The sequence below is a fragment of the Juglans microcarpa x Juglans regia genome, chromosome 7D (assembly GCF_004785595.1).
Source record: "Juglans microcarpa x Juglans regia isolate MS1-56 chromosome 7D, Jm3101_v1.0, whole genome shotgun sequence".
Taxonomy (NCBI): domain Eukaryota; kingdom Viridiplantae; phylum Streptophyta; class Magnoliopsida; order Fagales; family Juglandaceae; genus Juglans; species Juglans microcarpa x Juglans regia.
In genome coordinates, this window is record NC_054606.1 from 3911498 (window position 1) to 4179767 (window position 268270).

The 268270-nt window shown below is 35.2% G+C and overlaps 26 protein-coding genes and 3 pseudogenes across 52 annotated transcripts; 15 read left to right on the forward strand and 14 right to left on the reverse strand.

Annotated features, from left to right (window-relative positions):
• Positions 1-5437: 5437 nt before the first annotated feature.
• Positions 5438-12496, reverse strand: LOC121238698 (beta-glucosidase BoGH3B-like). Of its 2 annotated transcripts, none has more exons than XM_041135681.1 (10): positions 12182-12496; positions 8753-8999; positions 8441-8645; positions 8156-8246; positions 7889-8034; positions 7409-7652; positions 7192-7296; positions 6729-6911; positions 6432-6639; positions 5438-6123 (listed from the first exon to the last, which is right to left on the reverse strand). In XM_041135681.1, exons 1-10 carry the CDS (start codon positions 12230-12232, stop codon positions 5633-5635), a joined length of 1971 nt encoding a protein of 656 aa, XP_040991615.1. In that variant the 5' UTR covers positions 12233-12496; the 3' UTR covers positions 5438-5632. The 2 variants fall into 2 exon arrangements, with proteins under 2 accessions (XP_040991615.1, XP_040991616.1); XM_041135682.1 differs by lacking the exon at positions 12182-12496 and adding an exon at positions 9287-9307.
• Positions 12497-12805: 309 nt separating this feature from the next.
• Positions 12806-14313, forward strand: LOC121239447 (inactive protein RESTRICTED TEV MOVEMENT 2). The gene is made up of 2 exons (XM_041136694.1): positions 12806-13124; positions 13250-14313. Exons 1-2 carry the CDS (start codon positions 12986-12988, stop codon positions 14311-14313), a joined length of 1203 nt encoding a protein of 400 aa, XP_040992628.1. The 5' UTR covers positions 12806-12985.
• Positions 14314-15883: 1570 nt separating this feature from the next.
• Positions 15884-19617, reverse strand: LOC121238706 (annotated as a pseudogene).
• Positions 19618-22721: 3104 nt separating this feature from the next.
• LOC121238704 (DExH-box ATP-dependent RNA helicase DExH3) lies at positions 22722-41179 on the forward strand. The gene is made up of 19 exons (XM_041135688.1): positions 22722-23121; positions 24191-24345; positions 24414-24501; positions 24590-24826; positions 25593-25688; positions 26902-27090; positions 27215-27374; positions 27473-27603; positions 28463-28633; positions 29675-29947; positions 31742-31936; positions 32399-32602; positions 36790-36859; positions 36957-37105; positions 38257-38565; positions 38655-38714; positions 40075-40227; positions 40320-40430; positions 40562-41179. Exons 1-19 carry the CDS (start codon positions 22861-22863, stop codon positions 41027-41029), a joined length of 3480 nt encoding a protein of 1159 aa, XP_040991622.1. The 5' UTR covers positions 22722-22860; the 3' UTR covers positions 41030-41179.
• A 970-nt stretch (positions 41180-42149) lies between these two features.
• On the forward strand, positions 42150-51076 carry LOC121238709 (chlorophyll(ide) b reductase NOL, chloroplastic). 2 transcript variants are annotated; one of them, XR_005935152.1, is made up of 13 exons: positions 42150-42493; positions 42815-42883; positions 43843-43904; positions 44034-44120; positions 44910-44977; positions 45059-45107; positions 45182-45267; positions 46337-46394; positions 47376-47426; positions 50085-50135; positions 50292-50416; positions 50685-50795; positions 50907-50928. XR_005935152.1 is itself a non-coding variant. In XM_041135694.1 (13 exons), the coding sequence occupies exons 1-13, from the start codon at positions 42226-42228 to the stop codon at positions 50952-50954; spliced, it is 1050 nt and encodes a 349-aa protein (XP_040991628.1). In that variant the 5' UTR covers positions 42151-42225; the 3' UTR covers positions 50955-51076. The 2 variants fall into 2 exon arrangements, 1 of the variants encoding a protein (XP_040991628.1); XM_041135694.1 differs by having other exon boundaries at positions 42151-42493; positions 50292-50333; positions 50907-51076.
• Positions 51077-54931: 3855 nt separating this feature from the next.
• Positions 54932-60777, forward strand: LOC121238705 (probable inactive leucine-rich repeat receptor-like protein kinase At3g03770). Its single transcript, XM_041135689.1, is given in 8 exon segments — positions 54932-55907; positions 55909-56470; positions 57444-57574; positions 58953-59193; positions 59411-59613; positions 59715-59761; positions 59913-60024; positions 60122-60777. Coding segments are annotated over 8 exon segments (2304 nt in total). The 5' UTR covers positions 54932-55133; the 3' UTR covers positions 60356-60777.
• A 924-nt stretch (positions 60778-61701) lies between these two features.
• On the reverse strand, positions 61702-64564 carry LOC121238707 (cyclic dof factor 2-like). Of its 4 annotated transcripts, none has more exons than XM_041135693.1 (2): positions 64391-64564; positions 61702-63213 (listed from the first exon to the last, which is right to left on the reverse strand). In XM_041135693.1, exons 1-2 carry the CDS (start codon positions 64391-64393, stop codon positions 61981-61983), a joined length of 1236 nt encoding a protein of 411 aa, XP_040991627.1. In that variant the 5' UTR covers positions 64394-64564; the 3' UTR covers positions 61702-61980. The 4 variants fall into 4 exon arrangements, with proteins under 4 accessions (XP_040991627.1, XP_040991624.1, XP_040991625.1 ...); XM_041135690.1 differs by having other exon boundaries at positions 61702-63279; XM_041135691.1 differs by having other exon boundaries at positions 61702-63317.
• Positions 64565-65567: 1003 nt separating this feature from the next.
• Positions 65568-72540, reverse strand: LOC121238703 (phospholipid-transporting ATPase 1). 2 transcript variants are annotated; one of them, XM_041135687.1, is made up of 8 exons: positions 71242-71383; positions 70004-71111; positions 69596-69902; positions 68342-69050; positions 68086-68209; positions 67743-67962; positions 66883-67341; positions 65568-66086 (listed from the first exon to the last, which is right to left on the reverse strand). In XM_041135687.1, the coding sequence occupies exons 2-8, from the start codon at positions 70980-70982 to the stop codon at positions 65867-65869; spliced, it is 3018 nt and encodes a 1005-aa protein (XP_040991621.1). In that variant the 5' UTR covers positions 70983-71111; positions 71242-71383; the 3' UTR covers positions 65568-65866. The 2 variants fall into 2 exon arrangements, with proteins under 2 accessions (XP_040991621.1, XP_040991619.1); XM_041135685.1 differs by having other exon boundaries at positions 70004-72540.
• A 5352-nt stretch (positions 72541-77892) lies between these two features.
• Positions 77893-81177, forward strand: LOC121239448 (annotated as a pseudogene).
• An 8132-nt stretch (positions 81178-89309) lies between these two features.
• On the forward strand, positions 89310-93883 carry LOC121238710 (NADH--cytochrome b5 reductase 1-like). Its single transcript, XM_041135695.1, has 9 exons — positions 89310-89504; positions 90916-91057; positions 91438-91528; positions 91635-91712; positions 92240-92320; positions 92482-92571; positions 93215-93280; positions 93465-93551; positions 93674-93883. Exons 1-9 carry the CDS (start codon positions 89357-89359, stop codon positions 93764-93766), a joined length of 876 nt encoding a protein of 291 aa, XP_040991629.1. The 5' UTR covers positions 89310-89356; the 3' UTR covers positions 93767-93883.
• Positions 93884-95006: 1123 nt separating this feature from the next.
• On the reverse strand, positions 95007-100276 carry LOC121238711. The gene is made up of 8 exons (XM_041135696.1): positions 100066-100276; positions 99119-99925; positions 98900-99006; positions 98722-98798; positions 97752-97812; positions 97272-97362; positions 97129-97191; positions 95007-95909 (listed from the first exon to the last, which is right to left on the reverse strand). Exons 1-8 carry the CDS (start codon positions 100147-100149, stop codon positions 95211-95213), a joined length of 1989 nt encoding a protein of 662 aa, XP_040991630.1. The 5' UTR covers positions 100150-100276; the 3' UTR covers positions 95007-95210.
• Positions 100277-101758: 1482 nt separating this feature from the next.
• On the reverse strand, positions 101759-106509 carry LOC121238712 (vacuolar protein sorting-associated protein 36). The gene is made up of 9 exons (XM_041135698.1): positions 105798-106509; positions 105216-105419; positions 104298-104391; positions 104116-104173; positions 103765-103834; positions 103036-103171; positions 102877-102961; positions 101961-102014; positions 101759-101828 (listed from the first exon to the last, which is right to left on the reverse strand). The coding sequence occupies exons 1-9, from the start codon at positions 106428-106430 to the stop codon at positions 101825-101827; spliced, it is 1338 nt and encodes a 445-aa protein (XP_040991632.1). The 5' UTR covers positions 106431-106509; the 3' UTR covers positions 101759-101824.
• Positions 106510-108691: 2182 nt separating this feature from the next.
• Positions 108692-111373, forward strand: LOC121239449 (required for excision 1-B domain-containing protein). Its single transcript, XM_041136695.1, has 4 exons — positions 108692-108852; positions 108960-109053; positions 109133-109237; positions 111101-111373. The coding sequence occupies exons 1-4, from the start codon at positions 108701-108703 to the stop codon at positions 111371-111373; spliced, it is 624 nt and encodes a 207-aa protein (XP_040992629.1). The 5' UTR covers positions 108692-108700.
• A 4655-nt stretch (positions 111374-116028) lies between these two features.
• Positions 116029-122353, forward strand: LOC121238713. Of its 3 annotated transcripts, XM_041135701.1 has the most exons (9): positions 116035-116651; positions 116877-117041; positions 117147-117245; positions 117414-117524; positions 120258-120389; positions 120891-121028; positions 121329-121556; positions 121684-121750; positions 121837-121975. In XM_041135701.1, the coding sequence occupies exons 1-8, from the start codon at positions 116196-116198 to the stop codon at positions 121714-121716; spliced, it is 1362 nt and encodes a 453-aa protein (XP_040991635.1). In that variant the 5' UTR covers positions 116035-116195; the 3' UTR covers positions 121717-121750; positions 121837-121975. The 3 variants fall into 3 exon arrangements, with proteins under 3 accessions (XP_040991633.1, XP_040991635.1, XP_040991634.1); XM_041135699.1 differs by lacking the exon at positions 121684-121750 and having other exon boundaries at positions 116029-116651; positions 121837-122353; XM_041135700.1 differs by having other exon boundaries at positions 121684-121979.
• A 1710-nt stretch (positions 122354-124063) lies between these two features.
• Positions 124064-128470, forward strand: LOC121238714 (ethylene-responsive transcription factor WRI1-like). The gene is given in 8 exon segments (XM_041135702.1): positions 124064-124512; positions 124629-124711; positions 124943-124951; positions 125126-125188; positions 125191-125213; positions 125332-125456; positions 125784-125860; positions 127674-128470. Coding segments are annotated over 8 exon segments (1185 nt in total). The 5' UTR covers positions 124064-124324; the 3' UTR covers positions 128291-128470.
• A 1668-nt stretch (positions 128471-130138) lies between these two features.
• LOC121238715 (protein FAR1-RELATED SEQUENCE 3-like) lies at positions 130139-143264 on the forward strand. Of its 3 annotated transcripts, none has more exons than XM_041135703.1 (6): positions 130139-130379; positions 131156-133483; positions 133580-133669; positions 133963-134112; positions 135071-135186; positions 142838-143264. In XM_041135703.1, the coding sequence occupies exons 2-5, from the start codon at positions 131255-131257 to the stop codon at positions 135179-135181; spliced, it is 2580 nt and encodes an 859-aa protein (XP_040991637.1). In that variant the 5' UTR covers positions 130139-130379; positions 131156-131254; the 3' UTR covers positions 135182-135186; positions 142838-143264. The 3 variants fall into 3 exon arrangements, with proteins under 3 accessions (XP_040991637.1, XP_040991638.1, XP_040991639.1); XM_041135704.1 differs by having other exon boundaries at positions 142893-143264; XM_041135705.1 differs by lacking the exon at positions 135071-135186.
• An 878-nt stretch (positions 143265-144142) lies between these two features.
• Positions 144143-151338, reverse strand: LOC121238716 (serrate RNA effector molecule-like). Its single transcript, XM_041135707.1, has 12 exons — positions 150802-151338; positions 149681-149805; positions 149338-149395; positions 147427-147501; positions 147243-147317; positions 147065-147112; positions 146719-146787; positions 145800-146603; positions 145665-145710; positions 145255-145538; positions 144975-145154; positions 144143-144494 (listed from the first exon to the last, which is right to left on the reverse strand). Exons 1-12 carry the CDS (start codon positions 151161-151163, stop codon positions 144434-144436), a joined length of 2187 nt encoding a protein of 728 aa, XP_040991641.1. The 5' UTR covers positions 151164-151338; the 3' UTR covers positions 144143-144433.
• Positions 151339-158592: 7254 nt separating this feature from the next.
• Positions 158593-164592, forward strand: LOC121238719. 6 transcript variants are annotated; one of them, XM_041135713.1, is made up of 5 exons: positions 158593-158941; positions 162087-162226; positions 163076-163183; positions 163956-164020; positions 164132-164592. In XM_041135713.1, the coding sequence occupies exons 2-5, from the start codon at positions 162137-162139 to the stop codon at positions 164277-164279; spliced, it is 411 nt and encodes a 136-aa protein (XP_040991647.1). In that variant the 5' UTR covers positions 158593-158941; positions 162087-162136; the 3' UTR covers positions 164280-164592. The 6 variants fall into 6 exon arrangements, with proteins under 6 accessions (XP_040991647.1, XP_040991645.1, XP_040991651.1 ...); XM_041135711.1 differs by having other exon boundaries at positions 158595-158958; XM_041135717.1 differs by having other exon boundaries at positions 158595-158958; positions 163956-164015.
• Positions 164593-165882: 1290 nt separating this feature from the next.
• Positions 165883-171581, forward strand: LOC121238717. 2 transcript variants are annotated; one of them, XM_041135709.1, is made up of 5 exons: positions 165883-166193; positions 167563-167636; positions 167752-169495; positions 169578-169782; positions 171166-171581. In XM_041135709.1, exons 2-5 carry the CDS (start codon positions 167577-167579, stop codon positions 171425-171427), a joined length of 2271 nt encoding a protein of 756 aa, XP_040991643.1. In that variant the 5' UTR covers positions 165883-166193; positions 167563-167576; the 3' UTR covers positions 171428-171581. The 2 variants fall into 2 exon arrangements, with proteins under 2 accessions (XP_040991643.1, XP_040991642.1); XM_041135708.1 differs by having other exon boundaries at positions 165884-166193; positions 171163-171581.
• An 883-nt stretch (positions 171582-172464) lies between these two features.
• Positions 172465-176375, reverse strand: LOC121238718 (calcium and calcium/calmodulin-dependent serine/threonine-protein kinase-like). The gene is made up of 7 exons (XM_041135710.1): positions 175443-176375; positions 175030-175084; positions 174824-174934; positions 173971-174203; positions 173295-173502; positions 172862-172921; positions 172465-172759 (listed from the first exon to the last, which is right to left on the reverse strand). The coding sequence occupies exons 1-7, from the start codon at positions 176177-176179 to the stop codon at positions 172583-172585; spliced, it is 1581 nt and encodes a 526-aa protein (XP_040991644.1). The 5' UTR covers positions 176180-176375; the 3' UTR covers positions 172465-172582.
• Positions 176376-180872: 4497 nt separating this feature from the next.
• LOC121238720 (ETHYLENE INSENSITIVE 3-like 1 protein) lies at positions 180873-184455 on the reverse strand. Of its 2 annotated transcripts, none has more exons than XM_041135718.1 (2): positions 184261-184455; positions 180873-183185 (listed from the first exon to the last, which is right to left on the reverse strand). In XM_041135718.1, exon 2 carries the CDS (start codon positions 183046-183048, stop codon positions 181210-181212), a length of 1839 nt encoding a protein of 612 aa, XP_040991652.1. In that variant the 5' UTR covers positions 183049-183185; positions 184261-184455; the 3' UTR covers positions 180873-181209. The 2 variants fall into 2 exon arrangements, with proteins under 2 accessions (XP_040991652.1, XP_040991653.1); XM_041135719.1 differs by having other exon boundaries at positions 180873-183189.
• Positions 184456-192982: 8527 nt separating this feature from the next.
• Positions 192983-196142, reverse strand: LOC121239453 (annotated as a pseudogene).
• A 221-nt stretch (positions 196143-196363) lies between these two features.
• On the forward strand, positions 196364-197793 carry LOC121238721 (agamous-like MADS-box protein AGL61). Its single transcript, XM_041135720.1, has 2 exons — positions 196364-196428; positions 196659-197793. Exon 2 carries the CDS (start codon positions 196742-196744, stop codon positions 197666-197668), a length of 927 nt encoding a protein of 308 aa, XP_040991654.1. The 5' UTR covers positions 196364-196428; positions 196659-196741; the 3' UTR covers positions 197669-197793.
• A 19811-nt stretch (positions 197794-217604) lies between these two features.
• LOC121238722 (putative pectinesterase/pectinesterase inhibitor 24) lies at positions 217605-219792 on the forward strand. Its single transcript, XM_041135721.1, has 2 exons — positions 217605-218655; positions 218986-219792. Exons 1-2 carry the CDS (start codon positions 217605-217607, stop codon positions 219660-219662), a joined length of 1728 nt encoding a protein of 575 aa, XP_040991655.1. The 3' UTR covers positions 219663-219792.
• Positions 219793-220293: 501 nt separating this feature from the next.
• Positions 220294-224890, reverse strand: LOC121238723 (probable pectinesterase/pectinesterase inhibitor 47). The gene is made up of 3 exons (XM_041135722.1): positions 224138-224890; positions 221226-221586; positions 220294-221119 (listed from the first exon to the last, which is right to left on the reverse strand). Exons 1-3 carry the CDS (start codon positions 224867-224869, stop codon positions 220422-220424), a joined length of 1791 nt encoding a protein of 596 aa, XP_040991656.1. The 5' UTR covers positions 224870-224890; the 3' UTR covers positions 220294-220421.
• Positions 224891-227599: 2709 nt separating this feature from the next.
• LOC121238724 (type I inositol polyphosphate 5-phosphatase 10-like) lies at positions 227600-234358 on the reverse strand. Of its 9 annotated transcripts, XR_005935154.1 has the most exons (13): positions 234051-234244; positions 233791-233924; positions 233402-233475; positions 233211-233286; positions 232584-232671; positions 232342-232443; positions 231423-231957; positions 231081-231274; positions 230870-230978; positions 229909-230057; positions 229526-229835; positions 228078-228252; positions 227600-227994 (listed from the first exon to the last, which is right to left on the reverse strand). XR_005935154.1 is itself a non-coding variant. In XM_041135725.1 (12 exons), the coding sequence occupies exons 4-12, from the start codon at positions 233432-233434 to the stop codon at positions 229622-229624; spliced, it is 1500 nt and encodes a 499-aa protein (XP_040991659.1). In that variant the 5' UTR covers positions 233435-233475; positions 233791-233924; positions 234051-234135; positions 234268-234358; the 3' UTR covers positions 229372-229621. The 9 variants fall into 9 exon arrangements, 7 of the variants coding, with proteins under 7 accessions (XP_040991659.1, XP_040991663.1, XP_040991661.1 ...); XR_005935155.1 differs by lacking the exons at positions 227600-227994; positions 228078-228252 and adding an exon at positions 229204-229361; XM_041135725.1 differs by lacking the exons at positions 227600-227994; positions 228078-228252 and adding an exon at positions 234268-234358 and having other exon boundaries at positions 229372-229835; positions 234051-234135.
• A 2335-nt stretch (positions 234359-236693) lies between these two features.
• Positions 236694-242060, reverse strand: LOC121238726 (SUN domain-containing protein 1-like). Its single transcript, XM_041135731.1, has 2 exons — positions 240868-242060; positions 236694-237300 (listed from the first exon to the last, which is right to left on the reverse strand). The coding sequence occupies exons 1-2, from the start codon at positions 241939-241941 to the stop codon at positions 236995-236997; spliced, it is 1380 nt and encodes a 459-aa protein (XP_040991665.1). The 5' UTR covers positions 241942-242060; the 3' UTR covers positions 236694-236994.
• A 3685-nt stretch (positions 242061-245745) lies between these two features.
• Positions 245746-253121, forward strand: LOC121238728 (ABSCISIC ACID-INSENSITIVE 5-like protein 2). The gene is made up of 4 exons (XM_041135735.1): positions 245746-246006; positions 247001-247942; positions 248055-248126; positions 252768-253121. The coding sequence occupies exons 2-4, from the start codon at positions 247133-247135 to the stop codon at positions 252846-252848; spliced, it is 963 nt and encodes a 320-aa protein (XP_040991669.1). The 5' UTR covers positions 245746-246006; positions 247001-247132; the 3' UTR covers positions 252849-253121.
• An 838-nt stretch (positions 253122-253959) lies between these two features.
• Positions 253960-262417, reverse strand: LOC121238727 (protein ZINC INDUCED FACILITATOR-LIKE 1-like). Of its 2 annotated transcripts, XM_041135733.1 has the most exons (18): positions 262182-262417; positions 261788-262052; positions 261517-261557; positions 261226-261286; positions 261028-261130; positions 260811-260913; positions 260597-260650; positions 260449-260511; positions 259813-259862; positions 259627-259702; positions 258974-259186; positions 257531-257618; positions 256814-256899; positions 256613-256720; positions 255708-255752; positions 255523-255611; positions 254500-254543; positions 253960-254257 (listed from the first exon to the last, which is right to left on the reverse strand). In XM_041135733.1, the coding sequence occupies exons 2-18, from the start codon at positions 261930-261932 to the stop codon at positions 254172-254174; spliced, it is 1455 nt and encodes a 484-aa protein (XP_040991667.1). In that variant the 5' UTR covers positions 261933-262052; positions 262182-262417; the 3' UTR covers positions 253960-254171. The 2 variants fall into 2 exon arrangements, with proteins under 2 accessions (XP_040991667.1, XP_040991668.1); XM_041135734.1 differs by lacking the exon at positions 262182-262417 and having other exon boundaries at positions 261517-261690; positions 261788-261926.
• Between the last annotated feature and the right edge of the window lie 5853 nt (positions 262418-268270).

A 268270-nucleotide genomic window follows, 5' to 3' on the forward strand; every position in this document is an offset into this window, starting at 1 on the left:
TCGGATCGGACCGGACTGGACCGGCCCAAACCGATGGAATCGGTCTAGTTTTGGGTTGGTTCGATTCAGAATCGGTTTCTGTAATTCCAAAACCAGCTGGTACCAATCCGATTCCGGTTCTATACTTTTTAAGACATGACCAGATCGGACCAGACCAATTTACTATATTATATTTTTTAAATTAAATTTTTAATATTATATAAAATTTATATATATATAATATATATAATAATATAAATTATAATTATATATAAGATAATGTTATTATAATTTATAACATAAAACTTTAATCTTAAAAATGAAAATTTATTTGATCATATGCTTTAAACATAAAATATATATTAATAACATTTTATGTCGTAATAAATTCTCAACATATTTATTTTAATAAATACATAATATATTAGTAATTCTAATATACATTAGTATATTAATTACATTTCGCTTTAATTAATTAGTATACATTAGTATACTAATTTATATTAGTTTATTAATTGCATTTTACACCCTAACACTAACACTATTAAAACCAAAAAAGGGGATCAGAATCGGTAAGATCGGAGGTATTGGTTTAGGAGGGTAATTTGTGTGTAATCGATTTTCGAAAATACAAAACCGGTGCATACCGGTTCGGTCCTAAATTTTGTCCAAAACCAAACCAGACCAGTTACACCCCTATGTGGCGGTTAATAGTTTCGGTTGAATGTTGGAAGCGGCCCCTAACGACTCGTTGACCATGTGCATGGTGTGAGATCCAAAGTTTTAAATTTCGTACCGTACCGGCCGGTACGGCCGAAATTTTTCGTTTCGGCCGTCCGGCCGGTACAGGTACTATATCTGTTCCGTACCGGCCAAAATACCGGCCGTACCGGCCGGTACCGGTCATACCGGCCTCAATTTCGGCCTGTACCGGCCTATATTTCGGCCGGTACCGACCGATATTTCGGCCTGTGTGTTTTTTTTTTTTTTTTTTTTCGTTTTTTCATTTTTTCAAACTACAAACTTATTTTTTAACCCTCAATTCAGACTATACTATTTATAATTTATATATATATGTATTTGTATATAATTTATTTATATATAGACTATTATTTTAGAATATAATTTTTATATATATAATTTATTTATAGATCGACTATCCCGAAACGTTATCCCGAAACGCTATCCCGAAACGGTACCGGTACCGAAATATTTCGTTCCAGTGCCTTGACCGGTACGCTATCCGGTACGGTATTCAAAACATTGGTGAGATCTCTAAATTTTCATGGGTTTTAATTCCATTTTTAAATGTGTTATTTTATTTATGTTATTTTATTTTATCTTGTTATGTTTTCGGTTTGGGTTTTTTTAATTTGTAATGTTTTTATTTTATTGGGGTGTGTGTGTGTGTGTTTTAAATAAACCCAGCCCGTGTTTTGAATCCAACCCGTATGAACTTTGGTCCAACCCGTGTGCAGTAAGAACCCAGCCCGTGTGTTTTAAGTGACCCAACCTCTTATTTGTCAAAACGATGCCGTTTTGGATAGGAACCTAGGGCTTCATCATTTTCTCTTTGGCGCCGCACTGCTCTTCTTTTTCCTTCTTCTATTTTTTCTTCTGGTTTCTTCTACTTTCTTCTTCTTCATTCGGTTTTCTTCTTCCTTCCACTTACTCCTGTGAGTCACCACCTCCTTCCTCCCGCCTCCTTCGTCCATATTTTTCTTCGTGTCATTTGGCATGAACACCGAAATCTTGTTGTCAAGCTGTCGCTCCACACAGCCACCAACACCTTCCACATCAAACTTCCATGGTTGCCCGTGTCTGTCAGTTATGCTTCCTTCATCTGCTGTCAAGCTAACACTTCACCACGCAACCCACACTGCCACGCATCTCCTTCATGGCTTACACTGCCGTTTTGCTCTTCTTCTACTCGTGCGACACACAGCCCCCTCCTACCGCCATACTTGGCCTATAAATAGGCCACGGGTTCCTCAATTTAAGTCTTCCTAGTCACTCATCTTCCCTCTCCTGTATAAGCTTTTCGCATCTCTTGGTGTTTAGAGTTTTGTTTTGTAAATTTTATTGGTGATTCGAGAGTTTGAAAATTTTGCCGTGCTCTGTTTTGTCCAAAAGTTGTGAATTTCACTCGGGTTCTTGGTGAATTTTTGCCTTGCCATGAGTTGAGTCTTCCATCCATTTTTCATCTAGCCCGAATTGTCCTCGAGAGAAACTCACCAAAAAGGCCACTGTTTTGCCCTTGAATCACTGTTGCCGCCACTTCTGACGACACCTCCACTCGCGTGATCTTCCAGAATTTTTTCTCATCTTCGTGTACGTAATTTTTCAATACAACCCATGAGTTTTAAAATAGAGTTATTATAATTGGTGTTTTATTATAAACTGTTGATTTGTTGGAATTAAGCCTTGGGCCGTTGAAGTGTTGGGAATTATTGCAGTTGATGTTCGTGTTGGGTCTTGGGCCGGATTGGAGGACGGGATTACGCGTGTAGTTGGTTGTAAACTGTGTATTTGAAATTATTGTGAATTTGTAAATGAGTTATTTACGATGTCATCCAATAATTGTTGTCGTCATACATATTTATCATATTTAATAAGTCTTGTTATGAAGTCACATTGTCTGTTTGGAATTGAGACTAATTGTGAGTGTGTGTGTATCACAACCCTAAGTCGAGATGGGGCATTATCTCAGTGGAGCTCCTCTAGTCACTCGAGAGCGTAACAGACTGACGTGACGTCCCCTGAGTTGTTGCAGGGCGACGACGGGAATGGACGAGACTGTAACGCTCTCGTACTGATTCCGTGACCTTTTGGCTGACGAGGTTAGAGGATGTTTGGCTATGTACGCGCTAAGGACGGAACTAGGCATCGCTCATTACAAAGTCTCATGCACGGACGTTACCTGTGGTGTGACTATGAGAGCCAGAGTGTACGGATGGTCCATAGAAGAGACCGTGGTGCATGCATAATAAAATAATGGATATGATTGGGCCAAATGAGATTTTTGGCGTGAGTCATTAAAAATATATTTTTGGGAAAAAGAAAAGTGGTTTTGTTTTCTTCATATTTATCCGTATGTGAACACGTGATTGTATTAATGTGTTTTAAATCTCTTGGATGTTGTTTTTGTTAATTACTTGCTGAGATGTCATAATCTCATTGTGGTATATTACCCTACGGTTCGTCTTATAATACCGTAGATTCTGACGCAAAGCCCGAGTATGAGCCCGAGGAGCCAGCTCCGCCAGAGGCATGACTTGCTGATATGTTGATCAGTGTTATGGATTTGTTTCCCTTATATTATTTCTTTTTCTTTAAATTATATGTCGGATAACTATATAAATCCTATAAAGATATTTTACTGTTTTTGAGCAATTCTGGTACTTAATAAAAAAAGACCTTTTTAATTTTTCGCTGCGAATATTATATTGTACACTTATTGCATGTTGTACACACTCTGAGCAGTGGTCGTTGGGGTGTGTGATCCTTGTGGTCATCATTCCGGTGTCACGAACTCCACAAAAATAACATGTGAGGTCGAGGGCGCCACACATGGCCAACAAGAAAGCAAAACATACCTAATGATTCCTCTACCGAGACCCTCTCTGTAGGGTCCATAATCATAGATTGCCTTAACACTTTGCATACATAACGGAATGCAGGCACCTCCATTCGAAACATTTCGTCGCAATTTTGTTGGTGTCCATTCAAAATTTCCTGAATATATTGATCCTCTTGGAGACCTATATTGTGTTGGGGCATTCGAAGCCGACCTCCAAAATTTTGGCATGTCATACACATCATGAAAACTATGTTCGTCTCCTGCCATGCCGATTCATCTCCACTCGAACTATATATCTCCATTCCCTCATTTGTCTTGTTGCTGTGAGACATACTTGAGCATGTCTCTTCATTTTCGCCGTCCAATTCTATCGAATGGGCATCCTCAGAACTACCCATCATTGTCCATCCTGAATAACCTTCTTGCGTGTGCATTAAAAAATACCACGTGTTAGCAAAATTATGAACACTGAATGTATGCATTTATATAAGATGTGATCATAGCTTATATTACCCACTGCATAAATGTTCATAATGTCAAAGAATAATGTCACAGATTAATTAGCCAATGCATAAATGGTAAAAAAAAAAAAAAACAATAAAGTCATATAAATGCTTATCACTCAAACTAATAAGCATAAAATACCAATCCGGCAATCCCCTGTAATACCCTCATCAATGCCTACTCAGGTCAAACTCCAAGCCCACTAACTCCTACGAATATCAGAAGTGACACGAACGGATCTCTACACTGCCGGATCAAGTAATCGGTCGAAGACCTTGTTAAATTGCTTAGGAGGTAGGGGAGGTACTATTACTTCTAGAAACCTCATAAAATGCATCTAGAGATCAAACGCTCCATCAGACTCTATGTTATTCAACCCTTTGTTGCGCTTCCCAGACATGCTCCCATGCCTCCCGTCCTCAGCAGTCTTCCGCCTTGCTACAGCACTAAGCTTAATTTCCTCAAGGTAGTCGCTAAATTGCTCTTGAAGGGGCATGGGCTAGGAAGGCCCTCTCGTCTGTCGTTAGCAAGATCCACTAGTGTAGGAGGCGGAGAAGGGTCTCCCTGATTGCATGGATACATCCATACCAGCCGCTCACGATGGGCCCCACTCATCATTAGTCGCCAATCAGCCACGGTTTCGCATCTCTTTCCCAAGCATCCGCTCATCATCACTACTTGGGGCCGGGTCAATTGATGTCCAATGCAATGTCCCAGTCGCTACTAAACAGCCAAAAATTTAGCAGAGCTGTTCATACTTTGGGCATCCCCCGATCTTGAAATGCTTGAATGATGATCTCACCTAATATCAAAATTGTAATTAAATACAATGAGCACAAGTTTAAAAAAAAAATTGTAATTCAAATTTTTAGATGGTTTAAATAATCTATCATAAATGTTTTCAAAAATAGCAATTTCATACCTTTAATGCATTCACCCAGTGTTCCTCGTTGGAAACTGGAGCCTTCCTCTTTGGGTCCCATTCCAAACCAGTTTGTTTCATAAGATCCGTAAATTCCCATTGCCTTTTCTTAAGACAAACAATTTTACTTTTAACTTAATCGGAATTGAAATTCTTTGGCCCAATCACATACAGCCATTCAGCGAACCAAATATGGTCTCCATGTGTGATCTTCTCTCCCCTCAATGTATCCATCAACGTTTCTTTGTACAACATCTCAATCAGTATATCCTCCATCCCATCATTCCAAAAGTCCCAATCACGAATCAACTTGATTGACTCATCCATATGGTGCTAATGTAAGCTCAAATGACAAGGACAATTTTGAAACCAAACAACTATATGTTTGTAAATGTGGACCGAATTCCACATGCATTTAAATTGAATGAACCAATACGCGTAGAACTTGTATATAAGCTGGTCACATGCTATGATAAATATAGCATATAAGGAAATTAACAAAACAACTGTATTTTCTCACTTATTGACATTAATATATAAGGTAGGAAATAAAAAATTTAAAAGTTGACGTAAAAAACATAAGGTCGGTCGTACTTAAAAAACATTAAAACATATTGTTCTTGGAACTTTTTCTAGGGAATGGATCTTCAGCTGCTTTGCCTCGAAGGCTTAGTTGTTAGCCCAAAACCAAATGGGAAAAGAGGGTCATAGTGTTGATCCCCAACATTCATGGGTAGCTGATCTACTCGTTTAAACCACGTTCGAGCCAGCTTGCCAGAAAATCCATAGTCACCAAAAAGAGCATCAGCCACACCTTGACCTTCACTACCTGGGAGCCATGCAGCCACCAGAGCGTCCATTGATGCAAGATATGGTTCAATGACAAGTGGCCGTCCGGATACAACAACGACAACACACTTGACAGCCCCGCATACATTGTTGATTGTGCTCGGCCCGGGTTCAGGGAGAGTGAGGTTCAGATTATCACCGTTGGTCTCAGCGTAGGGTTGCTCGCCTACTACCACGATGGCGTAGGAGAAGTCATTGGACTTGAAAAAGGCAGGGTCAGGGTTCTCATTGAAGACCACCTGGGTGCTTTGGTCCACAGTGGCTTTGATGGCATTAAGGATGGTGGTTCCTGTCATAAATGAATCATTCTATCAATGCGACAGGCTACTGGAATGGAAAGAAATGCAATACCAAAGTATGGATTAAGATCCTCTAGAGCTCTTAAATAACTTCGAGATGGAATTACTAAAACTACAATAGCGACTTGAAGTAAATGATCCAAATTTTTGTCACACTTAGTCACTAGGCACACATCTAAAACCACGAGACAAGTTTCATATGATAAACTTGGTTTGCAGACAATCTGGAGAGAAAAATGAGGGAAAATAGATATCGTTAAAGAGAAAAGTTAAATGTATGCTGGTAGGGAATATGTACCGGCAGTGAGGTCATTCCCGCCAAGTCCTTGCCATTCGATTGTCCATCCACCGCATTGATAACCCAAGTTGTCTGCATGGCTTCCAGCAACAAGAATCTTTGGCACTTTCTTAGGGAGAGGCAGCAGAGGCCCGGCAGCTGCAGATTTTCCATTTTGCAATAGCACAAGTGATTTCCTCACAGCTTCCCTCGCGAGTTCCCTATGCTCCTAATGAAAGGAGGAAATCCGATCAAGCGGTGCTTTGACATTACAAAAACAAATAACCAAAGATCAGTTTGGGAAATGATCTAGCTAACCTTGCTTCCAACTTCGTTGGCCAGACTGTTATCAGCCAGAGGGCTCTCAAAGAGCCCCATGGAGAACTTAACCCTCAAAATCCTCTTCACAGCATCATCTATGCGGCTCATGGGAATGACATTCTTCTTAACCAGATTGGTTAATTCATTGATAAATTCTGGGTAGTTGTAAGGACCCATGACCTGCATCATTTTGAAAGTCATGCATCTCTCTTCACATGGCTTCTTAAAGATGCAAATTTATCATTGATGTAAAGCCCTCACTCATGAAATCTTTTTTTTTTTTTTTTTTTTCAGTTACACATGGTGTATCTATGTCAATGACTATATCCATGAATTAGAAGCTCTTTACAACACTATAGAAAGATTTGTAAGGGTATAGGAGTATGTGCCAGCAGAAAGCTTAGCAAAAAATCTTGGGACCGTGAATGAAATAAATCTTTTGCTAATATTTGTTACTGACCATGTCAACACCAGCTAGAATTGAAGCTTGAATAGAGTATGTGTAGTTTGCATGTGGTGGATATGTAATCTTGTCAATTCCTTGCCAATCTGAGATGACGAAACCCTGAAAGGATCAACAGATAATGAAACATTACTTCTCTGGGATTTCCATTAATCTCATTAAAAAAAAAAATCAATGAATTTTTTAAAACTCTGAATATTGAATTAGAAAGTACCCTGAAGTGGAGTCTGTTCTTGAGAAACCCTGTCAGCATCTTATGGTTCGCATGCATCTTCATTCCATTCAAACTCGAATAAGATGCCATAACAGTAGCGACACCCTTAATAATTGAATCATAGTAAGCAGGCATGTGGATGCTGTACAATTCGTGCTGACTAACTATGGTGTTGTTTTCGTTAATTCCTTTAACTGTGCCTCCATCACCAACATAGTGCTTTGCACAAGCTGCCACCTTATCCCTGAATGCAATCTTAAATATAAGTATGGACTTTACCCACATTCAACACGAGTAATGACTCTAAATTCAGGATTTACTGGAACTGATTCTAATTTAAGTGGCAAACGAGCAGTCATATGCTTGATTAAAAGTGGCTTATAATTTGTTTATCCAAAGTTTGAATGGATAAACACGTTTAGCACAAATTTTTTGAAACAAATTAAGATCAAAATAATGAAAAAAGATGTAAATTCTTACTTCCCACCAACGTACGGAACTCCCTTTCTAGAATTTGCAGGGATATCTCCTTGCAAACCTGGGATGATCTCGGTCATCATCTTTACAATCTTGGGGTCCTCACTATAGCTCTCATAACACCGACCCCACCTTGGATCCCTGCAAACCTGCATTATTCAACAGAAAATAGGATCACCATCACAGAAAACAGTGGAGAAATAAGAACTTTAGGTGCTTTGGATTTTCTTCAATAGTTGCATTGCATCCAGGTGAAAAACTTGTAATTACCGCGATACATGGAGCAAAAGCATATGGAATCCCAGTGGCTCGAACTTCAAGTGCAGTTGCAGCACCGATCCTCTTTAGAAGATCAGGATCCCTGCAGGTATGATAACAGAAAACGTGATTCAACTTGAGGTGCAACAGAATGACGAACTGATTGTCATTGAACAAACAAAATTTGCTAGCTCGATTGGTTCAGGATTTTCAAGTTTCTCGCATTCCACAGAAAAACAGAAGGACGGCTATGCATGTAGAATTTTTCACGGTTTGTATGCAAGCATATGCACTTGCCTGGTCACTCCAAGACCCACATTATGGGGGAAAATGGTTGCTTTATACACATTGTTGTGTCCATGAACTGCATCAATTCCATAAATCATAGGGATTCCAAGACGGGTAGCAAGAGCCCCTTTCTGAATTTCATTCACCATATCTACCCATTGCTCTGGAGAAGCCTTTGGAGCAGGCACACTCCCTCCACCACTTAATACACTACCTATACATTTTTCATTTTATTGTGAGTTGAAAGAACATTTAGAGTAATTATGGCAAATTCACAAACAACAGCAGAAGTTGAACACATCATAATCTATATACGCATACCAATGAAGTAATCCTTCATGACCTGGGCAGTGGCATTAGCCCTTTCAATTTGAAGCATCTGACCAATTTTTTCTTCCAGAGTCATTCTTGCCAAGAGATTTTTTATCCTAGCTCCAACCGGTCGCCTTGGGTCCTTGTATCCCACATATCCTTGAGCTTCTGCCATTGATGAGCAGAAACATATTGCCAAAAACAAAAATCCCAAGAAGGGGATTGGAATTCTCGCCATCTTGGTCCCGCTAAAATCCTGAAAAAATTTGAAAAAAAACTAAGGTGATGTGAAAGCTAAACAACGAGAACCATTAACATTGTATCAAAATATGCAGTGGGAAAAGTTGTCGAGGTAGGTTCAACGAATTGCTTATATATTGGAAGAAAGTCATGAATGAAAGATCATGGAATCATTTGTTCAGTTTCTACTTTCTATAGAAACTAAAAGATGATTATGCCATGAAAACCCAACAAGCATGTGGAAAATACAATTACCTCCAAATAACCAGAACGTCCAAAAGATCAAAAACACAAAAAGATCACCAGCAAAGAAGGAAGAAACGTCAGAACGTACAGCAAGATTCGTGGTTTAACTGCACAGCTAGGGGTTTGAAGGTGGTGGGATATAAATAGGGAAGGAAAGAAGAAGTGTTGCTTGAAATAGGGTGTTGAAAAACATAAGACAGAAGAGACAGACACACGTATCATGGTAGGGCGGATATCTTTTTTGAGTTGTTCTCCTAGAATATAGCGGGAAGTTGATGCCTTTGACTGTTAAACGTGTAACCTAACCGTCTTCATACCTATCTAAACGATTGCCCTCGAGCCCACACTATCCGGTTTGGTGATTGCCAATGCCTAGGCCTTGATCTCGAGAGACGTGCAGTTTGATCTTCAATGAACATAATATTCTTTCTCTTTAGAAAAAAAAAAAAAAACATATTATCTGTCTCCTTTACTAGGCAGAGGTAGATCCATTTATCAGATTTTTATATCTATAAGATATTAATCAGTACTTCACTAATTATAATATTTTTACAATTTTTTCTTTTTTAGTAATGAATAAAATAGGAAAAATAAAAAATTACTATTTTCTAGAAAACTTCTTGTAAAATAATTTTATCCATTAAATTATTCCAAATCATTTGCATTTCCAGATAGATGTTATATATTAATATTAGAGCAAGAAAGATATATGTCATACTATTATTAGGTGAGACATATAATAAATTAAATATATCTCCTTCCGCTTCATATCTCTCTTATCTTTCTTTTATCTTATCTTTTCTCTTTTTGATCTTATCTCTCTCCGCTTCATATCTTTCTTACAATTCTATAAAAGTAAATATATCCCCCAAAAATATAATAAATAAATAGATTTGGTAATTCATCTAGATGCATGCATGCATGATCTGTTGACTCCTTCCAGCTTTTTCCTTCTTAGCTATCTTTTAGGTTTTATTTATAATTAATTCCCTTTAAAATCACTGAGAATTAATCAAATAAGGGTTTGCGAAATAAGGGTTTGGATCGTGGCCAAGATATTAGAATTTAGCTAGGAGTCACTGACCCATGCATAAAGCTGTTTAATACTTAGCAAAAACCCTTTTTTTCCGTTCGAAAAAGTCCATAAAAATTAAAATACAAAGAACTCGTAATTAGATTCCAAATAAGCCAACTGAGATCTAATTCTTTGTTCAATTTGAAGAGTCCAATGTAAAGAAAGATAGGTATATATAGTATTATTATTCTCTGTTGGAGTTTTAATAGCTACTAATTAATATTGTCAAATTATTAATGACTAGTCCTTCTATAGAGAAGTGTAAAATGTAATTTTTATTTTGTGTTTTTTTAAGCATTTTTTAAATCTCTTTAAATATTTAAAAAAATAATGAAAAAATTCACAAACTCATTTAAAAACACTTCTTTAACAATTAAGAAAAAAAGTAAAAAAGAAAATCGGTAGCTTTTGTCAGGATGCACCCCAGGTGAATGCATCATTTCCCACTAATTAAAATAGAATTACAAAAAAAAAAAAAAAAAAAACCCTTTAATTTACTAACTAAGGGTAGTTTAATATCATGCATAAGATTGTAAATGTCTTTTCTATTGCAAGTTACATCAAATATGTATATATAGTCATGTTAATTAATTAATTTATTTATTTGTCTTTGTTTTTTTTATCACTTTTACACCACGTACGAAACATGATTACACTACAAAAAAAAAGGGGGCTTTTGTGACAATTTGTTTGGGGCGAAAATACTATTTGTATTAGAATAGACTTATTTTAATTGTAAATAGTCATTTCGTTAGAATTAACTGGTCATAAATAAATAAATTTTGTAATGTTAATTTCATTTAGTGTACGTACGCGAGATAAATATATCATACAACAAATGAAAATTTTTACTTATTCTTATTTATACTATGTGTCAATATGTGATTTATTATTATTAACTTTTTATTTAAACACACGTATTAATGTACAAATATTAGTGTTTAAATAGAAAGACTTGATCAAGTAGCCCCAACGAATCTGCAAACGAGCTCCAAACCCCAAAATATACAAGTCCCAAAAAAAAAGTCGCATGCTCAAGAAAATCAACCGGTGAAGAACTATCACATGATCAGTTGTTGGCATGTTCATCTAGGTTGAATTTTTTCCTTCTCATTACATGTTCCAGCCCGGAACAAATTCGGGCTGTTATCCGCATAGAAAAATTCAGGTATACTTGCTATTCCTTTTTTTTTTTTTTTAATGTTTTGATTTTTTTTTTTTTTTGTTCATTTCTAGCAACTAAATGAACAAAAATCCAAAAAGAAAAATACATATTATGTCTAATGAAACATCCATTTTATGGTTTTTTTTTACTTTTTTCATGAAAAAATATTTATAACATATAGGCCTTGATTTATATTAAAAAAAAAGATGCAACCCGGAACCTAGGTTCTAGATTTTTAAAAACCAGTTTCAATCCGAGTTTCGGCTCAGTTTTGAAATCCAGATTCCGGTTCGGGTATATCTAGATTCTTGGGCTGGAACCTAAATGAACAGTACTAATCAATTGCACTTAAAAGCAAATGGATGATAAATTTTTTGGGTGGTATACCATTGAAAAAAAACATTTCCATGTGAAAACAGAAATTTTTTAAGATTAAAAAATGAGAAGTACCGCTATACTCATAAAGAAATTCTACAAAAATAAATCCACATGTTAACGTAACTAACTTAATGTTATACGTTAGATCTACTTTATAATAAAAATAATTTTACAATCTAATATAACGCATGATCAAATGCAAGTACGCCGGTTTATAAATTTATTTTTATAAAATATTTTGTGACTAAAACATTTATTTCACTTTATAATTTATATATGCCTGCTGCCAACTCATATCGACTCCCATATGGGGATTTAATGGAGAAAGCAGTACCTGAAGATGAAGCAGCTGCATGTTCCATCCATTCGAGCCCCCAACGATCATGATGAACAACGTGCATGCCTCTCTTCATCGTGTTGAGATCGATCACTCAGATCATATTTTTCACTTTTTTGATCAGCAAGCAATCCGAGCCCAGTGCAATTATTGTCATCAACCCAAAATAATATAACCTCGATCGATCTCCTTCTTCTGATCATCTATTGCATGCGCGCCCAAGTACTACTACTGGTACTGCAAAACTTGCCTTTTGTTATTGAAAACCCATAGAACTTGAACTACTTTAGATAATCACCTTTCTTTAATGTTATCTTTAATAAATAATTATCTACTGATGCACCCTGGGCGGCCTGCACGCATTGAATAAGCGTAGAAACCAAACAAAGAACCTTCTTTTTTCTTTTGTTTTGCTGGCTAATTAAACAAGGTATCTTGTCTTCATTTGTAGAGGTTATGCCATGACTTGGGAGACATTTTGAAAGCCCATTAAACAAAACCCCATGAAACAGTAAAGGAATATATACATGTAGATCTAGTACTCTGGGAAGCCCATCATCATAACTTAGCACAAAACCAATGCAACCAAAAAGGAATAGTCTCATCCATAAGAAAAGAAAACTGCTCAAATTAATTACCAGCATGCATGATCCAATCTCAACGCACAGCTAGCATCATGTGACATGTATAAAATGGTACCCATAACCTGCAAATATTTTCCATTCAAAAGCATCAGTACATTTTGTGAGATCTTCACATAAAGATCGATTTGATCAAAACTTAAGTACGCAGCAGCTAGCAATGGCAAGGAGGCAACGATCTGGGGAAGTTACTACTGCCGTTCCACGACAATATTCCCGTCTCGTATACGAGGATTTTCAACCAATATCAGAACGGAAGGAAGAAGCAGCAGAAAATATTATAATTATCCATCTTCCTGGTGTGTTTAATACATGACCAACTATCTTAATTTCTACCCACCTCGTTCGTTCTGTTGTTGATCATCCACGTTTGTTTAGGGAATATATATCTTCGTTCCTCACGTAACCTCTGAACTTTTTTCAGGTTTCACGAAGGAGAGAATAAAAGTCGCATACGTGAACTGCTCTCGTACGGTAACGGCTCGAGGAGAGCGACCGGTGGTAAATGATAGATGGAGCCGTTTCAATCAAAGTTTTCCAGTTCCAGAGAATTGCAACACCGATAAGATTCGCGCCAAGTTTCAGCATGGGGCTCTCTCCATTACAATCCCCAAGAAGATCGTAGCAACAGTTGGCCCTGCTGAAAAGTCTGTTTCCCAATCAAAGAATACTCAAAAGGTTCAAGAGGAGATTATTCCTACTTCTATGCCCGCTTCAACTTCTGGGGTTGAGAAAAGGAGGAGGCCGGAGGAGATAGCTCAGCCTCGGAGTCTTAAGAGGGTTGCCACCGAGCGAAAGGTGGAGAAGGGTAGGGAAGACATCCCTCCAAAAGCAACGTCTTCAAGTGCCATAGACGAAAGAAAATGGGTTGTGAAGACTAATCAATCTCGGAGCCCTCCGGAAGCAACTACCGATCCTAACGCACAAAAGGGTCAAGAATACTTAGCTCCGCCAAAGGCTACAGCTCCAACCTCAGATACCAGAAACGTAACGGGCAAAGCGAGTATGGCGTCGAGCGCTGTGAAGGTTGATCGCCAAAAGTCCATTGGAAAGAAAGATGATGATAGAAATCGGAAGGCAAAAGAAACAGAAGAATCTGATCAGAAATATGCGGAAAAGAAAATGGTCATTAATGGAAAGGAAAGTGGCGAGAAAAGCACAGACAGCTTTGTGAAGCACGAAATTAGCAGTACAGCGCCAAAGATTTCAGAGAACAGAGATCAGGAAAAGAAAGTGAGATCTTCTGGCGGTAAGGTGGAAGAGGAGATGATCGGTAAGGAGGCCGATTTAAAAGCTGAGAAAGGGATTGTGAGAATAAAAACTGTGATGGATTCTGCTAAGCAGAGAGTGAATAGTCTAGCAAAGAGGATGAAAAATGAAGACAAGAGGCAGAGTCTGGTAAATATCGGTGCAGCAGTGCTCGTGATTTTGGCACTTGGAGTTGGAGCTTATCTCTCCTACAGCTATCGCTCCAGATCTGGAATATAAGCTTGACTTTGATTATACAAAACTACATCTGAATTAATCCAGTACTGTGTAATGTATGGCAGGCATGCAAGAACTTGGATTGCACGTACGTGAAAATGCACCGAAGCTAATTTATTTGAGTTTTCTGCGTCTGGTCTCATCACGTTTACAATCCTGCATGCTTGCATGTTTCATGATCAGAATCTATATTACAATATTAAACGATGAAAGAGACGTTTGAAATTTATTAAATATTATATATTGCCTTAATTTCTTAACCGGAAAGCTAGGATTTGTTCAATAATTAATATTGTTGATTATTTCGAAAAAATACCTAATTCGGATCAGATATGGTTGTTAATTTATAGCAAAAGATTCCAAGACGTGTACATAATCTTCCCTCTATTCATGCATGCATGTTGGCTACGTACGGACTCAATTGGAGATTTAAGGATGTCTTTAATTAAAATGCCTGGTCACCCGAAGCATCCTATATGACTTTATTTGCAAGAATCGATGTTATTATATAAAATTATAATAATTTATAATTTTTTTATTATAATTCTCTTTTTCAGCGATAGCACTTCTCAAACAAAAAATTCTGGCACATATGTTTAGTCATATCAGAACAGCCGAGGTAAAGGCTTTGGGTTAATTGGGGATATGCTCTCAAGATCTAAAGTTCAAATTCTATTAGGGGTAAACAATTTCTAAGAGTCATCGATTATTTTTTTGAATTATTCAAAATACACTTACGGAAAATTCATTATTGAGGGCCTGTGCACTCTCTGGATTAGTCGGGACGCTGTTCCTAGACACCTGGTGCCAATAAAAGAAAAAGAAAAAGAAAAAAAAAAAAACCAAGAAGAAGAGCAAAGCCCGGAAGAATTTTTGAGCAACTGCCTCCAAAGTCATATTAATTTGTTCAAACTCCGGCCATAGCTCACACTACTGCTTGCATACTGGTTCTGAAATGTGCAGGTTCATGTGGCTTACAGGGTTGTTTATATATATCAACTATTTATTTTTTTTCGAATTTTGTGGACAAAATTGATGGAAAAAAACAAGCCGCGAAGAATGAAAAACAGCTTTATGTCTACCTAGTTGGAATAAATCGTCAATGAAGTTCTTATGATTTCCAGAGAGGGGAAAAGGGACCCAAAAAACAAAAAGAAACAAAACCACCAAGAGGAGATGAGCAGACGTAAGAATCTAAGGTAGTCAGAGCAACAATTCCCCTCCCAATGCGTATACCTCAGGCTTGCACTTCCGGTGCAGGTAAAGAAGATGCAAAATCCACATTATTACTAAACAAATAGACTGAATCTCTGTCAGTACTCTTTGCCTTCCCATTGCTAATTGCAAAGTTTTAGCACTTTGATAATGTGAGACACTGCCAAAACTAAGAGGTATGTATCCAAATTCTTCTCTTTCACGATTTTGCCACATGTTAACATGATGGGGCATGAATGCCAAGAAAATACATACACGTGATAGGCTAAAATAAGTACCTAAGCCTCTTAAGTTTTCAAGCAGGAAAAAACAAGAACAAAGAAGTACAAATGGAAAATAAATTAGAATTATAATCCTACTAATCAGAAACATCATCCCCAAGAAAACCATTACCATTATCCTGATCAACCACAGATTTATTTTTAAACTTTTGACAATCTACCAGAAGATTTCAAGGGTTTCCTGACCTTCTCTGCCTGCAACCCCAACCCCTTCTCTGAAGGCTTCCGCTTTCTTTTCAAGCGGGCTCCACCAGCATTCCCTGCAGCAGAATAATCTATAACTGCATGAGTCAGTGCCTCATTGAAAGGAATCAAATACTGATAATTGGGAACATGATTCCAAGTTTATAAGCTTAGAAAGATATTCCATTCTAATTACAGGCAAACAAAATTAACTCACATCCCCCCCCCCCCCCCCCAAAAAAAAAAAAAAAAAAAACTGTGCACGGAAAACTCGGAGAAAATGGATCTTCAATCAAATTGTAGTGTAGTGATGGCATATCTCCATAATGCCCAAGAAAAAAGTTGAATTCTTGTCATTAATGCAATATAAGTTAATCCAGCAGAGGACTTGAAAATTGCATGCTTAATCACCCGATTAATCTGATGTGACATGCATGTTCACATTCCCAAACACAAAAAACAATGCAAATGGATATATCCACCTCAAATTTTATCACTTTTCGCAGTTTAATCAATGCATTAATTAGCATATTACCATCTTTCAGTCTTTGGTTTTCTTCTGGGATCTAACTACTTTTTTTCTTTTTCTGCTACATCTAATTGATTTTTTTTTTTTAAAAAAAAAATACCCTTCAGGGGGAGAAAGAAAAAGGAGAAAAGAACAGAACAAGAAAAAAATAATAATAATCTGGGTCCTAACTAATTATATAATCATCTTCTTGTTACTTGTGCAGGGGTGGGTCTCTCAAACTTATTTCTTATAAAGTAAATAAAGTAAATATGAACCTTCCCCGTTCAAAAGGTAAAACTGGGGCCACTGCTTTTTTTTTTTTTGGGTAAAAACTGAGACCACTACTGCTAGAGCTACCTTTTTATCTTTTGCTAATTATTGTTGGCTACAGTTTTTACTTTTTAGGTACAAGACGAAGGTAGGTTAGAATTTGAAACTTTCAAACTTTGGAAGTTTGAATCCAGATTTTGGTTTTAAAGAAAACAAGGAAGGAAGAATTCCCAAACTTCGACAGTAAGGCTAGCAGGAATAATTGTTCCAAGTAAACTTGAACTCAAGGCAGTAATGACTTGCAGAAAATTACATACAAGGCCAAACATTACCATCAGGTGGACTTGATGCATGGTTTGTTGTGCGTCCATTTGGTCCAGCCTCATCTGAAAGAGGGATCCAGACCGATTTCCATCCACTAACTTTGATGAACTCTCCACACATTTGTCTTGCTGATCAGGAACATCAGGAGAAGGAATATCTGGCAAGAAGCAAAGTTCTTCTTGGGACATATCTGAATCACTGAAAGCCGAATTCTTCTCTACCATCAGTATATCAACTTCATCATCTTCATAAACATCCGATTCTTTCACCTGTAAGGACACACATACTTGAGAAACATAGAAGTGCAGATATTAACTGCTCAGCCAGTTAAATGCCTTCTCACCTTTTCAGTTTCAGGAACGAGATCGAATTCATCTTCTCGTTCTACATACTCCTCATTTTCCTCTAGCTCTTTGAAATCAGGAGCAAATGCACTCCAGTTCTCTGTATAATCTTTAGACCAAATATAGACGAAGCCAGTTAGGGAAACAGAGACAACAATGGGATGAACAGGATGCCATGCTAAGTCAATCAAGGCTTCCTTCGGACCTTCAAGGATTTTCACAAGATGCCCGGCCCTATCCCATATGTAAATCTTGTGTTCTGCAGAACCACCAATTACCCTTTCACCATCACCACCAAAGCAAGGTGCTTTTCAATGCATCTTTGAGATAGAATCTTGAAGCTCCCGGAAAAGTGTCAGGCACTTTGATCCAACAGCCTTCAACTTCTCAACACCATCTAATTTCAAGTCATCAACGTCAACGGATTGAAGCCCCATCTTTGAAGGGAAGAAGGTTCTCATAGATCCTAATGGTCCGATCATTCGAATTTGTAAGGTGATACTGCCCATTCCTGATGATTACCATGTTCTTGATCACGGCACCCCCAGTGGAACCAAGGCACGCACTTGGACAGTTCTATAATCTATTATAAGAATTTCTCCCTTGGAGTTCCCCACATACACAAGATCCCCATATTTGTTGAAGCAAGCAGCAGTTGGATTGAAAGGGGGAGTCCCATCTGAGAACTTGTTGCGTGACTGAGGGGCAGGTACAATGATTGTCTCAGGGATCAAAACCGGAAGTATAGTTGTGCTTCCCGTGTTCAAGTCAACTATCATGGGAGCAGACGAAAGGGGGCATGCCAGGCAGAGAGATGGAGTAGAGGAGCCAGGATGTAGACGAGCTTGTAAAGGGGTTTGCTGCAGATTTGGCGTGTAATCCTCTCGCCACTGATGACATCCCAAAGAGTTAATGACTTGTCAGCAGCAGACACAAGGATACGGTGTCCATACTTTGACCAACAGACACCTGTTATGGCAGGAACAGAGTCTTTATCTCGAAGCTCCTTAGTAATACCCCTGGTTTCAAAATCCCAGATAACGTAGTTCCCATCAGAGCACCCAGTAAGGATCTTAGAATAACTCTCAAGAATATAGCTATGTGCCTATAATCTTCTTCTTCTCTCTTGGTGGTGCTGGGTAAAGAACTTATTAAGTGACAAAAGCCTTTTTTTTAAATAAAAAATAAAAGCCAAAAAAATATGAACATATATTTTAGTCGGAACACTTTGCTTGATCATTTTTTTACAAGTAATTTTAGATTTTATTGGAAAACAAAAACAAAAAGCGTAGCCCAAATACATACAAGAAGAATAATTTGCTTGAACCTTTTCAACTGTTCCACTAAAAAAAAAAAAAAAAAACCAAGATCCAACTACCAAGCATTGTGATCCCAAAACCCATGAAAGATTAGTTCCTTCCCTCTTTTCAGTTTCTGGTAAACACCTTAACTAATCTTTCTAGGGCCAGCACGATAAACACAAGTAACTGATCTACTCGCAAGAATGCAGATTTTCAGGGATGACCACCGATGCCATCCCTTTTTAATTATTACATTACGGTGGCTACAACCGCTACCAAAACATGAAGCTGGTTCAAACTCCCAGTGTTGGGTTTTGAAAAGAAAAACAAACACCGCATCTGCCCTCGCCCTTTGCTGAAAGATTCAAGCAAGCAAACAAGAACAACAATTCTCGCATTAAACTCCCAAAGGTGAAGTTTTTATTGTACATTAGTAGTTCTTCAACAATTTCGAAAACCCCCTCCCCCACAATTTGTTACCAAGCCAAGACACGCAACAAAGCATCATAAACTAGATACATTGCAGAATAAAAAACTTACATATGCACGCGCAATGTCCATCGTATGGTGTTGAGGAAAATACGTATTTCACAACACCCGGGGGGGGGGGGGGGGGGGGGGGGGGGGGGGGGGGGGGGGGGGGTGGGGGGGTGGTTTGGGTTACCAGCAAGAAGGGTACCGCGGCGATTGAAGGCAATGCACTTCATGACCCCATGTTCCAAATACTCCTCTATCACCTCCGGGAAGTCTCCTTGCAATGGATCTTCACAACACCAGATAAAAATTGTAACATCGAAACAAAACTACCCAACTAAATGTAACATAAATCATATAACAAGAGAAAGAAAGAGGAGCTTACCGATTATGGGCGCGTTCATGGTCCCAATTATGTTTCAGAGCCCGTGGTTGGAGAGAGACGGAGAGATGGACAATACGTGAGTGTAGGGCTGGACTCCGACTCCGACGGAGTCGGAGTGCTCGTTTCCGACCTCCGACTCGACAAGAGTCGGAGCCAAATTGGAGCTCCGACTCCGATAGGAGGTCGGAGCTCCGACCTCCTATAGGAGCTCCGACATAAGATCGGAGCTCGAAGTGCGCTCGACGTGGCGCTCGAGCGGAACTCTTTCAGAGAGGTTCGCTGGACTTCCGCTCGACATGTCGATCGAGCCAATGTTCAATACAACGTGTGCTCGACTTACGCTCGACACCTCGCTCGAGTGCAAGTATACAGTAAAAAAAATTTCGGAATCGGAATCGGAGCTTCTTGGAGCTCCGACTCCGATTCTGACTCCGAATAGATATTCGGAGCTACTCCGAATTCCGACTCCAAATTCCGATGACTACGACGAAATCGAAGTCGGAGTCGGAGCGGAAGTCGGACGGAGTCGGAATTTTTAGAATTTTGCACACCCCTACGCGAGTAAGTTTCACAGGAGAGACGAGACCGATGAGCTACGACACAATAACCGGGAATCTGAATTTGGCTCCGAACGTACACCTTGCCACATCGAGGACGAGGTAATTCTATCACTAAAATGGCCGCGTTTAGTTTGTGGAATCGGGTGCCACATCGACGTTATTGTTATTTTCTCTCTCTAGATCGGAGAATTTATCCATGTTTTTCTTTTGTAGCCTCAAAGGAGTATATAACTCAGCATACTATCATACATATATTATCATAAAAAATAAAAAAAAAAAGAGGAGAAGTCTATGATTTTTTCAACAAAAAAAAAAAAGAGAGAGAGAAGTCTATGATATCACGGGACACATATGATATAATATATAAATATAATGAGGAGAGAAGGAAATTTGGTTGAATAATACGTTAGACTCGCGTAAAAAAATTATTTTTGTAATAACGAATTCCACTTTCGTTGAGCTTGCATATCCTCGATGCATGTTTGTAGTTTTAGTGTATGTTTCGGATTATGCAGTAGAAAATATAACTTATAATTTTAAAGTTTGTAGCTTATAACTTAAATAATAAGTATTACTATTAAAAAGTTATTTATTGTTAGTAACTATATGTTTAAAACATTTTTAATCATGTTATATTTGTTTATAAATAAATTTAAAAAATATTTTATAATGCAGAAATGGTGATTAATTGAATTTGTAAAGATTATGATTATAATTCTAAAAGTTTAAAAGTCATAATTATTTTAAAATTATATAGATATTTTCGTCCATTAACAATCTTTTTACAATTCAAATTACATTACGCGTTATCCGAAAAAAAAAATTTGAGGACAAATTGATATTTTTTCTCAAACATATTTTTTAACTTATTTAAGATTATAAGTGTTTTGATATGTAACATTTAAACAACCTAATTTTTAGATTAAAGAGCTTTTAAGCATATTTAAACACTTTTTAAAACTCCAACCACAATTCCAAACAGGCCTTTAGAACTTATCACTTATAGCTTAAATAATAAGTTATGCTGTTAAAAAATTATTTACTATTTTGTAACTATATGTTTAAAATACTTTCAAGCATATTATATTTGTTTTGAAATAAATTAAGAATGTGATTTATAAAATATAAATAATGATTATTTGATTTTTTTAAAAATTATTACTTTAAAATTTGTAATCATCTAAAAATTATATGAAAATTTTCATCCATTGACAAATTTTTATAAATTTGAATTACCTTACACATTATCTAGAAAAGCACGTTTGAGGAAAAATCGAGTCTGTTTGGGATTGCATTATGAGTCTTAAAAAGTGTTTAAATAGCCTTACAAGTTTTTTAATAAAAAAATTAAGTTATTTGTAAAGTACTTTTTAATTTCAAAAAAGCTAAAATGTGCTTTTCTTTAAAAGTGTTTTTTCGAATAATCTAAAATGTAGTTCGAATTTTAAAAGGACCCTTAATAGATAAAAATATCTATAAAACTTTTAAATAATTATAATTTTACTTTTAAAGAAATAGTCATAATTTTTTAAAAAACAAATGATCATTGTTTCTACTTTATAAAACACTTATTTTATTTGTTTCCAAACAATTGTAACTTGTTTTAAAGTGTTTTAAACATATAGTTACTAAATAATAAATAAATTTTTAATAATAGAACTTATTACTTAGGGTCTGTTTGAGGTTGTAGTAAGAATCTTAAAAAGTGCTTATATAGTCTTAAAAGCTCTTTAATGGAAAAAATTAACTTGTTTGAATGTTACATATTAAAACACTTTTTAATCTCAAATAAGTTAAAAAAACACATTTGAAGAAAAACATTATTTTCTCAAATGTGCTTTTCCAAATAATATGAAACGTAATTTGAATTTTAAAAAGACTGTCGATGGACAAAAATATTCACAAAAATTCCAGATAATTACAACTTTTAAATTTTCAAAAATATGGTCACAATTTTTAAAAAGATCAAATACTCATCATTTCTATCTCATAAATCAATTTTTTAATTTGTTTTCAAATAAATGTAATATGTTTGAAAGTGTTTTAAACATATAATTACTAAATAATAAATAACTTTTTAATAGTATAAGCTATTACTCAAGTTATAAGCTATAAGTTTTATTTCCCACTGCAATTCAAACACGCACCTAAACTATAAGTTATAAATTATATTTTCTACCACAATATCAAACATGCACAAAATGAGCACATTTTCTCAAGCATAATTTTGAATTTATTTAAAATTAAAAGTACTTTAATGCAAATCACCCAAACAACTGCTTTGTTTGTTTTTACATATGAGTTAAGATGAGTTAAGATTAAAATTAAAAAATTAAATAAAATATTGTTAGAATATATTTTTTTAATATTATTTTTATTTTAAAATTTAAAAAAAATTGAATTGTTTATTTTATTCTGTATTAAAAATTAGATATAATTATAATAATTAGATGAGATAAAATGAAATGAAGTATGAAAATAAATATTTGTCAGTTAAATTTTTTTTTAAAGCCGATACAAGCGCTTACTGAAAAAAAAAAAAAAAGAAAAAAAAGAGAGAGAAGGGAATGCCCCACTTCGTATGCTGCAACAAAACCTCGACTCTCTCACTACACTCAACGCGGAGTCGAAGTAAGAGCTTCTCTTCCTTTTGCCTTCTGAACTAAAGAAACCGCCATGCCTCAAATTCCTCTTCCCTTAGAATGCGTAAGTCGAAGCCAGTAGTGGGTTTCCTTTTCGGATGTTCCCAGACAATCTCCAACAATCAGAGCTCCCTTTCAACCTCGTACGGCCGCCTCCACCGCCCTTTGCTTTGTCTCCTCCAACTCCTCCCTTCTTCTTCTTCTTCTTCTTCTTCTTCCATATCTAATGCAGGATTATCCGTTGCGAAGCGTGGTCTCTGCGTGTACGCAGCGGAGCAGTTCTCCGATGACGAGTACGAGTGCGATTTCGAGAACAATAAGGTAAGTTTTCTTTCAACCTCTACCCCCCCCCCCCCCCCCCCCCCCCAAAAAAAAAAAAAAAAAACCGGACTATTAATTTTCTTCCAATGGAATTGATTTCTCAAATGGATTTTATGCGAGTGCTTTGATATTTGTGTCGTTTTTTACTTCAACTGCTTAAGCGGATAACCAAGAGTGTTGATGGATTTTAGTGGAGTAATGTTTTCGTTTGGTTCCATTTATAGAGTGGGAGAAAAATGGAATATAGAATTCCTGGTTTTTAATCTTCTTCTAGGCTTAGGCGTGAGATAGACAAAGTTTCTACTTACATGACGCTGAAGAAAATGGCCAAGTTGATTCAGTTTTTGGTACTATTTGTTTTTTTTTTTGTTTCTCGAGGACACTAAGGCAACATGAATAAAAAAGGTAAAAGAATTTGATTTTCTGGATTCTTTTTTCTCTCTCTTGCACTGGAAAGATGAAAAAAATGAAAAAGTGATGCATGGAATGCTTTTCTTTCTTTAGAAAATTAATAATGCAGCTGAAGTGAGCGAATTGGTTTGTGTATAACGCTCTGGATTTTAATTTTTTGCTTCTCCCTCATCAGATGTTTTAATATCTCTTATATTATGATTGGTATGGTATCTTTACCCCAGCAGGTTTGTGGCAACCTTAGTTGTATGTTCCAATTGTTACGAAGGTAACTATAAATTGGAATATAAATGTTTTGAATTTGTCTTTGGAAAATAGACTTTCAAGTTGGTTAGGATTTCTTTTTATAAGTAAAGAATAAGACATTTACATGGTTTTAACTGAAATACTATTTGTTTTACAATGTTTCATTTGCAATGAGATAGATAGTAGATGTTTCTAAAAATTTAAAATTTGTATGAGGAGATGAGTTGTGGAGTTTAAAGTGAGAATCTTACTACCTGCCTTCTACGCATGTGCTGTATAAATTTTTGCTTCCATAGATCATAGTCAAATTGCCCAGTCACCTACTCAGGTGGGGTAATCTTCATTGTTGTATCGCTTTTAAATCCAAGATCTTGTGGGAACTTGCTGTTCTAAGACAATGTCGTGATTGTAGGCATCATCTTCAGTGGCCAACATTGATGAGTGGAAATGGAAACTCAGTCTGCTATTACGTAGTGAAAAGGAACAAGAGATTGTATCAAAAGATAAGAGAGATAGGAGAGACTATGAGCAGATCTCTAATCTTGCCAAAAGGATGGGGCTCTACAGGTAGGAAGCACTATAAACATTAAATTGTACCATATATAATTTGCCTTACACGTTTTCCTTACATGCAGTGAAATATATGGAAAAGTAGTAGTTGCAAGCAGGGTTCCCCTTCCTAACTACAGGCCGGATTTGGATGATAAGCGGCCACAGAGAGAGGTAATAAATCAACTGAAGAGCATTTGTCTATAGTACGACTAGTAGTGACATCAATCTAGACATTGACTTTGATGCTTAATCTGTGTAGGTCGTAGTCCCACTAAGCTTGCAAAGGAGGGTTGAGGGTTTACTGCAGGAACACCTTGATCGAGTCCAGTTAAGTGCGGGAAAGGTTGCCGATGGTTTGGATGATGCTAAATCCAATGATCAGGTTGAAAATGTGAATCTGGATGAGAATTCAGATTCTTTCCTAGATGGGTCGGTTATGGAAAAGGTTCTTCAGAGGAGGAGTTTGCGAATGCGCAATATGCAAAGAGCTTGGCAGGTATAACTTGCTAAACTGTGTTGTTTTCCATAAAAAAGGTTTTTTATATGGTGTCATCCCGCTACTTGGTATGAAAACTCATGGCCAGTTTCCTTTTTTTTTTTTTTTTTTTTTTTATTTATTTTTTTTATGAGGAATTCCAGCCCTGTGCAAGGTGGGGGTGGGGTGGATCTCCACCTAGTGAGGTTAAATTGACATTCCTGATAATGAAGTAGCCGATTTCAAAAAATTAACTGATATATTTTGTTCTTAGATTTTTGCGACTTTTTTTTTTTTTTTTGGATTGAAACAACTAGAAAAGTGGTATGAAAATGATGTTTTGTTCATTACCAGTAGGCTCAATTGGTTTCCAGATTTTTTCTCTTTCTCTGATTCCAGCTTATGAGTTAATTGAGATAGTTTTATTTTACCCTGAGTGTGCAAATTTCTACATAACTATGCGAGGCTTGATGATGCCAGTGTAACCATGTGGGAATGAGATGCTAGCACCAAAACTTCTGATGGTTTAGACTCTTAGACCAGTCTTTCTGACTTTCACAATGGAAGTGAAAATGATGCCAGGAATATAAGTAGTGCTTGTTTCATTCCATTGAATTCCAATGGAGCCTGTGCTGGTTTTATATAACTGTGATGATGTCTGTCCATGTGTAATAGCTCTGCATTTTTATTGTTTGTCTTGATCTTCTGTTATCACCTAGGAAGTAGTGGCAGTGATTTGTTTTTTACTTTGTTCTCTATTCTAAAGTTGTCGCCTTTATATCTACAGGAATCACCTGAAGGCAAGAAGATGCTGGGCTTCCGACGGTCTCTACCCTCATTCATGGAGAAAGAAAGGCTGCTCCAAGCAATAGCACAGAATCAGGTCTGACCTTGGAACGTACAGTCTCCCATTCAGCTTTTTATGTGTTTTCTTATTTTGTGAGAATTCCTGCTTGGTCCTTCCTCAATAATTTTGAGTGAGTGGTGGGTTTTTAAATAAAAATATGGTAAATAAGTTGGGACCTCACTTTTTTTTTTGATAAGTAAGAAGAAGAGAAACAAAGTTGGGACCTCACTTTTATTCTTAATTAGGTGTTCAGGAAAACTAATGGCTACATTTGTGGACTTCTCCAGTTTTGTTTTTTATATTGTAGGGTGAATAGCTAAAACGGCCGATTTTTCACATTTCTTCAAAAAGCCTCCTTAGCTTTTCAATTTTATCAATTTATTCCCTAAGATTTGAAAAGCTAAATTTTTTGTCAAAAAAAAATGTTGCGGAGACCGGCACTTTCTGAAATGGGTTCTTTACAAGAAAGAATTACTTCTAGAACCTGCCTTTGTGGATGAGAAAGAACAGAATTGAGGGCATGCTCAAAATTTAACAATTAGATTCTTCCGTCCATTTTCAATCAAATACACAAACGACAGCCTTGCTACATTTACCCGATGCCATGTGGCACCAGCCACCAAATGATAGCCACACATAAATTTGTTACCCGCCTGCTCTAAAAGACTAGAAAATTGCTACCTCAACTTAAAAGCTAGAAAATTTGAACCACCGTGTAGAGTGTCCTCCAGAGAGCCACCCTGCGATGGTTGGCCTGTGAACAATCCTGTGAGGACCACCCCTTAGTCACCCTCAACAAGGTGAGGTGGTGTCTTTTTTCTTGTTTTTTGACTGATAACCTAATGAACCTTTTGAAAAAGGGTGAAAACTTGGGGACTATTTTATTACTTATTCCCATATTTAAGTTGCATCTTCTGATATCGCCCAGTGCCTTTTTTTAAAAAATATATATATATATACACACACGCATTCAATTTTAAATATTGGGCCACAATATGGATGCTATTTCCTTGTGATATGCAATTTGGAATGCTTATGCAACCTTGCAGGAAATCATATATTTAAATTCCTGTCAAATCAACTGCTTCATGAACAGAAAATCCATTAATGAACTGTAAGACGGGTTACTTCTTATAAAAAAAAAAAAAAAAAAAAAATTGAAGGAAAATATATGAAATTTTTTATACATGAATTTATTTATTCATTTCTCCTGTCTATGAAAACTCTAAACAAGTTGTTAAAATGATAGGTAATAGTAATATCTGGGGAGACTGGATGTGGAAAGACCACTCAACTTCCACAATACATACTAGAATCAGAAATAGAATCTGGTCGTGGATCATTCTGCAGCATAATCTGTACTCAGCCTCGAAGAATATCTGCCATGTCCGTTGCGGAAAGGGTGTCTACAGAGAGAGGAGAGCCTCTTGGTGAAACTGTGAGTCCTCACACTGAAAACACATGCATATACACAGACATATTATTTGAAATATACTTTTAGAATTGGAATTTTTTTTTTTTTTTCATCTGGCTGCTATACCACAAGAGAGATTTTTTGGTAGGTTGGCTATAAAGTTCGATTAGAGGGAATGAAAGGAAAAAACACCCATCTGCTTTTTTGTACCAGTGGTATTTTACTTCGGCGGCTACTGAGTGATCACAACCTGAATGGTATAACCCATGTCTTCGTTGATGAAATTCATGAGCGAGGCATGAATGAAGGTGAATTTCCCATTACTTCCATTTAAAATATCTGACTTGCTGAAGAAACAACCAGCATGATTTTACTTTTTTTTTTTTTTTTTTTTTTTTAAATACAGATTTTCTATTGATTGTGTTGAAGGATCTTCTTACACGCCGTCCGGATTTGCGATTGGTCTTAATGAGCGCCACTCTGAATGCTGAACTGTTCTCTGGTTATTTTGGAGGAGCACCAACAATTCATATTCCTGTAAGCCAAACTTTTAGTTTGTTCATATTGTACATTGATTTGTGGTATTCAAATTTTTCTAGGCCATTCACCCTGAAGTCAGGTAATTATATTATTTATTTGTTTTGGGCCTTAAGGAAGGAGTGGTTTCAAGTGATTCGAAGCTTGCTATATGATTGTTATTGCACTAGGTGTCTTTTCACCACGAAAAAGCTTGTGAGAAATGTTTATGTGAAAAGTTGCATCAGAAAGCCTGATTGTGCATCTATCTGCTAATTTTTTTTTTTTTTTGTAAAAAATGACTACATTTTTTCTTTTGGATAAATGGCCATTCTTAATATGGATAAAGGTTACTGCTCATGCAGGCCATTATCTGTATCTGAGAATTATATCCGACCTTTTAATATGTTGATTGAAATTGTTTATTTTGTTATAGAACTCGATCTAGAAGGTTACAAGTGTGGGTAGGTACCCGAATATACTTCGCATGAGGCTGTTATCAGAAACTTGATCTCAGATCTATTCACAGCTGACTAAGCTCTGTCCACAAGCTATGGGGTTCGGACTTGAAACGCTGTAAAGATAAAATAAAAGGACAAAAGAAATATTCAAATCTGGTCTTTTTCATGTCTCAAACAGACTTAAAATTTGATAACAGAAACGATCAATAAACTTTTCTTTGCTGCTGATTTAATCACATTTCAGCTACCAGCATTTTGTATATAGACATTGATCTTGTTTCTTCTTGTTAATTGGTCTTATTTTTATTTTACTTATAAAAAAATTGAGATTAGGTTTGATCTTGTACTCTCTGAGTATATAAGAGATTTATTCATGTAAACTTTTCTCAATATGATCTGATGCGTTGTGTATCATTCAGGGCTTTACACATCCAGTGAGAGCACGGTTTTTAGAAGATGTACTGGAAATGACAGGGTATAAGTTGACCTCTTTCAACCAAATTGATGATTATGGCCAAGAAAAAATGTGGAAAACACAAAGGCAGCTTGCACCACGGAAAAGAAAAAACCAGATTACTACTCTAGTTGAGGTACATGCTATTCTGAAAAACTTGGATTTCACCTTATCCATTTAAAAAAGTTTGTGAATTGTACCTTGAAATTAAACTTTTTGCTAAAAGTTTTGGAATGGTCTTGTGGAAATTTTTTTATAGGATATTCATCATCATTTTTATGCTTAATTTTTTTTTACCATCTTTAAACATCTTTCTATTATACCTTGTCCAAAAAAAAAAAAAAAAAAAAATCTCTCTTTGGGTCAATTCCGAAGTCCAATTTTTTCACACCATCTTATTCTTGAAAACATGGGAAAGGTTTATTTTCTCTAAAGTTTGTGTAGAAAAAATTATTGTCCCTCTCAATCTTATATTTGGGGTACTTTCCACTGTAAAAATGACGTGCAATGACCTTCTTATTGTATGCATAACATATAACTTTGCTTTGTATGTGTATTTATGTATGTTTGTATGTAGTCATGTCTGTGTGAGTGTGCTTATATAGAGGAGGGAGCCATATAGGGGAACTATTGGCTATTATATTTGTTGATTTACTTATAAAAAAAAAAAAATTATATTTGTTGATTTGTTTGCACCAGTTAAAAAAAATATTTTTTGATTTGTTTGTGCTGTATAACTTGCACAACTACAGGCTATTTGTTTTTTTGAAACAGTCTCTTATCTGTCATGTCTTCTACCATATTGGTTGAGACAAAAGTATGCACCTGAATAAATCAAGTGGCAGTTCATAAAATGGATAGAGTTAATTGATCAGTAGCTTGTAATGATCTACTTTTGGTTGTTGAATATTATGGTTAGTACAAGTGGAGGAAACTGAAATGAGTGAAGGAAATAAATTGGATGTGCTCCTTTTAGTTGTTGTATATAATGTTAGCATAAGTGGAGGAAAATGAAATGAGAGAAGGGAATAAACTGGAGTCATTTGAGTTTCCTTCACTTGCTAAGGGAACCTGAATGACTGCAGTTGATCTGCTTCAATTGAAAAAAGCTTTGGAAGACCTAACTTTACTGTGGCTAATGCAGCCTGTAGAATCTGAATATTTTATTCTTGCACAGGATGCTCTTAATGAATCAAACTTTGAGAATTATAGCTCGAGGGTACGAGATTCTCTAGCATCTTGGATGCCTGACTGCATGGGATTTAACCTCATTGAGGCAGTTTTATGTCATATATGTCGGAAGGAACGGCCAGGTGCTGTCTTAGTATTCATGACTGGTTGGGAGGATATTAGCTGTTTAAGAGATCAACTCAAAGCTCATCCTCTATTAGGAGATCCTAACAGGATTCTGCTTATAACATGCCATGGATCAATGGCGACATCTGAACAGGTTGGTTCTCATATCTCTTGCTTCCAACAAGGATCTGTAATTTGACAAAATCCTGAAGTTGCATGAAATTTCATTCTGCTTGAAGTTTACCTTTGGAACCATGCTTCATTCAATTGATTTTATCACAAGAGGGTGATAATCATTTAGTGTATGATTTTTCAATACACAAACACATACCATTTCTGGCACTAAATACACGTACAAAGATGCAAGTTCATTTTTTTTACAAGTCATCGATAGAGTGAAGTTTAAGTCGGAACCTGATTCTGCGGGGTTTATAGTGAGGAAATTTCCTTTTTATTTTTATTATAGGTAATTAAGAAGTTTTATTTATAAAAGTGGGGTTTATAGTGAGGAAATTTCCTTTTTATTTTTATTATAGGTAATTAAGAAGTTTTATTTATAAAAGTGGGCAATGCCCAATTACACAATGAGTATACATGAGAAGTACCTAACTAGTGTTTACAACTGAAAGTAGAAAATCATGGACATTTAGTCCGTTAACAAAAATGGCCCCCGCCCATAAGAACGAAATTTTAAAAAATGAAAACTTTAAGCTCATCCATTGTTCTCTCGCAATCCTTGAAGCTTCTATCATTTTTCTCCCGCCAAATACACCAACACATATATAGAAACCATTTTTCAAATTGCTGCCACTTGTAAATTACCTCGGAGGCCTCACCAGTTTGCAAGGAAATCCACTGGTCTTAGAGGCATGACCCATGATAATCTAATTCCCGCAAAAAAATCATCCCACATGGTCTTAGCCACCTCGGAATGTAGAAGTAGATGGTCGACTAATTCTCCATTCTTTTTTTTACACATGCAACACTAGTCCAACACCATTACCCGACGTTTCCTTTTTATTATCCTGATATGTATACAAATGCATTTGATTATGATACTTAGTTATACCAATTGTGAAAGTGATACTTGGTGGTGGTTGTTTGTGGCTGAAATATTCCTCATAATATCAATTAGCAAAAGTGGCTTGCTTTGTCTATTTGGTAGTATGTTTCTGTATTGATGATATTTCAGAAGTGGTGCATCTTGCATACTTGTGAGGATTTATTCACCCATTTCACTTGTTTTTGAGTATTCACCTGCTGTTACTTCTACAGTTAGTCATAATTTATGTTGATTTTAAACAGTGAAAAAAAGCACTTCCAAGCTTCTGAATTGGCGACTAATGCTTGCTGCTTGCAAGGATTCGTTGCACTTTAATATCATTGCAAGCTCTGAAAACATATATTTTGTAGTGTACCTTTTTAATGGGAGTCTATTGATCATCTGTTACTTCATTACGAGATTTCCATGACCTTGTGGAATGAATTCTTTGCTTGGGTGGGGCTAGCTTTGGTGATGCCATGGGTGACTGATCTCTTAGCTTCTTGGAGAGGCCTTCAGGGCAATTCTCAGATTACTGCAATATGGAAGATGGTCCCAATATGTTTATGGTGGTGTATTTGGAGGGAGAGAAACAAAGAAGCTTCTAAGATTGAGAGCGGTCAATGGATGAACTTAGGAATTTCTTTTTCTATCCTTTACTTTATTGGTGGGTTGTAATTGAATTTAGTGGCATGAACTTTTAGAATTTCTTCTATCATTAAACTAGCACGGATAGGCGATGCTCTTGTATATGTCCCTTATACTTGGGCTCTTGCCTATTCTCATGATCAATAAAATTTTGTTTACTGATAAAAAAAAAAAAAAAGTGTACCTTTGGAACTTTATTTTACCTTCCTTCTGGCTGATTTCAACTCATGTTTCTCTGTTTCTCATCGTTTTCTTCAGAAACTTATATTTGAGAAACCGCCTGCAAATGTCCGCAAAATAGTTCTTGCTACTAATATGGCTGAGGCTAGCATTACAATCAATGATGTAGTTTTTGTGGTTGATTGTGGAAAAGCAAAAGAGACTTCTTATGATGCTTTGAATAATACACCTTGTCTGCTACCTTCTTGGATATCTCAAGCATCTGCACGCCAAGTAAGTCTTTTCATATCCTATCTTATTTAGCATTCGCTTCTGAAAGAATTTGAACTAATTGTGGGTGGTTTGCCCTTTTGTTCACCACGTTAAAATGCATGCTGTTAACCATGGTTAGAGCCTGCTTGTAAGTTTTTTTCCCCTTTTGGGATATGCGTGTTACCTGATGTTGCATGTTTGTGAACATGTCTCTTTATGAGTAGGAGGCAGTGTTTGCTTGCATAGGATTACGTCTGGTTGTGTTTGAGGACTTGTAGTCTTGTATGACCTGGTAGCATTTCATGCTTGCTAATGTTTTCACTACAAGTGATAGACTAGTTTGAAGAGACGGCGGCATGGTAGCATCTTTTATGAAGTTCATTGGCCCCTGTACTTCCTGCATCTGTTAAATCTTCATTTATACCTTTACTTGTCTGTTTATGTACATGTAATGTGAAAATGGCATTTGATGTTTGATTGCAGAGAAGAGGTAGGGCTGGACGTGTGCAGCCAGGCGAATGTTACCACCTTTACCCCAAATGTGTTTATGCAGCTTTCTCCGAATATCAACTTCCTGAACTTTTGAGAACTCCTTTAAACTCGCTCTGCTTGCAGATTAAAAGTTTGCAGGTTGGAAGTATAGGAAATTTCTTGTCAGCTGCTCTTCAGCCACCAGAGCCACTGGCTGTAAGTTATGCTGCTCATTTGAATGTCCCCTATTCTTTTACTAGTACCTTTTATGTCATCAATAAATTTTGAATGATGCTTTTTTATATACATTTCTACTCGAGAGCTCCTCTTAAGTCATTTAAATTTGGTATTGTCATTTGGGGAACCTTTTGAATTCCTGTTTCAATGTCAGGAATTCTCTCGATCCAAATCAATCTTGTCATAATTTATCTTCTTTGTAGGGCAACATGCATAGACTTTACTATTTATAAACCCCTCATACCAGGTTTTTGAGTTTGTGATAGATTGCGTACCTGTTCCTGTTTTGCTTGCCCTAGCCATCCAAAGATGTTGGTCTATCATGATACTTGAAGAGGCTTGACTGAACCTTTACATGTCCCCGTCTAATATGCTATGATAGCATTGGCATAAGGTTTGGAATTCATATGAGGGAATTGTGAAACTTAATATTGAGTGATACTGACGGAGAGGGAGAGTGGCATGGACACTACCGGTAGAATTGGTGTATAATGAACACACGAAGCTTTGTGCTCTTTAAAAGCCCATCGAGGTTGGGAAGCCGCCTTTGGTTGCCTCCTTCTACCTTTCTCATTTAGCAAAAAGAAAAAAGTAGGTAGTGATTTTCTACGTTAGCCAAAAATTATTGCACCTTTTAAATGTTAGTGTTTTACTTTTAGTGCAAACTAGGCTTGGTTTGGTTTGGTTTGTGAGATGAGATGATTTGTGAATAGTAATGAAATGGTTTGTGTTAATATGTTTTATGGGGGTTTGGGAAAGGAGAGAAAACAAGCTGAATAAAAATATTATAAAGTTAAAATATGATTATAATATAATTTTTGTTTTAGGATTTGAAAAAGTTGAATTGTTTTTTGTATTTTGTTTGGAAGTTTGGGAAAATTGTAATGATTAGGTGAAAAAGTTGAAAATTTGAAGTTGAAAAGTGTTTGTGTTTGTGGTGTTTGGATATTGAGATGATATTGGGTGAGATGAAATGAGTTGAGAGGACTTTGCTATCCAAACCAGGCCTAAACTGTAATGCCCCGACCCCGGAGGTCCAGGGAGTTAACTCCTGACACTTGATTATCAACTCCAACAACACTAATATATTTCCAAATCCATGAATATATACTTCAAAAACTCCAAAACAAATGTAAATACTTCAAATGAATAAACCAGCATACTCACATACCAGATTCTCAATACAACAACCTAAATAAAATATCAACTTCTCTTCATGTCTCAGTTAACAAACTAGAATAAAAATAGAATTGACATAAGTCTCCATAATCCATTTAAACATATTGAAAACAACCTACTAAATAAATAAAATCCACCAGCAGCACTAGTACCACGAGATACCCAATAACTATCCACAGCTAATCTTGTCCACAAACTTTAATACTGATCCTCAGCTGAGCCATCAATGTCATTTGAAAAATATTATGAAGATTAAGGGGTGAGTTATCAACAACTCAGCAAGCAGAGAGCATATACTAGCATGTAAACATGAGCATTTATAAAGTTCGGTATGCAGAACATAACATTTACGTTCAGAATGCAGAAACAACATATTTACTTTTGAAATGCATAAACAAAACTTGGTACAAAACATTAGAGCGAAATTTTCAAAAAAACGAACTTGTTCCCAAAAAGAAAATCCTTTGGCATATCCGAACTGAAATATTATATTCATATCATTCATAGCATCACATCGGGACAAATACTATGTTAAACCCCCTGGGTAGGGTTATAAACTACCATTATACACATGGTTGGGCTGTATGACATGTTTTACCCCCGTGGTAGGGTTATAAACCACCATTATACCCGTGGCCGGGCCTTAACAGAAACAGAACGGAACATCATCAGAACCAGATCACATTCAGATACAGAATCAGAACTTCATGCCAAGGTTTTCAGATGACACATCATATCAAAACAAAATACTGAATAGCTTCATATCATTTCACATGTTCGAAATAAACAGAATCAAAACATCTTCATTTATTCATAGCAAAAACTTTTAGATTTTCATATTCACTCTTTTTGCATAGTTTCAGAAACAGAATGCACAAAATTTGCTCATTTATACATCAGTCATGACAGAAAATACTTTCTTTTATATAGAATTTATGTATATGTAGAAAAACATCTGAGGTCGTTTTCAGATTTCTTTTCAAAAACAAACATGCTTCTTTTCAAAGTCAACCTCGTTTCATTTCTTTTATGCAAAACTAGTATATGAACTCCGCTTACCTGACTTCCGTGTATTATCTACGTCTTGAGTCGGAACTCTAGCAGTAATACCACCTAAACAAAACATATACCCAACATTTAATAAATCAAACCAGTAAGCTACTATTTATTGAGTAACAATCCAAAACAACCCTTTTTTAACTCAGAGTCTATCATAAAATTAAACCTGAACAGTCTCCTCCTCAAACCATTAGCATTTAAACCCCAACACAGCCACTAAAATCTCCACACAGCAGCTAAATACAACTCGTACAGCTTACCTCTTACCAACATGCATTTAATCAAAGACAACTAACTCCAAAAACACCACTCCATCCTTGGCCACTGCTATTCCCAACCAACTATGTAATTATATGTCCCCACATCCACCACATCAATTTCATATTATCCCCAATTCAATCCAACCGAGTGATTCCAAAGAAATATCACACTCACTACACCACTAAACATAAAAGTCTTCACATAAAAACTAAATATAGATCATAATATCAAGTGTGTATATAATAAAAACGATACTATCGCTATAGATTAACTTACCTAAATTCGTGAGTTTAGTATGATGAAAACGGAAGCGAGCAGAATCCTGCCTAACGATTATGTCAATGCCCTGTGACACAATGGCGGTGTTACTTTGTGATTTACACTTGCAGTTAAAGAACAAAACCATCAAATGCTTTGGAAAGGCATTACCTAATAAAGTCACAGAAGACTTCGCACAACCCCGATTCAAAGCAACCCACATAATTCTAAGCCCAAAACTCACTGAAATCTAATGAAAGAGATAGTGATCTGCACAATGAGGGATTGAGTGGTCTAAGTGTGTACGCAGTGAACTAAAACAGGGAGGGTGTGCGTGAAAGCTAGAGATAATGAGAAATTGTGCCTGCGTGAAAAATAAATAGAGGGTAAAAAAAAAAAAATGGTGACTTAAGTGGGACGGTGGGAAGAGAGATTGTTACCAAGGTTAGCACTTTCGATATGAGGCTCGACGGCACACTAGGATCTTGAGACCCACAAGCAGACTGCACAGGGAAACACCCAAGGAAAATTCACAAAATTTTCAGAGAGGTAAGGAAAAAAAAAAACAAAAGAATTGGGAGGGGAGAAAGAGAGGCTCATCATCGTGAACTAGTCGATAGTAACAAAAATTATTTGGGAGGTCACGAATTTTGCAGCCCTAATAATGGTGAAGAAAAATCATAGAGGAGAGTTTGAGAGTAGTTCGATCTTGTTGAGAGGGAAAAACTTGATGTGAGAAGGAAAATAAACTGAAGAATACGTGGGGAGATGGTAATCGTGATGGAGAGGTTTTCGGAAAGCAGAAAACTGGGAAAAGAAAACCGTCAGGGAAGGTAGAAATCAAAATGGGAAGAAGGAGACTCACCGATGCCGTTTATGTTGGGTCTACTGGGCTGGGATTCATTTGGACCTGGGCCTTGAGCCCGAGTGTTACATAAACCCTAGGGGTTGGCTCAAGTGGTAAAGGCCTTAGGCTTGGGAATATGCTCTGCCTAGGTCTAAGGTTCAAATTCCCTTGAATTACCCGAGGTGCACTTGCGGGAAACTCATTGCCGAGGGCCTGTGCACCCTCGGGATTAGTCGGGACGTTGTTCCGGACACCCGGTGCCAATAAAAAAGAACTTTTAGTGCAAACTACCGAAGACAAAAAAAATGAAAAATAGCAGTCTTGTTCAATTCTGGCCGTTAAGATGAATGAAAAAACCTGACACCACAATCTTGACAGTAAGATTTTAGTGAAGGGTTCATATTGCAACTTTTTGTTAGTTGAGGGTGCAGTGTGTTAATTTTGTAGTTTGGGGTGCAAAGTGTAAAATACCTGATAGTTAGAAGGTATAAATTCTATTTACCATTTATTTTGTGATTCAATCTTTGGTCAATGGGACAAATTGACAACAATGGGATGGCAGGTACAAAATGCCATTGATTTTCTGAAAATGATTGGGGCACTAGATGAGAAGGAAAATCTGACAAATCTTGGTTAGTCTCTTGGCTTTAATCTGAGAAGCTTTGTTACTTAACTGTGTACTGTTATTAATGTGGTCGATTTTCCTCACTCCTTTTAATCTATAATCAGGAAAGTTTCTGTCAACACTTCCAGTGGATCCCAAGCTTGGGAAAATGCTAATCATGGGTGCTATCTTTCATTGCTTTGATCCTGTTCTTACTATAGTATCAGGGCTTAGTGTCAGGGATCCTTTCCTTTTGCCCCAAGACAAAAAGGATGTAAGTACAAAATTCAGCATGCTACCTCTTTGTGCATCGAAGTGTGTTCTTGGAAGCATGGATAAATGTCAAGTACAAAATTATTGATATTTGTACCAAGCCTTCCATAAATGTTGGGAAAAGAAACACTCAACTTTGATCCAGCAATAATTATGAAGCTCACAATTTGCTTTCATATACTTGTATACTTGGGTTATGCCTCTTTACTCGATTCAATTAAATTTTTTCTTATAAAAAAAATATGAAGCTCATAATGCTTTAGTTAGTATGAAGTTACCTAGTGTGACAAAGGATATTTACTTGAACATAATCAGGCTTTACTTGTCCAATAAAAGAATTTCATATACTTTCGAGCAGTCAAATTGAAGTCTAGGCTCTATAGAAAGATCCTTAGAAACTAGAAAGCTGTTGAACAGATGTAAATGAAGGTGATAATAAAAAAGTGTCTTCTTATCATATTGTGAGCTTTTAAAGTGGAAGTTTCCAAGAGGTTGGCAACCCCCCGCACCTCCAACTACAAGTAATTTGACTCATTGGTCAGAGCTTCTTTTCCTGCTCAAGTAACTCTAATTCCCTGCTTGACTCTTGATCAATGCATTTATGATCAGAGCCTTCTGAAAGAAAGGAAAAAATTCTTAGTCCTTGAACCTCCTGAAAGAGAAGGTTTATGATTGGGGAGGATTGACATATATCATCCACACTTTGGGAAGCTATAAGTTTCATTGAGAATGGCATGTAATGCTTGTAGGAACTATCAGAACAGCTGAAAAATCATTATCTGATCAACAAGGAAAAACAAAAAAATAAAATATGTCCTGGTTGATCAGAGAATTATTTCATCTGTTTTGGTAGTTCCTACAAGCATTACATGCCACTCTTAATCTATGAAAGCATAACACTCTACCATCCTTCGGTGCTCTGTTCATTTTTGTTAGATGATGTTAGTGCTAATGAAATTGAACTATATTTAATAAGCTTTGTCAACATTCATGAATAGTTAAATTTAAGTAGCCATTGTGGTATCCTTATTTCAATAAAACTTACTTTTACCTATATAAAAAAAAAAAAAAAATGTAGCCATTGTGGCATCACATTTAAATTTCGGAGAAAACACATCATCTAATTTTTTTCTGTATACCTCTCTGATTCAGCTAGCAGGGACAGCAAAATCTAGATTTTCTGCAAAGGATTACAGTGATCATATGGCCCTTGTTCGTGCCTATGAAGGATGGAAAGATGCAGAAAGAGAAGGATCTGCATATGAGTATTGCTGGAGGAATTTCCTCTCTGCCCAAACACTTCAGGCTATACATTCGCTTCGGAAGCAGTTTAGCTTTATTTTAAGAGATGCTGGCTTGGTAGATGCAGATTTAAGTATTAATAATAGATTAAGTCACAACCAGTCATTGGTTCGTGCAATTATATGTTCTGGGCTCTTTCCTGGCATAGCCTCTGTAGTGGTAAGGTTTCTAGTTGGAAATGTACCACCAAATTTTAATAAAAATTCATTAGTTTAATAGTTGACACCGTTTTCTTACACTATGTGCAGCACAGAGAGACATCCATGTCTTTCAAGACAATGGATGATGGCCAGGTTTTACTCTATGCGGTAAGTGAAGTGGAACTTATTTAGCTGAAGTTCAATGTATCAGCTTGGGTGCCTTAAAATCTGGTCCGACTATTATTGGTGAAATTCTATCCATGTTAATGAAATACTGGTACAAATCGAATTTAGAGGGACCCTTTCTAGACACCAGTTTTGATGCCAACAAATGGTGACTTGCAGGATGGAGTTCCTTGCCATGGTTTTTACTATTCTAGAACATACTGGACAATAATATACATAGGTGTGGATGTATATCAGTTCTTGATTAGAGATTACCATGTATACTCTACTGAATATAGAACATGTGCATCTTCAGGAAATTTTCAATTTTTGAAAGTTTGTGATAAAATGACAATTCTTTTGCTTAATTTTGCCTCCATTACAAAAATATAAGCAATAAAGTTTCTCTTTGGGTTTATAATTATATATTTCTGCGACTGGAACCTAACCAAATGCTTGAAGGCTCCTGAATAATTTGTGAATGTGGAAAATTCTACAAATTTGGAATTTGCAAGTTGAAATTTGCATGTACACGTTACATAAAATGTAGATATTCACAGAATATAAGTATATTGTTAAACTTTAGTTACTACATTTTCACTACATGTCTAGATTTTTTTTCCTGACCAACATGACTCAATTAATGGTATGAGCTAGTATATCTTGAGAAATACATCCTCTCAAAATTGGAAAAGAAAAGATCTAAGCTCCTCCAGCTAATGTTCCCGGTCGTCAAAACATCGGTCATTTCCATCATAATATAAATATAGTGGACCAAACATCAATAAAACGTAAGGAGAGTAGGAAAGTACGTTGGATATGTGGAGTGCCTGTTAATAGAGTCAATGTTGTAAGATGTTGCTGCTTTATGCCAAACTATTGGCTTTTTTTTTTTTTTTTTCCTCTCTTTAATCTCACTACTGTCTTGGTTTGGCACTGCACTGTTTTGCTTCCATATATTTATTTTGCTACATATGTTAGGCTCGCCTGCATCCCATTCCTTAATTCTAGAATGCCATGCCAATTCATTACATCTTTTGTATACTTACATCCATTTGGAAACATATATGCCCAATGCATGCATACCTGTGTATATACGTGTGTGTGCGCGCCCGCACGTGCTTCCGCGCTCTTTGCAATCTTTCTCCCTAAAAGCTTTGCTGGATTTTCAATGCATTAGTCCAGAATTTATGGGTTTTCTATTGAATAATTGCTGGATTACGTGAGCTCCAATTTGATGAAAAATAAATTCTTGTTTTTATTTAAGCTCTCTGTTAATGCAGTACTTTTGGGTATAATGACTTTCTTATCAGTACTTTTGTTAACAAGCAATTGTTTGATATTTTTAATGGTTCTGCTTCAGAATTCTGTCAATGCCCGTTACCAGACAATTCCTTACCCATGGCTAGTGTTTGGCGAAAAAGTAAAAGTCAATACAGTTTTCGTACGTGATTCCACTGGGGTATCAGATTCAATACTGATCCTTTTTGGTGGTGCTCTTAGTCATGGTGTACAGGTGATTCACCTATTGATATATCTGTAGCACCTTCTGTTATGTCGAATGAGCTTGATTCTGGGATTTTATTATTCAGAGTTTTCCATTTTCAGGCTGGGCATTTGAAAATGTTGGAAGGTTATGTTGACTTTTTCATGGATCCTAGTTTGGCGGAGTGCTACACAAAGCTCAAGGAAGAACTTGATAAGCTTGTAAAGAAGAAGGTAGGAAATCCATTAACTTCAGCAACATGTTGTATTTGTTGCAATGTCCTACCTAATTCATATAATAATATGTACGGAAATTTTTGCTAATGGAGTGTATGTTTTGTGATAATGCCCTTGCGATGATGCAGCTTGAAGAGCCTGGCCTTGACATGCACAAGGAGGGGAAGTACCTCATGCTTGCGGTTCAAGAGCTTGTGTCAGGGGACCAATGTGAAGGGAGATTCGTATTTGGTCGTGAAAGCAAGAAGCCTAGGGAGTCTAATGACAGCAGATTCACAAAAGATGGAACGAATCCCAAGAGCTTGCTACAAACACTGCTGATGAGAGCAGGACACTCCCCTCCTAAATACAAAACGAAGCACCTTAAGACAAATGAGTTTAGGGCTCTGGTAGAGTTCAAGGGAATGCAATTTGTAGGGAAACCCAAGAAAAACAAGCAGCTTGCAGAGAGGGATGCTGCTATAGAGGCATTGGCCTGGTTGACACATACCTCTGACAACAGTCGGGATGAAGACGATCACTCCCCTCCTGATGTCACTGACAATATGTTGAAGCTTCTTGGAAAACGGCGGCGATCAAAGCGCCGCTCCGGTTGATGATCTGTTTCCAAATTCTATACTTTTGAGCTGTTGCCTTCAACCATTTATTCCAAATCCTTTGGGGGTATTAATTTTAGCATTTATTCTGATGCTCCAGTGGATCCATCGCTTGAAGCAAGTGTGCGCTTCCTTATTGCTTTCTAATAACAGTTCTTCTATATACAGTCGGCAGATACAACCGGCGTGCAGTCGTCCATGCCATATCGGATTTAAAATGAATTCTTCCTCTTTCATCAGCTTGGTCTCTCTCATCAGCTCCATCAGCTCGGTCTCTCTCTCTTTCCTCAGCTCTTCTCATCTCTCTCTCTCATCAGCTCGGTCTCTCTCTCATCAAGTGTCTCCACGTTAGCCACGTTTGCACGCCGTTTGTACCAGGCGCTTGTAACAAACGTTTTTCTTCTAATAATTTACATCCGGATGATGCTTAAGACAGAATGTTTTAATTACAATGAGATATAATGTCAGGTAGAGTGAAATGCAAAAGGTTGTAAAAATTTGGGATTTTTTTCCCTTTTATTTTCTTGATGGTAGAGAGAGAGAGAGAGAGAGAGGTTTGGAAAAGCAGTCATCTCTTCTAAATCTTGACAGTTATTAACTGTAGGTAGTCACAGATACTGAATAACCTCAATTTCTCTAAATTTATTACTTATTTACAATTTCATTACTCTTTCTTCAATTTCACAATTTTTTTAGATTTAATTCTTTATGCTATGAGTTAGTTTTTTCTCTATTAATTTTGTTGTCGTTTGTCATCTTTAATAAAAAAAACAAATAAAGTTATTATTTTATAAAGATGGTAAATAAATGTTTTATATTAAAGAACAAATTAGATTATTAGTTTACAAAAAAGCCACCCATGGTTGCCAAATTGTAGCAGAGCTAGGCCAAATTTTTTAAGTTTTATTAAAAAAATTACAATTATTCTTGCAGTTTTATTTTTTTAAAATATAAAAACAACAGTTATTATAGTTTTTTAAATTTAATATGTTTTAAAAAATTAAAGTCCCTTAAGATCCTTTTCTAACAACTACAGAACTACTACAGTATTTTCTGAAAAAAAAAAAAAAATAAAATCTAACTTAATAGACATGGGAGGAATCTAACAAGAAAATGCCTTCGACGGTCCTAAAATCAATGAAATCCATGTACGAAGCTTTTATCCATTTTAGCTCTTCGGGTTTCTTCTTTGAGCAATGGCGATCACTCCTTCCCTTCACTTCACTTCCCCATCCCTCTCTCCTCTTTTTTCCCCCAAAACCCACGGCTCCTTCCTCTCTCCTTTCTCTCAACCACAAAATTCCATTCGTAAACTTGACTGTTGCAGTTTTCTTAACGTTTGTTCCCGCCAGAATTCCCCATGTGCCGTGAATTTGAACTCTCGGATTGTAAAGGCCCAAGCCTCTCTTCAAGGGGAGCCCATGGTTCCCCCTTTCAACGTTCTGATCACTGGGTCGACCAAAGGTCAGTCTTTGTGCTTCTGAGTTTCTCTTTCGTTTGTTTGAACTTTTAATGGTTTTTGAGGTTCTGCTTTGCTAACTTAGTACTTCTCTTTTGAGTTTTTTTATATTGGTTCAATCCCATAGAATTAAACGTCTGGACTAAGTTTTGAAATTAGGGAACGGATTTGAAATTGTCCACTCTTTTCCAAAAAATTCAGTAACGAAAGTATTCTAGGAATTTGTGTTGCTCCAATATCATATTGTATTAGTAGAGATTAAATGTCCTCGCATTTTTCAGATATTTTACTAGCCCTTTTCCTTTTTTCATATTTATAAAATTCAGGAATAGGGTATGCACTGGCTAAAGAGTTTTTAAAAGCTGGCGACAATGTCATAATTTGCTCAAGATCAGGTATGGATTTACATAAATCTCCTTGATGAATGCTTTGTTGCTGTAACGATCAAAACTATTTGGCCGAAGGAATTTTTCTCATACCATCAATTTTGTCCTATAATTCTGCTTCTCATTAGAGCCAACTTTGAGGAGATCAAAACTATATATGGGGGTATTATGACAATTGGAGATATCATGATGAGACACAAAAAGAATGGATTTAATATTTAAGAGCAATTATGAGAATTTTTTTTAAAAAGCACCAAAGAAGATTCCTTTCAGTAGTAACTTGTGAACGCATAAGAAGCTCACACGTATTCTCCACTGAGTGAGGTTTACAAATATATTGATAGACAGACACACGACAATGACAACAAAGTTTCTTTTATCATAACTGACGACAACAACAAAGTCTTATTCTCCATGCATGCTACTTTGGGGATAATCCAATTCTAATAGCAAGTAATACATGCTGAGAAATTATTAACTGAGTCATTCAATTAGTGTTGATAATGACTCTGGACTTGGTAATAATTTGGGAATTGTCTGTATTATATTGGAGCTTTGACAATAATTTGGTGATTATTTAATGCAGAAAAAAACTAACATATATTCGAGGATTTTGATCTTTTTTTGAGGACTTTGTTTCTATGCTTTCGATATCAGTTCTGCAAATTCAGCTCTCTTCATCACATTTGTTCTATTATACTTTTCATGGTAAACCTTTTCTGGAAGTAGAAACAGTCAAACAGTCTCTCGTGCCACAAAAATGAGAGTATTTTACTAATTTCTCTTATTGTTCCTGTTATTAGATTGTCGTGCTAGTGGAGTGTTTTGCTTTTTCTGGTGAATTCAGTCCAATTGTACGATATTAAAGAGAGAGAGAGAGATGATATGACTTGAAAGAATATTTTGAGCTTGCAATTCAAGTACCAAAAGGCTGGTGTTTACAGCTGCTTAACTAATTCTTTGGACAGCTGAACGGATTGAATCTGCTCATCAGAGCCTGAGAGAAGAATTTGGGGAGCAGCATGTGTGGGTACCTCCTCAGGGACCTTTGTTTTGTTTTTTTTGAAAATTTGCCTTTGTTTTTGCTACCTAATATTCTCTCTGTGGCTGAAGCTTTTGTTGTACTTCTGCTGGTTGTGAATCACTTCCTCCTTCACAGGCTACCACATGTGATGTTAGACAAGGACAAGATGTGAAGAATTTAGTTGCATTTGCACAAAGAAACTTGAACTACATTGATATATGGGTATTAATGTTAGATCTTTTGTCTTTGCTATCTATTTTCTTGACGTTTAATTCTAACTATTGCTTTGCTTAATCTGGATAAAAGTATGATTTATGATTAAAATTTGTGTGCTTGCAGTTGGAAATGGTTTTTAGCTAGATATCCATAGATTTCACTTGGCAGTATGGAACTTAAGCAAGCTTAGTATTATATAATGACCAATGCTGCTATCTTTGGGTATAAAATGACTTTCTGAATGACATTAAATTAGCCTTGACTGTCTTTTCAACAGTTAGAGGAGTGTAAATCTTTCTAATAATCATGAAAAACCGAGTTAATAGCTTGTGGAGAAAACAATTCTTCAGCTAGAGGTCCACTATATATGCTCTATTAATGGTATGGAGGGGATTGGATTTATTCATTCCATAAGGGTACCTCACACCAGCCAATTAGTTGTGTGCTTGGTTACAAGTTTATTACTTATTTGGCCTCTCCACCCACAAGCTTAAGGTTTTGATTGGATGCTTTAACATGGTATAGAGTCATGTCTGTTTAGTTATGTATGCTTATGTATTTATTGGTCTCTTCACCTACTATTTTAATCATTTGGGTTGGATTCTTGACCGCTCATTCTTCTCATTAGGATTTGATGCTAAGATTCAAAATTCCATTGACAAACCCATGGTGTCAATGAGTTCAGCCCAAAATTTCCCTTTTTCTCCTGTTAATATTGCTTTGAATTTGTGATGTAATAATCGGCAGCAGATTCAGTTCTGTTGTTACAATCTTACTCTGTTGAGAGTGATGCAGATTAATAATGCAGGATCAAATGCATATAGCTATAAACCATTGGCAGAAGCTTCAGATGAAGATCTTATGTGAGCTTTCATACACTTTCCCGTCCCACTATATTTTTCCATCTTCTGAGTTGTTTATAATTTGGAGTTTTTTTCATGCAGCGATGTTGTAACTACAAACACCCTCGGGTTGATGATATGTTGTCGAGAGGTAGATTTTCCTTTTCTCCTCAAGTGGCCTGTTTTTAGGCCTTTGTCAGACCTGAATGTTAACTTGTTTTTCAGGCAATAAAGATGATGTTAAACCAACCGAGAGGGGGTCATATATTCAACATTGATGGGGCTGGTTCAGATGGAAGACCAACCCCTAGGTACCCTGTTTCTCTTTATGGATATTGATTATTTATTGCTTTGGTTTTCCAGGAATTTGACCATCATATATGGTACAGAGTTGTCTCATATGTCAGTACGAATATGAATTGTAGCACCACATTTATCCATCTATATAATAATTATTGATATATTTAATTTTATAGAAAAAAAATATATATATATCCCAAAAAAGAAGAAGTACTTGTATTTTATCCCAAATAGTATATTTCCATTGATCCAAATTTATATGAAGTTTTTTATCTAATATTTGACTCATGCTCATTAAGGCCTTCTTTGTTTCCATGAAAGGGAAACAGAAAAACTTCTATTTGCTTAGTTGCGCTTAGTTGATGGGGGGAAAATTGCAAGGAAAGATAAGGTGAAACAGAATAACACCAAAACTTTTCGTTCCCACTTTCCTCTAGCATTGTTGTGTTGGCTCTTTTATTGGTTCAGTTATTTGAATGAAACTTTTTGGAAATAGACAAGGTAAAAAGGCAAACAATTAAGATTTGGGATTCTTCAATTTCCCCTTAAAATTGAGAACTCTCTCTCTCTCTCTCTCTCTCTCACACACACACACACACACACACACACCCCATCATGTGACTTCAATTTGCTTCCAACATCACCAGCACCAAATACTAACCTAAGGAATTTTGTTTCAGTCAGTATTGTCAACTTCATGTTGCTTGCATCAATTCTTTCACTAACCATAGTGAGCGACTACCCTCCACCATGCAGCCACTGGCACGGGCCCCTCCCCACCTTGTTAATGACACCACCATAGCCACTTTAGCTGCCCTATTGGTAGTTTTAATTGAAATATCTCTATGTTCATCACTGGGTATATCTACAGTTACGAACATGGTTCACCTGTGCGTGTGCCTGTGTGGCTTGCGGTTGGGCTTTTTCAAGAATGATGCTTCAATTGTATCTTGCAAGATAATATCATTTTGTGAATCTTCAGATGACACGAATAGTTACCTTAGCCCGTCACATGTTCAAATCAAATAGCTGGGTAACATCATATTGTATCTTTTGTTTTTCTTTTATTTGTTTTGATAGATTTGCTGCATATGGAGCTACAAAACGAAGTGTGGTGCATTTAACAAAATCATTGCAGGTATACCGTCAACTTGTTTTGCAAAGCTTCAGGGCTATGGACTTAGATTAAAAGTCACTTGTGCTGTACATTAGTCACCTTGCTTATTGTATCTGTTGCCTAACTGCTTAATTAGTTTAGGTGCCAATCCCTGAAACTGTTTTAGCAGTAATCTGTTTTGCTTCCATTTACCAAGTCAGGATTCAGCTTGTGATACAACTCATTTACGAGTCTACTAAGAAACTAATCAGCTTGATCATGTGATGAAAGTTGTCACTATTTCACATGTTTTTCGGAAATGGTAATTGGAATGGTTCAAGAGATGCTTTTAAGTAATTTGTGGACTTGCCTAGAATTTTTTTTTTGTATCATGAAAATCTTTGATGTATAATTGGTAGTTAAACCTTTATTTTGCTATTTATTTATCTTGATATAGGATTTTAGAAAAAAAACACAAGTTGTAATACCTAATTAGTTAGGACTAGTGTGTTCTTATTTTCATTATTACTTTGGTAGAGAAGGAGGTGGTGCACCCCTCCCTGTGGGCCGAATAAGGAAACATGAGAAAGGTATACCCAGCGACCCCATAGAGCTAAATTTCGCCCCACTGCAACATACTTGTAGCAGGATTCAAACTTAAATTATTAGATATATGTCAACTGGAACTAGCATGGTGATGCACGTTTGGTCATCATCATCATCACAATGTCTGAGTATGTTAATATCTTAGGTTGAGTATGCCATTTCCATTATTCCTGGGCAAGAGTGCTGGATGTATTGGTTGAAAAGTGATATATGATTTCTCATAATGAGATTTATATCACTCTTTGACTGGATGTGAGGAGATGGTATAATTTTGAATTTACACTTCCCTTTGGTCTCTTCTTCAGTTATATTCTTCCTGTCTCTCTCTGTGTTTAATCTAAAATTGGACTGATAAATGTATGATACTGTTTGAAATATGTTTCTGTGTTTCTTATATGGATCTTGATTTTTTCACAGGCAGAACTGCGGATGCAAGACGTTAAAAATGTGGTGGTGCATAATTTGTCGGTATGGTTTATTGTGCTTATTTAATCTTATACTTAACTTCAATGCTGATCATTGTTAATGAAAGAAAAATTGCAAGAAAAGACATCCACCATATCAAATCATTGAACAGAAATAGACTACACACAAGTCACTACTGTGAGGCTAAGTTGTTTTCATGACACCTCGTGTCACTGGGCCAGCTCGAATTAGATTTGGACTTGGTGATGCTTAGGTGATGACGAACATATAGATGTTATTATTTACAATTTTACGTATTAATAAATTTACTTGGAAATGTGTAGATTAATATATAATTTTACTAGCTGTGAGTTTGTACCGTATCCTAATGCTATATGTACAAACAAAAACATTATATAAGAGTTTCTTTCTGAAAATGAAAACATTATTATGCATTTGGAGCATGTGGAAATCAAAATAAAAAGAATATTGGTTTCTCTTGCTTGGAATTAGGGGTGTAAATTTAAACCGGGAAATTGGTCCGGAACAGTTCTTGAATTATGGAAGCCGGCCGGAACCGGTCTGGTTCCGGTTCTACGATTGCTGAGACGGACCGGACCGAACCAGACCAGACCCGACCGGTTGGGGAAAAAAAATAAAAATTAATATTTTATATATAAGTTTTATACAAAATTAATATTATACAAAATATTTTTTATATATAATTTTTATATATAATATATAATTATATGTGGAATTTTTGTATATAATTATATATCATATATGAAATAATTTCATATTATAATTTATAAAATAAAAGTTTAATCTTAAAGATGAAAATTTAATTGATCTTATGCTTTAAATTTAAAATATATATACTAAATTATATTATATATAGTCTAATATATTATATAGCTATACTAATATATAAGTTTATAACTAATACTAATAGTCTAATATACAATATAGTTATATTTATACTAATATATAACTAATACTAATCACTATAACTAAATCACTATAGTCTATTAAACGTATTACAGATTTTAGTAGTGCAGATTTTGTATTACAGATTTTAGTATTGCAGATTTTGTAATAGGAATAGATTTTTAGAACAGATTTTTTGAAGCATTTTTTTTTTTTTTTTTTTTATAACAGATTTTTATTTTTTAATGACAAACTTACATTTTAAAAAACCGGAAAACCGGACCGGACCGGACCGGACTGGACTGGACTGGACCTGAAACCGGTAAAACTGGAGATACCGGTTTAGGAGGGTAACCGGTGCGTAATCGGTTTTGAAAAATGCAAAACCGGTACATACCGGTTCGGTCCTAAATTCTATCCAAAACCGGACCGGACCGGACCGGTTACACCCCTACTTGGAATGCTGGTGAACTAGGTAGCAAATAGCCATATTCATTATCATTTTTTATCCCATAAAGTGGTAGCTGATACACAGTAACTATTAGACACAGAAAACTGGGAACTATGACTAATAAGTCGACCTAATAGATTTTCTTCATGGTGAAAGATATCTATAATTAACTAGGAAAATTTTACCGTTCTTATTTGTAATAGATTATTGCAAGTTGAGTGAATGACATAACAACACAAAAGATGAAGTCTTCATGGTGAGAACAAAAAATTATGCAGTCTCATAATTTTGCGATGGTTTGCTGAACTATCTTTGTTGAAAGCTATTATTAGTGAATAATGGATTGCTCCTTTAGGATTGCATTGCTATTGAAATTGAAAACCCGATCACATTCAGACAAATAAAAGTAGAGTGCTGAGAAATAACTTGAAATGCAAGTCAAGTGATGGATTGATCCTCTTAGAATGCATTGCTATTGGCATCGAAGACACGATCACATTCAGACAAATAAAAGTAGAGTGCTGAGTGATAACACGAAATGCGAGTCAAGTGGTGGATGGTTTTAGGCAATAGTTATTTATATTACTTTCAAAACCTGCTAACTGCAACATATGCATGTTCGATTTTTTAATATTGTGTTCAAAATGACTGAAAAGGAAGCAAAGTTGGATTATTTTTACCGTGACAATGCATGATCCATCACTCTTGGCAAAAAAAGGGGGAGGATGCCAGGTAGGTTGCTTATGCCTGGGCCTCAAAGAGGCCAGGTAGGGAGAAAGTGGCCATTGCACTGATAGGAGTATAATCTAATCTCTCTTTCCTTGGGATCGATCATTTCTTTCCAATCCTATGCTAATAAAATCAGGTGGAGTACTTGAGAGTTCTTAATGATTTATGCTGTTGAGCATGCATAAATGTGAGGTGAAACTAGTAGTTTGCTTTTCATAGCTAGCCTTGGAATTAATGCAGTTGATAGCGATGCCTCAAGGAGATGATGCATTGGCAATATGTGACGCATTTCTCATGAGTGAGGGTATGGGAAAACAATAGAGGTTGGAAATAGAAGAAGCGTCCAAATATAATTGGTTTATCGCTGCATCTTCTGGCTGGTTTGCACTGGGTTGGTGGATTGTAGTGCGATTTCTTTGTTCTTTCTTTGTGTGTGCTCTAATTCATTTGTAATTTGTATCTACCTTTCTTTCTCCCATTTTACCCTTCCTTAATATGTTAATGATTTATGAAGTGTAGTACTGATCAATTTTCATTACACATTTAATAATGAAAACTGCCATTTGTCATCCTCTTCTTTTATCCATCCTTTCATCATCCCTTGGGTGTTGCAGCCTGGAATGGTCACAACCGATCTTCTAATGTCTGGTGCTACCACGAAGCAGGTTGAATAGAATTATATACACACGCACGCACACACACACACACACACACACACACACACAAATATACATGTGTGTGTGTGTACTGTGTCTGTATGCATGGGCACATCTCTTCAACAGGATTTTGGTCCTCGAAATAAACTTTCTCCTTTATTGCAGGCCAAGTTTTTCATCAATGTTTTGGCAGAACCTGCTGAAGTGGTATGATTCATCTATGCATCCCTGTCATGAGTATTAGATTATCCATATGTTGATGGTCTTTAACAAGCCATTGCTCATCAATGGTTAGTAAGTTTCTGTGATTGACAAATATATTTTCCAATTAGTCAAATTAATGGTATGGATAGACAAAGAAGTCAGTCAGGCTATTGCAGTTAACTGGTATCGTCCTTCTCTAAAAGGTGGAGATTGAAGAGGCATTTTGTAGGGATAAAAGAGTAAACAGTGTTTGGGTAGCAATTTCGTCAATTGATGTAGATCAATTGAATGCTTTGCTTTGCTTTGTTCATTTTCTTTTTGAATTTACCCTTCTCTGGTTTTGGGAGTTCACAGGTCGCAGACTACCTTGTTCCTAATATCAGATCTTCTGTTGCTAATGGATCAATGAAGCCCACTTACATTCGTTTCCTCACTGGGATAAAAGCCTACTCCCAGATATTCTCAGTTAAGAAGTGAAAAAATTGTCTTCCTTATTTTTTTCTCCTATTTTTTTCAAGAATTTATACCAAAACTTCATACCGTGTTTTTGTTCTTTCTATTTGCCTTGCTATACAGAGACTTGCTTTTGGTGCCAGAAGAAACAGATATCTGCTTGAAGATTGAAGTTTCATTCGGTCCATTTTTTTGTATATCTTGTCTAAACTACAGGTCTTCTTGCTGTAACATTGCCACTATCATTTTCCATTTTTGTATTCTTTACAATTAAGCCAAATCTTTCAGGTAAATCATGTTTGTCCGTTGAGAATCTTTGTGATGATCTTTTTTTATTAATTTATTGGCAATTGGTGTCTGGGAACAAAGTCCCAACTAATTCCAAGGATGCAAAGGCTCTCGGAAATGAGTTTCCTACAAGTGCGCCTCAGATAATTTAAGGAAAATTTCCTTTAATCCGATAACCTTGGACCTGAAGAGAGCAAACCATCAAGACTAAGGTTCGTAACCCTGTTATTTGTAACCCTGTTATTTGCAGATTGTTGGATGATCTACAATATGCTCCAATCTGGGAGAGAGAAATTGAATGAGATCATTGCCTTTTGATCATAGTGTGATTTGTTCTCTATAATTTTTGCTCAAGACTGAGGGTTCGTTAATGTATGTATGAAGCTTCATTTCATGACTTGTAACAAAAAAAATGTATAAAGTTTAATTTCCATTTCAATTGACGAGATGGATACCGCTTTAACAAGTCATTAAAGTCGGGCAGCCAGGGGATTGTGTCTATGGGTAGACCCGGTACATTATGAACGAGCATGCTCTTCTTCTCAGGCCCAGCTTCTTCATCTGTCTCGACCAAGGTCCTGAATTATGAAGTACAAGAATTTAAGAGAAATACATTTCTTTATTCTAACTTTTATCATGTGTAATTGGCTTATGTATCATAAAATATATTTTAAGTAATTTTTATTAAGATAAGTAGCTTAAAAAATTACTTAAAATATACCATATCAATAGGATGAATGTGTGAGAGAGTTGCTTAGTTTACAAAGAGAGATTTATATTATAAATTGAGTTTTGCTACTCATCATCCACACGCATCACACACCAATTTTTTTTAATTTTATTCTTCCTAAATTAATTGAATTTTTCTACTTATCATCTGTACATTACATATTTGGTTAAAGAAAAAATTAAAAAATTATGTATAGAGTATGATGTGAAGATGATGTGTAGAATTTTTTTTATAAATTTATCTGACTTTTTTTTTATGAAATAAATGAATATACAAACTCGTATAAATGCATATGTAATGATAATGTGATTGACATAAGATTGGTTTAGTTATTTAAAATAAAATTATTTCATCTCATTTAATTATTATAATATTTTTAAATTTTTATATAAAATATAATAAATAATTTAATATTTTTAAATTTTATAATAAAAATAATATTTTAATAATATTTTATTTAATTTTTAATAAAATATTTAAAAATATCCCATCTTATTGCACCGTTTGATTTGTAACCAAACCAGACAAATGATAATTCGGTGGTATGAGAGACACCCATTGGGCTGAAAAATTTCAACTCAGAGTCTCGAGCAGTCCCCACACTGTACTTGAAAATTCCGTGGCTCGCCCGCCCGTGACCATGTCCTTAAAAATTTAAAAAAGACACTGTGCTTGTTTGTTTCATTGGTATATGCGAAAGGAGTATTGCACACTTTCTGGGCTTTTTTTTTCTTTTTTTAATCTTTTCCACAGCAAAAATTCAATTCTGTGGCTTTCAGCTGGTTTCGACCCGTGAACCACTTGACGTAACCCAAATCTGTCCTTTCTCCTTTACAAAGAATATTGTGATATTCAATAACCAATTGTCAATTATGTTGTCCATGATATGTATATGTTTGATATTATTTGAGAAACATTGTTACAAAAATGTTGTTTTTCATCCTTAATTTTGTTACCGTTAATCATATTTAGTAACGTGACATATTTTATATAGTTTTTTTATTTTAGTGGCTTGAAGCCATTGAAAAGAAAAAAAGTAGCATTGCTTTTTGAGATTTTTTTCGGTGACCACAAGCTTCTTTCATTATTCCTCTTAAACTTATTTTTAATTTCTTTTTTGTTCTGTTTTTTAAGGACCTATGCAGATAATGTGACATACATCTTCATGAGGTTGGACCTTAATCTACATGAGTGGCCAACCCTATATGAGGGCGTGCTGCTGCTACTGCTGCTGCATTACTTGGCAGAAGGAACTCCACCGCACGCGCACACCAATATAAATGGAATGTAAAGAGAAATAATATTTATAATCGTGAAGTGTATAAGTAACGTTCAATTATTTTTAAAAAGTGTATCTAATATTACTTTAAAGATTTGACATTCAATGACAAACACCAGAAGTGTGATGGCTGGTTCATATATTTGCACTTCCCTAACGACACCAAGTAATTTCTAGATTCAAAGCTTATAATTCTATGTTTTTGCATGAAAGATTAGAAGAGTAGTGACCCCAACATGACCTTCAGATGCAACTTCAAACTGGACCAACTGATCATCTAGTCCTGATGTTGAGCCATTGTCAGCCATAGAGGCAAAAGATAACAGAGACATGCATTCCTCCAAAAATGTTAGAACACGGAGATCCTTTTCGCTTATTTTTGTTGTAAACTGCTGGTATCTGAACGTAGAAGACAGATGCATGTGACCCCTATTTATATGTGTTCTTTGTTTGTTATTGCACTTCTTTTTCCATAGAAGTTTACCCTGGTCTGTCTCTGTGGGACTCACTGTTGCAGAATCTGCATATATATATATATATAATATGTATAGCCTTTTGCTTTGGGTCACGGAGAAGCTCAATATATACTTTGAAACATCTACTGATTTTAAAGCTACTCTATAATATTTATTTATTCGATCTTAGTACTATTTTAATTATTAAATAAAGACCATGCATATATAAGATTAATGAAATTCTATTCAAGTGAAGTACTAGTATAAGTAGAAAACTTTTATATACTAATATATAAAACATGACCCCTCGTGTACTGTGGATGAATAAAGCATTATACTGTATTCAATTGTACCATTTGATAAAACTTATTTGTTGTTACGTGGTGTTTATCTTTGTTTACCGAAATGATTTATACAGTTTTAAAGTCTCCAAAACTTGCATATATATTTTTTTTTTTTAAATAGAAAAATTTGAGATCCATATATAATAAAAAAAAAAACTTATTTTTTAATATAAAATTTTATTTTTTTTAATAAAATACGTAAAATTTACGCACTTTAAAATTATATTAAGTGTCTTATCTCATTAATTGTCTCTTTTTAATTGTATCTTTAACTATAAGGCTTCGTTTGGTTACCAAACTCACCTCAACTCATCTCAACTCATTATTACAATTTTTTCAAATCTCAATACAAAATATAATAAATAATTCAACTTTTTCAAATTTCAAAATAATAATAATATTAAAAAATAATATTATAATAATATTTTATCATCACAACTCAACTCAACTCAACTCACTTTAACATCCATACACACCCTAAAGCTGGGTAAAGAAGGCTCAGAGCCGTTTTAATTATATGTAAATGCATGGCATGAGATGAGACCCCATTTGGATGAAACTCATCCTTATAATTTTTTTTAAATTTTTATATAAAATATAATAAATAATTTAATTTTTTTAAATCTCATTTCAATTTTTTTAAATTTTAAAATAATAATAATATTAAAAAATAATATTTTAATAATATATTTTTTAATTTTTATCTTTTATTTAAAACCATCTCATCTTTTAATTCAAATCAATCCAAAGTCGAGACTCACTGAGCGGCTCTCAACTTTTCTAGGAATAATGAAGCATTTAAATCTCAAATTAATACATGGTCAGGAGAAGATATGGCCTAATAAAGAAGTCGGTAACACAAGCAAAACAACAGGAGAGGAGGCAAACTGGGTTAGTAAAACAGAGATGTTACGTACTGGCCTAATTCTTACCAATTAGGAGTTGGCATCTCATTTTCTGAGTTTGGTGTAAACGAACATGCAACGTCCATTCATACCCAACACCTGGCTTGAATCTTTCTTTAGAGTTGGAAATTTGTCTTCTTGTAGAGTACCCTCATTTTTTATTTTTTTTTTTGATACTTTAGAGTACCCTCATTTTAAAACTGCTTTCCTCTCGAAAATATAGAAGGTTTGAGAGAGAGGAGAAGGAGTTCGCCTGTTTTCAATGGCGTGTCTGCAACTTTGGTTTTTCAAAAGTACTGTATAATACCCATTGGCTGTTTTCCAACTTCCAACTAAGTTGATAGTTCTAATGGCAAAACCAGTTCTGTATTCATTTCATCTTCTTCTGCTGATTGTTTTTCTTGCTACCCATCGTTCAGACCAGCTGCAACCCTCTCAAACTCAGAGTCTTCTGAAAATCCAGCAGCTTCTTGACTACCCACTGGCTTTAAGTAGCTTCAGCAACACAGCAGACTTCTGCAGCATTGAACCAACTCCATATCTGACTCTAGCATGCTATGAAGACAACATAACGCAGCTGCACATTATTGGCAACTATGGTGTTCCTCCACCGCCTCAAAATCTCTTATCGGATACTTTCTTCACCGCTCTTGCTAGTTTATCAAGCTTGAAAGTGCTCTCTTTGGTTTCTCTGGGTATATGGGGGCCATTGCCTAGAAGTATTGGTAGTTTATCTTCACTGGAAATACTAAATGTAAGCATAAATTACTTCAATGGTACTATTCCAGTACAGCTTTCATCTCTGAAGAGCCTCCAAACTGTCATACTTGACAATAACCAGTTCACAGGTCAAGTTCCTGGTTGGCTAGGTTCACTCCCTGTTTTGGCCGTGCTGAGTTTGAAGAACAATTCACTTAGTGGGATTATGCCGAATTCTGTGACAACTTTGCAGGCCTTAAGAGTTCTTGCTCTCTCAAGGAATAATCTGTCGGGGGAAGTGCCTGATCTTAGCAGCTTGACAAACCTTCAAGTTCTTGATTTGGAAGATAATTCTTTTGGGCCGCATTTCCCTACTTTGGCTCCCAAGTTGGTTTCTCTTGTGCTCAGAAAGAACAGGTTTCGCTTTTGGCATACCTGCCGAAATAGGCTCCTATTATCAGCTCCAAAAGCTGGATATTTCTTTGAATGAATTTGTTGGACCATTTTTGCCATCCTTGCTATCACTGCCCTCAATTAATTATCTCGATGTATCGGAAAACAAGTTCTCTGGGAAGCTCTTCCAAAACATGTCGTGCAATGATGAGCTTACTCTTGTCAATTTATCCTCAAATCTTTTGGTAGGAGATTTGCCCACTTGTTTGCAGTTGGACTCCAAAAGCAGGGTTGTGCTGTATGCTAAAAATTGCTTCTCAAATGATAACGATCAACAGCATCCTTCTGACCTTTGCCACAATGAAGCTCTGGCAGTAAACATTCCTCTACATGAGCAAAAGCATAGTAGACCTATTGCCAAAGCAGTTCTTACATCAAGTACAGTGGGAGGGACAGTGGGAGCTATTGCAGTTCTTGGGGTGGGTTTCTTGGTTATCAGGAGGGTATACAAGCCTTCCATAAAAACTCCTCCAACAAGGTCAATTACCGAGCGTGTGTCTCCAGTAAACACAGCAAAATTACTTTCAGATGCAAGTGAGATATTTTTCTCAGTTTTCTTCTTCGTTCTGGAGGAGGAGAGTTTTATTGCTTTGTGTTGTTACTTTATTATTTTATTTTCTCTTTGTAATGCTTACAGTTCAAGACTTCCCTCCCCAACCTCTTTTTTATGCTCCATCAACTCCTTGTGCTCTAAACCCACCCTCATCATGGTACAGATTCAAAATCTTGAGAGACCCCTTTGCCTCTACTCCCTCTAATATATATTGAGGTGTGATACCACATATGATAAGGATAAGGTTAGGTGGTGTATAAGATTCTACATTGCTTGGAAATGAGAAGTTATTGCTCTTTATAAGGTTCCAATGTGGCTTCAATTGTATCATTACTAGTCTTTTTGGAGTATAGGCTATGTGGTTTGACCTTCTATTAGGACGTTACAAATGGTATCAGAGCCTATCACAACCAGAAATGTGGGACTTGAGCCATGCCACCTACGATAGACTGGCCCAATAAGGACGTTGGGAATTTAATAGGGGTAAATTGTGATGCCACATATGATAAGGGTAGGTAATGTATGAGATCTCACATTGCTTGGGAAGGAGAAGTTATTGCTCTTTATAAGGTTTTAATAAGGCTCCAATTGTATCATTAACTAGTCCTTTTGAAGTATAGGCTATGTGATTTGGGCCTTTTATTAGGACGTTACATGAGGTAACCTCTCTAGATGGCTTTAGTTTGTTTATCAAAGAAGACCTTGCAAATGGAGTTTCAGCCAATTTAGTTACTCCATCAATCTATATGAATGCCATTCAAGCTCCTGTTTAAAAGAAAAACATTTAGAGATTGTTTTTTATAGACAGTATTATTGCTTGTATTTTCAGAATTGTATATCAGGTTCTGCTTTAACTTCAGCAGTATTGCCTGATAACTCTGTGAGATGAGTTCTCGAGTATCCTTTTTGTTTATGCATATGACAATATGCCTGTATGAAATCTTTTGTTTGCAGGGTATATATCAGAGACAATGAAGCTGGGAGCTAGCCTTCCTACTTATCGAACCTATGCTTTGGAGGAGCTCAAGGAGGCTACAAATAACTTTCATGCATCGTCTCTTATAGGTGAAGGCTCAAGTGGTCAGGTACAGTTTTCATATAGTTAAACCAGAAATGAAATCCCAATCATCTCAAGAAGTATCTCATTATATTGTGGTACTTTTGTCCTGGAATTTAATAGAGAATACGGCCTAGTTGGGGCTGACTTGTAGAAGGATTTACTAGCCAACCTGTATTCGTTAGGACTAATGCAACTTGATAAAAAAAACCTTTCCTACTCAAGCAACTCTCTGTACATGTCAATGAACAAACTCCAATAGTTTGTTAAAAATACTTTTATAGGTTTTGGATACCCATGACATAAGTGCAGCTATATTAAGTAATAATACCTCGGAAAAGTCAATTTCATGTTACGTAGCACATACTATACCTATCTTATAGAACTGAATTGTAATGGAGGACGTGATTGAAGAGGTATTTTATCAAACTGCCAGTATAGCGTGGATCTTCTCTTCCTCTTGTCTGAACTTGGTGTTGGATATGCTCCAAGTGTAGGATTGTCAAATGCATGATTGTCAAATGCATGTTTCATGTCCCAGACCATGTATATGTAAAATCTGTAAATGCCCGCAGATTGCTAGGCTTGTGTATTGCCATATATATAAACCTTACAGATTACAATATACAATAAATGAAAGAATAAACATCTAAGGAATATACAACTGTAATGGAAACTAACGTAAAAATAGAAACTAACGTAAATACAATTGAGAGAGAATACGGGAGGGAATAAAGGAAACAAATCCGGCCATTTAGTTAAGAGAATGATTGAGAGATTGAAGGCGTGAATATGGGATGTTATCCCTGTCAGTATATCCCTGTCTGTCTGCGGCAGATGGACATGGCTATTGCATTTTTATACTGCCTGTTTAATCTAGATTAAGATAGACTGCCCTCTATCTTTTTTTATTTTGAAAAAAAAAGACTGCCCTCTTTTCAAGCTGTTACCAATGTCTCTTGAATGAAACATAATCTTTGGTAAAATGTGATGTGTTCTGTCACCCAATAGACCTATTGGATGAATGGGGGAGACCGAAGTTGGTTACATCAAGCATTTTACAAGAGAACAGAATTTAGCCACCTCTAAGAGAGCCCTCCTTTGTCAATGCCGCAACAGTAATTCGGGGATCAGGTAGCTTTTACCCGTTTCATGTAAAAAGTTCTTTTCACATGTTTGTTGGAAGAAGTCTACCATGAAGATCAAGATTTCCACGAGTGTGAATAATCTTTGCTGTTGTTTCCACACCTTCTGAGCTACAGTAATGAAATACTGGTTTGTTAAGAGGAGTCATTAGAGTTTTTTTCTTTTTTTTTTTTTTTAATACCCTTCTTAGCAGCTTCTGATTCTGGAGATATATGCAAATTTTCTCTGATTAACAAGTACTGCTTCCATTACATTGTCAGGAATATAAAGGGATACTTTCTGATGGAAGTCTCATTGCCATACGAAGCTTGAAAATGAGAAAGAGGCAGAGTCCCCAGACATATATGCCCCAGATTGAGCTGATATCAAAACTTAGACACTGCCATTTGGTCAGTGCTCTTGGACACTGCTTTGAGTGCTACCAGGATGACTCAAGCGTCAGCAGATTATTTATTATATTCGAGTTTATCCCAAGTGGAACATTAAGAGACTACATCTCTGGTATAGTCAATTCTCATTCAATCCTTTTACCAGTTACCTATATCCGGCAAATACTTTATTTGGTTAGAGAAGGAAGCCATAGTCATCAATTCTTCTAGCACCGACCTAATCCAATCAGCGTTCAATCCTCCACAAATCGCAATCAAATTCTATATTCAAGAATCCAGTCTTAAAGTCTCCATCAGTTGGATATTACATCTAAAAGTTGGTTTGGCAGGATTCGCAGGACAAAAATTTACTTGGACACAAAGAATAGCAGCAGCAATCGGAGTTGTGAAGGGAATTCAATTTCTGCACGCGGGGATTTTTCCTGGATTATATTCAAATAACCTGAGGATAACAGACGTTGTTTTGGATCAGAATCTTCATGTTAAAATCAGAAGTAATAATCTGCCTCAGTTAGCCGGAAACAGAGGAATGGTATGGCAAAAGAAACTTGTTTTGACTTCATTCAACTAAATATTCTTTCCTTGATGCTAAATTCTAATTCTCTCAGTTATATTTTGGGTTGAGTCCTTCAGGTAGGTGGAGTTTCATCTGCTGGACCTAAAGGAAGTATTCGGGCAAGGTAAAAAGATCTTCTTGTCCTGATGTTGCACGAAAACTACGTCTGAGCTCTGATGGATATATCAGATGCTCAGTTGTCTAACAGTGTTGCTAATGTAGTGCTCTCTCTCTCTCTCTCTCTCTCTCTCTCTCTCTCTCTCTCTCTCTCACAGGATACAACATGAGGATAAGAATGATGTATACGACATAGGAGTAATCTTACTGGAGATCATTTTGGGAAGGTCAATCATGTTCCATAATGAAGTTGGTATCATAAAAGATCTCGTGAGTATTTCCTTTCACACCACACAAACCATATTACTTCGAAACTATAATATTATGACTACGTTAATATGGCTACTTGCTTCTGCTACTTCCACAGGTACAAGCAAGCATAACCACTGATGATTCATCTCGAAGAAGTATTGCCGATCCGACAGTTCAAAAGGAGTGCTCCGACGAATCATTGAAGACAATGATGGAGATATGTGTGAGGTGTCTGTCCGGCATACCATCTGAGAGGCCTTCTGTTGAAGATGTTCTTTGGAATTTGCAGTTTGTGGCCGCACAGGTTCAAGATTCATGGAGAGGAGACGCCCAGAACAATGAAGACTGAGCTGTGACATCCTCCAGAGAGATGTTTTGCTTTTCAACTTCATAATGCACGCACGAATTATTGTGCAGTGTTGCTATGACATATATGAGTCCAATGCAACGGCATTGGATGAAAACATCCATATGGCCACTCCAAAATGTCTCTTGTATACCTATACATGCACAAATATATCCTTCAACCCTCTTTGTTCCCCTTTCTTTTTTTTTTTTTTTTTTTTTTGGTCAAATGCAAAATGGGCTGGTGTTGTTTTGAAGGAGTGAATATTGGACTTAAGATTGGGTATTTGACCGGATTTTTTTTTTTTTTGAAATGTCAATGAGTAAATGTGATGGCCATAGTTGGACTACCAGAATATTGGGATGTCAAGTTCATATGTGATACGCCAAATCAATCATCCATAATAAAAGCTATAATTTTCTTCATTCTAGATTTTGTCATTCTTAGGGCTAGTTTGGATAATACTCCACTATTATTCATTATTTTATTATTATTTTTCACTACTATTCAATATTCTATATTACTTTTTTATCATTTTTTTACTATTATTCATAGAATATCTGAGATCACCTTATTATCCAAACACAACCTTAGTGGTTGTTCATCTAAGTAAGTGACATATAAAACCATTTAAAATGCTCATATGTGACTAGGGATGACAATATATAGTAGAATAGCGTTTCTCATAAAAGAAAAAAACAAGCTTTGGATTGATTTGTCATTCCTTTATTTAGCTTAACACCATCAAACTTGAAGATACTTCATCTTTTAGGGAAAACTCAGTAAGTCTTGACAATCAACAGTTTGTGGTCAGTGAAACAACTTTACCTTGTAATAAATGTGAAGAAACTAATGGGAAGTAGGCAGCGTTTATTTACAGGAAAATGAAAGGTTTCATGAGGACTTAAAAAAGTTCTCAAAGAGAGTGGAGCAACTGAGGAATCTCGAAGGTCAACCACTATATCATAGGCATCTATGCCAAGTGAATGATAGTTAATGGTCCAAGCTGCACGAGTACGAAGTGATCAACAAAGCCATCAAATTCACCATAAACATCGCTATGGGGATTTTCTGGGTTGCAATTATAAAAGACATCTCAATTGTGCAGGACACCTAAAAGGGCTCAAATTAATATCAAGGGGTTGACACCAATGACCAAAGCCATAAATTAGATATTCAGTTAACAGGTATCTTTAAAAGACACGCAAGAGTTCCAGTGCCAGGAGGAGAGATAAACAGGAAAATGTTTTTGAAGAAAAGAAGAGTGTCTTGATCGTAGCTGCTGTAATTTAGAAATCGTTCCATGGAATTTGGGGTAGCAGTCCTCCTGAAAATGATGTAATCTTGAATAATGAAAATTCTCTTCATGGAATTAAACATGAGATGCATGTGTAATCTATCACTTAGAGGTGTAATCTATTTTGGAACACTGGTTTAATAAGAAAATGCAAGAAGGGAGAGGGATGCCGCAAGTCACTGCCATCTTCTAAACCATTGATCTCAAGACCTTGCCTCAGCAGACGCAGAAACGATGGCATTCTGGTGCAGTTCATACAACATTGGCATCCAAAATACATGGCCAATCCACCAAAACATTGTGCATATATATTAAACTACGCAAGTGTATTTTAAGTGCTTTCCTGGAAGGATTGACAGCGAGAAAAAGCAGCTGGGTTTGCTTTTAAAACGTGATCAGCATCTGATGTACGAGAACTGGTATCTGATTTTGATTGGGAAGCTTTAAAAATGCTATCTCTGATGCTGGGTTTGTCTTTTTCAGGCTTAATACCCAAAGTAGACCATATGGAACTCTTAGCAGCCTCTTCTGGGTCATCGATTCTCAGTGTCTTAGGTACCCAAAGACTCCGTTCCTTTGTTTCTTCAGCCTGTGGATTTGCATCCCTTGAATGCTTTCCCAAAGTCGGTGAGCTGTTACCTGAACAGCTGCCGTTGCTAGTAGAAGATGAAGCTGATGGGCTGCCGGTAGATCCAACCAAGCTGGCATCCCAGCTTCGCATGCAACCCCAATATGGGGCAGGAAGAAATGAGAATGTTGGTGCACAGAAGCCAGGAACTGGCACCATAGGTGGAGAACCCATATGACCAGTATTAGAGATACTGCTACTAGATCCAAACACCATTGCATTCCAACCGGGGTTCCAATGGTAAGCACATTGTGAAACAGGGTAACACTGCAGTCCATGAGTTGGAATGAAACTGTTGCAGTGTCCTGGGAGACCAACCTGCATGAGTTCCTTTTCTGGAAATTCACAATCCTGTGGAGCAGCGGCTGCCAAGGACGAGCCAGATGGTAATGCCTCGTCACTACTATCCTCTGAAGCTGAAGGCCCAATTCCAACATTTTTCTTCTGGTCTTTGAGATTAAGAACATTTGTCATGGATTCACACAATGGAGCATCTTTGCTAAACTCTAGTCCAGCACATGAGGGATGCTGGTTGCTGACAGAGCTAAGGCTGTCCGTTTTGATGACCGGTAATACGTTAGAGGGCTCCACTACCTGTTGATGTGGTGAGGATGAATGCTTATTCTTGCGCCTTCCAGCCCCAACAGGAACACTTCTAATTGTTCCTCCAGCTGTCCAATATCTCTGGCAATTCTTGCAAAAGTATCTAGGTTGGTTTACATTGTAATTGTTGAAATAGCAAAATTTTGTCTCCGAGCTATTGCAGCGAGGACAAGGAAGGACCTTATTTGGCTTCTTTAAAGCCTTCGCTTGGCCACCTGCACCGCCTTTGCCAATTTGGTCTTGCTCAGAATTTCGCCCTACTTTGGCCTCGTTCTCTTGTGTAGGATTTTGGTTTTCAGTCTCTTTTTGAGTATCTAATTCAGAAGGACCATCCTGCTCACAAGATGTTGCCATGAAAGGGTCATCAACTTCAGTTATTGTTGCTTCTTCACATCCATACTGTAATTGAACATACAATTGGACAGACCAGTAAATCACTCAAATTGCCGAAGCTAATATTCTCATTAACACAGAATTTAAAAAAAAACACCAGCAACAGAAATGGAATCCTAAACCTCAATTAGGCATGCAGTAACCACAACAATTTATGTAACCAAATCTAGCATGCGTTACTCCATATCTTAGATGGATTTGGGTTTATAATTCTTTAAAAAAAGATCATAGAGATAGGTAATAATAAAGAGCAACATTAACACTAAAAACACAAAATCCCTGAATTTGGGGTACAAGTCTAACCCACCCAATATCACCAATCCATGTTTCGTTCTTTCTACCCAAAACCAAAGACACCCAATGAAATTGGCATCTTGCTTCCTCAATATCTATTCCTCTATTCTGGTTTATCAAAGAGTCAATTGTAAGTGCAATGATATCACACAAATCCATTTGAATTATAGATTATTACTCCATAAGGAGTTGCTTAACTCTGTCATTTACTGCTCTTGGAGGTATAAACGTATTCACACTAGCGATCATATAACTTGTTGCTGAGGGATTTAGTGTTTGGATGTTACCTGTATCAAAAGTTTATAATTTTGTAATTATCCCGATGCCCCGCGGTATCTTTTGTTTATTTGTGCATTTTGGCCCGCTTACCTTGGCCCAGGTGAAGTGTGGAACTGAGATTTTTCAATTTCTTATTTCTTCTACAAAAGAAAACTGCAACCCATAAGCGCATCACATCTTTCCCTTCCGTTCCCTTTGATTATTTAGTTGGAGTATCTACTTCTCCTTATTCGTGTTGACTATTAAAGCAAACAGAAGCTCCTATGTAGTATTTCAATGCAGACTTTGCAACATTCAAAGCTTAGCTTATATCAATGAATCTGGAATTAGCAAGTAAATCAAGAATACAATCCAAAACCATGCAAGAATTTCTGCGTTGAGTAACCAAAAGGCAAAAACAAAGTCATATACTGCTGTTTCCTACAAAAATAGAAAGCAACTTTTGGAAGCGCCAAACAATCCAAGTTTCCATAAATGGAAACAGACCGTTTAAAGGAAGGAAAAAATATATATACGAAGGCCAAAGGTGGAAGTGTCGGATTACCATGACTGTAGGAATTGACGGGGTCTGACGCTCCAAGTCGGAGCCTTTTTCTTAAACCGATGGAACCCGAGAGTCCGTCACCGGAATATTCCTCCCGAAGAGCTTAATGGCAGGATCTCCTGGTTGAGACATGGCCACAGAGAGCTAAAAAGGCTCCAAAAGTAATGAAACAGAGAAAAACACACTTTTAACCCACTACCGGATAAGATAATCTATCTTCTTCTTCTTTTCTTCATTATTTTAATATTATTTTAATAAATTAAATTAAATTAAATATAACAATTTATCCACTAGTGAAAAATCTAAAAAAAAATATAAGTAGCACTGTCTTAAAATATAAATATTTATTATAAATAACATAAATAAAAATTAGCAGTGTTTTAAATGCATCCCGATTCTAAGTATATTAATTTTTAGCCTATATAACATATCTATTTTTTTTTTTTAATTATCGTAAGAAATATTTGATTTAAATTGTTTCAAGAAAGCGAAGCGGTGGATTGTTATTTATTGATTTTGGGGATAGTCGGGAGGGCAGGTTGCCGGTGGTGCCTGCAGGGAAATGAGTCAGCATAAAAGGAAGTGAGTTGGTTCTGAGAGCAGGGCTTTTGGGTCTTGATAGAAGGAAAGAAGTATCATTTTCGTTGAATTTTCTTTTTCTGGAAGGCTTTGAAATTGTGTTTTCCAGAGTAATTGAAGGCCATTCGTTTCAACTCGCAAGGGCTTTTGTGAGCCTCGTACATTTCTTGTTTGACAGACTGTTCTTCGGAAAAATCTTCACCACAAAAGCTTATAAATACCGAGGGGAATATTCTAGTAAAAGGATTCCACAAAAATAATTCTACCAATTGATGTGGATTAATTTAATTCGTTAGATTGTAAAATTACTTTTATTATAAAATAAATCTAATAGATTAGATGAAATCACGTCAGTTTATGACATTATTTTGTAGATGTAGTAGGAGTACTCAAATGCCAAACATCACACTGATGTTTCCTACCACCTTTAAGCTGAACCTCTTTAGAGAACTTCTAAACACCCTCATGCTGAGTTTAGTACAAGACCAACCAAAAAGACTGGTTGATACAGATATGCACTTGGGTAACCTTCTTGCCATAAGATTTAGCCACCAGATATGTTACAGTCAGCCGCCCCACTACAGAAATATAACCAAACTCAAACCAAAAAATAAAGTAGAACGGATTCCACACTCATCAAGGAAAGATACAAGTTGGTATCGAACTCTCGTGGTAAAATTCATGTAACGAATGCCTGTTTTTTCTGTAATAACCGAGGCTAATGTACATTGATTAACTTGAGGAATACAACAAACAAAATACAATATCAAAAAACCTATACCCTTCGGATAGCAATAATCAAAACCCAGCAACCGGGAGAGATACCCCGAATCAGCCTAAAGAATAAGATACTTTACAAAAGAAAAAGGAGATGCAAACTGGGACAAAATCACCTCTTCATCTCCGGGGAGGATCCAGGATAGGATTCATTTCTATTTGTACAACTCCAAACTCTCTCAGATTTCCAAACTTCTCAGCTTCCCTTGCAATCTGAATATCGCTAGGCTTATAGTATTGATAAAGATACTTTACAACAAAACGAGGAATTAGGCCTGCTATAACGATTGCAAGCAAGCATAACCAAAATGTCACGGAGCTTGCAACATGAAAGATTGCCCTGTCATATTATATTGAAGTTGCACATCAGTCTCAAAAAAAAAGCAATATCATAATTTTAATACATTTTTCTACTCTATATCAAAAAAAAGGATGCATGATCTATTACAAGCTTATGACTGCCATTTTTTAGATAAAAGAAGATGTCGTTTCATTTAAAACATATGAAAAGGGGCTAACCTAGGTAGTCGGGGTGTCTTATTTTCACCTGAGAGTAGTTAGGGGTTCAAGTCACATTCGTAATTTTTTATTTTTTTAACAAGTTCAAGTCATCGTTATAATTGAGAATGTAAACTAAGGGAAATAGGAAATGGAGTTTAAGATGGCATACATGCATAAAAAGATCAAAAAAGAACATGAAGAAAAATTAATCAAGGCTACCAGAAAATGGAGGGACTTTGCAGAACAAGACTACACGATTAAATCCACAAATTTCTGAGAAATTTGGGAAGAACTCGAGTACGAAGATCATGATTCGTCATAGAGTTTAATGGCGTGACCAAAGCCAAGTACTTATGATTAAAGCTTTATTCATTTCTTTGTGATGAATGGCTTTAGGAGTTTCAGTCAAGTAAGTTGTGAATTTCAGCCAGGAATATTAGGATAATGTGTTGCTCTATCAATTTTTTTTTTAACCAAAACAAGTAACCTTAGCATGAGGTGTGCTACATAAAATTTCATTAATTGCTTGCAAATGTGTTTCCAGGAAAAAAAGGAGTATAGATGCCATTATCTCTTTGCAGAAAGTAAGACCTAATGTGATATTATCAAAAAAAATGTAAGAGAAGAGAACTGACCAGTAGCCAATCAATGAGGGTAAAGCATCAATGATGACAACACAAATGAAAGTCGCAATTATGGATCCCCAAATGGCTGCATGAGTAACCCAAGTCCACCTGATGACGTCCATGGCCAAGTTTACATTGACCAAAATAACCACTCCAAGTATCCAAAGATCTCCTAGACTTGATATATCAATGCTACTGTACCAATACGCAAAGAGAGGGATAAAGAAGACAGCTACACTTTGCCACAATGTGTCTAACATTGTTAGCCAAAACAACTTTGCATTGTAGCACTCTTGTCTGTGCCCAGCCCCATAAAGCTGTGGATACTGTAGAAGAGTCCTCCTACTTAGATCCTTGTCAAGAATCCCAACAACAATTGTAGGCACAGAAGTATAGACTATAGAATACAACATACTGCTCCATTCATTGATTGCAGTTGTCAAAGTGAAAGAAGTGAAGAGCACATACCTACACAAAGCACGTGAAAAACTTAGCAATGGTGATAATAAGAAGGCCATCAATGAGATACATCTAGGTTTAGGACCAAAATCCAGTTATCTTCATCTCTATAAATTCTAGTTCAAAAGTGTCATTTCACCCATATATTGACCAAGATTTTTAATGACAGGTCTTTCCTGAAGGGGAATGTGCAATTAAAAGACCAAACACAATCCCTCCCTCCCACTTCCAGCTGAAGCAAGAGACAAGAGTCAGAGACAGAGACAGAGAATGCTGAAACTTAGTTCAGAATCTGCATAACAAACTCCAATAGATTTAACCAGCTATATGAGATGGCATATTTATGACAATGGGAACATTATATGTGCAGAAAAAATCAAAGCAAATAAAACTGCCAAATTACTACTCACCAAAATAAAACCAAAACCATCACAGCATTCCTGTAAAAATTGTATAATATCATGTAGCCCATCCGCTGGTAATTCCAATGCCCATGGACCAATATAAGGGGAACTACGAATCTAAACTGCCCCATTGCAAAATCTGATGCCATTACTGCTTGCCGACCCTCTTGGCCACTGATTCCAACTCCAACATCAGCCATTTGGATCATTGAAACGTCATTGGCACCTGTTATTGATCCAAGTAATATGTCAATAACAGGCATCGAAACATAAGCAGGAAAACTTGCATTCTATTATTCTCTATATCTTTTGACTTTTTTTGGGAGCTTAAGATATTGATCTAACATACCATCCCCAATGGCAAGTGTCATGTCAGAGGTCCTGTTCTTTACGAGGTTAACAATTCCAGCTTTTTGAAATGGAGCCACTCGACAACATAGCACCACGGAACATCTACTGGCCAATTGGAAGAGCTGCAACTCAAGATGCATGAGCTACATTAGCATATTAAGACATCAACAAGAACTAGGAGAGAGAGAGAGAGAGAGAGAGAGAGAGAGAGAGAGAGAGAGAGAGAGAGAGCCATTAGGTTTACAAGCACTTACCTGTTCTTCGAGTTCGCTGTCAAGAACATAAACAAGGCTGGTACCATCAATAATCAAGGCCACTGGAGTTGAACCAGCTTCAGAACTTCCTCCAACGTCACCTGCAACCCCAGCAATGGTCACAAGCTTCTTAGACATGACAATGGCATCTTCCAAACTCCTTCTACATGACTCTTTAGAACTGCTATTAATTATTATCTGGGTCATCTTGCTTGTCAGGAGCTTAGAGGAGTAGCCAATTGATATGGCAGTTTCTTGCTTGTCCCCTGTCAAAACCCATACTTTGATACCTGAGGTTCTCAGAGATTCTATAGCTTCTGGCACCCCTTGTTGCAGTTTATCTTCAATACCAGAGGCACCTAGTATGCAGAGATTGTTTTCAACACTGCTAGCAACCTTTCGAAGCAGAGCCGCTCTACCAATTAAAGCAGTGCTTGCAGCCTCAAAGGAAGAGTGCCATTGTTCAAATTCTGAAGCACACAGTTCCCGCATCCCAACAACAAGGGTTCTCAAACCCAGTGAGGAATAAGTTTGAAGATGGGCTTCAGTTGCCCGTATTATGCTCATGTTCAAAGATTTATCCACCACGCTGAACATGGTTGAGTCAGCACCTTTTACAAAGACTCTCACAGTCTTGTCAGGGCACCCCAATATTACTGACATCCTCTTTCGGTCACTATCAAACTCATGCAAACCCAATACATCGAACCTGCAATACCAATTATGAGGAAATTCATCAATAATAAGAGATACTAAAGCTCATATCTTTTGAAAGAAGCCACATATGAAGATGATAGCTAGTCATTTGGAGTAATCAAGTATGACTACTTGACCCACTGCAACTACATTACCCAACAGTTCCGTAACTGATACTTTAAAACTATTAAGTATAAATTAACTCAAAATTATTCCAAACATTACAAGCCACCTATTACTTCTGTTTGTATATTGATTGATTATGATAAAGGAAAATTAATTGAATGTCAATTGTTACTGAATTTGAAAAGAACGTACAGGGATAGGGATAGAGAGGGGGAGAGAGAGAGAGAGAGAGAGTTCTAAGAATTCTGAAACCACTATAGACTAACCAAAATTTCCTTCTACTAGTAAAAAACAAATCCAGCAAGAACAGTTGCAGCCACTCTGTCAAAGCTGTTCTAACAATGGTGTGGTCATCATAAATTCGTAATAGTCCAAGTTAGAGAAGTGGTGATGCAGAGGAAGGGGAAAATGAACAATAGCACGTCTAATTACCTTTGCCTCTCTCCTTGAATATTAATAACTATATGGCCCGAGGTTCGTTCTATAAGCATAAAACCATAGTTGGCAGCAGCATACACCAATGCTTGTTCATCTGGAGACTCCCCTTGGTAATCTATTATCTTCACAGTGGGATCAGATGTGTGGACAACCAGAGGCACGATTGTATTGCAAGCTGCCAACGCAAGGAAGAAATCGCCGACATGTTTGCCTTCCTTTGTGTCATTTCCGCATTTTGATATTTGTAAAAGCTCCGGGTCAGTCTTTACCTTCATTTTTGGCCTTAGAACTTTCCCCTCCACTGACACCAAGTAAGGCAACATAAGATGAAAACGTTATGCCAAGTAAAAAGAAATTCAGAAACATTATAGATTATATTACAAGATAACAAAATGGTATTACCTTGAACAGAGTATCCTACTTGCTCAATTTTTGAATTCCCACCACTATAATCTTCTCCCCATATGCTTGCACATTGGAATTCCATCTTGTTCTCTGTAAGCGTGCCAGTTTTATCTGAGAATACATACTTTACTTGCCCTAAATCTTCGTTTATATTCAATGCTCTGCACTGAAATCTCGAATGTGATGCCTCATCATACATTTGGGTATCTCGGATCATGAAGTAAGCCTGACCAACCCGGACAAGCTCCATGGAAATGTACAGAGAAATAGGGATCATGATCTGGAAAACAATAACTGACATGAGGAATGCGAATAACGTCTCCATTCCCCACCCGTAATAGTTATAGTCTTTCCCTCCTGCCTTGGAGAAGTCTTGTTTTCTGTAATAAGGCAAGTAATCCAACTCTTCCCTGTGGTTCAGCAACCAAATGAGAGCACAGACAGAAACAACCACGCACAGAGCAACAAGAAACATAGAAAGTAAGATGATCTCGGAGTTCATATGGGTCTCAAGCCGACTCCTCTTAGATGGAGCTCCTGAGTTGTTGAGCATAGCTTTGGTGTCACGACCAGCATACACTATAACCCCAATTGCCCAATTAGTATTCTTCAGCTGACAGCCTCGAAGGACAATATTGGAGGGTCCAAGTGACAGCTTTTTTCCATCAATTTCCATGTTTGCATGAAACCCATAGATATTCCTATTTGGTTTTTCACACTTGATCAACCCACTAACTTTTCCTTCATCAGGCATCTTCAAGAGGGTCTCTTGTTTCGCATAGCGAGTTTTCAAATTTGACTCCCCATCCAAATTAATCGTCTGCACGTATGCGACCCCAGTTGGGTCGCTAGTCGAGAGCAGCACCATATCACAAGGAAGTGTTTCATTTGCTTGAATTCTGATGATTTCACCAACTCGGAGGTCCTTCCATTTTTTTGGTTGGAACTGATCATTAATCAAAACTGATGCCAACATGTTGTTCTCAATTCGGTCTGACCGGTGCCGCCTATAGTCCTCATATGCATCCTTCACAGCTGTAACTAGCAGCACAAAGGCTAACGGCAAAATTGAAACTCCCCGGCCAAAAACGGCCAGCTGTGGGAGCTGATTCAGCACAGCAATTACAAGAAAATATATGTATGCGACTCTATGAAATTGTTCAAACAAATTTCTTGGCAAAAATGTAATAATCGAATACTTTGCAGTTCTTATAGAGTTTCCCGCAAACTCATACCTCTCATTTGTCTTCGCAGGATCATTTATATAAATCAACCTCGCATCCTCATCACTGATTTCCTTCTGGGACATGCTAAGCGGCTCGGAATCAGCCCCTCTGGACCCATATCTCACGGGCTTCGATCCCATGTCACCAAAACTCACTTCCCTGATGGAATTCCCCGCCGACTTGGACTGAATGGAAAAAACACTTCGTTGGGATGAGGAATTGAAATTGGGTACCACATTAGAGGAACTCTCAAATGGGTTTTTCGATTCCATCTCGGAAAAAGATCCGGGGCGGCCAGAATTTGGTTTAGCTAGATCTAACAAGACGGGTGCAGTATATATGTCTCGGGAATTTGGAATTCTCGGAGATGGGATCAAAAGGGGACGCTCAGAGGCCATGATCTGACGATTAGAGGCCTCTTGAACAGCACAGAGTTAACAATCACCAAAGTCATGAAATACCCAAAAGGTTATTTCTTTTTTTCTTTCTATTTTCGATAAGTAAATAGCTGGAGGTGATTCGACCAATTGCCACGAAAGTTTGCAACAACAGCAGAAATTTAAGACAAGCAGCAAACCCAGGACTAAAACAGTCGTGTATGTACGAGAAACGAATAGGAAAAGACGGGCCTAGTTAAATATTTAGCTGGTGATGCTAGATATCAACTGTACAAACAGGAATCGAGAGTAAGAGAGAACCTTTGCTTTGCGCTAAATAAGGCTGGCTGTCAGAAGTTATTTGCTCGTACACCAGGAAATGTTAGAGGGGGATAGAGAGAGTAATGAAGGAGAAGAGGAGAAGAGGGTTTGAGCTGAAAGAGGTCGTTTCCTGGTGTGGTGCCACAATAAAATCTAATGATGCGTGTTTTTGATGGACAAGAAGAAGTATTGTGAAAGGTCAAAGGCATTGTTAGAGAGAGAGATGGAGCGAGGGAGAGGGCGGCGACTGCAAAGAAAATGGAAAGAAGTCGTATTGGGGTGGCGACAAAGAACGCATCAAAAATCATATAAAAAGGAGAAATCGAAATTCTGTATGTGTGAAAGCACGAGGAGAAAAAAAAAAAAAAAAGGTAATCTTTCGAAAGAAGAAAAAAATGGGGGAGAGAAAACTTGCTCTCTCTAGAAGGACCGGTGGGGTGGGAGATGATAATAATATTTGAATGGTATTATTGGATTGTCTGAATTTGACTGGACTTTCTTTTATTTCCCTCTTTAGATGCTTGAAATCAAATCTGTAAGAGGAGTTGGTGCTAGGCTTCTCATCATCTTCCTTCCACTCTTCTTTCTCTTTCTCTTTTCTTTTTTTTAAATGGGAGCTGTTTTTTCCTTTTTATTCCTCTTCATTATTGTGTTCATACCTCAGAGCCTTTTTCTTTTTCATTCAACAGCACCATTGAAGTATGCTTTGATGGCTTCTGGCTTCCTTTGTTTGTTACATTATAATTTGGAGTTACTTGGCCATCTTTCATATTTATGAGTTGATCTTTTCATCTTATCTCTTGAAATTTTTTATCCTAATTTTAGAATATATTTTTATTTTGAAAAAGTACAATTTGCAATCTATTAGAACTTTTGTACTTTGCATTCCAAAATATCAAAACCGACACATTACACACTCAAATTATTAAAAATAAATAGTTTTACACCTTCATTTTATATATATTAGGCTGGGTAGTATTTGTCTCATTTATGGGTTTGTCTTTGTTTCTTTGTTCCACGGTTTTTTCGCTACCGAAGTGAGGATTGATTAATAAAGAATAAGGTTACATTTGAATGTTAAAATGAGTTGAGTTGAGATGATAAAATATTGTTAGAATATTAATTTTTAATATTATTATTATTTTAAAATTTGAAAAAGTTGAATCGTTTATTATATTTTATATTAAAATTTAAAAAAATTGTAATAATAAATTGAGATAGATTTATAAACTAAACGAAATCTAAGAGATATCGTCCTCTTTTGTTAAAAAAATACAATATTTGATAAATATTTTTTAATAAATTCTACTTGAAACATCTATATACCATTATCGACACGACAAACAATTAAACATATATAGAGTTTTGATTCCATCAATGTTCATCCCCATCGAAAAGTGACAAAATGATGGCATGTTATGTAATTAAGGATATTAAAACAGATGGATATTCTTTCTCAGTTTCAAAATGCCATATTATGGTTTACATACAAAGATTTTTTTGTGTATTTATAACTTTATATATACATACATATATATATAGGTACGAAAGGACCAAAATTATCACAATTTTAGTGAATTATTTTTATTTTTTATTAGTGTAATTACACCTCTTTTTGAAACTACTAGGGACTTTTGCTTGTATGCATTGTGATACAATTGTTTATATCCAATTAATTAGAAAAAACATGAATTATTTGAACTTAAAACGCACAACTAACACATGATATGCATTCCACTTATTGAACATGATTAGGTTTTGATATAATCAAAAACATGGCAAAGGGCTTATCGACTTCATACATATGACTAATACTAGATACAGTTTTAAAATGTACAAGTCTAACGTATTTATTTAAAATATATAAATGAAATTTTTCATGTTTATTGTAAGTTTGACTATTTTTTAAAAGGTAATGCACGCGACTTTTATTTGTATAAATTATTTTTTTCTATAAATATATCTATAAAATGTTTTGTCTTTTTACTTTTTTATTTATCAACTAGCATTTAAAATATAGTGAAATAATCTCGTGACTACATAATGGGTTAGGTTTACTGATCAGATTGGTGCGTGATTCGAATGCACGTAGAACAAGTTATTTATCTTTTATTTGAAACATATAATAATGGGTTTTCAATGAAGAGGATCTTTTATTTTTGAATTAATGATAGGGAAGACTCGTTTAGCTTTCTTTATAAATTATTCGCATCTTTCCCACGTACATAAGACAAAAAGTACTTAGATAATTGGTAATTACAACCTAATACACTAATTAAAGGAAAAATAAATTACATTTTGATATGATTAAATGAGACAACCCATCATCATTGGTCTTTTAGACCATGTGCGAGGTATGCTGCAAATTGAACAATCATTGAAGAAAAATATTATAGTCATAAAGTCATTATATAAAAATATTTTATCAAATTAACGTGACTTGATGTGATTTATCAAATTGTAAAATTATTTTTATTATAAAGTAGATCTAACGAATCAGATGAAGTCACGTCAGTTATAAGATTTTTTTGTTGTAATTTCTTTGTGATGTAACAATTCTCATTCTCAGACTACTTCACTATTATTCATTACTATTCATAGATAAACAAAGATGCTCTTAATATATAAACGGAACCATAATGTCTACCATATAGTTTCATAGAAAATTTCAAAATCGAAAAAGATTATTCTTTATTCTAAATCTCATCGTTGTTGATGTGTCATATTTCAAGTGACTTTTCATTTAAATTGCAGAATTATAAAGTCATCCAAATGAAAAATAGCAATGTCATATATATGTATGTGTGTTATATATATAATATATATATATATAATATATCAACTTCGATTCTTTTGGATGGAAGACTTGTTTATACATATGTGCATGTATGTATAAACAAGTCTTCAATTCAAGAGAATCAAAGTTGATGGAAGGTAACTACAATTGCACTTAAAACACGTTTTATGTTCATCTACAAAAATTAAAATAATGCACAAGGCAAAAGGGTATGGACAAAGCTTGATTATTCTATGCATCATTATTTGGAGGACAAGGAGATCGACTTTGACCATTTCAAAGAAAGGATAGCGTGTTGTTTAAGGTGTTGATCTGACGACTCGACCACATCTCTGTAAATAAATATGTTTTGAGTGCCTCCACAGTAAGTATTTCAATTCCCCACAATACAGCTATTATTTATTTCAATTCCCCACAACATTTATTATTGTCCATTCCAGATCTCATCTCATTTAATATAATAAATAGATAATTTGCTACCATCTTAATTATAATAAATTAATAAAATAAAATGAATATCATGATCTCCAATATAATATTATAATTTCATACATTAGTTCAAAGTTACAAGAGTGCAGTCAAGAATCTGATGGCCTTATGGCACACGGCCCCTTACTCCATGAAAAGCTTCTTTGCCGCCCATGTTTGACCGTTTTAGTTGACTTGTGGTCATTTTTTATTTAATAATTAAGAAATTGATTTTAAGTATATTGATATATTTTTTATTTTTTAAAAATATTAAAAATATTAAAAAAATATGAATAAAAAAATAAAAATAAAAAGTTACAAAAGTAATTAGGATTAAAGTGACGGACTACTCTGAACAGCAGAGTAGCTCGACTCTTTCTCTAAATGTAAAATATGAGTAACCCACTTCCCATTGTATGAAAAAAAAAACTACAATAGTGCAGGTATAAAAGTTAATAATGTGAAAGATTATTTCTTCTGATAGATGATCGCTTGCTTGATTCCTTCTCTAACGCTTTTACAAACCTACTTTGAGTCCATAGAAGGGAAGGAAGGGAAGGGAGAAGAGAAGTACGAGGAGAACAAAGTAAAGCATAAAATGGACATATATAGCTATTTAATACCCATCATCTCTGATGTAATCTGTGAAAAAGTTGCTTGTAAAAATGTTTCAGTTACCGTACAGTGTGACCTTTGAGTCTCTCAAAATGGAGCTCATGCAAATTCCCCAAGCCCACGTGCTCAGGATAGCCATTGCTCTATCTTGGTGGCCATACCTGCTGCCTATTTATATTTCACCAAGAAACCCAAAGTATGATAAGTCTCTTCTAATTATCCATAGATTGATAAAAAAAAAATAAAGTTGTTATAATGTTCTAACAAAGTAAGTATTTGGTGCTCTCATTCTATCACAAAATATCATCTAAATTAAAACTGTTTATATAAATTAAAAGTGGTACTTACATAAGTAGTTTTAATTATATGTAATAATATATGCATGTACACATTTCTCCATAAATATATACTTAACATAATAAATACTTAAAGATTTCGTGTGATATCACATTCTAATAAGTGATAAGGATAGGTGATGTATGAAATTTCACGTTGTTTAGAAACGAGAAGTTATTGCTTTTATAATATTTTAAATGGCTCTATAATTATATCAATGACTAGTTCTTTTGTAGTATAAGCCATACTTGGGCCTTTCATTTGAGATGTTACATCTTGGCTCAATGATAAAGTTGATTCCCTAGTGGTGGATAGGAGGTGATGGTTCAATTTTGTCCACCGATTTATAGTTTGAAACTCCAAACTTCCAGGAAGGAAGTGTTTATTTCATAGATATTACTTGCAGTCAAGTTATGATAGTTGCAGTCGTAAGTGCGCAAGTACCGTATAATCACTTTAAAAAAATAAATAAAAATACGGAACCTACATGAAAAAATTAATTTTTTAATAGTGAACCATACTCTTTTTCAACGAGATTGCACGGCGTTTACACACGCATTACTCAAACAACAAACCTCCATCAATCAATTTCCTAAAATTTGTCACTCCACTTAACCTGTCCGTAAAAGGATGTCAAGTGTCAACATCTAACCACTACTTTGAATTAGTTTACCAACACCAACAATATTACTTGCCTCCTTTTCTAAAAATCTTGTTATATACGGAAAGAAATGGACATCAAATTTCTGAAATATATTTTCGTGCACATAGAAATTGTCAATCATGAAGGATCCATGCATTTGCCAACTTTACTGAAATTTGATTATTCCTGATACTTGATGATCAATAAAAAATGCATGTGAACTTCTTTATCAAGCAAGTTTCTAGGAAAACTATATGTTGTGCTCTCGAATTATCACTGTTTTTCAACTTGCATGCTAAAATATCAAAATTGTTAATGTACACAATAAAATTGTCAAATTTTAACATTTTGCATACTCATTATGATCTAACTGTTAAAGATTGTGCTATACATGTACTATCTTTCATCAAAGTGAATGGTCAGATTTTGACCGAACGTATAAATTATCAAGATTTGTTGGTCTAAGAGCACTCTCGATGGATTAATTAAAGTTAAAGTATATTTTTTATGAATGTAAGATGAATTTAGTTTTTGGTTATTTCATTCACATAAAGTCTTCACATTAGAATAACTATTTTTCATTATATGACAATAAAATAATATAAGATGAATTTAACTTTTGCTATTCACATCAAATTTCAATATTGAATTATCTATTTATTCATTATATAGTAATGAGTAATTAATAATTTTAAAAATATTTTAATTTGTTTAATTATGAATTTATTTTATTTATCATATTTTACTAATCATAATATTATATACTAATTAGTAATCACATTCTAACTATATTTTTTCAATTATCATTAAAAATGGAGAGAAAAATAATTGATATAAAATATAGAGATAAATAATTGATATAAAATGTATTTTATGTATGAATAATTACTTTCAAATTTAGAAATTATTTGTAAGTGACTGTAGATTTGGAATTTAGCTAATCCATTATGATGTCATTTTATGTTCTAAATGGATTTAACTTTTAGCTAATCATGCTCCGGCTGAGATTTGACAATTTTGGTAGTTTAGGATGCAATTGAGATAGCGGTGGTAATTCAGATGTGCAAAACATAATCTCCTGTTTTTGTTTTTCGAGTTTTCTTATGCTCTTAAAATTCCTTCTTTGCCTGCCATATGACTATTATGGTGATGTTTGTTCAGGTTGTTTAAATCCTGACGAGTTCACAGAATTCAAACTTGTTAAGAAAACTCAGCTAAGCCATAATACTGCAAGGTTCAGATTTAGTCTTCCTACACCCACTTCAGTATTGGGTCTTCCCGTCGGACAACATGTAATTTGCAGGTTCAAGTAACTGATTTTGTCAATGTCAGTGATTTCAGAATTGCAATGCATTTGTCGTCTGCATAATTCTAATGTTTTGTTGTTGTGGATAAACACTTCAAAAGTTCTCTGAGGCTTTGAAACCTTCTTGAAATATAGATTATGGGTGCATAATGTCTGTACTATCTTTTGATAAATTGAGTTATTTGTTTGCTCATTTTGTTAATTTCTCCAGTTAAGCTTATTGAATATGATTGTTCCAACAGTTTTTCGAACTCTCTTTATGTTGCTTTTATCAATTCCCCCAAAACTTAGTTGTCTGTATATACAAATAAGGGACATCTAGTTGATGCAACAAGTGACAAAAACTGAAACCTAACAAGTGTTCCCTGGTTAAGCAGAGGAAAGGATAACCAAGGTGAAGAAGTGACTAGACCATATACACCAATTACTTTGGACTCTAATGTGGGTTACTTTGAACTGGTTGTAAAGGTATATCCCATCATCTCCCTTTCATATCTAAGAGCATGTCTTTGCTCATTCATTTCAGTGTTAATCAGCAGAACTCGTTTCTCATTTTGATGTTTTTTTTTTTTTTTTGGTAAAAGATGTATCCCATGGGAAAGATGTCCCACCATTTCAGAGAGCTGCAAGAAGGCGATTACCTGCCTGTGAAGGGCCCCAAGGTACATATTCTATCTTTTGGGGGATACCCACTTGATACACGTGGATGTTGGTCTCTATTACAGATAATAGTGTTAGCCATGGAAATGCTGATAGATTGTTTAGAACTTCTATTATGTACATGGGCATGACACCTTGAAGTTGGTGACAATATTAGGTATGAACTCCAGTTACCCTTCATTGCAGAGTCCTGTAAAATATGGTTGCGAGGATTATGCAAATAATTGCAAAACCTTTCATAATCACACTGTTGACTGTTGAAATGGAACTCTTACCATATGTAGGTTTTAAACAACTAGTAGTGATGAGTTTGCCTTCAAAATGTTGTGAGCAAAATCATTTAAGCTACCCATTTTGGACCATATCCACTTCGGTTCTACATTAGATCCTACCCTATTATCTTAAGCAATAGTGGGAGCTATAAATGTATGCCTAAATCAGTTGGTATTATGCATTGCATACTCATTAGAACCAAGATTTCCAAATTCTTTTTTTTTCATTTTATGAGTTAAATTTTCGTGCTTAAAAGGGGCTCTTTAACTACAAACCTGGCCAAGCTAGAGCTTTTGGAATGCTTGCAGGTGCTCTGGCATAACCCCAATGTTTCAGGTACGTATGTGAGCATCAAAAAGCGGAATTTCTTCTTCTTCTTCTTCTTCCTGTTTAGTGGTCTGATTGGTATTATTGATCTTATCAAGCATTTTGTTGATTTAAAGTTTCTTATCTCTACTTCTCTCTTTCTTTGTTTCTTTGTCATTCCTTTTGTTTCCAGCTCATTCGAGCCATACTAGAAAACCGGAAAGATAAGACCAACGTGCATCTTATCTATGCCAATGTCACCCTAGATGACATCCTGTTGAAGGTAATTTGCTTGCTTCATTTTTTTTCCCCTTATAGATGAGTGTGCAGTGCACTAGTTTTTCTTTACTGGATGAATTAGAAAAAATTGTTCAACCAAACAGATAGTGCACCTGTCAGAATCATTTACAAGACCTTTGTAGCAGGGCACTCCAAACGGCAGAAACATAAATAAGACAAAGCAAATTACACAGAGAAAGACATCAATGGAAACAAACTAAATGTAATTAGAAACAGCAATAGCAATTCCTTAGCTTTGACAGAGTCTGGTTGATTCGTTCTGCATCCAAGTTGTCCTCATAATATGAAATTTTCTTTTAGAACTATATCTTATTTACCTTTTCTGCAATTCTTGCATATAAAAGAAGATGTACCACATATAAAAAGAAATAGAGTTAGTCTAGGCAAAGTCTCCAAATGGGGACTGCTTATGCAAACCTATACAGTTATGTTTAAAAAAAATACGAGTCACGGAGTTTCACTTTAAGTTACATGATAGACATGAGGGTCCTTATCATTCTACCATTTTTTCAATATCAGACACATCAATCTCTTTCTCCAAGTCTCTTGAGTTAACTGTCTCTTGATTCATTATTTTCTCTGATGTAGTAATGATGAGAGTGCATTTTTTTTATGGACTTTCTGCAGGAAGAGCTAGATGCCTTTGCTAGAAATTTCCCTAATCGTTTCAAAGTCTTCTATGTCTTGAATCAGGTCAGTTCCTTTGGTATAACATTTCCTTCAAATTTCTCTCTTTTTAGATGTGCTAAGGGAACACTTGCAAAAGATATCCCCTTGATTTCAAAAACAAAAAAAAGATATCCCCTTGATTTCAAAAACAAAAGAAAGATATCCCCTTATTGTAAGTATGTGTCAAATCTTTATCACTGATGCTCACTCTATCCCATAATTGCCAGCCTCCTGTGCCATGGAATGGTGGCGTTGGGTTTATAACCAAGGAAATGATTCAAACCCATTGCCCGCACCAGCCCCAGATGTTCAGGTTAGTTCCCCAATTTTTTATATTTATTTCAAACGAAAACTTGCAAAAGTTCCTTCTCATTCTCATGAAACTTGCTCTCTAACTCGCACTCCTTACTCGGCTAAAACATTTTCAGATTCTGAGGTGCGGTCCACCAGCCATGAACAAGTCCATGAAAGCTCACATTGATGCACTTGGATACACATCAGACATATGTTACAATGAAACCCTGGGAACTCTGGAGAAGATAACTGAGAAGAGAAGTCTGAAGTGAACTGAAGTGTTGTGGTGAAGGCTAAGCTTACATGAGTTCAGGAATGGGCTGGATCACGTAAAGGCTGAAGCCCGCACTGCAATAGGGTTTTAAGAACAAGTGGGCCTTGGCCCAATTCAATATTAAGTCTATTAATGTTTTATAATTAATCCAGTATCGGTTATTGTATTTCCTTGTTTGATTCCGTTAAGTTGTTATGGTATTGTCAGAGAATATTCTCCATGAGTGCGCAGAGTTTGTTACGTGCTCTGTCCATATACATGGTTGTTTTCTCCTGTAAAGACATCAATGAATGCATAAGTTTTTTAGTATTTGCCCTTCTCGAGAGAATGCTCATTCTCTGAGTGAGCATATTCATCCTTCTACCCCGGGGGGTGTTACAGAATTGGTATCAGAGATACCCCCATCCCCTTCTTACAAAAGTATACTCATGGCAGAAGGCACCCGTTTGTCACAGCTGCAGGAGAGTTTCACCTCTCTAAAGAAAACTTTTGAATCCCAGTTCAAGAGCTTGGAGACAGAAATGCTGGCCTTGAAGAGACAACTTTCCTTGCTCACTATGGAGTTGCAGAAGAAGCATCAGGAGGAAGCTGAATCTTCACATGCACCAAAGGGGCAGCAGGACCTCCAATTAGTTCAGATGGGAGAAGTGCTAACCCGTTCGGTAAGACTTGACTTCCCTATGTTTACTAGTGATGATCCCACAGGTACATCAATCTTTAAGTTTCACAATACTCTGCCACAACACAAGTTACGGTTAACATCATTTCATATGGAGGGTAGGGCATTGGTGTGGTTCCAGGAGATGGATGAGACTGGGCAGTTGGTTGATTGGGAGTGGTTTGTGAGGGCCTTATTAGGTTTCGTCCAAGTTGTTATGATGATCCTATGGAGGCCTTAACCAGGCTTAGGCAATCTGGTTCAGCAGAGGACTACAAAACCCAATTTGAGTCCCTCTCTAATACGCTGAGGGGTCTATCCAATAACTATAAACTAAGTTATTTTTTGAGTGGGCTTAGGGATGACATTCGTCTTCCAGTATGCATGTTCAATCCTACATCCCTTATTTCAGCCTACAGTTTGGCCAAAATCCAGGAAGAAAACTTGTCCCTCACTAGAAGAATCCATAAACCATTCACTTCCTATTCTACTAAAACCACCCTACCTAGAATTAGCCAACCACAACCTGAGAACCAGAAAACCTATCCAAAACTCACCTTACCAGTACAAAAAATTAGCCAAACACAAATGAAGGACCGTAGGGATAAGGGTCTGTGCTATTACTGTGAGGCAAGATGGACACAAGGGCATAAGTGTCAAAAGCCTAGATTATATTTGATTGAAGAGATTTGTGAGGTGCCGGATGAGGAAGGGGCTGTGATGGGGGATTTGCTTGAGAAGGAAAAGGAGCCTGAACAGAGGCCGGTGAAAATGATTAAAACAAAAGGGGGTCCAGAAATATCACTCCATGCTATCACTGGTTCAATCAACACTAAGCCCATGAGAGTCAAAGGAAAAATTGGGGACTGCTGGATAGTCATTCTCATTGACTCTAGTAGCACCCATAACTTTGTTGACTCAGCAGTAGTCCATAAGACCAGGTTGCGAGTCAATAGGGAGGAAACAGTCCAGATTAAAGTGGCGAATGGGGAATTAGTCTCTAGTGTGGGGAAAGTGAAAGACATACCATGGGTAATTCAGAATGTTCCCTTTTTGGGTGAAGCCTATGTGTTGTTGTTGGCGGGGTGTGATATGGTCTTAGGAGTGGTTTGGCTCCAAACCTTAGGGTCTATCTTATGGAATTTCAAAGAGCTAAAAATGCAATTTTCAGTGGCAGGGTAACAAGTGCTACTTAGATGCCTGACCAGCTGTAAATTGGTGTCACGACCAGCATACACTATAACCCCAATTGCCCAATTAGTATTCTTCAGCTGACAGCCTTGAAGGACAATATTGGAGGGTTCAAGTGACAGCTTTTTTCCATCAATTTCCATGTTTGCATGAAAGCGATAGATATTCCTATTTGGTTTTTCACACTTGATCAACCCACTAACTTTTCCTTCATCAGGCATCTTCAAGAGGGTCTCTTGTTTCGCATAGCGAGTTTTCAAATTTGACTTCCCATCCAAATTAATCGTCTGCACGTATGCGACCCCAGTTGGGTCGCTGGTCGAGAGCAGCACCATATCACAAGGAAGTGTTTCATTTGCTTGAATTCTGATGATTTCACCAACTCGGAGGTCCTTCCATTTTTTTGGTTGGAACTGATCATTAACCAAAACTGATGCCAACATGTTGTTCTCAATTCGGTCTGACCGGTGCCGCCTATAGTCCTCATATGCATCCTTCACAGTTGTAACTAACAGCACAAAGGCTAACGGCAAAATTGAAACTCCCCGGCCAAAACGGCCAGCTGTGGGAGCTGATTCAGCACAGCAATTACAAGAAAATATATGTATGCGACTCTATGAAATTGTTCAAACAAATTTCTTGGCAAAAATGTAATAATCGAATACTTTGCAGTTCTTAAAGAGTTTCCCGCAAACTCATACCTCTCATTCGTCTTCGCAGGATCATTTATACAAATCAACCTCGCATCCTCATCACTGATTTCCTTTTGGGACATGCTAAGCGGCTCGGAATCAGCCCCTCTGGACCCATATCTCACGGGCTTCGACCCCAAGTCACCAAAACTCACTTCCCTGATGGAATTCCCCGCCGACTTGGACTGAATGGAAAAACACTTCGTTGGGATGAGGAATTGAAATTGGGTTCCACATTACAGGAAGTCTCAAATGGGTTTTTTGATTCCATCTCGGAAAAAGATCCGGGGCGGCCAGAATTTGGTTTAGCTAGATCCAACAAGATGGGTGCAGTATATATGTCTCGAGAATTTGGAATTCTCGGAGATGGGATCAAAAGGGGACGCTCAGAGGCCAAGATCTGAGGATTAGAGGCCTCTTGAACAGAACAGAGTTAACAATCACCAAAGTCATGAAATACCCAAAAGGTTATTTCTTTTTTTCTTTCTATTTTCGATAAGTAAATAGCTGGAGGTGATTCAACCAATTGCCACGAAAGTTTACAACAACAGCAGAAATTTAAGACAAGCAGCAAACCCAGGACTAAAACAGTCGTGTATGTACGAGAAACGAATAGGAAAAGACCGGCCTAGTTAAATATTTAGCTGGAGATGCCAGATATCAACTGTACAAACAGGAATCGAGAGTAAGAGAGAACCTTTGATTTGCGCTAAATAAGGCTGTGAGAACTTATTTGCTCGTACACCAGGAAATGTTAGAGGGGACAGAGAGAGTAATGAAGGAGAAGAGGAGAAGAGGTTTTGAGCTGAAAGAGGCCGTTTCCTGGTGTGGTGCCACAATAATATCTAATGATGCGTGTTTTTGATGGACAAGAAGAAGAATTGTAAAAGGTAAAAGGCATTGTTAGAGAGAGAGATGGAGGGAGGGAGAGGGCGGCGACTGCAAAGAAAGTGGAAAGAAGTCGTATTGGGGTGGCGACAAAGAACGCATCAAAAATTATATAGAAAAGAGAAATTTAAATTTTGTATGTGTGAAAGCATGAGGGAAAAAAAAAAAAAGTAATCTTTCGAAGGAAGAAACAAATTCAGAGGAGAGAGAACCTGCTCTCTCTAGAAGGACTGGTGGGGTGGGCGATGATAATAATATTTAAACGGTTTTACTGGATCGTCTGAATTTTACTGGACTTTCTTTTATTTCCCTCTTTAGATGCTTGAAATCAAATCTGTGAGAGGAGTTGGTGCTAAGCTTCTCTCATCATCTTCCTTCCCCTCCTCCTCTATCTTTTCTTTCTTTCTTTCTTTTAAATGGGAGCTGTGTTTTCCTTTTTATTCCTCTTTCATTATCGTGTTCATACCTCAAAGCCTTTTTCTTTTTCATTCAACAGCACCATTGAAGTATGCTTTGATGGCTTCTGGCTTGCTTTGTTTGTTACATTATAATTTGGAGTTACTTGGGCATCTTTCATATTTATGAGTTGATCTTTTTATCTTATCTCTTGAAAATTTTTATCCTAATTTTAGAATAGATTTTTATTTTGAAAAAGTACACTTTGCAATCTGTTAAAACTTTTGTACTTTGCATTCCAAAATATCAAAACCGACACATTACACCCTCAAGTTATTAAAAATAACTAGTTTTACACCTCAAATTATCTATAGTTTTTCATTTGTGGGTTTGTATTCGTTGGTTCTTTGTTCCACGGTTTTTCCTCCATCTAAGTGAGGATTGATTAATAAAAAATAAGAGGTGTCGTCCTCTTCTATTAAAAAAAAATACAATATTTGATAAGAAATTCTACTTGAAACACCTATATACCATTATCGATACGACAAACAATCAAACCAATCATTTTTGTAATTGATATGATAGGCATATACATATTTATCATGTCAATAATGTTACACGAATATGCATTTGGGTGACGAAAATAGCAAAGCTTTTTTTTTTTTTAGATTAAATAAGATGGATAAAGACTTATTTAAACACTAGCATTTAATAAAATCTCATGTTTTGATGTCGGCTTTAAGTTAAACATAGAGTTTTGATTCCATCAAAGTTCATCCCCATCGAAAAGTAACAAAATGATGGCATCTTATGTAATTCTTTTTCAGTTTCAAAATGCCATATTATGGTTTACATACAAAGATTTTTTTGTGTATTCATAACTTTATATCTATCTATATATATAAAGTGGCTATTTAATAGAAAATCTTGTTTTAACGGTTTTTTATTATTTTTCTGTTAAAGTTAACACCATTTATCTATAGATATATTATTGAAGGGCAGTAATTAATTATACAGGTAAAAAAAAATAGGCTGCGGAGATCAAGAATATATAGAATTAATGTTGTACGTACTTGAAATACTGTACCGTTTTCAATACACGAACTTATAGAATTAATGCAAGAATATATAGCTATATTTATCCAGAAGTTCCGTACCAAATTCCGTTATAATAACTTATTACAGCGTGATTTCCCTTCTTTTACCGGCATGCGCAACTTAAAAATACCACTCAACAAATTTTCCTTCATAAAGCTGCAATATTTTGTGATTATAAAACTTGAATCTCGTTGTAAATCTCGTTGTACGTCTACTCTATGGTCGTCTATTGCTTTCGATGCTCACGGATTATGATATAAATGTTCAATAAATTACATGGATCAGTCTAATTAATTAAAGTCGTGTCTATAAATTCTTTGTTCATGAATTTCTTAAATTCAGACAAAAACTAATTAAACATATAGTTTTCAATACTTCAAAATCATATAACTAATTTTAGAATTTAACACTCGTATCATAGTGTGTAATTATTTATAAATTACATAAATATTATATTATTATTTAATTAACCAAAAATATTACGTCTTTATTAATAAAAAATTAGTTTTTAATAAAAAAAATTTAAATATAAACTAAGTAAACGTACATTGTACGTTGCTTTTACCTAATATATATATATAGGTACGAAAGGACCCAAATTATCACAATTTTAGCGAATTATTTTTATTTTTTATTAGTGTAATTACCCCTCTTTTTGAAACTACTAGTGACTTTTGATTGTATGCATTGTGATACAATTGTTTATAGTTTGGGAAAAACTTACAGCCGGATGGGTATAAAACTCAATTTTACACCAACCAGTAAATAGACGAGACATAGGCACTCCAGGAAAAGCTTAGCTAAACTCGCGTGCATGCCAATTCCCCCTATTTTCTTCTGAATCGATCTCCCTCTCTCCCCCATCTGTGCACGCATCGTTTTTCTTCTCATATAAAGAGGGGGATTCGTGAGGACCGAGAGAAGGATGCGCTCACACCTCCATAGAAATTCCCAACAGAGATGACCCTTTAACCCAAGCCTCCTTATGAAATAATCAAGCAATGAAAGTGGAGTTACAGGATTCATCTTCCACTAAAGTGTGGAGGGCACCAGAATCTCCATTCTCTTAATGATTTTGGCCTCAAATATGTACCTACTTTCCTCCACCTGATCAAAATAAAGACGTCCATGAAGATGAATGAATCAGAGAAAACCAAACACTAGTGTTTCACACTTTGCGAACTACCAACAAACTGATTAATTTATTCAAAAGTAAAGTACCTGCAAGTCTATCAAAAGGGGCACTTGAGTCTCCTCGACCTTGGCGGCGAGAGAAAGACAAGCTACAGCAGCAAGTTGGATCATCCATGGCTTCCCAGCCTGACATTAAAAGCTTGAGAGGAACCTATCAAGGTAGTTGACAGCTAGAATCGCAGTAAGAATAGAGAAAGAGTAATGAGCATTGACCTTCAACATCCACTCCACAGCGTCTTTACGAGTCCCAGCAAGAACAATGAAAACGATGCGTGCAGAGATGGGGAGGGAGGGAGATTCAGAGAGAGGGAGATCGATTCAGAAGAAGAGAGGGGGAATCGGCGCGCACGCGAGTTCAGCTAAGCTTTTTCTGGAGTGCCTATGTGTCGTCCATTTACTGGCTGGTGTAAAATCGGGTTTTATACCCATCCGGCTGTAAGTTTTTCCCTTATTTATATCCAATTAGAAAAAACATGAATTATTTGGACTTAAAACGCAAAACTAACACATGATATGCATTCCACTTATTGAATATGATTAGGTTTTGATATAATCAAAAACATGGCAAATGGCTTATCGACTTCTTAAATATAACTAATACTAGATACAGTTTTAGAGTGTGCAAGTCTGATGCATTTATTTGAAATATATGAATGAATTTTTTCATGTTTATTCTAAATTTGACTATTTTTTAAGAGGTAATGCGCGAGACTTTTATTTGTATAAATCATTTTTTCATAAATGTATCTATAAAATGTTTTGTCTTTTTACTTTTTATTTTATCAACTAGCATTTAAAATATAGTGAAATAATCTCGTGACTACATAGAGGGATAGGTTTACTAATTAGATTGGTGCGTGATTCGAATGCACGTAGAATAAGTTATTTATCTTTTATTTGAACATATAATAATGGGTTTTCAATGAAGAGGATCTTTTATTTTTGAATTAATGATAGGGAAGAATCGTTTAGCTTTCTTTAATAAATTATTCGCATTTTTTCCACACACATAAGACAAAAAGTTCTTTGATATTTACAATCCAATACGCTGATTAAAGGAAAAATAAATTAAATTTTTATATGATTAAATGAGACAACCATGCATCATTGGTCTTTTGGACCATGTGCGCGGCCTGCTGCAAATTTAACAATCTTTGAAGAAAAATTATCTAGCCACAAAATTATTATACAAAAGTAATTTTATAAACTGACGTGATTTGATATAATTTATCAGATTACAAAATTATTTTTATTATAAAGTAAATCTAACGGATCAGATCAAGCCATGTCAGTTTGTAAGGTTGTTGTTGTATAATTCATTTGTGGATGTAACAGTTCTCATTCTCAGACTACTTCACTATTATTCATTAATATTCATAGGTCAACAAAGATGCTCTTAATATCTAAACGGAACCATAATGTCTACCATATAGTTCCATAGAAAATTTCAAAAATGAAAAATATTATTATTTATTCTAAATGTCATCGTTCTCAATTATATCAGTTGATGTGTCATATTTCAAGTGATTTTCCATTCAAATTGGCAGAGTAGCTCGACTCTTTCTTCAAATGTAAAACATGAGTAACCCACTCCCCCATTGTATAAAAAATAAAAAATAAAAAATAAAAACTACAATAGTGCAGGTATAAAAGCCAATAATTGTCAAAGACATGTGGCCTAGTTGACATAAATTATAATTCTCAGCTTTTAAAATAGAGGCCTGGAGTTCGAAACCTCTCCAAAAAAAAAAAGCCAATAATTCTGTCTAGTGGAAAATGAAGTATACTAATTAGAAAGAATATCCAAAATAATAAAGAACATACTGCTTAAATGACACTCTTATTTAATAATCTATCATATACCATTCTCAAAATCATATCCCACCGACGAAAATATTATTTATCATCATCCTATTAATATTAAAATATGATAATACATAATTTTCTAATTAATAAAAATCAGATAATAATTTTTAAAAAAATGATAAATATCACTTCAAGCCCACTTTGAAAGTAGGATCTGGTCTAACCTAGCCCTGGCCTAGAATTCATTGTTAGTGGATTGGATTTAATTAAAATCTTCCAGTTGGGCATGATTTCATGCCCAAACCCAAATTCATGAACAGGGTTTTATTTTTATTTTGTGTTTTTGTTAAAAAGAGAGAACAGAAATGTGAACGACTATTTCTTCTGATGGATGATCCCTTGCTTGATTCCTTCTCTAACGCTTTTACAAACCTACTTTGAGTCCATGGAAGGGAAGTGAAGGGAGGGGAATGAGGAGAACAAAGTAAAGCATAAAATGGACATATATAGCTATTTAATACCCATCATCTCTGAGTAATCTGTCAAAAAGTTGCTTGCAAAAATGTTTCAGTTACCGTACAATGTGACCTTTGAGTCTCTCAAAATGGAGCTCATGCAAATTCCCCATGCCCACCTGCTCAGGATAGCCATTGCTCTATCTTTGGTGGCCATACCTGCTGCCTATTTATATTTCACCAATAAACCCAAAGGTATGATAAGTCTCTTCTAGTTATCCATGGATTGATAAAAATAAAACTAAAGTTGTTATAATGTTCTGACAAAGTAAGTATTAGGTACTCTCAGAATACGGAAACATAGTACTCTCATTCTATCACAAAATGTCATCTAAATTAAAACTGTTTATATAAATTAAAAGCGGTACTTGCATAAGTAGTTTTAATTATATGTAATAATATATGCATGTAGACATTTCTCCATAAATATGTACTTAACATAATAACTACTAAAGGATTTTGTGTGATACCCCATTTGAATAAGTGATAAGGATAGGTGATGTATGGAATTTCACATTGCTTAGAAATGAGAAGTTATTGCTTTTTATAATATTTCAAATGGCTCTAACTGTATCAATGACTAGTTCTTTTGAAGCCTTCCATTTGGGACGTTACATCTTGGCTCAATGATAAAGTTGATTCCCTAGAGGTGTGGATAGGAGGTGATGGGTTCAATTCTATCCACCAATTTATAGTTTGAAACTCCAAACTCCCAAGAAGGGAAGTGTTTATTTCATAGATGTTACTTGCACTCAGGTTATGATAGTTGCAGTCATGAGTGCGCAAGCACCACGCAATCACTTTGAAAAAAGTGAGTAAATACGAAACTCACTTAAAAAAAATTAATTTTTTAATAGTGAATCCCACTCTTTTTCAAAGCGACTGCATGTAGAATTACTCAACAACAAACCTCCATCAATCAATTTTCCTAAAACTTGTCACTCCACTTCACCTATCCCTACGAGGATGTAAAGTGTCAACATCTAACCACTACTTTGAATTAGTTTACCAACACCAACAACATTACCTATAACCTCCTTTTCTAAAATCTTGTTATATACGGAAAGAAATGGATATCAAATTTCTGAAATATATTTTCGTGCACGTAGAAATTGTCAATCATGAAGGATCCATGCATTTGTCAACTTTACTGAAATTTGATTATTCCTGATACTTGATGATCAATAAAAAAATGCATGTGAACTTCTTTATCAAGCAAGTTTTTAGGAAAACTATATTTTGTACTCTCGAATTATCATTGTTTTTCAACTTGCATGCTAAAATATCAAAATTGTCAATGTACACGATAAATTGTCAAATTTTAACAATTTGCATACTCATTACGATCTAACTGTTAAGATTGTGCTATACATGTACTATTTTTCATCAAAGTGAATGGTAAGATTTTGATCAAACATGTAAATTATCAAGATTTGATGGTCTAAGGCTGAGATTTGACAATTTTGGTAGTTTAGGATGCAATTGAGATAGCGGTGGTAATTCAGATGTGCAAAACATAATTTCCTGTTTTTGTTTTTCAAGTTTTCTTATCGTCTTAAATTCCTTCTTTGCCTGCCAAATGATTGTTCTGGTGATGTCTGTTCAGGTTGTTTAAATCCTGACAAGTTCAACGAATTCAAACTTGTTAAGAAAACTCAGCTAAGCCAGAATACTGCAAGGTTCAGATTTAGTCTTCCTACACCTACTTCAGTGTTGGGTCTTCCCATCGGACAACATGTAATTTGCAGGTTCAAGTAACTGATTCTGTCAGTGTCAATGATTTCAGAATTGCAATGCATTTGTCTTCTGCATAACTCTGATGTTTTGTTGTTGTGGATAAACACTTCAAAAGTTCTCTGAGGCTTTGAAACCTTCTTGAAATATAGATTATGGGTGCATAATGTCTGTACTATCTTTTGATAAATTGAGTTATTTGTTTGCTCATTTTGTTAATTTCTCCAGTTAAGCTTATTGAATATGATTGTTCCAACAGTTTTTCGAACTCTCTTTATGTTGCTTTTATCAATTCCCCCAAAACTTAGTTGTCTGTATATACACATGATGGACATCTAGTTGATGCAACAAGTGACAAGAACTGAAACCTAACAAGTGTTCCCTGGTTAAGCAGAGGAAAGGATAACCAAGGTGAAGAAGTGACTAGACCATATACACCAATTACTTTGGACTCTGATGTGGGTTACTTTGAACTGGTTGTAAAGGTATATCCCATCATCTCCCTTTCATATCTAAGAGCATGTCTTTGCTCATTCATTTCAGTGTTATTCAGCAGAATTCGGTTTCTCATTTTGATTTTTTTTGTAAAAGATGTATCCCATGGGAAAGATGTCCCATCATTTCAGAGAGCTGCGAGAAGGCGATTACCTGCCTGTGAAGGGCCCCAAGGTACATATTCTATCTTTTGGGGATACCCACTTGATACACGTGGATGTTGGTCTCTATTACAAATAATAGTGTTATCCATGGAAATGCTGATAGATTGTTTAGAACTTCTGTTATGTACATGGGCTTGACACCTAGAAGTTGGTGATAATATTAGGTATGAACTCCAGTTACCCTTCATTGCAGATTCCTGTAAAATATGGTTGCGAGGACTATGCAAATCATTGCAAAACCTTTCATAATCACACTGTTGTCTGTTCAAATGGAACTCTTACCAAATGTAGGTTTTAAACAACTAGTAGTGATGAGTTTGCCTTCAAAATGTTGTGAACAAAATCATTTAAGCTACCCATTTTGGACCATGTCCACTTCGGTTCTACATTAGATCCTACCCTATTATCTTAAGCAACAGTGGGAGCTATAAATGTATGCCTAAATCAGTTGGTATTATGTATTGCATACTCATTAGAACCAAGATTTCCAAACTCTCTGTTTTTTCATTTTATGAGTTAAATTTTCATGCTTAAAAGGGGCGCTTTAAATACAAACCTGGCCAAGCTCGAGCTTTTGGAATGCTTGCAGGTGGCTCTGGCATAACCCCAATGTTTCAGGTACATATGTGAGCATTTAAAAAGCGGAATTTCTTCTTCTTCTTCTTCCTGTTTAGTGTTCTGATTGGTATTATTGATCTTATCAAGCATTTTGTTGATTTAAAGGTTCTTATCTCTACTTCTCTCTTTCTTTGTCTCTTTGTCATTCCTTTTGTTTCCAGCTCATTCGAGCCATACTAGAAAACCGGAAAGATAAGACCAATGTGCATCTTATCTATGCCAATGTCACCCTAGATGACATTTTGTTGAAGGTAATTTGCTTGCTTCGTTTTTTTCCCTTAATGATGAGTATGCTGTGCACTAGTTTTTCTTTACCGGATGAATTAGAAAAAAATTGTTCAACCAAACAGATTGTACACCTGTCAGAATCATTTACAAGACCTTTGTAGCAGGGCATTCCAAATGGCAGAACATAAATAAGACAAAGCAAATTGCACAGAGAAAGACATCAATGGAAACAAACTAAATGTAATTGGAAACAGCAATAGCAATTCCTTAGCTTTGACAGAGTCTGGTTGATTCGTTCTGCATCCAAGTTGTCTTCATAATGTGAAAATTTCTTTTAGAACCATATCTTTTTTACCTTTTCAGCAATTCTTGCATATAAAAGAAGATGTACCACATATAAAAGGAAATAGAGTTAGTCTACATATAGTCCCCAAATGGGGACTGCTCATGCAAGCCTATATAGTTATATTTTAAAAAAATACGGGTCACGGAGTTTCACTTTAAGTTACATATGATAGACACGAGGGTCCTTATCATTCTACCATTTTTTCAATATCAAACACGTCAATCTCTTTCTCCAAGACTCTTAAGTTAACTGTCTCTTGATTCATTATTTTCTCTGATATAGTAATGATGAGAGTGCATTTTTTTATGGACTTTCTGCAGGAAGAGCTAGATGCCTTTGCTAGAAATTTCCCTGATCGTTTCAAAGTCTTCTATGTCTTGAATCAGGTCAGTTCCTTTGGTATAACATTTCCTTCAAATTTCTCTCTTTTTAGATGTGCTAAGGGAACACTTGCAAAAGATATCCCCTTGATTTAAAAGAAAAAAAGATATCCCCTTGCAAAAACCAGGTCAGTTCCTTTGGTATAACATTTCTTTTTCACTGATGCTCACTCTATTCCATAATTGCCAGCCTCCTGTGCCATGGAATGGTGGCGTTGGGTTTATAACCAAGGAAATGATTCAAACCCATTGCCCAGCACCTGCCCTAGATGTTCAGGTTAGTTCAATAGTTCCCCAATTTTTATATTTATTTCAAACGAAAACTTGCAAAAGTTCCTTCTCATTCTCATGACACTTGCCCTCTAACTTGCACTCCTCACTCGGCTAAAACATTTGCAGATTCTGAGGTGCGGTCCACCAGCCATGAACAAGGCCATGAAAGCTCACCTTGATGCACTTGAATACACATCAGACATGCAGTTCGAGTTCTGATTTACTGCCCTTCCTTTGTCCTTTCGTTTTCATGTGTTCTTATGTACAACCGACACCTTAACTCGTGCTTTGTGACTAAAAAACAGCATCACATAAAGGATTATTACTAAGTGTGAATTGAACAACTCGTGGAATAAGTTTGCAATCAGATGAAACTGTTTCTGATTGCAAAAATACCCTGTGCTCGATTGGCACAGGAGACAAAGGGAAAAAACAATACCAATTCTGATGTTTTCTGTTAATTATGTTCCAAGGGATGATTGACTAGAAAATCTAAATCTACTTGGTTAAGTCAGCAAGCATGAAAATCAAGAGGCAGTTTGGGTTCCAAACCACCAAGAAAGCTTAAAAATTATGAGAAATGATAATTGCAATCTTGAGTGCGCAAGCACCGTGCAATCACTTTGAAAAAAGTGAATAAATACAGACACCATATGAAAAGAAATTAATTTTTTAATAGTAAATCCCACTCTTTTTCAAAGTGACTGCATAGTATTTGCGCATTCCATGACTGTATATAATATTATTCAAAATTATAAAAACTCCACGAGTTGTACTTTTTCCTTTTTGCCAAACCATTTCTCAGAAACTGAACAAAGGTCAAGATTCAAATGCCATCGAAGACCATATCTCAATGTGAAGGTGAACCAAACAATAACTCATCTATTACAACTTGAGCTACCCAATCGACTTGATACCAAGCAGCTCACTAGTTTTTGATACATAGAGAGAGTAATTCAAGGTCTCATCATTTCGTGAATACACAACTTTTTTTTTTTTTTTTTTTGTTCTTTTTCTTGACAACGCAATATTTATATATAAAGATGCAAATGCAGCCACAACCATTGGACTATACCTCTTGATTATTCAGTTGACAAGATTGGAGCGTTCATCCTTCTTACGTTTACAGCTTTCTCGTTGAATTTAAAGAAAATACACGCCATCAAGAGCATATATTGTCACTGGTTTGAGTCAAGATTGATGGAGCCTTTTTCAACACTAAAAAGGGAAGAAAATATGATGTTCCGTTTCAATTGGAATGCATGCTCTGAATCTTCCCTTGAAAACTTGATAGATATAAACTACCTATTCGTCTAGCAAAGAGATTATAAATGCTAGATAAATGTAAGATGCACACTTCGGTGTCTCTAATGTGGGAAGTAGCTTTTGATATGCAAACTCTAATTGATAAGAACTACCTCCATCCAACAATCCTATATATCGTGCAGTGACGGCGAACTTCGTGATAAAGGACACTGCCGATAATTTTCAAACACATACAAACACATAAGAAACGTGTGTCGTCTGTGCATCCATATATACACAGAAAGAGGTAGCATTCTTGAGGCAGATTATGGGTTTGCTCCAGTGCATGCTATATATTTTAAGACAACCTGCACTCTACATATAGCAGTACCACGCTCAAGAAGGAAAAAAGTCGATTCTAGTCAATGATTTCACCCTCTTCTTCCTCGGGAATCTCAATTCCCACACCAATACTACCTTCTCTCCTAACAAAGCTGGACACTTTTTTCACTTCTGCATCAATTTTTATATCAGCATTGTTGTTGTCTTTGTTTTCATCGTCATCACTATCTTCACTCTCACTACCATCATCTTCAGCATCTTCACCATCACTCTCACCATCATCATCTTCAGCATTTTTACCCACAGCTGATGATTTCTCTTCAATTGCATCATCCTCACACCAACTTTCATTAACTATTACCAAAGGAAATTTGAGTGGCTTATCCGGCCAATCTTTGAAGAAAGAGTTCATCACCATGAACCTAAAAACCTGCAACAAGCGGCGTTTATCTCTACCTATATCTGCACTCAGAAGCTTCTGCAGTAGTGTTGGCATTCTCTTGTTCAAAGAAGGGACGTTAGATGAATCCTTGTCTTCATTGTGAACAACAGATGAATCCTTCTCCTCTAGCCTCTGCCTCTTAGCAAGCCGATCTTTTTTGTTGCGTCTTCCCCTTTTATTAAACTTGTTTTGGAATCTCCCCTTCTTAGTCAAATGCCTTTTGTTCTCTTCCCTTCCATGTTCTTGCTTCTCTGTATCTGACAGATAGTGGGATGGTACCTCTGCAACTTCAACTCCCATTTCAGCTTGCTTTGCTAAAATCTCCTTGAGTTGCTGGAAATTAATATTATAAGACATTTAAATCTATACAGGAAACAAGTTCGTAGAAATATATATATATGTATGTATGTATAACTGAAAACTAATAGTAACCAGAAATAAAACTAACATAGACCAATGAGAAAATGAAATGCCAAGGTAAGTAGGGATGTTTTAGACATTTCCAATTCTCTCTCCTTCCTTTTCCCCCTTTCAGGGAGAGAAATATAGTTTCTACACATTTCATGAAAAAGCAATATACATGTCATTTTCTGGGCTCTCTAATTAAATTGACATTATCAATAGAGGGGGAAAGATTACCTGGGGTCTTCAATCTGCCGAGGACCCTTAATACTCGAATTATCTTTATCCGTAAAATGACTAGGTTCTACAATTTTTTAGGGAACAAAAAAAGAAAAAGCAAACAAACATTAACAGCATGGTAAGAACCTACTTCAGAGTGAGACTGGAGATTGCCAAAGGAAACCCTTCAGTATCATCTTGTGAGGCATAAAAACAAGTTCCCTGAGCAATTATGGTTTTTGATAATATACATACTGGTAGTGAATAATTATAAGGTATTAAAGAAACATAGCTATGATCACTATAACTCTTAAGCACATCAAGCTCCAACACCAGTAACTAGTTATTCTCCAGTTTCTTCTTTTTATGAATTTCTTTTAAGATGTTAAACTCTTTGGTCAGAGGGAAGGAAATGGAGCAGGATGCAAAGAGGGTGGAAAGGAAACTAGCTTTTCTTCATGAGTTTATTGTCCGCACAAGGAATAATATTAGAGAAAGTAATTGGTGGGTTCAAATACACTAAAACAAATTTTTCTATAAGCATATACGCCAAAAGAGATTTTAAAATAAACTCTCTTCTCGCAAGCCTTTCTTTCCATCCCACCAAGACCCTTCTCCAATTTACTCATTCCATTTCCATCCTACCATAAAAGGTATAACACCTTTCTCTTCCTCACCCATTTCCCCTGTCCTTCCTCGCACTCCAACCAAATGATTAAGAGAGATGACACTTTGTCTGCTCAGTGTCTCATTGAATATTTCTTATTCTTTCTTTTTTTGATAAGTTGAATATATTTTATTTCTTTCAAGCAACTAGCTCTGTTTTAGTTGGCCAAAGTGTCACAAGGTTAAGTTAAAAGACTGCTCAAATTTCATGCAAAGACACCAGAAGGAAAAGAACAAAAGAAAGATGAAAAGTAAGTTATTGTACCACTTTTCGTAGTTTGGCATCTCTATCAATGCCCCCAGAGTCTGATAGCTTTGCGGCCTGCTTCTGCAGATGATAAGACAAACCATCAGAACATTGATATCAGATGGAAAAACATGGCAGGAAGGTCCTGAAATAAATTAAACCTTCTCTATGTTGGATTTTGATGGGTAATTCTTCTTTCGTGCTTCACGCCACAGCTGGACTTCTTGTTTTGAGTAGGTCCAAGAAAGAAATCTTCTTGTTTGAAACATTATGGAAAACACGCCCATGCACAGAAATATGGTGACAAGTTAGATATTTTTTTTATCGGCACCGGATGTCCGAGAACAACATCCCGACCAAACCCAAGGGACAAGTTAGATATTTAACAAACTGTATAAGTAGGAACTAATTCATTTTGTATGCCTGCCCCCCACCCCCAAAAATAAAATAGAATAAAATAAAATAAGAAACAAATAAAATGAAGGAATGTAGGGACTAGCATATGATCAAGCAGCAATTTCTTAGTAGAACCACAACCATCTACACAGGCTTAAAGTCTAGCATCTCCGTATACAATAACGTCTACAACTTGAATGGGTGATTTGTAATGTGTTATATAGCAAGATGAAGCAGAAATTTACCTCTTTCGCTCCCTGGCTTGGTTGGATATACCAAATTGTCCAGACCTCTCATTGCTCAGTCCTGGTTTTTTTTTTTTTTTTTTTTTTGGGGGGGGGGGGGGGGGGGAGGAGAAACAATCAGTCCATAATAGAGAGAGAGAAAGGATGGCTGTAAAAGGCAATATAATAGATCAAAACTAGGGCTGAACAAATGCATGTGAATAAAATATTCCAAAAGCATAGAGAGAGAGAACAAGGCAGTCGGCACCATAATAATAGATCAGTTTTTTTTTTTTTTTTTTTTCAAATTGAGCTTCATCCAACAAGCTCTTTTGCAACCCTATTGGCACTTTTGGTGGTTTAGACTCGTCAAAGAATACATGTCAGACAACATTGCAGGGTCCAATGTTTTATTTATAATCATCCAGTTGTGGTTAACAAAACTGAAAGTCAGTCATATAAATTTCAAGATGAGATTTACTTGACAACCATAGCCACCAGAATGCCATATGGTGAGCATAGGCTAATGGCCCTATGATGTAGGAAACCAGGGCTTTGTATTGCAAAAGCCTTATTCATATGTCTAGGTGGAGTATTTGTTTGAAAAGTGCTTTTCCATGGGAAAGAAGAATCCCTCCTGAAGCACACAGCCACAAAAGGAGAGACAGGGGGCAGGTAGGAGGGGAGAGAGATATCGATCATCTTCAATAATCTCGGACTGCTTAATATCTCTCACCTTTGAATAACAGCTTGGATTTCAAAACTGCTCTTCACATGCTTTTGCTAGTTTTCTAATAGAGGCTAATTTGATAATCTCTAGATAAAGCTAATCTTGTAATCCCATGTTATTCGCTTGTACCTCATACGAATACAAAAAAAAAAACTTAACCTTATAAAAAAGGATACAAGAAAACTTAAACTATTCCCAACCCTAGGGGGTGTAGAGAAAATCTGAACATAATGTATAGCAGCAAGGTATAAAAGCACAAACCTTTCCCCTTGTGTTCGTAAGGAAACCCAGACTTTTTCTTTGCATTTTTCATATGATGAGACTGAGACTTGTGAAATCTGCATATATTAAATCGACACAAACTGTAAGCAACCAATCCAGGACTTTGGAAGTAAAATGATGGAAAAAGGTAATCTACACAAGAAAAAAATATATATACCCCACTTGAGAGAGTCCATTTTTTGAATTCCTTGTGAATTTTTTGTTGGGTGAATGTTTCCAGTTGGAGCTCGGAATATTACTCCCACCCTTATCAGTAGGATTGCCCTATTATAATTGATAAAACTGAATGCATTAAATATTTCGAAAAGATACCACAAAATTACTCTTGCCAAAAAATCATCCATTAATTCCTATATAGAGTGCAACATAAAGATACCTGTGACCATGTGAAAACAGGAGTTTGCAAGTTTTTAGTATGAGGTGGTTGAACCGGACATCGATTAAGTGGTGCGGACGAGTTCCCTTTCAATTGCTGAGCTGCAACAGGTCCATTTATTGTAGGTGGAGCAAAGTTTTGCTGATTCTGGTTATCTTGCTGCCCAACCTGATTACAATGTACAGGACCAAAATGCATATTCGGAAAAATAGAAGGATTTTGAGAAACTGTAGCCTGGGTTGGTTGATTGAGGCCACCCAACATATGTGGAGGACATAAAGGGATACCGTAAGGACCAACTTGAGAAGAAGCTGGCATTTGCAAGGGCACAAGTTGGTTCACATTTTGCAACATATTTGGAAAACCGTACTGCCCATTCAGCAAACCCATATTTTGATTGAGTTGTTGATGTAAATTTGGAAAATTATGGACAAAAGGAGGCTGCGACCCATTGACTTGATTTGCATTCTGCATCAAATTGCAGAATTGTCCATTACCAGGAAACCCTGCAACGGGGTTCATATTGCATACGCTGTTTTGTGAAGCAAACCCCACATGGGATAGGCCCTGTTGAGAACCCAAATGGGGCACACCCAGATGATTATTTTGCAAGGGAAGAACATGGTTAGGTACATTCATGAAACCAGGTTGAGTAATGGAAGGCCGCATGTTGGGGTTCAAATGGGCATTAGAATTACTCGGGGGGGCTTGAATTTGAGAATTGTTCATGCCAAACTGGCGTTGAAATTGCATGGTGTTTTGCACTAAATTACCCGTATTTACAAGGGGAGGGTTTGATTGCATAACCTGATGAACGAACAAATTAAACACAAGAAAATAAAAAAAATTAGAAAAGAAGAATCAGTTAGAGATTGGATAAAAGCATTAATTTATAGATAGTCTGAGAGCATCCGTAGAGAGAGTGATAAAGAAGGAAATAGAGTTACCTGTTGAGAAGGTGGAGTGGAGAGAGCATTAGTTTGCTGGCTTTGGTTGGGAAGGCGAGGGAAGGAATTGTAGGGAGGTAGCATCTTTGAGCATGGAGATCAAAGTAAAAGTTCACGGTATTGAAAGAGTGACTATGTTTAGGGTTCTAGGTTGACAGTGGAATCAGGGTTTTAGGTTTTATGATGGCGCAAAAGTCCTACGTAATAAGAGCAGTTGCTACAATAATCCCGTTAAACGAAGTGGATATTGTTCGCAATTCTAAAATATTTTAAATTAATTTTTCTCTACTCCAAGTTTATTTCACTATTCAAAGTTATCATATTTTCATTTTAGTTATTCCCTCTCATTTCCTGTCATAATACTTAACATTTTATGGTATTATTGTAAAAAAATTTTAAAAATTAAAAAAAAAAAATCCTGCAGCTTTGAGTGTAGCTACATTCTATGATTAGCGTTTTTTTCTTATTCGGATGAGAGAATGTGTATACAGTAAAATAGTTATTTTGTGTATTGCCTTTTCTGTATTCATAATATATTTTGAGAATATTCTCATAAATATAATCTCTTTTTTTTTAATCAATTTATATTTTGGTTTAATTTATAAATTTAGATTAATTTAAAATAGAACATAATTATATGACATTGTATATAGAGAGACATTGCAAATATTAAAAAGTATTAGGATATCATTGATAGTTAGAGAAAATATTTGAAATAAATAAAAAATATTAAAAAGTATAATATTTAAATGATATAAAGAAAAAAATAGATTAACTGATGTATAGTATATTATAAAAATTAGTATGTAAAATAGAAAAAATAAGTTTTAATGATGTATTTTAAAGAATAAAACGAAGAAACCGTTGGGAATGCTTAATATTAGAATATTTTTATTTATATTGCAAGTTGTAAAGTAATTAAAAGAAAAATATTATTTCAAAAAATATTTTGAGAATTGTAAAAAGGTATTCTATCTGTATTATTTTCTCTTAATTTAAAAACAACACTTTTTATTTATTTATTTTTTGGATAATTAGACTTTACCCTTTCATAAAATTATCTTCTAAAATATTGTAGAAAGTTTCAATGTATACTACTAATCACTAATGGGTTTGCTTATAATCCCACAAAAAAATTACAAACTCGCTCAATTCGGTACATTTCATGAAAGGATGATAATTAAGAAAATGATAAAAAGTAATTTTAATTTTTTTAAACGTCAAAACTTCGGCCTCAAAAAATTCCAAAAGCCAATATACACACATTGACACACCATAGTCTCGCGCAAGAAACCAATGTAAGACTTGACACTCAATATGCTTTTATCATACTCATTTGATATCACAGTATTATCAAATGCGACAATTGAGAAAAATGAGCCATCTATCTCGATGGATATTATTAAAACAGTTTCGTGCCGCACTTAACCAGGAAGTCCCTCTGCAAATCTCCAGGATGCTCTGCTTCATTTGATACGTTAACCACATAGGATAAAAAATGAATATACTTCTATGAAGAAATCACCTCCTTCCATGTAATCATCGCTTCAAATTGCTGAGTTTTTCACTATATATCACAATAAGCAATTACAAACAAAACAGTTGCATCGCCCACTTCCCCAAGTTTCAGCAAGTTGATCAAGTTTGCAGCATGTAGAAGAGGGCATTTGAGCATGAAATCCTTTCCTTTTTCTTATCTGCCCTGTTCATGGTTCGACAACCTTGTTCTATCCTATCGTTCCTAACTGGAACTTTGAAATTAACTGGAAAACCAAAACAAACGAAAAAAATAATGTCAGTTCCTCAGGAATTCATAAAACTGAGCCGGTCGTAATTTCTTTTGATTATTATTGCATATAAAATTAGAAAAGGATTGTTCGAGAAAGCATCCCTACCTAGAAGCAGAGGCTACCCTAACCCATGTAGCATACATACTATGATCTTTGATCCTGCACAAATACATCAGACACGATAATAAAGAGAAATATGGGAGAAAAATAATAGTATCAAAAAGCTTCAGTGATATGACAGTGGAAAGAAATTTGATCACAAATCCTCATCCTAACTATATTTGAAACAAAAACTCATTATTTATGAACATTCGTCAAGGTGCAGCCTAGTAGTCGAAGGCCGGACTGGGGATGAGCTGTAGACTCAAATATCCTGGGTTCAATTTCACACTAGGAGTTCTTCTGGATTATCGAATACATGGTTCTCCAGGATTTACATTTTAGATCATATGCATCCAGGATTTAATACATAGGGGTGGGTCTGAAGGGCCTTGCATCGGTAAGCTTCCACGTTATAAAATATATATTTATAAGCAATAAACAGAAGATGGTAACTTAAATAATTTAGTGAAATACCCCACTAAAGCAACTTAAGGTACAAACAACGATAAAAGGGGCCAGATCAAGAAAGTGAAATTGTGGTTTAGACAAGAATAATATAGTTTTTATCACTCAGGTTAGAAGGCTGATTGCTCAATTTTAAGGTTCTCTCAACTATTTGTTTTTTTTAAGAAAGTGAGTTTATCTCATTGTTTCTAGAAATATCTGATGGAACACAATTCCACAACCATGCTAGTTTATCCTATGTTGAACTGTGCCACTTTATCTTTTTTTTATCAGTAACCAAAGGCATGCACACAATTTACTGTAAAAGAGAAAATCAATTAAATAATTGACTATGAGAACATGTAGGCATATTAAAGTCAACTCAAAGTGTTGTGGCCATTGAGGGGACAAATAGTATCCAAGAGATGAGGAGAAAGATCATGAAACAAACTCAAAAAAGGAATATTTCACTTACAAGTAAACATCATCCGTATTGATGTCAGCGAAGAGGTTGATATAAAAGCGAAAGCCATCAGGACTTATGTCTCTGCATAGCAAACCTGCCATGTAGAATGGTCGGTTAAAGTACAACTACAACAGTAACATCCCTGCAAATTTTTTTGCAGTAGCTTACCTTTGCTCTCAGCAGTTAGAAGATGTTCCTTTGCCATGCCAGGAGCAATTCCTAATGTCATTGCAGCATCACTTGGACTTATCCCAGTTCGGAGGGCATCCGGATCTGTCACAAGGGCCTTGATTCTTGCAAAAACCTAAATGTTATAGTACAAGTCGGTTATTTTGCCATGATATTTCAAATATCGTCTGACATTGTGCAGAACACAATGAAAGAAAATAAATTTGATGATTTTTTTTTCCAAGTGTGTATATTAAATACAAAAGCAGCAGTACAATTAATAAATTTGATTTTCTTGATTTGCTGCATACCTTGTTTTTTTTTTTTTTTTTTTTTTGTTTGGGGGGGGGTTTCCCTTCAACATGTGTTAAGATGATATAGAAGCACATCCATTTCCATATACATTTGTCAATTACTCAGGGATTGAATTCTTAAAATAAATTTACAAAGAGAAATATTAGAAGTCTTTCGTTTGAATAAGTTATCAATGTTATAACCTTACCCACTTCCATATACTTATTTAATTTTACATGAATTTTATTGGCAGCTGCCTCTATATATAGATATGTTCAAACATCAAAGATGGAAGTGTCGGACTAACACAGAAGTACAATGGCCTATCCAGAGATCAATTTATTCAACTTATGAATAGAAGTGAAGCATGAGAGGAGCGGGGGGGGGGGGGGGGGGGGGGGGGGGGGGGGGGGGGGGGGGGGGAGGGGAGTTCACCTCCACGTCACTGTGGGACTTATTCTGGATGACCATGACCCCACTATCGAATTTCCGAAGCATCACCGGGCTGTGCAAGAAAGATATTTTTTATACAAGTAAATAATTAAAATATCCAAAGTTATCTAGGAAAGGAACAGTAAGAGCTACATAAAAGAGTGTCCATTTCCCTCAGAATGCTTTGGTTTACTTGCTGACAAATTTACTTGAAATGTTTATAGATAAGTTTAAAATAAATGAAAAGGAACTCAAGGGACAACATTCTATAAAACATTCTTTCAGATTTTGCACCCTTTTCACAACCATTCGGCAGACTGCAACATAAATAAATTCTATAAATGTTCAACATACACATCAAACTTCTCCCAGAGAGAACATGCCCGCAACAAATCCTCTGGTGAGATCAACTCTGTGAAAAAGGGAGATACAAAAACATATTTCACATTCTAAAAAGTGGACAATATATCAGTAACTTTTTAAAAATGACCATGCTCCTAAGAAAAACAAGATACAAAAAGTACAATTAAGCAAACCTGTGCCTCGAGCACGGTTGAAGTGACAATAGACATCTATAAGATTCATCATTCCTCCAGCTCTCTCAAGTGGAATTCGGACAAAATCTGCCAACTAAGTGTTAAAAGATAAAGGTTAAAATTTTCTTTTCAAGAGAAATAAAGCAGAAGGTAACCAATATCAACACAAGAAGTTAGCAACTCAATGATAGAACACAATCATGATCTCTAATGCTCTTTACCAATGGTATACGACAAAGAAGTAGAATAGAAAGACAAAGAGAGAGAAGTAGACAGAGATCCATCTTCTGTGTTGTTTCACTTTTGTTTATCATTCTTAAGAAAAATGATTTCTTCTACAATGGCATAATAATAGAGAAGATTACATTATTTATTAAGCATCTGGTATGATTTTTTTGTCTATAAGTCATACTACACACAGATTGTTAACAGCAAATGGAAGGACTTACATTATCCCGAAACCCATTTTTTCATAAGAGTAAAAAGTATTGCAAAGTGCAAAAAGCACAACCCAAGTACAAAGGGATAAATCCCGAGACACATGTTCATGAGGTTTGATTAAAATAATTGAAAACTAAAGACTGCAATGAAAGAAGTCAAAGTAAGAGCAGTGTCCATACATTTCTCCCTTTCCCTTTCATTCTGTTAAAACTCGATAACAACTTTATGTAGTTTCCAGCATCAGCTCAGCTTTCAACATATATATTTATTATTTACATTCAATTCACAAAAAATGACAGGCAAGTGCTGAAGTTGACAATAGGAATGAAAAAGGAATCATATTTCTTATTTAAATCCTCGATTCTATTTGTTTATATCACACTCTTGATACCATCCTAATACAATCAGAAAGCTTTCAGATAAAAGGATACTAATAAGACTATCTACAAATAACACATAATGCAGAGAGAATACAACCTGACGGGACAGCTGTTGATGATATAGCGCACCAGCAGACTCTTTCGTAACCGGGGATATTATACCAACACTCAATAGCCAATCTTGCATCTCTTCTTTGGAACCCATCTCTTCATCATTTGTGGTGCCAGTTTGAGAATTTGAGCCACTCAGAAGTTTTTGCCTCATTTTCTCTGCTAGCATCACCATCTCTTTAGCCTTACTCTGAAAATCCAATATGGTTCTAATACTTATAATGGAAAAAGCAAAAAAATTAAACTATATCATGGCAACAACTACTAACTGCTCCATCGCTCTTAAACTCAGAATTCGAACTATTTTATTTTCCTGTATTTTCTCATAAATTTAGGGAAAGAAAAGCATACTTGCATTATTTGGTCTCCAATAAATATTTACTGAATAATTATAATTATAATAATAATAATAACTCCACAAAAATTTTCCCACATAACCACATCCAAAAGTTTTCGTGCATTTCTGCGGATTTTCTAAGCAACCAAAGAGATTCATATCACAGAGCATGACAAGCACATAAATCGTTAATCATAAATATAAACGAACAAAGACACAGAGACACATTACCATGAGAGCATTCAAATCCAGGAACGCCTCCTGCAGGCTCTTGTCCGTACTCTCCCACATCTCCTGCTCCTTCCTCAGTATCCCCGACACCCCCACCATCCTCACCGCCCCTTCCCTCGTATAAAACCCGCCAGAAACATTAGCCGATCCAGACTTAGACTGGGAATCCCCTCCCCTACCCGACCGGGTACTCTCGCTCTCGCTCTCCTTCTCCCACGCCCTCGCCCGCCAGTTCTCCCAGAACTTCCCCAGAAACGCGTCGCAGTCGCCCTTTCCCCTCATGACGATGGTGATCGCCACCGATCTCGGACCCGGGTTGAGGGAGGCCTGGAACCGGACTCGGGGGGAGTGGAAGATGGACTTGAGAGACTTCTTGGAGGAGTGGATGTGGGATACGGAGGAGAGAGGAAGGGAAACGGCGGATGATGGGGAGGAGGTGGAGGAATCTGGAGGCAGCCAGAGGAGGCGGTGGGTGGTGAGGATTAGGAGGCCGGACTTGAGAGAAGGGAAGTCGGAGAGCTCATCACATTCGAGGTCAACGGCGGAGACTAGGGAGCACTCAATTTCGTTCTCTAGGAAGACCGGCCGCCCGCTGCTCGTTTGCTGCACCGTCGCCAGCCACTTTCCGGCCATTGATGTAGCAGTGGACTTGCGCTCTCTCTCTCTCTCTCTCTCTCTCCACAGACGGCTCAAATTAAGGTGTTTTTTTTTTTTTTATTATTATTATTGCTGTTGTACACTAAAGGCTTGATTAATTTATCTTCTTTTAATGAGGCTGTGATTATTCAAAAAATTAGAGTAAGTTATGTATTTTTAATTTAATTATTCTTTAAACAAACTCTAAATCAAGATGATCTACATTCTACATATATATTGGGCGTTATTTACGATATTTTTTGAATTTATGCCACACTCACGAAAGAAATGTACGAAAATCACTTAGGCATTAGCAATTTTGTGCCTTTGTTCACGTAGTCTTGGTGCATTTATTTTGTGCATAAAGCATTTTTATATTTTTTTAGAGAGAAAATGTCAGTGGCGTCTCTCAAATTTATTATTAATGCATTTTAATTATTTATTTATTTTTTTACTTAATGATTAAGTAAGTAATTATTTATAAAATTATATTTTTTTAATAAATAAAAATGTTAAAATAATACTTAAAAGAACATCAAAAGAAAAAGAAATAAAAATTTGTAACTAGAGGTATTCTTAACAGTAAATGCTGGCGGCCTGCTAGCATGATTATTTTTTAGAATGTTAGATATAATTTTAAAATATATAAGTCATGTACATGCTTTTTAAAAAAAATGAAATTCCTTGTAAAATAAAGTTAATTTTTTTATATTGCTCTCGAATTTTTCTTTTTTTTTTCAAAGATATTACACAATACATTTTAACTTAATAGATATTATACATATTATCTATTTTAATTTTAATTATTAATTATTAAAATTGTTAATTACTTGCTTAAGAAAGAAAAGTTTGAGGAAACAAATGTTAAAAACTTCGAAAGATGCATCCCAAAATTAAAGTAACGTTAAGATATAGAAAATCGAGAATAATTTCTTATAAAAACATAAAACCATGGTTTGACATAGGATCCCATATATAATCTATAAACCATTGTGCAATACGTTTTTTATGTACTTTTACGCAAACCGAGAAAAAGAAAATTTATTTTTGTAAATAAGATGAGATGATATGAGTTGAAATTAAAATTAAGAGTTGAATAAAATATTGTTATAAAATATTTTTTTAATATTATTTTTATTTTGAGATTTAGAAAAGTTAAATTGTTTATTTTATTTTTTGTAAAAATTTTAAAAAATTATAATGATGAGATGAAGTTAGTTGAGAGAAATTGTGAAAACAAATTTAGCCTAATTCTCTACCATCTTTTGTTCGGATTGTAAATAATTTAGAAAGATTGTGAACTTTTGATAGAAAGATAATTCTTTAATTATAAAGAGATTTTAAAAAATAAATTTATAAATTAATGAGTCTGATATGGTATCTTAAACTGTAAAATTATTTTTATTATAAAAATTTAATATATTAATAAAATTATATTAATTTATATATTTAACTTTGTTTATTTTTCTAAATGAGATAAATTAAAATGAAAATTAAAAATTAAATAAGATATTGTTAAGATATATTTTTTTAATATTATTTTTATTTTGATATTTGAAAAAGTTAAATTTTTTATTTTATTTTGTGTAAAAATTTTAAAAATTTGTAATAATTATATGAGATGAGATAAGTTGAGAAGTTTGGTAAAAAAAATAAAGTATTATTAAACACTTCTGAAATTATATGATTTTTAATGAAATTTTCGATTATTTATATATAGAATATTAGCAGATAATGTAATAATGTTTAAAACTGTTTTCCTTCGTTTAATATCGTTTGTCGGTTTAATTAGCGTAACATTTTTATCAACTCCGCCGCTCGTAGAAAACAAAAAGAGATTGAGCAAACGATGCTCTAAAGTTATGTTTGGGTATCGAGAGTAATTTAAATATTTTTATTATTATTTTTTATTTATTTTTTTATTATTTATTATTTTATACTTATTATTTATTATTCTATTATTATTTTTTTATTATTATTCACAAATATTTTTAACACTTTTTAAATATTCTCACTATCTAAACGTTGCTTAAGTCGTATGTATCACTATCAATATGTCAATGGTTATTTTTATATTTTATATTTTATATATATTTACATATTAATATATTTATTTAAATAAAATATAAAAATAATAAATTATATAGTGGTGTAGAAAATAATAATTAGAATTTTTCGAAGGAAAAAGGGTGTCCGGGTCCCGAATCCTGATTCTGAGATTATTTATTAGCTTCAAATCTCGGGAGAAAGAATCACAAAAGACAATCATGGAAGATTTCGAGAAGAAGATCTCTATTACAGAACCAATGGAGGCCGAAAATACCGTAGGTTGCTCCGATTCTTCCAAAATCCTCCATCTGCTTCGCAGGTTCCTTGCAATACAGCAGCGCAGAGCCGAAGCCTACGCCAAGCTCAAAAAGTACGTCTCTTTTTCCCTGCTGATTTTATCTCTGAGTTACCAGAAATAGGGTTCCGATTATCTACTTTTTTTTTCCTTCATGTCAGTGTTTGTTTTATTTTCGGCAGTGGGTTTGCTGAGTATATGGATTCTGGAGGGGAATTAGCTTATCAACAACTTTGCAGTGAGATAACTGTAGAGTTCAATGACTGCTCCAAACAAGTACTTGTTTTATTCCCTTTTCCACTCCATGTAATTATAACAACAAATAATCTTACTGGATTTTCAAACGCATATTTAGGTTCTTGAAATGGCGTCGCTATTACTTAACCCTGATCACTGCCGAGTTGATCTAGCTCAGTTGCTCAGAGCTGTTCAAGAACAGGAAAAGCAGAAATTGCATCTGGTATGCTTCATATCTCATTAGCTATGTCCTTCAGTAGTATTTTCCTGACCCTAAAGAAAGTTTTAAATTGATAAGCAAACCCAAAACGCTCTTGCTCCCTTGCTTTATTGGTCAGGGTATATTATTTAAACAACGTGGTAGTTAGGAATTAGGAGTGAAATGCATTTCCAGAGACCAAAGTTGAAAGGAGTCGCTCCATTCCTTTGGACTACTTTGTACTAAGATCCTTAATGTGCCGATGGCCTTCTTCATTTTCCCTGTCTAGTAATAGGACAGGCTTTATGAAGAAAGAGGAAAAAAGTGCGGGGTATAACCGTATAAAGAAGTCCCCTGTGGACCATCATGAGAACTTGTGATCCCTACTTGCTTATAATTATACTGTTACTAGTCTCTTCCAAGTCTGAAAATGTAATAATTGCTGCCGATGTCATACCCTAATGGAATGACACTTTGGATCAATCCCTGATTCGGAGATGGAGATCTTCTCTTCATCTATAGCTACTTGTATTGTTTTATATGGAGAAGAGAAAGTGAGGATCAAATATGTTGGATCCCATCCAAAGGACGGATCATTGAGATTAAATCCCTCCCGTCGGCTCACCATTTTCTTGGAAATGTGTTTGGGGGAAATAAAGCCCCTTCGAGTGGAGCAATATGACCAGATTTTTAGTGTTTATAAACCCACGAAAAAGGAATAAGAGAAGGAAAGGTCCCATCCGGCCACAACAATATGGAGAAGAGTCATAAGTAGAGGAGATTTTCATCCCATAAAGTTTAATTGAAGGCTACGCCACCTGTCTCTGGTTGTTGAGTTGGGAATGGGTCCAGGTTCTCCATCACAATGAGAAAAAAACCACCGCTTGTTACTTTTTATTTGAAAAGGAACCTTGATTTCACTTGCATAGTGAACTCATAATTGTAAATATTTGCATGGGAGTACCAAGACTGGACCGGAGTTAAAATTATATTGAACCTCTATTGAGCAACTCAAGTGAAGACACGCTCTTTGGACGTAGTAGCTTGGTTTTGATATTGACAGATGAAAACAATTAAAGGGAAGTACCCACCCGTGGGTAGCCAAGTGGTAAGGATGAACTTGTGTGTATGAGCCCTATGTCACACTAGGTTCGATTCCTCTTGGGATCAAACTGTGATTTAAGTAGGAGGCTATGACAGTGGGTTGTTGTGCTAGTCTCTCCGGGAGTTTAGGTTCTATGGGTGAATCCTAAGGGCTCTACCGTGGGGTGGTTCCCCTATCATTAAAAAAATAAAAATAAAAATAAAATAATAAGAGGAAGCTAGCAAGCATTTGGGATTTGATCTTGCATAATTTTAGTTTGACAACCCGTGGAGATTTTCTGGTGGCTATTAACTTTAACGTATACTTGTCCTTTTTTAAAATGGAGGGACATTTGAAAGTGTGAAGTCTTAGCCTAGTTTAGTTTCACAAACCTTTGAAATCATTTCATCTCAACATCCAAACACCATTCAAACACAAACATTTTTCAATTTTAAATTTTCAACTTTTTCATCTAATCATTACAACTTTTCCAAACTTCTAAACAACACACAAAAAACAATTCAACATTTTTAAATCTCAAAACAAAAATTATATTATAATCCTCTTTTAACTTTATAATTTTTTTATTCAACTTTTTCTCTTTCATTTTTCAAAATCTCATAAAAATCTTAACTCAAACTATTTCACTACTATTCACAAATTATCTCACTACTATTTCATCTCATTTGTATAACCAAACGTAGCCTTACTCTCTACTGATCCCTTGTATTTTTTTCGTTGCAACTCAGAATCTACTGATGCTTATTTCTATTTTTGCTGAAAACCACAATTCTTTTTTCCAGACAGCTACAATTCTGGTGTTGAAGAAGGAAGGTCGTCCCTCAGAACGTCCAGTGAGTCATGACAATTGCAGATGTGAGAAGCCAATGGTACATGAATGTATCCACGTCCATGAGATAACTGAAGCTGCTGGAACTGAAGAGGAAGAAGCAGATGCTGAGTACGATAATGCTCTCAAGGAGGTCATTAGGGGTGTGCAGGATGCAGTGACCGCCATAAACGAACATTTAGAAGAAGTCAGATACGAAATTGCTGCTCTCGAAGCTGAGTCATGACTAATTCACATCATTCACATGATCTTTGTTTTGCAATTGTATTGAGCTTCCTGTGATGAAATCTAACAGCTCCAATTTATTTGGATCAAGATGAACGACAGATCTTTTAGTCTGGTGTTGTGGTAACATGGGTGCAATTTTGGGGATCACATTTTCGTGTCTAACTTGCTTCACCTTTTCCTCCGGCTCTAGACACTACTTCATCACAAATAATTATTACATTGAAAATGTATAGTCGATTTGTAATTTATTATATGGTTGTTGGAGATTTTTTTTTGGGTCAAATCCTTTCATTTTAAGGAATTGGTTGGTCATTCATTAACAAGTGTATACAGTCTTCGATGAAAGACACAGAACAAACATGAAAAAAATTGGAACAATCAATATTCGTGATGCAAGTATGTGTAATATTGAAAGAAAAACTCTGAGTTCAATTTGATTCTTTTATTATCCGAGTTATTCATGAACATACAATTATGATTTTTTATTATTAAATGATACAATTATGATTTAATTTTACAAAGAGAATATCTTCACGCAGCAACTCTGTTTTTCTCCAAACAATAGCCTCCAATGATGAGGTGCCACGTAGACCTCACACCCAAACTGTTGTGCTATGCGATTCAGAGGAAAAAAAAATTTCCTCTTCCCCCACCCGAGTCTCTGCTTCCCCAGTTCCACCTTCTCTCGCCATTTTCGCACAGGCAGCTCGGTTTTTCTTCGTTCTTGCTTCCCCTCTCTTCCACCACGCCATTTTCGCACATAGCTGTTTCTTAACTTTGTTCTCTTCCACCACGCCCAGGATCTCTCATTCTTAACCCCAACAAAGAAAGAAAAATGCTTCTCAGAAACGCTTCCTCACCAATCTTAAAATCATCTAGTACTCGTAGTAGTATTTTCCAACCGTTTCCGAAATCGCACGAGGTTCTCCAAATCTCAATTTCTCGATCCCAGTCCATGTCTCTCTCGCCCAGTTCTTCATCTTCTCCAATCGGCAACAACCTAGCAATGAAGATATCTAGAACGATGTCGGACAGCAATCTAAGGCCCAGGAGCCTTTCTCTAGCGAAGAAGACAAAGATTAACCTCTGTGCGGGACTTTGTTCAGGAACGACGTCGTCGAGGAGTTCGGTTGAGTTGGATAAAGGGTGTCTTTTTAGTTGTGGTGGTACTATTGGGCTGGTAGTAGTGGGATGGCAACGAAGGTAATGGGAATTATTGGGATAATGGGAGTGAGAAGATGGATGAGTATTACCAGAAAATGATCATGGCGTACCATGGCAACGCTCTTCTTCTCTCTTCACCGAGGCAAATAGATATTCACGGGAGGGGAAATTTGTGTTTGCGATCCTGTGTGATTAGGTGTAGCAATTGTTATGGGATTTTCTGACGTTTCACTTTTCTATTGGGTGCCGATAAATCCAATATATAGGACTTGCTGATCCAAAGAGGAACTGTTTTACGAAAGTATCCTTCATTTAATATGCAGTTGTAAATTAATCATTTTCCATACTGCTATATATTCATGATCGATATTATTGTTGTGCATGTCTATGATACTTGTAAGTTTGGTTTAAAAGTTTGACATAATAATAAGAATCAACATATCTATGCATGACATGAAACTATTTTCATATGAGTAATGATGTTAGATATAGTTTTAAAATTAGTACATATGAAAAAAAAAAAATTTTAGTGGAGTATACTTCTTTTTTTTTTTTTTTCAAATAAAGTACGTGGAGTAGCTTGTACACTCTAAAACTATATCTAGCATTACTCATAATATATATATATAGGTTTCTCTTTGACAAAACTAACGGGCCGATATAGCATTTTATAGAAAATCCATTTAGAAATCTTATTTTTTACGCACCCAGCACACCACTGATGTGAAAACTTTCTACATCAACTATATATACTAAGAAATTTTTGATGTTTTGATTTTTTTTTTTAATTATAATGGATTTCATTATAAGTGGTGTGCTAACACACCAACTTCTATATATCAAAACTCGACGTTTTATGATCTTGTCTCAATGATGATTCGATTATGGTATCTGATTTTGGCATGAGACGGTTTTTATTTTTTTTATTTTTCCAAACAGTATTATACACAAAACAGATGAAGTTAAAGTAGAAAATACAAAAAAAATCAAAAATAAAATCAAATAATGGATTTTAATTTTTGGCCATACGTAACAATAATGACCATTATATATATAATATTCATATTCTCAGACAAATTTGATCCTCGTCGTACCAAGTAGCATTAATAATACCAATTTGATCATCAATTAATCCTGCTCGATTCTTGATGATCTTCAACTGAAAAAGTCCAAATTCTACATTCCAACGCAACCCTAATTCATCTCCCAAACGAAAAAGCTTCTGCTTTTCCACCAGATCTTTGCATCCAAGAGCGTAGGAGTAATCATGATGATCATGACCATGGCGATGAGGCCCTCTCTCAAAGAACAAGTTCTCGCCGTGGTGCGTCAAAGGGTTATTCCCATCGGTACGTACTATCCATTATCAAAACATGCAACTTATTACCACTCACTACGTGTTGGGCCATATCAAAAGTTTAATGTCGGAAAACATGTTCGAATGTTTCTCTATGCGAGAAGAAGAGTTTTCTGGTCGAGATGTTGTTTACTTTAAAGACTTAGTTTTCGATCCATGTCCTTGCCACCGCCGGCAGACGCCAGTCTCTAATTTCTGTCAGAACGAGATCGAGATGGTGCAGCAAATTAATACTACGAGATTTGCTGGCGGCTTCTTCTTCTCCGGCTTTGGTTGGAAGAAACTTGTAGTAGAAAGTTATCTTTATCATGACCTACGTGCATATGTATAACATAAAGCTAGGTCGACTTGAAATGAATGAAGGTTTTGTGATAAATTAGGGTTTGGGGTTTTGTGATTTATAGAGAAAACCAGCTTGCATTGGATGATGATGATGCTCATGAATAATGGTTAATGAATAAGTTGCATGCAAGCATACGTACGGCTTGATTGATGTAGTTCTTAACACAAAATCATGATCAAGGATCTTAATTTGGTGGTTCATGGTTATTTTATCATGTCGATATTGCTCATCATCATGTGAAGGAATTTTTGATTGATCAATGATGATCAGTGCTTAATTACATTTTCAAAATAAATTTTGCTTTGTTTTGATTTTAATTTTTCATTTATTTATTTCCTGAAATTGATCGATCGACAGTACTACGCCGAATAGTTATAATTCTTCAAGCAAGCAACTTGATCATTTATATGTATAGGTATATATATTTTTAAGGTATGCTTTGTTTCGTGAGATTATTTAAATTATTTCAATAATTGGTTTTAAATTAAATAGATGGGATTTTATAACAGTAACGGTTTATAACTTCTAATAACCAAACATTGATCACAATATTTGCTTTATCTAATACATTTTACTTTTTAAAAGAAATTTTCTTTTTTAAATTATTACCAATTGTTTGCTTTTTTATGTTGTTTCAAACTTTTTTAGTGTTATATATATATATTTTTGATTATTTTTTAGTGTTATATATACATGACCCGTGGTAATTTATTAAATAATTCAAACTGTTATTGGTGTTGATGCTGTGTTTCAAATGACTTGCTCGCAAAATTATTTACGACAGAAAGGCTAATTTGATCTTTCTTGCAATTATAATTATAGAACTACACAATACAATTAAAAAGTATAAAAAATAATAATTATGTTTATCTAAAATTGATAAATATTCACGTCCCAACAATAATTAAATTGTTGGGATTTGAAGAAATCCACCTCAGAATAAGGGCAGGTTTGGAAGGTAAGATGAGAATTTTGTGTTTTGTTTGAGAGTTTAAAATATTATGTTTTAATATTATTATTGTATTGAAATTTGAAAAATGTGATTTGAGATTTGAAAAAGTTAAATTGTTTATTATATTTTGTATGAAGATTTGAAAAATATGTAATGATGAGATGATATGAGATGAGAATTTTGTGTCTCATCCCATCTCTCAAACCTGCCCTCAAGTCTTCCAAGCAACAATTTTTTTTTTAAAGGACAAAGTGTCCTTAAGATGCACTTTTTTTAAAGAAAAATAAATTATATAAATTTTAAATAGATAAATTTTACGTAAATATTTTATAAAAAAATAGATTTCATCTTGAAAAGTTAAAAAAATTATTTTTTAATTGATTTTTTACGAAAAACTTATGCAATATTTGTTTATTTGGATTTGCATAACTAACATTATTATTTTTTAAAAGCCCATACTTTTAGCATGCCCATGAAATACTTAGATTAACAAAGATAGTTTTTTTTTAAATAAGAAATAAACATGCATCTCACATGCTCAAATAAGAGTTAAATAAATTGAAACAATTTTATTGCGATCTAGTTTAATGGGAAAAATTAAAAAATGTTAGATTTGTGAATATATCAATTTCTAAAAATATCATTAATGTAGATTTTGTTGCGTCAGTTTACATAAAAGAAAATTATTAATTTTTCTAATATCTTTTATGAATATAATAGATTCAACCATTAAATGTATAAAAAATAATTTAAAAAATTAAGATAATTAAATTGTCTTTATTAAATCAATGAAGTTAATTTATCTTTTAACCATTTGAGTCTAAACTCAGACAACTAACGGAAGAAGAAGAAGGGACCCATGAGTCAGATATGGCGGAAAAAACAATAATAGTTCTACATTTTTGTCTTTATGTTGATTGATTTAGATCAAACCTCCTTTGGATTTGCAGATAACGAGTTTCGGATCACATAGTTCAATTGGTCTCATATTTGTATGATCTCGAATGGCGGTTGCGGCCTTCAAATCCTCCTCAAGAAGAGGGAACCTAACGACTACAACACACTCTGCCGGGAGAGAAAGCTCCGACAAAGAGAATCCACCGAAGAAAGCCCCAATACGAAGATCGAGGAGCGTCAGTGCTTTTCCGAGGAGGACCAACGCCGAGATTCCCTCCGCCTCCGACGATTTCTTGAATAAGAGAGATAACCCTCTCTTCTGGAGCGGTGGTTCTGTCTCGCCGCTTGAATCCCCAACTACGAATACTAATGCGAATGCGGATACAGGTGCTGTGAGCAATGGCGGTGTGGATAACAGGAGGGGGCGCTCCGTTGCGAGGACTGCAGGTGTTGGGAGTAACAAAGGTCCGGGAAGTGGGAAGGAGACCGCTCGGAGTCTGTCGAGGGTCTATACGGGCCGCCGCGACCGGTCGGTGTCGAGGCAGCATTTTGCGACTTCTGAGGTCAGGACTTTTTTTTTTTTTTTTGTAATGGAATTATGAGTTATTTTGGACTTGTTTTTTTACCTATAAAAGATTATGAGCTATCTTGGACTGCTTGAGTCTTTGCATTTGTTGCTCGTATGTTGGCTGGGTTCCTTTTTTAATGAATTTTTATCATAATGTGGGGAATAAATGAAGTAGAGATGAAAGTAAATCGGGATTTTTTTTCGTTTATTGTCTGGGCAGAGTGAAGCTGAGCACGACCGTGGTTTATCAGAGGATTTCAAGATCCGGAGTGACTGGAATGTAGTCTCTAGTAATGCGACAAAAGGCGGCTTAGTAAGAAGTGGTTCTGATATTTGGTCTGGTCAGAGTGAAGCTGAGCCTTCGGACGGGTTCGCTACAACTTTGGTACAAACTGGGTAGACTCATTTTCTTATGAGATACGATATGATGTTGCAGGAAAGGAAACACATTTCATTGATGATTTTGCCCTTTTACATTTTTCTCTGTCAGTCCTGTTGGCAAACTCCTACAAATGAACATGTGTCGGTGGTGAGTTCTTTATCTGAAGCTGAAGATAAAATCATTAAGCCAGTTTGTGAACAGATGAAGGTGAGGTGTGGACTGTATTTTGGTCATATATCTGGATATATATTAATGGAAGCTTTAGCGTGGTGAACTATTTAGCAAAAACATGAATGCTATTGTGGAAAATAAGTTAATGAAGACGATGAGAAATAATGTTCTGCAATATAAAGTTGGTTCGTACCTCATTTGCAGTCAGTCCAAGGGGATAATGTGAAGTGTGATTCTTCTGGTGGTGGCATATATGAAACTGTTCGTGCTGAAGTGAGGCGTGCTATCTCTGAAATCCAAAATGACCTTGAAATTGTAAGTCATTTCGGCTGTGATTATGATAAAATAAGTAGTTAATATCATAGTGCTATCACTAACAAAATTATTGTCAAAACGCATGTATTTAACATAATTTATGCAAGATATGATGGAACTTGATTGCATTTGACCTTCGCTTTCTCATATAAACTGGGCTCTCTAGGTATTAATGGCACTTGATTGCATTTGATTCCATTCAATGAGCATAATTAACACACGGGAAAACAATTTGGTGGAGATGGTGGAGATCTCGCCACCATGTGCCGCTACAGCAGCTTCATGTAGCTAGAAACTGTTGATGACCATGATGGAAGCGCCACCTTCCCATACGGAGGCCCATATTCAACTCGAGGAACATCTCGAGTCTATTCCGGCAGGAAGGGCTTGCTCTGAAGCTTGTGAGGGGATCGTTTGAGGGGTTGCGAGGGCCGGGGTGGAAGTGGTTGATGATGGGCTCTCTTGGAGACTTGGCTGTGAGGAAACAATGGTCCCCGAGACTCAGTTTTCCACTAGTAATGTTGTGGTTGAATGGGAGGGTATAAACTTATTTGGGGAGGAAGAGAGGGGGTGACACCTAATATGCAATGGGTTTTCAGTGAAGGGGAGCCTATCCCGTTGAATCGTTTGCTACCAAATGAATCTAATCTATCTGATTGGGTGCTCCAAAAGGTGAAAGAAATGCAATACTGTATAGGAATGGAATGTGTGGTTTTGAAGAGCAGTTTTTGGCTTTGCTCACTGCCATTGAAGCGGGTCATTCACAAACAAAGAAATCAAGGTCTAAAAAACAGTGGGAGCTCAAACACCTAACTTGGTCAATGAATTATGAAGGAAGCTCAAGCCGTGAAAGATCCAAGGGGAAGGGGCTTGCTTCTCTGTTATGAAGCTGAAAATTGTGTCTTGGAATGTCCGTGGGTTAAATGAGGCAAATAAGCAACTTTGTACAAAAAATTTGTTGCGAGAATGGAGGGCGGACATAGTATGTTTACAAGAAACTAAGCTGAAAAGTGTTTCTAGGAGGATAGTTTGGAGTGCTTGGAGTTGTACTTACGCGGATTGGGCTTATCTTGCATCGAATGGGGCTTTGGGTGGAATCCTAGTGGTGTGGGATAAAAGAGTTGCGGAGAAAATGGAGGAGTTTGTGGGGGAGTATATAGTGGCATGTTCTTTTAAGAGTGTGACAGATAATTTTGTGTGAGCTTTTGCAAGTTTATACAATCCAAATGTAGACAACGATAGAAGATTCTTATGGGAGGAACTTGCTGGGTTACATAGCTGGTGGGAGCTTTTCTGGTGAATAGGAGGGAATTTTAATGTCATCAGATTCCGTAGTGAACGATCTGGAGATAGTAGGACACGTCCAGCAATGACAGAGTTCTCAAATTGTATCTTTGACTTAAACCTGTTGGACATTCCTCTCTTGGGGGGCTCCTTTACTTGGTCGAATAATCAGACATGGTCCCGGTTGGACAGATTTTTAATCTCACCTGAGTGGGAGGTGCACTATCCGGAGGTGTGCCAAAAGAGGCAGCCACATCTTTGTTCGGATCATTTTCCTATCTTCTTGGATTGTGGTGGCATTCAAAGCGGACGCCGATACTTCAAGTTTGAAAACATGTGGCTGAAAAGTGAAGTTTTTGTGGATAAGGTTAGGCAATGGTGGTCTTCTTACCAGTTTCACGGTAACCCCTCATACATCCTAGCCTGTAAATTAAAAGCCTTGAAAAATGACATTAAGCTTTGGAATTCTCAATCCTTTGGAGATATAGGAGAGCGAAAGAAATTCATGGTGGAGGAGTTGCAACAATTTGAGTGGATACTTGAGGCTAGAGCCCTTTCACCGAAAGAGCTATTGCGGAAGGCAGAGTTGGTTTCAAAATTAGAAAGAGTATTATCATTGGAGAGGATTTCTTGGCGCCAAAAGTCGAGAGCATTGTGGCTGAAAAAAGGGGGCCGGAGTACAAAGTTCTTTCGTAGAGTTGCTAACTCTCATAGAATAAATAATACCATTGAAATGCTGAATATTAATGGTATGGAGTGCAAGGATAATAATCTGTGGAAAATGGAAATGCGAAGAAGGAAAAAGATGTAAAAAATATCCCGGAGGCAGAAGCTACACATGTTATGTATGTGTTTCCATGGTCAGATGTTCAGTCATATAGTTTTTTCGATCAAAAAAATTTAGGAACTTAGACTAAGAAGAGAAGTGCTCAATGTACATTCAATGTCTCACTTTGAAATCCCGGCATATGTTTAGTTCTTTTGGAGAGAATCATAATAACTGAGCTGATACATTTGTAAGGGAACGATAACCCCCAATTTATGGGTTGTGTGTCAAGAATTCATTCACAGCTTCAATTTACCAATTTATGGGGCAGTCGTAAAATGTGGGTAGCTACAGCAGCTTGTAGAAGAGGAAGAGGAAATTGTGGACTCTGACATTAAGCAATAGCCACTTCTTTCTTTGTGTTTGAACTTGAGATATCTTGCTGATTGTCTATACACATATCGTTGTATTCATACCCACGTAGGCGCTCTATATATCTTGCAGTATCTTTGAATTTGGATTTCTAGCTTTGCTCCTACTCTTAATATTGGTTACTTATGACAATGCCTACATGGCTAGTGTTGGTGCAGTCAATTATGTTAACACCTTGTGCTTGTTTGATTTTAACATGCAACCAGAGTCTTTTTAGCTCATAACTTGTTTGTTTTTTCTTGTAAGTTCAGGCTATCCGAAGGAATAATGCTACTGATATTGCAGCTACCAATGTAGCTGATATCCCTCCTGACTTGGTAAACCCAGGTGCAGTTGAATTGGTTCTGAATTACAGAAGAGAATATGCCAAAAAGCTTGAGCAGGTGAGTTTTCCTTGCTGTAAGTGTAGATGAGATACAGTTGAACCAGACTTGTCTTGTCATGCTTAGTAGTCTGGAGACTCGCCACATGGCATAGTTTATTGTCTTCGTTGCTGTCCAACTTCTACACATAAGTGTCAGATACAGATTCAGTCACTTTCTAATCCAATGTATACAACTAAATGTTGCTTTCATGCCATGAGATTTTGAAGCAATTATGGTTAAAATAAAATCGGAAACTGGTCTCAATAGCCTAGTGTTTGGCTTGTCCAGTAACTTCTCTGCTGCTATTTTGTTGAAGAAAGGATGTTTTTCTTGGTCCTGTCACCTGTGTCTCGAATGCCACTTTAGAAAAAAGACATTTCTGAATTGGCTTGCAAGCATTTGGTGTCTAATCATGCTTCGATGATAAATTTCCCATTCTGCCTCGTTTATCGTTTTTTTTTTTCTTTTCTCCATTTCATTCAAATAAAAGTAGTAATTGACCTTCTCTTTGACTGGCAGTCCCTGGAACGGGCTAGAAAACTTCAAGCAGACTTGGCTGTTGAGGAGCACCGTGGACATGAGCTGAGTAGAATTCTGAAGGAAATACTGCCTGATCCTAAGACCCCTAGTGTGCAGAAGTCTCGTCCAGGAAGAAAAGTAGGTTTTTTTCATTTTAATCATATTCCAATGCACTTTTAATTTTTTACACAATCTGTGAGAAGTACTTGGGATTCATTTGCCTCATATGAGGTTAAATTCATTCTTATAGAGAGAAATAAAGTGCACCGTGTCCATTGCCCTACTGTAAATAACGGGCTTATGTGCACAAATATGGTAGAAATAACCATTTCCTTGCAATGAACGCTGGGGATTTTCTGTATAGTTACTGTCTAGATAGGAGTCAACTGCGCCTTTTGATTGGTCTCTCTAAAAGTTATTCCAATGACACAATGGCAGTCTAGCATTGAAAGAAGAAAGATGTCCAAACGTCTAGAAGAAGAAGCCATGGCTTATTTCGATGAGTGCATCTCACTGTCAACATTTGACAGTTCTGACTTCTCATCACCAGAGGACCCACCTCTTGATCTTGCTACCCCGGTAGGTAACGGCGTATCTCTACCCCAGGCAAGTTCAAGCGCTTCAACCACCAATTTCACAGAGATTTCTTTCATCAATACTAAACAGGTCAATCTCCTCAAAACTAGTATTTACTTTTCCTATTATATTCTTAAATTGTTGTCTAGATATGTCAGTAACAAATAATTCCTCTACTTAACATGATCACTGATTTGAATAAGTCAAGCTGCCGCAGTGTTCAGCATTTGAATGGGAATATATATGTTGAAGTTTTTAAACACAGATCCTAAGCAAGTATAGAGGTTGCACAAATACACGCGCACATATATATAGAACATTCTGTATACTACTGGCACTGCGTTTCTGAAACAAAATTTCGAACTCACAGGATTCATACATGCAAGGGCAGATGATGAATGGCCATGATGTACCAGGACTAACAGCCAGCACCGGCAGTAAGGAGCCCAACTTTGATCTAGCTAGTCCAAACAGTGCCATTGCAGAAAGGAGTTGGAAATTTCAGTTCTCCGTTGCTGGAAAGACAGCAGAAACTGTTGAGCTTCAACAGGACATCCGAAAGTACATCAGAAATTTTAAGAAACATGACTTTGACTCGGAGATTGCAAGATCAAACCGTTACGATGCAGATGAATACAATCTGCAGGCCTCAAAACAAAGCTTGTTGTGTGATAAGGTCAAGTTAAAAAACAGAATCGAGTCTGGTGGTTTGCTTTTGTGCGGGGGTGGTATCACAATTTCATGTTGTTCTCCTTTCGCTTCTGTCACCTGAATGCTGTGGTTATGGGAAGTTGGGGTGTCGGCTTGATCTACTTTTGTACAGCCTGGCCGGACAATGTATCTTACTTGAAACTTCTTTCATGTTTAATACAAGGATTTCGAACCCATTGTTTGAACTCATCGAGCTAGATTTAGCCACTTGAGATCCTTTTTTTTTTTTTTTTTTTTTTTTTTTTTTTTTTTTTTTTTTTTTTTTTTTTTTTTTTTTTTTTCCTTCATAGCCACTTGAGTGTTGGCTTGATCTTATTTATTTTTATTTTTTCTAGTCCTTTCTTTTGTCCATCTGACCATCATCAATGATTATGTCAATGAAATACATCAGGGCTTCTCCATCGAAATATGAGCTTGAAATAATGAGATGAAAAATGCTACTTCGCCCATTTAACTTGTTTCTCGTTTTGACATTTTATATATTTTAAATTTTTATTTTACTTATTAGTTAAGAAAGTAACTATTAGTATATTGATATGTTTTTTATATTTTTTAAAAATATTTTAAAATGATAAAAAAATATAAATTAAAAAATTAAAAAAAAAATTGAAAAGACTAATTTAACTTAGCAGTACTTGGAGTGTTACTCAGCGGCAAAGTAGCACCGCTCGTAATGAAATATGATCCTTTCTTTTCCATCCAATCTACAGTCATGGTGATCCCGAATGAGAAATAGGTGCAAAAAATGCAACTACCCAGATGGAATCTGAATGATAATTTGCTTCAAATGGCTGGAATTTCTCAAAATTCGGCATCTCTGTCCAATAGTAAGGAGTTGGTAAATAATTTACTAAAAAGAATACAACAGGATATTTACATGAATAATCTTATTAACTTGAAGCATTTTAAATGATATTTAGACTGACCAAAGTGAATAAGATCGAAGTCGTTAGTTAAGCACAAATTCAAGTATCATCATCTTGGGCTCTCAACAAGACCGTTGCATAGTACTCAAATTAGTTAAGACTTACACCCAAATCAAAGAAATTTCAACAGAGTCATACCAAACCATGGGCCGAACCAGCTGCCTCCAATTAAGGGCAGTCTGGTTTATTTTCTATCGGTTTAAATACGATTGATTTTGTTTTGTTTTTTGCTGTAATTTAGTCGAGAATTCAGGTATATTCCATTTCCACCCCACTCTTTAAGCTGCCTCCTCACACGTTCTTAAGCAATTCACAAGCCATAAAATCACAACATAACTGAAGTATATCAAATTTAGATAAAAATATTTTAATCACAAAAAAATTATATAAAAATAAATTTACAAACTGACGTTATTTAATGTAGTACGTCAGATTGTAAAATTATTTTTATTGTAAAGTAGATCTAACGGATCACGTAAAGCCACGTCAGTTTATGAGATTACTTTTGTGTAATCTTTTTATATCTGTAGCAGTTCTCAATCCAGATAAGCCAGGTAAAAAGTTTTTTTCTTTTTTTAAAAAGAAAATATTTTAAACACAAATGAATTACACAATAGTAAATCTATAAATTGATGTAATTTGATGTTGTACGTCAGATTATAAAGTTACTTTTATTATAAAATAGATCTAATAGATTACTTGAAATCACATCAATTTATAAATTTATTTTGTATAATTTCTTTATATATATAATGGTTTCTCTTTTAAAAAACGAGGACAGAGAGATTTTTTTTTTAACATAAAACTTGGAAAAAGCCGGGATATGAAGCAAATCTCATTGGTGGCATGGCTGCACCTCAAAGCCAAGTGTTAGGCATTTAATCAACTCATGGTTAATTAACCAGCTTCAGCTCTAACCCAAGGTTAAACCCTGTCTTCACCCACATAATGGCTTTGCTGTTTTCTTCTTCTCCTTCTTCTTCTTCTTTTTAAACTGATATCCTCCATTTCCATGCTTCTTCCTCTGTTTCTTCCTGTTTTGGTAAACCACTTTAGGTTACCAAGACGCTGCTACTATTTCTACTACAAGTCTCCATTCATAAAGAGAAGAGATAGAGAGATAGAGAGAGAGAGCAACCTCTTTTCTTCTCATCAATAAGCAAATTGATCTTCTTCTGCATTGTGCTGTTATTTGTTGGGGACAGATTAAAAAATACCCAGATGAAGAGGTCTCCTCCTACTTCTTCTTGTTCTTCTTCATCTTCCTGCGTTGGCTATGATTTCCCACACACATCAGAGAAGAAGCCCAAGGCCAAACGTGCCAGAAAAAACGACAATCCAGAGAAATGCCAGGATGCCAACAGCCCAACCTCTGGCAGAAGAAGTTCAATTTACAGAGGAGTCACCAGGTCTCCTCTCTCTCTCTCTCTCTCTCTCTCTCTCTCTCTCTAGCCTCCCTTTCTCAATTTTTCCTTATTGGGTATTCATCTGCATGTATGAAATTCTTTTTTTTTTTATCCAACAGGCACAGATGGACTGGGAGGTTTGAGGCTCACCTCTGGGATAAGAGTACCTGGAATAACATACAAAACAAGAAGGGACGACAAGGTAATTTCCTCTTTCCATGAAATATAATATAATTAAACCAAACCAAAAATAAAAAATAAAAATCGAGATGATCAAGGCCGAGATCTGCAATATTAAATTACTCATCTTTTTTTTTTTTCAATTTATTTATAATTGTTCTTCTGTGTTCTGACCATGTTTCAACTTTTTATTCCTTCCTGATCATCTCCATCAACATTGCAACGTTCATTTACACTTTTGCCACTGTTAAAGTTTATTTGGGTAAGTCGCCATCACTACTCCTAATCTTTGCTTTCTTTCTTAAACTTTCTATTCTCATCTTTGAATTTTCTTTTTCCGGTTAGGGAGAAGAAAAACAACATATTCTTTTCGATTTAAATGATGTGGTCATATTAATGTACGTAGCATTCACAGCTTGTTACAATTAATGTGTAGGGGCATATGATAATGAGGAGGCTGCTGCACATACCTATGATCTTGCTGCTCTTAAGTATTGGGGCCCGAGACAACCTTGAATTTCCCGGTACATTAGTTTATTATTATTTTCTTCCTTTTTAATTTCATTTACTTATTAATAATGTATGTAATTCACACACACACATATATATATATATATGTATGTATGTATATGTATGATATAGATAGAGACGTACACAAAGGAAGTTGAAGAAATGCAGAAAGTTTCGAAGGAAGAGTACTTGGCATCGTTGAGACGGCGGAGCAGTGGGTTTTCCAGAGGAGTATCTAAATATCGTGGGGTGGCTAGGTGGGGATCATTCTACTTTGAAAAAAAAAAATGAAAAAATATTACACTCATAAAATAAATAGAAAAATATTTTAGCCACAGTCATTTTACAAAAGTAAACTTACAAACTGATGTGGATTGATGTGGTTAAAATTACTTAGATCATAAAGTAGATCTAACGAATTCTATGAAATCATATCAGTTTATAAGTTTACTTTGTATAATCTCTTTATATATTTAGTAGTTTTCAAATAAATATTTATTAATTTTTTCTAGTTGCAAAATTAGACCCCCATTATTGCAAAATTTTGGAAAAGTAATATTAATTGGAGAGTTGAATTTTGACAGGCATCACCATAATGGACGGTGGGAGGCAAGAATTGGAAGAGTTTTAGGCAACAAATATCTGTACCTGGGAACCTACAGTAAGCTCTATTAATTCCTTCTCTTTTTTATTATAAAAGACTGAAATTATGGAGATTATGATATAATTAATTAAACTATATATGACCTTCAACCCCAATATTTCATTTAAAAATTAGTTAATAAATTAAGCTTTTTAATTAACCATTGACCTTTTCTTAATTCGTTTGAAACTTTTTTATTTTATTTTTCTCTTCCCAATGAATTCCAAAGAGAAAAAAGAAGAAAAGAATATTAAGTTATTACAACTTTTACTATCATTCATGATTCACGTACCAATATATATCTTCATTTATTATGTTGTTAAAGTATAATAGTGCGATATTTAATATGAGTAGTGTTATATGTACTTATAATTTTACTTACAAGACTCATTTTGTTAATTTTATTTTTAAATTCAAATTTTATGATTTTCAGTATATCAATAACTGACATATGGAGAATTAAGTTTGTTGTAAGTTTTTCTTGAGTACATTTAGCATTTTCCATTTTCCATTTAATATTAATTTTCAAAATCAATTTTTAGGTGGGTTTTTCTTTTTTATTAAAGAAAATCAATTTTTTTTTATTCACTCCAAATCACACTACTTTAGCATGAAAGAGACACAAAAATAAAAATAGTCTCGAAGAAGAAAAAAAAAAACTGGTCATGCTCACCCAATAAATTTTCATTGAAAGAGAAAATTTTCATTAAGAGTATTAAAAGTAGAAAGTATATATATATATAATGCAGAAAGAAAGAAAATGTCATAAACTGGGAGCAGAAGAGTTAGACAGCAGTGAGGGCACGTGACACCTCATGCATTTCCATCTCAAGAAAAGAGGTTGCAGATTGCAATTTCTACTCCAACACCTTTTAGAAAGACTGAAATTAACAAGCACGAGGGCTCGTGTGTGCGTGTGTGTGTTTTTGGCAACAACTACAAGGAGTTTCAGGGTATATGTGTCTTGCTTTCTGCTAGCTGTTGAAACAAGTCATGAAGTACATGAGCCGCACCTTTTTATTGCTCATGTACAAGTTCTTCACTTCTGCAACACCTTAGGCGGTGGCTGCGAATGATTATTAATTGGCCTTTGTTGGCCTTTATTCTACGGCTAGAATCCAAAACCTTTCAAACTCGTGGACCTTTTTGGCCTTTATTCCAGGGCCAGAATCCAAAACCTTTCAAACTCGTGGGATCCACGGAGAAAAATAGACATATGCAGCATTAAAATGGTGCAATGTATACTCATTTGAGCGGCGCTGTATTTATCATAGTGCTTGCACACTCACGACTGCAACTATTATTTCTCATCATTCTTTACATTAGATCATCCAATTCAAACAGGCAATTGGAAAGGATCTCAAATCTCTCTTTTTTCATATACTAAATGAACTAAATGCATATATATATATATATATATAATATAGTGCTCAAGTCATTCGATGGATTAAAAATAAGATTGGGTGCTAGTCCAAGATGTTGAAAAGTAAATTAATTTATTAGAATGAGGCAGATCAAGGCATAATATGGTTGGTTGAGTTGGGTATGCAGCGTATGCTGTTCATTTTGATTCGATATGTTGACAATTAAAGCTACAGTTTCAGCTAAAAAACTGGGATGTAAACTTGATACGCAAACATGAAACTTGGTACACTGTCATGGACACGTGAATTCCGATCCATCTTGAGCTTTTTTAAAGCCATCTGGTTTATTATATTCTGTGTCAAAAAGTCATGTCTTTGTTTATCTGATTAACAAATTGATTCACAGCTTATCCGATTGATCTCCCTTTTGTTTTTTAATGCTGGTTTTGAATCTTTTGCTTTCAAAGACACGCAGGAAGAGGCAGCAGCAGCATATGATATGGCAGCCTTAGAGTACAGAGGAGCAAATGCAGTGACCAACTTTGATGTCAGCAATTACATTGACCGCTTGAGGAAGAAAATCCCTGGCTTTAATCTCCACAGCTACACTCAACCAGGAGCAGCAGAACTTCCCAATTGTTGCAGCACTCAATCAGAAGTAGAAGTAGATCAGCAACAACAACAACCTCAAAAAGTTGCTGCAGATCATCTTCATTTTACCCAACTCCCTCCATGCAGCATGGAAACGTCAACAATGGTGGCTCTGGCTGCCAATGAGCAGGATCCTTGGAGCTTCTTGGACACGGGCTTCGCTCCCCTCCGAGTTCCTGACCTCCCCCTCGAAAAACCATGCGAGTTGACGGACTTGTTTGACCACACCGGGTTTGAGGATGACATCGATCTGATATTCGAAGCAGCAGCAGCGTGCAGTACTGATGCAGGCTGTGGGGCTGAGCAGGTTGTTGGGGTCTCGAGGAGAGTGGAGGGTGGGGACAGTGGGGAGCAGAGGTTGTTGTCTTGTTCAACTTCTTCTCCATCTTCTTCAACAACAACAACAACAACATCGGTTTCTTGTATCTATTGATCTGCTCAAAGATTTTGGTCTTCTGTTTCAGCATGCTGTTTGTGGGGGATTGTTGGGATTTGGTTTGAGTTTGTTGGTGGGTTCTGCTGTGGTTGGGTGGATCCAGAAAGATTCTGTGCGTCTTTCTTTGGCTTTTCTTTCTTGTTATGGTCATTTCTTTTATTCAAATGTTTTTTTTTTTTAAAAAGAATAATTTAATAGAGTGGTGCTACTTTGCCGCCTGCACGTGCCCTCTATGTGCTGCCTAATGCAAATTGTACTTTTTTTTGTTTTTTATTTTAAACATATTTTAAACATGTTTAAAAATTTTTTAAAAATATAAATACACTAACAGTAACTTCCTTAACCACTAAGAATTTTTTTTTTTTTTTAAAAAAAATGAAATGCATAAGCGATGGAAATGAGATGATAAATTGAAGAGTTAGTATCATTATTCAATTTAATATAAGGGGATACAAAGTAGTATTTTAACAACTTGCATCCAGCTCAAAAGTTTGATCATTGAAATTTGAATGCAAGGTTTTCCAAGCTGACCAGGAGACTATTATCATTTTATTTATTTTTGGTGTCCATGATCCATACTGTTCAGTTGGGCCAAGCCCATAAGTCTCTGGGCTTGGCCTGGACCTGAGGTTTAGGTCTATACTGCTGGGTTCGGCCACCTGTTTTCTGACCCGTTGAGATTTTGAGACTTGAGTTGAGCTCATGGTTATTGGGTTCGGTTTTGGTGGTTGCTTTTAATTTTTAATTTTATTTTTTCTACAAGTATTGTCATGAAGAAACGAATTATTATATTTTGACCATGTTAATTACCTACAACTTCTGTGTGGCCCACCGAAAAAAAAAAAAAAAACCAAAATGTATTTTTCAAAATGGTAGTGCTACCATGTCACTCGGTGTTAAATTATATATATTTTTTACTTTCTTTTTAAATATTTTTTTTTAAAACACTAATATATTAATAATTATTTTCTTAATCATTAAGTAAAATAAATAAAATATATAAATGATCAAATTGGGATGACAAACTTAAACGACAGTGTATCGTTTTTCTTTTAAAAATAATAGTTTTTTTTTTTATTAGAAACAAGAACAAGAAAATAAATTATTGTTGTCCAACATCTCTTATGCAACCCATTGGAATTAAATTCGAGGGTTGTATTATCATTTCTAACAAACGATTATTTTTCATTTTAAAGGGAAATTCAAGTGACAAGTCGAGTCTTGACAAGTGTCCCGTACAAAATAAATCAAAAGCTTTAAGATCAACACAAATAATTTTCTCGACACCATCTTCAAATCCCGCATGATCATACAATTAGGTTGTACGCGTGAAATAAAAAATTACTCACAGTCAATAGATTGATTGAGACAAATGTAATGTACAGTCTTAGATTTAGAATATAAAAATAAAAAGGGTGAAATTTATTATCAAAAAATAATTTTTTTATATAAATTTTAAATTTACTCAATTTTATAAAAAAAAAATACGCGAAGCTTGCATAATTGAAAATATTATATTTAGGTTTCGTTTGAAACCTCAACTCATCTTAACTCATCTCAACTTATCATTACAACTTTTTCAAATCTCAATACAAAATATAATAAACAATTCAACTTTTTTAAATCTTCAAATAATAATAATATTAAAAAATAATATTTTAATAATATTTTATCATCTCAACTCAACTCAACTCAATTCAACATCTAAACACATTCTTAATTTCAAGACTTTAGTAGCTTTTTTTAAAAAAATTATTTGAAAAAAAAAAAAACCATGTATCCGACCCGGACTCGGTAATGAAACGATATATACGTGCAAATAGTAAAAGCACGGTGGTGAAAACGTCAACCGAAAACGAAAAGGGAATTAACAAACGAGAATAGTTGTGCCTTTCTGGCTTCTCATTCCTACCACTCTCTCTCTCTCCATTCCTCGGCTGCTCCGTGAGATCGGAGCTCCGACCCCACAAGTCGTAAACCCTAGCACAGCTGACGTACTTACCCACAAGATACTGAACAACAAAGCAAGCGTTTCATACAAATCCCAAAACCGGGCTCAATTGCGCTCTTACCCGGCAACACGCAGGTGAGTTCTTTTTCTTTTCTTTTCTTTTTTTTTTCCTGGATTTCTTTCGAGTTTGAACCCATTTTGTGTTCGGAATCTTAGCAACTGGGATTCTTTTGTTTACTACAAGCTGAAAGACTTTGTTTTGGGCAACGCATTCGTTTTTATTCCTTTTTTCAGAACTGAAGGTAGGGGGTGGGAATTCTGCTTTTGGAAATTTTGGAAGCAGAACAAACGCGTTTGTGAAAACAAAGACTTGGGATTAAGTGCCATGATATTTCATTTTTCTTGTAGACTTCTTGGGGAAATCTTTTCCTAGGTTCTCTCTGTGTCGACTGTCTGAAGTTACAATGTGTATGTGGAAGCATTTAACGTATTGTAATTAATTAAAGCGGAGACTCGGATAATGCTTACTTCGAACTGCTGAAAATAATTATTATCAAGTATAAATGTTCAGGCCTTGGTGCTACTGTTCATATCGTATTCGCTTTTATCAATTTGGATCCAATTGTAATTCGAAGGTATAGAATGAAATAAGTGTGGACTTGAAATCTGTTCCTCAGATTCTCATATCAGGGTCCCGATTATATATATATGTATACTTATATGTTTTTGTTGTCATTTGTTTTTTGCTCTTCCTCCTTGAAGTATATCCAAAGACAATATCAGTCATCAAAACTGATATCTGGCCTTTTTTTCTTTAGTTATTTTTTAATTATGTCCCAATGAAAAAATATTTCTTTGGCCAATGGTTTTCTTTACATTAATATTTTGCTTTACTTAATGGGGTACTGCAGGATGCTTAAACTCTTGCCTCGTTGGGGATAATCATGAGGACATGTTTGTAGTCTTCCAGAGGAGACTACACAAGTGCTTATATTATAAACTCAACAAACATGGATATTGAAGAAGTACATATTGATGGAGAGAATGGGGTAAATCATGTTCCTGGAAATGCTGAACCCAATAAAGGTGAGAAACAGAATGTAACTCGGAATTCTACAGGGATAGAAGTAATAAATCAGGATGATGATGCAATTGGTAAACCACATGTGGGCATGGAGTTTGAATCAGAAGATGCTGCAAAGACTTTGTATGATACATATGCCCGGCGCATGGGTTTCAGCACCCATGTTGGTCAGTTCAGTCGGAGTAAGCCTGATGGGCCAATTGTAACTTGGGAATTTGCATGTTCCAGGGAGGTTTTTAAAAGGAAGAATGTAGAAAGCTGCAATGCCATGCTTAGGATTGAGAGGAGGGATTCAAACAGTTGGGTGGCGACAAAATTTGTTGAGGACCATAAACATTCCATGTTGTCTCCCAGTAAGGTCCATCCCTCCAGGCCCCATAGGCATTTTGCTGGTACTACGAAGAATGTTTTTGATACGTTGGATGCTACTAGTGATGTTTACATTTCTGCGGATGGCAATAATGCACCTTATGAACCACATCGAGTAGTTAGGAGTGCCTCCCCCGGAGAACCAAATCACCCAGCCAGAGCTTTTGGGCCTGTAAATTACATTAGACCTTCTACCAGAAGGAGGACCCTTGGTAGAGATGCTCAAAATCTTCTAAACTATTTCAAGAAGATGCAAGCTGAAAGCCCCGGCTTCTATTATGCGATACAGCTTGATGATGATAACCGCATGACTAATGCCTTTTGGGCTGATGCACGATCAAGGAATGCTTATAATTACTTTGGTGATGCAGTAATTTTTGATACGATGTATAGACCAAATCAGTACCAGGTTCCATTTGCTCCCTTTACTGGTGTAAATCATCATGGCCAAATGGTGTTGTTTGGTTGCGCTTTACTTCTGGATGAGTCTGAGTCTTCCTTCACATGGCTGTTCAAAACATGGCTATCTGCAATGAATGATAAGGCTCCTGTTTCTATAATCACAGACCAAGATAGAGCAATACAAGCAGCGGTTGCTCAGGCTTTTCCAGAAACTCGGCACTGTATTTGTAAATGGCACATCTTAAGGGAAGGCCAAGAAAGGTTGGCTCATGTATACCTTGCTCATCCTTCCTTCTATGGAGAGCTGTATAGCTGCATCAACTTGTCTGAGACGATTGAGGATTTTGAGTCATCATGGGACACTCTCCTTGATAAATATGATCTGCGAAAAAATGAGTGGCTTCTGGCAGTGTATAATGCTCGCAAGCAGTGGGCCCCAGTATATTTTCGTGGCACTTTCTTTGCTTCTCTTTCTTCAAGCCAAGGTGTTAGCTCCTTTTTTGATGGTTATGTTAATCAGCAGACTACCATACCTCTTTTCTTTAATCAGTATGAAAGGGCTTTGGAACATTCATTAGAAAAAGAAATAGAAGCAGATTATGATACAATTTCCACCACACCAGTACTGAAGACACCGTCACCAATGGAACAACAAGCAGCAAACCTCTATACCAGAAAAGTTTTTGCAAAGTTTCAGGATGAATTAGTTGAGACCTTTGCATACACTGCAAATAATATTGATGGTGATGGGATGGTCAGTAAATACAGGGTTGCAAAATATGAGCATGATCACAAAGCATACATAGTCAATTTAGATGTTTCTGAGATGAAAGCAGGTTGCAGCTGTCAGATGTTTGAATACTCGGGCATACTCTGTAGACATATATTGACTGTCTTCACTGTAACGAATGTTCTTACCCTTCCCGTGCATTACATATTGAAGCGATGGACAATAAATGCCAAATCTGGGGCTGGATTACATGAACATAATGCAGATCCACAAGGTATTGAGACTCTCAGCTTGCGCTTCAACAATTTATGCCAGGAAGCCCTTAAATATGCAGAGGAAGGGTCAATTGCTGTAGAGACTTATAATGCAGCGTTGAGTGTTCTGAGGGAGGGTGGGAAAAAGATTGCTGTTGTAAAGAAAAGTGCTGCTAAAGCCGCACCTCCTAGTTCTCATGGCAGTGGATCCATACAGGAAGACAGTAGCAAGAAAACCCCCAAGTTAATTCCTGAAATGACACCATCATTATGGCCTTGGCAAGAAGCAATGCCTCATCGCTTCAATCTGAATGATAAGGGAGTTCCTGTTGATGATTCGAACCAGCCCAGTATGGCTCCTGTCTCCATTCAACGGGATGGTGGCAACCCTGATAACACGGTATGAATCGCCTGAGATCTACAGAATTCTTGCTTGAAAGGAACTTTTTAGTATACTCTGATGATAGGTATATTTAAATGTCAATTATTTATATAGGTGGTTCTGACTTGTTTCAAGTCCATGACTTGGGTGATAGAAACCAAGAATTCTGCACCAGCTGGTAAAGTAGCTGTCATTAACTTGAAGGTACTCTTCTCACAACTTGTTAATATATATCTGTCACGCTTACAGTCTTAGACTGAAACTGTACCTGTAAAAGATAGTTTTGGGAATGAAATGTATCCTTTAGTTTTGGAAGAGATTAGTAATCTTGAAGAAACTGTTTAATATTTTTTCGGTCTCCATTAAACCTTAAACCTTTTAATGAATATTTCGTGATTTTGCTTTCTTTACTCCTAATGCAAAATAGATGAACTATTATATGTTGCTCTTAATGTTATTGTCTTTCTTTTTGTAATTTCAATTTACCTATGCATTAGTTGCAAGATTATGGCAAGAACCCTTCGGGAGAGACAGAGGTACAATTTAGGGTAACAAGGATCACACTTGAGCCTATGTTGAGATCCATGGCCTACATTAGTCATCAGCTATCAGCACCAGCCAATAAAGTTGCCGTTATAAATTTAAAGGTACCAGTTTTTATGTTGATTTCGTTCACCACTCTGTTCTATTAAATAGAAACTCAGTATACACTATGAGTTGCAATTCGAAATTGCTTAGTTTCAAATTGCAGTGCTAACGTTCATTGAAAATGTACATGGTCTAGACAGTGGTTACAATCCTATGTTACCTAGATTGGGAATGGTTATGTAATATGCACTTACAAAAAAAAAAAAAAAAAAATTAATGTAATATGCCATTTACCCCATAATATGGTTGTTGGGATCGGTTTGTGTACAGTTTACATAGATTGTTTATTTAGAAGTTAGAATGTTGTAAGGTAGCCTGTAGTTATATTAACTTGAGTTGTATCTTTTTTTTTCCAAAGAACTTTGTAATCTTAAATGGTTTTAAATTACATTTAATATCATACCTTCAACCAAGCAAAAAAAGGGAGAAGAAAACTTTCAGATGGTGAAATTTCATGTCCTGTAATGAAAATGTCTCTCATTTTGGTGAGAGGATCCTGATCTGACTCCCAATCACAATTGGCCAGGTAGTCGTGAGCTGTGGCACCACCCATACGTATTGGGATTCTAAAGCCATACAAGCTAATTGTTTCTTATACTTTGACATAATAATTGTAATCGCATGTGAGAATATGTATCTTCTTGTTTAGCGGTTTGCTACACATGGTGAAATCAAGAAAAGAAAATTTTGGTGAATTTCACCGCTTCCAATGGGGTTGTGTATCCGTAGTTATACTTTGGTGAACTTGCAAATCAGTTAGAGGCATCATTTCCACAAAGGCACACATATTATGTCTTCTAGTGTTCTTTTATTGCTTTAGGATATACCAAGCTCATAATGTTTCACTTTCTCTAGTTGTATGTCACTACATTTTTTTCCATGTTTTAGAATAGTTGCATGACTTTCAAGTGCTATCAGCTATGTACCGTGTGAAATCTTGTTTTTGTGCTTGATCAGCTCCAAGACACAAAAACAACTTCTGGGGAAACAGAGGTGAAATTTCAAGTGTCCAAAGATACGCTAGGTTCCATGCTAAGATCAATGGCCTATATCCGTGAGCAGCTTTGAATGCTGTAAGCATATTCTTCTCAGTACTCTTAGTGGTCAAATAAAGAGCATTACTGTTTAGTTGTCTCAAAGGATGATTTGGAGTTTGTCTATATGGCTTATTCATTTATGATATACGTAATTTTCATGAACTAAATTTATTGCTAAAAAAACTAAAGTTATTAGAGAAAGATAATGAGTTCCAGAGGTGTTGGATGCATCATGTACAACATTGGGGATGACTCGATGGACATCATCAAATAAAATTTACCAAGTTTAGCAGTTCCAGTTTTAACAAACAACACATTTTGACTCAGTGCTTCTCTAATTAGTGCCTTATATATAACATGGTGCAATTGATATACTACCTGGAGCGAGCATACAGCATCATACACTATTGCAGTTTTTTTTTTTCAATATTCATTTGCCATGAATTGCTTTGGATTATTGTTGGTCCATGTCACTGTTGTGCCTTCTCATTTGTTCATGAGGATTGTTTCCCAAAAAAGATCATTGTATCTATCAGATTAACCGAATGCCTCTCACCATTGTGAGAATTTCATTAAATAGAATCTGGTAGCTATACATGGAAACTCTATATATGGAAAACTAGCTATACATGGAAACTCTAGCTGTACACAACCATACAATTACAGCTATACACGGCAAAGCTAAGAAAGGAAATTAATTTGTATAGCTAATGTAAATAAGGTAAGAAAGATAGAATCTTCCAATCATAAAATCAGCCGATCCCATTGACATCCCCCCTCAAATTGATGCGGGCTGATCAAGAAGCATCAATTTGCCAACTAGAAACTGATGTCGTGGTCGAGGCAAAGTTTTGGTGAAGACATCAACAGTCTGAATAGCCGTAGATATATGAGGAAAGCGTAAGTATTTTCTCGTCATATGCCTCACAAATGTAGCGATAATCGACCTCTATGTGCTTGGTGTGTTCATGGAAGACCAGATTGGCAACAATCTGAATAGCACTAGTGTTGTCGGTATAAAGAAGAGTAGGCTTGTTCTAAGTGAAACCAAGCTCTCCCAACAACCCACGAAGCCAAACAATCTCAGAACAAGCAGAAGACATGGCACAATACTTGGAGACTTAAGTCTATTTCTTACTTTTCCACGATATAAGTGCATTGCCAAGAAACATGCATCAATCAGCATCACTATAAGCCACCAACTGAATTGGTGATGCTATAGGAAAGTAAAGACCACGATTAGAAGTACCCCTTAGGTACCGGACAATGCGACGAACAGCAGCCAAGTGTGGAAGACGAGGGAGTCTGCATAAACTGACTAACCTATTGAACTACAAAAGAAATGTCAGGCTGTCAACCAATTGTCGATAGAGAGAAGGATTGGGTGAAAGCTCACCCGCATCCTTATGATGCTTCACATTCACCTCCATGGGAGTTTGAACAGAACTCCCTTCCTGAAGACCTGCCAATGTAATCAACTCATGAGCATACTTGTGTTGATATAAGAAAGTACCAGCAGGAGTAGATTTCACTTCAAGACCTAAGAAATACTGCAGAGGGCCTAAATCCTTCATATGAAAAGAGGCTTTGAGATGTTGTGGGAGCTGCGAAATGAATACGGAATCGGTCCTTGTAATAACGATATCATCCACATAAACCAGAAGCAACACAATACCACTTGCCGTCTTGCGCAAAAATAAGGAAGAATCGTACTGGCTCTGGACAAAGGAAAAATCAAGTAAAGTAGACCGGAACTTATCAAACCAAGCTCGAGGAGCTTGTTTCAACCCATAGAGAGACCTTTTTAATCAGCACACATCTGAAGAAGAAGTAACAAACAAGCCCTGTGGTGGAGTCATATAGATTTCTTCCTTAAGATCACCATGCAAAAATGCATTCTTGACATCCATCTGCTGCAGAGGCCAACCCTTTGAGGCACCTATGGCTAAGATGGTTCGTACGTTAGTCATTTTAGCCATAAGAGCAAAGGTCTCCTCATAATCCACCCCATACTCCTGCCGGTTGCCAAGCGCCACCAACCGTGCTTTATACCTGTCTAGAGAACCATCAAACTTTAGCTTGATGGTGTATACCCATTTACACCCAATGGGCTTAACACCAAATAGACAAGAAACAATATCCCAAGTATGGTTCTTCTACAAAGCTTGTAGTTCTTCATCCATAGCCTTTACCCAACAAGCTTGCATAGCTGCCTAAAAGTAAGAATTGGGCACACTGATCTGAGCTAAAGTCGCATTAAGTGACGTGTGGGAAAAGCCATACCTTTCTGGTGGATGAGAAGGTCAGGAGGATCGCTAAGGAGCAGAAGCTTCAGGAACAGATGCCAGATCATAGTCGGGAAGGGGTGGTGATAGAAGTGGAGGTTGCCGTCTCTAATAAACAACTCTTGGTTTAAAGGGCTCAGCAAGCCAAGATACATGATCAAAATTAGAAAGCATAGCCAGATCAGAACTAGAAACAACATGATTTTGAAAGAAATATTGATTCTCAAAGAAGATCACATTCCTAGAAATGCGAATGCAATCAGCCGCAGCATCAAAGCACAAAACTTTTTTGAGGCACACTATATCCCAAGAAAGCACATTGAACAACAAGTTTGTGACATTCATGAGAAGGTAGATGAACAAAGCACATACATCCAAATGTATGCAAGGCTTGATAACTAGGATGTGAACCGAACATACGATAATATGGTGACTGAAAGTCCAAAATATGAGATGGCAGACGATTAATCAGATACACAGCAGTGGACAAAGCTTCCACTCAAAACTTGGGAGGAACAAAGGATTCTAAGCAAAGTCCGAACAACATCTAACAGATGACGATTCTTGCGTTCAGCCATACCATTCTGTTGAGGTGTACAAGGGCAAGAACGCTGAGAAATAATGCCTTTCTGCTGCAAAAATGCTTGGAAAGCATAATACATATACTCACCACCATTATCTGATCTCAAAACCTTAAGACATGTAGAAAATTGGTTCTCAAGATAGGCAACAAAGGTCTGAAAAACCTAAAGCACCTCCCTTTTAGAACGGAGGAAATACACCCAAGTAAAATGGCTATAATCATCAATGAACGTCACAAAATATTTATAATGGACATGCAAAACAATTGGTGTAATACTCCAAACATCACTATCAATAACATCAAAATATTTAGGCCTAATTTGGATACCGGGATGAGATGTTTTCATCTCATCTGAAGCTGTACAGAAGTAAGTTTTTCGTAACCAAACAATGATGTTGAGTTTTTCGTAACCAAACAATGATGTTGGGCATCTTTATTTCATCTCAACCTTCTCTGACGTTCTCAACAAAGAAAAGAAACCTGACATTAGAACAGTAAAAAGTAAAGTCTAAACAGTGAAAAGCCACTGTCTTCACTGAGCCCGTCATCCTCCTCTGGCATTCTTTTGTTTTTTTTTTTTCCTTCTCATTTTGAATCCACACCAAACGCCATTTTCGAACCCAGCCAAAACCCCTCCAACATACATTTTATTAGGAAATTCGAACCTAATTAATTTGGAAAAAAAATCTACAACACTTTAATACATATAATTATCTATTACAATTATGGGTGAAAACCAACATCGTCGGCGCGGTTTTTGGGCAAAACTGACGCTGACCGACGTCTGGAAAAATGGGGGAGGCGCCGACCATAACCGGTCGATGGGGAGGAGGACACTGATCGAGGCGGTTCTCGGTCGGCATCGGTTCTCGGCGGTTATACTGAGAGAATAATGAGAGAGAGAGAGAGAGAGAGAGAGTTGCATAATCAAATTCGGGAAGAAGAAGACTCTTATCGAAATGACGCTGTTCCAGACTTATTATTTTTTTCTTACGTCCTTAATAAAAAGACGCCGTTTGGTTTAATGCCAAACGGCATCGTTTCTAGTATCTGTTGTAATACTTATTAACTAAAACGACGTCGTTCCACTTTAACTTTAGTGGAACTGCGTTTGTTCAATAAGGGTATATTAAAAAAAAAAAAAAGATTTTATTATATCGGTCGGTTCAGCAGTCCGGTCCAGCTTCAAACCGAGACCGAACCGCTGAACGTCGGTTTCTTGAAATTTCCACCGCACGCCGACCGTTTCTCCACCGGTTCAGGCCGGTTCCTGACGTGGCCGGTCGGTTCGCGTCGGTGGCGGCCGGTGCCGTCGGTTTCTATACAGCCCTAATTACAATAATCAAAATTATTGTAATTTATAATTAGAATAAAAAATTCCGAATTTCCTATATATAGAAAAATAACTAGGTCATAATTAGAATAATATTCTAATTTATAATTAGAAACACAAATTTCGAATTTCCTATATCTTAGAAAAATAAATAGGTCATAATTAGACTAATATATTTTACAAAGAGAATTTTTTTTGGGGATATATAGCATAATTTCATCCATTTTGGGATTTAAGTTGAATTTTTATACATTATTTTAATATTACTCATCAATATTACCTTTTTATTAATATATTCATTATTATATAATCAATAATTATTAAATCATATCCAATCATTGGTGGGACCCACCACTTTATCAAATCCTAAAAAGTCAAAACTATCTCATCTCATCTCACTATCCAAACATACATTTTTTTACAAACTATCTCATATCATCTTAACTCATCTCATCTCATTACTATTCAAAACATCTCATCTGAACTGTATAACCAAACGAAGCTTTAGTAGCACGACTACCATGCATAGGGAAAGGAAGAATTTTGCTTTTGCCAAGTTTGCAAAAAGTACAATCAATAGACAAGCCATGAGTAGAAATCTGATTTTTATTGCCCAGAAAACCATGCTTAAACAAATGATGTAAAATCAGAGAATTGGGATGGCCTGATTGCTTACAGTACTACAAGCCAAAGATAAAGCGCTAGGAATAGGAAATTATAGAGGAAACAATCGCCCCACTTTAGACCCCTTCGCGATCACCTTCCCCAACACCTAATCCTGCACAAGATAACCACCACGAGAAAAAGAAACGTTACAGTTATTATCCACTAGTTGTCCAACTGAAATCAAATTAGCAGATAACCGAGGATACACAAACACGTTCTGGAAGGGAGGTCCAATATCACCAACTGCATTAATAGGTAGGTGACTCCCATTTGCAATCTGAATGTATTGAGGACCATTATAACTCCAAACATTAAGCAATGATTCAGACTGACCAGTCATGTGATTGGAAGCTCCAGAATCAACAAACCAAGGAGATGAGACTGTCTTACCATTACCTTGAAGTCCAAATGCAGAAAAGGCTGAGATGATCATCTGCTGAACCATCTCAGGAGTGAGGACAGCCTAACTAGTACTTGTTGTAGTGACTGTCGGAGCTACAATAGGTGAAGATTGGACAGCAGCTTGAAAGGCCTGTGTGTGCCGATTTTGAGGACGGATTGAACACTCTTTAATGATGTGCCCCGGTTTATTGCAATAATTACAATATGGCTTTGTGCGGTTGGTAGCAATATGGCCAAATTCTTTGCAACTGTAGCACTGGATTTGACCTTTTCCTCTTCCTCTTCCTCTTCCCTAGGCTGCATAGGCGACATTCACCATCTCTGAATGCAGCCTCTCTTGTCCCATTCCTGCCTGAGTAGCCAATCTCTGTTCTTCCCGCAACAACACTCCAAGACAAACATCCAATGTAGGAACTGGATTTCGGTTTAATAACCCAGCCCGTGTAGCCTCATATGCTGGCCTCAATTTCATCAGAAATTGATCACGTCTACTCTCCTCATGAACCGTCTGAAGTGCGGACAGCGCCTCTTTGGGTACCTTAGCTTGTATAATACCCGAATATTCGTTCCACAAGTTCAAGAAACCAGAATAATACTGCTCAATAGAAAGGTTACCTTGACTGAAATTTGCTATCTCCAATTCCAACTGAAAACGGCATGCATTGTTGTCTTGATTATATATCTGCCCTAGATATTCCCACATCTCTTTAGCTGTAGAAAAAGACCTCAAGTTGTTCACCATATGTGGTTCAATGGAGCCCAGCAGCCGAGAGACAATGTGTGCATCCTTTGCCCCCCATGTGCCGAGTTCCTTGGGGTCTTTAGAGGCTGAAGACGTCCCATCAATATGTCCCCACAGCTCCTTTCCTTTCACAAACATCTTAAACCGAAACTCCCAACCAAGATAGTTCTTGCCATTGAAACGAATAATAGAGTTTTCTCCAGACATTATGAAGACAGAAATAGCCCAGAAAAAAACACCGTAAAAGAGCCTAAAAGCTGATAACAAACCTCCAAATAGTCTAAGAATATCGAGAATCAAAGATCTCCAAGAGCCGAGCAGCAAAGAATCCCAAAGAAAATTCCAAGATAGCACCACATATGTGCTGCCGCAACCACCAGAAAAACAAGAACCCAAAAAAAAATCTGGGCTAGAGTCCGAGAGCCCCTAGGGCTAAATCCGAGAAACCAAAAAAAAAAGGAGGAAGCGTGTATACTCTAGGTTCAGAACACAAGCTCTGATACCATATCAAATTGACCAAATGCCTCTCACCATTGTGAGAATTTCATTAAATAGAAAAGTCTGGTAGCTATACATGGAAAACTAGCTATATGTGGAAACTCTAGCTATACACAACTATACAATTACAGCTATACACGGCAAAGCTAAGAAAGGAAACTAATCTGTACAGCTAATGTAAATAAGGTAAGAAAGATAGAATCTTCCAAATCATAATATCTGCCGATCCCATTGACAGTATCCAGCAACATTCTGGCATAGGAATTTTGATTATTAAAATAATATATCAGAATTTAAAAAGTGGTTACTCAAATGACGTTTGGATATTCCAATCCTAATTAGAATGGGTTGTTAGATGAGGTCACTGGTTCAAGTTTAGCAGAGTGCTCGAGTTACTTACCAATCAAAAAGTTCTAAGCTAGTTGACTTCTCTTCTATTTTCTCGCCCAAAAGAACAGGTGTGGAGTAAGGCTAGTTATTTTTACCCCTCTATATTAGCAGGGTATCAACAGGCCTGAGCCAATTCCAGCCCTCCAAGATGTAGTACCTTCTTTTCGATATCCCAAAAATAAGGAGTTTTCAACCCTTATGAAACATGTGTAAAAGCCTGCATTGAACCTGAAATCACTTTTATGACAATTAGAGGTTACATTACTAGGGTGGGTTTTGATAAACTATACAACAAGATTCTGCAACCATAAAATGAATTGTCCAGTACAGGGAGAATAGGAAAAAAAAAAAAAGACCAAGTGCATCTCTCTCTCTCTCTCTCTCTCTCCCTCTCCCTCCCCCCTCCTACTTTTTTTTTTTTTTTTTTTTAGACTCTGTTGTAATTACTATTTCTGGTTTAGAATTCTTTATTTGAATTTGAACTACTTATATGAGCCAGTATGGAGCAGGTGCAGATCTGTTTTGCTTGGCTCGAATATCTAAATTACCCATACTTTAGGTCACGAGACCTTCAAACTTGATTTTTGCCTAGTTAAGCCTGTTTGGTTAGGTAGGCTGGAGTTGCCCCATAATTTGGCTGATTTAATAGTTGTGATTCGTGTGAATTCTCTTGGAAGGATATCTTTTCTGCTCTTTTTCTCTTGCTTGGCAGAAATAATGTGCTTGTTTTTTATATGTGCACTCCACTCTTTAATAATATGCCTTTTCTTTGGGCCTTTTATATGTAGCTTGAAAAAGAAGCTTTTACCTGGTAAGGTGATTAATTTCGTGCCATGGCTACAGTGCATCATTCCAACGGCGGCAAAATCTTCACCACGGGTCTGGAAGTTCCCTTGAGACCAGTAATCATTCCAGACCTATCATTCTTGGAAAATGCAGTAGAAATAGGGATGTTGAAAGTGCTCCTTGTTTATAACATTCATGTACCATGTTAATACCATCTAGGTGTTCCATTGAAGGAATTGGTTTTTACTTGTAGTTAGGGTTTGTTAGATCTTTTCCATTCACCACATTCGGATTTGAGTTAGGCTTAGTCAGTTATATCCCTAACTAGAAGACACACGGTTTCCATGTAAGCATGTGTTGGAAACTCACTTGTATATGTAATTGTGAACATCCAGATCTTTACCCAGTGAGCATTGCATATATTCTGTATTTTGGCTGCTGGAAACTTTTTAACATGTTTTTCTCGTTGGAACGAACCTGTGATGCTTCAGCTTCTCTTCTTCAGATAACCTATAGCTCTAGAAGGCTTGAGATGTCAACTCTTTTATTACAATTTTCTCAGATATATAAAAACTAATGAATAGGGCATCTGTTAAGTTTGACCGAAATGCTTCCGACGCTCTAAAAAAATAATGGAATTTCAATAACTTGAAGAAGCATAGTTTATATTCAGCAAATGATATGTAAAACGAACCATATATAAATATATCACAGTCAAGACTGCAACTTCCAAAGAAAAAACAGTTCTCAAGACTGCATTTTTTTTAAAAATGCACATTTAAAAAAATGTCTTTTGAGTGCACATACCCCTATGTTTTGGACAGATTGAAAAAGAAAAAAGAATGGTGTGGAGCCCTGAACGAAGAACTGCCAAGAAGATAACTTCATTTAACGAAGTTGCTGGTTTGATTGGGGGCCACTCTGAGATTTGAATCATGTTGGTAGGATATATTGCTTGAATGCTCTTATGGCATGGGAAGGAGATGAGTATGATTGGGAGTTAGTAGGACTTTGAAAGTGGTGCCATTTACGGCTGATGTTGCATTTGATTATTCTACCCTCTCATCTCAATTCTTCATCTGTCTCCGACATGACACCAAAGGATTAAGGATGGGTAGAGAACTTAAAAGAGTAAAGAACCCTAGATTGTATCAATCCCACTACGCAAAAAAAAAATAATAATAATCACACAATATACAAAGCTCCTCCATTCACAAATATCTTCATTTCTGGCCAGACATTCACAAAAATTTTTGAATTCAAATTGTATCAACAGAAATCAACAAACCCTGCTAGTGCAATACACATTGAATAATCTATAATGTTCTTTATTTACCAGATAACATGGCAAATTAAGAAATCTAACGGCCTACAATCTGGAAAAAACTGGTAGTATATGTCAAGTCATCAGCTCAGGTCCCCAAATACTGTAAGTGAAAGTCAAAACAAACAGTAGCGATAAATTATTGGTACAAATAGGAGCTACCACTCTCAGATTGAAGCCACACAATTCTAATGTCAAAAGAAGATCACTCTAATTCGATGAAGAGATCCCAGGTAGTCCTGCACTTGGGGGAAAAGACTAATCTACTGAGGCTTTACAAACTCCGATAGTCTATCACTGTGACTTCATCCTCCGGAGCATCCAAGTCTTGATAACTGCACCACCACCACCACAATCATGTAAAATACAAAGAAGCACATTCTCACGTACCAAGTTACAAATCACGGGCCACAAAAAGAAAAAAAAAAATCTATTTTTTTAAATTAATGGAATTTAACAATCTAGTGGTGCCATCCCCAAGTTCTGCACTAGATTCTTTGGCATCAACATTAAGAGCCAAGTTCTAAAAGAAGAAATCTAAAGGTGCACAAATCACCAGTAGTGGCTTCTTGCCACTGTTGGTTGACGCCAAAAAGTTGTGAGAGAACACTTTCTTCACAACATTGGTAAAGTATGAAACTGGTATTGACATTAATTTAATTATTATCCCCTAATCAATTAATTTTCTGACAATAACATAATACAACAAAGCATCACTTGCATTCATACAGGAGGGGGATTGAGCAACGAAGTTATTGGTTTTATCGGGGCTAATTGACAGCCCAGAAACATAGAAAGTCCAAAAAAATACACACCTTCGCATCCGGCGAGGATCGGGTCTAAAGGCAGGGGGAACAAGAATTGGTGTTGGCCCTCCAATACTAGGACCAGGCCGCATTTTCCTACCGCTTCCATCATACGAGGATGGGCCCCCCTGCTCCCGTAACATCTGCATTGCAACTTCTGGGGGAGCAGGAACAAAGGGTCCCAAAGGCCTGCAATAATTAGTTCATGTAAGGTTTAAGATAAATTGCAACATTAAATATAAGTTTTTCGTAACAAGAACGTAAAGCATTGTATCAGAGGGCAACCAACCCGGCACCAGGAACAGGCATAAATACTGGTGGAGTAATATCTGAGGGAAAGGGGCCAACAGCATTCATGCCCTGCCCGCTGAATGCATCATACATTGACTCGTCATGATTCCCCACTTCGAGGATGCCAGGTTTAGACTGTCGATCACGGGAAGGGGAATTATCAGTCCTATCAAACCGTTCGCCATCATTAACCCTATCAATCCGTTCATGATCCCTCCGATTGCCACGATCATCTCTCAGTCGACCCTCCAGACCCAATCTCCGCCTCTGTGGCTTGTCCTTCTGAAATAGTACATGTAATTTATGATATAAGGTAAAGAAGCATTTCGTCAATCACACAAGACATGAATAATTTATTTACAGTACTTTTATTGGGCCTAGATAAGAAACAGCCTGGGCAAAGGATACCTGAGGTTGCTGCATGACAGGTGTTCCACCCGGAGCATCTGGGTCACTGCATATTAATGAAGCAACATCATCTCATTGATAAAATACTGCTGACGTATAAAATCAACAAAAAAAAAAAAAAAAACTTAAACTTACTTCATGTAGTTTTGAAAATAAAGATCCTCACGCACTTTTGAAGTCAATTCCATCACAAGTTCAGGGTGCTTAAGCTTCAGATGTTTATGCACAAATTCAGCAGCATGGAAAAGCTTTGTACAGCCCTTAGCTCCACAGCCATACTTCCATCCATACTTCTCATCTCTTATTTTCCTTACATGTGGATCTAAAACTTCAACAGCTGCTGCATCTATCTTCTCCTTTGCAGTCATTACTTCCAAGGGGTCCAGACCTCTCAGCCTTTCTTGCCAAAATGAGTCCAGTTTCTTTTCCCAGTCAGCCCAAGATTTAGTTGTTTCTTCATAACTCTTTCCTTCTGGCCTTACATGCCTAAAGCCCTTGGCTTCATTAGTTTCAGCCATGCCATAGTAATCTAAACCATGTATGCGCCAAAGATACGTAATGAGTGTGTCCAGAAGCTCAACACCCTCTAGGCCCTTAACAGATGCTAAGCCTCGTATAATAATAATCGGACCAACAGATCCACCGTGCGACTTATCACTGCTGGTCTTATCATGATCCATACTGCGTAACACATTCTCTTCAATTCCTTTCTCAGAATCGAGCTTGCGCACAAGGGCCTGGGCTTGTTCAATATCTGCCTGTATTCGTCTAGGCTCAGAACTGACAGGGGGGGCCTTTGGAGCAGCTGAAAAATCATTTTCTTTAACTGGTCCCCTACCATGTCTTCGTCGTTTACCACCAGCCTCTGCTTCATCATCTGAGTTCTGATCACTCGCTAGCCCTGATTTGTTTGATGACAAAGCATTAACACCAGGATTTCTGCATCACAAAACCCAAAATGTATATCATAGTTAGGAGGATGCAAAATTGCTGTTTTCTAACATTTTCTTTTCTTTTTTTAAAAAAAATTCTTTGAGGGGGGGAGAGAGAGTACAGGTCAAGTGTTCCACTCTGCAGATCAAGCATAAACTCCTTTGCTACCCGTCGAGCAGATTCATTCCTCCTATAAGGCATAGAAGTTAAAAGACCAAACAAGACTGTTGAATGAGTTTGCCCCGATAAATCCCTCTACAGTTATTAAGCCCACAAATGATTCCATTATAGCCAATATACATGTATGCGCATGCACAAGTGAATACCCATGCAGAGACAAAAAACCTTTACACACACATACCCTTTAACCAAACTAAGATCACTTTTTTATGTCATTCCAAGATAAATTGATGACAAAAACATTTTTTTGTTTGTCCTTGTTCCAGTAGATAATTTGTATGACTCACCTTTCAATGACAGCAAGTAAATTCGTTGGATGATACTTGTCTTTCAACCTTCATCAAAAGATAAACTTAAAATAATTAAATCTATAAACACAGTTGACATTGGAAAGCTAGTACATGGATGAACCAAAATGGTCAAAAACGAACCAGCTAAAATCAATCCCACAAAAACAGAACCTACCATTCCTCATCTTTATGAGCATCGAAGAAAGCACGTTTCTGAGTAGAAATGTACTCAGATTTATATTCTTGATACCTAAATGATACAATAAGCAAATTATTTACTGACCAAATCAACAGCCAATTAATTAGCAGGCGCTCAGATTAAAAAACCGCTTCAAACTTGTTTACTTTCCAGAATATACCTACGCTCGGCTTCAGCAGGTAAGATATCATCCTCAAGCTCCTGAATGAATTGCTTATAGGACATCAACCCTTCCCTGAAACAATTTATATGTTATTTTTTAGGAGTAATCAAAGATTTTCTTAAAAGATTAAAAGGCAGAAACAATATTTATATAGCACCATATTGATATATAAATCCGGACAACTAAAATCTTCATTAACCTAGACCACATGAAGTGCAGGCCACTATGTTGGTTCTAGAAGTTAAAAAAATTCAGTCAGGTCTTGGGTACTCCCGCTGTTTGAGTTCAACAAAAATAATTCACAAAGTCTTTGCAAGACAGGACAGACCAGAGGAAAGTGTCTTTAAAATTCCAATGCAGCTATATACTTATAGTTTTTAGGGGACAAAAAAGTTATATGCAGACAAGTTACAAGTAACCCTGTGTACATGGGCTATGCCTATCTTTCATTCATATCAATGAAACTTACTTCTTACTTATCAAAAAAAAAGTTACAAGTAAAATAAAAGGTCAAATTTTCCAAAAAATAAAAAATGCAACCTGCCCGCCGCCCAGTTGAGAAATACTATCGAATGCATTCACTTAAAGCTTAGTGAGGGGAAGCTCAACTTCTGATATCAACCTAATCCTTCTACCATTAGAATGTTCACATCTAATGCTAGTATACAATTTCAGTACAGCTATACATTTCAACTTCCTCTTTCTGATTCAAACTAATTCAACAACTGTCTTCACATTGCTGGAGGACCACAAAACTCTACAACCAAAAATTGCCCTCATCTTAATAGTGTGGTAATATATGGATTGTTCATTGCGACTTTTACACATAAAGACCGGCCAACATTAATCTTCTCTAAAAAAGTTCCAAAACGAGAGGATCTTTTCCAGTGCAGCTTTCATGGGGCACCTTAACACCCAATGTTTTCCCATCAGCATATTGTTCCATGTTGGCAATACTTTGAAGCCTGTAATTCTTTTAATTTTTCAAAGACGAGGAACTCCAAATACCATGCAAATGCAACATGCCTTCAACCCTGTTACCTGGACTCTTGTAATGCACCCCAATACAATTGGGGCCTATGATTCTTTTTTTTTTTTATGAAAAGAAATATTAAACCCCAAAAAATATGAGAATAACTTTTTTTGACCGGAAAACAAAATTTTATTGATCATAAGAATATAGACTATAATAACTATATAGAGGAAAGGAAAATTCGGACTTCTAATAGAGCAGAGCTCACTATTTAGATGATTGCTTTCGGCGGTATTCATAGTGCTTCTCTAAAATTTGTTGTGCAATTTTTTTGTGTAAAAAAAAATTTGTTGTGCAGTTTTATCTTGCTTTTAATCCTCAAGACTAATTTAGCACACATTCTGTGTGCCATATAACTCAACTTTTCCTAATAAATCTTACAAATTTTCATAATTTTTTTTTAAAATAGAACAAATAATGTTAATATCAACAAGAAGTACCTTCCTCGGTTCCTCCCCCACCTCCAAAAAAAAATGACTAATTAGGTTCCCAAGTCCCTTGTGTACTTGAGTCTAGCAAAGATATATGCCAAAGTCTATGCCAACACCTTCAATAGCTCCAAACCTCTATTTAAGAATCACGCAATTCAATTTTAAGCCTGAATGTGCGGCTCAAGATAGCCGCAAATATCTCCAGGACAATAGCTAAAAAAAGCAAATAAACTAGCATAATGTGGCATTCAACCATTTTTATATTTTTTTGATTGCCTCAGCCTTTCTGTCAAAACAACACAAATGGGTATAGCATGACATAGGCATTCCAAGACTTTCTTAATACAAAGAAAAACAGGAACACATCTAATCGAGCAAAAAAAGAAACACAGGAGCTAAATGTAGTTCCAGTAATGATCAAAAGCTGACATATAGAAATCTAACCGTTGTGTACTCCCTGTGTTTGATGAATCTGCATAACCAGCACGGTTTGATTCAAAGTCTGCCCAAAAAAATAAAAGAAAGAATAACCACAGACACACAACACGAGGACATGAGAAAATAATATGATAAGCATGACAAAACAACTGATACACGCACAAAGGTTATTTCATGGAACTTCCATTAATCCAGATTGGCTTTTTGTTCTCTACAACTTATCATTGCTTTATTCTGATATTTAAACTTTAGACAGACTGCACATTTTGCATATTGGTTTTGACTTAGATATGCGTGAAACAGAGATTTTATTTTCAAGAAGATGTATAAACTATCAAAACTTACATACCAGAAGGTCCATTTTGATATGTGCCTACTGAACGATTCATAAACCGACCATGAGATTTTTCGTCAGCATACCCAGGTCGTCCTCCCATCCCACGTTCATATCCACCAAGATAATCATAGCCAAACCTGAACCATCATTAAAATAACCAAATAAATATTATTTTCCCACTTCAAAACATTGGTCCACTTAAATTAAATATTATTTCATAAGCTAATTTATTAAAAGCTAATTAACATGCTAAATTCTGCAAATCAATCCTGAAGAATAAATGATGAGCGCCATAAGAATAGAGAAGTTCAACTAGTCTATGGAATAAGACCTCAAATAAAAAATATGAAGTGGGAAAATAAGAAAACAAGTGATATCACAAGATTGTAGGAAACAACTCAATGCTACCATGTGAAACACGTGAACTTTCTTGGTATACTTGAACATATACCTGAAACAAAGGGGATGAGAAAAGGGAAGAGGATTAGAACTTTCATGATTTGCTTTTAGCCCACTCTAGTTCCTAGCTTGTATTTAGGTGTTTTCTCTTGTATACTTGGGCTATGCCTATTTACTTGTCAATAAAGTTTTCTTATTACTTATCAAAAATAACGCCCATGTTTGCTCATCTGTTGCGGAAGTCATAACCAATCTATGTTAGCAACAGTGCCTTATGGCAATGCATGTGCCAATATTCCGACCCCTCCAACCCCTTTTTTAGCTGTAAGCAGGGTTGACATTTCCAAAAGAAAGTGGAAAGCATTGTGTTGTTCTTACAGTCGATAGATCCTAGCTCTCCCCAACCAATGATGACAAGGATAATCAAGAATCATAAAACGAGAATACGTTCCTACCGCCACTTTGCACACAGACTGTCCGTTCCCGTCCCTAAGGACCCTGAACTGTTGTTAACATATAGCAAGTAGGCCAATGGTTGTAGCCAACGTGGCACTTCAAGCCCCTTGATATAGAATGATGGGTAATTTCTATTCAGAAGCATAACATATGCAGGAACGGAGAAAATAATCCCCAAACACGAACATTAAAAAAAGCAGCACATAATCACTCAAACAAAACGATAATTAAAAACAGAGGAAGATGAATACAAGGGGGAAAAACATTTAATGTCCTACCTATCGTCCGGTCCATAACCGCGGGGGCTCCCACGCCTCGAGCGCTTAAAAGGCGGAGGAGAGCGTCGAGAAGGAGAGTACCGGCGGTCGCGGTAGGGAGTGGGGCTGGGGCTGCGGCGGCGCTTGTAGTCCCTGTCTCTCTCCCTCGGAGGAGGCGGGGGCGGGGGTGAAGACATGTTTCGGTCGTGGTAATCGCGGCGGTTCGGGGGGCGATCCAGGTCCCTCTCGTCCCTCCTGTCCCTCGAGTCTCTCTCCCTTCTACGAACCGGCGGGGGAGGAGGGGGAGGCGGCTGCTCGTCATTGGCGGAGGGCTTGGGGGACTGGTCGAGAGAGTCGCGGGGCATGTTCATGACTTCTGCCATGGATGAAGGATTTGAGGAGAGAGTCTAACCCCTAGAAAATGAATCTAATTCATTCAAAGATGAGAGGAAGGGGTCGAACTGGGAATTACAGATTTGGGTTAGGGTTTTTAGGTGAGAGAACGATTTGAGATCCTGTGGCGAGAAAGTGTCCGAAGTGATGTGAGAGCTGAGGCTTATATATAAAATTAATATATATAAATATATAGGTATAGTTTTCACAAAATAAATTTCTTTTACGCAATAAAAATTAAAAAATTAAAAACAAAGCATTACTTGCTATTTATTGATTTTTTATTTTTTATTTCTAAACTTCAAAATTTAGATTGGACATAGAACAACAAATAAAATAAAAAGGTGTTATAACATTTATTTGTTATTAAAATACTACTTTTATTATAAGATCTTGTATTTATTTACTTTCTTATTTTATTTTCTCTTTCTTTATAATGTTTTCTCTAGCTGTTCATAATATTCATTACATATAGAAACCTATTTTTATTTATTTTCAACAAAAATAATAATAAATAATACTAAACACGCAAGAAAACATTGGAAAAATAATAGATTAATTTAGGGCTCATTTGGATACAATAACCACCTCACCTCATCTCATCTCATATTATCATTATAATTTTTCTAAATTTGCAAACAAAATTTAATAAATAATTCAACTTTTTTAAATCTTAAAACAATACTAATATTAAAAATAATATTTTATTCAATTCAACTAAAATCATCACATCTCATCTCATCTCACTATTCAAACGAGCCCTTGAAAGAAGTAACCATGTTGCTAAGAAAAATGAGTAATATTGGGATTTATTAACCCTATTTTTGTGCCATGTGTATTACGGTTTGATGCATATGATTCATTAGAATTTTTCAATTGATAATTTGATATGTTTAGTACGTTCTTGTTGGATGCATGAATTTCTAATTAAATATCAGATTCTCATGCATACCAGAAAGATAAAATGAAAATACTATGTTTCATGTATGCCTGATTGTTATGATGAGAGGATCTATATGAAGAGAACTTGTCTTGTTTTGGTCCTACCATTTTTTAAAGAAATATTGAAGCTTATGATCAAAACATAAGAGATCAATACAACTATTTTCAAACTCAAAGCTCTACCAAAGCCATCACGAAGGGGGCTGACATAGTGATAAAACTATTTCTTCTATGTTTCGATAGGTATAATATAATGAAAAATACTCTAATCACAAATGAATTACATAAAAGTAATCTCACAAACTGACGTTATTTCATATGGTTCGTCATATTATAAAGTTACTTTTATTATAAAGTAAATCTAATGGATCAGATGAAATCATGTTAATGTGTATCATATTATAAAGTTACTTTTATTATGAAGTAGATATAATGAATTCATATGAAATCACGTCAGTTTATGAGACATTTGATCTTGCATCTTTTCTATTATATGTATTCTCATCTCGGCTCTTTCCCACAAAAGCTTCCGAGTATTATTATAATTATGTTTTTAGGTAAAAATATGGAACATTTGATCCTCTTTACCAATCTTTAATTAAGAAAAATATTACCAAAACCACAATATTTGTTAAAGTCTACATGATATATTGCGCATTAATTAATGTATATAGGAAAATGTTAAATGTACTTAAGAAAAATTTACACAAAACTTATTTCTCCACATGTCAATTATTGATATGTTAAAAATTATAAAGTTTGAATTTCAAAATAAAATTAACAAAATAAGTCTTATAAATAAAACTGTAAGTACATGAAGTACTACTCTAATACAAACAGTAGACTCTCAACTTTTATGAAATGTAGTATACATTCATCAAGAGAAGATAATTCAGATGTTCATATACTAGCCAAACACACAATAAAATTGTCATCCTGTTTTATTATAGCTACGAGACTAAATTTTTTATTTTTCTTGAATAATAAAATTGATTGATCCTGTTAGTGGCGCACCCCCAAAATTTTTTGAAATTTCAAAATGCCTCCTAAATTTTATTTATGATGTTATAAATATAGAGAATGTTCCCCCAACAAAAAAATTATAATCTCCATATGCTCTCTACAATTTCATAAAATTTAAATATATCTAGAAATCTCTCTCTCCAATTTTTTTTCCTATAATCCCAAAATTTTGTATAATTTCTATATATTTATTTATTTTCAAGGACGTGGTGTCGCTAAAATTAATTTAAATTAAGTTTAGGATAAATAATAAATTTATTAAAATGGATCCCAAATTTTTTTTTTTTTTTTTTGTATACAATATTAGGCTTTTTAATATGGAATCCAAAGTAAAAATACAAAAAAAATCATCTAAGGTTGATTATCTATATGGAAGACAGTTGAAAGATTTTATCCTCTAGATTTCATTGAGCAAGAAAAATTTTATTTAATGTCTCAATGTTATAATTATAATTGAGATATGTTAAATTTGTTATATGAAATTTAACAAATTAGATTACAAACTAGAATAAAAGATGACATTCTAAAATATCACTTGATAGTTTCAAAAATATAAATTATAAGGAAAACTATATACACTACACTATCATCACACTTTCATCCCGATATGTAAGATGTGACACATTTATCACCATCGGATAATCATTTATTAAATGATTCTTTATCATTCAATGGTGATAAATGTGTCGCATCTCACGTAGCGAGATGAGAGTGTGGTGTATAGTATTACTCAAATTATAAATATTTCATTACAAAAATTATAATAGGTGAATATTATTCCATGAAATATTATTATCATAAATTTGAAATATATATTAAATTGTGTTTTTAGAATTTTATTTTTTACGCGTATGTAGCATATATCGAGCTCTTATATATAGTTATGTTTTTTTATTTTTTAATCTATTTTTTTATTTTACATAAATATGTCACGCGATAAATAAAAAAAAAAAAAAAAAAAAAAAAACGACTCCTGAACAAAATTGTGTCTGCCACTAGATCTGGTTCTTTAAAAAACAATGACAAAGGAAAAACACTCGACTGACCAGTTCAGTCAAGTCTCGTAGAGCCCAATCCGGACCTAAGACCTAATTAGGCTATGCAAGTGTGGCCCTTTGTTGTTAAAAGCCTCGTGACCAAGTTCTGGAAATTTTAGTAGATCGAGGTTAGACCATGGAGACAGACCCAACTACAACCAGAAGGTCCAGAACATAGAAAACATTGTTATCATTTCGAGTACTGCTAGATACAGTCATGGAGCAAGTAAGCGCTGCACAATCGTTTTAAAAAGTAATGGGATCCACTATTAAAAATTTAGATTTTTTTACATGTGGGTCTCGTAATTACTCATTTTTTCAAAAAGATTGTACGGTGCTTGCACATTTACAATTGCAAATATCATTTATCTTGGACTAAACTATTATGTTTGATTAGAAAAAAATTATCATTGTTAATTTTATTTATTTATCTGCCTTATAGTCTTTTTTATACAAGGGGTTGAAAGGTTTAAACCCAAATTTTTTATTTGAAAAACCAAATTATATGTCATCAAACCATCAGTTATTAACTTAGCTGCCTTATAGTTACCCAATCATTTCCAATTCAAATTTTATTTATTTATTGTTGTTGTTTCCATTCGAATCACAAATTCGGCTCTTGAAATAGATTGAGTTGGTTAAGAAATCAAGACCTTACAGTAAATGTGTAACACCCAGCCTAGGCCCAAGCCACCTGAAGCCTAACCTGCTAGAGAAGGAAACGACGTCGTTTCCTGGAGGTCAGTACCCCTCCTATTTTCCCTCTTCTTCCTTTTCCTCTTTATGCTCTCCCTTTCCCCGACGGTTGTCCCTCCCAAATCCCTCTCCCCCATTTTCTCCTTCCCCGATCCCACCTTCCCCACACCACTTCAATCAGTTCCTCACTCCCCCTAAGTCTCTCAACAAACCCACTATCAAACTCTCCCTCATCTTCTACGAGCTTCTACGTGTCGTTGGTGTCGTGATTTAGTGAGTCCCCGAGCTTCATTGTCGTAAACACAACCACTGCCTGAGCAACGCCAGTACGTGGCTTTGCCACTTCTCTCACCCCCCTCAGATACATTTCACTCTGCCTCACCGTGCCTCCTCACAATATCTTTGGAACACCTCAAAAATACTCGATAAAGAAATGCACTGAAAATGGCTCACTTCAAGGGGAGCACCTTTAGAAAATAGAGATAGAAGATGAAGATGATAGAAAAGAAAATAAGGAATTTGATTTAAGTTTTTGTCTACCGATACAAGTGCATCATTCTGCTATATATACTGACTTCCCTCTCTAGCTCTTAGGTCACAGGCCAACTTAACCAAACAATAAATAGTTTTGCTACTCATCATTTTCATACACCATACACCACACATTTTTTTTAATTATTTTATTTTATTCTTCTTAAATTTATTGAATTCTTCAACTCATCATCTATATACCATACATTTGATAAGTGAAAAAAATAAAATAAGATAAAAAAAAAGTATGGTGTGTGGTGTATGGAGTTGATGAATAGAATTTTTCAACAGCAACAGTACAACAACTAATACAATTCCAACAAACAATAAATGGGCCATTGCCCGACTCAACAAAAACATGCAAATAAAAGAGGTAATGACTTTGGCCCACAAGCTGAGCCCAATTACTAAACTCTTATTACCCAAACCAAGCCCACTATGAATTTGGCCCTACTGTCACTAATTTGGGTAGTGAGAATACCTGAGAAGTGTTAAGAATGTTTGTGAATAGTATTGAAAAATTAATAATAGAATATTGAATAATAGTAAAAAGTATGTGAAAAATAATGAATAGTAGAAAAAGTAAGTGAAAAGTAATAATAAAGTAAAAAATAGTAGTGAGAGTGTTTGAGAGTACTTGAAGTACTCTTGGCTGCCAAACTAGGTCTTATAGACGTGTGACAACCTTCCCTTTCTCTCGCACAAATTACCCCACCCCTCTCAATGCTCTCACTCCCTTCGTTCCTTGTACCTCCGTGCCTCACACCCTCCCCACAAAATTCTCTCTTTCACGCATAGATCATCCCCTTTCTTTCACCACGCCGTGCATCTCCACTGTCAAGGGTCATTGTCGGTTGACTCTCCTCACGCTGGTAAAGGTCTCTCTCTCTCTCTCTAAATTTCGTCCATGGTAGTTTATCCCCGTCGCTGCACAAGACCCCAGCACCACGAGCAAACGCCTCCGTGCACTACCAAGACTGAAGCCCACTCTCATTATTTTTGTGCTGTGACGGACAAGGGCCCACCCCTCTTGCCGCCAAGGTATTTCCTCTCTGTTGAGCGTTCAAATTCTAGTCCTCACTGCAACGTTTTACCCCATTGAATAAATTCGGCTTTTGACATTGTTGATGGATCACAAGGCAGTGATTTCATTTCTAGGCAGCATATTTTGCTCTCTAATTCCACTGGTCACCGCACTAAATTAGGTATAATAATTTTGAGTATTTATTCTATACTTTGCATTGTACTTCTGTGACTATTAGATTTGTATGATAAATATGTGATTTATGTGAAGTTATGGTGTTTGTTTGTGGTAGTTATATCAATGTTGGACATGAGGAAATTGTGGCTGTTTGTGTTGCTGGTTGGGTTGATTTGTTGGCTGTTTTGGTCATTACGTAACACCCAATTCCCGTAAGATAGAAATATTACTAACATTCATAACATAATATCCGGTAAAGAGATTCATATCTTAAAATACCTTATTTATTGAAAAGTATCAAAATATTAAAACTGAATTGAACATGATTGTTTCAGAAACTGAACGTAAAGTAAAAGAACATAAACTAATCCTATGAATGACATAAAAGAAATCTAATTATTGTGTGAATATCACTTATTCCTTCCTGAGTCTTTGTACTATATCTACTCCTGGCCATTTAGCTCTACGTCATCATAATCATCATCTGTGAGAATTAGACATAGAAGAAAACATGAAGACAAACAAAAATTAGTCGAATACTTAGTAAGTAGCATATCGTACCGTAAAATATAATTTAGTCTAGCATGGACTTACTTTCTAAAGACTCTTCATAACATACATACAACATCACAGATTCACAATCATACACGTAACATAACCTTTTTGAAAAACTTTGCATACATACATATACTGTCACATATTCGCATAGCATATATATTCATCATTAACATGAGCGGAAGCGTATATAATCATGACAAACATGTAACATGAATACATGATAACTTGTTTATCTTGTCTTAACATGGAGTGAAACACGCTTGAGTCCGTGTTTTACTTAACTGACATAACATGGAGTGAAACACGTTTGAGTCCGTGTTTCACTTCCGTGTTTCACTTCCGTGTTTCACTTAACTGGCATAACATGGAGTGAAAGACGCTTGAGTCTGTGTTTCAGTTATCTTGCATAACATGAAGCGAAACAAGCTTGAGTCCGTGTTTCACTTAACTGGCATAACATGGAGTAAAACACACTTGAGTTCGTGTTTCACTTAACTTGTGATTAACCATGCTTGAGTCCATGGCACTGTCTTAAAATTTTTTATCTTTCTTAATGCATGAATTAGGCTTCATAAACTTTTCTAACATGGCATATTCTTGTTCATGATGTAACATAACATGGCATGTTCTTGTATATAGCATAGCATAATATGACATTTTCTTGTACATGGCATAACATAACATAACATGACATGACATAACATAACATGATCTGAACATTCTATGACATTCCATGGCATACATGATCAGAATACTACATGAACATGGCATATATGATCTAAGTACTACATGAACATGACATATATAATCTAAGTATTACATGAACATGACTTGCATAATCTGGCTATTCAATTACATGGCATACTTGACTTGAATTACTACATGAACATCTTATGGCTTCCATATGATTTTAGTAACATTCAATCATTAAAGCATAATCTCATATTTTATCAAAGATCGTGAAATGGAATCTAACATTGACTTGTCTCGTAGCGTAGCGTAGAAACCATCATAAGCACATCATATTTTTATACATAACAATATTATTCACAGTACTCATGCATTTTTATGATCATACTATTTACTTCTTAGCGCTGCTTCCTGATTTCTAACTTGTAGTGCGTTACCTATACGAGGCACTCGATGTTACTAATTTTCTATAAAAACGTGTCGTGGTTGTTTATGTGATTAAAACAAAATTAGAATTTTAACATGGTAGTTATCTTGTTTCATTGCAAAATTAATAAATGCCTGTAATATATAGTTAATCATGACTAAATATTTTAGTAGTGTAATTGAGTTTCTCTGTGAAATACGAGCCTAGAATAAACATCAGGCCCACATTGATTCAACCCATTCAGAAAATAATGAGGCATTCGACTGACTAGGCTTAAGGCCGAAGGCCCATTCCTAGATTAAGAGGTAGAAAGAAGCTCTCTGGAAGGCACAAGGCCAAGACACAGAGAGCTCCTGATTATGGGAGGGAGTCGTGCGATAACAGGGGACTCACCGAGGGAAGGAGGCTGAGGCGACGGTGGCTGGAAGCGACCGGCGACGTGACTGGGTCCTTTGGCAGTGCTGCGATGCAAGAGAGAGAGTGAGGGAGTTAGACTGAGAACTGAAAATCAAGGGAGGAGAGAGATATCTCGTCGGGGACTTACCGAAAAGGAATGGGTTCAGCGGGATTGGGCTAGTCGGCGATTTCTGGGCAGCCAGGGTAGTGCTCCGACGTCTTAGGGTGGTCAGCGGTGGCTGGGTAAAGTATTAAGCTTATGTGAAAGTGAGGTCTTCCTCCAGGTATTTTTGCATGTTTAAATCAAAGGGTTTCATAGGATTTTATAGACGATGGGGAGAGGAATGGCTTGAGTCCTCGGGAGATATGCTAGTGTTTGAAGTTGTCTACACTTAGGAAATTATTCCTACGAAGATACGAACGCTGAGAGGATTTTTGAAGAGTTTGAGATGGAGTTTAGTTTTAAACTAGAAACCTATTTCAATATGAGAATGTAATGGATGACTATGCAAAGATTTTGATAGGGAAAATCACTGTTTTAATTTATCTGTTAGCACATTTCCTAAAATAATGATAAAATAAAATAAGAAAAATTTAATACTAATTTTAAGCTCTAAATTTGGACCTGTATGTTACACATTATGTGACTGTTCGGGTGTTGTGTTGTGGTTGGAGTTATGTGACTATCTGGGGTTGTTGGTTGACTGTTTCGGGTTTAAATATTGGCTGTTGAGTTGACGTTGGTTGTAGGTTTATAAGTTGCTGTTGGAGTTGAGTTATATGACTGTTTGGGGTTGAATTTTTGTTGTTTGGCTGTTGGACATGTCGAGGCAAATGTAAATCAGTTATTGGTTGGGTAAAGCGAGGGGTAAGTGTTTTTGACTGTATAGTTTGTTGACATAGGTATTGTGAACGGTGAAATAAATCTAAGGAGAATGAGCTAAATTGTTAAGTATTGTTTATTGGAGGTAGTTTCATGTATTTAAGAATTGATGTATTACGATGGAGTTGTACATGTTGAAATTGTCATTCGGGCTATGGATTTTTTGTTAGTGGAAGTTAGACTTGTTCTTGTTTGGGATTAGTTGGCAGAGTTAGTTGTGGTGCTTGTTTCGTTATTAACACTTAGGACTCGTTTAGATACAGATGTGAGATGAAATCATATCATCTCATTTTATTTCAACTAATAATCTCACTACTATTCATAAATCATCTCAATTCGTCTCATCTCATCTCACTATCCAAACGGGCCATTAGTAAATATTTTTTTATTTAGGTGGTGAGACTATTAAAAGTCGGACTTAAGACTTAGATAATACGCTGCAAGAGTCAGGTAAGCAAGGTTCCTGTACTAGACTTGCATAAAAAGAAATGGACCGATGTTGATTTATGAAAATATGCATATTTTGTTATGAAAAGAAACTTGAAACAACCTCAATTATTTTTTTGGTCGGAATAAACAATCTCAATTATTTGATCTCTATTACTCACGAAATATGTATAAAAGAGAGAAGTATTTTCTATCATGAATAGTGTAGACATGAGTAAATTTTTGACATTCTGTTCTTAGTGGTATAAAAAGAGTAAATTTGAAATCTGAAAATTTGAGCATGATTATATAAAGATGTTTTGAATATGTTTTGATTATGTGAAGATGATATAATTCTGTTCAATACTCTGTTTTGATATAATGTGACATATGAAAACTTTTGGCATGACATTTTGATTTTGTATCTGGCTCTGTTTCTGCTCTACTCTGACCTTACCACAGGTGTAAAACTGTGGTCCCTGTTTGGGTTGGTATTAATTTATCTTCTCTTAGTGCACTCATTTTGGAAACAAAATAGTTTTCTGTGTGCTCTTTTTTGTGTGCACACTCGGGACTCCGAGAATGATAAATGGAAGATTCACTTATGTCTCTGCCTGGTTTGACCACCAGGGATAGCACAATCCTACCACGGGAGTTAAGTATGGCATTTGTTCTAATATAATGCTCTGATATGATATGATATGATAAGATGATAATGTTCAGTTATGTTATGCCAAACGACTTTTGATATGAATATTTTAAACTGTCACTTTGATATTGATAACATATTTTGGTTCTGCATTTAGGAAACTCAAGTGTTTTGTTCTGCATTCTGAAACTCTGTAAATGACTCATGTTTACATACTAGTATATGTTTGTTGTTTACTGAGTTGTTGATAACTTACCTCTTATCTCCACAATATTTTCAGATAATGTGAATGTTTCAACTGATAATCAAGAATAAGAAGCATGAACGAGAGTATTTGAGCGTAGTAGAATAAGTGTCTAAGGTTACAAGAGTTTATAAAAAGATGTTATTTAGGAAACTATTTATTTTCTTTGAGTGCTGCTTTGAAATATTGATGGTGTTATTGAGTCTTGGCATGGTCATAGTTAACCATATTGAAGATTTTTTATTTATTTATTAAATAAAATGGGTTTTATGGGTCATGATGCGCCTAGTTTGTTAAAATACCCCCACCCCCTCTCACTCTCATCCACACTCGCGAGCATAAAGTTCTTCAGACTTTAGTGATGCAATACGAAGCTTAGGGTTCCATCAGGGTGGGTCTTTGTTTCAAATCTTCCTGAAGAGCAAAATGGGTTGCGAAAGTGGACGTGGTTCCTAACTAGCTATATTTGAAAAGGAGTTAGCAGTAAAGCAGCTGTAGCTTGTAGGGGTAGAGTCCAATTGCAAAGGCGATTGAATATCTTTTCCACCAACTGGGTTTGTACGTGGTGATCGCACACTACTCAAAGCCTTATACCCATGTATGAAGCATTTGAGTTTTTAGGGTTTTTTATCGTGTTCTCTTTTATTCATCCTATATAACATTTTTTTTTTTATTTGTGTATTTCAATTGCTTTTTATGTTTTACTAGGGGCCATCCAAGAATTAAGTGGGACAACGTTATCCAATTAATGCAAAGAAAAAATATGTACTTTTTTGGAAATGAAAAACATGAAACAATCTTATGTGTGAATTGGTTGGGCCTAGGTTGGCGACTGATTCAAATGTGAATGTCGACAGTTCATGCAATGGTTGTAATTTAGGAAATATAGGTTGTTTGTGATAATACGATGAAAGGAATGCAAGGGGGTGAGATGTTGCTGGGGTATCATTTTTGTCATTTTTTGTTATTTGGTTAGAATGTTCTCGGCATTGTTAGAGGAATGTTTATTTGTTTAAATGATGTTTGGAGATAGCTTAAATCAATAACTAAACCCAGGTTAGCAAGTGATCTTGCATTGTTTTGTAGAAGAATGTTAAGAAAGTGAATACAAAGCCTCAAAAGCATACTTATAAAAAAAATAAAGCCTCAAAAGCATAATTTCCCCGACACTATCATACTATTCAAATTCACAAACTAACCCATGATGCAGATTTCCTACGTACAAACTGAGGAGTAGAGACTCAGCAGCACCGAGAAACAATGTTAGCAATAGAGAGAGCAATTCGAAGAATCCACACTGCTGTGGATGCTCCACGCCTCACTAGATTTGCTCTTCATGCTCCTAAATGTGTAAGCTTTTTCTCTTGGTGTCCCTTTTTTTTGGTCCATTTTTTTTCAAATTCCATATTGTGGTTCACATGTGTTTCAATATTGTTTTACGCACAATTTAATTTTAATTTTATTATTTATTGACATGCCACACACACATTGTGATTGTTGAGTTATAACTAAAGTATATATTCTAACTTTAACTGATTTTTATAACTAAAGTCTACATGAGAAGTTTTAAGGTTACAGCAGATTCTACTGATGATTTGTGACTTTCATTTCTAGTGGCAAAAACAGGGTAGAGTTTATGTGGACAAAAATATAACTGCGTCAGTTTTATCTGTTACAGCAAATCCTGTTTGATGTTCAGTTATTATTTTCCAGTTTGTGTGGTTTTAAAACTGCTGTGAAATTCTCCGGGTTGGCCCCGATAATAGATACTGCAGTTGGTGTTTTATTTTTTGCTTTTGAGGAGTTACTAGATTTAAACAATTTTCAATAAAAAATGAAATTGGGAATCTAAGAGAAACCTTTAGGATCCTGATGGATTCGCATATGAAATATTATAAAATTTTTAATTACGGACATACTTCAATGCTAGGTATAACTCTCTTGAATGATGAATTAGTAGGGTTTTTTTTTTCCTTTTTTTTTTTTTTTTTTAAATGTCGGGGAACCTCTCCAAGGCAGCCTTTTAGATCCACCCCTGCAGAGTTAAAAAAGAATTCTAGATTTTATAAGATGATGTGGGAAGTTTGATAATATCTGGAGTGCTAGGCTAGGATGGCTATGCTAAATTCTCTGATGTGTTGAGGCTCGTGATGAATTATGTTACTTTCCGTTATTTAAGTTTCTGAACCTTTATTTCAGGTAGAGGTGGGATTTGCTGATGGTAGTGTGTTTAATTTGCCAGCTGAATTTCTAAGAGTTAACAGCCCAGCTGTTGACGGAAAGATCAGGTCTATTGGGGGTGAAAAGGTGATTGTTAGTACAATCTTCATCTTTATACTTAAAATTTGTTGTTCCTTGACTAGTATAAAAAATAGAATTTGTGCTCCTCTGCTGGTCTTTCCCAGTATTGGTGGAATTTTCCAAATGAAGTGGCAGTTATAATTTTACCTTCTCATTTAAGATATCTGGTGTATTAAAAAATGGGATAAACTACAATAGGTGACTTCCATTTGACATGTTGGTCTCATCCATAAAAGTTATATCAAAGTGGAAGTTTCAAGTCAAACGCTCTTTTATGTGGACTATAGAGTTGCTCTATTTTTGTCCTTGTACGTACGTGCCAACATTTAAGTCCAAGAACAAATATAATTCATATGGTTCCCACTAATTCAAACCAAATTTGGAAGATGTCTATATATATTATTATTTTTTATTTTAATGGTTTTGATCCATAACTAATCTCACCAATATGTGTGAATATGGATGAACCCTATCAAGAGCAATGAGGTGCCAAATAATGCGGTTGATGCATTAGTCATGTCAAACTTGCTCTCTTGAAATGCATATCCTGAAGCAAGGCTCCTTTCACCAAGGGAAAGAACCTCACTTAGAAGGTCGTTTTGATATTTTCTTATAGCTTTGGAGCTAGACATTTATATGCTTTTTGGAGTGCACCACTGCAATGGAGTTATCTTTTTACTTTATGCTGATATTTCCACACAGAAACTTGAGAAATTTCCAAATGAGCTGATTATCACATTTTATGTTTCATCCATGAATACTACTTTACCTGAACCAGGTAATATCAGGAAGGCGTCATGTGGGAATCATGTCGGCAGAACCTGTAGGAAACTATGGGGTAAGGTACTTTAAGCTTTGGCATTACTCTCTAAACTTTTTTCTTCAGAGATATATCTGTTAGCATTTTTGTCATGTTGATGATGTGATGCTTTGATAATTGGGTGGATGTTTCAGGATTGTCTTCGATGATTTGCATAAAACTGGAATATATCCGTGGGATTATTTCTATCATCTTGGGAGTAACAAGTTTACCCTCATGAAAAGTTATATCAAAATATTAAAGAAGCATGGACTCAGCCGGGATCCGCCTAGAAGAAAATAGTATACATATGTCAGATAATCCTGTCTTGTTCTTCTATTGATGCCTCCGAGGATCACAAAGTGAACTGACTTCTTATCTCAAACTTGAAGATTTCCATTGCTTCTATCAACCTGGAAAGCGTGGAGCCGGGTCTTGGGACATGGTGGACACGATTTTACTGCTTTGTATATCGATCATAAACACAGATTGCAGACCTTAAAAAGAACGAGTTCTAGAATTCACTGGACATAGTTGACAACATGAGCTATTTTGTACCTGCAGTGAATTGTGTAAACCAATTGACAACATGATCTATTCTTTTTTCCCCTGCAAATAGTGAAGAGTGGCCTCACGGGAGAGCCTTTATGAATAGTAGTAAGTTGAGATTGTGGAATAAATTTTGTAGGGTCTACTTAAGATAAATTTAGATGTATTTAGATATTAAAATGAGTTTAGATATATTTATAGAAATTTGAAAAAGGTTGTGGGTCTTGTGTATAAAGATGTGTTGAGTTGAACAAAATTGTGGGTTTTACATATAAAGAGGTTTTGAGTTGAGATAAGTTTAAACTACGTTTAGATGTTAAACTGAGCTCAGTTGAATTGAGTTTTTTATGAATAATAGTGAATTGAATAGTAAAGAGAATTATGTGAGACCCATCTAAACTGAGTTTAAAGTTTGTTTGGAAGTTAAGATGAGTTTAACACTTTTTTATAGGATATTGAATAAGGTTGTGAGTCTTACATATAAAGATATTTTAAGTTGAAAAAGGTTGTGGATCTCATGTATAAGAAGGTTTTGAGTTGGGATGAGTTTAGTAATTTAAGAGTTGAATGTTTGGATATTAGACTCAGGTTAAAATTAGACTGAACTCAATTGAACTAGTTCATTAACCAAACGAAGCATAGTGGTTTGAGAGTTAATGTTTAGATGTTAGATTCAGTTTAAAATTAAATTGCACTGAGTTGATCTCAGTGTAGTCCAACCAAACAGGCTGAAAGGAAGAACATCAATGTTAACCCCGAAATCTTGCTGGTTTTTCTCTCTCTTTTTTTTTTTTCTTTTTTTTTTCCCTATTGAGATGTGTTCCAAAATTAGTATGTATTTTCTTTTCAGAATTTTTTAAAATCTCTAAAAAAAATCCATTATGCAAGGAAAAAATAAACAATTATATATCAATTATGTTTGTGAGTTGCATATAAATTAAGAATGAAGAACAATGCCTTGTGTACAAATCATCCAAGGAAAAAAATGGTTTCTATGTGAAGAGTGGGAGTTTGGTGATGTCTTATCGAGTGGTAAAGCTGTTAGTAACAATGCAAGAAGGGGCTAATAATATTCCTAATTTGTTTGATGTGGTATATATAGAAAGGAATAAATGACTGAATTTGGGGAAAAATATAAAAATCATCGAATATCTTAAAACTTTATTTTTTGATATGTTGGATGAGAGCCAATCTCTGTTTTAATTTTCATAAATAAAAATTATATTAAACCCCATAAAAATACTATTTCTAATGAAAATAAGAAAAAGGAAAGAACTGTTGACCGAATCAGTTTAGTCAAATGTCGTACGAAACGAAACGGCACAAAACAGTTGTATTTTTGAAAAGCGAAATTATCAGCAAAGGTGGTGGTTTTCTTTTTTTTTTTCAGCTCCACTCTCAAGCCGACACGATTTGCCGACACGCTTTCCGATTGTAAAGATAAAAATAAAAAACCCAATTTCGCTTATCACTAAAGAAACCAACGCCGATCCTGAAGTTCGGATTCTCCGAAACTGTTCTAGTCCGATCAGTCTCTCTACTGGTTCGGTTCTTCTGCTCGTGTTCGCTTCTGGTCCTTTTGTTTCCGAGCTTGGGATCTGATGTCTCGGACGACGATTGCGATATTTCGGCACTTGAGTCTTGTACCGGTATTCGGAAATTTTCCGAGTAAGATATTGCATCGATTTCTTAGTTCATAACAACATCGAGTCATTTATTTTAGTTTAGACGAATCAGATTAAGGCAAATCCTTTTATTTGGGGTTAATTATACGACATTGTTCAGAATTTTCATTTTCTCAGGTTTTAGTAATTGGTCGAGTTTAGCTGTTGAAGAACTTATTTTTCACGCGTTGTTTGGTTTCAGAGAAAATGTGAAGGAAATTAAAGTATGAAATGTTAAAATTCTGATTTTCTTGCTACTATTGACTCACTAAGTTGTGCTTCACACAATATTTGGTCTGCCTTGGATATTCTCTCTGCTCACAGGAATTGAGATATAGTATATAAAGAATATTTTATCTTTTTTTATTTCATGTATATTGTTTATTTTTTAACATTTTCTCTGCTTTTGCTTTTCCGGTCAATAAAGCAACTAAATTCTTTGTAATGGCTGGTCAGTGCATTGCATGTAAATACATATTGACTTTTTCGCCTCACCTTACCTTAGAGAATTCTGTTTTGAGTGACAAACTGAAAATAATACAGAAACACTTTGTTTCGACAGTATTATGTTGGGTGGCAATATTCTGGAAGTCAAGAATCAACAAGCTTTGAAAATACAAAACTTCAGTATTCCTGCTATGTTTTATTGGTTTATTGAAGAAAGGGAAACAATTTGTGGATTACATTGCAAAAGAAATATGTAGGTGTATTAGAGTTGAGGTCCTATTTTACATGGTATTTTTGGTTATGGATGTTCAGGATCTTAAAGCCCTATCCAGGGCTGGATGGTTAAAGCCCCCAACTCTGCCTGTTCTGTTTGAGTTAGAGATTATGAATTACTTGTGAATGATCTGTCTGTTCGTTTGAATGTTCAGAGTAAATGACAGAGAAAAAAAAAAAAAGTACGGTTATTTTAAGTCATTATTCACCCAATTGAAATGATGATATAAATGATGTATGCCTATGAACAAATCCAATAGTCAGACCCTGACTAAGGTGCAAGTGCCGCTGGGAGCATGCTGATAATGAACAAGGGTATATGCTAAGTCATAATTCTGCAGTCGACGAGTATCCCTGAAATGGCATTGTCATCCACTGTCTGGCTTAGACTTTGCTTTCCATATGCATATACATATAAGTTCATGGTTTATCTTTGATGTGTAGTTAAATAATCTTTCAAGTTTTCTGGTTTGGACTAGCCTCCCGTATGTTCCCCCACTCAACAATGTAATTATAACTTCCAATTCTTTATACCCTTTTGCAAATTTATTGGCTCTAGTATCTTTGCTTGTTATTCAGTGTAAATCTGAGTTCTTGTGTTCTCATTGATTATGATTTCCGATTTTTTTGGTTTTTTGGTGACATGGAAATAGAGTATTGACAGCTGATGGTGAAAACTGAAAAGTCTTTCAGTGCGTTCCCAGTTATGCAACACAAGGAAAATCAAGTATGTATTATATGTTTGCATTTCTTTCCCAGTTGTCCTATTATCAATATATTTCACAACTATATATAGATTTCTTCTTTGTGTTTAACTGCTGACTGCACATATCTCTAACTAGGTTTTGGCACCTCCCCGAGCTTCTGATCCTGGTTGGGCCCATGGAATTATGGTAAATGGGGGTCGCCAAAAGATTAAGTGCAAATACTGTCACAAAATTATGCTTGGGGGTGGAATTTCTAGACTGAAGCAACACTTAGCCGGGGAAAGAGGAAATGTAGCCCCATGTGAGGAAGTACCCGAAGATGTTAAAGTACAGATGCAACAACATCTAGGTTTTAAAGTTTTGGAAAGATTAAAGAGACAGAAAGGACTGAAAAGTAGCAAGGATTCTATGTCATATAGTCAGGATAAGGAAGAAGGAGATGATGGAGACTCAGTGCAGATTAAGAATATGGTTTCTGTTCAAGGCAGTGGTAAGAGAAGGGGAAAAGAGGTTGTGGAAAGAATCTCCAATCGATCTAAGAGACACAAGAAGCAATATTTCTCAACTGTTGCACCTGTTGTTGCTCATTCGATACACCAGAGTCTTGCTTCCCAGGAGAGCATGGATCAAGCTGACATGGCAGTTGCAAGATTTTTATATGAAGCTGGCATACAGTTCACTGCTGCCAATTCCCAGTATTTTCAAGAGATGGCTGATGCTATTGCTGCTGTTGGCCCCGGTTATAAGATGCCTTCTTATCATTCTTTGAGGGGTAAATTGCTTAACAGGAGTGTTCAAGATGTAAGTGAATATGTAGAAGAGCTAAGAAAGTCTTGGGAAGTGACAGGGTGTTCGGTAATGGTTGATAGGTGGATGGACAGAACTGGTCGTACGGTAATAAACTTCTTTGTTTATTGTCCAAAGGGTACCATGTTCCTAAAATCTGTCGATGCATCGGACATCACATCTCCTGAGACACTTCTGAATTTATTTGATGGAGTTGTTCAAGAAGTCGGGCCAAAGAATATTGTCAATTTTCTGACAGATACCTCACCAAGTTATAAAGAAGCAGGAAAACTTTTAATGGAGAAATACAAAACCTTCTTCTGCACTGCCTGTGGATCACATTGTATTGACTTAATCCTTGAGGAAATTGGAAAAATTGATCTAATAAAAGAGGTTTTGGCAAAGGCCAGACAGGTAACTCAGTTTATATATAACAATGCTTGGGTCCTCAATTTAATGAGGAAGAAAACGGGTGGAAGAGATATTATCCAGCATGCAACCACCAGGTTTGTTTCAATCTTTCTGACGCTACAAAGCATTGTATCTTTGAAGGGCCATCTCCATCAGATGTTTACTGGAACTGCTTGGATGAACTCGAATTTCTCTAAGCAAAGGGTGGGACTTGAGGTGGCAGAAATTATTGTGGACCCACTTTTCTGGTCAATAGCTGATCAGACTCTAAAGGTGACAAAGCCATTGCTTTCTGTTTTACAGCTTGTGCACTCTGGAGAGAAGCCATCTGTAGGATTCATATATGATGCAATGGAAAAAACAAAGAAAACCATCATTGTTGCCTTTGAAAACAAGGAATCTGACTACTTGCCATATTTGGAGGTTATTAATCATATTTGGCAGGAGGAATTTCATAGCCCACTACATGCAGCCGCTTACTACCTGAACCCTTCAATATTCTATAACCCCAGTTTCTCCTCTAATAAAGTCATCCAAAAGGGCTTACTTGATTGCATTGAAACCTTAGAACCTGATTTAACAGCTCAAGTTATGATTACAAGCAATGTGAATTTCTATGAGGAAGCTGTAGGGGATTTTGGTCGACCTGTGGCATTACGAGGTCGAGAGTCATTGTCTCCAGGTTACCATCTTATTATTTATTCTTTCAAAATTTGTAGTCCTTAATTGTTCATAATTAAGAAATAACCAATCTCCTTTTGCAGCTACGTGGTGGTCACTGTATGCAGCTGATTACCCAGATTTACAACGCTTAGCTGTCAGAATTTTAAGTCAAACTTGCAGTATCAGCCGATGTGAGCGGAGTTGGAGCATGTTTGAACGTATCCATTTGAAAAAAAGGAACCGTTTGGAGCATCAAAGGTTAAATGACCTCATCTTTGTCCATTATAACTTGCGTCTTCAAGAGAGGTAATTTATCAAATCTTGGCAACCTTTTTCCAAGTATATCTGTAATACTATATGGCTGGAACTATGGACTCTATATAGTTCGCTATTCTATGTTGTATGTTCAAGGAATGAACTTTATTTGACAGTGAGGCACGATTAAGTTTTCAGCATTTTTCTGTATTTAGTCATTGAGCAAGTCTTGATTTGACTGATCCAAATGATACTTACATGAATCGCCGGATTTAATTGTGCATTGTGGCTGGCCCTCTGCCATTATTCGTTTTGACTCAGAATTTGCTTTATTTGGTAAGGGCTTTGGATTTTTGCCACGGTAAGGGACCATAGTTGGAGGATAGTGAACGTGAAGTTTGGGTTGGCGTGGGATCATTGCTGCTCTGATGAAGTTAGACGCTCGCAAAGGATTGGTTTGTAGAAGATACATTGTTGTAATTGGGAGGAGGATCTAATATTTCGTATAAGACTGTAGGGATGTTATCTCTGTTCAATTTTTGTGGCGTAAGGCTCCTTTGGAAATTTTGTTTCTAAAGCTTTTTCTCTACTGCAATGTGTACTTACGTTTTGACTGGCAAGTTGTTTGGGTTGGTCTGACGGTATTTTCATCTCACGGGAGGCTTGAAAGGAAGGTGATTAGTCACCTTTGCTGTCATCCTATCTTGGTCTCCTATACTTTGTGAAATTTTGTGGTGATGGAAATGATAGAATGGCATGGTTGTTATCATAGACTTAAAGCTTGCATTCAGATCTTGTTATTGGGTATTGAGAGGAGATTTTGGTCCCTTGTAAAACCATCTGGCAACTCCTAGTGTAGTTCCTTCTTACACTTATTACATTAACTATCATATCCTTATGGTCCTTTGGAAATAATCATTCCGAGCTGAATTGGTAAGAACAAAAAAAGAGAGGAGCAAAGGACTCAAATGGCTCCTCCTCCCCTGGTTAGAAAGAGGATGGAGAGCAAGGTTATTGGTTAAAGTCGGTTATAGAACTTAACAACAAAATGGTTAAAAGTCTGAAAGCTGGCTAAATCTTGAAACTCATACAACATAGATGGTGTAATCTAATTGCATATCTTTCTCCTCCGTCTGTTTCTTATGGATCTTCTGAATTTGAGAAATCGAATTTGAGTGACTGTCCTCTGCAAATTATTCAAGCTATTATAAAAGGGAAGTAAGGCTTATAGATGAAAACTTCGTCCCTCACACCCCCCCCCCCCCCTCTCCAAAGTAAAAGAAAAATGAGACACTGTTCTATTACATTCTAATGCAAGCATATCTTTCTTCTGTACTTCTCCCTTCGTTATATGTAGCACTTACCATTTATGCTCTGAGCATGTTATGCTGCAAATGCTTACAACTTGTTCCTTTGGCTTTTTCTGTGCAATAGGCGGCCAGAAGCAAGCAAAGCTAGGATTAGAAGAGGTACTCTCGACCCTATGTGCTTAGAAGCTATGGATGCCAACATGGGAGATTGGGTGGAGGACCCAGGAGTATTGGAGGGTGAAGACCTGAGCTGGATGGATGTAACTGTCCCCAGCGAGACTTCTTTCGTGAATCACAAACTAAAAGATCTGGATGATTGTAATGACAGCACGGATGGTAGAGATAGTGATGACATGAGAGGTATGGATGACAATGATGATTTGTAGTGTGGATGTATTGCTCAAAGATATAAACTCGGCATGTCAAGTGATAATTAATTGTACTTTCAAACTGCCTGGAATCTTTTGGTCAATCAACTCTCTTCTTTATATAGATTAGTATAATCTACTAATATGGACAGTCTTATATCGTTTAGCAGAATTCTGAAGTTAAAAATTTCGCCTGTTTGTGTTTAAACATGAGACAGCTGGCTAATGCAGCGAGGGCTGAAATTTCTATGTGATTATACCCTTTCCATCCACAGAGTTTTTGTTCTTCAACACAGAATTCAGCTAGTTCATTAGCAAGCCTTCCCCCTATTAAAAGAAAATGTAGAGGATAAAAAAATGGCTTTGCACTTCACACTTATCAAATGAATGTTGGACCTTTCTTGATCGGGATCTTCTCTAGCAACAAATAATCCAAATATAGATTTTCATGTTGCTTTCCTATGGTGTTGGTAGTGTTTGACACGCGACACAAGGAATATCACATGTGATGATGATCCTAAATTTTATGTGTTCGAATTTTGAACTCCCTAGTTTTTGTTTAAAGAAATATACACATGCTTCAGACTTCTCATATGGTTGATTACATTTACATGGATGAATCATCTTTTTTTGGCATGATAATTGATTCATATCTTCTGATAAGTGATATTGCATGTATTACTATACCCTGTCCCATGAGGCTGTGAAAACTGGTAAGTGTTTTTTTTTATTTTTTCAAGTAATTTGAAGGAGTGTGAAGAAGGTTCATCAAGTATAACCTCAAGCCCACTTTACTTTATCATCCTTGGGACTTCCCCGTGGAACATCATGGATTTTTTTTTTCCTTTACTAAATAATTTGAAGGAGAAAAGTGAATAAGGTCGTGGAGATCCAATAGCCAAATAAGAGTCTCGCAGGCCTGTTGGTAAGACCGCGCTGGAAGGGTGCTATATCAGGCTCAGCCTGGTTTTACTCATTTCAAATTGTGAAGTACTTTGCTTCTCTTGTTTTCCTTTTTTAGGATAACGGTTCCTAATACTATTTGAAGGCAAAAATTAGAGATGCATTATCTCCTCTCCTCATTGGATCATTTCTGATTTGTATGACAAATGTTCAATAAAGGAAAAAAGAAGTCCAGAACTTTATTTGGAGAGTTGACAGGAAGTAGGAAAACTATAATGGGCGAAGAGAGGAGAGGACTACATCTTGGAGAGAGCTGTCTCTCTGCATGGCAGCTTTGAACTCTTCAAACGTTACTCTTCCGTCGTTGTTGGCATCCATCAGATCAAATATCTCATCCAGTTTGCCGGGCTCGGTGATGTCCCTTGGAAGACAGTCATCGGGCAGAGCCTGCTCAACGGAATCAATGGGTGATGAGCTACTACATTAGCAGATAGAAAAGCGAGCTACCAGGTGAAATATACTAGGATAAAAAAGATCGAGAGCCATTACTCTAAGCATGGATGCTACTTCTTCCTTGGTGATGCATCCAGACCGATCTGTATCATACATCTGTTTGCCAAACAAACAAGAGAATGAGCTCAGTTCTAGATTATAAGAGATCATCTGTTTAAGCATTCCTCAAGGCTTTCCAAATAGCTCTATCTGTCTCTCTGAGATTTTTGTGCTTTTCCCAGTAGGTAAAGGAAAACAGGAGAAAATTTGGATTTTCAAAATGTGCATTTGGGATAGTGGATCAACCTCTGCTCCGTTGAATGCTCATGTCGACTGTGATGATGTGATATTATCCATCAACCCTTATATCTATTATTTTAGAAAATAATAAACTGTTTGAAGTAGAGAGTAATGCCATCTCGGTATGGTACGATGGAAGTATGATGAGAGTGTAACATATAAAAAAAAAAAAAAAATGAAGGAAGTGCACCTGGAAGCAGAGACGAAGAGCATCATCCCCTTGAGAATTCCGGAGGCTGGATAAGCCACACAGTATCTCTCTCATGTCAACTGTTCCATCGCGGTTATTGTCAAATAGGTCGAAGATGCGTGGTGCTAGAGGGACTAAAGACGACATCTTCATTGCTTTCAGCACCTTCTCGAATTCAGATAGTGTGGCATTGTCACCTTTTGCACATCTGCACTTTGTCAATTACTAATGAGTAGTGCTTCTGATGTTTGTCAAAGTGTTTAATTGGGTCCACTCAAGGTAGAAAATTTATGTGCCAAGTGTTTTTATGGGCTTTTGTTAAAAGTAGTTTAGTTTTTTAATTGTTTGTTTTTTAGAAGAGAAATGTTAGATTTATAAATTTTATTAAAATAAATTAAAATAATAAAGTTATTTTATATAATACGTTAGATCTACGACTATTGCTACATTTATAAACAAATTGTACAAAAATAATTTTATAAATTGATATAATTTTATTTGATTTGTTAGATCTACTTTACAATAAAAATAATTTTATAATTTGACGAACTACATCAAACCACATCAACTTGTGAGATTATTTTTATATAATTTTTTTTGTGGTCAGAGTATTTCCCTTCATGAGAAACAAAAGGTGAAAGAAGGTGGAGGTATGAAATTGGATTAGCGAACTCACATTTTGGTAAAATGTAGTCTGAGGTTCTCGATTTCTTCCTGAGTAAGATCATGGGACCCAAGTAGAGATCTCAGCTTTTTTGTCCTAAAGAAAAAGGTACTGGTCCACAAGCTTGCTATTGCTGCTGCACGTAGTTTTCGCCGTGCGTTGAAACTCTGCAATCGTGAAACTATCTCTGCATCCATTTGATCTTGCTTCGCTAAATCACCAACGACCCACGGATGATCCAGAAGCTGTTTTTCCATGCATTTGTTTTTTTTTTTTTTTTTTGAAAAAATATTAATTTACATGCTGATCAGTAACGACCAAAGGAATTCAAGAATCTGATACTGTTTGGTTGCCTAGATTATAAATCATGGGAAAAAAGCAGTAGACAGAGAGGAGTGGACCCAGAATGGTTGTAAAGTCAGCTTGTTGCTATTAGCTAGAATACTTGTAATCATATAATTGTTTCAATAGTTCTCAAATCTGTTTGAGTGTGCAGTTACCAAACCAAAGGTGTTGGCCTAAGTGGTAAACCTTATTACATGAAAGGCGTTTGATGCATTTTTCGAGTGTATTGGGGCCTAAGATCAGTAACTTAGATCCCTCTGATGGGGCCTAAGATCTTCAGTTACTGATCTCTGCCCTTAGATACAACCTTTGTGATGATCAACCAGGACAAGCATTATACTGTGGTTCATTTATCTCGTTTCTCTGTTTTCTCTCAGTAAAATCTCAATTTTTCATACCAAACTGATATCAAAATCTGCAGGCACAAGCACAATTATATATTTCCAAGCTAGGGAGGACTCAAAGCTACTAATCTCACTTGGGTTTTCATTTGAGTTTAATTAGGAAGAGAGCAAAATACCTCTTGAGCACTAGGTCTCCTATGTGGATCAACTGTCAGGAGACTTGAAATCAACTGCTTTGCTGATGAAGTAATGTTCTTCCAAGTCTTCTCATAAAAACTGAAGTCTCCCTGCACACACGAGCATTTCTCTCGAGTTGAGCAAATAGATATAAAACAAAATCCCCTTGTATGTAGGTATGAGATTGTCAGGGAAAGCCACTTACAGCCATTATAATCTGTTGCTTTTGCCTATTTGACTGAGCAATGAATGGTGGATACCTAAAACATAACAGAAGAAGGTAAAAATTCCTGATTTGAAAAAAAAAAAAAAAAAAAAATCAAGAATCTGACAAGCACATATATGCACTTTAGAACGCCTGATATAATATTGCAGCCCCTTTTTTGAGTTGCCAAGAGAAGTCTTGTCTGTTTTTGTCTAGTTGAATGATTGAAGCTTGTTGCACGAATGTATAATATTCATGGCTATAATGTTGGATTTAGAAATGATGGTAGCTAAGATCAAGATCAAGAAATAAATTTTAGTTTGGCCTGAATGCTGCAGCTAGCAGGTTGTGGTGGAGTACTGGCAGTCTTACCATTTTCATTGAAGGAAAAGTAATTCTAATTAGCAACATACCCAGAGAGCAGGATATACAAGATGACTCCCAAAGACCACATGTCACTCTTAGAAGTAATCGTGCCCTGAGAAAGGGCCTCCGGGGAGACATAATCTATGGAACCAAACAATCCAACAACTGGGTCTGTGAATTCCTCCACAGAACTTAGTCCAAAATCCATGATCTTCAAAGGGGAATCCTCACTTTTGTTCAGGAACAGGCAGTTTTCTGGCTTCAAGTCCCTGTGGACGATATTCGCCTGGTGAAGAGCCCACAACCCTCTCGCAATCTGCCGCACCACGGCTGCAGCGCCAGCCTCCGTGTACCTCTCCTGGGCCACAATCCGGTCAAACAGCTCGCCACCCGAACAAAGCTCCAGCACAAGATGAACACCATTCTGATCCTCGTAGACATCGTAGAGATCGATCACGTTTGGATGAGGTGAGACGTTTTCCACTATTTTTCTCATGACCAAGATCTCGTTTGTTAGCAAAGCATCCGATACAGGAACCTGTTTCCACATTGGGAATCCCATTGAAGCGCCTAAGCTTTTCTGACCGCCATGATTAATATTCCGTGGGATTCCTGCAGGTGTTGAACTTGACAGGCCAAACCTTTTCAGGGTTTTGATGGCTACATGGGCTTTTTCACCACCGCTTGATTTCCTTATACCCCTTCTTACAACCGAGAACCCTCCTCTCCCTAAAATATCGGATACCTCGTATTCATCTGAGAGTCTTTTTGTTTCCTGTTTCATGGTGATCAGCAATCACAAACTCGTGAACAACTGCCAAGAGCAAATAAGAGAGATGGAATATCGACAACTGAGGGAAGTTTCGGGGAAGAGGAATATATGACAGAGAATGAAGACGAGTAGGTTTAAAGTTCGATGATAGGGAAGAGGAAGTTGAATTGCAAACGGAATGACAGGGATTGACATCAGCATCTGGACAGTTTCTGCATTAGTTTATAGCATAAAATATGAACGGAATTCGGATGGAAACGAGAGATAAAGTATCTAGGGAAGGCGCTGCGTGCAGAAGAAGAGACAAAGACACGATAGTCAACTAACATTTTGTGTTACTAGTTTCCAAGTCTCCAGCTTTAAATATTCCACCATAAAAATGCATGGCAGCTTTATCTCTTCCTGATCTCCATGATCAACCTTAGCTTCTCTTATATATTCTCTCATGATCTCCTCAAATCTCCTTCAAATACCATCGAATTAATTATTTGAGTTTGTATTAATAATTGGAAGCTACTTCATTTAGTATTTCATGTGACAGTACTTCAAGAACATGAAACTATAACCCTAATGATCAGATACGTACTGCATGTCGCCAAAAACCTCTGCCCATTGAAGACCATATCACATTAGTTTAAAACAGCTCGATCGATCGTCAGCATGCATATATACACTTTGAAGTCTCCAAAGGCCATCTTTTGAAGGTACAGATGACGTTTATGTACGTTGTTATAACAATAGTTTAACCTATAATTATAGAGTAATGATACATACAAACTGATACAATCGCAGAGTGTGAAATTGTTTTAAAAAAAATGTAGCGTCTACTTTTAAAAAATTAGTTTTTTTTTTTTTTTTTTTTTTATGTGGGTTTTATATTTACTCACTTTTTCAAAGAAATTGAGTGGCGCTTATGCACTCCATAATTGCAAATATCATTTCTCATAATTATAACTAAACGACATGCATGAAAATAATTCTAATTATATTAACAAGTAAATATATAATTAATTGTGCATCAATACACATTTTATGAATTCATGAAAGATATCCCATTAGGTTAAACCTTCACATGAACCCACTCTTCAATTTGCATGTTATAAGAAAAATCATTATTTGTGTTGAGAATAAGCTCATTTTGATAGGAAAGTTTATTTTTGTCGTAAATAACTGACCATATATAATCATTTTTTACTGTGCACCTCTCTGCATGGGAGGTATTATAGGTCAAGATGAGCTGGTTTTCTTCATTAACTCGATCAAATTTCAATGCAAGATATATATATATATATATATATATAATTTTTTTTTTGTCTCCCTCTCTATATATATTTCTATTAGGTTTTTGCTTCTATGAAGACACATCATCAACTATTCCACTACGTTTTAATTATTAAAAGTCATCTTATTATATTACGATTATTAAATAAAAATTACTCCTATCAAACTACATCAATTGTATTAGTCTTATATATTAATTGAGAATAAATAATATATTCTATTAAGTTAAAATTATTGAATTAAAAAATTTAAATTACTGATTGTTTATAGTAGCCTTTTAATTTTTCATAACTTGTCTTTTTGGTTATATAAACTTATGTATATTCAATTACGTAACCAGAGAATTTATGAACGTTATTGAATTTAAAAAAAAAAAAAACTTTAAATATAAAAATGAACATGATAGGGAATATAAAGAAATGACTAAAAGTTTGAAAATCTAGTTATTAATTCATGGACTCCTTAGGGACCCAACAAAAAAAGTTGAGGACCTTTTTTCGTCTAGGCCGGGCCCAGTTTTCCTTAAAACTGGGTAAGGCCTACTAGGTACTACAACTTATACAAAATTATATTAACAATAATTTTTCTCATCGATCATTATTTATTATCTACATCTTACACCTTATAAAAAAAACTATCAGTTATGAGATGTGGGAGTGAATAGTAGCTAATAAATAGCAAAACCATGTTACTTATCATCCTAACACATCACACATCACACTTATTTTTATTTATTTTTATTTTATTTTTTAAAAAATTTTGTTTAGTTTTATTATTCCTAAACTAATTGAGTTCTTTTACTAATCATTCATCCATCGTACATTTGGTAAAAGAAAAAAATTAAAAAATTATGTGTGGTGTGTAGTGTGAAAATGATGAATACATATTTTCATATTAATATATGAGTAATGTCTTATGAACTTTGTAAAAATATGGACTCTATTAGAAAAAAAAAATTAAATGGTAGGGCTAATTTTTTTTTTATAAAGAGTCTGCACGAGACTTGTATATTTATTATTTATAAAAATCATTACTCAACATCTCAATTTCTCAGAATTTCACTACACTCTCTCTTATTACTGTTAACATTCTAAATTATTTAGAGATACTGAACTCAAAATTAAAAGTGAACATTACTCTCGTGTGACGTTTCATCTGACGGTAACTTTTAAAGATTAGTGTCATGCTTTCTTTCCCCTCGCTTCTCTATTTATTTCTTTTATATTATATATTTTTTAGGGTGAAAGGGAATTTTAATCTGCCGGTGATTATCATGAAAAACCTACATATGGTTGATCATGAGTTTCACCCTCCCAAAAATTAGGTTCATGGTGACATGATTGATATGTAAGTACTTACCAAATAAGGGTTGGGTTAGGTTAAACGTTATTCGTGAAACAAGGAAACGTCTTGTTAACGGAAATGGCAAATTAGTGATAATTGGTATGGCTATATACAACAGTGTACAAGCGATACAATCGCTTTAAAAAAAAAAAAAAAGTTTATTATTAAAAAATTAATATAAATTTCATATTTATTTATATTTTTACAAAATAATTATATGATATTATCATTTTTCTTTTTTCCGACGTCAATACGTACATGTGTAACTATCGTACTGAACAACACCAACCCATGACCTTTGTGTCAAGGTTTTGGGGTAATTAATCCTTGGAAACGGGTTTTGCAAAGTACGTTTGAGGTTGAGATCAAGTAATTAATGCGATCTTTTCAACTGATTGACAGACCAAACGCACTGCTGATATTAAAGTTTAGCATAAATTAAATATTTGTGTTTTGATTTTGTTTTTTTAAAATAATATTAGAGAAAAATCATTGTAGAAGTATATATTTTATATTTATTATATAATTATTTTTATTTTATATTTTTTTATTTTAGACTTGAGAGATATGTGATTTAGATAATATCACATTATATGTATAAAATAATTATTCTTAACAGTTATTTCTATCTATATTTTATTTTTTAAAACAAGCTTTAGCTTTATATATAAAGGAAAAAAGAACCATGCTCTTTAAACAAGGTTGTTTCTAGTTTTATTTATTTATAATGAACAAAATTCCACCATGGATAGAATAACAGATATTGGGATATCTAGCAAAAAGGATGGCCTTTGATCAATGGACAATAAATGCATGGGACACGTATGGTTGCGTTTGTATAATGAGATATTTTTAAATATTTTATAAATAATAGTAAAAAAATAATAATATAATATTAAAAAGTAATGAAAAATAAATAATAAGTAATAAATAATAATGAGATATTTTAAAAATACGATATTTTATTAACTATTCTCAATAACCTTAAATATAGGGACTTTATGATTTGCATTGAAAATGGTAGTATCTAAGGAGAAAGTTCGAAGAACGATACGAGAGTCGACAATGACAAACACTTTCAAAGGCTGCCTAACTTCAACCGAACCACTATTTTGACCACTTCTTTTTTCAGGGTTGTCGTTTGTGCTGTAACGTATTATATATTATTATATAATTGTTCAGCATTTGTCGAGTTTTCTCCCATGCCAAACGTGGGTACCACTTTGAAAATCCAATGACCAGTCGTCAGAATACCCACAAGCATCAATAATTGCAGCAAACTTACAAAACCTTGATAGGTTTAAGGAGTCTTCCCGGTCTTGGAGCTTGTTTGACACTGATCTATCTTCACATGGAAAGAAACTTATCCATTTGGAAATTACAAAAAAATATATATATATATATATATATTTCAAAAAAAAAAAATCTAAAATAAGAATTAAAGCTATATATGTCTATTTTAATTTACTAGGATCAAGAAAATATAGAAATAATTTCTTTGATAATGTTATTCTTGTATCTTATCTAATTAGGGGGAGTCACTTTCCTCTTGGTTTTAACACGATGAAACTGTTTCCACCGCTAGTTTAGGCGGCATCTGAGGCAGTTCTTATCACAAGAAGAAGCATCGAACCGCGTTGGGACGTTCTTGTCTCATTTTTCTCTCACATTTGATTGCCCGAAAACAGAGGGAACTTTCAGTACCTGGACATTGCAGGAACGTGACAAAAGTGATGGGTCCAGACTTCTTGTGGGGGGCTCCAAATACAAGATCTTTTTTTTTTTTTTTTTTGATCCCTTGAAAGCCACATCTTTCTCATCTTTCCCAACTTCTACCAACTTTTGCGACATTATCTTCCCACTGCTGGATGCTCGAGATGTGCACGAGGTTCATGCAAGCAATTTAAATTAGTATTTGAGTTCATTTCTACTTTAGATATGTAGTGGACTAGCAACATGGTCAACAAGCTAGCCTATATCCGAAGAACAATGCCCATAACAAGCAAAATGCATCTTAATGAATTTAGCAACCAACAATCTACATATATATAGAGATCAATATGACTGTAACAATATCAACTTTTGCAACAGGAGGATGATTATGCTTCTAAACATTTCAATAGCAGTACAGTATTGGATTGGTCCTTCACAGTTCTTTATTGGCCCTTTTCAGTACTGCACTGAAAGCATCCTAACACCTAGCATTGCAGAACTAGCATCAAGTTCAGGTGGGTTTTAAACGTCTCAGTAAAACAAGCTTATATATATATTACAAAACTAGAATCAGAAAAGGAAGAGGCTGCATCCATCCAGCCTGTGGAACTCAAAAGATATAAGCTCCGTCCTTCATACAGCCTTCCATATCTACTAGCGGTGTCGACCAAAGAAAGCCTAAGATACAGGTTCTGATTTTTTCTTCAAAGGTACCACAGAGAGATGTCTTGCTTTGGCATTGAATCCACTGTATAATCAACAGATGGAAGGCTAAACGGAGAGCTGAACCTGAAGTCGGCAATATTATTGGGGGGGTTGTTATCAAATGGAGGATCAAATGCCTTACACTGATCAAACTGAACTTCTGCTGTGGGGAACACCGTGGGATGAATGGGCATGTTGGTTTCTTCAGACATGTTTCCCCCCATAATAACCCCTTGGTTGTAATAGTTATCGTCCATCTGAAGTTGAAACTTCTGCTGCTGGTTGTGATCTTCTGTAGCCTTGAGGTTCCCAGGATTCATGCTTTTACCACGCTGAAGATTAGTATCATAGAATGATATAAGCTCAGAGATCATTTTCTGCCCATCTTCAGGAAGTCCAAGTCCTGAAACACTGAAAGGAGTCTGGTTTGTCTGGTTCATAGGTGGAGTGGCTGGCTTAGGTTGAGCAAAGGGCAGAGAGAAGACCGTTGGCTTGTCATTATTGATTTGAGAGTTTGATGTTCCAAACACTTGGGCAAAATTACCACGGTATGGACAAGTCGTTTGGTGATTGTTTCTAGAGTTCCTGTCCAGAAACCCCAGGCGGTAATTGTTATATGGGCATTGGGGGTACTCACAGGTATATATCTTTTGATCCATCATAGTATGCGGCTCATCAGCCAGCTGCTTCCTCTTTTGAGTAAAATCTGAGTTGATTTCAATGAGCTCACCCTTAATTTGGTGATCTACTGGTGCCATCATAAGCCTATCTCTTGGTCCAGCAGCCCCAATATTGAAGAGATTAACATCACAAGGCTTGCAGTCTTCTACTTCAACATTTGGTTCATCATCCACCCCTTCAACATCATAATCGCTAGCATCACTGACGACAAAAGACCCACTCCCAGCAGCTGATAAAGGTGGACATCTATCAGGATATAACTTTCGGGCCAGAACTTCTTCCTGGTTTATAATAGCCAGCCAAGTGGCACTCTCCTTGGCGGTCATCTTGTCCTGCAAGCATTTTGACTGCCTAACAAGCTTTCGGATCTTAGCAATGTCAGGGGACATGTGCTTAATCACAGCTGTGAGAACACTTACCTTCCAAGCCTTCTTCAGATCATGAGGCTTCTTGTATGGGGGAGGCCCCTGATCTTTAGGCAAACCCACTTGAGACCACCACTCTTCATTCCCGGTGGGCCACCATGGTGGTGAAACACCCTTTTCCAATGGAAAACGCCTCTGGGGTGGGTCACAGTGCTGCATCAGAGCTGACAAAAGTGACCCAAGAGTCGTGTCCTGGAGCTCCTGCAAGGTGTGGGGAGTGGATGCCACTGTTTGGCAGTCTTCATTCTTCCCATGGATCGAATGATCAGCCTGATACTTGGCAATTGCAGCAGGACCATTACGATCAAACCTGACTTTTTCCTTCCACCATGCCCGCAGATTGTCAGAGGCTCCACTCACCGGCTTGCCCTTCTCAGGAATAATCCCATACACAAAACCTTGTGCTTTACACACTTCCATCATTTTCAGCATATATTTCAGGATACCATCTTGAGCACGAGACATCTTCTTCCTTCGAGCTTGCTCCTGGGATTGGCGCTGCTTTGCATTGTCGGTCCCCTCCTTTCCTTTATTCTGTTCTTTGAGCCGCCTCAATAGCATTCTGTCTCTCCACATCCTCCTCTCTAACTCATCAACGTCCATCTCATCATCGGTGTAATCCTCCTCCACTGTCACCTCTGCTTCACGCTCAGGAACTACATCACCTTCCCCAGGAGGAGCTGAAAGAAATTCTAGATTGCCAAAAAAACCCATGTCTTCAAAGGTTCCCATTCACCACCAGCGCACAAAGATCAGCGCAGTTGTTCCCTCACTCTGCAATCAATATCCAGACTCTATGAAAATATCAGTTGAAATCCTTGGCCTTTCCAATATTGAACTGAGTCAGGCCGATGAACTCCAATCGATGTCTGCCTTGATCAAAGAAGGAATCAAAGTAAGTTGAGATAATAATAACATCTTCATACACCGCGTGCGTTGAATTGGAAATAACTGAACTTAAATGGAAAGGTAATAGGGTACAAAATAACATAAAATTCATTAAATAGGCTAGTACAGAAAACAAGGAACCATTTAGATTCCCAAAAAATAGACCGAAATAGCAGGAATCCTGAATTCATATAGCCACCGATTAGCATGAACAGATATCCACCAAGGCCTCATTTCATTTTGACATAAAAGAAGTGCAATAATTCGGGCTTCCCCAATTACAGAAACAAACCAATAAACAAACTAGGAGAACAAATTTTCAATAATCCGATCAGATAATTACAATAAAAGCCATTAACGGAAAACCCTCAGAGAGCTATTTTTGCAAAATAATAAATAAATAAACAACAAACGAAAACAAGAAGCAGCCCTCAGATCCACAGCACTAAGACTTATTTCATTGGTTCCCAAAAGCACATATTTGTAAGCCCAATATTCAGACTTCTCCGTCAAAACGACGCCACATGCGATCTGAGTTAGCTTCCAAAACAAAACTCAACCAATTTTTCTCCTACCCAAGCAAGAAAAGCTACTTTTTTTCCTCCTTCAAATATTTTACCGCAATATACTCATTAAAGGAACAAAAGCTGAAATCATAATCAAACAAAATTTGATTATACTTCATGGGTTTGAGCACTCGAAAGGTTCCGCAGCCACCTTTACTAGATCCAGAGTCTCAGCCATCCACCACATCCCTTTTAGACAAATAAAGATTATTACCCAAAAACAAGATAAGAACTATAACACGCAAAAAATTGAAAGATGAACCGAACTGCCAAACGACAGGAGCAGCTCTACGTAACCGAAATGAAAAAGAGCAGAAAACAATGCTTATCAATTTGAAACACAACAACCCAAATCAAGACCCAAATAAAACATTCATTTGTAATCCTTTTTCTAAAAAAACTAGTACGCAGAAAAAATAAACAAAGTACTTGTACTATTTCTGTTCTTTAAGTGAAGTGAAAAAAAATATCAGGAGAGTATTTATATTACCCGAATGTTTATTTCTTCGCGTCGGCCATTGAAGTCCTCTGCCGTGTTACAAACGGGGGGAGAGAGAGAGAGAGAGAGAGAGATAGAGAGAGAGAGCTGTGGTTTCTTTTTTCTACCAGAAGAGAAGAGAAGAGAAGAGACGAGAGAGAGAGAGGGTGGTGGGTCTGAGATGACACCTGAGAGAGTGGAGATGGGATGGGAGGAAGGAACAGTAAAACTTTATTTTTTAGGTGGTCGCATTTAATCATGGTCAAGTTAAATACTTTACCGTGGTTAAGCCGTGGGCAAGAGTCATGACTCGTTTAAAAAATAAGATAAAAGATTAAAATTTTATAAATAGTAATAAGATAATTTATGAATAGTGATAAAATAATATGAATCGAATATTTTTTTAATTTAAAAAATGAGAAAAAAAATTTAATAAAAAATTTTTAAAATATTTTAAAATTAAAATATTATTAAAATAAAAATTTATAATATTATTTTTGTTTAAATATTTAAAAAAATTAATTTACTTTTTATTTTTATTTAAAAATTTTAAGAAAATTATAATAGTTAGTAAAAAAAATTATAATAATTAATTTAAAAATATTTATATTTAAATTATATTTAAGAAATAGATGAAATTTATTTTTAAACAAGCCATAAGAGGGGAAAGGGGGCGGGGGGTGAGTATTCTCTCCTCGCCTGTCTCATAACCTCACAGTCTGTTCGTTGTTCTTACGACCAACACGTGGCAACGAGGAAAGTTAGTCCTGGTCATGATCTCATCATTTTCTGTGCTACCCAGGAATCTGCACAAAATAAAGTTCAAATGGCAAGACATGAAAGAAAGGCACATCCCATCCTCGTGGAACCTCCCAACTTCTAATTTCCTCTAATGTAAATTTATTATAATTTTTTTTTATTCTCTCATCATCTTATAATATATTATTAAATAATAAATTTATAAATTAAATATAATAAATAATTTTTAATTATATTATAAAATGACAAAATGATGATAAAAATTGAGATGATAAATAACATTACTCTAAATTTTAGGTAATAATCATTCCTATCTGATAAAAAATGATCTCATGATCATGCATCGATCTTAATTAGATTCGCAAATCTCAAATCTCAAATCTATCTATAAAACCCGGGTCTAGTCATTTTATATATTTAAAATCACATGATCTAAGTATTAAAGTCATGATAGTAACCGTAGAAAAATCGTATATATTTATCTTTTTTTTTTTACAAGGTCGGATGAAAAACATGAATTAATTTAGGAAAAACTATCACAAATCATTTTCACAAAGGTCTTTGACATCAACTTAGAAAATAAAATAGGAGTAATTAGATTGGTAGTATAAACATGTGAAGGGATGTGAGTATTGATTGGTGGAATAGAGCAATTAAGGAAGGAAAGGAACGCCAGAACGTGGGGAAGTCTTGACTCATTTCCTGTCATATTTATTTATGGTAATGGGAATGAATGCTTGATTCAATACCCTTATGACCATTCAATTCCCAATTTTTTTTTTTTTAAATCCCAATTTTGTACCCAATTCCAGATATATAGAAGCAATTAAGGACTTAAAAGTTTATCCGTTTCGAGATTTTGTAATTAATTTCTTTTCATTTTTCTCAAAAAAAAAATAAAATAGAGAGAGATTGTATCGTTTGGATTGAAAATTCACCTCAACTCATCTTATTTCTTTATTATAATTTTTTTAAATTCTCACATAAAATATAATAAATAATTTAATTTTTTTAAATCTCAAAATAATAATAATATTAAAAAATAATATTCTAATAATATTTTATTTTACTATTCATAAACTATCTTAATTCATTTCTAAATCCAAATGACGCTGTGATTTAAATCAGTGCATATAAAAATGAGCACTTCGGATAAATTATTTCAGGTTTTTTAACACACGTGCAAAAAAAAAAAAAACTCAAAACAGAAAAAAAAGAGAGATAGGGTCTTACATACGAATTTATACCTTTCTTTATTTGCCTATCTATTACATGTCTCGATAATTTTGCAAAATAATTAAGTGTCGTTTAGGTTGTGAATTGAGATAAGATGAATTGAGATAAAAGTTAAAAGTTGAATAAAATATTATTTTTTAATATAATTATTATTTAAAATTTAAAAAAATTTAAATTATTTATTATATTTAATATGAAAATGGTTACTTGCGTACTTGGCGTACATCTCGTTGGAACAACAAAAAAAAAAGAGTTTACATTAAATAAGAATAATCTGATTAGGAAGTCGAGTGTCTACTGTTGACTTTAAACACCAAGACATAAAATAGTATAAAATTAGACATATAAAATAAATCTTACAAAATTTTGCAGTGCATTTAATAAATTTTAAAAGATTAATAAACGGTAATAATAATAAATATTGTACAACTCGCTTTATATTTTATTTCTATCTTAAAATGGTCGAATTTGTATTCAGATATAATTTTATCTTATTTTATTATTATAATTTTTTTAAATTTTCATATAAAATAGAATAATCAATTCAATTTTATTAAATTTTATAATAATAATAATATTAAAAAATAATATTTTAAAAATATTTTATTTAACTTATTTAAAATAATCTAATCTTACCTCAATATTCAATCCAACATCTACACGATGGATAGACCACGTAAAACATAATTAATTTTTTATAATAAAACGATTAAAAAGTTAAAACTGTTCATTATCGTAATTTAAAATTATTATATTGTAATATTCTCCCCAATATTTCTAAGAAAGAAACCGACTAATCACTCTAAAAAAATAATTTAAAAATACTCATGAAAAGGAGTTCTCTCGCACCGCCTTTTCTTCTTTGCCGAATTATTTTAAGCACGTGGGCATTAGCATCTCCCCGCCTTTTTTTAATCACTTTGGAGCCTTTGACGCAAATCAAGGGTCGTCCATTGAAAACTATTTATTTATTTATTTTTTTTAAGCAGACTATTGACAACTATTTGATACACAGTCTCTTTTCTTTTTGTTATGAATTATTTTATTTTTAACTTGATGCGCAGAATATATTATTTATATGAAAAATATTTTAATTATAAAAAAATTATACAAGAATAATTTTATAAATTAATGTAATTTAATGTAATTTATTAGATTATAAAATTATTTTTTTTATAAAATAAATCTAATAAATCAGATAAATTTACGTCAGTTTATAAAATTATTTTTACGTAATTCTTTTATGAATATAGTAGTACTTTATTTATATTATTTAAATGATGCAAATTGATTTGTAATATTTAAAATTTAAAATTTACATTTCAAATCAAATTATATCATGTAAATATTTTATTAAATGTGTTATTCATACCGATTTATAAATATAATTTTTTTTTCTTCCCCCACTCTTTTCTCTCAAAATTTATATTCATAGCAATATATTTGATATGAAGTAATTTTTTTTAAAGTAATTATTCTAACGAGGAAAAAAAATTCAAAATAATCTATTTCTTTTAATTTTCTATCTCATCAAGTTATTTTTCCTTCCTTTTTATTTGGAAACGACACAATTGTTAGGTTTTTTTATTCTCAATTAGAAATAGATTAATATATTTGTGGCTGACAATAATTTTACGCGAAGCGATTAAAAGAGTATTTGTGTGTATTTAAGGGATGCATTTAAAATAATTAATTTGTTGATCATTAATTAATAAATAAATAATTATAATAAAGTATTGATGGGTGGGAGAGTCGGGGGATGTAGCCGCCGGGATGGTAGAGAGAGAGAGGGAGGGAGAGAGAGAGAGAGGCGTACAGTTGCAGTGCTCACCCCATGTGGTGCACCCAAATTAGTCTTCTCTGTCCAACAGCTAGCCATCTGTCCCATCGTAGGTCCCACCTCTGTCGTCAAATTGTTGAGAACACGTCACCTCCATACTAAGAGAAAGCGACGCCTCTAATTTGCTTTTTCTCCATCTTATCCTCGTCCGCCGACCCAAATGGGGGGATATTAAGATTTTTTTTAGAAAAATCTTAAATATATTTACTAAAAATTATACAAAAATTAATTTTAAATTATAAAATTTTAAATTTTTAAAAAATTAATAAAATGAATTTTATAAATAAATTTATAAATAAAAATATAAGTACATGTAATACTACTTTTTTTTAACTCAAGAGTTATTAACATGATAATAATTAATCTGTAAAAAAATCATTTTAATTTTTTTAATCTGACACAATAACCAGAAGTTTTATTAATAATTATTTAAGAAAATTTTTAAATATAATAAAATTTTTAAAAATAAATTTATAAATTAATATAATTTAATATTATATATTATAATGTAAATCTAATTTTATTATAAAATAGATTGATATATGATATGAATCTATATAAATTTGTGAATTTATTTTTATAACATATTCAAAAAATTTCTTTAATTATTTAATTTATAAAAAGCCTTGCTACTTTACCACCTGCTTTTGACTGCTCAATGTTCCGTTCAATGCAAATTATATTTTTTTATTTGTTTTTAAGTGAAAATATTTTTTAAACATATTTAAATATTTTTAAAAATAAAAAAAATATAAATACACTAATAATCAACTTATTAACTATTAAAAAAATAAATAAATAAATAAGCTGTTAAAATAAGAGAACAAATTAAAAAGACATAATAATTTTATTTATTTATAAATAATTTTATTTTGATTTGAATTTTTTGAAACTTTTGCTCTTTTCTAAGTGTTATTAAATGATACCACCCACGTCGGTTTATAATTTTTTTTTTAAATAAATAAATTGTATGGGACTTTTGACCTTTTGGGAGTTAAATTGTGACAAGACAACACTTCTCTTAAAGCTCCTAAAAACTCTGATACATCGGATCTACCCATTATGTTATCATTGTTATGCTACATAGTATATCTGCAGCTCTTTGGTACCCACATTATATAGATGCTTTCTTTTCGCCAGCCTCTTCTTCTGTCTCAAACCCCCCCCATATCATTGCTTGCTTTCCACTTTCGTCTTACCTTTAATTATTATTATTACTATTTTCTTCTCACACATGTGGGAACTTCTCAAGCATGTGAGACGGGTGTTATATAATCACACCAATGCCTGGATTCCTAGCTAGCATGTGTTTTTTGGACTATGTCCATGGAATAGTCCTATCGCCATTCATTTCCTTCCATTATTTGGGTTGCAATATGCATTGACATGAATGCAAATCACACACCAAAATTACTCTGCTATTATATGTTTCTTCTTTGCTACAAAACTCGAGCCTAATCATTAAAGAAAGAGGAGTGCTACATCTTTAAAATAATTACGTAATCTCGTAGATTGATATAAATTTAAATATATCTATTTTATAATAAAAATAACTTTACAATCTAATAAATTATATAAAATTACGTCACGTCAATTTGTAAGATTATTTTTATATAATTTTTTTATAATTAGAGTATTTCTCTTGAAGAAGTTGAAGAAAATTTGTTAGCTAGAAGGTAAATGGTCAATGACGGTGGTGAAAGAAATGACCACAAATGACTTCAACATGTCCTGTTAAGAAGAAATGGAGTTTCATATGTGCATGCGTTGAGATTTGATTGGATTATATAATATAAGAGTTTCAAAATATGACAAATTCTCTTGAGATTTAAATCATGTGTGAACTCATGTTTTTTATGGAATATAAAAATAATTAATTATTAATCATTTTCATTTGGTGATTAGAAATTCAACCCTAACCCTTCAAGTAGTCTACAAGAAAACAAGTTAGATTAATGTAAATGGTCAATGATGGACGTGAAAGAAATAAACTAGAAATGATTTCAACATGTCTTGTTGTTAAAACCAAGAAGAAATAGAGTTGGCCAGATTCCCATCTCTCGAACACCTTCTCATGTACCTTAATTCTTCATGTCCGGTCCAATTCAACACGTTAAACCGCGTGTTTATTTTTGAAAGGTCAACATCTCCCACAATATTAAAAAATACTTCACAAAAAATCAATAGAAAAAAAAAAAAAAATTCTACCATGACATCTACACATAATAATCAGAAAATACTATTTACTTGGTGACATTAAGTCAAAGTAATAGTTATTTTTAATCATTATTGTAACATTTATATCAATATCTATCACGTCAATAATATTACATGGATGTTGTAACATTGATGTTGGACACATAATTCTTAATTTCTTTGGTATCCATTTTGTGTTCAATCTCAACAAGAAGCAAACTCAACTAAATCTAGATTATTTGCGACGATAATGACTATTTACGATAAAAATAGACTCATTTTAACAAGAAATAATCATTTTTGTTGAAAATAACTGATCACAAATAAACAGTTTTCTTATAGTGCACAATCCTTTGAAATATACAAGCAACATATTTTTTTTTAGAGAAAAAAGAAAAAGGAAACAAAGAAAGAAGAAAATGTTACGTAGTAAGTCATGCGTAGCAAAAGTCCTATTATTAGTTTTCTTCTTGTTTGTGTAACCATGCACACGTTCAATGGTATATATAACAATCATATTAATTTCCTGAACCAACATCTAGTTAATTTATATATATATATATATATATATATATATATATATTTATATGTAAAATTTTCAACTCGGCCCACAGTATAATATTATATACGGATTGACCTTTGACTCAGCCCACAACACGACCCATTGCTGACCGGGCCCTAATTGCTAATTATAAGAACACGAATGATAGATACTGAATAAAGAAAAAAACACGGAAAAAAAGAAAAAAAAATTGTTGTTTTAAATCCAATTATGGGAAAAACAAAAAAAATTCAGCTGGTTTTGTGTAATTCATGGTCTCAAAGGCTAGGAATGATTTTCACGCCCCAAATTGAGCAGTGTTTTTCTTGATTGAGAAGATGGCGAACAAGTTCTGATGACAATATTGATATCATGTGGTACTTTTGAAACATAAACTCGGATACGGATAACTTGAATTTTCTTTGAATATTTACATTTAGGATCTAAAATCTAGGATGTATGAAAACAAATTATTACAGATACAAAAAGATTACATATAAGTAAACACACGACAAATTAATGTGGCTTCCTGTGATCTGTTAGATATATTTACAATAAAATTAATTTTACAATTTGAGATATCATATCAAGATCTGTCAGTTTGTGAATTTGTTTTTATATAATCTTTTTATAATTAAAGTATTTTTCTGAAAATGACTAATTCGTTCATGTCACTGACATTACGAGTATATGTACATATATGTAACGAGAAAATCTATTTAACACACTTTTTTGAATTCACCCAACGAATTGTTGACAAAAAAAGTCTTTCACGTCAATTTTGCTAAAAAATAATTTGTATTTTAATATTTTTAAAGTTAATTAAATAGGTCCCACTATAAGTGGCCGGTGCGTTAAACACACATACTTTATAAGTAGCAAAACTCATATATAATGTAGCACAAGAGTTTAACTTTAAACAGGAGTCCAACTTTTTATAACGAACGAGCCATATATATTGCACGAAGAGTTTAATTTCTTTTTTAAACGAAAGTTTGACCATTATCCTGACGACGACTATGAGAAAACATGTATTACTCAGCTTAAAAAAATAGATAATATATATATATATATATATATTTAGGCATATGCATAAAGGGCCTTGGGCCCAATCCGTCCAAAATATCCGATTTGCCCAACCCGTTAAAGACGGGTTCATCGGGTCAAAAATTAGTACCGAGTTTAAATAATAGCCAGTCTGGCGAACCTGTGAAATTGATAATTTTCTCTCAAGTCTTTTTTCCCACTGCGGAAACCTAAGTCGTTCTCTGTTGCCCTTCTTCGTCTCCTTTCGCCGTCCTCCATTGCCAAATACCTTTGTTGCCAATCCCTTGACTTTCGATTCCACTCCACTGATGAAGATATCGTCCATTACTACCAAGCGTAAAGTCTCTTCCAATCATTTCTACTTCGACCCTATCTCTATCGTCGACATCTACAAATCTGAGCTTTGAGATTTTCCAAATAACTCCTCTCTCTCTCTCTCTTACTTTATGTAGTGCTTTTATTTTTTTATTTTTATTTTATTTTTGTTTATTTTGGATTGGTATTTTTGAGTGCAATGAACATATAGCCAGACATATAGATGTGACAAGTTGCTTTTCCTTTTATGTGGGTTTTGATGTGGATGTTTAAATTTGTAATACAAACACAATCCCAAAAACTTGTTACAGCTTTAAGTTTTGCTGATGAAACCCATCTTTGGGTTTCTTGTGAGATTTTGAAGAGAACAAAAGGTGATGCAGACATCTACAAAGGCAATGAGAAGTAAGGGAGGCAAGGAAAGGGAAAGTGGGTCATTTGACTCATTTTGTCTATACTTTTATTCCTTTGTATTAGTGGAAGATCAATGAAATAAAGTATCATATTTTAGCTAGAATTGCACGGGATGTGATGACCATTCATGTTTTTACTATTTCTTTTGTGTCAGCTTTCAATACAGGGTATCGTGTGCTTGATTCATTTCGTTGTTCATTATCTTAAAAAATAGTTGTGGCACTCATTCGTACTTAGAATTGGTTAAAAGATCTAATATCTATTGATCTTCGTGCCTCCTTAGATAATGTTAAAAGTTTTGAGGCACAATTGGATAATTACTTATATATTTATTAAACTTTTTCATAATATTTATTTTTATATCATATAATAAATTTTTTTTTTTTCAGAGTCGTGTCCTGGAGCTTCCGCAAGGTGTGGGGAGTGGATGCCACTGCTTGGCAGTCTTCATTCTTAATTCCCATGGATTGAATGATCAGCCTGATACCTGGCAATTGCAGCAGGACCATTACGATCAAACCTGGCTTTTTCCTTCCACCACGCCCGCAGATTGTCAGAGGCTCCACTCACCAGCTTGCCCTTCTCAGGAATAATCCCATACACAAAACCATGTGCTTTAACACACTTCCATCATTTTCAGCATATATTTCAGGATACCATCTTGGGTATGAGACATCTTCTTCCTTCGAGCTTGCTCCTGGGATTGGCGGCGCTGCTTTGCATTGTCGGTCCCCTGATCCTTTCCTTTATTCTGTTCTTTGAGCCGTCTCAATAGCATTCTGTCTCTCCACATTCTCCTCTCTAACTCATGAACTGAAGACTTCAAAGTTCATCTCTTTCTAGATTTTGTAATTAATTAATTTCTTTCCATTTTTTTTTTAAATAGAGATTTATTTTCCTAATGATCACGGGAAAGTTTGAGTCCTCGTGATTTAAATCAATGCATATAAAAATGAGTACTTTGGATAAATTTTTTCAGGTTAAAAAAAATTAGAAATCGATGAATATATTAATGGCTGATAATAATTTTACGCGAAGCAATTAAAAGAGTATTTCTGTGTATATATTTAAGGGATGCATTTAAAATAATTAATTTGTTGATCATTAATTAATAAATAAATAATTATAATAAAGTATTGATGGGTGGGACGGGATGCAGCCGCCGGGATAGTAGAGATAGATAGAGAGAGAGAGAGGTGTACAGTTGCAGAGCTCACACCCCTTGTGGTGCACTCAAATTTGATCCGTTTGGATAGTGAGATAAGATGAGATGAGATAATTTTAGATAAAAATTGATAGTTAAATAAAATATTATTTTTTAATATTATTATTATTTTGAGATTTGAAAAAGTTAAATTGTTTATTATATTTTATGTTAAAATTTTAAAAATTATAATAATAAGATGAGATGAGATGAGATAAAATGAAACGATCTCATCACACTTTTGAATCCTAATCAGGGCTTAACTTTTTGAACTCCAAGAGTTGCATGTTCTAATTAAGTTTCTAACCCCTCGCAAGCCACTCCTATTATTTAGGTGATTGACGACAAATATTAGAGAAGTACTACTCGTGTGTATTAATGATCATACCTTAGGCAATAATTAAATATTCTGATCACGATTGATCTTCTTTCTAAAAACGGGGTCGTTTTCTCGTAAAGGGTTGGACTTCCATATGGTCTGGGCTTGGGTTTCACTGTAGACCTAGGTGTTACAATAATGATCAAGGGTTTTTTTTTTTTTTTTTTTTTTTTTTTATTATATTTTTTTTATTTTTTTTATTTTATTTTTTTTTATTTTATTATTATTATTATTATTATTATTATTTATTATTTATTATTTATTATTTATTTTTATTTTTATGGAATAATGATAAAGAGTTAGGGGATTATCATTATCATGACTATGGTAATAATTGTCTGAGTGGAATTAGCGGTACTGGAGATCAAGATGTTGGAAGTACTAGTAGCAGTGGTTTTGGCTTAGGATCAATAATTATTAAAAAATGATAGAGTCACCGAATGTTGGGTCTCGACAAATTATTATCTATTATTATTATTATTATTTTATTTAATAATTAAGAAAATATCTTTTAGTGATATTGTATTTTTTTTTAAAAAAAATATTAAAAAATTAATAAAAAAATAAAAAAACACTTTTGTTCTTATTCTTTGGTGGATGTAGTACTACTCATAATTATCAGTTTCGTAATCTGGGTAGTGGGGTGAAATTGGTGGTGATTTTGGAGCAAGTAGTTCTGCTAGTTTTGGGTTAGGGAATTTTCAGTTTTGTAGTAATCTGCAGAGTACTGCGCCTGCAGGGAGTGGTGGCTATGGTGTTGGAGAAGGAGAGACACACTTTTAGGGCTACATTTTTCTTATATTGAATTTATTGAATACATGACATATATCATTATTTATAGGAGAATGAGATTAGAGAAATAATATTAATAATACAATCAATCAATGATACTACTTGATATTGATTGATTTATACAATAAATTAAATATGATAAAGAATAATTCATATTATCATATCAATTAGAATATTATGAATATCTTCTTTAAGTATAGTATTATTCTACAGAAATGCTAAATTCACCGAAAGTTAGGTTTCGAAATTGTGTCCCGAAACCTTTTTTTTTTTAATTTAGTGATCAAGAAAATATTTTTTTAATGATGTTGTGAATTTTTTTATTTTTTTTAAAATTTTTATGATGATTAAAAAAATACATAAAAAAAAATAATAACGCATTCGGAACATATCTTCGGGAGATTTCTTCGGTGACAGAAGAGGACTCAATATTCTAACATTTTGATTGATAGTACTACGTAGTCAATGATCTTATCTCTTATAAGGGTGTGACTACTATACCGCCTCAACTTGATCGCTGGCATATTGTCCAGCATAAAAAGTTTTTTTTAATATATTTAAATATATTTAAAAAATAAAAAAATATACTAATACATTTAAAATTATTTTCTTAATTATTAAGTAAAAAAAAAAAAAAATTTAACCAACGGTTAAATAAAAGTGTCAAAATAAGTGGATACAGTGGTGTTGGTGTCCCTCTTACAAATAGTAGCTGCTAACTAGGGTTTTATTTAAAGTGCGCAGAAGTAGTACCCTTAAAAAAAATAGTTTTCTAACTAGCTAGGGTTTTCTGTCTCTTAGAAATAGTAGCTCCAGAAAGCCCAGTACTCACGTCGTTGCACCACGCAGCCACAATAACTGCCAAGTTCTCCATGCGAGTCACCTTCCTCCTCCTCGCAGCAACGCCGCACGACCTGTCAAGCACCCTCACGATCTCTCCACTGTCGCAGCTAAAACCACACCTCCTCAAGGTTGCTCTTGCACCACCACACCGCACCAGCGTCCATCGCGCATCACCCATAGCCCACTGTCCAGCCCACACGAAGCCGTAGCCATCCATACATACGCTCACACCACCAAAAGCCGCCGTAACCCAACCGTAAGCCCACTTGGAACACCGCGGGTCATCACCGAAAGGCCCCTGTTTTTGGTTTCTCAAAACCAGGCACATTACTTCTCCACCGTAAGCACTGCAAACCACCACCACCGAGAGCTCCACCACGTCGAGACCCCACAGAAACCGCCGGAGAAAACTTTCCGTCACCTCCAGTCCGCCGAACGCCACCTCAGTCTCACGGTGAGCTTCATCTCTCTCTCTCTCTCTCTCTCTCTCTCTCTCTCTCTCTCACGTTTTGCCTGCTCATTCCGTTACCTCTCTCTCTCTCATCACTCTCTCTCTTTCAGTGCTCAGCCACCAGCTCTGCCCGTGTCTCCTCCACCTAGAAGCTGCTCTCACGGTGAGTCTTCACACGAGTACCCTGGGTTTAGCGAATACCACTTGCAAATTAATCATGTTATGTTTGTTTTTACGTAAGGCCTTTTACGTAGGAGGTAGGAAGGATTAGTTCTAGGGAATCACAATTTTGCCGTCAGTTTTAAAACATGAAATTTTAAAGTTATATTTCAGTAGGTTACTTTTACGTTGGGTCTGTATCTTATCATAGAAAACTATTTTTTTTAAGGCCAGGTACTTCTGCTCACTTCCGGCAACCTTAAAGATCACATCAACTCCATTACCACAACCATCGACGCACGTACACATTTTTGTTTATGGCCATGGCTACCACATATCAGAAAATCAAGAAAATCACTCAAGGCCGAAGGAAGATTGAAATAAAGCAACTGGAAAATAAAAGTACCAAGCACGTCACATTCTCCAAGCGGCGGGCAGGCCTCTTTAAGAAGGCAAGCGAGTTGTGCGTGTTATGCGGCGTCGATATAGCCATCATAGCTTACTCTCCTGGAGAAAAGGCCTACTCCTTCGGCCACCCCAACGTCGACACGGTCCTCAACTCTTATCTCACTGGAAACGCTCTCCCTGCATACTCAGCCGTGAATCCTTGGCCAGTGGAAGAGTTTAATAAAGAGTACGCGGAGTCTCTCAAGGAGTTGGAGGACGAGAAGAAACGGTTGGCAAATATTGATCATCAGGATCTGACGTCGAAGAAGAAGATGGGGAACAATAATATTGGGTTCTTGTGGGACGAGCCGATCGATGAGATGGGGATAGAGGAGCTGGAGCAGTACTTGGCAGCCATGAAAGAGATGAGGGCAAAGGCAACAGATCAGTATTTGAGGATGCGAAACTCAATAAACAAATTGCAGACATCAGATTATAATTATCATGGGGGACTGGGTTATCATAATGATCAAGGGTTAGGGGATTATAATCATCATGAGTGTGGTAATAATTGTCTGAGTGGAATTAGCGGTACTGGAGAAGATGTTGGAAGTACTAGTAGCGGTGGTTTCGGGTTAGGGATCAAATATAATTATCAGTTTGGTAATCCGGGTAGTGGGGGTGAAATTGGTGGTGATTTTGGAGCAAGTAGTTGTACTGGTTTTGGGTTAGGGAATTACCAGTTTTGTAGTAATCTGCAGAACAGTGCTTATACTGCACCCGGGAGTACTGTTGGTGTTGGTGATTATGAGCATCATGTCGGAAGTAGTAGTACTGGTTATGGATTTGGAGTATAGAATGAGTAGACCTGCATTAATATTGATGCAGTTTTGGTGCGGCCTTTTCGTCCGATAGTAGTACTACGTACGTACGTAGTCAATTATCTCTCTCTTAGAAACTGGTAGCTGTTAACTAGGGTTTGATAATGATGATCATGAACAACTGTGTACGTACGTGCAGCGAATGTTTTCAAGTTTCATGCATGTTGTTTTGGAAGCAATATTGTGGCTTGATCTTGAGTAATTATTATATATATGCTCGCGGAGGGATCGATGATCCAAATTCATGTACGTACATTCGTTCGTTTTAATTTGCATCTTTTGAATATATCCTTTCTTTCTTAATTTCTTCCTTTTATTTGCACCAAAGTGCATGCAATAGTAGTCTAATTTGGAGTTGAGAATAACAGCGCCTGCATGGGGGGAAGGGTTTGATGATGGTAGGTATATACAAGTCAGTAATTTAATTTTGCCTAAACTCGAAACAATAAATAAAATAATAAAATTGGTTTGAAATATTTATTACAAATATTTTCTAGTAATATTGCTTCAATAACATTGTAAAATCCAAATTTTGGATAATAAATTAAAAGGAAATTTTAATATTTGAAGCAAGGAAGGAAAGTTGAAGAATCAAAAGCTAGCTAGCGTTGGTGGAGACTAGAGGACGGATAGATGATCGATGATGGCATCCTAGCTGGCCAATCACAAATATCCCTTATTCCCATAATGAGAGAGAATAATATCATATCTTATTCACTCGAGTACTCATAGCCCCTTGACGCTGATAACACAGCTCCAGTACTTTAACAGCCTGTTCGTTCCCATTCCACCTTTAGCTAATTAATTCATCATATCTCTCTCGATCTCTCTCATATATTCTCTCAATCGCATACCCCCGAGCAAGATACCACGATCGAGTCCACGGGACCTCCAAGGAGCTTCCATGGATCCGTGCTCGTTTGTGCGGATCCTCGTCGGCAACGTCCTTGCCGCGCGTCAAGTTCCCGTATCCTCCAAGCATACCCCCTTCAAAATTTTCTTTAATTTAATTAGTTAAAAATCACATTTCCTACAAATTTTTCTTATATTTTACTCGTCTTTCAAAAATTTCCTACATCTCGTTCTCTATCATTTTTTTCTATTCTATTAAAATAATATTTCTTTATTCTTTCTTTATTACTTTTTTCTCATACTTCTATTTACAAACTTAACTACTTAATATTTTTTCTTATATTTTAAATTATTATTCTAGTAAATATTTTAAACAAAAAATTAAATTATTTTTTTTGCAGGTATTATAATATTTTTAAAATTATTATTTAAAACTATAACAAATATGAGTATGACAGAAAGTGTAGATGATTGGAAGAATAATTTATTTTATTTATTAGAATAAAATATTGATAAAAATGATTTAAGGGATGAATAATGATTCCCTTTATTTGAGAAACTACTGTTCATCCCCAAAATATTTTTGCTAAAATATGGATTCGGATGTAAGAGAATTTTAATCAAATCCCTAAAAATTTTCATAAATTATAGAAAAAAGTCCCTTTTAGAGAACCGGATGAGAATGCTTTTAGGCATAGAAGTTTATTTTTGAGATTCTATATGCCGATGAATCTGGGATTCGTAGAGCTATTTATTTATTTGTATAATCTAAGGTTGTTTTACCAATCAACTTGCTCTAATATTTATCTTGGTAAAAAAAATATGTTGTTGTGATTTAATCATGTATACATGATCATCACTGTGAGTTTCGGATTATTAAATATTTCCAATAATTAATAATGTCTCGAATTATTTCATGCTTGCACTGCAAAATGTCCACCACGTACGGAAGCTCTTTCTTTCATATTTAAAGAATCACATTAACGATCTCATTGAAAACAAAAGAGCATCGTAAAACAAAATTGAGATTTGAGACAAAGTGTCAATGCAGGTGGTAACAAATCATTCTTTAGTGTGAAAGACATCAAACATAAGATCATGAGAAATCGGTGACTAAATAGTTTGAGTTATTATTTTTTATTGGAATTTAGAAAATGAGAGAAAAAAATTAAATAAAATACTATAAAATTAAAATATTATTAAAATATTATATTTATTTTGAGATTTAAAAAAATTGAATTACTTTTTTATTTTGTTTGGAAGTTTGAGAAAGTTATAATGATTAAGATTTCATTTGGATCATCAACTCATCATAACAATTTTTTTAAATTTCAACACAAAATATAATAAACAATTTAATTTTTTTAAATTCTAAAATAATAATAATAATAAAAATAATATTCTAATAATATTTCATTATCTTGACTTAACATTTAAACCTAACTTAAATAAAAAAATTGAATATTAAAAATTAAAAAATATTTATTTTTGATGATATTTTAGAAGGAGATGACATGAAATTATACTTTCAACAATGCCTTCTTCCCTGTCCAACAGCTAGCCATCTGTCCCATCGTGGGTCCCACCTCTGTCGTCAAATTGTTGAGAACACGTCACCTCCATACAAGAGAAAGCGATGCCTCTCTTTGCTCTATCTCCTTCTTATCCTCATCCTCCGAACCAAATGGAAAATTAAGATCTTTTTTAGAAAAATGTTAAATATATTTACTAGAACTTATAAAAAACTGAATTTGTCAGATATTATTGGTACTTTAAAAATTATAAAATTTTAAATTTTAAAAAAATAATAAAATGAGTTTTATAAATAAAATTATATATAAATATAAATATATCTAATATTACTTTTTTTTTAACTTCTGAATTATTAACATGACAATAATTAATTTGTACAAAAAAAATTTAATTTTTTAATCTGACATAATAATGGGAAATTTTATTAAATAATTATTTAAAGAATATTTTGATTATAATTTTTTTAATAAAAATAAATCTACAAATCGATATGGTTTAATATAATATATTATAATGTAAATCTAATTTTAATCATAAAATAGATCTTATATCATTTGAATCTATATATATTTTTTGAATTCAGTTTTATATATATTCATAACGCTTCATTAATTATTTAATTTATTAATACTTTTATTTTAATTTGAATTATTTGAAACTTTTGGTCGTTTCTAACTTTTATTAAATAATGGTTTATAAATAGAGTGGTGTTATTGTACCGCGCCGCTTGCATTTGCCCGCTGCAATTGACTTCTAGACCAATTCTTATTTTTTTCAATTTTTTTATTTATATTTTTTTATCATTTTAAAACATTTTTAAAAAGTATAAACATATATCAATACATTAATATTTATTTTCTTAATCAATAAATAAAATAAAAATATTTAAAAATAAATAAATGCTCAAAATGAATGGTCAAATGGATAAAATATCATTATTCTTATAAATATTTTTTTAAAAAAATAAATAAATTGTATGGGACTTTTGCCCTTTTTCTGAGTTAATTTGTGACAAGACAACAACTTGTCTTAAAACTCCTAAAAGCTCTGATACATCGTATCTACCCATTATATATGGAGCTCTTTGGTACCCAAATTATAGTATAGATGTTTTCTTTTCGCCAACCTCTTCTCTGTCTCAATCCATCCCGTTACAAGAAAAATAAGTTTTTATAACTATTTAATTATGATGAAAAGATTATTTATGACTAAAACAAATTCATTTCGATTGTAAATAATCATTTTATTGAAATTAACTAACTACAAATAAGCAGTTTTCTTGTAGTGCTCCACACAACATTGCTTGCTTTCTACTTTCGTCTTACCTTTTAACTATTATTATTATTATTATTTCTCACACATGTGCGAACTTCTGATCAAGCGTGTGAGAGGGGTGTTATATAATCACACCAATGCTTGGATTCTTAGCTATAGCATGTGTTTTTTGGACTATGTGCATGGAATAGTCCTATCACCGTTCATTTCCTTCCATTATTTGGGTTTCCATGATGTGCATTGACATGAACGCAAATCACACACCAAAATTAATTACTTCGCTATGAGATGTTTATTCTTTGCTACCAAACTCGAGCTTAGCCATTAAAGAAAGAGAGTAATACGTATATAAAGTAATTAAATCAAATTTATTTAATTTATTAATCTATCTTATAATAAAAGTAACTCAATTTACATTCTAATGAATCATATATATCAAATAACATTAGTTCGTGAGATTAATTTTATGTAATTTTTTTATAGTTACATCAGAATTTCTATTAAAGAAGTTGAAGAAAACTTGTTAGCTAGAAGGTAACTGGACAACGATGGAGGCGAAAGAAATTACCACAAATGATTTCAACATGATGTCGGCCTGTTAAACCAAAGAAGCAATGGAGTTTTATATGTGCATGATGTGTTGAGATTTAATTGGATTATATAAAAATTTCAAAATATGACAAATTCTCTTAAGATTTAAATCATGTGTGATCTGTTTTTCATGGAATATAACAATAATAATTATTCATTTTCATTTGGTGATTACAAATTCAACCCTAACCCTTCAAGTAGTCTACAAGAAAACATGTTAGATTAATGTAAATGGTTAATGATGGAGGTGAAAGAAATAAACTAGAAATGATTTCAACATGTCTTGTTAAACCAAGAAGAAATAGAGTAGTTGGCTACCTTCCCATCTCTCGAACACCTTCTCATGTACCTTAATTCTTCATGTCCGGTCTAATTTAACATGTTAAACCGCGTGTATATTTTTGACAAGTCAACATGATCTCCCACATTAAAAAATACTTATAAAAACTCAATACCAGAAAAACAGAAAAAGTACTACCCATGCATGACATCTACACATAATAATAATAATACTTACTACAAAAGAAATACACAGAAATAATTTCACAAACTGACGTGACTTGATGTGATTTATTAAATTATGAAATTATTTTTATTATAAAGTAGATCTAACGGAAACAAATAAAGAAGAAAATATAATTAATTTATTGATCAATTATCTAGCTAATTAATTTATACATACATATAACATATATACACATATGTGTGTGTGTAAAATCTTCAACTCGGCCCACGGTACAATATATACGGATTCACCTTCGACTCAGCAGTACATATATATATCTCTTCTATTATATAAGTGGCTATTTAACGCCACCTAACGGAAATTCTTGTTTTCCGTTAGTTATCTGTTAAAGCATCGTTAAGTCACCGTGCAGGCTTTGGCAGCGGTTATTTTGAGTTTATTAGTTTTGTCCTCTTTCATGCTTTTGCTATATATTTTTTCTGCTCAATTCAGAAGCTTTTAAAAGCCGGTAAGGTAGTGAGTTTACTTTTTCTTCTTATCCTTATCCTTTTGTCAGTTTTACAGTTTTTCACATCTTTATCCATTGACTAAAAGGTTATTTTAAGTTTATATACCTTTCCGTGACAGCAAACGAGGTTCATAAGGACTGAAATTCACGCAAATTGGTCAGCGTAAATGTACAGAATAACTGAAATTAAGAATTTTTGACTAATAAAACTTTTGACGTGTCTTGATGATCTTATCCTTTTGCTAAGCACTTTGAAGAATAATCCCTCCATCTATTTTCAAACAAGCTAGGGATCCCCGACAATGCCATGGAGTTTGTGTAGCCTTTCCTCCCAGCATGAAATTTTAAGCAACTTTTATTGAAATCTGCATAGGATTGAGTCATTAATCTTCTTCGTAAATACTCTCTGGAGATATTGGGCATTTAATCTTGTCTAGCCTCATTTTATGGTCCTTTTTTTTATGTATTTATAAAATACCATTAATATAATGAAATGCAAATTAGTTTAAAGAGATAAGGCGGGGTAAGCTAAGAAAGCGGCCATTGGATGAGTCATCTACAACAGCATGTGCAAAACTCACTGAAGAAGGAATAAGAAAGAATAAAAAACACAAAAAATAAAAAAAGACCTAAAACATTAAAAAAAATGTAAAAACACAGAAAATCAATACATGTTTAGTCAGTTTTGGAGTTTTTCACATCTTTATCGTATTAGGTTATTTTGAGTTTATTATTTTTATCCTTTTAAGTTTTCACAGTTTTGTCAGTTCCTTTTTAGTTGTATACTTTTTCTTAAGGTTTATTATTTTTATACTTTATATTTTGCCAGATGTGCAGTAGAACATTTTTATGTTTTCTGTCTACTCTTTCTGCTCTGCAGGTTGAATCAATGCTGCTCTGCAGATTGAATCAGTGCAGGATATAGGCAATTGTGCTGTTTAAAAACAAAACTCACAGAAGATGTTTAGGGAGTATACATCTAAGTGGATAAAAAAAAAACTGTACAAAAAAAATTATACTCCTCACTAAACACAAAAAAACACATGCATGCATATTTGACGAGTTTTGGGAGACATTGCACTTTATAAACAGAATGTGTTTTGAGAGGTCAAACATAACCAAACCAAACCACATCTATGCAGCCTCTCCTCCAAATAAACAAATTCTGGTCTTTACTCATTATGCAACTTCACTTCCAAGTAAACAAATTCTGGTCTTTGCTAAGGATCAAGCAAATTGTCATAGGTGAATAAGCAAATTCGGTGTTCATATTGAGCAAAAACTCTTCTCTTCTTTTCTATTTTTTACTTTTACTGGTTTTTTATGTTTACTTCTAATTTTTACTGGTGATTTGTTTTCAGCTGATTTCCCAGTTCTGTAAGGTGTTCTTGGGTGAGGATCAACTTGACATTTCTAGCTCTTATCTTTGTAAGTATATGATATTATTTATTTTCTCCTGATGTTTGTTAGCCGGAGATTTAAAAAGCTGGAACCTTCTGTTGTTTAACCACTGTGAGTGCATGATTGTTTAGTGTAATATTTTCTGATGGTTGTTTAGTATAGTGCTTTCTGACTTACTTTTTTTTTTTTTGATTAATTGATTATTGCTTAGTATTATCTGTGAGTTATTTTTAGTAGTTTGTTTTCAGATCTTGTTAGTTGAGAGCTGATTTCCCAGTTCTGTAAGGTGTTCTTACATGTTTTTCTTCTCCATTATTCCTCAAAGTTGGTTCCTTAGCTATCTTTGTCAAAATTTATGGCCGAATCATATCAACAAGAACAGGAAAGGGCTAAAGTCAAAAAGGCTATGCAAGAGGAAGTGCTAAACCAGATTTCCCCCTTTTTTTTTCCCATATTCTTGAGTTTAAATTTTGAATCACAACAATTTATTTATTTTCTCTCTTTTCCTGAGCACAACATGATAATGGGTGCCCACCCCTCCTACTTTCTCTATCTTTCTTAGCAAAGAAGCATTTATTTGATAAACACATATCTATTTATCACTTTTATGAAACTATATATCTAATTCTATTGGTATATAAGAAATAGACCAATCTTATCTTTCATGCCAGAGTTTTTTCATTCTCGATCATATTGTTAAGAGAATATTGATTGTTCATTTAAGTGATACAACAAACAAAAAAACAGAGAAAGAAAGAAGAATAAACCTCAACAGATGTTTATATCTTTGAAGATATTGTCTCCAGATTTATTTTTTATTTTTTCTGTTTGATCTTTACTTTGTTTTTTCTATTGTGAATCTGTAGATAAATTAATGGACGTTGTTCGGATCTATTGGTTTTTTTCCCGTTTGTAAATCTCCACATATTTGAAATTTGAGATTTCAAAGTAATTTTAACAGCACAAGCCTAAACACAAAACCTAATAACACAAACACAACCACAAAAATCCAAAATTTCGGATTCAAAAACCCTAATTAAACAATAACATAATATCATCAAGCAGATTTGAGATTTCAAAATAATTTTAAAAATACAAAAAAAACTTACAATGGGGAATCGAAGACAGAGGCTGAGGTGAGGCCGACGGTCCGTGCGTGATATCACTAGTAGGTTGTGGCTAGGTTGTGTGCGACGAAGAGTGGGCTGAGGGACGACAGAGAAAGGCTGAGGAAGAGAGACAAGAGACGAGAGAGTGACTTAGAGACGTGACAATGAGGTGGCAGAGACAGGAGAGTGAGGCGAGACGAGAGAGTGATGCGAGAGAGTTGAAGAAAACCAGAGAGAGGACGTGGTGGTGGGAGAAACAGATAGACACGAAAACGAGGGTGGGTGAGTTCGGGGGGATGGGTATGGCGGCCCAAGGTTCAGCAAGAAGAAGAAGAAGAAGAAAGAAGAAGAAGAAGAGATGGGAGAAGTGAGGTTTCGTGCGGCGCATCAGAGAGCGGAAGAAAAAAATGTAAAAGCTTTAGGGTTTCAGCAACAAGAAGAAGAAGAAGAAAGAAGAAAGAAGAAAGGAGAAGAAATGGGAGAAGGGGGACCGTTCGGTGCGGCGCGATAGAATGGGAAAGACAAAAGCATGAACCCTTAGGGTTTCATTTCAGCAGCGCCAAAACGGCGCCGTTTCCGAAGGGCTGGGCTTCCCTTTTTCTGTTATACGGGCTGGGCCCGAAGTCATCCACATAAAACCCAACTGAAATAGATCACTATAAAATCATTATAAAAAGCCCAAACTCAAAGAAAAAGAATAGAAATGAAAAAGATTAGAACATAATTACTTAAAATAAGATAAAATAACCATCCACTTAAAAAACAATGCCAATAATAAACTTCAAATTTTTTTTTTTTTTTTTTTGCTTTAGATTTGAAAAATACATAAGTGGTAGAAATAATTTTCAACCTAACTATTTAAAATGTTAAATAGTTATTCATTACTCTATTTAAATGTTATTCTTGTTATTTAAAATGTTATTCATGTTATTTTACTATTTTACAATAGTAAAATAAAATAATGAAATATTATTAGAAAATTGAAGTTTATATCATATATTATTGTGACAAAGGAAGCTCAATCTGAAAATAAAAATAATATATAAGAAAACACATTAATACAAAATACACAACAACTTTTACAATAATAAATACAATCATAATAATAATAAATTGAAATTAAAGAAACAATAATAATATAAAATATTATTAGAAAATTGAATTTTATCTAATATATTATTGTGACACACACGGCCCAATCCGAAGAAAACACCTTAAAACAAAATACACAATAATTTTGACAATAGTAAAATAAAATAATGAAGAGGCTCATAATAATAATAATAATAAATTTAAATTAAATAACCAATAATAATATAAAATATTATTAGAAAGTTGATATTATTGTGATAGAAAAGGCTCAATCCGAAAAACAAAAATAATATATAAGAAAATACCTTAACACAAAATACACAATAACTTTTGCAATAGTAAAATAAAATAATGAATAAAATCATAATAAAAAAAATTGAAATTAAAGAGCCAATAATAATATAAAAAATTATTAAAAAATTAAAATTTATATAATATATTATTGTGACAAAACAGGAGAAGTGTATAAATAATTCTCGTGTCCTCATTGGGTTTTGGATTAATGAGAAAGTGTATGAATCACACAGGTAATGTATGTTTTCTTATTTTTTCAATCTGAAAAATAAAAATAATATATAAGAAAGAAAACACATTAATACAAAAATAATATATAAGAAAAAATATTAATACAAAAATAATATATAAGAAAACACATTAATATAAAATACACAACAACTTTTACAATAGTAAAATAAAATAATGAATACAATCATAATAATAATAAAAAATTGAAATTAAAGAGAAAATAATAATATAAAATATTATTAGAAATTGAAGTTTATCTAATATATTATTGTGACACACACGGCCCAATCCGAAAAAAACACCTTAATATAAAATACACAATAATTTTGACAATAGTAAAATAAAATAATGAAGACGCTCGTAATAATAATAACAATAAATTGAAATTAAAGAGCGAATAATAATATAAAATATTATTAAAAATTTAAAATTTATCTAATATATTATTGTGACAAAACAGGAGAAGTGTATAAATAATTCTCATATCCTCATTAGGTTTGGGATTAATGAGAAAGTTTTGAATAAAATACTATAAACAAGTTTTAAAAATTGTTTAAAATTTTTTGCATCATTCCAAAATGTTTGAAAATGATATATTTGAACAGTCTTTTTGTGCTTATAATAGTGTGTATGTGTACAATACAATCAAAATTTACAATGTATTTTGTGTCTAAACAGGAATTATCGTCGTTGTCAAGAGATCTAAATATATAAAAGACTCTCTACTATTCGTTACAAGACATGTAAGTGCCTTTTTATATAATATATATATTTCTTCTTTTGCTAGACCCTACTTGTACTTTTTAGTAGGTACTTACTAATAGCAAATTAATTGTTTATAGTATTTAAAATGCGACATGAAGGTATGCATTTCGCATTAAGTAGTTATTAATTATTCATTTAGTTTTCGTTGTGTGGAACAGTATCCAACCTTTCGAAGAATTGTTTGCTTCATTAACATAATGAGAAGTGGTAAGATTGTGTTAATGAATTATGTAACATTTATTTTTATATAGTAATATTAATTTTGTAAAAGTTAAGCTTGAAAACTCTTTTTTGAAGATCATGGAAAACAACCAGCAAAGAAAATCCCGTATAAAGATTTACCAGAAGAGAAAAAGGAAGAGTCCGTAGAAAACAAAGAGAAAGATATGCTAAAAAAAAAGCGTTTAGAAGCAATTCCATCCAGTTAAAAGATTCAACTTTATTTGGGGATGATCAAATGACTACGTCAATTGATGAACCTTCAAATAATGATGTCCAACATATAAACAGCATTCAGGACTTCGCTGTTCTACAGAAGGTGTCAAAGAGACAACAAATTTTTCGCGCTAATGTTGACATCAATGAATTGACTTCATCTCATGAAGTATGTGTTCCTCCTGGTGTTAATGTCTGTATGGTTGGTTCAGAGGCAACTTCATCATTAAACAATGTGACGAATCGTTCTGATTGTCCGAGTGATTCTATGGATTCTCTGATATGCAAATCGGGAAACACATATATAGATGAAACAACCGTCTCTAATCAGCTTTTAATTCAACAGGTTTTCCTGAAAATATTTTTTTTATCTTTCTTATTCAAGCAGCCTTATATTCTTTTTCATTGAAATTTGAAAACATCCTATTCAAATAGGCTCCATATGTTATTCGAGAAGAGTCAAGCTTTGAAACAAGTATACCGCCACCGTGTAGGGGTAAGAAACAAGTATAATTATATTATTCGTTCTTCTGATTCTTTTGTCAACTCTTGTCACTCTCCCAATATTGTCCTTAGTCAAATCATTCAAAGAATTCGATGGGTTTACGCCTATTGTCTTGTGTTCATTTTATTACTGAATAGGTGGGGGGCATCGCCACTCTGTTGGACTTCGACAGTTATTACAAGTCGTGCCATATGAAGCATATTCTTTGCCATATGTCCCTTGTTGCAGACATTGTAAAGCAAAACGATTCTATCACGAGACAAACGGATTTTGTTGTGCTGATGGGATAATTTCTTTGGTCGTAAATGATGTCCCTGATCAGCTTTATGATCTTTTTACCTCCAACACAGATGAAGCCGTGCATTTTAAAACCTATGTTCGAACTTATAATAACAAGTTTGCATTTACATCTTTTGGAGTTAAATTCGATAGAAATCTTTGCAGACGGAATAGAGGGATTTATACATTCCGAACTCAGGGACAAATCTATCACTATATCAATGATTTAGTGCCTTTAAATGGCCGTCCTTCTTATCTCCAACTGTATTTCTATGATACTGAGCATGAATTGGAAAATCGCATTTCTGATTCTGGCAGAATGAATCCATCAATTATAGCTCAACTCATCGATATTCTTCGCATCAATCCATACTCTTTGTTTTTCCGGTCTCTTGGTGATTTGCCAAATTTGGAAAATCAAGTAATCCATATAAGATCAGATGCTGGCCTAGATCAGCGTGTATTCAATGCCCCGACATCTTCACAAGTTGCAGCAATATGGGTTGAAAATGAAGATGCAGATCAGTTGGAAGGACGGGACATTTGTGTCTTCAATCATTCTGGTGGAAGTCATATAGTTCAGTACTATTTTGGCTGCTATGATCCACTTCAGTATCCGTTGTTATTTCCTTTTAGGGATACTGGTTGGCATCAAGCCATTCGAAAGGTCAATAGAGGAAGCATATTAATACGTGATCAAACAACCCAATCAATAGATCCTCACCAATCAATATCAGCAGAAGAGTTGCTTAGAAGAGAACAACGAGGTGAGAGTGTAAATTTAATCTTCCCATTTTGTACTTAGTTTGTAGATATCCAATTTTATAATGTTTCGTTCTTCTTCCACTTTTGTAGCATCAAACAGAAAAACGAAGGATCCCATTGTTTCATGTCGTGAATATTATTCCTACAAATTGCAAATCAGAGAGAATGTCAGATCAATTTTATTACTATCTGGTCGTCTATTGCAGCAATTTGTTGTTGATATGTATGTTAAGATCGAGACATCAAGATTAGATTATTTTCGTACCAAACAACAACATATTCGATCTGAGTTATATCAAGGTATTGTTGATACCATAACACTTGGGGAAACTAATGTTTCGAATGTTGGAAAACGAATCATTCTGCCTTCGTCGTTTATTGGAGGTCCAAGAGACATGCGAAAAAGATATATGGAAGCAATGGCTTTAGTTCAGCGTTATGGTAAGCCAGACATTTTTTTAACAATGACATGCAATCCAAATTGGCAAGAAATTTCAAATGAATTACGCCTCCATGAGGAGAGTCAAAATCGGCCTGATTTGGTTGCTCGGGTGTTTCGTGCAAAATTAGAAGAATTAAATGATCGTTTATTCAAACGACAGATATTTGGAAAAGTTTCAGCATATGTTTATGTTATTGAGCATAAAAAAAGAGGGCTTCCACATGCTCACTTTTTAATCATATTACAGAGGGATTGGAAACTCTATGCACCTGAATCTTTTGATGAGATTGTGTCGGCAGAAATACCTGATAAAAATACGAATTTACACTTACATAATGCTGTTGTCAAGCATATGATACATGGACCATGTGGGGTGTTGAATCCAACAAATGTTTGCATGAAAAAAAAATGGTTATTGCAAAAACCATTATCCAAAAAATTTTGCATCACGTACAACTGTTGGAAATGACTGCTTTCCAATATATAGGCGTTCTGACAATGGAATAACTGTCAACGTGAGAGGTCATAATTTGGATAATCGTTGGGTTGTTCCATATAATCCATATTTGCTTGCAACATTTGACTGTCACATTAATGTCGAGATTTGTTCTACGGTAAAAGCAGTCAAATATCTATATAAGTACATTTACAAAGGGCATAATCGTGTTGCTTTCAATTTGGTTTCTGAACAAAATAATCTACAAATTGATGAAATCCAACAATTCCAATCGGCTCGATGGATTGCTCTGCCTGAAGCTATGTGGAGAATATATGGCTTCATTGTTAATGAAATGTATCCAGCAGTGTATAGCTTACATTTACATCTTGAGGATCAACACCAAGTAACTTTTCGAGCAAATGAAGACTTAGTCAATGTTCTCAACTCTGATCGGTCTGCAAAATCGATGTTAACAGAATTCTTTGCATTAAACCGAGTGGACGAGTATGCCAGGACGTTGTTGTATAAAGAATTTCCAGAATTCTATGTTTGGAACCAACAATACAAAGGGTGGACTTGTCGAAAAAATAAAACTGTTATAGGTCGAATTATTACAGCAAATCCATTTGAAGGTGAGAGGTATTATCTACGGATATTACTAAATCATGTAAGAGGACATTTGTCATTTGAAGATCTTAGGACAGTTGATGGTGTTGTGGCTCCAACATTTCGTGAAGCAGCGACTATGCGTGGTTTGCTACAGAGAGACAGTGGCTTAGAAGATTGTTTACATGAAGCAGCTCTATATCAAATACCATCCAGTTTGAGGCGGCTTTTCGCAACTATATTGGTTTATTGCAATCCAACCAATCCGAGAGAGCTTTGGGAACGTTTTGAGCAAGACATGTCGGTTGATTTTAGGTCAACTGAAGATTCTATGTTCAATATAAGAATGCAAGTTTTGCGCTCAATCTCTTTTACACTTGAATCAATGGGAAAAGACATTAATTCATTCCATCTTCTTGATGACAATATTTGTTTCGATGAAGACCAATTCGAATCTAGAGAAATTGATGATGAATTGGCTGTTGAAATTCCAGAAGAAGATATTGCTGCATTAGAATCCCTTAATAATGAACAACGACATGTTTATAATGAAGTTTTGGGAAAGATTTTTTCAAATAAAGCTGCTACATTCTTCGTTGATGGCCCTGGTGGGACAGGAAAGACATTCTTGTACAAGGCACTTCTCGCAGCAGTGAGATCAAGAAAATTAGTGGCTCTTGCAACTGCTTCATCTGGTGTTGCTGCATCTATCCTTCCTGGAGGTCGAACAGCACACTCACGCTTTAAGATTCTATTGGATACTGACGAACATAGCATGTGTTGTGTCAGTAAACAAAGTGCCATTACAAAGCTATTGCGTGTAACAAAGTTAATTATATGGGATGAGGCCCCTATGTCAAGAAAACAACACATCGAAGCATTAGATAAAATGCTACGAGACATTAATGATTCAGAGTTAACATTCGGTGGAAAAGTTATCGTTTTTGGTGGAGATTTTCGTCAGGTTTTACCTGTGGTTCGTAAAGGAACAAGACAAGAACAAATCGACGCCAGTTTGGTTTCTTCCTATTTGTGGCCTACATTCATCAAGTTTCATTTAACTCAAAATATGCGAGCAAGATTGGATCCAATTTTTTCAGAATATGTCTTAGAATTAGGCAACGGAATGCCACCAATCACAGTTGATGAAACTATAAAGATTCCTGATGGCATGCTTGTTTCGTATGAAGATGACTGCACTTCTTTGGATCATTTAATAGATGTCGTTTTTCATGATATTCATGAATATTCAATAAATATTTCAGCTATGATGAATCGGGCCATATTAACACCAAAAAACAGTTATGTTGATGAAATAAATGCATCGCTAATTCATAGATTTCCTGGTGAGCTTAAGCAATATTATAGCTTTGATGAAGCAATAGATACATCTGAACAATCAATCATGGAGGATTTTTTGAATACTCTAACCCCAAATGGACTTCCTCCTCATGAATTGTTACTGAAGATAAATTGTCCCATCATGCTGCTTAGAAACATTAATCCTTCAGAAGGACTATGCAACGGAACACGCCTAATTTGTCGAGCTTTTGATCGAAATGTCATTGATGCAGAAATCGCAGTTGGACACCATAGCGGAAAAAGAGTCTTTATTCCAAGGATCCCATTCTTACCAACTGTTGATGAAAATAGTGGTTTCCCATTCAAACGAACCCAGTTCCCTATCAGATTAAGCTTTGCAATGACTATAAATAAGTCACAAGGGCAAACGTTGGATTTTGTTGGGATATATTTACCTCAGACTGTTTTCTCACATGGTCAATTATATGTGGCTTTATCAAGGGCTAAGACTGCATCTACAGTAAAGGTTTTAATACGGCCAGTGTCGACTGAACGATCAGAAAAGAACTGCACAAAAAATATTGTGTATACAGAATTATTAAGGTTGGGATGTTCAGATTAATATTATATGGGTAATGATTCAATTGCATAATTTGAGTTTTATATTATATTCTTGAAATATTTATTGTATTCTTTAATTTTCTTTGCAATTTCCTTTCTAAATTTAGTATTGGGTTTATCATACTTATACGTTTAATATATTTGTATATGAACAGCTTTAAAGATGAAGACGGTTTTTACATCGATAAAAGATATCACTCCAAATATAAGAAATTGAAAAATAAAAATGATCGTGGCAGACAAGTCACCCAAATGAACAGGGCAACGCTCGCCAGTAAAGTGCCAAAACCTAATGTTGATTGATCCAGAGGTATAATATTTATTTCTATCTATCATCTTTTATTTTTTTCCATATACTAAAAACTTGTAAATGATTTTCTTATTCTTGCATCCTATTTATTAAATTTGTTTATTTGTTTTTTTACTACTGATTTGTTGGGTTTTTTTTTTGTTTCATTTTTTAAATCGTTTCATATTATATAAATGTAGATGATGTTCCGTTTATTTAGTTCTCTTCCTATAACACATTTAAAAGAAATTATTTTTTTTATAACCCAAAAACAATTTAAAATTAAACAAAATTATTATGCTCAATTATTCACAATAATTTTTTGTTCGTTTCAATTTCTTACACTGTACAGGGAAATCGAGTGCAAGCCACAATGTTTGATAAAGATATTGACTCACGAGATAATACTTTACATCTTTTCCGGTCATATTACATCAGTAATGCATATGTGAAGCCGCTTGATCCAAAGTATAGAATTGAAAAATATGAATATCAATGGATCCTAAATTCTAGAACGATAATTGAGGAAGTTCCGAAAGATGAAGAACAATCGGAGCCACCGAAGTACCAACTCGTTCCATTCAACGAACTAGACGCTTACAAAAATTCAATTGCAGAAATAGGTAATTGACTCTTTATTTTAGAATATTTGATTATCAATATATTAAAAATTTAAATCTTATTTCTCAGATATTTTGGCTGTTGCAATCCACATCAAGCCATGTAGAGAGATAACTTCAGCGCATGGACCGACAACTATTCAGGAAATTTACGTCATTGATCAAAAGTAAAAATATTTTTTTGGATAGGTTACTCTTTTAGAATTATGTTTCATTCTTTATTTCTTACATATTTTGTTAATTCTTTTTTTTATTCCAATTTTGTAGCTTAAACCCCATATGTTTAACTATGTGGGGTCAATTTGTTCAAGATGAATGCAAAACAATCTCAGAAATAATAAAGACAAAGCCAGTTATACTTGGAACAGGAATAAGAGTTGGTTCTTACAATGGTATTTTTAATAATTAACAATATTATATTTTTTTTATATTGTATATGCTTGCATTAATTATGATCTCTATTTCCAATGAAGGATTGTCTCTTTCATCGCGTCCGAAAAGTAAATTTGTGATCAATCCTGTTCTTCCTGAAGCAACTTCATTGCAAGAGTGGTAATTATCACAAATATAAGTCATTATTTGTTTCATGCCACTTGAATATTGAAATCTCCATATTTTTATTTTTTATGTTGCATTTGTTTTTATGAATTTTAAGGGCGGTGATTAATGACTTATTACTTGAGAGTATTATTGCAAAATGGTTGACATACCCGTCAACATCTCTATCTTCTGTTGGTATTCGAGAAATTATCAAGAATTGTGATGTTGCTGAGTTCATTAAAAGTTTACAACCCATGCAGGTAAAATCCTATTCTTTGTAGCAGATTGAAATATTTATGCAATCAATTCACCTAAAAAATTGTTTCTAATGTAATGTAGAAAGCAAGATTTTGGATAAAGGCGAAGATAATTGTGGTTGACTTGCGCCAGATATTTTTTTACATGTCATGTATTGGCTGCAATAAAGGAACTGGGTATGATTACAATGATACATTCCTTTGTTACCATTGTAAACATCAAAGCATTTCTCAACCACGGTATGTATCTTTCAAATTTTTTGTTTTATTTGATGATTTACGTAATAGATTTAATGTGTAGCTTTTATTGATTCTAACTTAAAATGACATTTCCATCAAATTTATAGTTCTCGAGCATATGTTGAACTCGACGATGGTACAGGAAAACTATCTGCTATTATGTTTGGTGAAGTTGTAGAACAAGCATTCGGTTGTTCGGCAGTTGAACTCATGAATCACACTGGTGATGTATGTTTTCTTATTTTTCATTAAATTTATTGTTGTGAGTAAAAAAGTTCATCTTAGAATTTTTGACATGTTTACTACATTATCTATGAGCACATTGAGTTTTATATTAATTTCCCATATATCTGTTCTTTAAATTTTTATTAATCATGGAAGCTTATTAAAAATTTTCTTTACAGGAGCATCTACCATATATTGAAAATCTTGTAGCAGAAGTCTCGCAAAAAGAATGGATGATCCAACTTTTAGCAGATCCCAATCGAATCAACCAGCAGCAACACAAGAATTTCAATGTCGTCTCTATTGATGCAGTAGAAGATGACACAAAATGATGCATCATAGTAAAAATATCAAATGACTCATATTATGAACTGATATTTTTGTTAGTTTTGTAAATATGTGTTTGATTATGTTATATTATAAACTAATGTTTTATAAATATTAATGTTTTACTGAACTAGCCAAACGTGCTTTGCACGTTGTTCTGACCTAGTATATATATATATGTAGCAAAACTCATATATAATATAAGATAAGAGTTTGACTTTAAACAAGAGTCCAACTTTTTATAACGAACGAGCTGCCATATCATGTATTGCACGAAGAGTTTCTTTTCTAAATGAAAGTTTGACCATTAGTATATATAATGCTGACGATCGGCGACTATGATAGAACATGTATTAATCAGCTTAAAAAATAGATAATATATATATATATATTAATTAATCAGAACATACCGTACTAGGCTAGCTACTAGTTATTTGCTTGCTTGCCAAACTAAACATCCTTAGCAATATGTCTACAATATTAATTTGGTCGAATTAGGTGACATGAATTCATGACAGCTAGCTAGCTGAAGATGTAGTTATTCTTTTTTCATTATATATATATATATATATATATATGTATACGATATGTATATATATATACACGTATAATATTATATCCCACCTTGTCAACCATATTTTCTTCCGACTTCCTGCCTGATCTCTAGCTGAAATTTGATAACAATTCACAGCTGAACATACCGTACGTGCCCGCCCACTACTGTTCTTCTGCTGCCGCAGAGATGATCAGTTTGCTGGATAAGGTTTTGATATTATGTAAAATTACCATTTTATTCTAAAAATTTAACTGATAAAAATGGATAAATTTTATTTTTAATATATAAAGACGTCAATTTTTCCGAAATTGGTAATGTTATATTTAATTTATAAATAATAATGGTAATAATAATAATTTCTACGTACTCATGAAGAGTAAAGCCTAGGATAATGTTGATCATCATTAAATAGTCTTTGGTTTCTTAGAAACATGGTTGTTCATGAATCCATCCAGCCAAATGTTAGCAATTTTGTAAATGGCACCATCAAAACTTTAAAAGAGCACTGTTATGTTTGGGTCATTAAGCAGGCTAATGAAAGCCACCAATGGAGAGCTATTCCTAGTGATCACTACATCATCACTTTTGATGTGGCGGTTAGAAGTTCAGGCAGTACAGCAGGCTGCAGCTGCCATTTGTAGATCAGAAGATGGATCACTAATTTTTGTTCAGACTGAATTCATTCCCAGTCAAGATCCATGCCACGAGGAAGCCACTGCACTGCTTGTAGGAGTAAAGGAAACTAAGGACAGAGACATAGGAAGAGTTGTTATGGCAGGTGACTCATTGCTCACAATCCAAGCAGTGAATGAACCAGAAGCTACAGCACACTAGACTGTTCAGCCTATAATTAAGGATACTAGGACCCACCCTCCTAAACAATTTCCAAAGTTGGCATACCAAAAAAATTAATCCAGATCTGAATCGATACGCACATTCATTGCAGTAGGCAAAATCTAATAACCTTTTTGAAAGCATACCCCTCATCTCCTTCCCTTCTAAACTTTCATAGTGACAAAAACCCCCCGGTCTTTGAATTTGTTATGGCTGTATATTATTAAGTTTTTGGATTGCTGAATATTGCTTGTAAGTTATTTAAAACACTTTTTGTGGGAAAAAACAAAAAAAAGTGCTATAACATGACAAGCACTCCAACGAATGAGCCTTCGAAAAGTCTAGGCTGCATCGATATCTATCCTCCATCGGGGTGGTAGTGCCTCGCACGTAGATCGCCCGCGTTAAATTCCCATTGTTTGTGCTCGATCTCCTCATGCTTGCATATATATATATATATAAGATCAAAACCCTTGTTGCAATTGCAGAGACAAGAACAGAAACCACACAAATATGTCTTCTTTGAGTCCCTACGCCAAATTAAATGAAGCCGAGCAAGCAAGGCTCGAGGCTCGCCGGAAAACCCGAAAGAGAATAGCAATCATAAGCTTATCCGCCATAATCCTCGTCGGAGTTGTGGTTGCTACGGTACTTGGAACTGCTTCTAATCGTTCTGATGCCAAAAAAGCTGCCGGCGTAGACCACCAACCACTTGCCTCTTCTATAAAAGCAATGTGCGATGTTACTTTTTACCCGGATTCATGCCAAAGGACCCTCAGTTCTCTCGAAAACTCCAAGGAGATCCAGCCGGCGGCGGTGTTCAAGTTGGCAGTCCAATCAGCCATGGCTGAATTGTCCAATGCTGCTCTACATTTATCTGAGTCCGGCATTCTTGATGGAATCCATGAAAACATGACGGCCACGGCTCTCAAAAACTGTCATGAACTTCTGAGTCTTGCGTTGGATCATCTCAATGGCACGTTATCGGCTGGTTCTAAATCGTTGTTTCAAGTTATGGATGATCTGAAAACATGGCTAAGTTCTGCAGGTACGTACCAACAAACGTGCTTAGAGGGCTTCGAGAGTGCAAGTGGAGCGTTAAAGACCGCCATTACTAATCACCTCAAGAACTCTACTGAACTAACCAGCAACAGCCTCGCCATCACCAAATGGATGTCGGAAGTCTTTGGCTCTGTGAAGCTAAGACGGCGGCTAATGAGTTTCCCTGAGCAGCACGGCCATGATGAAGAGCCAGAGTGGCTGCATCCAAAAGATCGGAAGCTGCTTCAAAGTTCGGCCGATTTGAGAAAGATTGCCAACATAGTTGTGGCGAAAGATGGATCTAGTAAGTACAAAACAATTACAGCAGCGCTCAAGGATGTTCCAGAGAAAAGCAACAAGAGGTTTGTGATCCACGTGAAGAGTGGAGTTTATTACGAAAAAGTGCAGGTGGACAAGAAAAAGTGGAACGTGGTGATGGTTGGCGATGGAATGACTGCAACAATTGTATCTGGGAATCTCAACTTTGTGGACGGGACGCCAACTTTTTCAACTGCAACATTTGGTAAGACTTCTTGTGATCATAGCAATCATTTATATCTTACACAGATAATTTAGCGTGAAAATGGAAAGCGCTGATTTTCGAGTTTTTGTTAAGCTTGTCCGTTTCAAAAGTTTAAATCGATAAGAATAAATAAATTTTATATCTTAATATTCTCTTTAATGTGTGGATCAGACTTTTCACTAAATACGTAAAATATTTAATTAAAAGAGATGGAGTGTAAAATCAGAATTACAATTCCAAGATATGAGATAAATTTTATTATTTATTTTATATGGGAGATATATACTTGCAAAATTATCAGGAATATTTATTTCTTTTTCTGTGCACAAGCTGTGTTTGGCAAGGGCTTCATTGCACGAGATATGGGGTTCCGTAACAACGCGGGTGCAATCAAGCATCAGGCTGTGGCTCTAATGTCAAACTCAGACCTATCAATCTTCTACCGATGTCACATTGATGCATTCCAGGACACCCTCTATGCACACGCCAATCGACAGTTCTACCGAGAATGCAACATTTACGGCACAGTTGATTTCATCTTTGGAAATTCCGCTGTTGTGTTGCAGAACTGTAATATATTCGCCAAGGTTCCCATGCCAGGCCAGAAGAACACCATCACAGCTCAAGGGAAGATTGACCCTAATCAGAATACTGGAATCACAATACAAGATTGCACCATATCACCTTTTGGAGACTTGAAATCTGTCCAGACATATCTTGGACGGCCATGGAAGAACTACTCCACAACTGTGTTCCTCCGAAACAACCTAGGAAGCTTAATCGACCCCAACGGATGGTTACCATGGATAGGGACATCAGCCCCAAGCACCATATTTTATTCGGAGTATCAGAATTATGGCCCCAGTTCTTACACAAAGAACAGAGTCAAGTGGAAGGGGTTGAGAACCATTAACAATCAAATAGCCAGCAAATTTACAGTCGGTTCGTTCATCCAAGGGAACAATTGGATAGAGGCCGTAGGTGTACCCTACAAATATGGCCTGTGATTGTGATAATTTTCTTGCAGTCTTCCATCGTTTGGAAGAGATCATGTTTGGTTTTTGGTCTATATATATTTCTGTCTTCAGCTCTTTTTTTTCACCCTTCTTATAACTCATGTTTTATTTTCGGTCTTAATTGTTTTATTTCTTGACCTCTTACTATATGATTCATTGATTGAAAAGAATTTGGAATAAGATCAATACAGTAAAATCTAACTTGGTTTTGGTACTTTCGAATGAAAATGAAATCCACAGGCAGAAATCTTAAGCTTTCATCAGAATTTTAACAGAGGAGATCGATGCTGCTTTCCATGCATATGCTATTTGATAATGCAGAATATGTGTCATTCTGTCTAGCATTCCTAAACTATTTATTATAAAATAGATCAACAGATTGCATAAAATCACACCACTTTATGGGTTAAATTTTGTATAATCCCTTTTGTATTTGTAATACTTCTCTTTGAAATTTGTTTGTTTCGTTCTGTTGATCTATTTTATAATAAAAATAACTATATTATCTAACATATCATATCAAATCACATCACTTTGTAGATTATTTTGTGTAATCATTTTGTGGCTAAAATATTTCTCAATTTGAAAACAAGCAAGATTCTATAGACCTCTAAAATATGAGTCCAGTTATAAGTACTTTTATTCAAGTCAATTTTGAAGGATAGAACACTTGAAGACTTCCATTCAAGTCAAAAAAATCATTGCAAAATTACAGCACATGAAGAAAAATGAATGGAACTCTATCTAGCTTTAAATCTCCACTAGCCCTGCTGAAAAGGGTATATCAGTACCAGGCAACCAAGTATGCCCCATTGTGAAGTTATACACTGTAAAATTCAAAGCTTGTGAAGCATTCATCAGACTATAACCAGGCCAGTGAACTCTCATACCAGTATCTGCACCTGGCCCATAATTCTCAAACTCTCCATAATAGAGTGTGTCTATACCAACTGTTCCATTCCATTCCAACCACCCAAGTGGATGAATCAAACTACCAATATAGGATTGCATGTACACAGTCCTGGAGTACACCCTCCAAGGTCTGCCCAGATAATTTAATGTGGAGTTCAAAGCCATGGCCAAGTCTGGTGCAGCTTCAATTGTGCAGTTGTGAATGGAAATACCAGTGTTCTGATTTGGATCAGAACGGCCTTGGGCTGTGAGGGAATTCTTTTGGTTAGCCAATGGCTTTCGAGCATATATATTGCAGCTTTGAAAGACAGCAGCAGCATTCCCAAAAATGAAATCTACAGTCCCATATATGTCACACTCCCTGTAGAACTGTCTAAGAGAGTGAGCATAGAGAGTGTCCTGGTAGCCTTCAAAACTACAACGATAGAAGGTGGAGAGGTCAGCATTGCTCCTCAGAGCTACTGCTTGGTGCTTTTCTGGACCCGCCGTGTTCCTGAACGTAACATCTACTGCTACAAACCGATCTCCAGAAACAGCTGCATCACCATGCATGCAATTCGTTTGAGTCAACTCAATATAAAGAATTAAGTACTATTTATTGAAAGATATATGAGATCATGTTTGACGTTATAATTTACTTACCAAAGGTTGAAGAATTAAAGGTTGTCCAGCCATCAATTACACTATGGTTTCCTGTGATCACAGTGCGATTGATACCGTCTCCAATCAACATTATATTCTTCTTATGCTTGGGTACGACTACATACTCCTGGTAATATCCTTCTCTAGCATAGATAATGAAATATCCTTCTTCAGGCTTTGACTGATTGGGAGCAAATGCGACGGCCTCAGTGATGGAGGTGAAGTTGTCGGTACCATAAAGGCTGACAGTCACAGTATCGTTCACAAGAATTCCACCGTCTTCCGGCATTAATTCACCAAGAGTCCGTTCCTTCGTGGGGCAATGCTGCTTTGATTTTTTGCAGGAGTTTTTCCGCAGTACCTACAGCAATAAATTGAAGTATTGATTCACTTCAATTTTTTCTAATCTAGAAGAAAACGTAAATAAATATGAGTAATCTTACTTATTATTCTACTTTTTATTATTTTTTTATGATATTACGATGATATTATATTTTATTTATAAATTTATTATTTAATATCATATCATAAAGATGATAAAAAGATTATGAGAATTATTAAATAGATTTTCTCAATAAATATTTGAGTTCGATCATGTATTCGCTGTAATTGGGCGCGCTCAGTCGTAGTACTACCCACCAATTCATGTATATATTCATGTTGAAAGACTGACAATGACTACAGCCAATTAAGGCAAGCAAACTGCGCCATCATGCATGGTACAAATCACTATTAACATGTTTTATTCAAAAAATTTTAAAATTTTTGGTACAAATCAACTCTTATCACGTCAAGAGTCTCCTCCCCACAAGTTTGTGACGAATAGAATACCTAAAAGAACTGTACTATGGATTGGTCAACTATTTTCTCTCTCATCAGTTATCTTTCTTATCCAGACTCTCTTTCATCAAGCTCTCTCACTCATTACATCTCTCACTCCCTGAGTCTTTCACTCCTTCTTTAGATTTCTCTCTCATTAGCTCGGATCTCTCTCTCATATTCGGGAGGTTTTGGGTGAGTGATTTAGGTCATGACACATAAAGTGTGGTTTGGCTGATGCCAAACAATGACTGATGTAAAGTATTTTTCTATCTAAAAATATAGGAATCAAGAGTAATTAAATGATGTATTTAAATAATGTAAGAAGGTCTTATAATTAATCAATATCATAATATGATCATTTATAAGTCCCATGTCATCAAGCGGTCATTAATATGAACACGACTAAATAGTGGTAACAATTTTCTACTTGTTTTAATTTATTTTTTGGGCTAAGCTGCATGTAGAGAGACGTAGAAATTGCAGCTTCCGAGCCAGTCGGAATGGGGAATCTGATCAAGTTGGCTAGTGTGCAGGGCACGTTTCGATGTCCCTTTCTTGTTCTCGATCATCTAATATTCCGATATTCGTTTTTTCTTTTTTCCTTTCCCGAAGGTCGCATTGTCCCGATCCAACGTTCATAAGCTAAAAATGGTCAAAACTGTAATTAATTATATTCCCCCATCGCCCACCATGACCAAACCCAGTATGTGTATATATATATATATATATATGAATTTGTTATGTATAAGTAAATTTACATATCTATGTATTAATATTATTACATTCATATTTTAAATTTAAATTAATATTATTTTTAATAAAATTTACTTTTTAATAAATTATATTAAATAAATATAAGTATTAATATGCAATTGATTTACAATTAAAATTTTTTATATATATACACACATATAGCTGGAACGCGTAAAGGCATCATTTTATTTATATATATATATATATATATATTATATGTTTTTGGAACAGATTTCCGAGACAGTGCCCATAGTACGCTAGCTATTAAAAACTTCATTGATGTTGGGAAAATAAATAGAAAGAGGTTTCGCTGTTCAGAGAAAATGACCAGACATATTATGAGATCAGAAACCGTGTACACGTCATGATCAGCTAGCATGAGGAGTTAAATCAGATTATCAGACGTTTCTAGAACGGATATGGGTAAAATGATCATATCCTGATATATCCTTACTGTATGTGTTTGTATTATTCTGTTTGGAATATATATGTACGTTAGGACATGAGGAGATAAGACATCATGAGAAGTTGCTACTCACAGCCAATTGAGCTACGCACACAGATATATATATATATATATATATATAATATTAGTCCCTTCCCTTTATAAACATATTATACATATTCAGATCGAAGGTGACGTCAAGCCATCGGCGGCCTCCGGCAGTTCTGCAGGCTGGTGGCCATAGATATTAGTCTTTCCGGTCCCACCAAACGCAAATGATCTTTAAACTAAAGTTAATTAATATAGTATAGTAAGTAATTAGTAACCTTTGAACGCAGCAAGTGTACATGATGCTCACTGCTCAAAGCCCTACAAGAATGGCACCACCGTACGTACGTGCACAGTGCATGCCTGAATTAACATGCAAGTTGAAATTAAAACCCATGTGCCAAGCTGTCTCATCGCATTGTTTGACTTTTCACCCGACCCACATTGTTGACCATTATTTTATTTTTTAGGTACGTATAAAATAAATAATTACTAGCTTCTTTTATTACTAAATTCTCGAGCTTATTGGCACATGCATGTGCCAATTAAACTAGCCAATTTAGGTGGGAATGTGACTGAAAGGATCAACTACTGGCCGTGATATCAGAGCTCATGAGCTAGCCTACGTATACGTTTAGGTTTTGAACATTCTCAAAGTATATACTATACATTAATATAAAACATTTAATTAAGTAAACTGTGTATGACGTACTTATAATTAGCTCAAATCCTATGCTTCAAGGTTTTCATATTTTTACTGAACATAAAAATAATTAGCCAAGCACTCAAGCAGGAAGAACAAGATGATCATGATCAGCATGCGCAATATAATTAAATTGATTACCTTGATGAGAGTTTCAAGTCGTTCTCGATCGGGGTGTGCCTTGGTCGACGTAGATCCACCATGAGAGCCTTTTTTCCGCTTGTTTCGTTTCAGATTCCGATCCAATGCCTGTGTCACCAACCCAAGTGACACACTGTACAGCCGAGTCACGTTGTTCAGCGGTTCCGACAATGCGCCCACGATGCTGCTCTCGGAATCCTCGAGCCCTTCGTAGCATGTCTGCTGGTTCGTCACTATCGCACTCAGCAGCGTCTGCACTCTCTCCACCAGCTCTTCGTTCATCGACTCGGCTGACTTGAGCTCGGCGGAGATGGACTCCAGGTAATCCACGTTGAGCTGGGAGAGCTGCCGACAATCCCCGAGTGCTCCAGTCTCAGCGTGGCTCATCGACGAGCGTCCCTCTTTGTGGGTGAGGTAGTGGCCGATCCGGTCTGTCATTTTACGTGCTTGCTTCAGACATTGCTTCACGGAAAACTTGCCGTAGCCGTAAGCGTCGGACTGCGAGAAGCGGATGGTGGAGAGGATGGAACGGCAGAGTTTGGGGTAGAGAGTAGATTTGCATGCAGCAGAAGGCGACTGTGGAGAGGACTGGGCCGAGGTACCATACAGAGCCAAGGAAAGTGAAAGAAGAAAAAATAGGAAGAGATTAAACAGGAAAAATGGTGCTTTTGGCATTGTGTTTGTGATGATAAACTCTGCCCAAGACTGCTGGCTACTACTTGGTTTTGGCATGGAGGACAGTGAGTAGTAGTTGTATATATATAGGTAGTATATAGATAAGCCAGAGAAAAGGACGTACAAATGCGCGTGAAAGTAGTAGCGAGGAAGAGGGGGGTTGTCGATTTGAGAATTCAGAGATGGGACAGTCAATAATGTAGTTATGGCAGCAACTTACAAGGACAGTCATGGCCAGAAATTGGGACGATGGTAGGGACTGGATCAATCAGGAATGGAGATATAGAAAATGATTTATACATAATATTTTTTTTATAATATTTTATATAATTATATTTTAAATAAAAAATATTTTTGTAAAATATCTTATAAAAATAATATTATTTTATAAAAATATCTTCATTTTATAACATTATTGTATAATACGTTATGTAATATGTTGTGTGTATATCATTATTCATTCAGATATATTGATCTATAATTTTCTGTTCAAATTTCACGTTCCATTTGGAGATTAGTATTATCAAATCAATCATGTACTTAATGTAGTACGTACCGTTTATATTATTTAAAAATATAAATAAATAAATAATATTAAATATTATAAAGTTTAGAAGATATGCCTATATATTGATCTTTTAGAATTAAATCATTTATGATTTGTATTCACGTCGATTAATATATAGTTGTTCCTATGTATTAACTAATATTCTATCAGATTAATTCACTTCAAAATATTCTATTACAGTAATATATAGCATGATGAGCTTAATGCATGTCTATTAATAATCATTCACTTAATTCCCAACATCATCATGCAGAAGAAATTAAATATCAATCTCCAAATTAATAAAATAATCAATATATAAATCCGTACGTAGCTTAATTATCTGCTGAAGTGAATTAGTAATTTAGTCCTGATCTCCAGTACTAGTACCTCATATATACATTATATATAAATTATATATAATAATCTCCAACCGATCGAGATCAGAACCTGAATCCCGAGCTAGCTTACACTAGGTACGACATACAGCCTTATATATTGACTCGAGTGCTTTCAAACATGAGCTAGCGCTGTTCTACAAAACATTGCAAAAGGAATATGTTAATAAGCTAGCTAGCTAAAGATGATCAGTCCGATCGACAAGCAGAAAGTTAATGCACACCAACATATATATCTATACTGTGACAGTTCGTACGTACGTAGGAACAAATAATATTTAACTTGGTTAGAAACTAACTATGGAGCAGATAATTCAAAGGAGGATAAAGCCATGCACATTATATGAAGGTGAAAAAGAAACTATTGATATAGTACAGATAAACTCCTACTCCGGTCCGGTCCAGATAGCTAGAAGAAGTGATGAGAACTCCATGCAATCTTTTATCTAGGCGCAAATTTCAAGATGATCGTTAATGCAGGCATCAATTCCACTATGCAGTCCCTTGTATTGCCCTCAATTATAATTAAGTCCGGAAGAGTCACTAGCTAGACTCATGACTACTGATCCCTCGATCGTATTGTCCTCCTCATGCATATATGGATGCATGGGGTCAATGAAATAAAACGACATCCCCAAATGTGTTGTGTGGATCAGATGATGATAGCATGGGTGAATCAAACAAGATATATATATATATATATATATATATGATAAAAAGATCATGTATGCACTTTATAATTTTAAAATGATCGGGACAAGCACGCCCATGTATCTCAATATATATAATGTGATGCATGTAGGGTGAAAATTAGAGGATATATACGTGTGTGATCATATTCTACTTTTAAGAGCATAAGATCATGCAACAAATTCAAGTAGCACTAATTCCCCGGCCATGCATGGACCACGTACCTTTTTTTAGCATGCAGCTTGTTAGATCCAAATAAAAATTTTATTTTTGAAGCTGGAGTGTTGCAACATGAGGATTTCCTAGAAGATGATCACTCATTCATGTAGTACTACTATTAATTATTGTCCAAGTAAGCTTAATTAGGGAGTCACAATGGGATCCAGAATTAGTGACAAAATCAAAATCTGGGTTCTGGAAACTTGAGAGGGGATGGGTGCAAGGGGCCGGATATAAAGACTTTGAAAAAAGGGCTTGGAAAGACTGCAAACCGCGCTTGGTATATATATATATATATTTGATTGTTAGCTAGCTAGGACGTTGGTGTTTTTGAGAATCTGAGATACTCGATCTCAAGGACTCTTTAGTCTTTACTTACAACCCCTCAACTAAAGCTAGTCACTCCAGTCGCAGCCAGCAGGTAGGACCGTAGGAGCTTTAATTTCCTGCGTCTTTTGGCAGAGGACTGCTTCGAATCTTTATGGTCAAATTCTTGCATCATCTGTTACATGCATGTTTCATGTTGTACGTTCTTGATTATCGCAACAGAGAGAAAGTACTTCTTAGTTGGTTTTATACTATAAAGAGTACTATTCATCTGCATTGCGTTTGGATTCTGTGAATAGTAGTAATTTTACTAATCAACCCCCACAAAATTTGAACGTAGCTAGTCTGGCCTTCTAACTCATGAGGCGAAGCTCTCTAATGTTTGGATATCGAGCTTTCTTTAGTGATGATTGAAATGTTCGTCGCCAATCCATTTCTTTTTGGCAACACTTGCTGCTGCAAGAAGCCCAATTTTTGCAGGGTTATCAGAACATCCTAGCTATAGGTGACAACGATCGAATTTGTGGCAGACGAGGTCTTGGCAACGACACGCACACACACACGTAACTTCCTGAAGAACTTTTCAGAAGCTAAACATATTGCTGATTACATTAGATGAATCATGAATACATAACTTTTCAAGTTACAAAAGCACAATATATAAGCTGCGTACCCTAGCTACATGACTACAAGCAATCTTACAAAGCATCAAAACGGCCTGTTGTTCCTAGCTAGCTAACTAGCTGCATTGCTTTTGAAGATAATGTCATTTTGCATTGTTCTTTCTGTTGTTCCTAATCTTATATTTCGCCTAGTAAAAGTAGTTATAGATAGACAGACACAGATAGCTAACCTACTTCTAAACTAACATAACTGAATATAAAAAAAAAAAAAATAAGTGCATATTATATCTTGCATGCAGACCCATATCTAAGCCTTGACAGATTCAAGCTAATGTAAGCTGTCTTCAGCCTATTGTCCGAGGCTTCGGCCTGGGCCACCTAGAACAGAAACATGACTGGTGTAAATTTTCAGATATATTGGAAAAAGCCATGAGCATACTCGCGAAGGTAGGTAAGATTACTTGTTCTGCGTGGGATTGGGAACACTAGGAGGTATTCTTCGAAGACTGTCAACCACAGGCCGGCCAGTTGTACTCGGATTCTTCTGTTCCGAGTGTGAATGTAGGAGGTCTTGAGAAGATGAAGGCAATGTTGAAGACATAGAAGATGGATGAACCGTGGCTTGAGCCATGTTAACTGCAAGTGAAAGCATCAATGTAATGGCAAAGATTACTACTGCACTCATTGATTTGAAGTTGGATGTCATGATTTGCAGACTCTAGAGGATATCTTCTTGCTGATTGCTTGGGGAAATGATGAGTTGAGGCAACTTCTAATAAAGCTTCCCAAGATAATTTCTTAGGATCGAGGAACTCTTATTAATTAAAAACAGAGATTAGTGCAGGTTTGTCATGTGATGAATCTTTGACTATTGCAGCTTCCAATTTCCAAAGCTATATTCCCATAGATTGGTTTACGTTACAATCAATCATGTGATAATGCACGTGATTTAGTTACAAATGGTTGCTTGTCGACTTTGGATTCTACCTGCTAACTAATTTACAACCATTAAAACGGCGTGCCAAGGTATGGTGAATGACGCAGGAACAACAAAAAAATTTGAAAGGGAACAATAAAGAAACAATAATCTGACTAGTCCAACTTGCAAGTGGCAGAGAACTTTGACACTAAATGCTCTCATTCATAAAATAATCAATACTCGGTTCTGTTCACCTATGATTCAATTCAAATTGAGCAGATTCTTATTACTCTGACAATGAACATATTGTATTTACAATTAATAACGGTTCAACACAGATCAGGTCCAGTCAATACTTGTGAACCTAAAATCAAACCAAGTAAGGACAAGCATTTGAATTTTACAAGCAGCATATATGCATCCTTTTTTTTTTTTTTTTTTGCTTTCATATCTGAAATGCAATGCAAATGGATGAAAACCTCCTTGAAGCTTTTATCCCATGTCTGCCATTAAGATATAACTGAAGTTACATGACAAATATAATGAGGCATAAAGTGTAATCTCTCCTAATCACAAGCATCACCAACCATTTGCCTCTCAAGTGTCAAAATACAGAATTGCCAATAGTCAGGTACATTTCTCAATAAACATGTTGCTTATCGAAGAGCTATTTACACTAGCACAGTTTCAAAATGCTGTACAGGTTGCCCAACTTACAATGACTCCTCACCAATCTCTCTGCTTTTCTTCCTACTCAATCTCACATGATAAACAAAATTAGAATGTTACTTCAGTCTTTTGATGACTGTGTTAAGTGCACCAGTACCTGATATATATGAGAAACAATCAAACAACATTCCTAACACTAAAAGATCTGAAACTAACTAAACCATGCTATATAATTCTAATCTCAGAAAACAGGCTCCATCTCGATGATAAGGACTAGAACCCACAAAAGGTACCAAGAAAAGCGCACTCCTTTTTCTTTACCTATTGAGCCCCTTCATGCTTTTACTCGGTACTGTGGTACCCCTCCTTAAAGTCACCACTAAACAGAACTAAAATCATAATACTTTGTGCATGAACTTATTCAATGAATAGATTTCTAGTTGGAGGTAAAAGCTCTTCAATCCTAACTTTCATGTTAGAGCCAGATAATCCCTTCTTTAATCCACCTGATACAACATCAACATCCACCAAAAATGTTGCACAAACAGGCCGGTGATCAGAAAACTTAGACTCCCCACGTATGTAAGAAAGCAGCCGTATCCCAGTTCCATGCCATAGTATTCTATCACACCTGCAATTATTAACTTCTCAGATTTTTGCACAAAATGCTTAATTATGTCGGAACAAATATTTTTTATACATACCAAGCAGGAGTTCTCCTTTTCTTTTTTGATTTTTTTGTCTCTCCAGCATAGGTGTCTGAATTGCTAGAGTATTTGTATGTGGGGGCAAAGTAGATCTTACCCTCTTTCCATCCCTTGAATACTCTCCCTGCTTCTCTTTCAATTTTTAGCTATAAAAGTAAATAAACAATAATGAGTAGAGCACATGAAGCAACAAAGAAAGCATGCGGCAACAGAGGCAGTCAAAAGCTCAGAGAATTTGTTTAAAGTCCCAGCAAGCCAAGCTTTACCAGGCTGTTTGATCTAAAAAACAAAATACTTTGTCTTGTTATCTAAGTATTATATTGATTATCATATCATTTAAAGCCAAGTACTTCTCATTTTATAATCTTCAATATTCCAAGAACTGTTATTTTTTGAGAAATGAGTTCTTCATCCTATTCTTCATCATCCCAAGTCACATACGCTGATGTGGCACCCTTTAAGTGGTTGTCTATTTAAATGCTAAACATATAAAGCCCCTTAAAATCTGCCACATCGGCATGTATGACTGAGGATGATAAAATTTAGGATAAAGTGTAGCATTGGTCTAATTTTTTTAAGTGTTGTAATGATACAAAAAGATAAGGTTCTGCCGAAAAGATTACAGAGAATAAAGTCATCTTCTTAAACCGTAATTAACAATGCATTTGAAGGAACGAGTTCATGGTTGATGATAGCAAAATGGAAATTATCAGAGAAAGGTGATGGAATGCAGTTTCCTATTATATGACCTCAGATTTTCCTGGAAGATGTATTGATTACTACCATATTCTATAATAGCTCTTTTAAAGGTAATGATGAATCAGAAACAAAATTGTAATATGAACCGCAAGGGGCTGTCCAAATTGTATAAAGCACATGGAAACAAAATTTGGACTTCCATATGTTGTCCAACCTCCAAACCGAATTCTTGTTGTATTCATATACCAAAATCAACTACCTGATCTTTGTCCAGAAGTGCATCCCAGGCATTCTCCTCCAGGAGCTTTCTTGCGTCCGAGTAACTCAAAGCTATTCGGTAATTCAAGTCCCCTAACCAAATGATCCGACTGAGGCCATTTTTCCAAGTGGTAAAGAAAACATTTAGTAACAAGCTTTGATATAAGAATTACCAAAGACCCTATTTAATCAATAATTTCATAGATGCTCACTCATGTTCAAGGATTTTCTCTGGCACCCTACTGTGAACTGATCTGCAGATATTTGGAAACTGCGTGTTTTTCAATATCTCAATGACATCCATATTTCTTCTAAGTTCATCCCCCTCCTTCTCTCCAGATGCCAAGTGACTGCAGACAAAGCAAAAGCTTGTCTGATGGAATGACATGCTCACAGAAATACACCCCTGACACCATAGAATCAGCAGTACAATGACATATATGGTATTGTAAGCATGTGACATCCCCAAATATATATAAGATATATTATAAATATATATACACATACATGAATATCTACAAATCATATATAAGACATAAAATAATCAACAATACCTTGTTTCCAAGGCAGCCCATAATCCCACGACTAATGCAGGAGATCCTCAAGTGGCCTATATGCTGTACAAGCTCCTTCCTTGCCCAAACAGTGACAAAAATTCCCACCATTTGCTTAATGGCTACAAGACTGTAATTCATCTGGTTGGTACTTGAGGGAAAAGAAATTCCCGCAATGTCAATTCCATTAGGTACATCATCATCCTCTTCTGAAGAAAATTCATCTTCGCTTATATGCGATTGTTGGCATCGAAAACAGAGATCCTTACTCTGCTTCCTTTCTAATTCAAGATTGCAGTTGCAAGTCTTCAGCCTCCTTCCGCTCTCTGTCCTAAAAGTCTTACTGATCTTTTTAAGGGAATACTTTGAGAAGAACAAGGAACTACCAAGGGAGGAAGTGGGTTTTAATCCTCTTGATGCCAGCTCCGATGATTTGTTAAGTGACTGATTAATCAGGGCTAACCATTTCGCTGCAGGCTCATTATCTTCTATGACTAGGACATTTCCAGCATTTAAAGGAACAATTTCCTGAAAACTGACAATTCAAAAAACAATCAGACTACAGGACAGAACAGTAAGTACCATGGAAATATTTAATTCAATTATGATAAATAAAAAAAATTCCCCGATTATGAGCTCATAGTAGATTGTTTCTAAACTATTGTGTAACACTGCAAGGTTGGTACTAAAACTTCAGTCCTCATCTCTCTCCTTTTCCCCCTTTTTCCTTTTTTGTTATGTCCACCCCATCAAAACAAGTGCCATACAACCAAATTGAGTATTGTCAACAATTTTTCAGTAAAATTGTTTTAAAATCACCATGTGAGACACCTCAGGGCTCAGAGGATTCCACTTGTCAAAGGAATTCATTTTTTTAGAATAAATGGCAAATGACAAACGGGAGAGAGAGAGAGAGTACCCCAAGATATATATATCTGATTGATCTGCGTGAAGAATATCATCCAGGTTAAGGTCACTATTGGGAGATTTTCCACCTACATTCCATGTTGCTACAAAGACTCTAAATACAAAAACAAGAAATGGAATGTTCAGGTTAGAATAATTTAAAAACATATACATATGTGTGTGCATAAATATCACTGCTGCTCCATGAAATGAAGAAACTCACAAAAAGGAAGAAAAAGATCATCTTTTCAGTACCTAAAAGTCTGAACATCTTGACTAAGAGACATCGGATGTCCTGTGCCAGTAAAAACTAGACTTTTAAGCCTTGGATCAGACTCTGCTTCTGCAAGTATAAACGAGCAGAAGAATATTAAATGATGAAAAAAATATGATTGAAATAAAGCAATTTGAGACAGAAAATGTTTGTAAGTCCGACCGTGTAGCTGAAAAAACCAGCTATTCTCAAACTCCACATAATTTTGACCGACAGCAGAAACCATATAAGGATCAACTTAACATGAATATATTCTTCATTTTAAAGCAAATTGGCATCATGCTCCTCTTTTTCTTTGCCATTACTGTTCCCTTTTCTTTTTCTTTATTTTCATTTTTAAAAGAGGTTCCTTACTATTTAAGCTGTTTCGGTTTTGGAGCATTTTTTCAAAATTACATTACCAAAACAAAGAATAGAAGAAAAGATCCATTCAAGGGGAAAAGTAATTCATTCACTTTCTAGATAAAGCAGCAGGTATCATCCATACAACAAAGAGATTACATTCACGTTTACGAAGGGATTCGCACAGAAATATGCTTTCAAAAAAAAAAAAAAAAGATATAATGATGATATGCCAATCTCTTAAGCAGGAATGTCATGTCACTCACCAGGGATATAAAATGTGCCTTTATTCATTTCCCTATCATTTCTCTCCCTTCTGGCAAACATATTCCGAATGAATGACTGAAATCACAGGGAGAAGAATCAATGACAGAATGAATGACATCTATTATACATAAAACCGATAAAAGGATGTATAAAAAATAAGTCTGGGAGATTTAAAAGTAAGAATAAAGACCTTCTTCTTCCCGTCTTGGCTCGTTAGAGTCATTTCTGAAATCGCATCAATCTGGCATACCCCAAATCATAAACCTTCAGAAACCATTCAATTGTTCAGACTTGCAATGTTTAAGAAAATATAAATACAGCCATTGATAATTGATTGAAAAATAGATTATAATATGCATAAGAGAACATGATCTAAAATCCCCATCTATCCTTTTGAGAAAGATGTTAACTTCATTTAAAGACGACCAAAACAACATTGCTTTAAGGCCAAATCAAGAAAAAGAAGATGTACATTTTCAAAACACAGAAAGATTAAAAGAAGGACATGGACCTTCACATTCAGAAAGAAGGCATAAAGAAACACCCAATCGTTTCTTAACATAAAGAATCAGAAATTACCTGAAAAGAAGAATTTGCGCATTCTCTCTATGGCCTTCTTGAAGAACAGAGACTTTCAAGAAAAAAAAAAAAGGAGAGGGTGGCAACGCACGAGAGGGGTTGACAGCCTAAATGGGTTTTCCCAAGAAAGTCAACTGCCCAGGCAAGCAATTCGTTTATTATAAACATGCAATATTATAGTGTATGCCAGTTTCCTGGAACCATAGTAGCATACATAGAAAATTGAGTTAGATGTGGGGAGACAAGGGGAAAAAAAAAACCTGAATATTCGATGGTCTAGAAACGATAGTCTGTCTGATAGCGACAATGGAATTAATGGCTTAAAATTGGGTCTTCTCCCAAGAACTGAATGGACGAAACCAAAGAGGCTGTAAGATTAACGTGCAACGGGGACTTGGGATTTTCTTCAGAATCAAGGGGAAAATTAAAGAAAATAAAAATAAACAGTCAAAAGGTAGGAATGGAAGGAAATACAACCTCACACGTCCCTTCAAAGTCCTAACTTCAAACACTTTTCGTGAAACGCTGTGATTGGGCAGTTTTAATACTTTGTTTTTGTTTTCTTTCTATTCTATTGCCGCAGAAAAGAGATCTCTTTTTCAAACTCCTTTTGGAGTTATTTTCTGCTTCTATTTTGTCATCTCTGTTCTGGGTGGCTTTTGAACTTTAAATTGAAGAGAAGACTGGAAAGGAGCATTTGTCAGAAAAAGAGAGAAGATGATCAATGATTACAGGGAAAGTGAGCCCACGTGTGTGTGTGCGCGCGCGCAGAAAACAAAATACTACGAAGTCCATGTCAAATTAGTTAGGGCTCTTTTGGTTCCCCCGGGGCTATGCGTCAATGACACTCCAGTGCTGCATGGTACCCATATCAGTACCCAGTTTTTAAGTTTGTCTTAAAATTAAAAATGAGATATTTCATTCTCAAATCAGGAGTAATTTAACAAGTTTTATGAAAATAAATTTACAAATCGAGGTAGTTTGATGTTGTATATTAAATTATAAGATTATTTTTATTATAAAATAGATCTAACGTATCATATAAAACCATATCAATTTGTATATTTATTTTTATATAATATCTTAATGACCGTAACACTTTTCTTAGCACTTATATTTCAAATTAAATTATGTCATGTACTCTCACACCAACACCAACTTGAAAATATAATATTTTATTAAAAAGTATCCCTATTTTGATAATTATTTTTATAAATTATAATAACATTTACGGTAAATATATTATTACAGATGAAGCTTGCCATATATGTCACTCTTAAACCAACCACCTAAATAACAAGAAGAAAGAAAACCAAACCTATCCTTATGGTTTATGATTATAGTAACGAAAAGAACTTTGCTTCGGTGAATTGGTCTTGCCCAATTTATGGAGAGGCGCCAACTGCATAACTTTAGTCAAATTCAAAGCCTTGGACACAAAAAAAGAAAAAAGCTTGCCATATATGCCACTCTTAAACCAACCACCTTAATAAACAAAGAAATACTTTAGCCACAATGATTATATAAAAGTAAATCTACGAACTGACGTAACTTGATGAGATGCATCAGATTTTAAAGTTATTTTTATTATAAAATAGATTTAATAGATATCATAAAATCATATCAATTTGTGAGTTTACTTTTGTGTAATCTCTTTATATATGTAATATAGATTTAACGGATGTCATAAAACCACGTCAAAATCCTGCTCATCATCATCTGTGTCAGTCAAACAACCACAAAGCATGTGAATTTTCCATTCCCAGTAGAAAGGAATAATATTTATCCCCAGCACAAGGAATAGAATCAATTGAAAAGGTGCCCATAAGCCTGCTGGTCCCAAGGATTATAAGATACTAATTATGTTTGTTGAGGTATTCTTTTCAAGAATAAGCTACAGGACACAGCAGATGTCGGCATTTGCCTGTTGGAAAAGTGCACAGTTCCCAGAATTGGTGAAGACCGGTTCCTTTTTCAATTGGCAAAGTGGGGGGGCTCTCGCAAGACATCATGTTCTGGATTTCCCTCTTTTTGTGCTCCAAAAATTTGGATTGGAGCAGTCCCCACTCCTCAATGACCCTCTGTGTTTAATTAATCTGGTTGACACTAAAAAAGAAACATCTCAGACAAGTTCATTCCCCCTCTCTGTGGCCCAAAAGCTTGAGAAATGTATAATCTGAGCATCCCATCAACATCAAAGCATTAGTCTATATACATTCTTTAACTGCGTTCGTCTCTCTTTTTCAAGGCTTTGAGTTAATCAAGGTGGTGGCCTCCTTGTGTTTGCTATAAAACTCTCCCTTCTTTGTGAAAATTCATTCCTCGCATGGCTAACCATGCATGCATATCTTCTTTGTGAAACCCCACATATATAGTCTATACAGTCAAATCAAAAGAAGTGAGGATTGCGTTATAAACTAGAAGGATATGTGAAACTTTGAGCCGTGCGTGCTTGCAATGCAAATGCAAATGCAGTCGATCATAACCAAGAAGCTTAAGTGCTTGAGTGGACCCAGAAAAACAAAAAAGGAACAAATGAATAGGTGCTTGATATATACCACGTAGTGTCCCCTACTGAATGACCCTAAACCAATCAGACTCTTGCATTTTTCATTTGTTTTTGTTCCACCTTTCTATTGTTTTGACATTCTTGCAAACGTTCAGCTCAAAGAGAAGGGAAAAAAGACAAAAAACAAAAGCGCATGCATAAGAACATTATCTTGTACCTTTATCTCGTTCCATCGGTTAATGTTCTTTGTTTTTTGTTTTCAAGTGGTAAGACTTTTGACTCCATAGCAATCGAAAGATGTCTAAAGAGCTTAGCATGCTGATATGGATGCTAAGCTCTCAAATTAAAATGATTTTTAATTAAGTAAAATCAAAACGATTTTGCTTCACCTTGATAATGTAATATATAAGCTCCTTCATAACTAGTCAGAAATCATACGATAAGATACACATCTATTTGATGAACACTAATACGAGGAAATAGTAAACTTTAAACACGGATGACTAGATGTCTCTATCTAGGGTTTTTTTTTTTTTTTCCCTCTCTATGCAGAGTCTATGACTTGTAACTAGAAAGTTGGAATTTTTGACACTACATCTAAATAAAGAATATGGGGAAGTAGGAACAACAATTACAAAAAGAGAGACACAGATGCCTACAAAAAGAGGGACACATATGCCGCCTGCGTTGCTGCATCAAGACTGCATTTCCATTGTTGAAACAGAGTTGGGCTCCCGACCATGGACCCGGAAGCGATAAATGCAAGTATGGGAAGGGTTTCCATGGTTCGACGTGAAGTCAAGCCTGATGGTGTCAACAATGCCTGAGCCCACTGATTCCAAGACGTTGAGGGTTTGAGCATTGCTCTTCTCGAGATCATAAGTAAACTCTGCTAAAAGAAACAGCTTCTCAGTATCGACTGCCGCATCTATCTTATGCCCTTGCAGCCATCCAGAGACCCTACAGTCCTTGGGAGCACTGGATCTGTCATATGCGACACTCTGTTCAAAAACAAATTTCAGGTACACATTTATTAGCATAATCGGAGAAGTTAAAGAGAGATAGATCAGATGATTACAGATGGTGCTGCAATTTATTAACAAAATTAATGAGGTAGAATAACACAGGCAGACAACTAGTAACAGAAACTTGTGAGTCGCCAACCAGCATGAAATAGCCTTGAGCAAAGGCTGTTCATACTGGTTGTGCAACGAACCAGTAGTGGAAACAAAGCATAACATATGCAAATCTTAGTAGTGGTTTCCTAATCAGCTTATCCACAGCAGAAAGGTAGAGGTAGGTAAACAAGGAAGAGCACATTGCGAATCATCATCCAAAACAGACACGATAGCAGATGCATTTTTTCATTTGCAATACCAGAGGCAATTATATCTCGTGTAACTAATTCTCAGATGTGTTGATTTAACATGTAAACTCCAAAGCAAGAATGACCACAATAGATGGAGCAGATCAGTGATAAAAGAAACTAAGGATCATATGAATCTCAACAAAATAGAAAAACATACAACCTAAATGCCTGTCTTGCGTGTGCATATGCTATTAATCCATACACCCGTCCAAAAACAAAACAGAATTACTGGTTTAGGCCAAAGATTGGAATGTTTTAATATAAATGTATACAGGTGTACCGTTTCAGAATTACCCCCATATCCAAATTTTTGTATTTCCTAGCCAACAAACAATGAAGGAAAAAAGTAAACTAAAAAACCGTACATGTACACGAGGACATGGATCCTATATTCTTGTGTGAGTGCAAGTACAATTCATACTATATTCTCAAAGATCAGTATTTGTAAAATTGTAGCAGATAGTTTACAGGTTGTGTGTCGGGGATCGAGCACAAGTTTCCAAATGAATTGTTGAGATTATATATTTATAGAATACATGATTTTATGCGGCTTTAATCCCTACGCCATTAACAAAATTGTAGCACACTGTGAGCCAACTGTCTCTCAAATCTACTTTGAGCAAGAGAGAATAAGTTTTCAGGTAAGAGGAAAGAAAAAATCATGCCCGGGAGAACAACAAACTTATAAAGTTGGCACCAACTGTGAGCGATCTAAGAGCCAGAATAATACTTGCACAAATTTCAATTTTATCATTGACAGCATTATTTATAACATTCTTTAGACTTACCTTTTCAAACCAAAAATAATGATTGGCACTGGGTGTCCGAAGAAAGGCTTTGAGATTTGAGAGAGTAGAGAATCGAGATCAAGAATTTGGGAAAGCAAAGGAGCAAAGGATATTCAATCTCCTGAGTCTGGTTGAAATTACCAAAAGGCTGGCTTTTACAAGAAAAAAAAAGATAATAAATACAACCGCAAACCCTTTCCGAGCTGGGATGTAAATTTCTTCCGGAAAAACTGAAACAGAACAAAATGGCCTGAACAAACCAAAACAGCCTGGGGTTTAGAACAAAATGGAACACAGAGGTAAAGTGTACTAGTTGCTATACCAATATGAGAGACCCAGATATTCTGGTCAGAAATGGAAACAAAATTTAAAACTTTTCCTTATTACACAAGCCCACTCATCTCAAGGGCACAAAACATAGATTCTGAATGTTTGCAGAATTCTGCTAAAATAAAACAACTAATTAATGAGTTACACTCATGCCTCTTTAGCCCACAAACTAATCTTCAACCCACCCCTGCTCATACAAGAGAGAGGTGCCATTTGGGCAAGAGCTCACAGAAAATTCAAAAGCACCGTATCAAGTATCATCTAAGTAATAAAAAAAATGTAGAATCTGCTAAATATAGTTTTCCTCAATTTTTCTTACAAGTTTCAGACAAAAAATAAATACGAAATAACATTTTTTTTATCGGTAAAATAAACATGAAATAACATAATGTTGACATCCCAAAATATATAGAGCATGCAAATGCCGTGCTATTTTTCTATTAGAACCAACTTCTTACGTTACATACTATCAACTTTTCACCAAGAGAAGGAAAGATGGAAGGTGGAGAGAGAGAGAGAGAGAGAGAGAGAGAGAGAGAGAGAGAGAGAGAGCAATGATCTCAGATAATTCAACTTGGCAAATCAACCCAGTACTACAAGATTGTAACAAAGAAAGGGAATCTAATAGGATGGCAGCAATTTATAGACAAAACATATATGTTAAATTATTTTATCTTGCATGTCCTATGCAATCACACACACACACATGCCAAAAAGGGGGGATAACACGCCGAGCATCAACAAACATGCAATATTTTCTCTTGCTAAACAAGCAAAGGATATCATCAACATCAAAGCCTTAATATCTGAGCTCATCAATACAAGGCTGTATAGCTAGTTAAGATGTACCATAAAGCATTCTCAACCAAGCCCTAAAGGTGTAATACTAAATTCACTCCTCAACAGGCCACCATCAAAAAGGTCAACTGATAAATTCGAACACTTCAGCCAAGATGAGATCCCTCTAGCAAAGGAAATTGTGATGTAATACTAAGGGCTTGTTTGGGAAACTCATCTCATCTCATCTCTTCTCAAAATTTCTCATAATTTCCTTCCCAAACATCACTCAAACACCAACACTTTTCAATTTCAAAATTTCACTTTTTCATATAAACATTACCTAATCATTACAATTTTCCCAAACTTCTAAACAAAACACAAAAGATAATACAACCTTTTCAAATTTAAAAACAAAAATAATATTAAAAATTACATTCTAAAAACATTTTAACTTTATAATATTTTTATTCAATTTTTTCTCTCTTTCCCCAAAACCCAATAAAACATCTTAACTCAAACCATTTGACTACTATTCACAAACCATTTTACTATTATTCATAAAATTCTCATCTTATCTCATTCCCCAAGCATCCCTAACACTAAGGCAAGTAACTGGTTTTGGTCAATAGAAATCCAGCCCTAACAAGTTTGGGGTCTGCTACTCAAGCCAAATCTATCAGTGAATAAAATTTAACATGCCCTTACCCCAACCCTCGAACAAATATGTCTACTTTAATGGTAAGTTACAATAGATCTTGCCATTAAAAGTCATTAAGAATTAATAAGCATGCACACACACAGTGGGTCGTGAACCCATTACCTCACCTCCACCCCATTCTTTAGGAGATGAGAAAATTCCATTTGAGCAAGAGCTCTTTGGCATCGTCCAACCCTTCTCTTAAGTTTCCATGCAAGAATAACACTCCAACAGGTAGACTGTCATGTCGTCTAAAACTTAAAATACTTCAGGTCAAGCTTACAAGTAGGTGTTCCTACTCCCCACAATTTGTGCATTTACAAGTAGGTGTTCCTACTCCCCATTATTCCCAAAAACCAATTTCATGCTCAAAACATTCCAGATTTAATAGAAGAGTTTGTGCAGGTTGTGACTATGTGAAATTTACACAAAATGTGAAACCTTAAATTCAACATCTCAGATATTCAAACAATCCAACAGCGTCAGGTAGAGCATGCAAGCAAATCCAATGAAATAACGCATCTATGTACAAAACGATATTATATCATAAGCTTCGCATCATGAATATTCAGCAGTTAACTAAATATTGAATAGACAACATCACCTTAGCAACATGCTCCAAAGTAACAGCCTCAGGAACAATAGCCGTGCGCAGCCTAATCTGCACAAAGCCACTGCTCCCACTCAACGCAAAACATTGACCGGGCTCCCCGAAACTTGGTCTCAACATCTTGTCGGCATTGGTACGAACAGAATCTCTGGCACCATTCAAGAACCAGTTACTGGCCTTTCTCACCAAAAACGGCTCCGAGTGCTTCACAACCATCGCCCCGCCAGCCGCCAGGGCGTAATCCACGCGACCGAGCCCATCCGCCGCGTGCTTCTCTATCTCCCTCTCAATCACCTCCTTCGCGTATGCTCTTATCTCGTCCAAATTCACATCTCCATCTCCATGTTCTTTACTCCTGGTCTTTTTCAAATCCGTATATATCTTATCAAATTCCTCCTTCGATAACCATTCAACTGCTTTCAATTCGCCTAAGGACCTCTCCAATCCCTCGCTCTTGATTTCCAATCTCTGCAACTCGCTCTTAGTTTCCCTTCTTAGCCCCCCGATCTCGTTCTCTACCTTGCGGTCCACGACCTCAACTTGGACCTGGATCATCTTGGCGGTGGTCTTCATGAAGGACTCCACTTCCGCAATCCTCCCCTCTAATTCGGAAAATCCCATCTCAGTTCCCGCCACGGTCTCCCCAGGTTTCACTGCGAGTCTACGAATCAAGTGAACCAGGCCGGCGAGGACAACAAGGAGGACGAAATTCTTGGCGAACACTCTGAGAACGGTGACCCATCGAGGGTGCTCCGCCTTGTGAGGAAGCGCCTTGCGAGTGCGGCGAAGAGGCACGTTGGAGTTATTGTTGTTTCCCAGGGATTTCTTCACCTGCTGCGCCAATTCCTTGGACGATCTCTCACCGCGAATGGAGTGGTTGCTCAGATCCTTGCCGTTTCCGGCAGCACCTACATCGTCACCTCCCGCCGGACCGTTGGGACTAAGTTGGGGCGCAGCAGCTTCGTTGAGGCCGAGTAACTCGATGTTAGTGGTCTTCCTCTCGGTCGACACCACGGGTCGACGCCGAACCGCCGGGTTCGCCGTGATGGATACGGTCGAAGCCGACATTTGGGATGGGGCCTCAGATTTCTCAAATTCTTGAACTCAGATCAGAGAAAACGGGTAAAGCACATTCTTTATTAAAAATAATGAAAAAGGCTGCTCTTCTGAATTTGTTTTCCCATGTATATTGCAAAAAAATAAAATAAAATACAATAAAATATAACCGGCGCGGACCTGTGGAGCGCTTCGGTGATTTAAAATGTAAAGGACGGTCCTATGGCCGAGTGAGTGGGACCACGTGTAAGGGACTGGGAAATCCATTGTCCGTGGGGCACCGGATTTCGATCCGATCTCCCTATTTTTAGAGTGTAATTTTATCATTTTTAATAAATAATGTTATATACTATATTTTAAGATAAATGTAATATTTACAAATAGACGTAGTTTTAAATGATCTGTTTAGAATTAGACAATGGGGCACTACCATCTGCCACCTCTCCCCCACCCTATCCGGCCTCCACCTAGCCGCCTCGTTTGTAAAGTGAATGCCAACACATAGTCGGGAGCCAAGGGTTGGCCCAAGCTTGCCCGAGGTTTACCTGCCTGCCCAACCTAGCCCAATCTATGTATGTATACACATGTATTTAAAAAAATAATATTTTTTAATAAAATAACATTGTTTTAGCTTATCTTTTTTAATAAATAAAACGTCCTTTTAGGGTTAGATTTTGTGCACCCTCGATTCTGGTGGTGATGCGGATAGTATCTCTAAATCCATTAGATTTATTTTATAATATTTTATAAAATTATTTTGGGGCTATAACATTCCTTGTATTTTAAATAATTTCGTAACTAAATTATTATATTAAGAATATGTAGAGTGATAATTAAGCTTCGTCTTTTATTTTAAGTGAAATGAATATTATAAATTTAGTGTGAAATATAGAATATTTCCTATCTCAATGACTTGGGTCTGAGTAATAAATGAGTCAATATTAACTATTTTTTTAATGATTATATATGTTAATAAAATTCATGTTATTTGACAAAACAACATGATGGGTTTTAAATTTTATGTTAACCAACGCATTTTCCGATGGGTTTTAAATTTCAATCACGCATTGTCGCCTGTTTTTTTGACAAACTGTTTGTCATATATTAGCCATAATGTTCCCTTGGATAAAATTGATGTCTCATCTTTGATGCGATATACAGACCAAATGTTGATACCAGTTACCTTTCATGACACCAGGATGTTTCGAATGGCGGCCCATGCAGTAGTTAATCCTCGATCTCCCTCACCATCACTCACTCAAGACTATATATATATTCTTTTCACGCCCTGATATCGATGCAAACATCAAGGTCAAGGGGACGGCCGGACCTCATCGGGCTAGCTATCCATCAAGCTGACGATCATCCCCTATCTATCATGTTAACCATCCTCGTCTAGATCATTCAACCCAAATCTCAGAACCAGTTTCCCAACAGCAAGAGGCACGAATGTATATACTATATAGTCTTCGCGTTCTCAAACTGTAAATACTTTCTGAACTGGTGCCATGTGCTGCCTCTTAGTTGGTGCTATCTGGTTGCAGCCCGAGATGCCATAAAGACTTTTTTAAGTGCTGATGTTTGCTGTTTCTATCATTGTTGTGCTGCTATCTTTGGTCTAAAACAGAAACATATTGCTGTCTTTGGTTGTTGTTGTCATTTCTTATTTGATACCGTTGCTGCTCGATCAGTTGTTCCTGGTTGCTAGTTGCTGCTACTGCAGTGGGGTTTTGCTGTACTTGCTGATTATTTTGTATTCCAGATATATTGTTGGCGATTCTATTGTTTTATTACTATTACTGTTAGTAAACTTTACAGTGGTGGTGATGGTGGTGTTCTGGGATGCTTGCTACTTGCTATATGAGTTTGCTGTTTTAATTTTGTTGTTTATGTTTCTATTATTTGTGTTGATGCTGTCAAACTGTACTGCTGGTTGTTGTCTTTGGTGCTGCTTAATTTGCTTTTTTGCAGCTTGACTGCCGTGTTCTGTGCTGCTGATGCCTTTTGTTCGCTCTGCTCTGCTCTAAAACTTAGGTTCTGTGTTTACTGCAAGGCCTTTGTGTTTAGGATCTTTGCAAGGCTTTTTCATGCTGTTTAATGCTTGCTCCTTGTTTGGGCAGGGAAGATGCAGCTTGTGCTAGCTAGCTATCTTGTATTTTCTTCTGGACTTCCCATTTACACTATTATTTTTTTTTTTTATCAAAATATTTCTTTAACTTGAAGAAAGAGAAGAATGAGAAGAAAGCAAAGAAAACTTTCCTCTTTTCACTCATTTATTTTTCTCTTATCAAATCCAAGACCCTCAAAATTAGTAGTGAGGTCGTCACTCCAAAATGTCCGGTTTGGATACAATAATTATTTTATCTTATCTTATTTCATTATTATAATTTTTTTAAATTTCTATACAAAATATAATAAATAATTTAACTTTTTCAAATTATAAAATAAAAATAATATTAAAAAATAATATTTTAATAATATTTTATTTAACTTTTAATTTTTAATTTTTATCTCATCTGAAATCACTATTACCTAATCCTTAAGTTTTTCACAAGAAAACTTTGGAAAAAAAGAAAACAAAGGTGAAAAAAATGAAACTCGAAACTAACATGTCCATGTGTTGCCACAAGCATCTTTGGTGTTCGGAGAGAGAGAGAGAGAGAGAGAGAGAGAGAGAGCATAGGGATGTATCCTGAGTTGCGGAGAAGTTGACTAGTGGACAAACATCTTGTCAGTTGTGTTGGGTTCCATTCCATTCGAACGCTGCCTTTGTCTTTCTTTGCCTTCGAGCAATGTTTCAATGTGTTCACTCTATATTTTAATTCACCAACTCTCTCATTTTGTTATTTAGTAGATGTACAGTCTTTTCCACCCGAATTAGTAAATGTTCATTGAAAAACATCTCTTACTACCCCTAAAAAAAGTACTAAGAGAAAAGCATAGAAAAAGGCTATTCTCTCACTAATCATTCTCTCTTTTTTTTTTTTTAAAGTATTGTCAAGTAATTATTTTACTTATCGATCACGAATAAGTGCTTATTGTGATTAATGATTGCATTATTACAAGAGGATAATATAATATACCATCTTGAATTATACATGATGAGATAAAAAGATCACTAACATGTCTATCTCATACTCGTAAAAACTCGAATTCGTGATTTTTTATTGATCAAATTCTAGATACAATCTTAAAGTGTGCAAACCACTTACACTCTCCTTAAAAAAAATAAGATATGTTATTAAAAATAAATTTTCATGTGAATTTATACACTTTTTTCAAAAAGAATGTGTATGACTTGTACATCCTAGAACTGTAAATATCATTAATGAAAGTAAATTTTACTACTAAATTCATTATAATTTTGAAATAATTATACTCTTTATCTAAACTTATCATATCAAGTAGTATAATTAAAAAAATGAACTTAATATAAAAAATTAAATTTTAAATAGGCAATAATAATAAAATGTAGATGATATCAGCACCATTTTCTTGAAAAGGAAAAAAAGAGGTATATGGGAAAGTGCATGGGACTGCCTATAAATTCAAAAGTTTTAAGGTGGAGTGTAGTTTTTTGAGTTTGGAGCTTTGCATTTGCAAATGCCAAAGCAAAGCAAGACACATTTATCGTGACGTGTGCCATTTTTGTTTAATTTAATTTAATTTAATTTTAAATAAACCAACCAAACAAGTGGGAGAGTTCATGATTATCCTATGAGGCGTCCCGCATGATAGCACTTATTATTTTATTCACATCGGAGACTATAAACAACAATAAAACGAGCCAATTAACGTCGTCTCTCCGCACTACTATATATTCAATTTGGGCGTTTTGGTTTTTCCTCACTCACTCTCTCTCCCCCCCTCTCTCTCTCTCTCTCTCTCTCTGAGATACCCACCTGGGATGTTCCCTCTGCAAGCGTAGACATTGTACAAACTTGTACATGGATGCATGCTGGTGATGATTTCCTTTCCTCCTCCAAGAAAAAGTAAGGACCAAAGTCTTGGAACCAAGAGTCTATTTCCTATTTCTCAAAGACTCAATCCTCCTTACATAGTTCAGATTCAGATCAAGTAAGTCGCACACTGATTTTTCTTTCATTTTCTTGACCTTCAATGTCTGTTCCTCCTTCTATGTCTTGCTTTTACGCTTGGGGACCACTTGAGGGGGTTCATGATAAGAACATGAGTTTCTTTTTTGAAGATTTTCATTCTTAATTTATGAGGTTTTTTGGGCTTCCATAAGAACACTGATTTTCTTGCATGCAGACCCTTTCCTTTATTTTTCTTGTTTTTCTAATTTTTATCAGCTTCTCGGGTTCTGGTGTTGTAATGCGATGATCTTGTATGGTATTATTAGTTATTTGATTTGATGGTAATTAAAAGTATTATTTTTTCCATCCATAATATTCCAGTACACTGGTTTCTTTGTTTCTTGAATACAAAGCAAATTAATCTGGGCATTTAAGGGGAGCAATTTTTGGGTCAATCTTTTTGGGCTTGAGTTGCGAGTTTTGGGTTTCCGAGGGGAAAAAAGGGAGTAGTGGGTTTAGGTTTTCGAAGGAATTGGTCATTGAAGGCTAGAGCTATGCTCTTTCCTTTTGCATGCAACGGATTCATCACCTTTTCTTCTGAGAATGAGTATGGGTAAGGGGATTCACTGTCTATGGATCGTCTGAATATGTTTTGGCTCTTAATACTACGAATTTTTTGGAAGGTTAATGGTTTCTGGGGTGAGTTTCAAGGGATTTTAAATTCTGAATGTAATGATTTTCTATTTTTTTTATTCCTTTTAATAGGTTCAGGGTTATATAAATTATCTGGCGAAATGGATGCTATAGCTCTGCTCCATGCATGCCTACATATGCTTTTGCACGAAATATATCGTGGATTTATACTTATAAGAAAAATCCAGTAAAGATTTCTATCCATTATTCTCTTGTCTTTGAAGTATTTTGAAATATATGTAGAGTGTATTTTGCATGTGATCTAGTTATTTGAAGGTTTTTAGATAATCTGAGCTCTGATGAAATGCTGGGTGGTTTGAACTTTCGATTGGGATTTTCAGGTTTCTGATTAATGGGGCAGTATTGAAGATTGGTTCAGCAGCTTTCAGAGATAAGTTTGAGAGTCTTCATAGTTGTTGCTATAGGTTTTTGAGTTTGGGATTGGAATGATTATATTAACTGAGAGTTAGCGGATGGGGATCGAGACAATGGGGTCTCAAGGTGTGGGAGATAGTAATGGCAAACAGTCGGAATTCCAGCCATTGGTGCGACAAAACTCAATGTACAGTCTTACACTCGATGAGGTTCAAAATCAGTTAGGTGACTTGGGGAAGCCACTTAGCAGCATGAACCTTGACGAGCTTCTAAAAAATGTTTGGACTGCTGAGGCCAACCAGTCCACAGGTATGGACATTGAGGGCACAGCACAGGCCAATCAAACTATGCTGCAGCATCAGGCTAGCCTTTCATTAACTAGTGCTCTGAGCAAGAAGACAGTGGATGAGGTTTGGAGAGATATTCAGCAAAGTAAAAATAACAAGGAAAAGAAGTCTCGGGAGCGGCAGCCTACTTTGGGAGAGATGACATTGGAGGATTTCTTGGTGAAAGCAGGAGTTGTGGCTGAAACATCTTCAGAGAAAAAAGGTGCTGGTCCTGTTGTGGTTGATCAGAATGTAGCCCCACAGTTTCCACCGCAAGGTCAGTGGATGCAGTATCCACCACAACAATATCAACATCCACAACAAGGTATGATGGGGGTTTACATGCCCGGCCAGCCTATACCACAGCCACTGCACATTGGGGCTGGTGCTGTGATGGATGTTGCATATCCGGAGAATCAGGTAGCATTATCTTCACCTTTGATGGGAACCTTGTCGGACACACAGTTGTCTGGTAGGAAAAGAGGCATCCCAGAGGACATGATCGAGAGGACTGTTGAGAGAAGGCAGAAGAGGATGATCAAGAACCGAGAATCTGCTGCCCGTTCACGAGCAAGGAAGCAGGTTGGCTTTCAAAAGTGTTGGTTATTTCAAATTCCTTGAATTGTTTCTTTGCCGTTTCCAGTTTTTTATTGTGTTGATTTTCCAATGACCCGAAAGATAACAATGTAAACAGGCTTACACTAATGAACTGGAGAACAAAGTTTCACGTCTGGAAGAGGAAAATGAACTGCTCCGGAAACGGAAGGTCAGGTTCTTCATTTGAGATATTGAGCTGTTGCTTGTTTTGATTTTCTTTAATACCTTGCTGTCTCAAAAGCGTGTCTTTTCTACTGATGATTGAAAGAAAATTAGAGTTTTTCGAAGCATTGATATGTGGTACAGGTTGTGGGTATGTCTGATGCATGTTAAGATTACAACTTTAAATGAGTACTACACATTATGGTGGAGAGATGATAGCAATTAAAAATAGAATATTTCATATATAATAACATTCTGTTATACCGTTAAACATGATATAGTTATTTTGTATTAGTTTAATAACTCAAGCATTTTTCTTATTTATATGTTAGCAAAAATATAATAAACCCTTCATGCGTCCCTGTTATAATTGTAAATTTGTAGGCTAATTTATGCTGAAAAAGGGGTCATATCCAAACATTGAAGGTCTATCTGATACTCATTCAAGAATACCTCCCTCTTGATCTCTTCTCTGGATCTCACTGTCGACCTAGCAGTGTCGGATATGCTATTGAAATTTGAAGTGGAAGATTCTTATTTTCTATCTTTGGATTCATTGATGGTGTACCCTACACATACTGGAAAGTTTTATATCATATTCTGATTTACGTACTGCTTAGTCATAGATCATCTTACAAGCAGTTCCTATTTGATTTCTTGTCTTGAAGATGAGAAACACTATTTATTTGTTTACACAAATCTTTTTACTTTAAAAAAAAAAAAAACAATTGTTTTTAGACAAGGCTCAGTAAGCAACAGACAAGGGCATTTTTTTCCTTCTGCAGATTAAACAGTTTCATCTACATGGCTGTATAACACCCACTCAGGCCCACTATCTCTGAGTGTTGGAGACCTAATTTACGACTCCATTTTGGAACTGGGTGGATTATTTTTTAAACACCAATAGCTTGGTGGAGATGAGAAATTTTAATATGAGTGTTGGAGGATCCATTGGCTAGTTAGAAATGACTGAAATTTTTAGTCATGGTTCTTTGGACCAAACCTGGACTACTGCTCTCTTAAACAAGTGTAGGGTGGGCCATAGACTCAATCTTGTAGGAGTGAACGATTTAGTAACTGAGTTTTGTAAGATTTATAATTTTATACCATACATATGTCTTAACATTTTGTAAGATCAATGGGCTAGATTTTCATATTTTCTTGTTTCTAGCTCTTCCTCTTAACTAGGTGTTACCTCTTGTATACTTCATGTATAGCTTGGACTATGCCTATTCCTAATGACAATTTCATGTCTGTAAAATTACTTTTTTTCTTGTTTTGCCTAGGGAAGAAATTAGGAGCCTGGGAAAAAAAAAAAACTGGAAGAAGGATGTTTAACCCACCCCCCCCCCCCCCCCGGCGGGAGTGGTGCTTTTTTTCTCCCTTCTTAACTTTGGGGGGAGGGATGGTAATTTTTGTTTTATTTTTTGTAAGTAGGGGAGGGATGGTAATTAGGAGGCCGACTTTTCTTCTCTATCCTCTTTGCTTCCACCTCCTCTCAAAATTCATTGTCCATATATGCAGGGGCACAGAGGGGCCTTGGCATCCCTATCTCTCCAAAATTTTGAAAAAAAAAAGCTTATAGGAGGTTTTAATTAATTTTCTCACATTGCTCCCCCTAAAAGCAGTTCAAAAGAAAAATAAAATCCCTAAAAAAACTGCTTGCTGGCTTCGTGCATATATGTATATAGTATCATGTCACAGGTGGATTTTTTTATCACTCAATTTTCAGTTGGAAATTTGATGATGTATTCTTACCTGTCAAAAAAAAAAACAAAAAAGGAATTGATGATGTATTCCTGAGTTTTTGGCATCATAACTCCACAAGTTTTGGGAGACTGTCAACTTATTGCTGTTTTTAACTCTAAACCTGTTAGGTGATTTTGTTACATTGGCATTATCATTTAGCTATTACAATAGGAAGTAGAGGTCTTGTTGTTCGGCTCATGGTTTACTTGACACGAACCTGTGGGAGACAATATCCTCCTTTTAATTCTTCTGAAGGGCAAAATTTCTATTTCAAAATATAATTTAAAGAATCTGTCATACTCGTGAATAAAGGAAAAAGGGCTGTGTGGTGGTTTTATTTATTTTATTCTTTCTCTGGCAGTGTGGTAAGTTTATGAGGCTGGTTTTGTTCAACAAAATTCAGAACCAAGCTGATATTGTGTTTAACTTTGAACTCATGTAAGCATATTTCAATGAGCTGAAATGGTGTAAACATTTATCAAATTATAGTAGATATATATATATAATTACTGTAGAAGGTTTATCAAATTTAGATTAGGAAACACCGGATATCCTAAATTCTTGAGAAGCGAAGAAAACATTCATGTGTATGACTTTGTAGCTCTAGTCCAGGATTTTGTTCACAAGGGCCTTTTTTGGTGGATAGGTATACTTATGTTTCTCCTTTTTGATGAGTAAACCATCTATATAGAAATTAAAGTAAAGGGACGAAACTGCAATGCTATGAAGTTATAAGCATTGTAATAAAGGTTCTTAAAATTGCAGTAAATATGAAATCCAAAAGATCTAGGACAAAGAATGGGAGTACAATCATCAACAGATCCAGTCAGAAGGTGATTGCAGGGAAAAAAAGGTTGGACTTAAATTAACCATAGCCAAATGGTTTTCTGAATTTAACAAACTGCACTTTCTGTGGTTGGCTAGTTGATTCTGATTTCAGTTGCACTTATGCTTACTTGAGTTGAATAGCTTTATGCAAATGGCTAACGTGTTCAGAAATATGATAACATAATGCCTGAAACTACAAATTTGGTCTATGAACTGAATGTTAGATTCCAATTTTGTTGTGCTACCCGCCCATGCGGGGGTGGCCCCTTCCCTCACTGGGGTTTGCCCCCCGGAATCCGCCCTGATCCATCCGCTCCCGTTCCACCCCCCACCCATGGCTGTGACCCAACCGGAAAAAACAAAAAAAAAAAAAAAATCACAAATCCACAACAAAATCCACATTCCACAACAAAAAAATCCTTCGCAAACAACAAATTGGAAAGAGAGAGAGAGGGAGAGAGGGTCTGAGAAAAGAAGAGGAGGAGATGCCGAGGAGGAGGATGAAAAGAAGAGGAGGAGAAGAGAGGCTTTGAGAGAAGAACCAGACTGACTGTGAGAGAGAGAGAGAGAGAGAGAGAGAGAGAGAGAGAGAGGTGGGGGGGGGGGGGGGGACTGCATGGCGGGAGGGGGGGTGTTTAACTTAACCCTCCAAAACAATGTCATAATAAAAAAAATAAATTCGTTACCAGTTTATATATATAATTACATATATACTTATCAGAAAAAAATATATATAATTACATATATATTAATTTGGACTGGGCTTAAAGCCCAAGCCCGGGGTGCAGGGTGTGGAGGGGGGCGAGCCTGAGCCCAGACTGCACCTCACCCCCGCTGGGTTTTCTGCCTGTAAGTGGGATTGCCCACGCCTCCCAGGTGGGGCAGGTGCAATGGCTACTCTTACCATGTCTTGTTGTTATTATGGGAACAAAAGTTGCTGATCTAGTGGACATGTTTTGTACACATGTTTTTATTATGTCGACATGGCACATTGGGCCACATGCTGATCTCATAGCATTTGGCATCAATTTTCCATCTCAGATGTGCTCAATTTCTTTGCTGGCTGCTTGGCTGTTATTAAGCCCACTTCCAGCTAGCCTTTAATGTTTTATCATCGTGTTTTGGGTAGTTGAGAAATGATGTCGTTGGTTTGGTGGGTGTCTATCAAAGGCAGCCTGCCTTCTACTTCTATGAATTGTTTTTGGATCATTCATTTGTAAAATTGTAATTTAAGGGATTCTCTAGTAGCATACTTTAGTTATCGCCTTTTTAAAAAAAAAATAAAAAATAAAAAACCTAGTTGTGGAAACAACGAGAAAAAAATAAGTTGAAAGCTTTGAACTTTGTCTGCTAGGTGTGACTTCTGGGCTTTATGATCTTCTGTACCCAGTTTACGCTTATGGAGTTGCCGCTCTTATATGTCATATCATCACAAAGTAATTAAATATTAGTTATTCTCATAGTTTCTATCCTAACCTTTCCCAGGTCACTCTGTCGAAAGGAAATTGACCAAAGACTGCTGTATCAATGATATTAGTTATGATACATATAGGTTTTTCATTCAACCAGCCCATTTTGATCTGAGAATGTATTAAACAAAATTTTTACTCAGATATTCACTCATTCATTCAAATGTGTGGGAAAGTAAGAGATAGAGATTCCCTTTATTACAAGCAATATGGGTTACATTTAATTGGGCAGCAATGGTCAAATAGGATTTATTTTGATCCATACCTTTCTGAATCCAGTCTAAAGTTATGTGCTTCCTAGAAAATTATTTGGCGTATATACCTTTAAGAAGAAGATTGAAAGTTACTCTTTGGGGGACAATTTCTTCTCCCCTTTCTTCTTTCTTTAGTTTGTTACATCTTCCTGAGGCTTTTTATCCTCCATAAAAAAGAAAAGGAGAAGAAAAGGCAGTGTCATCATGACATGTTGCTGTGATTAGGGCTGTTTTCTGGGTTGATAATTATGATTGTCATGCCTGTCGGAGACTCGTTTTGATACTTTTTTTCCCTCAACAATGGAGTACTCATGAAAGTGACGAGTAACTTTGGTTCTTGTCTTGCAGGAGCTAGAGAAAATGTTGCCATCTGTACCTCCTCCCGAGCCAAAGTATCAGCTTCGCAGAACATCATCAGCCCCAATCTGACATCTGTATTCATTCATGGAAGTATGTAGACATGATGCATTTTGGGATGCTCCTTTTAGTTTACTGTTAGGTGGATGAAAGCACTCGCCCAATCTCCCTCTGAATCAACCGTCTGTTGCATCCTTGAGGATGGTTTACTCCTCCCTATTATGGGATGTTGCTTGTATCTATTTCTGTGTCAAATTATTCACCAAAATTTCCATCACTCTTTGTACTATTTCACATTCACTAATGAGTTTTGACAGAAGTTTGGTATATAGCCTCTTTCTCCTAGCCATGGTCTAATCATCTTAAGTTTGGCTCATCGGTTCTTGTTGATAATTTGCTTATTGAGGTTCTAATTGAATTTGCTCCTGCTATTTTTGGGCTTACCCAGAAGTATTATGAACTCCACACATGATTTACATCTCTCTCTCTCTCTCTCTCATGGGTCTCTTTGAAATTGTTATTTAGACCTTCTGAAATGTTCTTGATCTTTTAGCTGTAGGATGTTATGGTTTATGGGGAAGGTGCTATAATTTGGATCTGAAATTCTAACCAAGGTTAAGGTTATCCATTTACTAAGTCCTGTATGTTAGAATTCTCACTTTGAGTAATTTTACGTTCAATCGTAAAGTGCGTAAACGTCGCTTAATCATTTTGAAAAAGAGTGAGATTCACTATTAAAAAATTAATTTTTTTTATGTAAATATAATATTTTATTCACTTTTTTCAAAGCGATTACGAGACAGTTTCACAATTCACGATCATGCTGCAGCATACCAAGGATGAAACAGCCAAGAGAGAATTCAAATAAAAACTCCCATACGCGGGATTGGGTCCCAAAATAGATATAAAAAAGAAGGTAATAGCGAGGAGAATTTAGAAACAAATCTCAGTTATTTTATTTTGACATGTTTTCAATTTGATAATGCAGAGATGCAAGTTTATGCCTAATTTAAGGCCGGGATTCCCGTTATGCTTTCCACCAAATTATTGACAGACATTACTGGCGTGGCGTCAACACCACTCAAGTTGAGGTGGGAAATGGAACATGCGTGAATACAGACAGCCCCAGATTTAACAACAACGATGCATATAGGAAAAATATTCTTAGGAGTATTTCCAGTACTTAAATCATGAAATGGTTATAGATTGCTTTCTTTCTTTCCTTGTAATATATTGCTGCTGACCAATTAGTCAGTCTCAAATACAATGCACGCACACGCACTGATCTACCAACACAAGAAAGAATCATTAATCATCCCAAGAATTTTATTCAACTATTCTTGAGATTTCTCTCTCTCTCTCTCTCTCTCTCTCTCTCTCACCATGTCATGGCATTTACTTCTGAGCAAGAAATGGTTTGAATGTCATCAGCACCCCAATCGCCTCGATCACATTCAAAACGAAGAAAACCATCTGGTCACCTATATTGCAACACCATTTGCAAAGCTCAGCTCACACATTTCAGTTCAGATTAACTATTATTGTTTTCATTGTGCTGGTGAAATAATCACATGCAGTTTTCACTCCATAAATATGAGGGATGTAAAGATTGAAATAAGTAAGACACTAACGAACTTTGTATTGAATGCTAATGAAATAAGTTGATGCCAATTAACGAAAATCATCTCAATAAATATGGTTTTAGATGAATGCAGCAACATACCTGGGAGGAAAACAGCATGTTGACGCTTTTGTGCCCAAGAAAATCTACACAGACAAAGGAAATGCAAAAATCAGAAGTCTAGAGTTCCCCATAAGAGAGAATGTAGTAAAAATATAAAAGGATAAATACACTTTGCACCCCAAACTACCATGGATTATGCTTTTCTCAAATATAAATATGGCAATGTACAAAACAATGCAACGTATATCATACACGTAAAATTATATACATGCTCTACAATTCCTCCAATAGATTGGTCATGGTGTCTTCATCATTTAAAATCAACCATGGGTAGGGTGCACATAGAAGGATAAGTGACCTGGTTCAACATTAGCATGGAGAATTTCTTAAAAGATTAGGAAATGACAGATTTAGTGGGTACATGCCACTAAAATACACCATTATTTAGTAATTATATGCTCTTTTTTTTTTTGTCAAACTAGGTAACAGTTGTGACACAAAATTAGATTTAGTTTTTATTTCAATTAACACATAAGTAGGACCTATATAGTTATTTATACATATATAATCTTCTTCTATATATAGTATTCAATGCATGTGTTCATTTGCAATGGAACATGACTGTAGAGTCCATGCTACTTAACCATATACAAATATTTCCAATGAAATGGATCCCGGCTGTATTTCAATGGCTAGCAAAACATTTATTCCTAGCATAATTATGTCATGAGCATTAGGGATGGCATCAATTTCAGCCAAAACCAACGTTGGCTACTTTGCGGTTCACCCACAAAACTACGATTGGCAATATTGATCTCCATTTTATGACCAGAATACTAACATTTTTTACAAGCATAGATTTAAATTATGGGAAAAATAATGCTAAAAAAAGGAATTTTATTATGTCTCATATGAAATCTGATTACTAAATATGAAGTGTAGTTTAAGAAAATTGTCAACAATGCACATTTAACAATGTAAAGCCCTATTATAATCCACAAATGGGTTTCTGCATCACCAACAACCTAAAATAAGCGCCAAAGAAATTTAGAGGACACTCACATTGCACCACCTCCAGCTGGAGCAGCTGCTTTGAATAGAGACATTGCGGTCATAGAAATACCATTAGCAGCTCCTCTTTGGTTTTGCTCCTATTGAGTTGACATAAAAATATTTTGTGATTACTGCCACTTCAAAAGATATCAAGAGAAGGAATTACATTATGCAAAATGAGGAAAGAGGAATACCACAGCTCTATTTTGCAAAATGAACAAGGTTGTTATAATGGACACCTGCTTATGAAGAAACATTAGAAACTTCAAAAACACATAATCTAAAAAATTTTACTATGAGTATTAGTAATATGGAAATATTTTATCTCATCAGCTAAGAAAATATTACCCTACCTTATACTTTCATCTTTCCATTCTGGCAACATTATTGCTGTTGCACGCATAAATATAGTATGGCATCTAAAGAACTAACAAAAACTACTGCTTAAAAAATGCTCTCTTCTTCCTTTTGCTTACATCTAGCTCTATGTAAAACCTAACTCGTGACTGGCATAGATTTTGACACTTATGCATTAAACAATTAGCACATGACCCACAAGCATTATCCTTTCACTTGGCCACATGGCTTGCTACACAAAGAAATACCAATATGACCAATATATACCAATATATCAAGAGTTTAATACCTATTTTCAAAAGTATGATACTTTCTTGTAACCAGCCAACAAAACACTAGAGAAGTGACACGATGTTCGATTTTTATTGTCCATCTTCAAAGTGATAGTGATAAGAATAAACAAACTGTAAACAAGAAGAATGTGTTGACTTAATGTAAGGATATTACAAATGCTGATTTGAGGTACATTAATCTGTGAATATCTAAGCAATACCTTCTACTACAAGCAATAAAATCTAATTTTCATATATTGAATTTCAATATATTTTAGTCAAAAGTCTATCTGAATGACTAGCATCACACGTAATTAGTCCTAGAGAGACCTTCTAATACAAGTGGATTCTCATTTTCAGATAATCAAAATGTATCTCAGCATCTTCCGATCAGCCTACTAATGAAGCTTGATATCGCGGCGGTGAATTTTTAAATTAAAATGAGTTCTTTAAGACGTATATGGACTTACAGAGAAGACATTCTTGAACAGAGAAGCACAATTTAGTAAGATGGTGAGACTGAACCCAGATAAGAAGGTCATGAATGGGTAGCTTGCTAACAAAGGAATGGATAAAACCTGCATATGGGATTTATAAGCCCAAAATCGTGAGGAAAGACATGATTATACAGAAATGAGGTACAGATCAAGTACAGAGATTTGAAAACTTACACCTGCAATGCGCATTACCATTGTGGGCCCAATATATCTCTCCACGTATGGATATAAAGAAAATTGAAAAACGAGAAGGCCAAAACCTAAAAATTCATGTATGTGATCAACAATAATCCGACAATTGTAATGAGTGATGGATGTTTCAGCACAAAGTATCTATGTTTATGGAAACACCCACTATGTTTAGCAATGAAGCTGCAGATGCATATAACTTTGTTTTAAATATGATTATAGGGATGCATTACAAACCAATGACAAAACTGAAGTGCAAAAGTAAAAGCTAAATTCCATAGAATTGAAAGGGGCAATTTAAGTGCACAAGTGTATTATCCTTCTACTCTTGAATTGTTTGTGAAACCATATATGGACTGTACATTAAAACATCATACTTAATTTTCTATTAAAGAGGTTGAAAGGAAAATATATCATTAGATTGAGTGGATGATGCAATCCTTGAAATTTCTCGTCTAGAGATTCATATTGGTAGAAACATACACAACTCCTTCAATATCCATTAAAGAAGTGTGTTTCCTAGTAGTAGAGATAGAACAACCATTTTTAAACAAGTTCTTTTTAAAAAAAGAAAAAATCTAACAGATGGTATAGATCTGCCCCTTCACATTTGATTCAAGAATGTGTTAAAAAGCTTTTGGGACAAAAATATGAATTGATTAATAATTAATATGAATGGAGGCATAAGTATAAAATAAATACCTGAAAATGAAAGAACTTCGCCGACATCATTGGTTGAGTAGCTCAAACCCCCAAGATTTCGGGGGCTGACAGCCCATAATGAGAATATCTAAAAGAGATTTTGGTTTAGTAATATCACCAACTTAGAAATTCAGAGACAGGAAAGGCAAGAAAGAAATGAAAAAGGTTATACAACATCCGTTTCTTTGCTTATAAAAGTAGAATTAGCCTTAATATCAAAGTCAAAAGTTCTTCATTGAGGACTGCAAGAATAACAGGCATCTAGACAAGATGAAGGGAGGGAAGAAAAGAAGAAGAAGACCCCTGCTGGAAGTAGTAGAGTAAACAAACTATGGGAGACAGAGAACTTGTCATTAAATGTTACCCCATTAAGAATTTAAGACATCAAGATCATATAGTGACTTGGGAATGCTTGTCAAGAGTCATAAAAATTCTGAAGGACTCTGGACCAGAAGTTTTCACCCAATCAGCCATCATCTGATTGGAATCCCAATGGTATTTTCACTTCCATCAAAGGGTTGAGTAGAGGGGGTGAAAATCTCAATGGAATCTCAAGCGAACTCTGCTCGTCTGAACTTGGCCCATCCTCTTTTCAGCATATTTAGGTCTACATTCGAAGAAGGACCGCCTGTACTTGGGTTATCTGTTTAGACACCCAGCTTGACCTATGACATAATAGGACTTGGGACCTTTTTTTTTAGTACGAGGGACTTTTTATTCTTGGCTTTGAGTGTGAAGGACTGAATGGCTTGTTTATCATCTTCTTACATGAATTTGGAGTTGAGACTAACACTAAAAGATAAAAACTGTGATTCCCCTATAACTTCTAGTCTTCCCTTCATTATTTTTTCAAATATACAACTAAAAGAATAAAACATAATCGATTATCAAATGACTCCTTCGCGTAAGCCTTAAAAAGAGTAATATTTGTCGGTGCCTGAAAACTACATGATGATCTATCTAACTCTTGCTAGAAAACCTTTCATTCAGCAAAATATACCATCACACAGAAACATCAAGTGCATGTCAGGATGTCCCTTGATGTAACCATTACGTCTAACAAGGTGTATCCAGCAGGAGAAGGATAGCTCTACCTTTGGTGAGTGGAGCTTCTAGTCATAAATAGAATTTGTGGATTTTTTTAAATTGGTACTTTAAGATACACCGTATTTGTTGACTGTGTACTACAGTTATTCCAATTTTACAGAGAAACCAAGAGGAAAAAGAACAGTAAACTTTGTATGTATCCAATAATGGACACACAGGCCAACTACACACATCTTACAAAAAAGAAAAAACCAGATATTCACTTTCATGAGAACATAGATCAACCAGAAAATATCCGTGGAAAACTAATATGCAAGAGTAGTGACCAACCAAATCATGATAATGTTCATAAGTCTACAACAAGATATAAAGAAATCATTTAAAACATTTTCATACCTCCGTATAAGCCATATCATGAAGTGAGAAAATACAATAAACAATGATAGCTGACATCAGAGGCCAATTCTTTATGAGGTTTTCCTTTGCAGTTGGTCCTGTTCCTTCAATTTGTTCTGTTTTTTCATTTATGTTAGAATTGCAGGACCCGGTTTCTAAACCCTCATCTAAGTCATCGGGTAATGTCTTTCCACCATGCATGTGCAGCGTTTCCTGTAAAATCCAGCTATTTTTAGACAAATATGTGCTAACTAGACAATAATAGTCCAGCAAAGTAATTCTCAAGCAAGTGCAATTATATTAGTTGTCGACCGCCATTCGCAGTGACAGCTAAACAAGAAGCCTTTCTTGAACAATCATTGCTTTTCCACTCAAAAACAACAATATTTTTTCCAAATAGCAACTTTAGCTCGTGAACAATTTTCAGTGTAAGTTCGTTACGGAATCCAAAGATATTAAAAGCAAAACAAAGTACTGATTCTAACAACATTTTAATTTAAAACATAAAGACTTCCAAACTTCAACAAAAAGTTTTAGTTGAATCGTAATAAGCTAGAGAATTTGAGGCTATTAGAAACATCTATTGTGATGATAAGTTGTGAAAAAAAGTTAGATATTATATAACTACAGAGCATTAGAAACAAGGAAAGTACCGGAAGCCAGAAACAACCAATGGATACTGCCAATGCAAAAAGTGATATACAAAGGCAGGGCAAGAAGTATGGGAATCTGCATTATAAATTTTAGAATGTTAATGAAAGTATAAACATCAGCCAGTAGTGGAAATAAGACAGTCCCTCTGCATGTTACCTAAATGTTCCTCAAAAGAAACACTTTACCTCCCAAATAAAGATTCCTTGGAAAATATATTTGGATATTTTTCTGCTGGCTGAATAACAAATTTGTGCAACAAAAACAATAGAGGAATCAGTAACAAGTATAAATAGAGAATTCTGCAGTTAAAAGAAGTATAAATAGAGAATTATTCAATCTGAATTGTGACTCCTTATTTCCAGCATATGGACCAATTGGGTGATATTGTCGTTAAACAATTGGCTCATTCTTCCTTCAGCAGTCTTTGTATCCAAACTGAGCATGTTTGATCTCTATGCCCAGCTTGAGGGTTCTTAGAGTTCGAGTAAATGATATTGTTGTTATTGTGTTTTTCTATATTTTTTCTCTTCTGGGAGATTCCAATAAGAGCAATTATGTACTGTATGTGCTATATGTTTTTAACATAAATAAGTGAAGGTGTGTGAAAGAAGCACGATCCTACACACAAAAATTATCGCAAACTTCCTTTCTCTTGCTCTTTTTCTCAAACACTACCCTAGATATTCAATTTCTATCCTTTTAACTGGGCCGTTTCCTTATTTCATACCTCCTGCATTAGAAAATTTCCTCCAGTTCATGTGAAAAAACTGTCGCATTTTCAAGATACGTTTTCCCCACAAGAGACCAAGAAATAGAAGTACCTGTGCGAGAAATCCTCCCAAAGCAGGGCCAATAATCAACCCCATGCCCCATGCTGTAGTAATCTGAAATTAATCATAATTCTTAGTGCTGATAATCTACAACACTTCAAAGAACTCAATAGACTATACATGGGTCAACGAGACTTACTGCTGATATCCCTAAAGCTTGGTATTCTTCGCGGAAAACTTCACCTGCATATGCCTGGTAGGGTAGGAAGTTAATGTATGTATATGTGGTAGGAAAACTAGACCAAGCAAAAAGAAGGAAGCAGTCCAAAAACGAAAAGCAAGATGATTTGCAATCCAAGAACAGAATGGAAATATTTCCAGTATTGCAGTGCTCAGTAAATCATGCACTGTACCTTTATTGGTCCAAGCAAACCATTCAAACTTCCAAGAAGAAACCTTGTCGTAACAGCCATCCAAAAATTGACACTAAGGCCAAACAGTGTGTTAAAAATAACCCTGTTTCAAGAATTAAAAAAAGAAAAGAAAATCATAGATAAGTAGTAGAGGCATTTGAAGAAAATATTCAAACTCAAATGCATATACATGAATTGTCAAATGGTGGGTACTAACACTGTGATACTCCCTATAATTATAACGGGTTTTCGACCATAGCGATCAGCCACAATTCCCCAAAAGACAGATGTCAAAACTCTGCCAAGCATAAAGGAAGACCCTTCAAGATATATGGAGTGGCTTGTTAGGATTACTTCTTCAAGATTACGAAAAAGGTATCGCCAATGAAGAATAAAATTGTGCAAATATTCTCACCCACATAACCGGCGTAATAGCCAATGTCTTCCTCTCTTTTTGCGATATGAAAATCCCTAATCTGCAAATAGAAATTAATAGAAAATCAGCAGAGATTAAATTCTTGAATAATGTTCCTAATGATTAAAGTTCAAAAGGTTGGAAAGGTTATATCTTCAAGGGTTTTTAATTTCGTCACTTCCAAAAGAAGAGAAATTTTTCTGATTAATTAATAAATTCTACAACTCCTATACGAACATGCAATTTTGTCCAAATTTTTACCCAGCATTTTGATGATCAGAATGGACTCACCATGAAATAAAGGAACGGAAAGAGAGATGATATTGGCAGCGCTGGAAAGAACATGAAGATTATTCAGTAGGGATCACATTAAAGGGTACAGTTGCATGCACGCTTGCAAACAATATCTCACTGTTTCCAGGAAACTTTTTCCCCTTAAAATTACATCATTTTAGGATAATTTTCCTGTTCTTAACAAAAGAAGAGAAACATGGTCCTGAAGTAAACACCAGTGAGAAAAGCGCATGAATACAGGCACTGATTATTGGGTGAGAGTGGTTACCAGTACAAAGCACAACAACCCATGTAGACACAAGCTCTCGGATGGGAAAACCTCTGTGTAACTCTTTATATTGATCCACTTTGCATCCAGGACAATTCTCGTAGTAATTCTTCTTCAGCAGACTCGCTGTACAAGGTTCTGCCATTCTTGACCGAGCCAAAATAACGATACTTTGGCCCGAAATGCCAGCAGCACTACCTCAAACTCAGTCCTTGTATCGGTAAAAGAAACAATCCTCCTTTCTTCTCCAAACCTATTCACCAACCTGCAAATAAAACGAAAAAAAAAAATGATTTCAAGACTGTCATGTGTTCTTCAGGACCAAAGCAAACAAGATTTTCCTTCTACATATGCTGGAGTTAATATTCATAGAAATCAGCTTTCAAAAACATACTATATGCTCTCGGAATGAGCCTTGTTCGTCACAGCTTGGTTTAAGGGAAGTCGGAGCAAGTACTTAAACGAGTCAAGAACGTCAGATTCTGCAGCTAGAACACGAAAGGACCATCTTGGCTGCGGCAACTGGCATCATTGCATGCGTCAGCCGAATGAAATTATAAGGATAGGACGAGACACGACCTGTTTCTTTCCTTTGTTATTGCCATTGTTTTTCGATGGCAAAGGAACTGGACAACATGATGTCTGTCCGCATCAGAAGAAAGAAAAGTAGAAATGAAACTCGCAACCTTACAAACAAAAAAAATGCAAATAATAATAATAATAAATAATTGGCCACATTTATTTGCAGGAGGTCACGTTTATTTATTACTCACAAGACAGCAACGAGTAAAAGCGTATTAATTATGGCTAGGTGGGATTGATTGGTCCCATTTTGTCAGCCTCGCTGCTGTGTATACCATCCATGTTATTATATAGAAAATATATTTATAATTGTAATTATGTAATTATTTAATAATTATGTTGAAAAATAATAAAATATAAAATTTACATAAAAAAATTAAATTTTTAATAATAAATCTTTTTTTTTCAAAGCGATTACGTGATGTTTACGTATCTTACGATGGTATGTAGAATAATTCTTTATTATATTAGAGTTATATATAAATGAGCAACTATTCATATTACATATTCTATATTTATAATTTTTTTATAAAATGTAGAAGTATTTTTTTTTAATAGAATGTAGGAATATATTTTATAAAATATAGAATATAAAATAGTAAATAGTAACCGATGATGATGAAAGAATTTTTCATTATACTATAAACGACAGATCTTTGTTTGCAAAAAATAATACACCACGAACAAAAAAGAAGATGCCCACCATATAATATTCTAAAAATAAAAGAAACTTTTATTAGATGTGCACGTGACTTGGGAAAAAAAAATTATATTTACAGTGTAAGTAAATATCGTGTAATTTAAAAAAAAATAATAATAATTACCTAATCTATATAAAAATTAAATTTTTAATAATAGATCTTATTTTTTAAAAAAAAAGTTATACGAGGTTTATATATTTTAAGATCATATATAATATTATTTTAAAAAAAATTGGCTTTATTAATAAAAAAAATCTTTTATATAAATTTTAAATTAATTTATTTTTAAAAAATAATATATAAAATTTAGACATTCTACGTAGTAAGTTCTACCACTGTATATAATATTGATCTATTTAAAAGTGTTAGCCACAATCAACCAATCAGGGATACGAATCATTCAAGCTGTGTTCCTCCACATGCTTTGCGAGCCGGGCTTCAATGATTGAATAGGAGATGAAGCTGACATATAATTTAAAAAGGACAATGCTATGTCCACGTACCGATAAACCTCACCGATCAGGCTTTCTGTTTTTTTTTTTTTTTTTTTTTTTTTACTTTTTTTTTCAAATATTTTTTTTTAAAAAAATCACAAATTCATTTAAAAACATTTCTTTAATTATTAAGTAAAAAAATTAAAAAAAATAAAATAAAATGCAATTACGTAAAAAACTTCGGTATAAATTTTCTGTGGGAATAGTATGTTTCATTTAAAAATAAATTTTCTCTCAAATGGCACAAAAAACAAAATAACTGATTAGTTTATTTTCACAAATAAGATGAGATTAATTGAGATTAATATTAAAATTTAAATAAAATATTGTTAGAATATATATTTTTAATATTATTTTTATTTTAAAATTTGAAAAAATTGAATTGTTTATTTTATTTTGTGTGAAAATTTTAAAAAAATTGTAACGGTGAGATGAAATGAGTTAAGAGTAAGGGTGATACCCGCCCTTTACGGGGCGGGGCCACCCCTTCCACTCACCCCGCCCCGTATGGGGCGGGAGGTGGGGTTTTCACCCCCGTCCCCCGTCCCCCGCCCCAGTGGGTGGGGTGCGGATTGGCTGGCTACATTTTCTGCTACTCCGCCCATTTCATAAAGTATTCTACTCATTTTACGATAGCTACCTAATATTTGGGAGATCCTTTCCCTGAACCCATACGCGTTTCTGCAGGTCTTATTGTAACCGGTTTGTCTAGAAATATACGTACCCATATTTTTCCACCGCGGCGCACATTTCGTGTCATTGCTCGCTGCCCTGGTTCTATTTGTCTAGATGTGATCCACGCAATCCACCCCGCCTCCTTCTACTTAAACAAAATACTATATTTTATTTGATTTAAAAATTATTTCTAAGTGCAAATGTAATTAAAAATACATTTTTAGACCCAAATTATAAATTTAAATTTTATAAATATGACTATAATTTAAAAATTATGTAATTTTTAAATTTGCTAGTACATATTTTGTGGAAATTGTAATATATTACTTTTTAAACTATATAGTTTTTAAATTTGACAATGCATATTTTGTGAATAAGTTTAACAAATTGTAATATATATTTATATATACACAATTTGTAAAATATAAATATATATATATTTATGTTTATATATATGTAAATAATATATATATATAAAAAAAATGTAAGCAGGGGCGGGGCGAGGGAAATGCGGGGCGGGGTTGGGCCCTCCTCGCCACCTGCCCCCGCTAGGGGCTCTAGATGCTGGGCGGAGCAGGGTTGCCCGCCCCGCCATGCGGGGTGGAGCGGAAGCGGACCCGCCCCGCTGCCCACCCCTAATTAAGAGTAGTTGTAAAAGCTAACGAGGCCTTAATATTTTACTCATACTCATCATTTTTATATATCATATATGATTATTTTTTTAAAAAAATTAATTTTATTTTCTTAAATTAATTAAATTATTCTACTCATCATCCATACACTAAAGATTTGATAAAATAAAAAAATAAAAAAAGTATAGTGTATAATATATAGAGATGATGAATATAATTTTTCTTTACTCAAATGCGTTTGGATTTGGAAGTTTAAAAAAAATTAAAATAAAAGGATATGTTTGTTCAATTTAAAAATGTATTTTAAGCACTTAAAAAGGTTTATTTTTTAAAATACTAGATTAAAATTAGTAATAACATGTAGAAATAACCTCGGTAAACTCCTGAGAAAAAAAAAAAACCTCGGTAAACAAAACACGTGAGCTGATGATAACATCACAAAAGGTTCTTATTTGCTTTAAAAAACAGACCAAAAAAAAAAAAAAGGTTCTTATTTATTCTAAAAAATAAGTCAAATGGGTCCCACATGTTTTCATCAGGCATCACGTGTTGACGAGGTGGCAATTTGTTTGTTTTTCTTGGCAAATACGTAGCAAATTCAAGGCTCGTCTGTTTTCAGTAAATATCTTATCTCATATCACATTATCATTATAATTTTTTTAAATTTTTATATAAAATAAAATAAATAATTCAACTTTTTCAAATTCTAAAAAAAAAATAATATTAAAAAATATATTCTAATAATATTTTATTCAACTTTTTAACTTTAATTTCATCTCATCTTTAAAAACAAACAAACCCTAAATGTTGGCTTCACTTCGCAACTTATGGCTGGTTTGGTTATAAAATCAAATTATATAATCACATCTTATTTGGCAAATACGTAGCAATTTGTTTGTTTTTCTTTGGCAAATACGTAGCAAATTCAAGTCTCGTTTGTTTTCAGAAAACATCTCATCTCATCTCACCTTATTATTATAATTTTTTTAAATTTTCACACAAAATAAAATAAACAATTCAACTTTTTCAAATCTCAAAACAAAAATAATATTAAAAAATATATTCTAACAATATTTTATTCAACTTTTTAACTTTAATCTAATCTCATCTCTGAAAACAAACGAGCTCTAAATGTTGGCTTCTCTTCGCAACTTATGACTGGTTTGGTTATAAAATCAAATTATATAATCACATCTTATTTTATATAATTATTATAAATTTTTTATATAAAATATAATAAATAATTTAATTTTTTCAAATTTTTAAATAAAAATAATTTTAAAAAAATAATTTATAATAATATTTTATTTAATTATTAACAAAACATCTCATCTCATTTTATCTGAACTGCATAATTAAATAAAGTCTGATTTACTGTTTACACATTAATCAAAATAAAGTCTTTATATGGTATATTATTTATGTGATATACTTTAGATTTAAAACTTAAATATTATAAATCAAATTATATTAGGTGACTTGTAGTTAATATTAATAAAAATTAATAATTATTTAAATAATATAAATAAAATAATTGATGGCACTGCATCGTTCATGTTTTAAAATAATTTTTTATTTCTCAAATAAATTATTAATTTGTTTAAGACTCACATATAAAAAATAATATATATTTTTTAATAATGAATGACAAAAAAAAAAATGAGTGCTATAAAATTTGTACACTCTAAAATTATATATAACAATACTCTTTATTATATAACAAGTTAACCTATAATGTTTATACATTTTACTAAGATACATCGACAAAAACATAGGTGGAGGCTTATTTGGGGATGCTATTATTGCTACACGCCGTCTTTATTTTAATTTTAATGTATTATGTTAGGCTGCATTCACCATCAATCAATAGATTAACTCTTTTTTTAATTTAAGTAACAAATTCAATAATTAATAGAAAATTTCACTTCAATATAAAAAGAATAAGATAAAAATATAATGTTTTATAAAAGATGGATATGTTTTTTTTTTTTTTTTTTTCTTTATGTGAACCTCCAATATTCTCTATATCTATCATGTCCTAATTTGTTTAGATTAAAAAATAAAGATAAAAAGACAAGAAAACATAGCATTTTGTTTTGAGTAATTATATATATAATCATTTTTACAGTTTTTTTTTTATAATTATATTTTAAAGTAGGGGTATTTATATAAGATGATATTATTTTTCCAAGTTATTTAAAAAAATAACCATCATTTAAAACATATTTGTATAAAAAATTATAAAAATAATTGTATATCTATTATTTTCCTTTGAACTTTTCCTCTGCTGTATGAGAGTGCTGTACCAATGACCTAGTAAAAGTTGAGTGAAACATGTCACAAGCGTTGGTATGGGTTTGAACTATACAAGGATGGATCATGGCATTATTCTTTATACAATTTTTGTCGTTTTGGCTTTTCTCTTTCTTTGAAGGCTCTATTTATTTGCTGGGAAATCGAGGGAAAAGGAAAAAGAGAGAACTTTATTCGACTATGAATAAAACTTGGAAAGATCTCAGAAAGATGGAGGGAAATACAGAATTTCTATTTCATTTTTTTTTTTTTTTTTGACGGAACCTCTCTAAGACAGAGTCCTTCAAACCTATCCTTACAGAATAAACTTCAATTTCTATACCCTCAGAAGTTTTTTATATACAAAACTGAATAAGTCACTAACTTCATCAAAGAATTGGATACATCTCTTTAATTTAGCAGCTTGGAAATACAGAGAGTGGCCTGGGCTGCTGAAAATAATTCCCAGACTTCCAGGGGACCAACCAATTAGTGGCTATGGCTGCTTTAAATTGTTCAACAGCTGTGGGACCATATTTATTGTTTTTAATGGGCAAGCGCTGGCACCAATTCCCTCTTCTAAATTTGATGACAATAATTCCGTCCATCATCTTCACATCAAACATAATATATAATTTGTTGTATTTTTATTTTTTTCTCTTAGCACGTATGCGATATAAGAATGATGAATAAAAGAATTTAATTATTTTAATAAAAATTAAAAAAAATTAAAAAATATGCAGTGTGTGATTTAAGCAACATGCTTAATGTTTAGAAATAGATAAATAATTTAGCCACATGAAGATTATATAAAATTAAACTTATAAATTAATGTAGTTTGACATGTTATTTCAAATTATAAAATTATTTTTATTATAAAATAAATTTATTAAATTATACGAAATCACGTCGATTTATAAATTTATAAATTATACAAAATCACGTCGATTTATAAATTTATAAATTATACGAAATTATGAAATCACATCGATTTATAAATTTATTTTTATATAATTTTTTTGATCGTAAAACTTCTTACAAACATGTGTAATCATTTGAAAGTACCATTTGCATGTTGTTAATGCTTGGAAAGTATTCATCAATTAA

Excerpts from the sequence above, each read along its gene's own strand:
- LOC121238698 (XM_041135681.1), bottom strand. The coding sequence starts at position 12,232 with ATGATCGTTGGGGGCTCGAATGGATGGAACATGCAGCTGCTTCATCTT. Across the intron at positions 8,247-8,440 it reads GTGGGTCTTGGAGTGACCAG|GGATCCTGATCTTCTAAAGA; the intron begins GCAAGTGCATAT and ends TCATACCTGCAG. Across the intron at positions 6,912-7,191 it reads TTCTAGCTGGTGTTGACATG|GTCATGGGTCCTTACAACTA; the intron begins GTCAGTAACAAA and ends AAAATGATGCAG.
- LOC121239447 (XM_041136694.1), top strand. The coding sequence starts at position 12,986 with ATGGCAAGGAGGCAACGATCTGGGGAAGTTACTACTGCCGTTCCACGA. Across the intron at positions 13,125-13,249 it reads TATAATTATCCATCTTCCTG|GTTTCACGAAGGAGAGAATA; the intron begins GTGTGTTTAATA and ends AACTTTTTTCAG.
- LOC121238704 (XM_041135688.1), top strand. The coding sequence starts at position 22,861 with ATGCGTAAGTCGAAGCCAGTAGTGGGTTTCCTTTTCGGATGTTCCCAG. Across the intron at positions 36,860-36,956 it reads GGAAAATCTGACAAATCTTG|GAAAGTTTCTGTCAACACTT; the intron begins GTTAGTCTCTTG and ends ATCTATAATCAG. Across the intron at positions 40,431-40,561 it reads ATAAGCTTGTAAAGAAGAAG|CTTGAAGAGCCTGGCCTTGA; the intron begins GTAGGAAATCCA and ends GCGATGATGCAG.
- LOC121238709 (XM_041135694.1), top strand. The coding sequence starts at position 42,226 with ATGGCGATCACTCCTTCCCTTCACTTCACTTCCCCATCCCTCTCTCCT. Across the intron at positions 42,884-43,842 it reads CATAATTTGCTCAAGATCAG|CTGAACGGATTGAATCTGCT; the intron begins GTATGGATTTAC and ends TTCTTTGGACAG. Across the intron at positions 50,334-50,684 it reads TGGCAGAACCTGCTGAAGTG|GTCGCAGACTACCTTGTTCC; the intron begins GTATGATTCATC and ends GGGAGTTCACAG.
- LOC121238703 (XM_041135685.1), bottom strand. The coding sequence starts at position 71,630 with ATGGCCTCTGAGCGTCCCCTTTTGATCCCATCTCCGAGAATTCCAAAT. Across the intron at positions 69,051-69,595 it reads ATTCAAGGAGAGAGGCAAAG|GTTCGATGTATTGGGTTTGC; the intron begins GTAATTAGACGT and ends TTGGTATTGCAG. Across the intron at positions 67,342-67,742 it reads ATGGTTTTGGTTTTATTTTG|GTATGTGCTCTTCACTTCTT; the intron begins GTGAGTAGTAAT and ends TGCTTTGTGTAG.
- LOC121238710 (XM_041135695.1), top strand. The coding sequence starts at position 89,357 with ATGTTTCAGTTACCGTACAATGTGACCTTTGAGTCTCTCAAAATGGAG. Across the intron at positions 92,321-92,481 it reads GCATAACCCCAATGTTTCAG|CTCATTCGAGCCATACTAGA; the intron begins GTACATATGTGA and ends TTTTGTTTCCAG. Across the intron at positions 93,552-93,673 it reads CACCTGCCCTAGATGTTCAG|ATTCTGAGGTGCGGTCCACC; the intron begins GTTAGTTCAATA and ends AAACATTTGCAG.
- LOC121238711 (XM_041135696.1), bottom strand. The coding sequence starts at position 100,149 with ATGCTACCTCCCTACAATTCCTTCCCTCGCCTTCCCAACCAAAGCCAG. Across the intron at positions 97,813-98,721 it reads TTACGAACACAAGGGGAAAG|GACTGAGCAATGAGAGGTCT; the intron begins GTTTGTGCTTTT and ends AAAAAAAACCAG. Across the intron at positions 97,192-97,271 it reads CAAAATCCAACATAGAGAAG|AAGCAGGCCGCAAAGCTATC; the intron begins GTTTAATTTATT and ends TATCATCTGCAG.
- LOC121238712 (XM_041135698.1), bottom strand. The coding sequence starts at position 106,430 with ATGGCCGGAAAGTGGCTGGCGACGGTGCAGCAAACGAGCAGCGGGCGG. Across the intron at positions 104,392-105,215 it reads ATCAACAGCTGTCCCGTCAG|TTGGCAGATTTTGTCCGAAT; the intron begins GTTGTATTCTCT and ends TTTAACACTTAG. Across the intron at positions 102,962-103,035 it reads TCTAACTGCTGAGAGCAAAG|GTTTGCTATGCAGAGACATA; the intron begins GTAAGCTACTGC and ends TCTACATGGCAG.
- LOC121239449 (XM_041136695.1), top strand. The coding sequence starts at position 108,701 with ATGGAAGATTTCGAGAAGAAGATCTCTATTACAGAACCAATGGAGGCC. Across the intron at positions 108,853-108,959 it reads GCCTACGCCAAGCTCAAAAA|TGGGTTTGCTGAGTATATGG; the intron begins GTACGTCTCTTT and ends TATTTTCGGCAG. Across the intron at positions 109,238-111,100 it reads AAAAGCAGAAATTGCATCTG|ACAGCTACAATTCTGGTGTT; the intron begins GTATGCTTCATA and ends TCTTTTTTCCAG.
- LOC121238713 (XM_041135699.1), top strand. The coding sequence starts at position 116,196 with ATGGCGGTTGCGGCCTTCAAATCCTCCTCAAGAAGAGGGAACCTAACG. Across the intron at positions 116,652-116,876 it reads AGCATTTTGCGACTTCTGAG|AGTGAAGCTGAGCACGACCG; the intron begins GTCAGGACTTTT and ends TTGTCTGGGCAG. Across the intron at positions 117,246-117,413 it reads CAGTTTGTGAACAGATGAAG|TCAGTCCAAGGGGATAATGT; the intron begins GTGAGGTGTGGA and ends CCTCATTTGCAG.
- LOC121238715 (XM_041135703.1), top strand. The coding sequence starts at position 131,255 with ATGGATATTGAAGAAGTACATATTGATGGAGAGAATGGGGTAAATCAT. Across the intron at positions 133,670-133,962 it reads TAGCTGTCATTAACTTGAAG|TTGCAAGATTATGGCAAGAA; the intron begins GTACTCTTCTCA and ends CCTATGCATTAG. Across the intron at positions 134,113-135,070 it reads TTGCCGTTATAAATTTAAAG|CTCCAAGACACAAAAACAAC; the intron begins GTACCAGTTTTT and ends GTGCTTGATCAG.
- LOC121238716 (XM_041135707.1), bottom strand. The coding sequence starts at position 151,163 with ATGGCAGAAGTCATGAACATGCCCCGCGACTCTCTCGACCAGTCCCCC. Across the intron at positions 145,711-145,799 it reads TATTTTCAAAACTACATGAA|TGACCCAGATGCTCCGGGTG; the intron begins GTAAGTTTAAGT and ends ATTAATATGCAG. Across the intron at positions 144,495-144,974 it reads GATCCTCGCCGGATGCGAAG|TTATCAAGACTTGGATGCTC; the intron begins GTGTGTATTTTT and ends GTGGTGGTGCAG.
- LOC121238719 (XM_041135713.1), top strand. The coding sequence starts at position 162,137 with ATGTTAGCAATAGAGAGAGCAATTCGAAGAATCCACACTGCTGTGGAT. Across the intron at positions 163,184-163,955 it reads GGTCTATTGGGGGTGAAAAG|GTAATATCAGGAAGGCGTCA; the intron begins GTGATTGTTAGT and ends TACCTGAACCAG. Across the intron at positions 164,021-164,131 it reads GTAGGAAACTATGGGGTAAG|GATTGTCTTCGATGATTTGC; the intron begins GTACTTTAAGCT and ends TGGATGTTTCAG.
- LOC121238717 (XM_041135708.1), top strand. The coding sequence starts at position 167,577 with ATGGTGAAAACTGAAAAGTCTTTCAGTGCGTTCCCAGTTATGCAACAC. Across the intron at positions 169,496-169,577 it reads TCGAGAGTCATTGTCTCCAG|CTACGTGGTGGTCACTGTAT; the intron begins GTTACCATCTTA and ends CTCCTTTTGCAG. Across the intron at positions 169,783-171,162 it reads AACTTGCGTCTTCAAGAGAG|TAGGCGGCCAGAAGCAAGCA; the intron begins GTAATTTATCAA and ends TTTTCTGTGCAA.
- LOC121238718 (XM_041135710.1), bottom strand. The coding sequence starts at position 176,179 with ATGAAACAGGAAACAAAAAGACTCTCAGATGAATACGAGGTATCCGAT. Across the intron at positions 175,085-175,442 it reads TTGTATATCCTGCTCTCTGG|GTATCCACCATTCATTGCTC; the intron begins GTATGTTGCTAA and ends GTTATGTTTTAG. Across the intron at positions 174,935-175,029 it reads AGCAACAGATTATAATGGCT|GGAGACTTCAGTTTTTATGA; the intron begins GTAAGTGGCTTT and ends TCGTGTGTGCAG.
- LOC121238720 (XM_041135718.1), bottom strand. The coding sequence starts at position 183,048 with ATGGGAACCTTTGAAGACATGGGTTTTTTTGGCAATCTAGAATTTCTT.
- LOC121238721 (XM_041135720.1), top strand. The coding sequence starts at position 196,742 with ATGGCCATGGCTACCACATATCAGAAAATCAAGAAAATCACTCAAGGC.
- LOC121238722 (XM_041135721.1), top strand. The coding sequence starts at position 217,605 with ATGTCTTCTTTGAGTCCCTACGCCAAATTAAATGAAGCCGAGCAAGCA. Across the intron at positions 218,656-218,985 it reads TTTTTCAACTGCAACATTTG|CTGTGTTTGGCAAGGGCTTC; the intron begins GTAAGACTTCTT and ends TCTGTGCACAAG.
- LOC121238723 (XM_041135722.1), bottom strand. The coding sequence starts at position 224,869 with ATGCCAAAACCAAGTAGTAGCCAGCAGTCTTGGGCAGAGTTTATCATC. Across the intron at positions 221,587-224,137 it reads GACTTGAAACTCTCATCAAG|GTACTGCGGAAAAACTCCTG; the intron begins GTAATCAATTTA and ends TTATTGCTGTAG. Across the intron at positions 221,120-221,225 it reads CTTTAATTCTTCAACCTTTG|CTGTTTCTGGAGATCGGTTT; the intron begins GTAAGTAAATTA and ends ATGGTGATGCAG.
- LOC121238724 (XM_041135729.1), bottom strand. The coding sequence starts at position 233,434 with ATGACTCTAACGAGCCAAGACGGGAAGAAGAAG. Across the intron at positions 232,672-233,210 it reads AGGCACATTTTATATCCCTG|AAGCAGAGTCTGATCCAAGG; the intron begins GTGAGTGACATG and ends TTATACTTGCAG. Across the intron at positions 231,275-231,422 it reads TGGGCTGCCTTGGAAACAAG|GGGTGTATTTCTGTGAGCAT; the intron begins GTATTGTTGATT and ends CTATGGTGTCAG.
- LOC121238726 (XM_041135731.1), bottom strand. The coding sequence starts at position 241,941 with ATGTCGGCTTCGACCGTATCCATCACGGCGAACCCGGCGGTTCGGCGT. Across the intron at positions 237,301-240,867 it reads CTTTGGAGCATGTTGCTAAG|AGTGTCGCATATGACAGATC; the intron begins GTGATGTTGTCT and ends GTTTTTGAACAG.
- LOC121238728 (XM_041135735.1), top strand. The coding sequence starts at position 247,133 with ATGGGGATCGAGACAATGGGGTCTCAAGGTGTGGGAGATAGTAATGGC. Across the intron at positions 247,943-248,054 it reads GTTCACGAGCAAGGAAGCAG|GCTTACACTAATGAACTGGA; the intron begins GTTGGCTTTCAA and ends CAATGTAAACAG. Across the intron at positions 248,127-252,767 it reads AACTGCTCCGGAAACGGAAG|GAGCTAGAGAAAATGTTGCC; the intron begins GTCAGGTTCTTC and ends CTTGTCTTGCAG.
- LOC121238727 (XM_041135733.1), bottom strand. The coding sequence starts at position 261,932 with ATGGCAGAACCTTGTACAGCGAGTCTGCTGAAGAAGAATTACTACGAG. Across the intron at positions 259,187-259,626 it reads TTGGTTGTTTCTGGCTTCCG|GAAACGCTGCACATGCATGG; the intron begins GTACTTTCCTTG and ends TGGATTTTACAG. Across the intron at positions 255,753-256,612 it reads TGTTCAAGAATGTCTTCTCT|GTGTCCATTATAACAACCTT; the intron begins GTAAGTCCATAT and ends CTTCATAAGCAG.